The 243,793-nt window shown below is 44.4% G+C and overlaps 4 protein-coding genes, 1 long non-coding RNA gene, 2 other non-coding genes and 2 pseudogenes across 16 annotated transcripts; 4 read left to right on the top strand and 5 right to left on the bottom strand.

Annotated features, from left to right (window-relative positions):
• Positions 1–11,647: 11,647 nt before the first annotated feature.
• Positions 11,648–21,851, bottom strand: LOC118708168 (60S ribosomal protein L6-like). The gene is made up of 2 exons (XM_036419262.1): positions 21,846–21,851; positions 11,648–12,544 (listed from the first exon to the last, which is right to left on the bottom strand). Exon 2 carries the CDS (start codon positions 12,542–12,544, stop codon positions 11,681–11,683), a length of 864 nt encoding a protein of 287 aa, XP_036275155.1. The 5' UTR covers positions 21,846–21,851; the 3' UTR covers positions 11,648–11,680.
• Positions 21,852–25,045: 3,194 nt separating this feature from the next.
• OVOL2 (ovo like zinc finger 2) lies at positions 25,046–52,594 on the top strand. 6 transcript variants are annotated; one of them, XM_045574306.1, is made up of 6 exons: positions 25,046–25,708; positions 26,384–26,625; positions 31,216–31,317; positions 39,347–39,536; positions 40,213–40,369; positions 51,923–52,086. In XM_045574306.1, exons 1-6 carry the CDS (start codon positions 25,609–25,611, stop codon positions 51,942–51,944), a joined length of 813 nt encoding a protein of 270 aa, XP_045430262.1. In that variant the 5' UTR covers positions 25,046–25,608; the 3' UTR covers positions 51,945–52,086. The 6 variants fall into 6 exon arrangements, with proteins under 6 accessions (XP_045430262.1, XP_036275153.1, XP_045430261.1 ...); XM_036419260.2 differs by having other exon boundaries at positions 25,047–25,708; positions 40,231–40,369; XM_045574305.1 differs by lacking the exon at positions 40,213–40,369 and having other exon boundaries at positions 25,126–25,708; positions 51,863–52,594.
• On the bottom strand, positions 31,799–31,905 carry LOC118708608. The gene has a single exon (XR_004984661.1). It is a non-coding gene; the product is annotated as a U6 spliceosomal RNA (small nuclear RNA).
• A 6,500-nt stretch (positions 52,595–59,094) lies between the features above and the next one.
• Positions 59,095–59,615, top strand: LOC118708171. Its single transcript, XR_004984480.2, has 2 exons — positions 59,095–59,167; positions 59,513–59,615. It is a non-coding gene; the product is annotated as an uncharacterized LOC118708171 (long non-coding RNA).
• Positions 59,616–72,783: 13,168 nt separating this feature from the next.
• On the bottom strand, positions 72,784–79,312 carry MGME1 (mitochondrial genome maintenance exonuclease 1). Of its 3 annotated transcripts, none has more exons than XM_045574148.1 (5): positions 79,203–79,312; positions 76,744–77,322; positions 75,507–75,723; positions 74,020–74,152; positions 72,784–73,658 (listed from the first exon to the last, which is right to left on the bottom strand). In XM_045574148.1, exons 2-5 carry the CDS (start codon positions 77,255–77,257, stop codon positions 73,497–73,499), a joined length of 1,026 nt encoding a protein of 341 aa, XP_045430104.1. In that variant the 5' UTR covers positions 77,258–77,322; positions 79,203–79,312; the 3' UTR covers positions 72,784–73,496. The 3 variants fall into 3 exon arrangements, with proteins under 3 accessions (XP_045430104.1, XP_036275145.1, XP_036275146.1); XM_036419252.2 differs by lacking the exon at positions 79,203–79,312 and adding an exon at positions 78,903–79,056; XM_036419253.2 differs by lacking the exon at positions 79,203–79,312 and adding an exon at positions 78,682–78,856.
• SNX5 (sorting nexin 5) lies at positions 79,254–104,296 on the top strand. 3 transcript variants are annotated; one of them, XM_036419248.2, is made up of 14 exons: positions 79,309–79,359; positions 79,593–79,675; positions 87,058–87,162; positions 89,177–89,287; positions 89,991–90,112; positions 92,276–92,399; positions 94,081–94,176; positions 95,136–95,241; positions 95,327–95,402; positions 96,517–96,556; positions 96,646–96,732; positions 98,456–98,615; positions 102,531–102,616; positions 104,099–104,296. In XM_036419248.2, the coding sequence occupies exons 2-14, from the start codon at positions 79,625–79,627 to the stop codon at positions 104,147–104,149; spliced, it is 1,215 nt and encodes a 404-aa protein (XP_036275141.1). In that variant the 5' UTR covers positions 79,309–79,359; positions 79,593–79,624; the 3' UTR covers positions 104,150–104,296. The 3 variants fall into 3 exon arrangements, with proteins under 3 accessions (XP_036275144.1, XP_036275141.1, XP_036275143.1); XM_036419251.2 differs by lacking the exon at positions 79,593–79,675 and having other exon boundaries at positions 79,254–79,359; XM_036419250.2 differs by having other exon boundaries at positions 79,345–79,675.
• LOC118708570 lies at positions 83,469–83,702 on the top strand. The gene has a single exon (XR_004984638.1). It is a non-coding gene; the product is annotated as a small nucleolar RNA SNORD17 (small nucleolar RNA).
• A 26,797-nt stretch (positions 104,297–131,093) lies between the features above and the next one.
• Positions 131,094–134,937, bottom strand: LOC118708447 (annotated as a pseudogene).
• A 4,557-nt stretch (positions 134,938–139,494) lies between these two features.
• LOC118708169 lies at positions 139,495–140,713 on the bottom strand (annotated as a pseudogene).
• Between the last annotated feature and the right edge of the window lie 103,080 nt (positions 140,714–243,793).

Genomic DNA, 243,793 nt, shown 5'->3' with positions numbered 1-243,793 from the left:
GGCCCCATCTTCCTCAGGCTTAGGTTCTAAAGTCAGCCATCAGCATATAAGTAAAAAATCACAGTCAAAACTTCTCTTAGAAAGATGACATATTGGAGACAATAGACTTTCTCTTGGTAAGTCCAACACAGTTTTTCTCTGGCACTGGAATTGATCACTGAATTCAATGGAGGAGCTACCTTATTGATTTGGAATTCTGCATAAGAGATTCGTCTCTTCTCTTCCCCATTTATTAGTTTAATTAATCATTTATTGGTATCAGTTTCATGATTAATGACACTTATTTTATATTTTGGGTTATAATGCAATATTACTTTATTCCGTTGCTCAGGTTGCTCAGCTTTGGCCACTGGGAGCTCTTTTCATTGGCTTCTGTAACCTTTGATTTATCCTAATCAATGTGGGTTTTAATTTTTTCACTTATTCTTTTTAAATATATTTTATTGATTTTTTACAGAGAGGAAGAGAGAGGGATAGAGAGTTAGAAACATTGATGAGAGAGAAACATCGATCAGCTGCCTCTTGCACACCCCCTACATGCCCCTGACTGGAATCAAACCTGGGATCTTTCAGTCCACAGGCCGATGCTCTATCCACTGAGCCAAACCGGTTTCGGCTTTTTTCACACTTCTTATTTTCTGGCACTACCATACGCTCCAGGCTCATCTTGGATATTTTCAGTCCCAGTCCTAGAATTGGCCATTTCTCCAAGGATCCATGGTTCCTTTTATTGAGTAATTAAAGGCCCAGTGGGGGGCAGGGGTCCCTCAGCCTGGCTTGTGCGCCCTCTGCAATCTGGGACCCCCAGGGGGTGAGGGGGTCGGGGGAGTGTCCGACTGCTTAGGCCCACTCCTTGCGGACATCCCTGTGGGAGCTCACTGACCACCAAGGGGCAGCTCTGGCCCCACCCCCCATTGTCCCGCACCCCTCCCCCCCATCGTCATCCCCTCCCTCTGCCCCTCTGCCCACTGGCACTCCCCTGGGCTGTCCTGGTACCACTCGCTTGCAGGCCCCACTCCCCACCAACCTGTCGTTCTGCCATTCAGTTGATTTGCATACTAGGCTTTTATTATATAGGATGGTACTAAAAACCAAGATTTGGGTCTATGTGTGCTTGTTGCCGCTGGAGTATTGTTTTGTTTAGGTCCTGTCAGATGACAGACCAAATAAATATGTGTTCATATACTAACCTGTATATATGCACGTAGCTATAAATATTTCTCTATATATAACTATCTGAATCTATATTAAGTTAAACATAATGTCTCCAATTCTAATTCATCCTTACATGGATCATTTTAGTCTCCTCCCTTTGTTTATCTGTAAATTCCCTCTCCAATAGTGATATGCCTGGCTCCCATCAGTCTCCATACATTTATTTAATTGTTCCATTTTGGTATACTTTAGTAGCATAGTCTCAGTGTTGTTAACCTGTACCCTCAAGGGGAATCACGTTATCAATGAGAACAGCATGCTTTTTTTTTTTTTGCAATTTCTTTGCTTTTAATCTTACAGATTCCATGAATTTCCAAAGTTATTAAGTCAACACTTTCCCCCCTACTCCTGACAGTGAGATTGTTTCATATATTTATAAGACAGTTATTGCCGGAACCGGTTTGGTTCAATGGATAGAGCGTCGGACTGCGAACTGAAAGGTCCCAGGTTTGATTCTGGTCAAGGGCATGTACCTTGGTTACGGGCACATCCCCAGTAGGGGGTGTGCAAGAGGCAGCTGATTGATGATTCTTTCTCATCGATGTTTCTCTCTATCCCTCTCTGTGAAAAGTCAATAAAATATATATTTAAAAAATACAGTTATTAGATCTTCTTGTTACAATCTGCATTCTTTCCTGGGATCTTTTCAGAGTATTTTTTATTCACTTCTATAAACATGATGGATATGGCATAAATCCACTATTCCAACAACCTTTTAGTAGTAGTTAATATTGTTTTTAACCTTTACTTTTTTTAAAAAAATATATATTTTATTGATGTTTTTACAGAGAGGAAGAGAGAGGGATAGAGAGCTAGAAACATCGATGAGAGAGAATCATTAATCAGATGCCTCTTGCACACCCCCTACTGGGGATGTGGCGGCAACCAAGGTACATGCCCAAGGTACATGCCCTTCAACATTTCATGTAATCCTGGTTTGGTGTTGATGAACTCCTTTAACTTTTTCTTGTCTGTGAAGCTCTTTATCTGACCTTCAATTCTGAATGATAGCTTTGCTGGGTAGAGTAATCTTGGTTGTAGGTTCTTGTTGTTCATCATTTTGAATATTTCTTGCCACTCCCTTCTGGCCTGCATAGTTTCTGTTGAGGAATCAGCTGACAGTCGTATAGGTACTCCCTTGTAGGTAACTAGTTGTTTTTCTCTTGCTGCTTGTAAGATTTTCTCTTTGTCTTTTGCTCTTGGCATCTTAATTATGATGTGTCTTGGTGTGTTCCTCTTTGGATTCCTCTTGTTTTGGGTCCTGTGCACTTCCTGAACTTGTAGGTCTATTTCTTTCACCAGGTAGGGAAAGTTTTCTGTCATTATTTCTTCCATTAAGCCTTCAATAATCTGCTTGCTCTCTTCTTCTGGCACCCCCAAAATCCGGATATTGGTACATTTTAAGCTGTCCCAGAGGCTCCTTACACTATCCTCACACTTTTGGATTCTTCTTTCTTTTTGCCTTTCTGGTTGGGTGATTTTTGCTTTCTTATATTTCAGATCTTTGGTTTAATTCTTGGGGCATGTCAATCTATAGTTGAGTTTCTGTATATTCTTTATTTCAGACTTTGTATGCTTAATTTCTGGCTGGTCCGTTTCCTTTATTTTTATTTTTATTTTTATTTTTTTGGTATTCTCATTAAGGTCCTTGAAGGTCTCAGAAAGCTTCTTGGAGGTCTCATCAAATTTCTCAAAGGCTTTTAGAAGATTCTTGAGTAATCTTATAAATGTGATTCTGAACTGTGTGTCGTCCAGTAGTTTACTCTCCTCCATTTCTCCCATTTGTGTCATGCTTCTGTGTCTCCTTATTTTGGCTGCCTCCCTGTGTTGATGGAGTGGCTTTGTGTGGTCAGTGACCTATAGGGGTCAGTAGCTCAGCTTCCTCACTCACCTGAGATGGTCATTTTCGCCAAGTCATCCCAAGCTAAACCCCTGAACCTGTCTCCAGGGCCCCTCTTCTCTGACTTCCATGTGAGCCAAAGCAGCTCTGTAAAGACTTCTTTGTAAAGCAAGTCCAGCAATGGTTAAAACATGTACATATATAATATCTTAATAAAATAAAATGGAAGAACATAAAATTTTTTAAAAAAATAAAGCAAGTCTAGGCTGTCCTGTTATTTCTATGTCCTTCCTTGTCTCACTGTCATCCTAAGTAAGTTTTTTTCTGCAGTCAATAAATTCCTGCTTGCTTTTCTACACTTTGTCTCTTGATTGAAATCTTTCCCACAAGAAGACAAGAACCGAGGTCTCCTGGTCTCACCAGTAACAGGTCTAGTTGTAAGATAGTAAAATTAAAGTTAATGGTGCCATGTGGGGCCAGGCTATGTTGGAAAAGAAGCTTGAGGAACTGGGTCAAATTTCTCCAGCTGGTAAATATGCATCCCAAACGGTTAGCTGGAGGTACTGTTGACTGGTTCCCCATAAACAGAGAGACAGATATGTTCCAAGCCAAGATTAGATTTTTCTGCTAGTCTGGGCTGTTTTAGGCTATCCTGTGGGCACCCAGTGCCTCAACCTTCTGACACCTGGTGATTGAGGACAGAGACCAAGTCTTTGCTCTCTTGCGTCCCCAGAGCCTAGCACGGTGCCCTGTCCACTTGTCAAGTGAAGATAGGGAACCTGCTCTCAAGGAACCAATAGTCCACAGTGAAGTTCAGTATTTTTGCACATCACCCTAGGCCAGTGGTCAGCAGACTCATTAGTCAACAGAGCCAAATATCAGCAGTACAATGATTGGAATTTCTTTTGAGCTAAAAACCGACTTCTATGCATGGGCTACGAAGTTTCAATCACACGCCTGCATGTGGTATTTTGTGGAAGAGCCACACTCAAGGTGCCAAAGAGGTGCATGTGGCTCAAGAGCCTCAGTTTGCCGACCCCAGATCTAGGCAGATTAAAATAATTCCTTAAATTTCATAAGCATGTTAAAACACTAGGGTATTACTTATACAAGTCAAAGTAGACATCTGAAGTATAGAACTTAATGAACTTTTACAAATGAATATGTCCATGAAGTCACCACCCTGATCAAGATAGAGCAGTTTCTATGTACCCACCAATGTACCCTTATGTCCCATTCCAGTCATGATCCTGCCTGTATCGTCTGAGGTTCATCTTGCCTGTTTTTGAGCATTATATAAATGGCATCATACAATGTGGTCCCTTTTTCACTTAATATTCTGTAAGATACCCAGCCAGTGTGGCCCAGTGGTTGAGCATCAACCTACGAACCAGGAAGTCATGGATCGATTCTTGGTCAGGGCTCATGCCCAGGTTATAGGCTCAATCCCCAGTGTGGGGCATGCAGAAGATAGCCATTGATGATTCTCTCTCATCATTGATGTTTCTATCTCTTCCTCTCCCTGCCTCTCTGAAACCAATAAAAAATACATATATTCTGTGAGACTTATGCATGCTATTGCATAGTATCAGTAGTTTGTTCTTTTTTAAAAAATATATTTTTATTGATTTCAGAGAGGGAAGGAGAGGGAAGGAGAGATAGAAACATCAATGATGAGAGAGAATCATTGATTGGCTGCCTCCTGCACGCCTCCTGCACACCTCCCACTGGGGATCAAGTCTGCAACTTGGGCATGTGCCCTTGACCGGAATTGAACCTGGGACTCTTCAGTCAGCAGACTGACGCTCTATCCACTGAGCTAAACCTGCTGGGGCTAGCTTGTTCTTTTTCAGTGCTGGGCAAGGTTTCTTAGCATAGACATAACCCAATTTACATATTCTCCTGAATGGACACTTGGGAGGTTCCCAGTTTAGGCTGTCATAAATAAGGTGCTATGAACATTCGTACACATATATTTTAAAATATATTTTATTGATTTTTTACAGAGAGGAAGCAAGAAGGAGAGGAATAGAGTGTTGAAACATCAATGAGAGAGAAACATCAATTCAGTTGCCTCCTGCACATTCCTATTGGGGATGTGCCTACAAGCAAGGTACATGCCCTTGACCAGAATCAAATCTGGGACCTTTCAGTCCACAGGCCAATGCTCTATCCACTGAGCCAAACTGGTCAGGGCTGTACACATATTTTTTAAAAATTATTTTATTCATTTACAGTCTTTTTGGTACACCATTTATGAATTTTAAGATATGTTTAAATATATACAACCACTGAACAATCAAGATACAGTCCGTCACTCCAAAGAACTCCCAGCTAATCCTCACCCCTAATCCCTGACAATCACCAATTTAGTCTCCATTACCACAGCTTTGTCTTTTTGAGAATGTCATAAAGATGGAATTGTATAATATGTAACCATTGGAGGCTAGCTTCTTCCACTCAAATAATTCCTTTGATATTCATCAATAATCCATTCCTTTTTATTGCTGACATTATTACATGCTTTTTGGTAGACATCGTACTCACTTCTACTGGCTATACTATTTTTTTTTAGCTTTTAAAAATATTATTATGTATTGGTTTTGGGTGCACAGCTTAGTGGTTAGACAATCATATACTTTACATAGTGTTCCCCTCAATATTTTCAGTACCCCAACTGGCACCACACATAGATGTCACAACTATTGGGGATACTTTGAGGAGGGCAACTGCTTGGTCACAGTCTCACCAGATGTTTAACTTTAGTAGGTCCAGCCAAATACTTTTCCTACAAGGTTGAGCCAGCAATGCGAGATGGTTCTGATCGCTCCCTGTCTTCACCAGCACTTGGGAAACATCCTGGCCAGTGGGTTGAAAATTTCAGTTGTTCTGATAGGTGTGTATGCAAATTCAACGTTAAGGTTTGTCACAAATCATGGAAAGAATTAGCCATCTTTTGTAGCAGATGCTATTGGTGACCTGCCCAGATTCCCTGGGATCCCTTTTACTGTCCCAGAGCTGCTGCAGGTGCTGTTGCTAAAGTCTCACACCTGGGACTTTATCCAGCTCGGGCCCTTGGACCAATAGAGCTGCCACACAGTTCTCCTCCCCCTCCCGGAGGCCTCAAACACACAGGGGTGGTCACAGGCAGTCCTGGCTGTGAGGGGGTACAAAAGCCCAGTTCCCCTGCTTCCAGGCAGACTTTCACAATGATGCAATTTATACGTTTGAGCTCCCCAGGGATCAGGCTGCGGGTGACCTCACCTGAAACCACATCTTCGTTTGGCTGTGGGGTCCTACTCCCCTCACTCCCTTACAAGGTTTTCCCGTGAGCACCACCCCTATAAAGCAGTTAGGCAAGAACTCCCATTTTCGGCTCTGCTGCTAAGGAACCTGACCCCACACAGCTTTGCAACATCCATTTCTCCATCCTCCGGCCCAAGGGCCCCCTTTCTGTGAATACTGTTAGAAAAACTAGATGTTTGACTGCAACTCCCAGATAACCTGAGAACCGGTGGCTTAAACAAACAAGGATCTGTGAGTTTTCTCCAGCAACTTTTGCCTCAATGTGACAAGTGCCAGTGAAGTGGCAGTTTTCCAGGCAGAACTAGGAGCTAAATGAAATTACCCTTGACCACACCACTCACGGTCAGGACCCTCCTGCCTCTGTTGGGCCCCCTCCTGCTTTCCCCCATGATTCCCAGTGATGTCCGAATGCTCCGTCCAGTCATTTTCAGTAAAAATATTGAGAATTTTTAGTTACTTGGGTGCTTCAAAGACTCTGCACACACAAATTAATATTTTATGCCAAACAATAGAAATTTTAATTCCTGAGATTTTTATCATTAGGTAAATTAATAACTGTGCAGTTAATTTTACTAACATAGAAAGGGAGTGGACTGACAATTCTCAGGGGGAGGGGGTATGAGGGGTGCAGGAAGAGATTGGATAAAAATCTTACACCTATGGATGAAGACAGTGGCAGGGGGTAAGGGCATGGAGTGGGGTGGAGAATCAGGTGGAGGGGAGCTATTGGGAAGAGGAACACCTGTAATAATCTGAACAATAAAGATTTATTATATATAACATAAATAAATTTTTAAAAAAACTTATTTTCTTCAGTGATCATATAAACTCATCCATGTTCAGGGTTTTTTTTTTTGTTTTGTTTTGTTTTTTTAGTATATTTTATTGATTTTTTTACAGAGAGGAAGGGAGAGGGATAGAGAGCTAGAAGCATCGATGAGAGAGAAACATTGACCAGCTGCCTCCTGCACACCTCCTACCAGGGATATACCCGCAACCAAGGTACATGCCCTTGACTGGAATCGAACCTGGGACCTTTCAGTCCGAAGGCCAACACTCTATCCACTGAGCCAAACAGGTTTCAGGTTTGTTCAGGTTTTTTATTGTTTATTTGTTTTCAATATTTTTTTTTTAATTGATTTCATAAAGAAAGGGAGAGAGAAAAATTGAAACATCAACGATGAGGATCATTGATTGGCTGCCTCTTGCATGCCCCCTACTGGGGATTGAGCCTGCAACCCAGGCATGTGCCCTTGACCGGAATTGAACGTGGGTGCCTTCAGTCCACAGACGATGGCTCTATTCACCGAGCCAAACCAGTGACAGTCATGAGTTCTTTGGTTCAATTTGTGTTTGTAGAGGGAATGACCCAGGCTCTAAATAAGGTGTGGGGATTACAAATATGAATAACATATTGACTTCTCTTTTAAAGATTCTGGGTGTACACATACCATTACACTTTTCACTCTATTGTGATTGTTGGTTTGTTAATTTCTATCATTTAGATTGTAAGCTTCTTGAGGTCAAGGACTATGCTTTATCTCTCCTCCTATAATTAGCATAGTGACTTTAAGACCCCACATAGGTTTGTGGAAAGCAGAGTGGCAGAGAAGGCTTAGGGAGAATGAAGAAAGAGAGGTAGGGAGGGAGGAAGGTGGAGTAAATTAAAGATTCACTAATTCTTTGTGTTTTGCCCCACCGAGAGACAGAGTCTAGTTCTACTTCCCATGAATCTAAGCTGATCTTGTGACTTGCCTTAACCAGTAGAATGCAGCAGCATGATGCAAGTCCAGGCCTACGCTTTAGAACACATGTGTCAAACACAAGGTCTGGTAGCTTCTGCTTTTGCTTCCTGGGGGAAGCCAACCTTATGGAAGAAGTTCAGCCATCCTGAGACTACCATGCTGTGAAGAAGTCCAAGAAACCTCATGGAGAGACCATGCAGCGGAGAACTGAAGAACCCAGCTGACTGCAAGGGCTGAGGCCTGGACATATGACCCCAGTTGTTCCAACCAGACCGCAGCTCTTGGAGCCATTCCAGCTGAGGCTCCAGACATCATAGAACAGAGCTGAGCTCTGATCAAGGTACTGACCCACAAAATCAGGTTCAAATGAAATGTTTTTTTAAACCACTGAGTTTGGGGGGTGTTTTGTTACACAGCAAGAGACATCTGAAGATATTCACCACCAAAAGGACAATTGACAGTTTTATCATCACCAATAGTTTTTATTGTATTTAAGATATGCCTGCGGGAAGAGAACAATTCTTTATACACATCACTCCGGTCTCCAACTCCGTGGTCACATGGCCTCTTCTTCTGTCCATGTGATCTCTTTCTGTCCCCTCTTATAGGGACACTTGTGGTGGCATTTAAGCCCCCCACCCCCAAAATAATCCAGGATAATATTTTCAATTTAATCAAACTGACCCTTTTCCCAAATAATATAATATTCCCAGGTCTCAGAGGTTAAGGCATGAATATGTTCTGGGGAGGGGGCATTTTTCAGCCTGCTTCAGTGAGAGAGAGGAAGGAAAAGAGGTGAGGACAGCTTCTCCCACTTCTCCACCTTCCTTTAGAACAGTACTGCCCTCCCAAATCATTCTTTCTGACATGACCTAAAAGATTTCAGCTTTATGTATGCATTATCAATTCCGTCATATGGTGGCCATGACCATGTGACTCTAACTCTCTGACTGTAGGGAGTGTAACTGACTCTGAGCTTCAGCCACTACACTCTGAAGTCCATCACTGAGTTGAGGAGGAGGCCATGCTCCCCCATGGGTTGCTCCAGCCAGTGATTGAGCACAGCAGGGAAACTGAGGCAGACCCATCCAGGAGACATGGGACTCTTCTGACACTTGACTTTGGCTGAGGACTCCCTGAAAGCCTTGCAGAACCTTCCTTAAAGCTGCCCAGCCATTGAAGACACTTCCACCAAACCTCCTCCTTCCCTTCCCCACTTTCCTTCACTGGGATCAGACATCTATCTTGGTCTGACAGCTCTCCAAATTCCTCCCAGTTCCCTCTCTATTCTCCCTCAGGCATATTCCCTGATGTCTTGCATGCTTAGTCTGCTTCTTAGACAATCTAGACTAACACATATTGCCTACGTAAAAGTCATCATTAAATAAATGTATTTTATTTATTTTTTATTTTTTTAAAGAATCTATTTTCTTTTTATTTTCTTTTTTTTTAAAACATATTTTATTGATTTTTTACAGAGAGGAAGAGAGAGGGATAGACAGTTAGAAACATCGATGAGAGAGAATCATCGATCAGCTGCCTCTTGCACACCCCCTACTGGGGATGTGCCCGCAACCAGGTACATGCCCTTGCCCAGAATCGAACCCAGGACCTTTCAGTCCGCAGGCTGACGCTCTATCCACTGAGCCAAACCGGTCCCGGCTAAATAAATGTATTTTAAAAGGAAATTTTATATCACTACTAGAAACAGAAAGCCAATATCACTTGTCACAAACAGAGGGCAACTGAAAATAGAGACATGGACCAACAAAATGATGTTAAATTTCAGTCATGTATCCCTTGCTTGCCAGAGGATGAAAGTCTGAGGTTGGATTGCTCATTTAAAGGACTTTAGGCCAAAACCAGTTTGGCTCAATGGATAGAGCGTCGGCTTGTGAACTCAAGGATCCCAGATTCAATTCTGGTCAAGGGCATGTACATTGGTTGTGGGCACATTCCCAGTAGGGGGTATGCAGGAGGCAGCTGATCAATGTTTCTCTCTCATCAAGGTTTCTGACTTTCTATCCCTTTCCCTTCCTTTCTGTAAAAAATCAATAAAATATTTCTTTTCTTTTCTTTCCTTCTTTTCTTTCTTTCTTTCTTTCTTTCTGTCTTTCTTTCTTTCTTTCTTTCTTTCTTTTTTTCTTTTTTCTTTTTTAAAGGACTTTAGTGAGTATTAGAAAAGTGTTTAAGAGCTATTAACACCAAAGTAGGACTTTCTCTTTGACCTAATCAGAAGGATAAAAACAGAATTAAAAAGAGAATCATTTTCTCACTTGGGACCTCCATGTGAACATTTACTATAGAACAGTAAATATGCCTCAGACAGTCTCAGAGCCTGTGCAGGTGATTGACAGGTGATTGACAAGCAACAATGATGACACGTTGCTGGGAAGCCTTGTGGTAGGAAAAGTATTAAGATGTTAATTTGTGTTTTGCTTTAGCAATACCACTCAGGTAGATGTTCCTTGTCTTTGGGGAGGTCTGGAAGCAACGTTTTTGTTTGTTTGTTTTTTGTTTTTTAAAGGAGACCATCCTGGATATAATCCACTCTTATTTTAAAAAAATACATATATATTATTGATTTTTTTACAGAGAGGATGGAAGAGGGATAGAAAGTTAGAAACATCGATGAGAGAGAAACATCGATCAGCTGCCTCCTGCACACCACCCCCCACTGGGGATGTGCCCACAACCAAGGTACATGCCCTTGACCGGAATCGAACCTGGGACCTTTCAGTCCGCAGGCCGATGCTGTATCCACTGAGCCAAACCGGTTTCAGCTGGAAGCAATGTTTTTTAAGGCAGGTTTTAAAGAAAGCACAAACTCATGAATGGGGGATACAGAGATGTGGATGCAGGAGCAAGCATGGAGAGGGAACAGGGGTTGCAGCGGGGGTGACAAAGCTGGGGAGACTCAAGATTCAGAGAGCAGTGAAGCTTCTTGCCCTTTGCTGAGAGCAGGACCTAAAGGGGAAGAAGAAGGTGGATCCATGGCAAACCCACCATATTGAAATGGAACCTTGAAGCCAGGTAAAGGAAATGAAATTATGTGATGTCCTCACATCTGAGGTTGTGGATCGGATTCATATACACCTACAGTACAAGCATCTCAAGAGGATTATTAGATCAGTAACTCAGAATGATAATCAACTACCTCCTAATTTACATTGAATTTTTACATTGAAATTTACCTATTTATGTATATACTAGTAGCCCTAGGCACGAATTCATGTGCCAATAGCCTCTCTGCTGCCCAGAGGCCCATCTGTGCCCTGGCCTGGCCAGAGGCCCATCTTGCAGCCGGGGGTGGAACACTTGCCTCATCACCGTGGTGACGAAGAAAGCATTCCACCAGGCTACTCATGCTGCCCGCTCTCCGCAGCTGCCCTCCAGGACTGGGGGACTCTGGTGGGGCTGAGAGGACTGGGTGCCGCCATCTTGTGGCTAAGGGCGCTGTCATCTTTGTGACGGAGTGATGTTTAATTTGCATATTACTCTTTTGTTAGATAGGATATATATTTACATTGACTTTTTTTTATATCAGTTATTTAATCGGGTTCTTATAAGAAATTCAGAACACCAGTTTGTGAGGATAAAGCCCATTGGTGAGAGCGAACGTAGAGCAGAGGTAGCCCTGGAGCTGAGGGACAGCTTCGATTTTTGGCAGAATTTGAGAGTCCACAGCTTTCTGGCCAACTTTGCGCTGTTCTATAACTTCATATTTCTCTTTCTCTGGGTCGAAGATCTCACCCGCCTGGTGTTTGGGCTTGCGCAGCTGCTTCTTCTTGAAGTAAGAATCGGTGAGATGTTTGGGGATTTTTACGCCACTGATATCAACTTTGGTGGAGGTGGCGATGACAAATTTCTGGTGTGTTCTACGAAGAGGAACTGGATTGAGGGCCAGAGGTCCAGTCACAAGTAGCAAGCCACTGCTCAGCTGCTTCAGGAAAACCACCCTCTTGCCTCTGTGGCGCCCAGCGAGGATGATCAGAACGGTCCCAGGAGGGATGCTGGCCCGAAGTCTCTTCACATGCTGGCTGAAGGGCTTCTTGCCATGGCTCCGCAGCTTTCGAGGCACATCTTCAGTAGGATAATATCTAGGCATTTTGCGGAGTTTAACCACTCGGGTACCACCATTCTTGTCGCCACCAACTGGTTTTGTGACAGTAGCAAGGACTTTCTCCTTTTTCTTTTCATTCCTGGATTTAGGGGCAGAATACTTCCTCTTGTACATGGCCTTTCGAGAATACATAGCTGACTGGGAATATCTGCTGATTCCTCTGACGGGGTTTTGGCTGCAATGGGGCTTCCCCTTCTTAGGCATCTTAACCTTGCCGGGGGCATCAGCCTTCTTCTTGGCTTCAGGTTTCTTCTCCTTAGTATCAGGCTTCTTCTCTTTAGTATCCGGCTTCTCGGTTTTCTTTTCACCCGCCATCTTGCAAGATGGGAAAGAGTACATTGATGTTTTTATGATATCCAAATGTTTGGGGTTCATTGTTCTGTGTGTATGTGCTTAATTTACAGAACCATACCTTCTGTCTCACAAATGTGTAAGCTAAAAAGTAATTGTGATCTTGTGGCTTTTTTTTATTTTATTTAATATATTTTATTGATTTTTTACAAAGAGTAAAAAAATCAAGAGTAAGAGAGAGGGATAGAGAGTTAGAAACATCGATGATCAGCTGCCTTCTGAACACCCCCTACTTGGGATGTGCCCGCAACCAACGTACATGCCCTTGACCGGAGTCGAACCCGGGACCTTCCAGTCTGCAGGCCGACGCTCTATACACTGAGCCAAACCAGTTTCGGCCATCTTGTGACTTTTGAAGAACCAGCCTGTAGTTCATTGGGAAAGGACATGTCTTTTCCTTGTCTCAGGAGAGCAAAATAGTGAGCAAGTACCATCCTAATAGCTACTTAGTTGAAACAGATGGTAGCAAGTGAGAAAGCACAACTCCAACTGGCTTAAGCAAGAAAGAGGATGAGAATTTATTTGACCACTCCAGCAGTAGGTTTGCTTCAGGCAGGGCTAGTACTGTCATGAGCACTCACTCTTATTCTCTCCATCTCCTGGCATTGCTTTCCTCTGTGGCGGCATCATTCTCAGGCAGCTGCTGGTGGCAAAGTTGGCTACCTGCCCGGGGCTTGTATCTCATCCTCTCTCAGCCTTGGGGGGGAACAGGGAGTCTAAACAACAGCTCATCTCCAGTTTTGGTTCAGTTTGGATCTCAGGTCCGCCCTGGAAGCAATTGCCGTGGCCAAATTGAAGGCTCTAAATGCCCACCTCCTGCAGGAGGGCCGGAGTCAGCCTGCCCAGACTGCACGCTCAGCTACTGGAAGGTGGGGGAATGGTGCTGGAGGACAGGTGAAAAGACCACGTGTCCTCCTCAGGTAGACTCTTCCCTTCCCCAGACACAGGTGCGACCAGAAGCAGGAAGAGCTTGTTAGTGTGGAGGAGACACTGAATCTTGTTCTAGGAAAATGCTAAGTGTGTCTACAGACTAAGTAACCCTCCGACATGAGGGCTCCACACATGGCACATCCAAAGTCAACCATGGGCCCTGATGGAGACACTGCTGGTCTCTGCTGAGCTCATAATGTGCATTCTTGGCGTCCTGCTGCAGTGTGAGGGATTCTTTTTCTTTTTTTCTTTTCTTTTTTTAATATATTTTATTTATTTTTCACAGAGAGGAAGAGAGAGGGATAGAGAGTTAGAAACATCGATAGAGAGAATCATCAATCAGCTGCCTCTTGCACAGCCCCTACCGGGGATGTGCCCGCAACCAAGGTACATGCCCTTGACCAGAATCGAACCCGGGACCTTACAGTCTGCAGGCTGATGCTCTATCCACTGAGCCAAACCGGTTTCGGGTGAGACAGGGATTCTTGACCTTTCTGTTTGTTGACTCACTTGTGATATGGAGTAGTTCCCTCCCACAAAGGGCTGCTTTGTGAAACAATCTTATGTACATCATGGAAAGCATTTGATTAACATTGGTCATTGTTATTTGAACAATAGAAAATGCTTTCTACAAGCACCTTCACAAACATGGTCCCATTTGATTCTCTGAGAGGAGAGTGAAAAACACATAAATGAGATATTATTTTAGGAAGGAAGACACTGAGGCTCAGAGAATTTTAATGATGTTGCCGTGTTGGCAGAGCCAGGTTTCAACGCCAAAGCATTGGCCTCTCAGTGCTACCTGCCTGTTGCCCCCAAATCACAATGCTGACCAAGAAAATGTGGGGATGCCAAACCTTCCAAAATGACATAGGTTCTTTTTTTTAAATTTATTTTTAATTTTTCAATTACAGTTTACTTTCAGTATTATTTTGTATTGGCTTCAGGAGTACAGCATAGTGATTAGATAATCATATACTTTACAAAGTTGTTGCCCTGATATTTTCATTACTCACCCAGCAACCATACACAGTTATCACAATATTTAACTCTATTTCCTATGCTATACTTTACACCCACATAACATCCACAATTTGTACTTCTTAATTCCTTCATCTCTTTCACCCTATTCCCCAAGCCCCCTCCCCTCTGCCAAACACCAGTCTAGTCTCTATGTCTGAGTCTGTTTCAATGACACAGGTTCTTCATGCCAGCCATTACTCGTCTAGACCAACGCTGTCCAATAGAATGACAATGCAAACCACAGATATAATGCTAAAATTTCTAGTAGCCACCTTAAAAAAATAAAATAAATCCTGAAATTGATTTAAAATAATGTTTTTATTGATTTTTTTAGGGAGGGAGGAAGAGAGAGATAGAAACATCAATCAGCTGCCTCCTGCATGCCACCCACTAAGGATCAAACCGACAACCTGGGTATGTGCCCTGACTGGGAATTGAACTGGTGACCTATGGGTGCACAGAGCTACACTCAACCAACTGAGCCACATTGGAGGGCTTGAAATTGATTTTCATGACATATTTTGTTTAACCCAGTGTACCCAAAGTATTGCTTCACTTATAACTCAACATCCAACACTATTCATGGAATATTTTGCAATCTTTTTTTTTTTTTTTTTTTTTTTTTTGTAGTAAGTCTTCAAAATCCGGTGTGTATGTTATACTTATAGCACATCTCAGTTGAGACCAGCTCCCTTTTAGGTGTTCAGTAGCCACATATGACTAACTGGGGATTCTTGTTTTGAGCAGTGCAGGACTAGAGGCAGTTTAGGCATACATTTAGGACACCTGCAAAACAGGGGCATGAAAGAGAAGGGATGAAGGGAGAAAGAGATTTTGCTTAGATGCCTAACCAGAATCTTGCAAATTAGTCTAGAAAGAAAAGATTTAAAATAAGCATATGTTTTGTGGTTTAGTACTGCTTTTATTTTGAATTATAGCAGGGTGGGAATGGTGGGACACCAACCTTATCCTTGATGTGATGAGGAGACAATGCCGATTGCAGAATAGATGACCTAAGATGTAGCAACAGAACCCACTCTAGCTAGTTTAATCTGAAAAAGAATTTATTAAAGAACTATAGGCCTGGTGCATAAATTTGTGCACAGGTAGGGTCTGGCAGGTCTACCCTGATTGGGGCCAGTTGGGGTGGGGGGTGGTCATTGGGGTCAGGGCCATCCCAGGGGGGGAGGGACCATGGTAGAACTCCCAGTTGAGGGGACAATTTAAATATTAGCCTTTATTATATAGGATGGTAGGTATCTCATGGAAACCAAAAATTCAGTCTCTGAAGGGAGTCGCCTGAAATGATGCTCAAATCGCAGTTCTAGGCTTCTCCAGTAGGGGTACTGTGGCTGCCCTCTCCCTCAGCACTGCAGCCTTCTTAACTGGAGTTTGCCTGTATAGCAGAACCTGGGTCACATGCTTGCATTCAGAGCATGGAAGTCTGGGAGAGCAATTTTCTGTGTCCTTGTGAGGAAGAGAGACTCACTCATACGGGGAAATTATTCAAAAATAGAGGTGTGGAAAAGATTTTGGGTTTCCTCAAGCATGGCCCCATATTCACTACACCAACTGATTTGGTTTTCTTATTTAAAAATTATTGTGAGCTGAAACCTGTTTGGCTCAGTGGATAGAGCGTTGGTCTGAGGACTGAAGGGTCCTGGGTTCAATTCTGGTCAAGAGCATGTGCATTAGTTGTGGGCACATCCCTGGTGGGGGTTGTGTGAGAGGTGGCTGGTCAATGTTTCTGGCTCTCTGTCCCTTTCCCTTTCTCTCTGTAAAAAAATCAATAAAATATACTTTTTTAAAAAGAATAAAAATTATTGTGACATATATAACACAGACAAGAGAACTATATAATATGTACACATGGTAAAATAATTATTTTTTACCCTCCAGGTTAAGAAATTTGGCATTACCAGTACAATAGTCCTGCAGAAGATATAATACTTTCTAAGACCCCCAGAGGATGCCAGACACCAGGGACATTACTGAACCAATCTGGGACTCCTCAAGGGGATGTCAGACTGCCAGTTTTGGCCCAAGCAGAGGGACCCCACTGTGTACGAATCCATGCACCGGACCTCTAGTATGTATATAAGTTCTTTGGTTAATCTTTTCCTGCCCTTCCCCTACCCCCTTCTCTCTGAGATTCATCAGTCTGTTCCATGTTTCCATACCTGTGCATTGAGTGTCTTTACCCTGATGGTCAGTGTGCCAAATGGTTGAATGGTCACTCAGGTTTTTATATATAGATATAAAATTTTTTTTTCCTATACCCATACACCCTTCCTACACACATATACACATAAAAAAAAGCACTTTACCATTTCTCTTTGGCATATCCGAATTGCCAGCATCATTCCTCTTGTGCTTTGGGACCATTATTAAGTAAAATAACAGCTACCTGAACATAAGCGTTATGATACCAAGGCAGTGGATCTGATACCCTAGCTGGCTACTAAGTGATTACTGGGTAGAGAGCTCATACAACATGGAGACACTAAACAAAGGGGTGATTCACATCCCCAGCAGGAGTAAGATTTCATCACGCTACTCGGAACAGTAATTTAAAACTTAAGAATTGTTTATTTCTGCAATTTTCCACTTAATATTTTCGAACTGTGGTTGATCACAGGTAGCAGAAATTATGAAAAGTAAAACTGTGGATAAGGAGGGTGGGGGGGAGACACAGCTTACCTTGAAACCGCCATTTGTCCTTCCCTAATTATATACCTATTCCTCTTCCCAAGTGATCACCACTATCCTGACTTCTATATCAATATCAATCATTTTCTTGATTTGCCTATGTTTTTTTAAAATATATTTTTTTTATTGATTTTAGAGAGGAAGGGAGCAGGATAGAAAGGAGAGAGATAGAAGCATCAATAATGAGAGAGAATCTTTGATCGGCTGCCTCCTGCATGCCCCTTACTGTGGATTGATCCCAAAACCCAGTGTCCTTGATGGGAATCAAACCCAGGACCCTTCAGTCCTTAAGTTATTACTCTATCCACTGAGCCAAACTGGCTAGGCTGCCTATGTTTTTTTTTTAATTTTTATTGAAATATAATTGACCTATAACATTGCATTAATTTTTGGTATCTAACATAATGAGTTTGTATATGTTACAAAATGATTATAAGTGTGTATTTTTTAAAAATTGATTTTTAGGGAGTGAGGAAGGGAGAGGGAGAGAGAGAGAGAGAGAGAGAGAGAGAGAGAGAGAGAGAGAAACATCAACCTGAGAACAAAACATCAATGGGCTGTCTCCTGCAAACCCCCTACTGGGGATTGAGCCCAAAACCCAGGCATGTGCCAGGACTGGGAATCAAGCTGGCAACCTTCCTATGCATAGGAGGATGCCCGCCAACTGAGCCACACCAGCCTAGGCTACCACACATGTTTTTTAAAAATATATTTTATTTATTTTTTACAGAGAGGAAGGGAGAGAGATAAGAGTTAGAAACATCTGTCAGCTTCCGTCTGCATACTCCCTACTGGGTATGTGCCAGCAACCAAGGTACATGCCCTTGACCAGAATTGAACCTGGGACCCTTGAGTCCGTAGACCTATGCGATGCTCTATCCCTGAGCCAAACTGGTTAGGGCTACCACACGTTTTTTTAAACATCCATCTTAACTAAACATAATTACAATTCTTTTCTTGTGATGAGAACTTTAAAGATCTTAGCAACTTCCAATTTTTTAAATTAAACTTTTTATTTTTAGATCATGCACATTGACATGCAGTTGTGTTCTCTTCATCAAGTTTTCCCAGTGGTAAGTTTTACTGAACTACAGTACAGTATCACCAGCAGGGTGTTGGCATTGAGACAATCCACACGTCTTATTCAGATTTACTCAGTTTTACTTGTACTCGTGTGTGTGTGTGTGTGTGTGTGTGTGTGTGTGTTTTATTCTTATTTTTTAATCCTCACCTGCAGATATTTTTTTCCATTGATTTTTAGAAAGAGAGGAAGGGAGGGAGGAGAGGAAGAGAGAGAAGCGTCGATGAAAGAGAGACACATTAATAGGTTGCCTCCTGCACTCCCCCTTTCCAGGGCTTGGGAACCTGCAACTGAGGTACTTGTGTCCAGTCCAAGGGCCAACGCTGTAACAACAGAGCAAAACCAGCCAGTGCTGTGTGTGTATTTAGTTCTATACAATTATATCACATTTGTAGGTTTGTGTATCACTTACCATAGATATTGAATGGTTCCATAGCCCAAGGATCCTGCATATTTCCCTTTTGTAATTCTTAATTTAAAAATTTTTGATTGATTTGATTTTTTTATTAAATCTTCATTTAAAAAATATTTTTATTGATTTCAGAGAGAAAGGGAGAGATAAGAGAGATAGAATCATCAATGATGAGAGAAAATCATTGATCGGCTGTCTCCTGTATGCCCTGCACTGGGGATTGGGTCCAAAACCTCAGCCTCCTGGTTCATAGATCAACACTGAAATGCTGAGTCATACCGGCCAGGCTTAAGGTTTGTTTTTTTGGGGGTCTTAAGAAATTCTCCTCTACCCTATTGTCCTAAAAATATTCTCTTATATTTCCTTCCTCCCTCTCTTCCTTTCTTCCTTCCTTCTTCCTTCTTCCCTTCCTTCCTTCCTTCCCACATTTAAATGTTTAATCCACCAGAAATTGATGTGTGCACATTATTCAATTGCCTTCCCCCTCCCCAAATGGATAACCAAGTGTATCAATTCCATACCCACATTACTGAGTAGCACATCGTTTCCCACTGCTCTGCAATGCCCTCTTTTATAAGCCAAATGTCTGCACAGGTGTGAGTCTGTTTTGGGCTCTCTGTTCTGTACTGGTGGTTTAGCTGTGCACCAATGGCACACTAGTTTAATTATTATTTTTAAAAAAATATATATTTTTATTGATTTTTTACAGCTTAATTACTATTGATATCTAACAGAGCGAGTTTCCACATCTGTTGTTCTTTCATATAAACTTTAGAATGAGTTTGTCAGGTCCCACAAAAATATTTTTTTTCAAGTATTTTTGGTTTGCATTAAATTTACAGATGAATATGCAGGGTTTTAACTTATTTTTCATTCAGTCTCTTAATCTGTTAATCTGGTAAATTTTCCATTGATTAGAGTCTTCTTTGTCTTCCAATAGAAAAGGTTTTCTAATCTAATCCACAAAGAGCTTGCACAATATTTTAAATTTTTTATTTCAAAGCACTTTGAATTTTAGGTCATTTTTTCATTAGACTTCAAATTTTTCTTACTGTTACTGACATATAGAAAGGCAATTGACACATATACACACACTGACACACACGATTTTCTACACAACCTTTCTAAACTACCTTATTAATTCTAATAATTTATCTATATATACGTTTCAGTTTTTCACATAGACAATCAGGTTAACTACAAATAATGAGATTTTTGTATTTTCTGTTGAAAGGAGTGATAAGAGTAGGCAACCTTGTCTTTTTTGGAGGTGCTATCTCCACAGGTGACTTCAATTTGTGAAAATTTATCTAGCTGTGTACTTATGATTTATGTATTTTTTCTAACACGATGTTAGACCTCAATAAAAAGTTTTTAAAAATTTAGGAATCCTGGAGAAAATTATGCTAATATGAAATAAGCCAGAGAAAAACATATGATTTCACTCAGATGTGGAATCTAATGAACAAACTGAACTACCAAGCAAAATAGAGACAGACTCCTAGACAGCAGGCAGACAGCTCTGGTGTCTGTGCGTCTGTGTGTGCGGGGGTGTTGGTGGGTGGTGCAGGGATTGAGCAAAAAAGAAAAAAAAGAGAACTCATGGACAACAGTGTGGTGATTATGGGGGGGCAGTTTGAGGTGGAAGAGGGTATAGAAGGGATAAATGGTGATGGAAAAAATTAAATAAAAATTTATTTATTTATTTTAAACCTTTATTGTTGAAACTATTACATATGTCCTCCTTTTCCCCCCATCGACCCCCTCCAGCCCACCCCTGCCCTAAATTATATTGTAAAAAATTAGGAATATTTCCCCAACATCCTAACCTTTTCTTATAACTGTATGCTCTAAGGATGCCACTGAGCAGGTTTGTACCTGTCTATTTTCTTTTAAAAAATATATTTTTAATTGATTTTAGAGAGGAAGGGGGGGGGGGGGAGAAATCATCAGTGATGAGAGAGAACCATTGATTGGTTGCCTCCTGAAAGCCCCCCACTGGGATTGAGCAGCCAACCCTGCCATGTGCCCTTGACCAGAATCAAACCCTGGACACTTCAGTCCACAGACCGATGCTCTATTCACTGAGCCAAACCAATTAGGGCTGTACCTGACTATACATTATTGGAGAAAAGAAGTCTTAAGTGAGAACACCAATGGATCCTTTCACACATTTGAAGCACTACCAGGGAGAAGGGGCCCAGGGCAAAATGGGGCGAGGAGGTGAAAATATGGGGAAACAGATTTCCATGAAGTAGAAGGAAAAGCTTTCTAACATCATTGCCTAAGCAGAGAACAGTCTGCTTTTTGAAAAAGTGAGCTCGCCAGCACTGGAATATCCTAACAGGACTGGATACACACATTCCAAGGATAACACACTATATGCAAGGCCATCTTTTCTCCCTAATAGTAGGCAGGGTGTGGACCATGTCATATCTTTTTTTTCTCTTCCAGTTACAAGCTTTGATTTTTTAAATAATTGGATTTATTTCTTATTCCACTTTTTTTTAAATATGTTTTATTGATTATTTACAAAGAGGAAGAGGGATAGAGAGTTAGAAACATTGATCGATCAGCTGCTTTCTGCACACTCCCTCCTGGGGATGTGCCCGCAACCAAGGTATGTGCCCTTGACTGGAATCGAACCTTGGACCCTTCAGTCTGCAGGCCAACACTCTATCCACTGAGCCAAATCAGTCAGGGCTCTTATTCCACTTTTTTTAAAAATATATTTTATTGATTTTTTTTACAGAGAGGAAGAGAGAGAGAGATAGACAGTTAGAAACATCAACCAGAGAGAGACATCGATCAGCTGCTTCTTGCACATACCCTACTGGAGATGTGCCCGCAACCAAGGCACATGCCCCTGACCGGAATCGAACCTGGGACCCTTCAGTCCGCAGACTGACGCTTCATCCACTGAGCCAAACCGGCTTCGGCCTCTTATTCCACTTTCAGGGGGTGCACTATGAACTCCTCATAATATGTAGAAAACTAACTTTACAAACAGATAAAAGTCAACAGAGGCAAAACTGGTTCTTTTGAAAATGTTAATAATATTTTATAATAAACCATTTTATTATAAAATATAATAATATTCTATTATAAACCCTTTTCAAGTCTGATCAAGAACCAGAAAAATAACACATTTTAATTCCTTTCACTCAGAAACACCCAACCAATATCATATAGTTGCACATCCAACAATCGTTGAATAAAAGTGTAGTTATCCATGTTATTTCCATCCCCAATTCTCCAAATTTTGCATTTTTCGACGTGTCTAGCCTTATATTTCATTATTCTACAATCTTTTCTAGCTAGAGTGGGTTCTGTTGCCACATCTTAGGTCATCTATTCTGCAATCGGCATTGTCTCCTCATCAAGGATAAGGTTTGGTGTCCCATCATTCCCACCCTGCTATAATTCAAAATAAAGGCAGTACTAAACCACAAAACACATATGCTTATTTTAAATCTTTTCTTTCTAGACTAATTTGCAAGATTCTGGTTAGGCACCGAAGCAAAATCTCTTTCTCCCTTCATCCCTTCTCTTTCATGCCCCTGCTTTGCAGGTGTCCTAAATGTATGCCTAATCTGCCTCTAGTCCTGCACTGCTCAAAACGAGAATCCCCAGTTGGTCATACTGAACACCTGAAAGGGGGCTGGTCTCAACTGAGATGTGCTATAAATATAACATACACACCCAGATTTTGAAGACTTACTACAAAAAAAAAAAAAAAAAAAAGACTGCAAAATATTCCATGAATAGTGTTGGGTGTTGAGTTATAAGTGAAGCAATACTTTGGGTACACTGGATTAAACAAAATATGTCATTAAAATCAATTTCAAGCCCTCCAATGTGGCTCAGTTGGTTGAGTGTAGCTCTGTACACCCATAGGTCACCAGTTCAATTCCCAGTCAGGGCACATACCCAGGTTGTTGGTTTGATCCTTAGTGGGTGGCATGCAGGAGGCAGCTGACTGATGTTTCTCTTTCACTGATGTTTCTATCTCCCTCTCCCTCCCTCTCTCCCTAATAAAATCAATTTCAGGATTTATTTAAATTTTTAAGGTGGCTACTAGAAATTTTAGCATTATATCTGTGGTTTGCATTGTCATTCTATTGGACAGCGTTGGTCTAGACGAGTAATGACTGGCATGAAGAGCTTGTGTCATTGAAACAGACTCAGACATAGAGACTAGACTGGTGTTTGCCAGAGGTGAGGGGGTTAGGGAATAGGGTGAAAGAGGTGAAGGAATTAAGTACAAATTGATAGTTACAGAACAGTCATGTGGATGTAAAGTACAGGATAGGAAATAGAGTTAAAATATTGTGATAACTGTGTATGGTTGCTGGGCGAGTAATGAAAATATCAGGGCAACACTTTGTAAAGTATATTATTATCTAATCGCTATGCTGTACTCCTGAAGCCAATACAAAATAATACTGAAAGTAAACTGTAATTGAAAAATTAAAAATAATTTCAAAAAAGAAGTACATAAAGAAAGATCCTATGTCATTCTGGAGGGAGAGAGAGGTAGAAACATCAGTGATGAGAGAGAATCACTGATCAGCTGCCTCTTGCACACCCACTACTGGGAATCGAACCCGCAACCCAGGCATGTGCCCTTGATCGGACTGGAACTTGGGACTTTTAAGTCCTCAGGCCGACGCTCTTTCCACTGAGCCAAACCAGCCAGGGCTACAATCTTTTCAAATAATGTACAAAGTGATCCAGTCACTCATCGCTTTGAGTGAAGAAAATAAATAAATAAATAAAGCTCTGTTAATGGGGTTGGAGTTTTTTTGTGAGGTAAGGAATTTTGAGCAAAATTTTAAATATTTTTAAGACGTTTTAAATATTTTTAAGAGGAGGAATAATCTGATTTTGCCGCTTTCCTGTATCTTTACTTTCATTCAACCAACGCTCCTTCTTTCCAGCAAATCTCCAGTTTGTTGGCAGATATAAAAATACATTCGCAGAGTCTCCCAGATGCTGTGCCATCAGCCTCCGAGACTGGAAGGGAGGGAGCCTCGTTTCCTTAGGCTGCTGTACACACGTCCTCCTTCTCCCGCCCCTCGCTCCTGCTACACAGATCAAAGTCTTCCCCTCCCCCCCAACCCCCATTCTTGGTAGTTCTCAACGAAAATCTGGAGTACAGACAGGGCTGAGCCCAGAGAGGGCGACCCCTTGAGGGCAGACCTTGAGGCATCCCCCGTCGCCTCCCTCCCTCCCTCCGCGGTGGCAGGAGCAGCGCCCCCCGCCCCGAGCGCACCACCAGCCGAGAGAAATCCGTTACCGGCGGCCGTGTCCCTGAGGGCCATTCCGGGCGGAGCTCGGGGAAAACCGCTGTGCACACCCTCCGGGCCTGCGGGCTGGGCTCCTAGCGGCTCAGGTTACACACAGGTGAGTGTGGCCCCTGGGCGAGCTGGAGGAACCCCTGGCCAGGCGCGCCCGCGCACCCATCTGACCACCCATCTGACCACCTCCCTGGAGGGCGCGCCGACCACAGGGGTGGAGGCAGAGCTGTGCTCCCCTGGGCGCACCAGACAGAGCAGGGGCCGTGGGAGGGGAGCGTATCCCCCCCATCGCGGGCAGGACTGCTCTTGGAAACTTGGTATCTTTCTCTCTCTTTTCCCTCCCCTCCAGGTATAAAGATAGACAGGGAAACACAAAGCCGAAAACCAATACATTTCCAGCCACCACCCCAGCTGAGGCAGTGAAGGGGATGTAGCCTTCTCGCTGGCTTCCTGAGAAGGTACTTCCCAGCCTCCGAATTGGGGGGGAGCAGGCGGTGAGGGGAGGCCATCGTGGAAGCGGGCGAGGATAAGAAATTCGTTTTCAAGCTGTGTGTTTGCATCAAGGGCAATGGGCGTTTTATTTCCGCTGTGTTCCCATTTCTGGTGATGATGGGGCTCTTGGGGTGCAAGGTCTTGAGGTGGAACCCACTTTGGGGGAACAAGCCGACTTGTTTTTCTTTCAATGAATGGTACGAAACAATGGGTTCTAAAGATGCTGAGCTCTTCCATTTATTATCGCCGTGTTCATGTGGTGGGACTGTGGGAGTGGATGGGAGCTGAAAGCCCTCAGGTTCCCCCTTTACCAGATCACAGCCCTGGGGGGTCTCCCCACAACTTCCCCCCTCCGCCCGCAAGGATTTCAGCAACCGCAGGGAACGGTTCACAAAGTCCATTTTCTGGTCGGAGACAAAAGCTCTTGGGAGATTGGTGGGGGGGATTGGTGTTTGTATGTGTTTGTGTGTGTGTGTGTGTGGGGGGGGCATTCTCAGGAGACTCTAAGTCTCGGGAGGGATGCCCTGGGAAGCGGACCTTAGGTTTAACCTCAAAGTTTGCGCCGAGGTGCCTGGGATGGGGAATGGTTGGGGGTTGATTAAAAAAAAAAAAAAAAAAAAAAAAAAAGTTCTCCCCGTTTTAAAAAAGGGGAGGGTGGGGGGGAGAATCAGACGTTAAATTCTTTTGCAAACATTCATGCCTAAGGAAGGGCTGGAACAGGCAGCCCCGGCCGCCGCCGGAACCGGTCGGACAGGTAAGCGAGCTTGTTGACACCGTTATGTTGCAGGGCGCATGCTCACTCCCAAGTTTCCTGGTGCCTTTTCTATTCCACCTTATGAAACTTTACCGCGGCGTGGTCTCATCCCGCGATTGAAGGCATAGGTGTCGCCTGGCCGGGGGCCTGGGAGCCGCCAGGAGCGCCGGGTGGAGGCCGGGGCCGGCCAAGGCGGGGGGCGGGGGAGAGGGTCGGCTAAGGCGGGAAGGTGGGCTCTGGCCCCCGGCAGCCGCGACCCAGACAGACATCGCTGCGGGTCCCTAGCGGGGAGCCGCCGGGACCAGGGGGCCGGGAGGGGGCCTCGCCATGCCCAAAGTCTTCCTGGTAAAGCGGAGGAGCCCGGGGGTCTCAGTCCGCAGCTGGGATGAGCTCCCGGACGAGGAGAGGGCGGACACCTACATCCCAGGTGAGCACGGCTCCGGGGGGCCAAGGCCTGGCGCGGGGCTCTTCTTGGGGTGAGGCTTGGGGTGAGCGGGTTCCCTCTGCTCATCGGCTGGGGGTGGGGGATTCCCCACCCCCTGCTTCTTCCAGGGGAAGAGGAGGGAGTCTCAGAGGTGCGGGAAGACAAGAAGGAGAGGCTGGGAAACCCTGGGCATCGTGCTCCCCTTCCCCCTAGTGGGCGCCTCTAATTGCCCGGCGGCGGCGGGACCGTTGGCTGCGGCGGGGGCCGAGGTGGTCCAAGCAGGGGGTGAGGTTGAAAGCCGGTAGGGGCTACTACCCCCAACTCCACGCCTTCGTGGGTTGCTCGAGGATCGGTGATCCCCTCTGGGGCTGGGAATGCAGGTATCAGAGCCCTCCACCCCCATCCCAGGTAGAGGGAACTTGGCGCGCGGGGTCCCGCACTTCCTCGTGGCCCGGGGACCCCGACTGAGCAGCGGCCCCCAGGACGCCGACCTCTCTCGGGAGGCCGAGCCAGGGGGGGGGGGGTAGGGGGGAGAAGGGGGCTCGCGAGCGCACCCCCTCGGCGTTGCCCACTTGGCGAGGTGCCCAGGTCCGGGGCGGGGCGGCACTGGCGGCACCGCCCGCAGGTCAAACTACCGAGGGCGCCCGGGCCTGACGCCGTGTGTCTGTGTGTCTATAGGCGCGGCCGCTCCCTTCCCGGCGGGTCTGGGCCGCCTGCTCTGCGACCCCCACGAGGACTGCCGCAGCGACGGCGGCAGCAGCAGCGGCGGAGGCAGCAGCTGCGCGGGGGATCCCGGGGGCACCGAGAGCAACTCGTCCGCGCGCACCCCCGAGCGCGAAACCCCGGAGCCCGGCGATGCCGAGGACCCCGGCGGACACCTGGCGGCGGAGCAGCGCCCAGTCGCCAGATCGAAAATCAAGGTACGGAGCCGAGTCTGCTGGGGCCGCCACCTCCACCACGCCCTGGCGTCGGGCTCCCGGGGCCAGCGCCCCTCCCTGCCGCGCCCGCCCGCCCGCGCGCCCGGCTCCGGTGCCTTCGGTGTGGCCGCCGCGCGGGCCCTGCACCTGCCCCTGGGCCGCGGCCAGGGCGCGTCCTCCGATCGGCTGGGGGGAGCCACCCGCCCGCGCCGCTGCGCCCCCAAGGCCAGCTCCCTGCGCGAGCACAGCCCGCCGGCGGCCTAGGGAACTACCTGGAAGGCTCAGGTTCAGCTTCTTTCCTCCCATTCGGTGCTCTGGGGCCAGAGAACAGTCAGGTCCTCAGGGTTCCAGAGGTGCAGAGGAGGGACCTAGGCACCCCCCAGCAAGCCTCTGGGGCGCAGTTCCTAGGGCTCTGTGAATTCTACATGTCACACTCTTTCTTTAGTTTTGGACACAGCCGTGGCAGCTTGGTACACAGTGGGCCTCTTATCATCTCAGCGATTTCCATTGCCAATTATGGAGTGGCCGTTAGACATCAGGTCTGCTGAGCCCTTTACATGTGTCTCGTTTCACATTTTCTTGAATTAAAATGATGGACAAAGGAGGTCAACTGTAAATTGCCTCAGGCCGCGTCCTCAGTGGGTTGGAGTGTTTGTTCCCCTTTATCTTCGCTCTTCAAACCCCCCTCCCACCCCGTCTTCTAGAATGGTAGGCTACATCTTATCCGGATGCTCTTCTGCGCTTACACGATTGCCTGCTCAAAGGTATCCGCTACCCCCTAGGTTAAGGAATCCCAATCCACTGACTCACAGCCACCTGGAGTCAGGGAGTGGTGTTTTAGGAATCACATGAACCTAGTCGCTAGCCAGACGGGCCAGAAGGTGACCCTTAGCAGACTCCAGGTCCTCGCTGTAGGTGATAATTCTTGGGCGTTCCCGCAGTACCGCTGCCCAGGAGGGGATAGGGAGGATCGGAAGGAGGAGGCCTAGAGTTTGCTATGGATTAGGAAAGTTTAAGTTGCTTTTCCTGGGAGAGGCGGGCTCTCCCCTATGCATATTCCTGCCTGACTCCTGGGCCTTGGCTGGGGGGTGGGGAGCTGGGGAAAAGAAGATCCCCCTAGCGTTTGCTGTGGATTAACAAAGTCTCCGTTACTTCTCCGGGAAGAGATCACCCCTCCCCTATGCATATTTCTGATGCATAGCCCAGAGGGCTTGGCTGGAGGTGGTCTGGGGGTGCATTTGGTTGTGAATTGAGGCTAGAGGCTTGTGCTGAAATCTTTAAGAAAGACATCTTTTTAAAGAGGCTGCCAACTAGGGCCTGCTGCTTAGTGTTAAAGGTTTTGCTGAGGTTCAAAGTCAGCTAGTCTGAGGCTTTTGCGGGCTAGATGGGGTTAAGTGGGAGGGCTCAGTTTGCCTGAGGCTGGTAGCTCTGCCCTCCAGGAAATTCTACAGTGTCCCACTTGCATATTTATCGCCTGGGTGGGAGGACAATTGCAACGTTGTTTTGGAATGGATCACCGACAGTTTGCCCCTGGATGCCCAGATTACCCTTGAGAAAAAGTGGCAGAGGAAAATTATCCAGTCCCATTACCAACATTTTAGGAGATCTTTCTTAGCTGCCTCAAGCAACCAGCACTATCTGGCGTAAGGGAATGAGTAAACCAAATTTGTTTTCCATGATCACTGCCTATGTGCAGCCCCAGGGATGGGGGTGGGGCAGAGAGTTTGCCCCTCAACTGTTAACATAATCTCCAGAGGAGCATTAGTTTACCGAGGAGGACAGTCTGGTTCCTTCTCCCTCTCGGCTTCCACCTACAAATAGGAGACGTCTTGGCTTTAAGATGCTTTGAACCTCCAGAATTATTAGTGGTGATATTGGCCATTTTCAGTTGACTGGTTAAATTCAGCGCATTGTATAACTCTAGGGTTCTATGCAAAGCAAGCTAAACTCTCTAAGAATTGGTTTTCTAACTAAAAGTGAAAAGTCTCTCAAGGATGAGACTCTTGTGGTAAGGGCCATAGTTTCAATGACTTGAAGACATTTGGCTGTTGGCTATTAGGACCAGAGGAAGGGCAAGTGAGATCTGCAGAGAAAAGTAACATCCCATCCAGTAGTATGGAGTGCCTGCTGTGCATGCCCCAGGCAGTCAGGATAAAAAATGCTCCCACCCTAGAGTTCCTGAATCGATTGACAGAAATGATTGTTACTTCCTAGCTGTGTGACCTTAGGCAAATTGCCAGTCCCTCTGGGCCTTAGTTTTCTTGCTTTTACACTGGGGATAATAAGGGTTCTTAGAGAGTTGTGGATAAGTGAGTTAAGAGTGGAAGATGTAGGTGCCCAGTAACTCTAGCTAGAATTAGTTGCGTTGGTGGGGAGACTCAAATATTAATTATTAACTACCACAGGAATGTGAATGCTAACCCAGAAGCACAAGCAAAGATATGATAAATCCTGAGCAGGAGAAGGTTTCTTGTGTGGATTTGAGGCCTATGGAGAAGGAGAGGTATGGGCTCAGCCCAAAAGTTCTTGCCCTCTTGAATAAGGCAAGCACTCAGCTATGTTGGCTACAGGATGGGAAACTATTGGGGTCAGAAAAAGTTGAAGGTGAGGCTAAATCAAGAAATGTGGAAATTCCCTTGGGGTTATGGGTGGGGCTCTGGAAGTTTTTTTCTGGGAGGTTTTTGAGAAGGAAAACCTCAGTTGGATCTACAATATATCATCAGCTGTGGTTGGGGACATGTGACCTGTTTGAGTCTCAGTTCCCTGATGTGCAAAATGGAGAAATAATATAGAATCATCCTCTCAGAAGTGTTGCATAGATTAAATGAGATAATGGGTGCAAAATGTGTAGCACGTTTTGTGCCTGTATGAACTGCCCAATAGGAAGTTAGCTGACAGTGGATGGTAGCTATTTTGTTACCTGCAGTAGGAACAAGGGATTTGCTAACCTGATTGTGCTGATCAGTGGATCTGGACAGGACTTGTAAGTGCCATTTAAGTGGTTTTATTTCCCAGCCTGTCTTTCAACTGTGTGCCTTAGGGTAAGTTATGAAATTATTTCTTTACTGTTGTGGATTCTGTAACTTATAGAACAGATTTGGGGTGGGGAGATTGGGTACCTCTGGGAAAGTATTCATGCCAGAGGTTTAAGTCCCTTTAAGTCCCTTTTGTAAAGCTGGATCCATTTTCAGGTCTTTAGCTGTGGGAGATACCCCCTATCCCAAACCCCAGGCACACTGTCCTCCCAAGGCTTATCAGAAACAAATAACCCAGAAGTTAAATCAGTTAGTTGACTGATGTTATTCATTCCTGACTCAGAGTGGCTGGTGGGACCCATGTGAAGTATATAGACTAGAAGTGAATGTCTTCTTACCCCATCCCATTCTTTTCTCTCTTCCTTTGGTTTCTCCCAAGGATTCTTCAAAGGGATTGAGTTTAGAATTCCTTCAAAAGTACTCTTGGCCTTTTACCTGGCTCTGTAGCCTGCGTCCTCCAGTAGTCATGGATGTGTGAATGTGTGTCTTTTTCTTGTCCCATCATTTTTTATTAGGGAAGTATTCAAAGGTGAAATACTTGTCACCTGGTCCTAACAACAATGAACACAAGGCTACTACTGTCATCCTTCCTCCATCCACCCCCCAACACTATTTTGAGACAAATCTACAGCCATCATAAATAATTTAAAATATGTCTCTAATGGTGTTCATATTGCTAATTGTCTCATAACTTCATTTTTTTTTTCCAGTTTACTGAATCAGGTCCACATAATGTCCACACATTGTAATTCATTGGTGTGTCTTTTACTTTATGTATTTTTTCTCCTCTTTTTTTAGTTAATTGTTGAAGAGATGGGAGATGGCTAATTTATTTTGTAGAGTCCAGCAATCTGGGTTTTTGCTCCTTACTCCAATATGTTTTCATTTGGATTTGCAGCTATGCTGTCCAAAATGGTAGCAGTGACCACATATAACTACTTACATTTAAATTAAATAAAGTGAAGTAAAACTAAAAATTAAATTCCTTACTTGCACGACTTATATTTCAAGCGTTCAGTAGCGATGTGTGACTAGTGCCTACTGTATTGGACAGTGCAGATTAGGACATTCCTAACATCACAGAAAGTTGTATTGCATCAACACTGCTGTAGATGCTTGATCAAGTTTATTGTAGCTGAAATCTGTCACAGTAGGGGTGTCTATTCCTATCAAGAGCTACATAATGTTTGGTTGCCTCTTTGTGATGTTAGCAGCCATTGATGCTCAAGGTCTAAATATTTTAGGTTATTAGGGTTTGTAGATCAGTAATATTCTAATCCTGTCCCTTCTTTATTAGCTGAAATTCTTCTATGGAGAGATACTTCCCCTGCTTCCTAGTGAGACAGTTCATTTAGGAAAGGCAGAATAAAAATCCCTTTTATTTACTAGTTTTCAAGATAATCAGTCGGTTCACCAGAATTCTTTAGTGATGGCCAATTAGTTTACTTTTAAGTATTGTTGTGAATTGTGCTTTTAAGTACAGTAGTTTATAAAAACATCCATTTGATCTTTGGAAGGGACCATAAATGCTGTCCCTAATTGTCTTCTTTCTCCCAAGATAATTGGATGCCCCTCTCCCTGCCTCCATTGTAACTCACTGATCATCTCCTTGACTGCACATTTGGCTGACCAGACACCTCTTGAACAGGACACACCAAAGGCAGGCTTGTATCTTCAGCATCCAGCATAGCAATGCCTGACTCATAGGAGGACAAAAGTCAACACAGAACAGAAATCCAGACAGGGAAAAAGGGGTCAACAGTCCCTAGATGTGATAGCATTTGGAGGAAAACAGGAAGCAAGAAGAAAAGGGAGATCTGGGAAAATGCTTAGAATAGATGCTCGAAAAAGTTTAATTTAAAGAGTAAAAAAAAAAAAGAGTCATAAGAGAACAATATATATTAACTGCATCAGCTTTTAATTTGAATATAAGTTTTTACTTATTTTTATTTTAGAAAGGGAGAGGGAAAGAGATATAGAAACATCAGTGATGAGAGAGAATCATTGATTTGCTGCCTCCTGCACTGGGAATTGAACCCGTAACTGGGCATGTGCCCTGACCAGGTATCAAACTTCCTGGTTCATGGTTAAAAACAGAATCACTGAGCCACACTCGCTGGGTTGAAGTGTTTTTTGTTTTTTTTAATATGGAATGCTTCATGAATTTGCGCGTCATCCTTGCTCAGGGGCCATGCTAATCTTCTCTGTATCGTTCCAATTTTAGTATATGTGCTGCCGAAGCAAGCACTGACGTGGGTATTTATTATTGGAAGGGACTGCATGGATTTAGTTACAGAAAACAATCTACTGTAGCTTACTTAAGCAGAGAATGGTTGACTATAGCGCATTAAATGAACTAAAGAAAGACCAGGCTGAGTTCCCAGGCTCTTCTCCGAGAGCCACACTGCAGAACTGGGCAACCTAGGGAGCTGCAGCTGCCGCCTCTATGGCTGCCTAATCATGCATCACAATGCTTCTGTTAATGCAGAGTGTAAAACAATTGCCATGCGCCTTCCTCTCTTCAGTTAACCTAGTAATTGGTGGAACCTAAGTTCCTGCTGGGGTACATCTAAAGATCATAGCTGCAAGGGAGTCTGGAAAATGCAGTTTCTAGCTTACTGGCCTCTTCAGTACAGGAAGGCTCACCAGAGGAGTAGAAATGGAGGCTGACTGTGTATACATAGGATCCACTACAGGGACCTTTAAAGCTTCCATGGTCCAGTCTCCTCATTTTGTCTTATTTTGTTTTTATTTTTTAAACTGATTTCAGAGAGGAAGGAAGAGAGAGAGAAAGATAGAAACATCAATGATGAGAGAGAATCATTGATCAGCTGCCTCCTGCATGCCTCCTACTGGGGACGGAGACCACAACCCAGGCATGTGCCCTTGACTGGAATTGAACCCAGGACCCCCACCAAGTCCACAAGCTGATGCTCTATCCACTGAGCCAAAGCAGCTAAGGCAGTCTCCTCATTTTGAAGGGGAGAAAGATAAAGACCCGGCGGTTTTAATGAATTCCTCACAGCGGTTAATGACAAAGAATCCTTATTCTTTCAATGTTATTGTATTGCATTCTGGGAGGTCTTAAACATTTTAAAAATTTGAAGCTGTTTCTCACCATATGAGACAAACAACAGTCCTTCCCTCCTTCTCCCTTACAGTTCAACGGTAGACACTAGATTGGCAGACACACTACATTCAAAATCTCATTGTGGGTACCTAAAAGCCATATGGCTGTGGGCATTGAATAGCTCCTTGAGCCTCAGTTTTTATGGATTATAAGGATATAATCCTTCATCGTCTGTGCATTTGAGAAGCTTCTCCACTGCCAAATAGCGGAGTGGTGAAGCCTAAGGAAATGGTACTTAGGACCAGGAGGGAAATTTTTATCCCAAAGGAATTGGGGAAATACGGTTAGCATGGTTTGAGCACTCCAGCATAGCAAATGTGCCCATGGAAATCTTGTTCATGTGGCCACCATATGATAGTACCTGAACTCACAGTACCCTCCCAAAGAAAATAGAACCATTAATTTAATGAACTTGTTTAATGGAAGCATCAGCAGAAAATAAAGAGTTTAAAATTTTTTACTTTAGAATGTTGACAGGTAAGTGACCATAGCCAGCTTTGAAGTTGGTCAGAAGACCTATCTCCCTGATGCTGCTGAGGTTTTCAGCAGCACTGATACAATGATCGGTTTGTTTCTGCTGTAGAGGCCTGTTTTTTAGAAAAGCTAGAGGGGAACTTTGGGTGTTTTTTAAAATGAAAGCCGAGACCTTGCAGAAAACAGGACAGCGGGCAAGATAGTGCCAAGCTGAGTGATTGACGAATTGCTTGCTCTCTGTCTTCATTTTTCTCATCCTGAATTAATCTGCAGACTGATGTCATTTCCCACCCTCCATGGTAGCTTCCTCACTTTGTTAATAAGCCTTTTGCAAAGTGTTAATTTTGGATTAAAGGTGAGACTATTAAGCTTTCAGAAAGTAGCATGGTATAAATACCACCCCTGGCAGGTCTGGAGCAGTACCCTGTAATTAAACACACTAATAATTTCTCTCTCAAAACACATGAATATTGCTATCAAAGGGATAAAGTCTGTGTATAGATCCATGCTTGCTTGTTTCAGGTTCTATTAAGGAAGATGGGAGAAAATGTCAGTTTTCAGAGCTTTTTGGATTTCAGTTTTGGATGAAGGACTGGGGAATTGTGGCTCACACTAAAGTTAATCCCCTTTTTCTTTAATCAGAGAAAGAAAAATTCAAAAGCCAAATAAGTAAACGAGGGGTTTTTACCAACTGATTTTTAAAAATATATATTTTATTGATTTCAGAGAGGGAGAGAGAGAGAAAGATATCAATGATGAGAGAGAATCATTGATTGGCTGCCTCTTGCAGGCCCCACACTGGGGATTGAGCCCACAGCCCGGGTATGTGCCCTTGGCCAGAATCAAACCTGGAACTCTTCCATCCGTAGGCCAACACTCTATCCACTGAGCCAAACCAGCTAGGGCTTGACCAATTGATTTTTAGTTAGGATCACAGAATTTTGGAGCTGGTCTAACTATAAGAGTTAGGACTTATTAAGTAGTTTTTCTTATTTAATTCCTTAATACTCCTAAGAGGCAAATATCATTATCTTCATTTTACAGGTGATAAAATTTAAGCTTAGAGAGGTTGAGTAACTTGCCTACATCCCACAGTCTGTAAGTGGCGGAACAGGATCTGAATTTAGGAAGTTGGAAAAAAGATGCTTTTAGCTTCTTATTCTGCCATAGAGCTCATCCTATACCATTTTGTTATGTTTTCATGCTGGAAGTTGTGGCTCTGGGATATTACATGACATCACATAACTAGCCAGGTCTAGGTTTTTATTTGACCCTTTTCATTTCTGTCCCAACATTCCTCTCTTATTTTGTAACTAAGATGACTAAAAGGGTAACTAGTTTGGGTCTACTACTTGCAGAGTAGAGTAACAATGTAAAATCGGTAAACCCTATTTTGAAACTTTAGGAGGTGGAATGTAAGGTCTAAACCTGTTGTAAACATAGCAAGAGTGGTGTAGTGAGCATACATGTGCCCAGGGAGGGCCTGGTCCCTCTGGCTCACAGGATGTCATTCCAGAGATGGATGTGTCTCTTCTTCTTATGCAGCCCACCTTAGGAGTCAGAAATGTGGCAGATCTGGTGTTCCGGAGAGGATGTGATATATTTGTTACTATTCCACTTAGTTTATTGCTGCTTCCCAAATAACCACAAATTTAGCACCTTAACATAATTCATCATTATGTCTTCTAGTTCTGTGGAATGACTCATCTCTGCTGGGCTGGTCTTCCCTGGGGCTTCTTTTGCTAGTGCAGTCAGATGACAGGTGGGGCAGGACTCGGACTGGACATCCAAGAGGGGTCACCCACGTGGCTGACAATTGATGCTTTCCTTTTTCAGGCTGCTTTGATGAAATGCTTTTTTTTTTTTTTTTTTAAACAAGTTTCTATTGACAGGTAATTTTCAGTCCATTGCTATTACACACCACATTTCAAGGCAGAAACTATGATATTCACTCTGGGGTAAATTTCACATGTAAAAAATTTATCCTTCAACCATCTCTTTCCGTCTGAGAAGTGAACTAGTCTGGAAGAAGCTGGCTTCATCATCAGCTATGATCTTTTACTATTTAATTAACATCTTATTTCAACAAAACTGTCTCTTAAAGCTTCAGGTATAACTTAATGTGTGGTGGCCGGATTGGTCATAGATGTCTATAGATAGCAAGTACCCCTTCACGAATTGGTGGTTGCACCTTATGGGAATTCCCTAAGTGAGTCTCTTGTGCTGACTCAGTTATTCATACTGTGAAATGGGGATGTATATGAAGGTGGAGAAATTAAGAAATTGCCTTTGCTGAAGCATACTTGGAGAACTTTTATTTTTGCTCCAAGAAAACTAAAGGAAAGTTTTCCCTGGGAATGGGATGTCCTCGGTCTTCATCCCCTCTCCCCATTCTCATTTTCTCCCCTGTGTTAAGTTTTCTGTGTCTTGGTCAGATGATCCATTGTCTTGGCCCTCCACTCCCTTAAATTGTCACTAATCTCCCTTCCCTCTGCCCTTTAAGATTTTATTCTTTTCCAACAAATAATGCCAGTGATTTGAGATTTTTTTCATCCTGGACTACATTAGAAGGTATCTATATTACATGCTTAGCATTTTAAAATGTATTTTATTGATTTTTTTACAGAGAGGAAGGGAGAGAGAGAGCTAGGAACGTCGATGAGAGCGAAACATCGACCAGCTGCCTCTTGTACACCCCCCACTGGGGATGTGTCCGCAACCAATGTACATGCCCTTGACCGGAATCGAACCTGGGACCCCTCAGTCCGCAGACTGACGCTCTACCACTGAGCCAAACCGGCTTCAGCTACATGCTGAGCATTTTAAAAGTAGGAATTTACCAACGTGATGAAAGTAAGCAAGAGGTAAGGTTGAAAATGTAGTTGTCCAGTCCTTAGGCACATTCTTTTTAAAATATACATTTTATTGATGTTTTACAGAGAGGAAGGGAGAGAGATAGAGAGCTAGAACTGTCGATGAGAAAGAAACATCGACCAGCTGCCTCTTGCACAACCCCTACCGGGGATGTGCCCGCAACCAGTGTACATGCCCTTGACCAGGATCGAACCTGAGACCTTTCAGTCCGCAAGCCGACGCTCTACCACTGAGCCAAACTGGTTTCGGCCTTAGGCACATTCTATAGGACTTTCAAAAGACAGTTCTAGCTTTCTACATGTTTTTAATTAGAATTACCAGGTTCAATTATCTTTGTTCTATTCTATTATCCCTTCACTACTTCGCAAATGACTTTTATCCTGAGTAGCCTTGGCCTTGAGAAGCTCAAAGTACTCAGTTTGCCAAGACATGGGCCACATGTAGTCTTTTCACATCTCTTCAAGGGAGGCAAGACCAGAATGGGGACTGCCGGACAAGGAGGAGACCATGACCTGTCCTGGTGATTGGCATATGAAAGCCTTGGGCACAGCTGGGTCTCCTTCAGGCTGGGTGCCAGGTCCTACCCCTTTGGGGAACACATGCAGAGGTGGGGCATGAGGAAGTTAGAGGCCTATGATGGCTATCCATCTGAGTCATAAACTCAACCCAGTAGCTGTCCTCCTTTATCTTCCCATGTCCAACCCCTTCACCCTCTTAGAACAGAGTTTTAAGCTCACGACCCTGCAAGGTAGAGCCCCAAGGGGGACCCTGCTATTCTCTGCTACCACAGCTGTCTTCATTATCTGTTTTCCTGGGGCTCCGGCTAGGAGTATGGAACCCACACACAGTCCATTTCCCATTGTCCTCTCCTGGAATATTCTTTGCCATGCCTCCTTTCTTTCTGCTCATCTTTAGCTGGCTGAGGAGCTCACTGCCTCTAAAGGCACCTTCCCTCTTGCCCCATGGCAGCGGTCGGTGCTCCTCCAAGATGCACATTGCACCGGGGCTTTCCAGATGTCAGTGGCCTATTGACCAACTCGCTCCCCGACTAGACTGGCAGCTTCTTGGGGACAGGTGGTCCAGGTGACTATACTCCCTCAGCTCTGAGCACAAGACCAGTTACAGGTCAGGCAGTAGTTGGTCAGCTGAGACAAATTAAGCTCTGAGCAGATGAAAAAGAACTGGTGCAGAGGAGGCTAACTGGAAAATCCCGTTCTGGAGTCTTGGGTCTCCTTCAGGTCTCTTTGTATCTCTTTGTATCTTGCCACCTGTGAACCCACTGCCCATCGGCACTTTCTGAATGTGCACTGACCTGGGCCTGGGCTTGAGGTGTGGGGGTGGGAGGCAGGAATGTGCACAAACACTTGCTGACTCAAGGCACTTTGTTGAGAACACTGGATGAGCTCTGAGGAAACATTTGTGGGTAATGGAACCCTCTGGCATGAGATGGAATAAAGTACTGGATGGCGTAAGGGCCAATGTTCCAGCCTCACTTCTCATGCAGATCTGGTTAGAAATGCAGTGTGTAGACCCCATCAGACCTCCTGAATCAGATCCTGCATTATATTAAGACACGCAGGGATTTGTGTGCACTCTGGGTTTGAGAGGCACTGGTCTTGAGGGTCAGAGGACAGTGTAGACAAGGGCTGTAGTCATTAGAGAAGCTACATCAAAGAAGGAACAGTTGAGCTGAGTTTCAGGGGAGGGTAACACCCAAGGTGGATAAAAGGAGGAGGGATTTGGGGCTAGGAAGATTTCGAGCCAGGAAAGATCTATCTTTTCTTGTTAATGATATTGGTCTGAAAATACATTTTTGAAGCCTCATTTATGAGTAGAATTTTGGCAGAACAGTTGGATCATTCCTCTAAAGAATTTGATTTGGTAACTAGGAAACCTTTGATGAATATCTTAGATCTGGTGGTTTTCACCACCGAAGAATGATCCAGGTGGACTCCCATAATAGACTCAGTTTTCTTTCTTAGAGATGGCAAACATACTTGAGAGAATGCTGAAGTGGAAGCCCAGAGTCTAAAATTTAGTTGTGAGTTTGCTGGTAATGAAGCTGTGGGCTCCCAACCAAGTCACTTCCCAAAATTATCATTCTTTTTGTTCATGATTTTGTGCATCAGGAGCTGGGCCATGGCTTAGCCAGGTAGTTCTATTCCAGGCAGCATTGGTTGAGGTCACTCACTCATCTGGTGGCAGCCATGGGTGGGCTAGAAGGTCCAGTGAGGCTTTTTGTTCATACCTGGTACTTCTGTGCTCCTCCACATGGCCTTCCACCCTCTACATGGCTGTGTGGGCTTCCTCGCAGCGTGGTGGTCTTAGACTTCTAATGTGGCAGCTGACTTTCCTAGAGGGAGGATATAGACGCTGCATGGTTTCTTAATACCTGGAACTGACACATTATTTCTGCATCCAGTTGGTCCAAGGAGAGTCTCCATCTCTTGATGGATACAGCAGCATATAGGAACAGGGAGGAAGGAAATGACTGTGACTGTCTTTAGGGACTTCCTACCACAGGTTCTATGTTTTCAGGACTTAGATTCCTCCTTTTTTTCTGCTCTTCATCCTCATCACTGGCTTTCCCCTTGTGGTCCAAGGAAGGAGAAAATGAGAGAGAGAGAGTAACATCCTCCTCACTTAGGGAGAGTATATTTCATCGGCCAGGTAGTCATAGAGCCATGACTTGGTGCGGGATGCAGATGTTTAGCTGAGGACAATGTCCTGCTAGAAATCGGAGGTCTGGCCGAAACCAGTTTGGCTCAGTGGATAGAGCGTCGGCCTGCGAACTGAAAGGTCCTGGGTTCGATTCCTGTCAAGGGCATGTACCTTGGTTGCGGGCACATCCCCAGTAGGGGTTGTGCAAGAGGCAGCTGATCAATAATTCTCTCTCATCGATGTTTCTAACTCTCTATCCCTCTCCCTTCCTCTCTGTAAAAAATCAATAAAATATATTTTAAAAAAAGAAAAGAAAAAAAAAAGAAAAAAGATATTGGAGGCCTGTTCTCAGGAAGAAGGGGAGAATGAATGTTGGGAGGAACTGCCAGTTGTTCCATCTTCCCCAAAGCCAAAACCTGCTTGGGGTTTTTAGGAGGCAAAAGCCCCAGCCAGGCCAAGCCTAGAGACTTAGGGAGGTGGGCTCCCATAGCAAGCTTGTGAGATGTGCCCGCCTGCATTGCGGTCCTCACGGCCTCTCTCTCTGTCCCAGTTCACCACAGGCACATGCAGCGACCCGGCAGTTCACAGCTGTGACCTGTGTGGCAAGAGCTTCCGCCTACAGCGTATGCTCAACCGGCACCTCAAGTGCCACAACCAGGTGAAGAGGCACCTGTGCACCTTCTGCGGCAAGGGCTTCAATGACACCTTTGACCTAAAGAGGCACGTCCGCACGCATACAGGTGAGGAAGGGTCGTGCGCTTAATTTTAGTTTTGTTTTTCTGCCCAGGAGTTCCTCCTGCTTTCTTCCCTCCAGAGAACCAGGTTGGCAGATGGGACAATGTTGTATTTCTGGAAAGACCACAGGATGGGGCATTCAGGGCCAGCCCATCTGGGTTTACCTCCAGGCTGTGCCAACTTCCAGCTGTGCCATCTTGGGCCAGGCAAGCCTCCTCTCTTAGCCTGTTTTCGCCCCTTGTAAGATGGGGATGATGATACAAGTTTTAGCATAACTCAAGACAAATCAGTGGCTGGAGATGTTCTGAGAATTGTGATCCCTGACACAATGCTGTGAGATATAGTTTGGTCCCTCAGTCCAGCCTGAATGCAGGGATGTGGTTCCTGTGGTCCCACTGGTGCTATTTTATGCCCCTTTCCTGGGAAGTAAGCCTGTCTCCAAATAGCATCTTGTTCCTCCCAAGAACTCAAAAAGAGAAGAAAATGCTCACTCACTTAGAGCTGACTGAACCCCCTACCTGAGGTCGGCGCCTTCCTCCTCTTGGGCCTTCCTCAGTTTCCCTTCTTATGAAGTGGGAGTCTAGGTCCTCCCCAGTTCATTACACAGAGAATCCTGGGGGTGCTCACAGGCCTCTCTCTAAGCTCTTCTGATTGGTGACAGCCTCCTTTACTTTATGTTAGAAACATCTGGCCTCCAAGCTTCTCCTTTGGGTCCATGGTCCACACCTTTGCCAGAGTGTTCCCTTGAGGAGAATTCTGAGGATGTTCCTTCCCTGCCAAAAATATCTCCAACTCTGGGCAGGAGGAAATCCAAAGTCCAGATCTTGAGGGGCTTCATAAAGCCCCTCAGAATCTGGGACCCATCTTCACATCCCCATCCTATCTCAGCCCATCCCAATTCCATCCCATTCCAGCCTATTCAACCTCATCCTGGTTACTACCCACGCTCCCTACAGCATCACAGAATCTACTGTGTATAATGTCCCTGATCCCTGAAGCCCTTTCAGAGTTTAGGGTTTCCCCTGGCATTTTAGTGGGAAGGGGAAAACGTCCACTCCTCCCTCCAGGTGGAGTTTCCAGTCCCTCAGCACCCCAGAAGACCTTCTCAGATCCTCTAATTCAGATTTCTTGTACGGCCCTTATGCTTCTGAGTTCTTAGAGTGCTGGCCATAAGCCTCCTCCCTGGCCTAGGAAGAGTGTCCTCCACCTTAGCGGGGGAGCTGATGGACTAAAAGGTTTTTGTTTTGTTTTTTTCCTTTTTAAGAACTTTTTCTGAAGGGATTTTTTTTTTTTTTTTTTTTTTTAGTGTAACATACATCCAAAAGAGTGCACAAATTATAAGTGCATAATTTAGCAAATTTAAGAATCTGTACAAAGTGAACAGACCCATTTACTAGTACCCAGACCAAGAGACAGTATTTCCAGAACCTGGAAGTTCCTGCCCCCTCTTTCTTGCCCCCTTCAAATCATTACCTCCTAAGCCCGGGAGGTGCAGGAGGAGGTCCAGGCTGCAGCTCCAGAGCACATGCTTGCGCATAATGGGAGCCCAATGCTCTTCTCCAGCTGCCCTTTCAATCTCGATCAACAAACAACAACAACAATAAATCAATCACTATCCTTTCTCTCAAGAGGCACCGACATTGTGACTTCCAATAGATTGCTGTTGCCTGGTTTTAAACATGGTAGAAATGGAATCCTATTGTGTCTGAGAACAAGGCTTCTTTTTGCGTCCCTAGCACCAGTGAGCCCCACACTCTGTGTGGCCAGGCTGGTACCTTAGGTTGAGGTGGAGAGAATGCTTAGGGAGTATCAGAGTGGAGGAGGGTCCCACGGCTATCAGTGAATCCATCAAGTACTGTATTTTTCGGACCATAAGACGCTCCGGACCATAAGACGCACCAGTTTTTAGAGAAGAGAAATGAAGAAAAAAAGATTCTGAAACAAATAGTGTCCTAAAATATTTTATGTGCATTAAAACCCAACATCACAGTCATAAACACATGTAATCAACCCTGTAAAGTAAACAGCAGCATTTAGAACCATTTTAGAGCCGGGCAAGCACACAGAGACCACACAGAGCCGGGCAAGTAAAAAACCTTTTTTTTAAAGTATATGTGTAGGCTATATTTGGACCATAAGACGCAGGGACTCCCCCCCCCCCCCCACTTCTGGGGGGAAAAAAGTGCGTCTTATGGTCCGAAAAATACGGTAACTGCAAATCTAGGCTCATAGACAACTGACCCAAGGGCTGGAGAAACGGGACAGCTCAGGCAGTCATTTGTCATTGGTTGTCCCGAAGAGTTTCTTAGCTTTTCATCTGTCTGAGATGTCCTTGAGAACATGGCCTATTTCTCCTCCTGGTAGGCTCTGTGGTCACTTCCTCGATCCTGTCCTTTAAGACAAAGGGAGCATTGCTGGCTGACCGGTACTTTCACTTGGAGTAAATAGCTGATGGAGCCGTTTACTCATCAGTGCCATCAAGGGAGAATTAACCAGGAAATATTAGGGACGGACTGCTTCTCAGGCAAGAGATTACAAATTGAGTCACTGGTGTAGTATTAGTTAAGAACTCATATCTGAGTTAGCTGACTATGCAAGCAGTTTATTTGGGAGGTGGTCCCAGGAGACACAGTGAAGAGAAAACAGCCAATAAAAGTGACTGCATGAGCAGGTTACCATGTGGGCCACTGGCGCTCAACCCCATTGGGGTCCCCTGAAGAAATATATAGAATACACCCCAGAATTGCTCTAGGGGTGAGGAAGCTAGGTATTGGCCTATCAACTCCCATCCCTCCTTGCTTGGGGGACCAGCCTCCTGGATTCTACAGGAAAGACTCGCACAGGTAGGCAAAGGATACACAAGAATATTTTTAATGTTAATTTCATTTTGAAATGGTAGTATCTGAATATATTAGGTTAGACAAAAATATGTCAATCATTAAAATTAATTTGACTTTTTTAAAACTTATTTTAATGGGCTAGTAGACATTTTAAAATTACAAAGTGGCTTGCATTCTAATTTAGAAAATTGAAATCTACAGATTTTTTTATTTATTTTAATCATAATTTTGACTCTTAAAGTGGTAAACAGATAAAATTGTGAGAATGTCTTCAACTTGTTTTCCCTGCCCTGGTTTATTTTTGGATGGAGATGTACCTTCAAGTGATAATGGACCAGAAAGAAGAACCAGGAGCTTACTGACCAGTTAGCTGGGGCTGCTGCTGTGCCTGGAGCTGGAGGAACAGGCTTGCCTCCTGGTGTGAGAGACTTGTCTCACTGTCTCTTGAGCTCTGTGCAAAAACAGATAATCAGTAAAAAGGGCAAAAATGTGGGGTTTTCAAAAGATTTTTTTTTTTTTTTTAGTTCATTGAACAACTTTCCTATTTCCAAAAGATATCACCAGAATTCTATGAATTCCACCTTGCCTTTGATTGAGACGTGAATGTTGGATTTTTGCTGTTGGCTATTAAGTGAATGTTGGATTTAGACCAGAAGCAAAGATATGAACACTGTTCACACAAATACAGCAGACAGTTGAGTGAAGGGTATGCTTGCTCATAGTGTGATTAGCCAGGCCACGACTGATGAAAAGACTTCTCGAGGATCCCAGGACCCTCTGAGATTGTGGTGACAATATTGATGAGGTGGGTGAAGACAGTGGGATAGGGACTCAGGATTAATCTCACCCCACCCCCACCTCCTCCTGTGCCCTGCACCTACTGAGGGGACAGGGCATTTAAGGAAAGACTCAAAACCCAAGGAAACATCTTGGAAAAGATCCAGGGAAACCAGAGCCTGAAAATGTCTTACCTTAATATTTAAGCAGATGAAAGAAAAGATTAAGATTGTCTTTTTTGGATTTAACTTCTCAAAAGGAGAGTAAATCAGAAGAGTGTGAGATGGAGAGCTGGGATTTAGCCAAATGACATCTGATTCAAGATTGGGAGAGAGAGAAACTACAGCAGAAAAAACTCCATAACAGTTTGTGAAAGTATTTCAGGAAACAAATAGCTATTTTCAATCCATATTGTCTTAGGTTGGGTTCCCTAGAGCAGATCCTAGGATGGCAATTCGTATAAAATCATTTGTTGAGGGAGAGCGCCCAGAAGAAACCTGTAAGGGAGGAGGGAGAGGGACAGGGTAGAGGATAGAGCTGAGCAGGACTGTGCCCTCAGCTAGCGTCCAGCCCACCCCTGATCCCATTGGGGTTCCGGAGTGTGGATGGCACCATGCCTTGTCCTGTCTACAGGCAAGCGGAGGACATTTCACTCCACGTCGGCCAGGCATTGGCTGAGGGCTGCCTCTTCCTGGGCAGTGAGGTCAATTACTCAGTGTCCATTCCTTGGAGAAGGAGGCAGCCAGGCACTGTTAGCTCATCACACATGACAGCTGGGGGGGACGATGCGCTGGCTCTGAATGTGGGTCTGGACTGGGGACCAACCGCATCCAGTACACATGAGAGAGGGACTTGCTCTATTGAGCTGACAGGATTGCTGAGGCTATCGTGGGAAATTATGGCTGTTGATCCACCTTAGGTCAAAATGGTGCGGGGGCAGGGGAGGCATGAGCTTTACAAAAACCAACATAAATCCAGTTAATAGCCAATGGAAAACATAGCGGGCCTGTTTACAGAGAATACATGTTTGGATTTGTTTAAGTTGAACCAGCTGGGATGCATTCTAAGAATGCATTGAGGAGATGGTTTGCTTTTTTTTTTTTTTTTTGGTAGGGGGGAGAATTTGAGTAGAAAATAACACTACCAACACTTGCTTATGCCAGACTCAGCACTCTGTCTGCAGCCTCACTACTCACAGTGTCCGTAGTCCGTGTCCCAGCAGTTTCGGCAGTCTGGGAGCATGTTAGAACCATAGAATCACATTTATTGAGGGCCACGTGTCAGGCATGGTCTGGGCATTGTTTACGGCTATGACCAGATGTGCCAGGCTCGTCAGACAAGTACAGTTTTATAGAAAGTGCTTTATTTTCCTCCTTTGTAAAACGAATACTTATTCTGTAAAAAAAACACACACAAAACCCCCCCCCAAAACTTTAGCCAATACAAAAGCTGTAGAGAAGAAAGTGTAAGTCACTATACACAGTTGAAAAGGGCACACACACCTGTGGGATCCCAGCTTAGTCTCTGGGGAACAGGGTGCTGGGGAAATCACACATGTTGGTTATAATTTAAACTCTGTCATAGAGGAGTCCAAGGTGCCTGCCGTTCCTGGGGAAGCTTCTGAGTTCCACCGAGAGGAGTGGAGGAATTCAGATTTGAGGTCAGGGAAGCAGGGAGGGGGCACTGGCCAAAGGGAAGTGTTTGTCCTGCCTCCTGGGATACCTTCCACCTTATCTTCCATCGGCCACATTGAGAGGGACAGAAGGCAAACAAATCCCATTTTGATTGAAGAAGAGGAAACAATGGTGTCTTTCTTTGGAGCCTAAAGGGAAGGATTGACTGGATTGGGAAAAATGCAGATTGGGAGAAATTTGGAGTGGGGCAGATGGAGGAAAGAGAATAAAATATCCTCTTGATATTTTGAATGGGATTGTCTCCTGCGCTCGTTAAACTGTCCTCTATTGTATTTGGACTTTTTGGCTTAAAAAGTAATATGAACGGGAAATTAATGACAAGGGAAAAAAAGTAAGCCTCCCTCCTCATGCTCATGTTCCACTCCACTTAATTAAAAAAAAATTTTCCCCAGCCTTGGCCAGTATGGCCCAGTTGGTTGGAACATAATTTTGTGCACCAGAAAATCATGGGTTCTATTCCCAGTTAGGGAACATGCCTAGGCTGCAGTTTCAATCCCTTGTTGGGGTGATCCAATTATTTTATCTCTCACATGGGTCTCTCTCTCTCTCTCTCTCTCTCTCTCTCTCTCTCACACTCTCTCTCTCCCTCCCTCCCTCTCCCTCTCTCTTTCTCTCTCTCTCTTTCTGTTTCTCTCTGTCTCTCTGTCTCTCTTTTCCTTGCTCCCTCTCTAAGATTTTTTTTTTTTTTAATTTTAAAAATTTCCCCCAGAATTTTTGTTTTTTTTAAGTTTAAATTGATTTCAGAGAGGAAGGGAGAGGGAGAGGGGGATAGAAACATCAGTGAAGAGAGAGAATCATTGATCTACTGCCTCATGCAAGTCCCACACTGGGGATCAAGCCCACAACCTGGGTATGTGCCCTGACCGGGATCGAACCTGTGTCCTTCTGGTTTATAGGTTGATGCATAACCACTGAGCCACGCTGGCGGGGCAGAAGTTTTAAGTACATTGTTTTTTTTGTTTTTGTTTTTTAAATATATTTTATTGATTTTGTACAGAGAGGAAAGGAGAGAGATAGAGAGTTAGAAACATCGATGAGAGAGTCATCGATCAGCTGCCTCTTGCACATATCCCTACTGGGGATATGCCCGCAACCGAGGTACATGCCCTTGACGGGAATCGAACCCGGGACCCTTCAGCCCCCAAGCCGACGCTCTATCCATTGAGCCAAACCGGTCTCAGTTAAATTGTTTTTTTTTTTAATGTACAGTATATCTTGGAGATTGTTTCACATCTGCACAGGTAGACACACCTTACTCCTTCATAATTGTCAGAGCATTTCTTAAATATGAAATTATAACACGTTTTCAAATATGGAGGCACCATCATTTTCCCTTGCCCCAATTAATAACAGTTATTTCCAATTTCAGCACTTTTCTTTTTTAAAAAATTGCAGGCAGTACTGCCATGAATATTCTTGTGTATTCTTTGCCTACCTCTGTGAGTCTTTCTGTAGATTAAGTTCCTGTTATAGGCCAAAGGGTAGTTATTACGATTTTTTTATGGACATTGCCACGTTACCTTCTGAGGAGGCTGCCCTGCATATCCACTCCCACAAGGAGGCCTGTAAAAAGTTATTCACTGAAGTTCATGTTTGCATAAAGTTCAATAAAGCAGTACTTAGCTACAATAAGGAAAGCAAGCAGATAGCGCCAATAACAAAGAATTTTCTTGGGCTACTTGAAGCTTGATTTAGGAAGTAGGAATAGCAAACCTGAAAAGGAGAAACCGTTTTTGATAACTCAGCACAGAATATTAGATTAGGTAATATAGGCCCAGGGCACAACATTCAAAAGAACAGACAGTGAAGGCAGTCTCTTCCCTTCTCTCTACCTAATGACCATCATTTAAAAAATTTTTTTTTGTTGTTTTTACTGTGAAATAAGTAATACATCCAAAAGTGCATACAAATACAAAAAGCATAGATATAATTACCATTTAAAGGCAAATACTAAATACATCCCCACTTATGAAATGCACATATCTGTGTTATGTTGAGCTGGATTGTAAGCTTTTGCGGCATGTGCCGGGCCTTTGCATGAGGTGTCTCAGTGAATCCTCAGAGCTGCCTTACAAGGGGTATGAATATTACCCCTGTTTTACAGGTCAGAAAACTAAGGTAGAGGGAGGGTGTTCAGCATTGTGACCATGGTCTCCATGAAAGAAGAGCAGACATGTGATGCCTGGGTTTTCAGTGGCCTTGCACTCTGTTACTGTCTAGGTGTCGGTAGGTTAATGGTGTCTGGAGCAGGGATGGTGTTTTAGTATCCCACCACAGACATGTACAGGATTGGCCTTTGCTTGTGAGCTGTAAGGTGGGTGAGGCCTTGGCATCAGCCCCCCTTGTCCAGGGCTTCTGTCTGGCCACCTTTATCTCCCACTGTTGAGCTCATGGGGGGAATGAGGGACTTCAGGAGGGAGGGGCTTGTTCCCAACTCCAGAAAGGGTCACCAGGAGGCTGCTGTGTGGCGGTGTCTGCCTGCACCAACGAGTGAGGTTGGGGTGCGTTATTTACAGAGAAGGGAGCGAAGGAGGGGCAGGTTTATACAGTCAGATTGTTGTAACTGGAGTTTTCAGGGCCTACTGTTTCCTTTCCATGTCTGTGTCTGTGAGTCGCCTGTCGTCCAAGCCAGGCTCATTCCCACCCGTTCCTGGAAAAACACACACAATGTGTGCTGCAGTCACCCAGTTTGAGACAGGGCTACAAAATCTTCTAGCCTTTGCTGTGCAGGCCTCCCAGGCTGCCCTGACCGGCAATCAAACGGGTAACCTTTCAGTGCACGGGACAATGCTCGGGGCAGGCGTCTTCAAACTACGGCCCGCGGGCCACATGCGGCCTGCAGAGGAGTCTGATCCGGCCTGCCAGGTTTTTTGGGCAGTGAGCGCAGCCCAGGTGTTACAGTAGGAATTAGTAGTTCATATAGTCCGGCCCTCCAGCTCTCTGAGGGACCGTGATCTGGCCCCCACTTTAAAAAGTTTGAGGACCCCTGGGCTAGGGCCACTTTTTATCCATTCATACATCAATGGGCACAGGTTGCTTCTGTATTTTGGATTGTAAATAATGCTGCAATGAATATAGGGGTGCATATTGCCTCCTTTGTCAGAGATTTATTGACCATATAGGGTTGAGTTTATTTCTGGGATCTCTAATCTATTTCATTGATCTATATATCTGTTTGTTGTTGTTTTTAAGTAGCAATGTCTTTTAAAAATATATGTTTCTATTGATTTTAGAGAGAGAAGAAGAGAGAGGGATAGAGAGATAGAAACATCCATTGGCTGCCTCCTGCATGCCCCCTACTGGAGATGGAGCCTGAAGCCCAGGCATATGCCCTGACTGGGAATCGAACCAGTGAACTCTTGGTCCATGGTTCGACACTACCACTGAGCCACATTGGCCGGATGATGTTTTGATTACTGTAGCTTTGTAGTATCAGGTAGTTGATACCTCCAACTTTGTCCTCAAGATTGGTGTGGCTATTCAGGGTCTTTTGTGCTTCCATATAAATTTTAGGATTATTAATTCTAATTTTGTGAAAAATGTTTTCAGTATTTTGATAAGGATTGAATTGAATCAAAGATTGTTTTGAGTATTCTGGGTATGGAAACTTTTTCCTTTCTTGAATTTTTTGGAATAGTTTGAGAAAGATAGGTATTAATTCTTTGAATGTTTGGTAAAATTCAGCTGTGAAGCCACCTTTGTCCAGGATTTTTGTTTGTTGGGAGTTTTTATTACTGATTTGATTATGTTGGTAGTAACTAGTCAATTCAGATTTTCTGTTTTTTTATTCAATCTTAGAAGATTGTATGTTTTTAGGAATCTATTCATTCCAGATTGTCCAATTTGTTGGCATATAACTATTCGGAATATTTTCTTATAATCCCTTATATTTCTGTAGTGTCAGTTGTCATTTCTTCAATTCTGACTTTAGACTCTATTTCACTTATTTTTGCTTTGATCTTTATTATTTCCTTCCGTCTTCTCACTTTGAGCTTTGTTGTCCTTTTTTTAGTTCCTGTAGGTAAGGTTAGATTGTTTATTTGAGGTTTTTCTTATTTCTTGATGTAGGCTGGATTTGAATTTCCTTGTTAGGTCTGCTTTCCTGTGTTCCTTAGATTTTGGGTTGTTGTATTTTAATTTAATACATCTATTTTTAATATTGTTTCAACAACTCAAACATTATGGGGGGAAATAACTTAAAAAATATAAAACAAACAAAAAAAGATCAAACTAACAAAACAGCCCTAGCTGGTTTGGCTCAGTGGATAGAATGTCAGCTTGTGGATTGAAGGATCCCAGGTTTGATTCCGGTCAAGGGCACATGCCTGGGCTGCGGACTTGATCCCCAGTGGGGAGCATGCAGGAAACAGCCAATCAATGATTCTCTCTCATCATTGATGTTTCTATCTCTCTCTACCTCCCTCTTCCTCTCTGAAATCAATAAAAATATAACTTTTTTTTTTTAAACTAACAAAACAAACTCATAGATACAAGAGAATGGTAGTTACCAGAGAAAAAGGATGAGGGATAGAGTGAAGTGGGTAAATGGATCAAACACATGGTACAGAAAAAACAAAAAGAGGAAAGGAAACTAGACTTTTGATGGTGGGCACAAAATAGAATACCTACATAGATATTCAATTTATAATCTTGTACACCTGGAAGTTATAGAATGTTATTAACCAATGTTCCTTAACACATTTAATTAAAAAAAAGTAGTATATATAGTGTGAATATGTGTGTGTGTGTGTGTGTTAATAGATATATACACACATACAGCATAAGGTGTATGGTTTCCCTATAATCTCAAGCTCCAGTGTGGCTGCACATGGCACTATTGGATCCTGTCCTTATTTAAAATTTTGATAACTTCTCATCCTATATTTTCTATGTGTTTTGATTTTTAAATATTTACTTGATAGATGAGTTTTGGGGGTACCATTCAATTTTATGCCTGAGACTAGTAGGATTCCTCCAGGCAGTGACCCTCCTGGCCTCTGGGCTCTGGGATGGTCTGACTGTGATGGCAGCCCCCCTCTCTGCTTCATGTACCCCAAACATGATATTCACCCTCTCCGGGCTTCATGCTTTCGTGACACTGCGCTTCCTTTACAGCCAGGATCCCCAACTTTAGAGCCTCAGTTAGAACTTTGCTTAAGTCTTTTGATCTGATATTCGACCTCCCATGGTCCAGTTGAGTACTGATGGCGGAAATAGGAGAGACTGTGCTTTGGTAAGACTGAGCTACACGGTATATTTGGCACATGTGAGCTCTCCATTTGGAAGGCAAGCTCTACCAATATTAATCCAGTTCTAAAGCCCCCCAAAGGAGATGTGGTTTGGAAATGCTTTTATAACTATAGCAACTGCCTAAAGAGCCTTGGCCTTGCCTCTAGCCCATGCCATTTATGGGCATACCCATCCTTGCAGCAACTGCTCACACCTGCACCCCGTTCTTGTGTTGCTGGAGCCCACTCTACCCATGTGATGCAGGCCAGAAGTCCCAGGGAGGGAAGGTCAGAGCCACCCAAGGGCAGCCCTCCACAGTGCTATTGGAGCTGGTGGGTAAAGACCTAGCTCCCAGCCAAAACAGGTTTGGCTCAGTGGATAGAGCGTCAGCCCTCAGACTGAAAGCTCCCGAGTTCGATTCCGGTCAAGGGCATGTGCATTGGTTGTGGGCACATCCCCGGTAGGGGGTGTGCAGGAGGCAGCTGGTAGATGTTTCTCTCTCATTGATGTTTCTGACTCTCTCCCTTCCTCTCTATAAATAATCAATAAAGTATATTAAAAAAAAAAAAAAAAAGACCTAGCTCCCAGGGCACAGATGACTCAGAGGTGAGTGTTCTACAGTGTTGCCCCACTTGCCTAGCCAATGGGACACCGCAAGGGCTGGCTCGATGGCCACACCTTGTAGGGGCTTCTTCCTGTACCCCTCTCTCAATTCTTCGCTTCCATACAGGTGCTTTCTGGGGTCCCATCCCAAGTAACTCGTACAGGAATCTTTGTCTCAGGGTATGTTTGCTGGAAAACTCTAAGATAAAAACAATGTTTATTTTGCCCACTCTAAAATCAAAACATTAAAATGGCGTACAAGTAGGAAGAATAAAACTCCTCCTCCCCAAGGTGGTATGTGTTTGCTATATTTGCATCCATTTTGGTTACATTTGCTCATATGGATATTGTAAACTTTTGTGGACAGTTTGTCTCTTGCCCTAATCATTTTCCTCCTTTTGAATCATTGGTCATGATGACTCTGTTTCTCTCTACCCTCGCTCCCCGTCCCCTACCAACCATTTTTCTACTCTGTTTCTTTAGGTTTAACGTTTCTACATATAAGTGATACCAATGCTGTGTTTGTCTTTCTCTGGCTTATTTCACTTAGCATAATGCCCTCAAGATCCATCCATGTTATCCAAAAATTTGACAAAGGACTCCCTTTTTCCTTGTGGCAGAATAATATTCTATTGTATAAATAGTTGATGGTTTTTTTTGTTTTTTGTTTTATCTGTTTATTCATTAATGGACACTTAGGTTGTCTCCATATCTTGGCTATTGTGGTTAATGCTGCCATGAATGTGGAAGGGCAGATATCTCTCTCAGATCCTGTTTTCATTTCCTGTGGATGTATGTCCTAGAAGTGGGGATGCTGGATCTTTTGATAGATCTATTTGTAATATTTCGAGAAACTTCCATACTGTTTTCCATAGTAGCTGCACCAATTTACAAGCCCACCAACAGTGCACAAGGGTTCCCTTTTCTCCACATTCTTGACCACACTTCCTATCTCTTGTCTTTTTTATAAGAGCCACTGTAACAGGTCTGAAGTAATATCTCATTGTGCTTCCATTGTGGTTATGATGTGCATTTTCCTGATGATTAAGGATGTTGCGCACTTTTTCATGTGCTGTTGGCCATTTGTATATCTTCTTTGGAAAAATGTCTGTTCAATTCCTATGCCAGATTTTGAATCGGGTCATTTGCTGTTGGGATGTGCGCGATGATTTTTTTATGGCTTTTTAGTTGGAAGGCTCTGGCTTGGCCATGACCAACCGGTGATATGTCTGCCCCTTGCCCTTGCAGGCATTCGCCCCTACAAATGTGATGTCTGCAACAAAGCCTTCACCCAGCGCTGCTCCTTGGAGTCCCACCTGAAGAAAATCCACGGGGTGCAGCAGCAGTATGCCTACAAGCAACGCCGGGACAAGCTCTACGTCTGTGAGGATTGTGGCTACACAGGCCCCACCCAGGAGGACCTGTACCTGCACGTGAACAGTGCCCACCCGGGCAGCGCGTTTCTCAAAAAGACATCCAAAAAACTGGCAGCCCTTTTGCAAAGCAAGCTGACATCCACCCTCCAGGGGAGTGCCAACCTGAGCGAGGAGGAGGAGAAGTGAGGAGGAAGAGGAAGGGGGAGACGCCAACGCTAACACGTTTACACGAACTTTTGGTTTTGAGGATCCCACTGGCTCTTTCTAATGACAAGTGTTCCGTTTATCTCTCTGTCCTTTTGGGGCCTCGGCAGGGGGATCTGCCCCAGGGCTGTCGGTTGTAATGATTGTGTCAGGTACCCCGTAACCCAGGCCCCGCTGAACACACTCACGTTCACGGAAGTTGATCGGTGGGTGGCTGTGGTCACCGTGCAGGACTTTTTGTGTGTGTTTTAGGAATTTCATACACGGAAGCAGATGTGTTCTTAGAGAGACCATCATATTATGGTGCCTTGAAATAAAAGTACTTCCACTTGAAATGCTACTTAAGTGAGAAAAATGAATTTTATTATCCTGAAAGAGTTTACAGGAATCACTTGAATAAGTGAAATGTCCTCTGGAAACTTTCCTTATAATAACCAAACAGGAGAGCGTTGAGCTATGTAGCTCCTTGTTTCAGGCTTATTGTGTGACATTCAACTTCGGGTTATTTGGGGGTTGATTATTTTGTCAGGGGGTGGGTTTGAAGAGGCAAATCTTAAGAGTACTGAACTGCTGACTCCTCCACTGATGGCCAGAGGTGCCTGGGGTCAAATCAGTAGGTAACTGACTTGCGTCACTTTTTGTGGCTGTGGGGTTACTGCAGAGATGCCTCTGACTTTCTGGGGCTGGGATTGTCTCCCTTCCTTGGGGACAATGTGCGGCAGAGGCCAGCGTATGAGGAAGGCTCACTGGCAGGCACAGTGCACTTGTGGGAGGGGCAGCAGCAGCAGCATGTGACTGCTGCGGGCAGCGACCTTTAGCTCCCTGCATCCGCTCATGTAGGAGGCCTGAAAGGTTAACAGTAAACCAACCTGAGACCTTAATAGGGTAAAGGGAGGCACTCAGGTTCATTTCACCCTGGAAGATCAAGAAAACCTTGCTTGGGACCAGGTCACTCCTTGGCCTAAGGGAACATTTGTATGAAGAAACCATTTTCTTATTTCCTCCCTCTTCCATTGTCCCTCTTACTCCCCTCTTTCCTTCCCTTTTCTCTCCTTCCTTTCCTTCCACCTTCCCTCCCCTTTTCCTCTTCCATACTGTGGGCCAGCCATTATGCCAATACCTGGGTGGTATTAGTAGCATATCCCATGACACTCCTCTTCTGAATCAGCACTTTTCTTTCAGAAGGAAGGAAGTTTACCCTTTTGCAGGGCACTTGCGACCTACATGGCGCTGCACATGTTCTCTGGAGTCATCCTCGGAGCACACCTGGGGGCCACCTCTCCGTACCCGTGAGCAGATGAGGTGACAGCAGAGGCCAGCAACTGGTGGCCACTGGAAGGAACCCACAGCAGCACCACAGGATGAAGTGCAGCCTCCAGGGTCAGCCTGCACTGAGGCTCAACACTGGCTCCAGTGGGCAAATTGTTAACATTGTGTTGCGTCTAGATACAGAGGAGAGAGCGGCCAGAAGGTGATTGGTTTGCTTTCCTCAGTTATCCAGGTCATTAGACAACATAACAAACATTCCTGCCCTGCTGTGGTGGCTCAGTGTATGAGGGTCAACCTATGAACTAGGAGGTCACGGTTCGATTCCAGGTCAGGGCACATGCCCAAGTTGCAGACTCAATCCCATGTGGGGTATGGAGGAGGCATCAGATCAGTGATTCTCTCTCATCATTGGTGTTTCTATCTCCCTCTTCCTTCTCTGAAATCAATAAAAAAATATATTTTAAAAACCTAAATGAACATTTCTGTAAGGAAACATCTAAATTGCTCTGGCTGGGCGAGTAGCCTGTGGCCTGTTTTGCACAGGGAATTGTAAACTAGCTGGTGTGATGTTCTCTTTGGGGCCAGATTTTTACTAGCAGAACTCTTGGTTGCAGGTGATAGAAATTCAGTTTAAAAGATCTTTGGCAGGAATGCTAATCTATTAGCTAAGTCTAGGGTTGTTCCCGCCTCAGGGATGGTAAGCACAGATGCTTAAATCAAGCTATCGTCCTTCATCTTTTATCCAGTTTCCCCCACGTGGCTTCTTTCTCAGACAGGCTCAAGTGGAAGCTAGATGACCACCCACCCTTGGACTTCTATCCCACAGTGCACCAGCCCAGCGCAAGGAGGGTTTGTCTATTAACTGGCCATCTTGGGCTGATGCTTCTTGTCTCTGATTGGCCAGCTTTGACTCTTGGGCCTGCCCCTGAGCCAGTGACCCTGCTGGGGTGAGAGGGGCTTTTTTCACCCAGGCCAGAGTCTTATGCCCCTGCCTCCCCTGAAGCAGGGGTAGAGAGAGCAGGTCAGTCATACCTCTGGCCTGGGAGTGGTTCCCCAGCAGAAAAGCAGTGTGCTGTGATCAGAGAGGAAATGGATGTCGAGTAGGTGTACTAGCTAAGACACCTATGGCTGAAGTAACAAAGATTCCTAGGAAGTGCTGTGGCTTAAAGAAGAGAGGTCACTTTTTCTTTCTTTCTTTTTTTTTAAAGAAGGTTGTTTCTTTCTCACCCAGCAGTTCTGGATTGGTGGGTGGCTCTCCTCCATGCACTCACTTGGAGACCCAAACTTCTTTCCTTCATTGCTCTACCATGTCCTAGGACATTGTCAACATATGCATGGGTCTCTGTGAGTTTCAGCTAGTAGGAGAGTTGGTTTGAGTTCCTCCAAGGCGAGGCTTCAATTTCTACTCAATTGCTTTGGAGAGTGATCCCAGGAAGCTTCTGCAGGGCAGTGGGGAAGAGAGACAGGGAAGGGAAAATAGCCAACAAAGGGAATATAATCAAGGAAGATACTGCTGTAGACAACTGGAACATAACCACTGCAGGGATTTCTGGGAGACAGTATAGACGTGCCTTAGAGTTACCCCACTTGAGGGGCATAGGAAACCATTTGTCTACTACTTCCCCATCCTTGAGGATTTAGTTGAGGTGCTGGCATTGGGGATATTCATTTCTGGTCCCTTCCAACTTTCCCTGTGTACTTGCCAAGCATGCTTCTTATGCCAGGAAAAGCTCTCGGGCAGCGTGATGGGTGGGCCTAAAGCAGCCTTCAGCACCTAGAACCAAATGCTCTGGAGACCTAGGTAGGGTGGCACCTGGTCTGGTACAGGTGTGGAAAAGTCACTCACTCTGAAACTGCTGGCCTGGATGTGGCACTGGGGATGGGGTAGGAAAAGGCAGCCTTCTCATCAAAGGAACAATGGCCTCTGCCTGCACTTTGGTCTGGGAGAAAACTGTCCTCCAGCTCTCATCCTGATGCCAGATGGTTTAGTTCCTCCTGTAGGTATCTGGTGCCTTTTCTTGTTGTTAGTCTTCACCCGAGGGCATTTTTTTCCATTGAGTGGAAGGGAGTGAGGGAAAGGTAGAGAGAAACATCAATGTGAGAGAAACACATAGATTGGTTGCCTCCTGCATAGCCTGGACTGGGACGGGGGATCAAACCTGCAACCCAGGTACTTGCCCTTGACCTGGAATCAAACTCGTAACCCTTTGGTGCACAGGCTGACACTCTAACCACAGAGCACGCTAGCCATGGTTCTGGAGCTCAGAGGGATTATCTGCAGGCCCTTTAAGAGGAACTGTTTTGGACTCCAGGAGTCCTCTCTCTCACAGCCTCAGTCCCCACTGGTTTTTACAGGCAGAGATTATGGGAACTTTTCTTCTTGGCACTGGAATCCTGGCCTGGGGGACCTGGTGCAGGGTTGGGACCCTTGGCTCCTCAGGTGGGAACTCTGCAGGTATGATATTCCTCCCAATTTTTATCTGCTACATGTGGGTGTGGGACCAGCCCATTTAGCATCTCTGCCCTTCCTACCAGTCTCCATGTGTCTTCTTTAAATCCCTAGTTGTAGGACTTCCATTCAGCCAGATTTCAGGTGGTTCTGAATGATGTAATTTTTATGTGGTTGTGGCAGGAGGCACGTACCGCATTTAACCTTCACCACCATCTTGACTGGAAGTCTTGGTTGATGTCTTAGGTTGAGTTCCTACAAGCAGAGCCTGAGACAGATTCTGAGGTAAGTGATTTATTGGGTGTGGCTGTAGGGATAAACTAATAAGGAGTAAGAGGAACCAGGTACAACAGAGGAGGAAACTAGGCAAAGCTGTGGGTTCAATTGAAGTCTAACCTTGGCTGATCTTTTTTTTTTTTTTTTTTTTAATATATTTTTATATTCAGAGAGGAAGGGAGAAGAAAGAGAGAGATAGAAACATCAATGATGAGAGAGTCCTGCACACCCCACACTGGGGACCGAGCCCACAACCTAGGCATTTGCCCTTGACCGGAATTGAACCTGGGACTCTTCTGTCTGCCGGCTGACACTTTTTCCACTGAGCCAAACTGGCCAGGGCTCGGCTTGGTCTTAGGGAAAGCTCTGCAGTGTGAATGACATTACAGACACTGTCTCACCTTGAGGCCAAGGGCAAGTCATTGGCAACTGTGGTTACCGCTGGGAGGGAGGGGAAAAGGCAGAGTGTTGTACTGTCATGGTTTGGGATTTGGGCCAATATGATAGGGGAGGAATCATTCTTCAGGGTAGGTTTTTGTTGTTGTTGTTTTTGGTTAATTCTCATACAAAGATAGTTTCCCCCCCTGTATTTATATTTAGAGAGACTGGAAGGCAGAGAAAGAGAGAGAGACAGAGAGAAAGAGAGAGAGAGAATTATCGATGTATGAAAGACACATCAGCCGAAACCGGTTTGACTCAGTGGATAGAGCGTCGGCCTGCTGACTGAAGGGTCCCGGGTTCGATTCCAGTCTAGGGCATGTACATTGGTTGTGGGCACATCCCCGGTGAGGGTTGTGCAGGAGGCAGCTGGTCGATGTCTCTCTCTCATCGATGTTTCTAGCTCTCTATTTCTCTCCCTTCCTCTCTGTAAAAAAAATCAATAAAATATATTAAAAAGAAAGAAAGACACATCAATTGGTTGACTCCTGCATATGCCCCAACCTGGGCCTGAATTGGGTCTGCAACCAGGTACATACCCTTGATCGGGAATCAAACCTAGACCCATTGGTCTGCAGGCTGACACTAACCATTGAGTAAACTGGCCAGGGCTCAAGATAGTTTTATTATACTATGTGTGAGAGAAAGAGGCTGTATGTCTTCTGTTATGATCAAGGACTGCTTGTTGTTCCCTGTTTTGAGAACTGCCTGAATGCCCATGTGTTTATGGGCTGTTGGCCTTTTTGTTTCCTGCCCAACTTCTGGGAGTTTATTTATTTAATTAAATGTACTAGGAAGTTCAGCTCCCAGATTATCACTATCTTTCAATTTTGCTCATGCTGGTTTGTTTCGGCTAAGGAGAAGTTTTGTGATTTCTTAAATGAAGTTTGAATTGATTCATCATTTTCTTTGAAGGCTGCTGGAGATTGAGTTGCAGTTAGAAAGGCCTTCCCACTCCAACATTATATCCGAATTCAGTGATGCCTTCTTCTAGGGCTTCAATGGTTTCATTCGATCATGTGTAAATCTTTGATCCATTTGAATTACTTCCCAGTATATAGTGGGAGGTATGGATCCAGCTTTGTCATTTTCCAGATGGTTGCCAAGAGATATTTTTTAACGGGAAGCTGGTCCAAAAAAAACCAGAGAATGCTTTCTTTAGGAAAAGTTCACGTGCTGCAGCAGGTGTTGGGAATTGCAGTGAGAAGCAGTTTTTTTTTTAATTAGCAAAGATTTATTTATTCAAGGAATATCTGCTGAGCATCCAGTGTGGCATGTACTTTCCCAGATACCGAGGCTGGGAAAAAGCAGACCCAAGTCCCTGTTCTCCGAGACTCCCCTTCTCTTGGGGGAGAGACAGACAAGAAATAAACAGGTAAACATAGATTGTGTTAGCTACTACAGAGAGAAATCACATCCGTGTTCCACTTACTGTGACTGGAACAAATTGTGCCAACGCTCAGGGTTCTGTGAGTCAGGAATTCGGACAGGTCACTGCACAGAGGCATAGGAGATGGCTTTCCTCTTCTCCATGATGTTTGGGGCCTCGGCTAGAAGAATTGGCAGGGTGGGGGGTGGAGGGCGTGCTTGTGCTGAGAACAGGCAGTGAGCAGTCTGTTCACTCATGCATTTGGTGGTCAATGCTGGCTGTTGGCTGGAGTCTAGATTCTTCTCCACATGGGGCTCCCCTTATGGTTGGTCTCTCTGTGCGAGCTAGTTTGGGCTTCCTCGGATGTGATGGGTTCCAAGGGAGAATGTCCTAGGAGAGTCAGGTGGAGGCTGTATCATCAAGGGGACCGTGCAAGTTGCTACGGCCAGTTTTAGAAAACAGAATCTTTCGCATAAGCTAAGGAGGTCTGGGATGAGGATGGATATGTGAAGTCAGTGGAAACTGTTAGCATTTATAGAGGGAGTCAGGGATGTATGGCCTGAAGGAAGTGAGGGATACGGTATGTCCTGTGGTTATCTGGGGAAGTGTCCCAGGCAGAGGGAACAGCAAAGGCCAAGGCCAGGAAGTAAGGGTATATTTGACCTGTTTGAAAAGCAGGAGGACCAGCGCAGCTTTAGCAGAGTGAGAAGAGAAGGGGAGGCTGTAGATGAGGCCAGAGGTCCTGGGGAGCAGGTTGCCTAGCGCAGGCTATTCTTCTGAATGAACTGGAAAACCATTGGGAGTTTTGAGCAGAGGAGTAACATGATATCATTTATATTTTAATAGACTTGTTGCTACTGCTGTGAGAACAGATTTGGAGGTGAGAGGCATAGGTGGAATTGGAGAAACCAGCTAGGAAGCCTTTGCAAAAATAGTCAGGACACCATAAATGCTTGGGCCAGAGTGATAACGAAAGAGGTGATGAGGATGGCCAGATGCTAGATATGTATTTTTTAAAAAACAGCTCGGTTTTTTGTTGATGAACTGGATGTGGGTTAGTGGACAGACCATACATCCTTATTTGTTTGGGACAGTTGCAGTTTATATAATTCGTGCATGGTGACTGGGTCCCTCAGCCCGACCTGCACCCTCTCCAATCTGGGAGCCATGACAGCTTAGGCCCACTCCCCATGGTTCTCTGCTCTCTGCGGGGCCTAGCAGCTCCATGCCCACTGCTCAGAGGCTCTCCGTGGCCAGGGCGGGACACTTGTCTCCTAGCCATGGCGACGAAGCAAGCATTCCACCAGGCTACTCACTGCCTATTCTCAGCACAAGCACGCCCCCCCACCCCTCACCGTGCCAGGACTAAGGGACTCCGGTGTGGCTGAGGGGACTGGATGCCGCCATCTTGTGGCAGAGTGACAGTTAATTTGCATATTGCCCTTTTATTAGATAAGGTGACATGGTCACCCTGGTTATGAGAAAAAGAGAGGAGTCAAGAATGGCTCCATATAGGGGAAATAAATGGTAATAGAAAAGTAAATAAATAAAATTAAGAGGCAAAAAATGGCTCCAAAGCTTTTGGACTGAATAACAGGAAGAATTGCTCTGCCTGAGGAGCTGGGTTGGGGGAAGGGTGGGATCAAGAGTTGCAGTTTGAGCCGGGACTGGTTTGGCTCAGTGGATAGAGCGTCGGCTTGCGGACTGAAAGGTCCCGGGTTCGATTCCGGTCAAGGGCATGTACCTTGGTTGTGGGCGCATCCCCAGTAGGAGGTGTGCAAGAGGCAGCTGATCGATGATTCTCTCTCATCGATGTTTCTAACTCTCTATCCCTCTCTCTTCCTCTCTGTGAAAAATCAATAAAATATATTTAAAAAAAAAAAAAAAAAAAAAAAAAGAGTTGCAGTTTGAATCTTTCAAGTCCATTAAGAGACTTCCAAGTGTCTGGTAAGCACACGGACCACTGACTGGGAGGGGGTAGTTCCCGGACAGGGTGTGAGGTGGAAATGGGAAGTCTAGCGGTTGCTGAACCACAGAAAGCAGGAAGCCATGAGGCTGGGACCTACCGGAGGAATGGAAGGAGCTGCCATAGGAAAGGAGGTATGGGGTAGGGGATGGAGGTGAGGGCTAGCACCCTTTAAGAGGTGTTTTCTCTCCCTCAGTTTGGCGCCTGCTCTTTGCTGTGAATGAAAATCTTTCTTATGTATGTGTACTTCCTCATCTTAAACAGAGGGCAATAAACCTCATCTGCTGTTAAAAGTGACTTAGTCATCATCATCAATATTGCCTGTGGTCACACCCATTTGTAGACATAGCTTCTGCAAGGCCCGGTGGCCCACAGGCCTGCTTGTCCCTGTGCCCTGCACTTTCCATTTGCATTTCAATTTCCACTCACTTTTCTTCTTTTTTGAAAAAATATATATTTTATTAATTTTTTACAGAGAGGAAGAGAGAGGGATAGAGAGTTAGAAACATTGATGAGAGAGAGACATCGATCAGCTGCCCCCTGCATACCCCCCTACTGGAGATGTTCCCGCAACCAAGGTACATGCCCTTGACGAGAATCGAACCTGGGACCTTTCAGTCCAAAGGCTGATGCTCTATCCACTAAGCCAAACCGGTTTTGGCTTTTTTTCTTATTGTATCACAGCCTCTCCTCCTTTAATGCAGGGCTTCCCAGGCTTCCAGTGCACTAGGACTACAAGTGAAGAAAGGGCCTGTCCTGTGACCATTAGTCACTACTTACACTGTTTTGAAGGCTTGTTTCTCTCTCTCTTCATTTTCCCTGGACAACTGCTTACTGGAAGGCAACTTTTGGGTAAGAGAAATGGAACTATAAAAGTTATTTCGACCGAAACTGGTTTGGCTCAAAGGATAGAGCGTCAGCCTGCAGACTGAAAGGTCCCAGGTTCGATTCTGGTCAAGGGCATGTACCTTGGTCGCGGGCACATCCCCAGTGGGGGGACGTGCAGGAGGCAGCTGATCGATGACTCTCTCTCATCAATGTTTCTAACTCTCTATCCTTTTCTCCCTTCCTCTCTGTAAGAAATCAATATAATATATTTTAAAAAAATAAATAAAATAAAATATATTTTATTAATTTTTAAAAGATATACTTAAAAATAAAATAAAATAAAGAACATATATATTTTTTAAAATAAATAAAATAAAAAATATTTTTTTATTTAAAAAAATATATACTTTATTGATATTTTACAGAGAGGAAGGAAGAGAGGGATAGAGAGTTAGAAACATCGATGAGAGAGAGTCATCGATCAGCTGCCTCATGCACGTCCCCCCACTGGGGATGTGCCCGCAACCAAGGTACATGCCCTTGACCAGTATAGAACCCGGGACCCTTGAGTCCGCAGGCTGACGCTCTATTCACTGAGCCACACCGGTTTCGGCTAATAAAATATATATTTTTTAAAAAGTTAATTCATTGCCAATTTTATCTGTCGGGCAGTATTTACTAGGCACACCTTCCCATATGTCCCAAGCATTGTGTTAGACCCAGCAGGGGCTACCATGACTGATTGGCTCATTCCTACAACAAATATTGGTTGTGGCCCGACAGACAAAGCAGACAAAAATCCCTGCCAGTTTTGAGTGTCTCTTCTAAAGGGAGAAGGTAGAGAATATAAGAAAAACTAGTAAAATATGAGAATGCGGGTGGTGCGAAGAGCTGTGGGAAATTGTCAAGCAGAGAAGGTGCAGGACAGTTCGAAGGAGAGGAAGCTGCAAACAGGGTGATCCTGGGAGGCCTTAATGAGACCATGAGGGGGTGTCTCGGGATCCAGCAGCACCCAGGTCAGGTGGCTATTGTGAATCCTGGCAAATGCAGGGCTGCCCATCACACTAAGACAACTCCTGAATCCTCCCCTTTCGGAGGCCCGCAGCACTGAGGGGATGTATATGTGGGCCTGGCTGCCTCCTGGCCTCATCACTCCCTACTCAGCTCCAGCCGCAGTGGGGTCTGCTTTCCTCACACATCCCAAGCACATTCCTGTCTCAGGGCTTTGGCATGTCCTCTTTTAAAACATTTTTTTTTAATTGATTTCAGAGAGGAAAGGATAGGGAGAGAAAAATAGAAACATTAATGGTGAGAGAGAATCATTGATTGCTGGATCCCAATGGGGATCCAGCCCACAACCTAGGCATGTGCCCTGACTGGGAATTGAACTGTGATCTCCTGGCTGATGCTCAACCACTGAGCCATGCTGGTTTGGCTTGGAGGGCATTTATTAAAGCTGGGGAAAGTGAGACAAGAAAGGGGATGGGAAATGACCCTCGCCTGGTCTGCGTTAGCTCACTAAGAGGGGGACAGGTTCAAGGGGTTTGCCTGGAATGAACTATCATTGCCCATTGCTGTCCTGGTTGCAAACCTTGTGGGGTCCCTTAGAGTTTTGGAGATGCACACCTGTGTGTATGTGTGAGGGAGGAGCGGGGGGTGCACTCCTGGGAGGGAGAGAATGCCTTTGACCTTCATTTTGAGGGATTTTAAAGGCTGGGCATTGCCCTAGCCAGTTTGGCTCAGGGGATAGAGCTTCTGCCCAAGAATTGAAGGGACCCAGGGTGCGTGTAGGAGGCAACCAGCCAATATGTCTCTTTCACATTGATGTGTCCTTCACTCTGTTTTTTCCCCTCCCTTCCTCCGTTTCTAAAAATCAATGGAGAAATATCCTTGGGTGAGGATTAATAAAAATTAAAAAAGTAAATAAAATAAAGACCGGTCATTTAGGAAGATCTTAGGGGAGGGTATCACTAGAATATTCATCAGCATTATGCTGATGTGTCAAAATAGCATTTGCTTACTATCCATCTCTCCCGTTGGACTGTAATCTCTGTGAGATGAGAAAATATATTGGTTCTGCTCACTGCTTCATTCCTGGATCTTAGGACAGTGCCTAACAGACACTCAATATATATAAATATATAAATATATAAATATCCACTCTTCTAAGATCAAAATAGCCTTGGTGATAGAATGACCCTATCCTTCTGAGAAAAAAAATAACCTAATCCCCAGCTCTTGGGAACACACACTGTTCTTTTTGTAAGGAACATCCTGCAACTGACCTTAGGCATCAACATCCACACACTTTTATTGAACTCCTTTTTCATGGAAGACTGATTGGAGAACAAACAGATAAACATTTGAAAAATAACTGGCGACTTTAAACAAATCCAGTTCTGTGTTTGGAGAATCGCCTGTGTTTCCAAAGAGGGGGCAAGAAGAAGGAGCTGATGCAAAGCCAGCTGGAAGGAGGGGTGAAGAGCACCGAGTACCAGGGAGGACATGATGGAGGGCACTAGCCCAGCTTCTAATGACTCCCAGGCCTGCCCTGCACCCCCGGCTAGCTCGTAATTCCTTTAGAGAGGCCTCCTGGGCTCCTGGAGTCCTCTCTATGTAAAGGGCCAGATTGGTACGGCCACCACCATGGTCCACACCGTTGCTATTTGGGTTCTCTCCTGTTCTCTAGGCCTGACGTTTTCTCAGCCAATTCCAAGCCGGGCGTACCATTTTAGCTCACGTGGGCGAGTGTTTTGTGGGGACAGCAGATGGATGGGATGACAAATAGCAGGATGGTGAGGACAGCTCAAAAGTGCTTTTTCCTGTGTCAGAGCTGTTGGCTAGGCACGTGCTCCAATTTAGTCTCGACTCACTGGGAAAGCAACAGCATGTACTAGCGGATAGCAGACAAACTGGCTTCCATTTCTTTCTTTGCTGCTAAGCAACCCCATCTATACAGCCAATGAACCATCTCACCAACTGTCCCGGAAGTAGACCCTGAGTCAGTGGCTCATTACTGATATTGTCCTGGGGAAGTGAAACAGGGAAGAGAAGAAAGTCGATACAGCAGGTTGCCACTGGGTCTCAGTCAGCTGGGGAGTTCTGGGCAGCTATATAGAAAATGCCTGAGAGCTGTACCACTGGAGGGGTGAGTAAGCTGGGCTATTCGGCCACTAATTCCTGCAGACTGAAGGGTTCCAGGTTCTATTCCAGTCAAGGGCATGTACCTTGGTTGTGGCCACATCCCCAGTAGGGGGTGTGCAGGAGGCAGCTGATAGATGTTTCTCTCTCATCAATGTTTCTAACTCTCTATCCCCCTCCCTTCCTTTCTGTAAAAAAAATCAATAATATATATTTTTTTCATTGGCCAAGGGTTGCCTCCAAGGGAATTAACTCCATGGAACTTTGGCATACCCTGCAGCCAGACAGAAGCTTCATGCAGTTCTAAGGATTTTATAAGAAACCATCTGCCGGGACCGGTTTGGCTCAGTGGATAGAGCGTCGGCCTGCGGACTGAAAGGTCCCAGGTTCGATTCCAGTCAAGGGCATGTACCTTGGTTACGGGCACATCCCCAGTGGGGGGTGTGCAAGAGGCAGCTGGTCGATGTTTCTCTCTCATCGACGTTTCTAACTCTCTGTCCCTCTCAGTTCCTTTCTGTGTAAAATCAATAAAATATATTTAAAAAAAAAAAAGAAAAGAAACCATCTGTCTTGGCTTGGGCCGCTATAACCAAGAACCATTGACTTGGAAGCTTGTAAACAATAAAAACTTCTTTCTCACAGGCTGGAAGTCTGAGATCAGAGAGCCAGCACGGTTGGGTTCTATTCTAGCAAGGGCCCTCTTCCGGGTTGCAGACTACAACTGACTTCTCTTTGTTTCCCCATATGGTAAAGAGAGCACAAGGTCTCTGGCTTCTTCCTATAAGGGCTCTAATCCCATTCCCAAGGGCTATACCTGATGACCTAATCACTTCCCGAAGGCCCCCACCTCCAAATACCATCACATTGGGATTGGGGCTTCAACCTATAAATTTTGGGGGACACAAACCTCATTGCACCATCATGTGGAACAGCGAGTGTAGAGGGGAGATGGACAGGGCAAGATGGTGTTGCTACATGGACCAGCATGGCCTATCTGCCACAAGTCAGGCCCTGTGCTTGCACTGGGTGCAGAGGAAATAAAAAACTGGATCCTTGTTCGTTGTCTAGCGGGGGAGATGGATGTATACGTAGAAGTGACCACTAACACAGAGGTCCATGTCAAATGCTGTGGGAGGTAGATCACCACTGAAGGGACCAGGAAGTTCATACAACAGGGAACAAAAGCCGAGTCTTGAGAGCCATTTACCAGTTAAGGGTTACATATGTGTCATTAACAGTTCAGAGTGCCCTGACCAGGTAGCTCGGTTGGTTAGACTGTCCAGATATGCCAAGGTTTTGGGTTCAATCCCCAGTCAGAGCACATACAAGAATCAACCAATTGCCGAAACCGTTTTGGCTCAGTGGATAGAGCATCGGTCTGCAGACTGAAAGATGCCAAGTTTGATTCCGGTCAAGGGTATGTACATTGGTTGCGGGCACATCCCTGGCAGGGGGTGTGCAGGAGGCAGCTGGTCGATGTTTCTCTCTCATCGACATTTCTAGCTCTCTATCCCTCTTCCTTACTCTCTGTGGAAAATCAATAAAATATATTTTTTTAAAAAGAATCAACCAATGAATGCATAAATAAGTGGAACAAGTCGATGTCCCTCAAATCAATCAATTAAAAAACATATTTTTAAAAAACAGTTCAGAGTCTCTGCACTCATGTGGCAGCTGCCGTCTGATGTTGGACAGCTAGAATTCCTAACCATGATAATGATCCCTGCATTCACAAAGCAAGCTACACCAGAAGGGGGTGGAGGCCTCTCAGTCAATTCCATGTGACACGAGAAAACAATTCTTAGGACACGGACTGTGCTAACGTAGGCAGCAGACTGGATTTGGTCTGTGGGCCATGGTTCACTGACTCATGAGCAAGGCTACTGCAATAGCGGTCCAGCTAGTCTCTGACTCAACTCCTGCCCCCGTTTTCCGCTCTCCAAATAAGATTGATCTTGAAACGGGATGGGATGACTTTATTCCCCTGCTTAGCCTGCCTTTTCCTTAGAATAACTCCAAAGTCCTTTCATGGCCTATTGAATTTGGCATGTCCCTGGTCGGCAGTTCCTTCCCTTTCTTCCCTGCTTCCTGACCACCCCTAACCCTCCTCCTACTGGGAGCTCTCTTTCTTACTTCTAGGCTTTGAGAATACTCTTCCTGTGGCTCTTTATGTTGGCTATGTTTCATCTTTCAGGTTTCCTCTTAGGTCAACTCTCATAGGAGCCCTCTCTGACCACCCAAGCCAAACTTTTATTTTATTATTTATTTATTTATTTTAAAAAAATATATATATTTTATTGGTTTTTTACAGAGAGGAAGAGAGAGGGATAGAGAGTTAGAAACATCAATGAAAGAGAATCATCGATCAGCTGCCTCTTGCGCACCCCCTACTGGGAATGTACCTGCAACCAAGATACATGCCTCTGACCAGAATTGAACCCGGAACCTTTCAGTCCGCAGGTCGACGCTCTATCCACTGAGCCAAACCGGTTTTAGCCAAGTCAAACTTTTAATCCCCTTGCTGGCTCAGTGATTCTGGTTCTTCATGCCCTTCAATCTGTAATTTTCATACTATTTTTTTTCACTTGTTAATTGCCTGCCCTTCCTCTAGATTATAAACTCCATGTCTGTCTTGATCCTCTGTTTTGTGTCTTGCACAAGCTGGCACAGAACAAACACTCAATTTGTGGGGTGAAGGGATGAATTAACCTCTAACTTGCAACCCTATGCATTTTGTCCAACCCTGTCCATCTCTGTACTGCTGCACACATCCCATTTTACAGCTCTTATTTCACTGTCTGGCTCCTCTAGTTCCGCATCTGCTTTCAAATCACTGAGCTCACAGAACCCACAGCCTCTTAAGCAACAGGCTGTTCAGAACTAACCACCATGTCTCTGGTGGGCCAGTCTGGTCCCCAGCTCTTTTTCTTTCTGTTGTTGTGGCACTTTCCTTTCTTGTTTGCCCCCTCACTTAATCTCTCTTAAAACTGTTCCATGTGTCTTTTGTCTACTTTTTACAACTTTCCTGGTTTTGAATTCAAGATGTACCCAGCTCTCCTAATGTGACCATCTGAAGCCTGAATCATGTTCTGTAGTTATTACCCAAGTCTTGTTTAAAAAAAAAAACAAACCCCACACCCACTCCGTATGTGTAACTGCTGATTAGGGTAATGGGAAAGTAGGACCGTTTGTGCAACAAGCAGTATATATGTAGTATATCTGTCCAGCACATTCGTCCAGCATTGTCGATGTGTCCCAATGACTGGGGAGATGATATACACATCTGAAATGGTTAAGGGACAGAAAAAGGTAGAATACAAACAAGAATAAATGCAAGTGGTAAAGATAATAGGAGTTCAGTGAAGGGTGAAGTCATCACGTGCTGTTTGGAGTTAGTTCCAAGGAGGAAGGAACAAGTCATTGCCCAGGGCAGGGGTCCTCAAACTTTTTAAAGTGGGGGCCAGATCACGGTCCCTCAGAGAGCTGGAGGGCCGGACTATATGAACTACTAATTCCTACTGTAACACCTCGGCTGCGCTCACTGCCCAAAAAACCTGGCGGGCCGGATCAGACTCCTCTGCGGGCCGCATGTGGCCCGCGGGCCGTAGTTTGAAGACACCCGGCCCAGGGCCTGCTCCGACAACACTGGGGTCAGTGCTATCCCCAAATTACTGATGAGGAAGTAGGTAAAGTGATTCACCTGAGGCCGCAAGGCTGGGATTTGAACCCTTGTCTGCCTGATTCTGAGGCTCCTACTTTCTGCACGTACACCAACTCCTTTCCCGCAGAGTTAGGAAGACTTGCGCTGGACCTCAGGAAGGACTGGAGTTCAGGTCCAAACACTAAGAAAATTAAGATTTGGCTGAACAAAGGGATGAAAGGAAATTATTTTTGGCAAAAGTATCCTCACAAACAAGTGCTTAGAAATAGGCATGAGGCTGGTGCTGTGGGACAGTTGAGATCTGTCTGAATGGATATTTCTAATCACAGCGGACCTTTGCTTGTTGTTTGGACTCTGTTTCCTTTTCTTAACTTGTATTATCCCATTAATTTAGAGATTATACTTATTTAAACACATGTTATATAACAGTTCGGCAACTTAAAAATTTTAAATATATTTTTATTGATTTCAGAGAGGAAGAGGGAGAGAGGTTGAAATATCAATAATGAGAGAGAATTGCAGAAACTGGTTTGGCTCAATGGATAAAGCATCGGCTTGGGGACTGAAGGGTCCCGGGTTCGATTCCGGTCAAGGGCATGTACCTTGGTTGCGGGCATGTCCCCAGTGGGGGATGTGCAAGAGGCAGCTGATCGATGACTCTCTCTCATCGATGTTTCTGACTATCTCTCTTCCTTACTCTCTGTACAAAATCAATAAAAAAAAAAAAAAATAACGAGAGAGAATTATTGATTGGCTGCCTCCTGCACGCTCCCCACTGGGGATCGAGCCCAAAACCTGGGCAACCTGGGCATGTGCCCTTGCCCAGAATCGAACCTGGGACCCTTCAGTCTGCAGGCTGATGCTCTATCCACCGAGCCAAATCAATAATAACAAATATACTTAAAAATATTTGTTATTGATTTCAGAGAGGAAGGGAGAGGGAGAGAGAGAGAAACATCAATGATGAGAGAGAATCATTGATTGGCTGCCTCCTGCACATCCCACACTGGGTATTGAGTCCACAACACGGGCATGTACCCTGACTGGGAATCGAACCATGACCTCCTGGTTCATAGGTCGATGCTCAACCACTGAGCCATGCCGGCCTGGCTCAGCAACTTTTTTTTTTTACACCCTTGCTTTCATGGAACATTTTTGTATAGATCTTTTAAAATGTATTTATCTCTTTGATGATTAATATCTAACATTTTCATGCACCGTAAAATCTTTTTAGATTATGACTTTAGGAGTCTTTGCAGCAGACAGGACCAGCCCCTGATTAGGAAAGAAGTTAACTGAGACTCTCAGCTCAGCCTTCAGTGGCTGTTTGAGGGAGCAGCCCCAATGCGTGCATTAGGCCATCTCTCCATGAAAATCCTGCCCTGCTTAGAGCCACAGTCTCCTGTCAGTTTGTAAATAGCCTTGTTCCTAATTTATCTCACTTCTCTTTTCGGAGCCAGTGACCCAGATTCATTTAGCTGTAGGAAGCCTTACAGGGCTGTGCAGACGGGTCTCCATATCGCCATACTAGAAAAAGTGAGAAGGAAATCATCAAGCTTCCTAAAAATGGAGAGAAAATCTCTCACGCAGTTACTTTCAATCAAACCAGGCCTGTGTTAGGAACTAAGATGCCCCAGTTCCTCTCTAGGCCCATCCCTGTTTGGCTTCTGCCTGCTAAGTGCAGTCTATTTCTTCCACCACTAGGTGGCAATCCCGTTTTCATTCAAGCGATAATGCTGTTCATAACAAAAAGTAAAAATGAACTGTTTTCACTCCATCAGGTTGATAAACAAAAGTCTTCAAATTCTTGTTAATGAATGTGTGGGAAAGCAGGAAAATTTCATACATCACTGGTGGGAACATAAAGATGATTTGGGAGGGGAACTGGGCAGTAACGTTTAAGCTGTGCACAAACTGGGGCCAGCAAAGATGCGTGCAGGTGTGCTCATTTGATGATGGTGGTTAACATTTATTTTGTTCCCATGATGTGCCAGGTGCAGCCCTAAGTGCTTACATCACTGTACTGCTCTATTATAATAGTAAGTACTATATTTCTCCCCAATTTACAAATGAGGAAATCAGGCACAGAACGGTCCGATAACTTGCCATAAGGTCACAGAGCTATTAACTGGCAAGAGCCACAATCGACATCTTGCTTCCACCACATTGCACCTGCCTCCTGAGTGCCAGGAAACACGCACAGGAGGGTGTTGTTCACTGCACCACTGACTATAGTAGCAAAACGTTGTTAGTCAGCTGTCAGCCCATTGGCGAGAGAGACAATGAAGCCTGAGGAAATATAGGTTTGGAAGTGGTCACCTCACGAGATCTCAAAAACAAGTGGAGATAAAGCAAGTGAAATAAAAAACACCGAAAGTACAACCATGTATTTTTCATGGAGACCAGCACGGGTTGTAAAACTGTAAAAGGATATACTGGAAAGATACCCTCCAAATGTATGATGATGTTTATCTCAGGGGAGAGAAATGGGATTAGGGAAACAAAGGCAAGGACTTATCTGCGATGATCTATTAAAAACTCCTCTCCTTCACTCTTTTTTAGCTTTTTAAAATTGATTTCAGACGGAAGGGAGGAGATAGAAACATCAATGATGAGAATCATTAATCGGCTGCCTCCTGCAAGCCTCCCTCTGGGGATCGAGCCAGCAACACTGGCATGTGCCCTTGACTAGAATTGAACCCAGGACCCTTCAGTCCACAGGCTGATGCTCTATCCACTGGGCCAAACTGGCTAGGGCCAACCCCTCTCCTCCTAATCTTTTTTTTTTTTTTTTAAATATATTTTATTATTATTTTTTTTTATAGAGGGAGAGGGATAGTTAGAAACATCGATCAGCTGCCTCCTGCACACTGCCCTCCCCGCGACCCCCCAGGGATGTGCCTGTAACCAAGATACATGCTTCTGACTAGAATCGAACCTGGGACCCCTCATCCACAGGCCAACGCTCTATCCACTGAGCCAAACCGTTTTGGCTCCCCCAATCTTGATCATAAAGGAACCCCTAACCCAGAACATCATTTTATGATTGGATTCACACATGTATTCCTCAAACCTGACCACTGTTATTGTCAAGGCAATACTCAATCAGGAAGCTCTCCCCAGAGATTCTCTCAAGCTCCCTTCTATAGGATAACTTTAAAGGTTCGCAGGTTCCACTCCCAGCATCAGCCCATCTCTGCTTAATCTGAAGGCCTCAGAGGCTGCAAGGAAGGGAGGGAGGCAAGGAGAATCAGTTCTGCCATGTACTTAGTAATTATTGGTTTAAGACAGTGTTTCTCTTTAGGGTACAAATTCCAAACACTTTAGTATTTATTTAAAAAAAATAGTTCCAATTATTTCCTTGCTTCACTTTTTTGTGTGTCTGGGAGACAGAAGATAGGGCAGGTTATAATAAAATGTTTAATTGCTTAGCCCTCTCCAACTCCTTTTACTAGTAAAGCTGGTAGGCAAATTGGTTACCTGGTAACACATTGACTTATGATTAAATCCTCTTCCTGTGTTTACCAGGGTCAACAAATATAAAACCATAGGTCATATGTTCACTCATTTTCCTAGAACTATAATGGGTTTATAGAAAGAAGTTAATGTTCTCAGATTAACAGGTATTAATGGCTCTGAACAAGAGGCCAGGTCTGAGGGGGGAAAAAGTATTTTTATTGATTTCAGAGAAATATCAGTAAGAGAGAATCCTGGGCTGATTGCCTCCTCCACGCCCCATACAGGAGATTGAGCCTATAACCTGGGCATGTGCCCTGACTAGGAATTGAAAAGTGATCTCTTGGTTCATAGGTCAATGCTTAACCACTGAACAACACTGGCTGGGCTGCAAAATATTGACTTAGTACTAGCTTGGAGCTTTGCCAGCTTCATTAAATGCAGTCTTATTAAATGCATTAAGCAAATGTAGAATTGCAGAATGAAATGCAGCTTTAAATCTAATGGACTATCTCAAAGCTGTCTAGAAGATTACCTTTTATACTTCTATGAGGTAAGCCCCTTCAGAAAAGAATACTTTAAAAAATACTTTAATTACCTCAAATTGGAGACTCTCTCATTTCAAATCCTGTTTCATTTCACAATTTCTTAGAATAGGTAGCAACCAAAAACTAGTAATATACATGTTAATTCTTTAAAAAGTTGATTTAGAAACTCAGATTTGGCTTTCTCCTTTTATGCCTTGGTGGCGAAAATAACTTTTTTCCCTTATCAACATTTCCTTCTCAAAGGATTGAGAGTTCTTTAATTGGTGAGATCCGAAAATTACCAGGATTGTAGTGAGAAATTGGGGTGCCCTTATGTGGTTCAGGGAAACCTACCCAGGGATTTATCTTCACATTCTATCAACCATGTCTTCTTGGTCAGACTCCAAGGATCTTTATGGAACTTTTCACATCACCACTAGCCTGAGCCAAAGTGAATTTATGTTAACCCAACAAAACTGTATAAAATGAAGGCTCCTTGGATCTGGTTCCCTAAATCCCAGGGTGAAACTTATTAGAGCAGCATGTGAAAAAATCTGCTGGTACAATTTTTAATTTTCTCACTTGATGCCTGACCTTGGATATTACAGGTTACAGGAATATATTCTATTTTAAAAAATGCAGATGTGTATAGTCAATAAGTGGTCACCCACAAGCCTCCTCTCTCCCAAATAAACCTTACTTTCCTTGACAGGTGACTGACTCGGGACACCTCCTTATATTCATTTACATAAAACATAGACCAAAGCTATTGGGCCAGTGGTATAATTCTGAATATAAAAACGAAGTCTAAACATTTTCCAGGTTTGTGAAATTAACCTATAAACAGAGAAACTAAAACAAAACAAAACCAAAAACTTCATTATTTTACTCACATCTTGTATTTTATTTATAATTATGGCTAATGAAAGAAACAAATTAATTGTAGCATCCTACGATTTTTTAAAATAGTAACTGTAACCTAAATGCTAACCCACTTCATAAAACAGGGACCCATCCCCCAAGGCAATAGTGGGGATTTACTTTTTTCCCAAACCCAGTGACAACTAATAGTTTTTATTACTTATCAAACACCCCCCAAAAAATATACTGTTTCCCACAGCTGAAAAACTCCACAAGTGACACATTTTCTCTATGGACATGATTCAATTACTCAAAGCAGAATATAACTATAATACCTACAATTACCTCTCAGGGTTATTTGGTGGTATGCCAATGATGTGGTGAATATGCTCCGTCTTTCCCCAGCGCAGTATTTATTCGAGGCTAAGGAGTCACATATTTCTTTTTCAAATATGTTAAATGGAAATTTTCTTTCCCAAAGAAATAGAGAACCACAATATATAAAGCAAGTTCTAGGAAACTGTGCTGGCAGTAGTAGTTGGCTGACGTGAGCTCCTTCTCCACATACCCTGGGACTACCACGGGCCCTTCCCTTCTGGCGTAACCCTGGGGCAATGCTTGGCACACCAAGCCCCATTGCCCTCCAATTTCTTAAAGATTGGGCAGCCTGCCCAGCACACAGAGAGGTCCCATGGGGTCCAAGAGCCACCACCACTGTGCCAATCCTGGTTGACCTTTTTTTTTCAAGTAAATCATAGTCAGAGGTAGCATGGCTGATCTTTTGTATGCTGAAGTCCAGTTTTTTTCCCCCCCTAAACTTTTCTGGCTTTTCAGTCTTTTTCTTTTTTATTGCAATAAATTTTAACAAATTAATACTTCTGCTTTGTGTTAATGCAGCTCTCAGAGCCTGTGGGACCTCCATCTTAGGTCACAGTAAACAGCACTATATTTTCCCAAAAGTGTGAGAAAGTGCTGAATATTTCCAAAGAGCATCCTTGCCCCTAATCTGGTTTCTGAATATTCTGGTTCTTTTCCTTTTTTGTATATTCTTCTAGTCGAAGAAGCCACTTTGCCCAGTACTGGGAACACAGCTCTGTGTCCATGAAATGTGGGTGGGCAGGGGATCCATCCTTGTAGGCCACGACAATTAAACCACACCGAACCTAGAAGAAACACAGTAGGGTGAGAGAGCTTAGGCTAATTTCCTTCTTACTCCAGGGCAAATTTAGAACAAAACAATCCACAGTAAGATCTGCTAACTCAGTTTCTAAGATGGGCTGATGAAAGACCACACCAGGATACACAAGAACACAAAGATGACAGATAACACATTGAAGAATGGACTGCCATCATTAAAGAACTATTAACAGCAGCAGCAAAAAGCGCAGAAGGGGAAAGGTGCTTTTTAAAGTGGCAGATAGACAAGGAACAAAGCAAACAGCAGGCTACAAAGAGTATAAGAACCACAGTGAGTTAAATAGCTTTAAACAAGTGTTGCTTTAAGCAGAGGTTCAGTGTCCTGACCTGAAAGCTATAGTTGGCATCATGGTTTATGGCGCCCATGTACGCCACAACTTGCAGCGGATTGTCAAATGTATTTCGGATAAGAGGTTTTGGTTTTTCCGATGTTTTCCAATCAATCACACACAGGTTGCCTCTAAAGAGAAACCAAAGAAAAGTCTTTGTAGGTAATAGTTAAAACTAAAAAACTCTACTAAGTTAACCCTCTTATGTATAATTTACTACTTGTCAGCCAATGATTGTTGCTTCTATTCTTCACTTGCCAAAAAGCTGAGCTTTACCTCTTAGGATTAGAAAGATCTGACATCTTTTTGCTTTGAGCCCTTTATTCAGTAAATGAGCCTGTCAGGAGTTTGATGAAAATGTTTCCTAAATTGCACTGGTGACATCTACAGGTGTAGGCCCACGTGGGAGAGCTGGGAAACAACTTTTCCAAAGTTACTATAGACTCTCCAAATACCTTGGGACCTCCAAGGCCTTCTTTCCTTTAACAAGTGACAGGGGAATTGAAGCTACATCTATTATTACCTTAGTTGATTTTACTTCAAATGTCTATCACAATGAACCACCACAGGTCAATAGCAAAGTCCTCATCATAAAAGACTAAACAACCTGGAGCTTTAGAAATTCTCTTGCTCAAAAACCAAGGCTGGGGTTCAAATCCATTAACACTTAAAAAAACAAAAACAAAAAAAATCCTGGCCCTAGCCGGTTTGGCTCAGTGGATAGAGCATCGGCCTGCAAACTAAAGGGTACCAGGTTCAATTCTGACCAAGGGCACATGACTGGATTCCTGGCTCGATACACACCCACCACCCCTGGCCCCAGGTAGGGGGCCTGTAGGAGGCAGCCAATCAATGATTCTCATCATCATAGATGTTTCTCTCTCTCTCCCTTCCTCTCTGAAATCAATTAAAAAAAAAAAAAAGTCCTGTCCTAGTCGATTTGGCTCAGTGGATAGAGCGACTCTCTTTCCCACTCCCTTCCTCTCTGAAATCAATAAAAATATATTTTTTTAAAAAAATCCTGTTACTGTGTTTTTTTTTAGTTTTTTTTTTTTTTTTTTTTTTTTTTGCCCAGTTGGCATGGCTAGCAGATCAAGATGCTATTTTTAGGGGAACATGAAAGAAAATCCAGGAATCAAATTTGATCTCATGGCTGATACCTGGCTTGGGAGGAGGGGAGAAGAAGATGCTAGAAAACAGGCCATCCTAGGGATATTAAGAAGTTATCTTAAAAAAAATAAAATAAAAAGGAAAAAGTTATCTTTTCTCCATCAAACATTTTGATTTTGGAAAACAAATTTACCAGGATTATGTAGCTCTTCCCTCTGTATCCATCCTTACCCAATTCTTTTTACCTAGCACACAGGTTTTGACTTAACAGAGGCTGTTCCTTGAAGTAGGAGCTAAGAGGAAAAAGTAGGCACCATCTGTCCCACCCTGCATTAATTCACCTACATACTTTCATAAAAACAATCTAATACTTACTGATACTCAGCCACACAGTCCAGCAGACCTACATACTTTAAAGTCTCATGTTGAACAGCACTTTCAAGAGCTTGAACTCCACTGACATCTTTCAGAATATGCTGGATGCTTTCGATGTAGCCAGACTCACGGTTCTCATCTCCCTCTTTTAAGTTCCCCTGGGGTGAAAGTATGCTTTCCAAGGCTTCATGGAACTGTTTCCCTTGTAAAAATAAGTCTTAAAAAAAAAAAAAAATCAAGAGAAAAGGAAAAACAAAGAGACCAAACTAGTACTAAAAAACAAGTACTCTAAAAAATTCTGTTACAAGATTTAATTTTCTTTAAAACACATGTAATTACTTGTTTAACATGTGTGCACACATGCATGTTTTTTTTCTAAGATGCTTCAAAATAATTGCATTACTCTTAAAAAAGTGCTTGGGTACCATCACTTGGGGTAGATATACTGCTTTCTCAGAAGTATAGTCTAAGGCAGCTGTCAGCAACTGGTGGTCCGCGGACCACTGGTGGTCAGTGAGGTCCAAAAGGTTGGTGACTGCTGGTCTAAGGAATGATCAATGTAAAACTTAGCTTTAAGAAAAGACAACTACCTAGTCCTGATGAGATCAGTTAATTCACCTGTGCAATGGTCTTTCCTTTTTATCTTGCTTTTGAATTGAATCTTGTTTAAAGAAAGTTATTCTTTTCACTTGTCTAGTAAATTAGGAGTTGAAGGCTAAAGTTTATTTATTCTCAGTTCCTAATCAAAGCATCTGATTATCTCAATTTACCAAGATTTAAATACAGATGATGTGTTCTGGCTTACTGTTTTATAATTTCATTAGTGTGGCTTGTCAGTCTACCTTGATAAGTAGAACAAGGATTATTTACTAGATTCTGAACAGAATGCCTAGCAAACAACTAGAATTCCATTATCAGGTGGTTTTCTTCCATAATCAAAAGAAAACAGGCAATTCTAACACTTAAGTTTGTAGCTTATAAAATAAATTATACATCATTTTGTTAAAATTCTTGATCTCTACGCTTGTTTCATTTGTGAAATGGGGACAATAGTATCTATGCTTTATAGAGTTGTCATGAGGATTAAGTGAGTTAGACACACAGTGCTATTTAAAGCTAATTATTATCTGAAAGTAATTCCTCACTAGTTAAGATTAACAAATTTAAAAGAATGACACAAGTGCTGTATGTTCTAGAAAACATAGTAACAATATAGAACCAGGATTAAGAAAATTACCTGAAGTATACTCCGCAAAGCCATCCTCTCCCAGTTCCAGAATCATCCGCTGTTTCCACCTCTCCAAATAGAAAATCTGTTCTGATGTCATGGTCTGCTGGAGGACCCGGGTCACACTTGGTATCTTATTCCTTTGCAAAGGGATTTTCAAAGGAATTGTCGCACCACCTGTAGTATTTGGCTTTAAGCTTCTCTGTGGATTGAAGAGAGGAAACCAGTTTCCTGGAACTCTTGCTTCCTCATCTTGCTTTGGGGGCTTACACTTACTCACAGGTCCATAGAGTAAAGAATCTTCCTCGAATAATGATTCTGGAGTCTGAGCAGGGCCTCTGAATGACAAGACAGACTGTACTAACTCAGAGTACTTTTCTTGGTTCACCTCTTCATAAGGGTTCACTTTTTTCTTCCGGCCACATAAATAAGAGGAAGTGGAGAAACCCAAATGTGGGGATAGTTCTATAGAAAATCCCTTTGAACTTTTAAGCTGCCTGCAGATGGTCTGAAATGCCTTCATCTTTAGACTTTTCACTTCCCTCTAGTCTCCTTGCAATGCGGAGGGTCTTTTTAATTTTTGCATTCCTATTAAAAAGAAAAGTGGTGTTAGGTGCCAAATTATTTTAACTATCAATGTGAAAGCGGCATCAGTATAATACTGCACATTTAAAAGCCTATTCAAAAAGCTTTTGCAACATGCTCAGACACAGCTATTTCCAAAGAAAGGCCCCTATCAATACCTGAAGGACCAGCACCTACTAAATTCGAAACAGCAGCTTGGGCAAGACTTCCCCAATATTCTATCTGAAGAAATGTGATGCGTAGGAACAGAGGGAGGAGTGTGAGACCAGAGGAAAAAACAACAACTCTAGAATCCATCCTGTAATAGCCAGGAGTCACAGTTAACATTTTACCACGGATCCTTAATATCAGATTCTTTGCTAAGTATTCTGTGTGGAGATTTCTCATTCAACCCTCACACCCTGTAAGGTGGGTACTACTTCCACCGTTTTTTACAGAAGTGGAAATCAAGCTTCTGAAGGTCAGGTCAGGTCCCAGCTGGAAAGAACGGCAGTCAGCAGGGAGCACCTCTGTGATCCCCTAAATCAGCCCCCGGTAGTAGGCAGTTAAGACAGACATGAACAGAGCAAGGACCATAGGCAGCTACAGAAAGCCACCAGGGTGGAAAACCCCAGATATCTATAGTAAGGGCTAATCACTCGCCCTCAGGGTGACTTTCCTTCCCCTAGCAAAAGGCTGGTCGAGCGGTTTTGATCTCTCTGACATTTCCTCCCTAGGAGAACATCTATGCCTCAATTGTATTTCAGCTCCAGGTCCAGAAAAGCAGCAAAACCAGACCAGCGACCTCCTCCCTCCCAGACCCCACTACTCAGGGCCAGCAGCACTGCATAATGACCCCTACCCTGGGACTGGCCAATCAATCAGTGAAGACCACAACTCTGAAAGGACACACCTAGAAAACTAATTAATATCCTATTGAGGTCTTCCCCTAAAATCTCCACCTTAAAACCGTTAGCTGGAGGACCCAATGTGCTTCCCCTCCCCCCAGGCACCTAGCCATTAGTTCCGGAACTTCCAAGCTCCAAGGGCCCTTCCTTTTTTTTTTTCTTTTGTTTCGTTAATCCTTCCCCGAAGATATTTCCCCATTGATTTTTAGGGAGAGTGGAAGAGAGAAGACACGTGAGGCTGGCCGACTCCGGCCTAAGCCCCGATCAGGGCTGGGTTGGGGAGGAGCCTGCAATGGAGTTCGGCCCTTAACCGGAATCCAACCGGGACGACCGCAGGCCAATGCTCAATCCGCTGAGCAAAACCGGCTAGGGACAAAGGCCCTTCCTTTTCCTCCGTTACAGATTCCCTCAGACCACCTCTTCTACCAGCTACTTTTCCGACCTCTGTGATTTACCAAATAAATATTCTCTTTACAGTTTGGGTCTTGGCTCCGAATTCTTTCTAGCCAAAATCCAAGTACCCAGGTTGCTGCTGGAGGGTCGGTCTGACCCCAGGGGTCGGACTCCTGGAGCCATTAACAGCCGCCTACAACAGAACCATGTTGGCGGTCAGAGTGCAGTGGCCCTTACGGTGGGAGTCAGGACTAGGGAGGAGGCGGCTTCAGCAGAAGCCTAGCCCAGGGCAGGCGTAGGTACCTCAACGGCCACCACCCTTCGCTTAACTCCCACGTAGCTAACAACCTCTTCTTCGGACGCGTGTCCTTATCGTTCCCGCGCTTGGGTCTCGAATTAGGCTTCCGCCCGGCCAAGGCGATCCCAGCATGCACTGCGGCGCGCACGCCCCGCCCCTAGCCCTTGGTTCACCTCCATAAACACGCGATTCTCCGAGAGTCCCGCCCCGACTCCACCCCCTACTCGTCAGCAGATGCGCAGGCGCGGGCAGATGCGCGGGCGCCTCCAAATCGCGCCCTTTCGCGCTCGCAAGATCTCGCTTACGTCACAGTTCGTGGCCATCTTGGACCCTGGCTAAGTAATAAATTTCGCCGCACGACAGCTCGCTCTTCCTTGAGACGCGCCTATCGGGGAGTGTGTCTGGCTACGCGTCCCTCTCGCTGCCCTTTGGTCTGCGGCTCCCGCGTGGCCCGGAGCGAGGGTAGGGCCCCTCGTAGCTTCTTTGCCCGGCTCCAAGATGGACGGGGGAGGCCGCTGTGGGGGAGCACGTGGCGTGCCGCTCGCCTTTCCTGGGGCTTCTGGGATGGTGGCGGAGTCTCGAAGCCTCCTGCCGCCGTGGGGCAGGGAGGCTAGCGGAGGCGGGGCCGCGGCCGCCCCTCTAGGCGCCTCGGCGGCAGCGGCGGCGGCGGCCCAGCCTCTTCTTTCCTCGCGCAGCCCGGCAGCCCGCGCTCGAGACCCGCGTCGCCATGGCCGCGGTTCCCGAGGTGCTGCAGCAGCAGGACGAGGACCGAACAAAGGTGAGGCCTTTTTCAGGCTCCGGGCGGGAGGCCCGCTGACCTTTCGGGGCCCCTCATTTCTCTCCTCGTCTCGAGGGGTCTTAGGGGGCTGCTTCTGTGCCCACGAGGGACGCACCTGCCGGGCCCCGGGCGCCCTTTGTTCTTCCCGAGGCCGAGACCAGACGCGGTGCCGTTCCGAGCGGCCCGGTGTCCGGTGCCGAGCCGGCGCGCCGAGCTTCTGGAGACCCGAGAATGTTTTTACGTAAAAAGTTTTTTTTGTTTTTTGTTTTTAAACTGATTTTGGCTTCACGAAGACTGGACGGGGGACGTGAAATCTACTTCACATGCAACAAACGACAGTTTGGCTTATTTGCCTCCAAACTGTGGCCCCCCTCCCGTCTTTGGTAAAATTTTTTTTTTTTTTTTTTCCTAAATACTGAGAACATTTCATCAAGTCAGGAATCTGAAGCCTGTATCTTACAGCTTTATAAACGCTGAAGGCGTCGCTGCGGGAGTTCTGTGGTTTTTAGTAGGTGCTCAAGTAGTAGTTGAACTCCTTTTTCATTTTTAAACTTGGGTGTTTATGTAAATTACCTCCTTGCCGTTTAAATCTTGAGGCCTGGCAGGTAACTGGTGCAGTAAAATTAATCTGCCATAGCCAACTAAATATTTAGAGACAAGTCTCTACTCTTGTCCCCTTACATTTGGATTAGTATAAGTTGGCGTGAACCACAACTTCATGTGCAGAATCGTTAACAAAAGTTATTCTCACGGGGGGGGGGGGGGGAGGGGTTTAAAAAATATAAAGCACTCTTAGGTTTAACCTGGAAGGCATCTTAAAGTGCTACGTCTATATTAGCCCTTTTTGGAGAGACTTACCCAGTAAGAACCAAATTGTTGCAACGAGGGTATCACTGCTGTATTACTGAAGTGCAATTTTGTGATGAGGGTAGTAAAGTCTTCATTGGAGTATTTTTACTTGAAAGTTGAAAGAAGTAACTTTTGTTCTTTTTACCAAAACTGAAAGTGGGAACTTCTACGATTCTTACTAGAACATTCCAAAGGTAGATTTCTTTCTAGAAGTTTAGATGCTGAATGGGAATTTTGATAGCAATTTGATATTTTCCTTGACCCAGAGTATTTTAGAGTCTAAAACAGCACATAAAAGTGCTGGACTTTAAAACGAAGAAAAAACGTGCTGTACTGCTTCAACAGGCCTTCTTAATTGTTACTGTGGGATATGGTAGCTGGAATTTAAAATGCCCATCATTCCAATCCTCCAGCAAAATTGGGAGGGTTATAAAGGCTAGTCCTCCCCAATCGCTACCCCCCCGTGACTAGGGATTATGTAGAATTATTTTCCTTCTATTTTTTATTAAGAAATAAGGAAATAATTCCCAGCCTGGTGAATGTGTCTCCTCAGAGCCACATTAAAGTTTATGCTGCTCTGGTAACTGGTGTGGAGATGGTCTCTAGGGACAGTTGGCTCCCAGCTTGAGTGGAAAAATGCTCTAAAGTTTGTTAGTGTAGGAACAGTACTAAACTTTGACAACTCCTATGGCAATTTCAAAATTATTAATTTTTGTGGACTTTCTTACCTTTAATGGCTTTACTTCGTTTTTCTTTTCTAAACTCTGTAAGTGTAGGACTTAACCAAACTGCCCAAATGTTCTGGATCAGTAACTTGTACACAGTGTCTTAAGATGCCTATGATCTCACATTTTTGGGCTGTAGGAAGAAATGGCCAAGGGAGACTATTATAGTTTTCTAGGTCCTGGGGTCTAAATTCTCATTTGGTGTGAGACATGGTAAATAACCAACATTTGATGTAGAGCTTGCGTTTAAACCAGGGTTTTACAGCCTGAGCATTATTGACATTTTGGGCTTGATAATCTGTCGTGGGGAATTGTCTGTGCATTATAGGGTGTTTAGCAGTATTCCAGGCTTCTGGGTGACAGTAGCATCCTTTCCTTCAGTAGTGATAGTAAAAAATATATGCAGCCATTGTTAAATGTTCCTTAGGTGGGAATCACTGGTTTAAAATTTCCTTTCAAAAATGATGTATATGAGTGGGTGAAGGTTGTATTACAGGGGCCAATCTTCAGTGTGCCAATTTTTACATTTTTTTTGCAGATCTATGATTGATAAATTATAAGAAAATACATGCTGTATTGTTGACTTTGGGGGAATTAGCTTCCCCCACCCCAATATTGAGGAACCTTATCAAAAAATGGTAGAAGGTTTTCAGTGGATTCTGGGGGCAATTTAGGATTGCAAAGAGGCAACTGTATTTATGTTGAAATTTAGTGCCTACTTTGTATAGTGGAAACCTGAAGCTCTGATGCTATAGCACTCAATACATGTGGACTAGAATTGAAGTTCATTAACAAAGAAGCTACAGAGTAGAAAATCTTAACATTTTGCTCTATTGTCAGGGCCTGGTTGAGGAGATGAGGTGGAAATATTTCTGTAGGTTAGTACCCTGGAGATAGCCATAGCCATTGATGAAAGAGCACATGGAAGTGAAGTTAAGTGGTAGGGAAACAACCTTTTACTGAACCCAATTTGAGGACAGCTCAGCATTGTAAATTCTGCCTTTTAAAAGCAGCAAAGGAAGATGGCTGCTGGAGGACATCTTATGCGTGTGGCAAACTTTTTACAAGTATAAATGGGAAGTTTCTCTGCATGATCAAGCTTTCTAAAAAGCCTCACCTCCCACATCTGTTTATTTTCTGATTGGCCACTGATGACTCTTACGAGATAGCCCTTCTAAAAGAGGGACATCAAATTTATCAACTGTTCATAATCCAAAGGCAAAAGCTAAGAGGGAGGAGAGTAAGCGCAGTTGGAGACACAGAGGAAGGACTGCACTTCCTCAGTTCGGATATGGGATCATTGGCTTGACTCCCCCTCCTTCCTTCCCTTTTACAAATTTGTTGTAACTTTTTCAGGCACTTCTATGTGGTCTGGAGAGAAAAAGTGTAATTTTCTTAGAATAGCTGCTTGTGGTATGCATTTTCTGCTCCAAGAGTATAGTTTACTTGTTTTTGAGGGGCAGGCCTCTAACTTCATTCTAGTCACTGTTAATGGTGAGTACAAATGCAGAAGCCAACTTCTTGGGCTTTCTCTTTGTATTTCTTGAAGAGCAGTACAAAGCCTCTGGTGAGTGATAAGATGAGGTATTGGAATATTTACATCTACTGTAAATGACTTGGGAAATGTGTGGTACCTTTGACTCAAAGCAGAGGGAATCTTGTCAGGAAGCAGTCAGTCTTCCTGTGCTGCCATATGTGCCTCAAACTTATATAAGCTTAAGTTCAGATAGCTCTCTTGTGTTGCTGAGTAATCTTTGGTGGTGGTGAAGGTAAATTTGTGTATTAAACCTATTTCCATTCATCTTGGTTTGATCATAAAGGTCAGGCAATGGATGTTCTTAAATACTGGCATTGGCATGTGTAGTGTGTAACATGTCAGGTTGTAGCAGATGGCTGTGGACTTGATATACTAAGGAATTTTGGGGAGGGTCCCTTGATAGAATTGGATAGTAGGGTTGAATGGAAGAAAATAATTTTTTTTATTTATTCAGCTGCTTCCTTCATAGCACCGCTGTGTTGATTCCCAGTAGAATTTCTGTGCTAGGAGATCCGTAGATCATATAGTGTAACCCTTTTATTTTGTGAGTTCATTTAAAAATAATCCAGGTATCTAGTAATTAGATAGATTTCTCATAATGAATGTTACTTAAGCCAATAATGTAACTTAATCTTTCTGGTTCCATGTTGGGATTTGACTAGTTCATGGGCTTCACAGCCTTGTGAAATGATGATTGAGTTTATCCATTCGCTGAGTACGCTGCACTGACCTTCTTCAAGCCTTGGTTCCTGTTCTAGGAACTCAGGGTTCAGTAGCCTCCAAATGCCCTGCAGTCTGTGGTGTTCTACCATGGACAGCTTGTGTGTTGGTGGACTACCTGTAAGAATGGTTGGTGTCAGCAGGGATGGGTCCCTCGGGCCCATCTCACCAAGATGAGTGGTGGAAATCTGATCACTTGCTGTGGCCCTTTACCTAGTTGTTTTTTTTTTTTTTAAAGCTTATGGCTAACTTCCATAACTTTTATCTATAAGTATACTGAGATCTAGGAGACTTTGGTTCTGATGTTATGATTGATAGATAGACCCAAGTTATTTGAGGGGAAGAACCAATTGTAGGTTGGGGAGAGGGGCAGGAAATGAGAAACAAATGGGTTTAAAAGCAGAGTTCATTGCTTATAGTCAGTTCAGTTTTTTCATGCACCAGTGCCATAAGGAAAACCTGGGATAGATCAGAAACAGGTTTTGGAAGAAAATGGTAACAAAAAGTTAGAGTGCCAGTACTTGGAACCATAAAGAGGGATTTGGAGAAGGATATGGCATTAGGATTTCTTATAGAGCACTTCTTTCCTGTGAGTTGAAACAGGAATATATGTATCTGCTGTATGTATCTTCTCTCTTCTCCCTTGTAGGTTCTGAATTTCAGAATCTAGCTTTCCATGTTGTCCAATCACATAGCTGCCCTTTGTCATCTGTGAGCCATAAAATCTTTTGAAGAGGGAACTTTGTAGATGGTGGTAAGTCTTGCACCAAAGTGAGTCATGAAAGTGAGATTTGGACCAAAAGTGGTCTTTAGCTCAAAAGTCTGCAGAGTTGTCCTGCCTCCAGTATCATTCTCCCCAGCTGGGTTGGCTGATGAATGGATAAGGAAGTGCATAGGGATTCTGTATCAGTTGTTTTCCTTTTCAGGCTCTTACCAAGCATTTAGAGCTTTTAAAACAGTTAAAATTTTGCTTTCTAAATAAAGCAGTTCTATTTATCTCCCCATCCCCTTCCCCCCTCTTTTTCTTGTCACAAGATCATTGTAATCCTTACACTATAAGGATTAGTCTGGTAGGAAAGTACATTGGGGCTGAAATTCCATCTAAAACTTTTGGTTATATCATGCAATGGTTTCTATAGAAATATACAAAAGAAAGTCACTTTTATAATTTATATTCCATTGTTTGAGAATGGGTGTTTTAAATTTAACTCTCAAGTGACCTAAGGGAACTGGGAAATTGAAAAAGTAACCTGACTTGGTTCTAAAGCCTGCCTTTCTCCACTGATTTAAACAGCCATTCTTGGCATTTTGACATCAGTAGCCCAACTTGGTATGCTTACTTAGGGTAGGAGATAGAGCTGGGTGAATGGGGTACAACCCAGTACTTATACTCTACATCCTGCTAATTTAAATATTTAGCAAGTTCTGTGGCAGAAGGCTATGGGTTTGGTTTTTGTTGATTAAGCAGGAGAAAGAATGCTGAACTTTTAATCATACTTGATGCTTCCGGAGTAAGGATTCTGTGCTGACTTAGAATTCCGTTTTAAGCATTTCACAACTTATTTTTTGTTGATTTATTTGCTTAATTTCCTGGAGGCTTATATGCTATACTATAGGTTATGTGTGTCTTCATTGCACTCATACCAAAAACTAATAAAAAACCATATTCCTTATGGTAACAAGAAAGAAGATAGTAATATAGTAAATAATTTAGGCTATTAACTATATGGTTAGAGTTATGGGAAGAGGTGAAACCAGAAGATAATTGTTCAGTGGGATAAAAGCAGCTGGTAAAGTTCATTTTAACTTTGACTTAAATATGATGCTTAAATAAACTATTTTTCTATTACATTATGTACTTGGGTCTTTCAATACCTAATTTCAAAGCTAGTCCATGTGGAGATCACAGGCTCAAGTTTGTTTGTCTTATAGTGAGCTAAAATGGAATTGTCAGCATATTTAGAAATTGAGAGATGCCTAGAAACCATTATTTGGGACTTCTTTAGAAAATGGGATCTCAGGAACCATCATAGTTGTTGCTGAGCTTATGGAAATATACCTTAAACCTGCCCCATCTTTCTACCAATGTCTGTTGGCTCTTTTACACCTGCTGACTTTGTTCCTGTTCTGATTGACAGATAGAAACATAAGATAGGTGGGTCTTTAGTATTCTCTGCAGTCAAATTTTAGTGTATATTTAAGGTCTTTTGAATTCTGCATTTGCCCAGTGGTAAGTTATCGAAAGGAAGGAAGCTTTTATCAGAAATATGTCACGAGAGTCACAGGACAAAATGAAGTACCCCTGACCTTGAATCTTATCTTTGTTTGTAGAGATCTCAAATGGACATAGGAAAATTAAGTCAAAATAAGCAAATATTTCATAGGAGTCATCAGGAATTAATTTGGGAGAAGTACTTAGGTTGAAATGTCAGGGACTTAAATATATTGTGATCTCACTAATACAGAACTTGAAGCTTATTTCTTATTAGAAAGCCATTGTTACAGAACTAACTCTGGTTTTTGCAATTTAAATTTTTTCTTAGTGCTTAAGGGAAAAAGGGAGGTAACTGACAGTTTCTAAGATACAGAAATAAGTCATGCATTTTTTTAGTGGCTATGTTTAAGTCATGCCTGATTGTACCCTTTTTTTCTACATTCAAAAGTTTATCAGTCTTAGGTCTTAAACTTTATTTTGAAGAATTCAAAATGAAATTTAAGAGGAAATATCTCAGTATTTCCTTCCTTGTTCCCTCATTCTCTTAACTCCAGTCTTCATTTGGCATTCTCCTTGTGTGCAACAACTGAGCGTTATGACAGTTTTACTTTATTTCTGGGGGGAGGGGTTGGGAAACATGAGATGCTTATTTCTAACAGACCATTTCTTCCAAAAATTCTTTTTAAACTGACAAACATAGAGTTGGGTGTTATTTTCCTATGACTTCCTAACTCGCACAAAATCTGTTGCCTTGGCTTCCAGGGCAGTGTTCACACTTGTCCCTTACGTGTATAGCTACAAGGAGATTCTGCTAAGTAGGGTCTTTGTTAGTTTTTCAGTTCATTTCTTGATGCCTAGATGAAACTGTTAAATAGCTTTACTCTTGAGCCAGATTTTTCTTATCTTTTGACCTAGGATCCCATAGCATCTAACTGTTCTGTTTTCCTAGTCTCTTTCATGTGAATGCCACTTGACAATTTCTTATAGTTTAGGAATTTATGTGAGAAGTTCATGATTTCATCATGTCTAGTTCAAGCCTTTTTAATAACAGTTCCTTAGGTGTTTGATTAAAGGAATTTTTCATACTGTTATAAAATAAGTAGTGCACATATTAAAATTATAGTTGCTTTTTCAGATCACAGGAATATTTTATACCCATCCATATATTTAAGAGATTTCCCTACAGTGTCAAATAAACTTAGATTTATCTCAGCTAACTTTGTTCTAAATGATCTTGTACAAGCTGCTTTTTAATTATTACTAGCTCCCATTTTTGAAAGGATACTTTTTAGGACTAAAATGAATTTGAAACTAATAACCAAAAAATGTATTTCAGTTGAGATCTGTATCTGTGGACTTGAATGTTGATCCCTCACTTCAGATTGACATACCTGATGCACTCAGTGAAAGAGATAAGGTCAAGTTTACAGTACACACCAAGGTAAGTGGTGGAATGACTTCAATAATACAATCAGTGCTGGTTGCAGCCTTGTTATTTACAGTGAGAAGAGACTTCCTGAATTGAAATGGTTGCCATTTGTTTGTAATGTAGCACCACTGCTAAGTGAGCACCTCCCTCATCTTGTAGTGAGCCTCTAAATAAGTGTTCTTGCTGCAGTGTTTTCCACTAGGGTGGAACCCTAGGGCATGGCTGATGTTAAATGTGGCTTGTACACTGCTCTATGAGGAAAGAAAGTCAGGCAAAGTGAAGTAGGCCAAACCATCTACCCACATAGCTATAATCTTCCACCTTGGTTTTTTAATTTGATTTTTTGTTGATTTCAGAGAGGAAGGGACGGGGAGAGATAGAAACATCAGTGATGAGTGAGAATCATTGATCAGTTGCTTCCTGCACACCTACTGGGGATCGAGTCTGCAATCCGGGCATGTGCCCTTGATCAGAATTGAATTTGGGACACTTCAAGCCCACAGGCCGACGCTCTATCTACTGAGCCAAACCAACTAAGGCCACCTTTGTTTTTAATTTGCATGTATGAAAAGTGCTTTCCCATGTTTACCAAGTTCTTAGCCTTTGCCCCACTCATCTCTTGTGATTCAAAAGTTTTTTGCCGCCAAATTTTTATAAATTTTATTTTTTTATATATTTTATTGATTTTGTAAAGAGAGGGAGAGAGATAGTTAGAAACATCGACGAGAGATAGTCATCGATCAGCTGCCTCTTGCACACCCCCTACTGGGGATATGCCCGCAACCAAGGCACATGCCCTTGACCGGAATCGAACCCGGGACCCTTCAGTCCCCAAGCCGACGCTCTATCCATTGAGCCAAACCAGTCTCGGCTATAAATTTTAATTTTTTAAATTGATCTTATAGAAAGGGAAGAGAGAGAGAAAGAGAAACATCAATTTGTTCCACTTATTTATGCATTCATTGGTTGCTTCTACCAGCTGACTACCAGGACAGGCCTGACTAAAAATTTTTTTTAAATCCTCACCCGAGGATATGTGTTATTTCTTTTAGAGAGAGAGAGGAGCAGAGAAGGAGAAATATCAATTGGTGGCCTGTACACCAATTGATATTTGGTGATACATGCACCAACTGGGGATTGAACCCAAAACCTAACGTATGTACCCTGACCAGTGATCAAAACCACTGCCTTTTTGGTGTAAGGGAAAAGATTCCAACTGAGTCATCTGGCCAGGCTTATTTCCAAATTTTTAATATATATATTTTTTTTATTGATTTTTTTACAGAGAGGAAGAGAGAGGGATAGAGAGTTAGAAACATCGATGAGAAAGAATCATCGATCAGCTGCCTCTTGCACACCCCCTACTGGGGATGTGCCCGCAACCAAGGTACATGCCCTTGACTGGAATCGAACCTGGGACCTTTTAGTCCACAGGCCGACGCTCTGTCCACTGAGCCAAACCGGTCCCGGCCTTATTTCCAGATTTTTAATTTAACAAAAGTGGTTTCAATTTTTTCAGGAACACTTCAGCCACTTTTTTTCCTTTCATAGAAGTTAAAATGTATTGAGTGCTTGTCCTATCCCAGGCACTGTTGTAAAGGGTTTACATGGATTTGTCTTTTTATAACAACCTTATGGTGGTGTTTTATTATCCCCACTTTACAGGGGAGAAAACAGGAACTAATTTAAAGCAAATATCTATAAGGTCCTTTTCCACTTTTTTCCCTCTTAATCCCTTGGTGGCTTGATCGACATACCTCTGTTATTCAAAAGGCAGTGCGAAGACTACATAATTATATCTAAGTTTACCTACAAGGTGGAAATTTGTGAAAAGAATTCCTTAAAGAACGTGTTTAATCTTGCTATGGCTTTTTATAGTGGTGGAGAGATTGTTGCTGTATTTTGTTCTTTAGTGTATCTCATTGTGATGTTTTATTCAGGATTTTCTTAGTGCAGCTCAAGAAACTCAAGCCACTTTATCTAAAATAAATGGTAGATACAGTTAACTTCTCTTTTTCATTTACAGACCACATTGCCCACGTTTCAGAGCCCAGAGTTTTCTGTTATAAGGCAACATGAAGACTTTGTATGGCTCCATGACACTCTTTCTGAAACTGCAGACTATGCTGGGCTTATCGTAAGTGCCTTTTGTAAAATGAAATAATTATTGAAGCATATTTCTTTTTTTAAAACATATTTTATTGATTTTACACAGAGAGGAATTGAGAGTGACAGAGAGTTAGAAACGTCGCTGAGAGAGAAACATCAACCAGCTGCCTCTTGCACACCCCCCACTGGGGATATGCCCGCAATCAAGGTACATGCCTTTCACCAGAATCGAACCGGGACCCTTCAGTCCGCAGGCTGACGCTCTATCCACTGAGCCAAACCAGTCCCGGCTATTAAAGCGTATTTCTTCTACTTTGCTGTCCATCTGTTTAAAGAGACTAACCCATTTTTCATCATGGATTGTGAAAAATCTGATTTCACCTGCCAACTAGAATATATGCTAATCATTACTGCCAAATTTGATTGTCCTCTGGAATTCTTTTTGAAGTCTAAACTATTATCTTGATGTTTCCTCATAAGCTCTATTTTAGTACTGATTGTAATATATAAAATTTAAACAAACACTATTGTACCCTATCAATTATTTATAATGGATAAACTGAATAAGTGAGTGCCCAGTTTTGAGGAGGACACTTCTAAATGGCCTAAACGAGTAAGGTTAAATAAGAGAAAAACGGGTTGGCCACAGGGCTGGTGGCCTGTGCACAGGTCCTAACTAGAATGTCACTGCTTGGATAAGAATGCTCATGAGTTACCTGCCTCTGCTGCAGATTCCACCTGCTCCAACAAAGCCTGACTTTGATGGCCCTCGAGAGAAGATGCAGAAACTGGGGGAGGGTGAAGGGTCTATGACCAAAGAAGAATTTGCCAAGATGAAGCAAGAATTGGAAGCGTAAGTGGATCTTGATGGGATGAGTATAGTAGTTAGTTACTAGTGCTGTCCTCTAAAACTGCATTTTGCAGAGTATGGGCAGAGTCTTGAGCTTTAGAATTTGACTTCCTTGGGCTACTAGCATTGGATAGAGTAGTTTTTCCCTATGTAGACTATACTTGTTAAGGAATGTTGATCTGACATGGTGAAGTAAACTTTTGTATCCTATCTAATAAAAGTAATATGCAAATTGAACATCACTCCAGCACACAAGATGGCTGCCCCATGTGGATATAAGATGGCCAGCAGGGGAGGGTGAGGGCAGTTGGGGGTGATCAAGCCTTCAGGGGATGGCAGTTAGGGGTGACCAGGTCCACAGAGAAGGGAAGTTGGGAGCAACAGGGCCTGCAAGGAAGGGCAATTGGGGTTGGGGGGGAGAACCAGGCCTGCAGGTGAGTGGTTAGGCTGGCAGGCAGAAGTGGTTAGGGGCAATCAGAAGGCAGACAGGCGAGCAGTTGGGAGCCAGTAGGCCTGGGTTGTGATTGGTCCTAAACGGGCAGTTGGACATCCCTTGGGTTCCCAGATTGGAAAGGGTGCAGGCTGGGCTGAGGGACACACACACACACACGCACGCACACAAATTTTGTGCACTATGTCTCTAGTTTTCATATATAATTTTTTTAAACTGCTGATAGTATGCAGTGCTTCTCTGAAGTTTGATGACTGGAAACAGTTAAACTAGATTCAGTGAGTGCTGTTACAGAGATGCATTTTGAATGATGACCACATTGCAGGTTTGGAAGAAGTCCTCAGGAAGTTTATTTTAATTATAATTGAAACAAAAAAACTTTTTTTTTAAATTCTGTATCATAGTTGGAGGTTTGCATTAAAGTTTCTTGTGAAACCATCCTTGCACTTTATCTTGACTTCCTTCCTTCTTCTACCATCAGGGTATTGGGATTCAGGTGCTCAATGCAGCATTCCCATTAATGCTCTGCCCCAAGTCCATATTGTCTAGAGGCAGTGCTCCTAACTTCCAGGTCCTGAGTTATTCATGCAATTCAGTGACTGTCATGACCATTGATGAGGTTAAAGCACTGACCAAAGACTCAAGTTCCCACCATTGGAAAATTTAGAGTGATCTTTAATCTATCTAGATTGAGATAGATCCGCTTGGTAATTTTTTGTGTATGTGATTTTGAGAGTACATTTATTAAAGCTGGGGGACAGTGCTCTAGCAAGTGTGGTTCAGTTGGTAGGAGCATTTTGTTCTGTACATTAAAAGGTTATGGGTTCAATTTTCAGTCGGGACATATACCTGTCCTTCTCAAAAAACAAACAAACAAATGCCCTTGTGAAGATTTTTTTTTTTTTTTTTTTTTTTTTTTTTTTTTTTTTTTATAAAGCTGTGGTTAGTGAAACAAAGGCTTAGAAGAAACAACAGGAGAGCCAGAGCCCAGGTGGGGCTGCTATGGCTCTAGAAATGTTATGGGAAAGAAAGAAGCCTAGACGGCTTCTTTGACTCACTGAGAAGTAAAAGTCAGTGACAGAAGTGAGCCAAAGTGGGGCTGCTATTGGCTCACTGAAAAGTCAGAGTAAGGGGGCTTAGGAGCCAGGTTCAAGGGGTCAGCCTTGGACAAGCTGCAACTGCTAGTTGCTCCTTTGGGTGCAAGTCTCATGGAATCCTTTATTATAGTTTAAAGGCTGGGAGTTAGGGGAGGATTTTAATAGTATATTTATCAACTGTATTATATTAATGCACCAAAATGAGATTTGTTCCCTTAACTCCATCTGTCCTTAGGTGGCGTAAAATTTCTTGTGATTCTGAGCCTTTTTAATCTCTGTGCTATCTATATAGCTACTAAATTAAAGGTTTTTTGTGATTTAAAAGAAATCAATGCTCTGTTGGCTGCTAAATACCAGCAGTGTTTGCATGTAGGTTTCAGTCTTTGTAGACTTGTTCCATCAACCCCAGTTATAATTTCACTTTCCCTCTTTTGTTTGTTCATTCTATAGATTTCAAAATGGCAGCTATCTTATTACTGAATTAGATATAAAGTTATACCAGAATGTTTAAGTCTTATTCAGATATTTTACTTAGTGGCATGAGCAGTAATAATTGGATTGGGTAATAGTTGTCAGTTGAGTGATGACAACTAAATGTCTTGTATGCTTCTCTTTTAGTGAATATCTTGCTGTCTTTAAGAAGACTGTATCCTCCCATGAAGTCTTTCTCCAGCGGCTTTCTTCTCACCCTGTTCTCAATAAAGATCGCAACTTTCATGTTTTCCTGGAATACGATCAGGATGTAAGACTGCCCCCTCCCACCCCCCCAAGATTCCATTTTCATGATCCAGATAAAATTACAAGACGATTCTTTAAAGATCTACCTGATGCCCAGCTGGTGTGGCTCTATGGTTGAGGGTCTATCCATGAACCAAGAGGTCACCAGTTGGATTCCCAGTTAGGGCACATGGCAGGATTGCAAGCTCTATCTCCAGTAGGGGGTGTGCAGGAGCACCTGATTGATTTTCTCTCTTATTGATGTTTCTATTCTCTCCCCTCTCTAAAATCAATAAAGACACATTTAAAACAAACTAGACTTGTTAAAAATAAAAATGCTTGGTACATATTCTCCAAAATTGACTTTTAAAGTTCTGAATTTCTTACCAACACAGTGGAAACCTTTAGTATATGCCACTTCTTCTCCCTGGCAGATCAATTATGTAAGACATTTTTATAAGAGGCTACTTAAAGATTTTGACCTTTTCCCCTTCTGAAGAATAGGTTTTTTTTTCTCTTTTAAAAAAAATATATTTTATTGATTTTTTTACAGAAAGGAAGAGAGAGGGTAGAGAGTTAGAAACATCGATGAGAGAGAAACATTGATCAGCTGCCTTTTGCACACCCATTACTGGGGATGTGCCCACAACCAAGGTACATGCCCTTGACCGGAATTGAACTTGGGACCATTTAGTCCACAGGCTGATGTTCTGTCCACTGAGCCAAATCGGTTTCAACCTGAAGAATAGTTTTCTCAGTTATGTTTGGGATTGTTAGAAGAAAACTAAATGGATCCAAATTTATTTTCTTGGCTACCATTTTCTTGACAAAAGACCTGTATACATGGCTTTTTTTTTTTTTTTTTATGTTTTTGTTAATATGTATGAAGTAAATCCCAACTTAAAAATTTCCTCTGTCTTCTAACCAGTGAAGTTTAATAAACAGAACAGAACAAGTTTTATCAAAAATTTAAAAGCCACTGGGATTTGGTTCCTGGCCAGTGGGTGCCTAGCTAATGTGGCTCGGTTGGAGTGTCATCCTGTAAGCTAACACAGCAGTCACCAACCGGTGGTCCTCGAGGTCTGAAAGGTTGGCGACCGCTGCACTAAAGGATTACAGTTCAACTCCCAGTCGGGACACATACCCAGTTGAAGGTTCTATCCCAGGTCATTGTGTATGTGGGAGGCCACCAGTGGATGTTTCTGTCTCCCTCTCTTCAAAATCAATAAAAAAGGTAAGGGAACTGGGACCGGTTTGGCTCAATGGATAGAGCGTCGGCTTGGGGACTGAAGGGCCCGGGTTCGATTCTGGTCAAGGGCATGTACCTTGGTTGCGGGCATATCCCCAGTAGGGGGTGTGCAAGAGGCAGCTGATCGATGACACTCATTGATGTTTCTAACTCTATCTCCCTTCCTCTCTGTACAAAAATCAATAAAATATATTTAAAAAAAAAAGGTAAGGGGAAAAAAAAATCCATCTTCTTGCCCAGATATTTCAAAATATCTATTACATTATACTTTAAGAATTGTGACCTGGATTTATATTTAGCTATATGATATCTTAGATCTGGTGCTTAAGATAGAATTTGTCTTATATCTTTATCTTATGTGTGTGCCAATACTGGTAAACAGTGTTATTTGGAAAGTTTTAGGACTTAACCCAGAAAAATGTATTTACCATAAACTTTTGGTATTCTCTTTCTTCAGTTAAGTGTTAGGCGGAAAAATACCAAAGAGATGTTTGGTGGCTTTTTCAAAAGTGTGGTGAAAAGTGCTGATGAAGTCCTTTTTTCTGGAGTTAAGGTAAGTGGCTTTTAGCTGTTCCTGACTGCATGGAAGGTGAACTTTTATTTCTTTAGAAAAGATATTTGTGAAATGAGTTTTTCCAAAATATCCTGTTCTCACACTTAAGTCTTTGAAGTGAAATTATTTTAAAAAAGAAAATTACCACAAGAGCAGTCGTTCATGACTGTCTCTAGAACAACACAGCCCATTTTGGTAGCCCCAGATACTTGACATTTTTAATTTTATTTACATGCTGGATTCTAAGGACTTGATATGAAGAAAATAATGTAATATACTGATATTTTTTTGGTAAATAATACTGAGTTAAGTAAAATATTTAAAGTTAATTTCACCTGTGGCTAGAAAAATTTTAATGGCACATATGGCTCACACATTTACTCCTTTATTCCTCCCCCCCGCCCCCTTCCCCTTGGTATCTAACTTTGTCACTTGAGGGCTTGAGTAAGTAGCCTAGAATATAGGTGCTGAGTTCCAGGGGCCTTATTAGAAATTTGGAAGCTCTTTGGTGATCTCATTGGCACAGTTTAAGGTGTGTGGGACTTAAACTGTATTGCAGGGAGTTTAGTGTCCCTGGCTGGTGCCCACCGGATTCCATTATTTTCCTCTCAGTCTGAAAGCGACCAAATTCAGCCCTCTACACACACAAAGAGTATCTGAAGGCTAGGTAGTAATCCACTAAGCAGAACTATAGCTTTCCCAGAATTGCTAGATCTTAGGATACCAGAGTGTTCCTGGGCTTTGTTAATGGTTCTTCAAAAATGGTTCTCTGTTGACATTTCCTGCCAACACTTGACTTTTGCTGCTCTTAAGTGTGAAATGGTATTTTGTCAATTTGTATTTCCCTGGTCTGTAGAGGTTAAGTTTATGCATGAGCCTATTTCCTCAATGTTCTAATTCAAAACACATATTTCTATTTAAAGTTTTACTTCTTAAATTTTCTACCCCTCTCCTTTTAGGAGGTAGATGACTTCTTTGAGCAAGAGAAGAATTTCCTCATTAACTATTATAATAGGATCAAGGATTCATGTGCAAAAGCTGACAAAATGACCAGATCTCATAAAAGTAAATATCATTCACCCACTAGCCACCTACCTTTGCTAATGTGCCAGCTCTGTTCACATAAACAAGGCTGTCCTTGTTTCTGCAGATGTTGCAGATGACTATATCCACACTGCAGCCTGCCTGCATAGCCTGGCTTTAGAGGAACCCACAGTAATCAAAAAGTAAGTTTTTATTGGAAATGCTTTTCTCTAAATTCTCTAATCCAAGACTCGTAGGTGGTATGATTGGAAGTATAATGAGTAATGACTATATAATATCAATTCTGCTCTTGAGTACAAGTTTATCAAAGGTAGATAAGATTGTTTCTAGCAACTAAAATCTCACCCTCTGAACACACAGACACTTTGTAGTGGACTGAGAGGGCACTTCTGTACCAAATGTGATTATTGAGTCTATATTATGTATCTCTACTGCTTTTTTTAAAGTTTGCCTTGTATATTCTATTCCACATAGTTCTTACCACTTTACTTGGCAATATCTTGGACTAATTTGAAGAGATTTGATGGAAGTGGTCATAAGGATAATCGAATGACTCCAGTCTGATCTTGAGCTTTTTTTTTTTTTTTTTAAATTTATATTTTTAAGTGGTCATAAGGATAATGTAATGACCCCAGTCGATCTTGAGCTTTTTTTTTTTTTTTAATTTATATTTTTCAGTTTCTCAATCCTAGTCATTTTTGATGTGATAAGAGTATTCTGTTTAATACCTGGGCTTGGTATAACAGGCGGGAGTATTTTTTATTTGAAAGTGGAAGTCAGCTAATGGCAGAACCAAGATGAAATAGTTTATACTTAATGGCTTTGGGGGCACACTTGGTGGTTCATTAGAACCTGACCTTGGTTAACACAGATTTGGCATTGGATAAGAATTGGGAATATACCCTGGCCAGTGTGACTCAGATGGTTGGAGTGCACACCAAAGGTGGCGGCTTGATTCCTGATTACACAGCTAGATTGTGGGTTTGATTTCTGGTTGGGGCTCCTGGGAAACAGCTGATTTGATGTTTCTCAATATCTCTCGCATGTACACGCACAATATCAATAAAAATAATTAAAATTGGAGCACAGGTTCTTCATGGCATATGGCTGAAGGGGGGGTAGTGTACCAACAGGTTGAAATTCATGACTTATAAATTATAAATGTGTTAAATTTTATTGTCATCTTCTCTATTAAATTGGGCCAAATCTAGTGATTAAAGCAATATTTTGATATGTTAATTCTAAGACACCAAAGGCTAAAACTCCTGAATTTACCCATTCCTGTATATATTTTAGGTACCTGTTGAAGGTTGCTGAGCTGTTTGAAAAACTTAGGGTAAAGATTTTTATTTTGGTTTTCATTATATATTTTAAAATCTGTTGATACCTACTTTGATGATGATCTTTTTTTTTTTATTCTAAAAGAAAGTAGAGAGTCGAGTCTCCTCAGATGAAGATTTAAAGCTGACAGAGCTTCTTCGATACTATATGCTCAACATAGAGGCTGCTAAGGTAAGTTCTTTACGTCTGCCTTGCCATAACCTCCAAGATGTGTGATAGTAGAGATGTATTCTTTTTTGTTAAAAGTGAAAGAAGATAGGAATTTGTGAGGATTGATTGTTTATGTAAGTGATGAGAACCTAAATAGAGATGTAAATTGAGGCAAGTTTGAGTTATCAGAAATTGTTTATTGAGGAATGGCAGTTTGGAAAAAGCATGCAATAGTAACAAGCTACATGTGAGTCTGGTCAGGGTTTGGAACGGATTTATGGGCGAAGAAGGTAACAAAGAGAAGTCCATCCAGAGTTCAAACAGTAAGCTCATGGGTAGATGTTCATTGGTCAGGATATTCTTCTGTAAATCAGGCATTTACAGGAAATTAGCCTGTTCTTAAGTCTGTTCTTTGCAGGCACATGCATGAGGTTATTCGTTTCATGTCTTTCAGTCTCATTTTAGATTGAAATTTTTTCAAGTGGTGTACCTTTTTGTGGCTTTGTATCATTTACCTTGTATTTACTTGAGAACAATTGGGATAGTTTGGGGGTTACGAGTTATTTGATGCAGGACATAACGGAAGACTTTCCAAAGGGGCTATTTCTGACACAACAGATGTTTTGGGATTTGTAAATTTTATTGACTTAAAGTTGTCATAAAGCATTACTTATTAAAAGTAAGACTAATTGGTAGCAGAATGGCCTTTTAGAATGAAACATGCATTCTCCACTGTCTACACAGCCCTGAACAAAAATGTTTAAGCCATTTTATGTGAAATATTGAATCGGCAACATAAGATAGGAAAAATATATAACTGGAAAATGCTGTCAGGATGTAGACATTCATTATTTTCCCCTTAGTTTAGTTTCATTTTAGTTAATTTGTATTTTGGCATGCTTAGTCTTAACAGTATTTGAATTTTTTCTTTTTATACATTTTTGACTATTTGTATATTGGTTTAAGTGCTGATGATAAACAAGTTTTTTCTTTTGCTTATACACAAAGGTGGACACAATTGAAACTCAGAATACTGTTATACATGCATATCTTTCCATTTTATAATTATTTTAATATATTTTTATTGATTTTTAGAGAGAGAGAGATAGAAAGATCAGTGAGAGAGAATCATTGATTGGCTGCCTTTTGCATGCCCTCCACTGGGAATTGAGCCCACAATCCAGGCATGTACCCTTAACTAGAATTGAACCTGGGACCCTTCAATCTATAGGCTGATGCTCTGTCCACTGAGCCAAATCAGATAGGGCATAACTTTCTATTTTAGATATTAAGATAACTTTTACTTTGCAACATTGCAGAGAATATTTCAGATTAGAGCCTCGGGGTAGATTTCCAGAGGCAGGGTTCTCTGGATAGGGTTATAAGAATGTTCTAACTACCTCATTGCCCACTTGCATTCTCTTCGTATCATTTGACTCACCTTGTAGTAACTGCACCTTTCAATACACAGTGGTTAATTTTCTGAAGTTACTTTCTTAGAAAAAATGAATCCTTCAGTTTTGACCCCCCCCCCCTTTCTTTTGACCCATGTGAATAGTTCTGAAAAAAGTTCTCAGTAATGCCATAAGAGTTCTTCCCAGACTAATTTTGGGATTAAAAAAATAATGGGGAGGGAGGGTGGTCATATAGGTAGATTTTTGCCATCTAACATTTCAGGTAGTGTGTTGGCACTAGATTACTTGGGATATTTTACCATGTTTTTATCTGTTAATTTTCTTCTCAGGATCTATTATACAGGCGCACCAAAGCCCTCATTGACTATGAGAACTCAAACAAAGCGTTGGATAAGGCCCGGTTAAAAAGCAAAGATATCAAGTTGGCTGAGACACACCAGCAGGAATGCTGCCAGAAATTTGAACAGCTTTCCGAATCTGCAAAAGAAGGTAGAGCAGGGCCACTCTTTAGCTTTTACGTTTTATTTGTAACTTGTTTCACCTCACTGAGAGAAGTTGCACAAATACTGCAAAGAGCCATACATACATCCTTTAGTTGCAGACACCTACGTTTCCACAGTTTGTTCTTTCTGCTTTGTTAACTTGGTATACTTGGTCCCTTGTGGGTGTTTTTATAACCGCATTGGTGCCTTTGCCTTTTTTTTTTTTTTTTTTTTTAACTATTTGAGTTTGAGGTTTTATGTATTATGGTCTTTTTTTCCTTAAAAAAAAAAAGTTTGTGCATTTTTAAAAAAAGATCCTTGCCTTTTTGAAGACCATAGTCTCTTATTAAAAATAGAATGCTTATTTTTGGTTGGTCTATTTCCTCATTAGATTCCAGTTATCCATTTCCAACAGAAAACTATTATATAAATAAAGTTTTTATTAGAGTACTTTTTGGTATTTGAGGGTATGTTGTGTCCATTTCGAAATTTTGTGGTATTAATTTTGATTACCCAGAAATGTGTTGTTATATATCTCCACTGTGTTGTTGTATTTTTTTCCCCATGCCACTAATTACTAATTCACGGGGAGATAATTTAAGACAGTGTATATATCCTATTCATCAAACTTCCCCTAAATGTAGCTTATGTTGATTTTTGCCTGAACCAACCTTTACTCTCATGGTTGCAAAAAGGTGATTTTCCCCTCACTCCGATTCAAGCATGCCCTTTCCTCTTATTTCTTCATTAGAGTTATGGACATTAATTATTACTAGACCTAATAGTTATTTTGGTACTCATTGTTCAGTCAGCTAGTGAAGAAATGCTTTTAAGCTGACATGTTCTTATTAGCATATCCCCCATTCTTTTTTCTTTCTTTTTTTTTTTTTTTTAATGTTAATGTTTTCGCGGAGGAAGGAAGAGGGTGAGAGAGAAACACCAATGATGAGAGAGAGTCATGGCTGCCTTCTGCCTGTCCTCTATTGGGGATCGAACCTGCAACTCAAGCTTGTGCCCTGACTAGGAATCTGTCACTTCCTGGTTCATAAGTTGACTATCACTGAGCCATGCTGACTGGGCCCCCCATTTTTTTGAGCAGTTAAATGCTCTATGTTAATCTTACATCCAGGCCTAGAAACTGCCATTTCTTTCAGAAGCCCAAACTCTTGTTACTTAAGGAATTAGTAACAAGATTTGGTGCTAATATGCTCATTGATTCTGGATATCTCTGCTTCTGGGCCCTTGTGCTGACAGCGAAGAAACAATAGGGATGTGTACACACACGTGCACCTGCATTTGGCTTCTCTCCCCCCTCAAAATTCATGAATCCATGATGATGATTTAGTTCCAGTCCATGTCCACAGGGTTTTCTTGCCTTCTCCCATTTTTGCTTTGGAGGGAGACGGTGCAACATAGTCTTTTCCTTAAGGGATCTCACTGCCCTATAGTTCTTAAGGGCCATGGAACATGCCAAACCAAAAAGTAAAGAATCTGTCTTTTAGAACAATCTTAATTATAGCGAGTCTACTTGACACAACCTCAAAACACCTTCCTACCCCCCTCAAAAAACTCAAGACTTCATTTTCCGAAAATTTTTTTCCTTCCCTTTGGATTCAGAAATCTAGGCATATTTGGAAATGTCCTGATAATAGCTATCTATAAACAGTACAGTTCTGTGTCTTTGCTCATACGAATTCAGGACTGTAATGTTTTAACTTTAAGGAGCAGAACTTCTGTACAAAAACTCTGCAGATGGCATGCAGACACATGCAGGTGGCTGTCTTTTAGATTCTTTCAAAGGAACCTCCTTTAAAAAAAGTTTTATTGATTTGAGAATCAATAATCCTCAAACCTCCTTGCTCCCCCCCCCTTAAAAATATATTTTTATTGTTTTTAGAGCGGAAGGAAGAGAGAAGGAGAGAGAGAAACATCCATGATGAGAGAGAATCATGAATTGGCTGTCTCCTGCAAGTGCCCCTCTGGGGATCGAGTCCACAACATGGGCATGTGCCCTTGACCAGAATTGAACCTGGGGCCCTTCAGTTCGCAGACTGACACTATCTGCTGAGCCAAACCAGCTAGGGCTCTTCTTGCCCTTTTTAGCAGCTAATTTAAATTTATAAGGAACATGCATTAAAATGACTGAGTTGAAATCTTAGGTTATATAGGCCAAAGTTCAGTGGCTCTGAAGAGTTTTTAGGGAAGGGGATTAAAGAAAAAACAAAGTTTTTAAGTGGTGCCAATTTAGGCCTGGCTTATTGCTTAAGGTTCCTGTATTATAGATTTTTATCCTCTTTATTTAAATTACTAGAGGCCCAGTGCATGAAATTTGTGCACTGGGGGTGGATGGTGGGTGTCCCCCTCAGGCCAGCCTGTATCCTCTCCAATCCGGGATCCCTTGGAGTAACCGGGCCTAAACTGGCAGTCGGATGTTCCTCTCACATTCTGGGACCACTGACTTAACTGCTCACCTAGTCACCCCCAACTGCGCCTTTATTGTCCCGACCCCCCCACCTCACCCCCTTGCTGGTCTGATTGCTGCGCGCGCCCCCCCCCCCCCCCCCCCCCCCCCGCCGAGTCGCCCCTAACCACGCCCCCCTGCTGACCTGGTCACCCCACACAACCCGTTCAGTTGTATGTTTGGTTGCGATGGTCTTTTAGGCTTTTATATAGTATACAAATAGATACAGATATATAGGTAAAGATATATATATATATATATATATATATATATATATATATATATATATATATATGTAGGTAGGTAGGTAGGTAGGTATGCCTGGGTGTGTGATATTTAAAAGTACAAAAAAAAGTATTCCAGACCATTCAGAGATTAACGAGTCTTTGGTCCCAGTTCTTTGTAAGATTTGTGGTTGAATGGATTTTTGAGTCAGTTGAATGAGCATAGTGAAACAATGGTGTGGAGGAGACAGAAGGGTTAGTATGTAGAGTCTTGGTCCCGTGTGGAGGCCTTATATGAAGGAGGGAGCCTATCTTGACATTGGGGAAGACCCATTTAGCTTAGTAAATTCCAAGTTGTGGCTATTGACATATCAATTAAAAATTTTATGAGCTGCCGAAACCGGTTCAGCTCAGTGAATAGAGCCATCATCCTGTGGACCGGAAGGTCCGAGGTTCGATTCCGGTCAAGGGCATGTACCTGAGTTGCAGGCACATCCCCAATAGGGGGTGTGCAGGAGGCAGCTGATGAATGATTCTCTCTCATGGATGTTTCTAGTTCTCTATCCCTCTCTCTTCCTCTCTGTTAAAAAAAAAATCTTTAAAAATTTTATGAGTTTTTAGTTTTTAATGTTTTATAAGTTTTTAGTTTTTAATGTGGCTGCTTGCATTATATTTCTTTTTCTTTTCTTAAAGAAAGTCCTTAAAAAAGTTATTGGTTCAAATATGTGTGGCTTATCAGCTCCCAACCCTAAAAATTTGGTTAAGGACAAAGCTGCTCATCTCAGAGATTCTCCAATTCAGTAGCCCTTCTCCAGATTTTGATTGTCAGTGATTAGATCACATGTGTCAAACACAAGGCTCTCGGGCCAAATCCGTCCCGCCAGGCCTTGCAATGTGGCCCGCACCACGCTGTCAACACTGCACTCCGCTGCGTTTCCATCACAGTGACAGTTTATGACTGTTCAGTAAACCATTCGGCCCGTGATTTAGGCTGGATTTTAGATTTTGGCCCCTTCTCTGATTGAGTTCGACACTCCTAGATTAGATGGTGTTGCTTATTTAAAGGTAATGACAACAATATTAGTATCCATATAATGGGATGCGTATTAATTGCAGAGATAATGGAAATGTGAGAAAATATGGCAGTGCTTCAAAGCTTTGGAGGTCGTTTATTTGTAAGAATATTTGGAAGTTAAAGATGAAAATTGTTAACTTTTTGAAACTTTCTCTTTTGTAGAACTAAGCAATTTCAAGCGAAAGAGAGTGGCAGCATTTAGGAAGAATTTAATTGAAATGTCTGAACTGGAAATAAAGCATGCTAGGGTAAGTATTCAGATTAAGCCAACTTTTTAGGTTTTTTTTAAAGTTATTTTTCAGTTATCCCAATATCATTAAGCAGGTGGGATTTGTGTCCTTAATTCCTTGTAGTGTAGGTGGAAGCCAATTGTTAAAGTATGTTTATTCTACTGTAAAACAAATTCATAACGTTTTGGTGAAATAATATTTAAAAGAGCATTCTTGATGGTGGCTGCCCTGCCTCCTTCTCGAAGTCCTATGGACCACACTTTGAAGAATCTGTTCTAATAATTGGTGAACACATCTATCATACCATTTTACAGCTCTTAATTATCTTGAGTTTTCATGGAAAATAATTTTTAAAATAGTCATCTAGTTTTGCTAAATGTCTTCTGATACTCCTTTTTGGTTTAGAAAGGAAGAAAAATATATATTGATGTCTAGCTTAATTTGCACAGAGAAGTTGGAGAACAAAGGTTTTCAATGGTGGATGCACATTAGACTTTCTTAGGGAATTTTTAAGACGGTTTTTGCTGCACAGGACCATTCACTCAGAACTTCTGGGTATGGTTTTCTTGGGTTGTTCTGAGGTACAGCTGGGATTGGGCCCCCAAAATGCTGTCTGGACCAGGGCATCTGGGTCACCCCTTGGGTCAGTAGGGAATTGGAGTAGAGAACTGTCACTGGCCATCAGCATTGGTTAAAGCAAGAAGACTTAGAGCATTTGTGTGTTTTAAGTGCCTTTATTGACACTACAACATAGATGTTTTTATTCACTTATCTATAAAGTCCAGTCCTTTTAAATTGGAGTTTTAAAGTATCATACATAACATAAATTATGCCATAATGTTCTGGATATTTTAAATTTTCTGAATTCTTTAAAGTGAGAACTAAGAGACAATTTGTGCAAAGTCCTATATAAATATTTATCATTTGTTACCTCATTTAAAATTCCACCCATAACTAATTTTTAGCAATTTAAAAAAATATTTTTTATTTAAAAATACTTTTATTGATTTCAGAGCGCAAGGGAGAGATAGAAGCATCAGTGATGAATCATTGATCAGCTGCCTCCTGCATGTGACACCCCCCCCCCCCCCCCATTGAGCCTGCAACCCAGGCATGTGCTCTTGGCCAGAGAATCAAACCTGGGACCCTTTAGACCACAGGCCTATGCTCTGTCCTCTACTGAGCCAAACCAGCTATGACTGCAACTTTTTATTTAGTCTTCTCAAGGCCTTTATCTTCAGAGAACAACTTATTTATGTAGTAGTTAGGTTAATTCACTTAAGCAGAATTATTGTAGCATGACTGTGTTTGGTACATACTTGGGGCTGGGATGGTGGAGGTGGCTGGAACTACAATCACTAGCTGTTTAGCTGTACGTTTGACTGGCTTCAAATCTTGTGAAAAGCTAGGTTGGTAAGTTTGAGTTTAATTCTTACAGACACCTAGGAAGTCTTGGATTCGATTGGCTCATTGGTATACCTTGACTTGTTTTTCTTCCAGAACAATGTCTCCCTCTTACAGAGCTGCATTGACCTGTTCAAGAACAACTGATCTGCCTTTTCTCTGAATAAAGGATATGAATGTGAAAGCCAGCATCACTTGCACTTAAATCATTACCACAGAAGATTTATTACCTTTGACTTTACTTTAAAATTATGTTAATAAAACATTTTGATTTCTAAAAATCTTAACATTTAACCATGTTGGTTTAAAAATATTTCTATTACATGATTCTTCAACATAACTGATCTTTTCTTTATGCAGTTAATAACTCAGAATGGGCAGAATCTAAGAGTGGGTTCTCTGTAATTTGTCTTTAGTTATTAAAGGGTGCGGGAAATACGTGCCTTCTGGAAACAAGTATAAGCAATTGTCTGGCACATGTAATCTCACTATTTCATGTCCCTGCAAACCAGTTATTTTAGGGTAGGTGCCAGTTAAAACAAATAATTCAGCTACTTGTTACAGGTAACAAACATTCCATTCCTTAATTAGGTAACTTTCCCCCTTAACTCGGTTCTTTATTAGTCATCTTAAGTGTTTGTGCTATAACGAGAAAGAATACTTCATTTATCTTTCTATAACCTTTGCAGCACCATTTTTGTAGTTGGGATATAACTATTTGAGAGAGAAGTATCTTAAGGGTATAAAAGTTAATTTGGTTTACTTTAGAAAATGGCCAGATCATCTTGTTATGAAATGTGAATGCCCTCCTAATTGGGCAGGTGGATGTTTATGTTTGGACATTTTATAAAGTATATAATAAAATAATAAACTATGACATATGGAGTGTTTTTGTGGAAAATAAAGCCCAAGATTGCAGTTGCAGTTCAGTCTTGGCAGTGGTGAGCTGCTTCATTGTCTAGTCCTCATGTCCTTCTTTCTAATCTTTTTTTTAAATATATATTTTATTGATTTTTCAGAGAGGAAGTGAGAGGGATAGAGTTAGAAACATTGATGAGAGAGAAACATTGATCAGCTGCCTCTTGCACTCACCTTATTGGGGATGTGCCCGCAACCAAGGTACATGTCCTTGACAGGAATCAAACCTGGGACCTTTTAGTTTGCATGCCAATGCTCTATCCACTGAGCCAAACTAGTCTTGGCCCGTTCTAATCTTAATGTCAACAGTTCTGAAGACATGTCACAGAAGGTCCCAAAATATGGGTTTGCCTGCTTTGGTTTGCAGTTTTGACAGGCTTTATATAACACTGTGTCCTCAGAAAAGGATATGCCTGTCTTGTTGGTGGTGACTGAGCCCTAAAGATGGTGCTTTCCAGATTTAATCTGAAGTTTTATTTTGTTAATCCTCACCCTAATAAGGATAGTGGTTGGCTAACCGCGGCTTGCGACCACTGTCAAATCCTACCCTTTACCTCTTTGCACACAATAAGCCACAATTGCCTAATCCTCACACTTCCAACAACACGGTAATGTTTAATCTTCCAGTGGTCAGCAGAGTTCTAAAACACTGCTATTTGAATACAACAGGAAGCATTTTTTTCCCCTTAACAAATTGCTTAACCTCCCCAGGCAGGTACAGGTAGCTGAAATTTATTGAATGAGCTGGACTGTTGCTTCTACTTTGTATATTTTTGGAAACGTGGTGCTGGAAATGAGTGGATTTAAATGGTGGGTCTGGGTTCCTAACATTTCTGCCCTGCTTACCTGTCACGAACTATTCTGTCTATAGTAGCACAAATGTGTGGTTGGACTGGGTAACTAGGTGGGTTGCAACTGGTCTTACTATTGGACCACCTTGCCTTAAAGCCTGACAGGATTTGTTGCACTTTGTTCTGGATGTGTTGCTGGGTATCAAATAGGAATGCTGTGTTCTGAGTCCTGGCTCTGCTTACTACGTGGTCTAAACTGGCACCCCCTCTGAGTCAAATGCATCTCCTGCAAGCTGACACAGTACTTCAGGTGTCATTCAGATTATTTTAAGTACGTCTGAAGGTCATCAAATTTCATGTGGCTCTTAGGGAGGGATGTTTGTAGTCCTTTTCTACTCATGCCAGTTAACATCAATTTGTTTAGCCCCTTCCTGAGAAATCGGGGAAGGCGGTGTGGGACTACAAGCTGTGTTGTCCTACATGCCACTGGGCCTGTGGGGATGGGGGAAGATAAAAGGAAGGCAGCTTCCCTATGGGCTTCAGCCGGAGGAAAGCCAAGCTGCTGGGCAACTTTGTAAGAGAGCAGGTGGGCTTGGGTAGAGCTTTTTGAAATGTTTTCTCAAAGCCAGTTGGTGAATATGGGCCATTTCAGATACATTGGGAGACTTGTAGGGGAGTCTGTCTTAAACCTTAGAGTGCTGGTAAGTGGATTGCTTTGAGAGATTTGACAGCGCTCTCAGGTGCATCGTAGCACAGAATCATAGTTCTTAGGCATTTCACCTAAAGGAAGATAAGAGGATGTAGATCAGCAAAGGACCATCTTGATCAGTAAAGCTTTGGTTGAAAGTGAAAGTTAGTGGTGGTAGTGACCAGTGAGCCAGCATTTGCCTTGCCTTTGAGATTGTGAGGTTTGAGATAATGCCTGGACGCAGCTCTCCGAGTTGTGATTTCTGTTTGGGAGCTGTTTCCAGCAGACAAGTGCGTTGCACCATCAGCCTTCCACCTATAGGTGGCAGAAGTACCAAGGGCAGCTACAGGCACTCGCTTGTGGGGCCTCTTCAGGAACAACGGAGAGGGTAAGCCTGGCATTCTTGCAGAGTTGCTCAAACTAATATCTCGTAACAGAAGTGTCCTGGGATCTAAGATTACAAGTTTTTTTATTTTTTTTTTATTTATTTATTTTTTTTTCCTGGATGGTGTCTTTCCATTCTAGCAGCTCTCTCCAGGATTCATGAGGGCCTCCAATGCTTGGTGACCCAAGATAACCTGTGTTGCTGTGGCTGTGCCTTCTGTTCTGGGAACTTAACCTTTTAGGGGTTCAGACCAGGGCCATGCAGCATGCCTGGAAGGAATGGGGGAGGATCTCCCCCCCCCCCCCCCCCGACCCCCTGCCTGGGTGGGCAAAGATTCCTCATTGTCATTTGGTTGTCATTCAAGGCCATTTAAAAGTATCTTTATTTCTGACTATAAAAGCAGTACATTTAAAGAATTGAAACTGCCAATTTATAAACTAGAAAGTAAAAGTCTTACACCATTTCATAAATATCAATTATTAGGAAAAAAAATTTTAAGGGAAGGAAAAAAATCAGTTATTAAATGTTTATTTTTCCTAATGTGTAGTGTATTATACAGAAAACCAGGATGCCAGCATTGGGGATGGTATCAATTTCTGGAGGTTCTTAGCTCTTCTTGAGTGTCTCCTGGAATGGTCTGGAACACTTCTGCATCTTATTCTGCTGCCCATCCCACTGGAAAGGGCAGAAGACTGGAGGAGGCAGGAAGCCCTGCCAGCCTCATCTTCCCTTCAGCAAATCTGGCCACCTGCAAAGTCTTCATTAGTGTTAATGTCTTACATAGTTCTTTTAGGAGGCTTTTAAATCAATTTACCGTATTTTTTGGACCATAAGACGCTCCGGACCATAAGACGCACCAGTCTTTAGAGAAGGGAAATGAGAAAAAGATTCTGAAACAAATAGTGTCCTAAAATATTTTATGTGCATTAAAACCCAACATCACAGTCATAAACACATGTAATCAACCCTGTAAAGTAAACAGCAGCATTTAGAACCATTTTAGAGCCAGGCAAGCACACACAGACCACACAGAGCCAGGCAAGTAAAAAAACTTTATATGTGTAGGCTATATTTGGACCATAAGACGCAGGGACTTTCCCCCCCCACTTCTGGGGGAAAAAAGTGCGTCTTATGGTCCGAAAAATACGGTATTTGCAATATGCAAATTGAATCTATTACCAGATTGTAGATACGAAATAATTAGCCATTTATATGCAATAATATTTCAAGGAAGAAAATATATATTACCAAAACACTACTAACATAGTATCACAAAAGTTGTAGGAAATATTAAAAATCTGCAAATAACAGGATTATTTCTAAAACATTTTTTCCCTCTGGCTCTGTTTGCTCATCAGTTTATATTCCTTACATCTCACAAATGAATGAGGTCATGTGTGATACCTTTCTCTGACTGGCTTATTTAACATAATGCTCTCCAGGTCTATCCATTGCTGTTGCGAATGGTAAGCGTTCCTTTTTTACAGCAGTGTAGTATTCCATTGTGTTGCTGTACCACAGCTTTTTAACCCATCACAGCCATTTTTATTTCCAATGGTTGCCTTCCAGCTCTAGCCCACAAGCATTAATTCATCCGGTACAACTCAGCCAACGGAGAGTTTGGGGTACAGGGTGTGGACTTCCACTGAACCTTGCTGCAAAGATTACACAGTGGAAGTCTTGCCAGCTGCTTATGTTTTAAGAACTGTGTATCAGTGGCCTTATTTTTTAGCTGCCACGTTATAGATCCTTTCCTGTCATTTTGGTTAGGTTGGAGATGGAATGGAGATCATGTGTCTGTTTTTTGCCATGTTGCCTCCAAACTGCAAAGCACAGGAGGGCACTATTCATGCCTCAAAGATCGACCTAAGACAAGGCAATATTCGGGAACAGCAAGTAAAAACAGTGCTGCTGGGGTATGAGGTTAGTACTAATTACTCTTGATTGGGGTCTGATATTCATGGTAATTTTTGACCTATTGATGGAAGTCCCAACTCCCTGTTGCCCTGTCCTGCCAGAGAAAGGTATCCGCAAAGCCGCAGAGCTGTTGAAACTTCAAGCTAGAATCAGCCTTTGAGCTCCAGCTGTGACTCCCAGGCCTCTCTGCTGTTGTGTTTTTTTTGTTTTGTTTTTGTTTTAAAATATATTTTGTTTTTTTACAGAGAGGAAGGGAGAGGGATAGAGAGCTAGAAATGTTGATGAGAGAAACATCGACCAGCTGCCTCTTGCACACCCCCTACTGGGGATGTGCCCGCAACCAATGTACATGTCCTTGCCCGGAATTGAACCTTTCAGTCCACAGACCGACGCTCTACCACTGACCCAAGCCGGCTTCGGCTCTGCTGTTGTGTTTTTATTTTTTAATGTTTTAATTTAGAAAAATGTTCATTGATTTTTAGAAAGAGAGGAGTGAGATGGGGAGTTAAAAACATTGATGAAAGAGAAAACATCGATTGGCTGCTCCTGCATGCCATACTCTGGGGATCGAGCCCATAACCCAGGTATGTGCTCTGACTTGGAATCAAACCCTTGACCTCTTGGTGCATGAGATGATGCTCAACCAACAGCCACACCAGCCAGTTCCTTGGAGTTGACTGCATCATGAGCCTACAGTTGTGTTAGGAGGTCCTGTGGGAGGCAGGCTGCCTGGCTGGGCATGTGTTTGGGGGCAGAAGAAGGAGGAGCCAGTGAGCAAATAGGTGATGCAAGAAGCCCCACTCCCTTCTGTAAAGCTGACCTGGGCCTGCTCAGCAAACGCCCTGTCCCAGAAGAAATCCCAACTGGATGTTCAAAAGGGAAACTGTCTGATGGGAAGGCAGAGGCCTGGGGTTTTGGGAGGGGCCCTCTGCCTCCCAGGAGTCGTCATCCCCAGGGCCTCTTACCAACATAGCTCATCAGGCTAATGAGAGCTCTCTGGCCTTGACTGCTCCATCTCTTTAATTTGCTCACTGCCTTCCCCCCTCTAATTTTATTGCCACCTCAGTAGTTTCCCAAGACCTTGGGGCTCATTTTCAGTGCAAGGCCCCTCCCTGGTTTAATGAAAGAGGCTGCTTTCCTGCAGCTCGCCAGCTCTCCTGGGGGTGGGGAGGGAGAACAGCTTCTTTGCAGAGTCCTATAAGGGTAGGGAAAATCTGTTGGCACATTTTTATTATTTTTTAAAATTTATTTTTTAAAATATATTTTATTGATTTTTCACAGCGAGGAAGAGAGTGGGATAGAGAGCTAGAAACATCGATGAGAACCGATCAGCTGCCTCCTGCGCCCCCCCCCCCCGCCCCCACTGGGGATGCACTCGCAACCAAGGCACATGCCCCTGACCGAAATCGAACCTGCGACCCCGTAGGTCCGCAGGCTTGACACTCCATCCACTGAGCCAAACCGGTTTCTGCTGTTGGCAAATGTTTTAGAGAAGACGGCAAACCCTTTTCACCAAGTGCCACTCTAGGTACTTTTTCAGACACTTAGAAACTTCACAGTGAAGAGGCAGAGGGCAGACCACAAGAGGAAGAGCAGGCGGGACACTTGGGTGCCCAGTGTCGAGCTTGAGGTGGTAGTCCCTTCGGTGTCACTGCCTTGTGTGGGGTTAATGTCTCTGTTCAGTCCCCCTGGCCTTGTTTTCCCATGGACTGTGGCTCCTGTAGGAAAGGCCATGCTTTGGAACCACCCAGGCCCTGCAGGTGCTGGTTCCTATCACAGTCCATGGACAGATTCCTGAAGCTCACGCATTTCCGCATGTGTAGAGCTGTGGTACCCTGAATACAAAAGGAGGGTGCAGTTGGTGACACTTTTGCCACCTGCATCTAAGGCATTTGGGATAGCAGTCCCACCTAAGATGAGAACAGTTCAGACTGCTCGTGAGGACCAAGGGAAGCAGTTCATGCAAGGCCTTCATGCTCACCACAGAGTAAGTCCTCAAAGTGTCACGTCATTGGTCCCTGCCTCTCTCTGGGCTGTGCACACTGTAGACTTAAATGTTTGCTCCACCAGTTTGGAGCCATTTACCTAAGGGCTAAATCTAGGAGTTCCATCTCTGCCAAAGAGTTCATATCTCAGGTGTCTACAGCGTGACTGGAGGTGATAGGCTGTGGCTTTCTATGGCAGGCAGACAAATCCTGCAGCAGCCTGGCTCTTGCTCCCCTTGAACTTGGAGCTGTCCTCCAGAAGCCCGAATTGTCACAGGTGCCTTTGCCGCAGCCCTTAGCCAGGTGGGCTCTGGAAATTCAGCGCTCAGCCTAAAAGTGAGGCAACAACGTAAGTCCTCTCACTCAAGCAACTCTTTGATATCTGTCCCCTGTAGATTCCTTGGTTTACACAATGCTTTATCAGTTGTCCCTAGAGTCCTGGTCACTAAGGCCACCTGCAGCTCCTTCCCAAAAACACAACACTGACCCTATCCCAGGACCTGTCTCTGGCCCAGAGCATGCCTGCCTGTAGGGGCACTGCCAACCCAGGAATACTCTCCGGTATTGCCCAGCAAGGGACAGGAGCTGGTGGGATCTATGGAGGTGGGTTCCACGCAGTCCCTGTTTAATGACCCCGCCTCACTTTCCACACACTCTGCTCTAGCTTCCTGGGGCCACCTCCCAAATGAAACCCTTAAGCCCAAATCCTCAATTTAGCTCACCCTTGGAGGAACCTAAATGAAGGCAAACATTGAGCACCTAACAGTGCACTCTGCTTTTCCTCCCAAATTATCAAAAATTTCCCCGAGGTCCCTCCAAGGGAGGGCAGCAGAGAGGTTGAGGTGCAGATGGGAGCTCCTTTTGCCCACACCCTGCATCTCCCGATTCCATGTGCAAGTCACTCAGCCTCTGACTTCTCATCTGAAAAATAGCGGTGCGAGTATCCCCACTGGTGGATCCAGGGAAAGGAGGATTAAATAGATAAGTGTGAAAGTCCCTTTTACACTTCAAAGGGATTATTCAAATGTAAGGACCACCAGGGTTCAGGGGAGTGAGGGCCCAGAGCAAGGCAGGCAGATGGTTGGATGCTTGGAATGAATCTACCAAGTGGTGGTCCATGAGCAGCTGGCTAGGGATCACTAGGGTTTATTCACTCCACAAACAGCTGAACCCCTCTAGGTGCCAGGAACCGGGGAAAGCAGTAGACAGAATAGGCAATCCTTGTCCTCGTGCAGTTCATTCTGTGGGACAAGAGAGACAAAAAACAAATTAGTAGATACCTAAAGAGGTAGGGTGAGGAATTCTTTGGTGAGATGTATATCACAAGAGAAAATGGGAGTGGAGCTGTTATTTTTACAAAGACCATCCAGGGATGTCCTGGCTGAGCAAAGACCTGGGAGCAGTGAGGGGGAAAGGCATATGGGTCTTTGGGGGAAGAGGGTTCCAGGCAGAGGAAAGAGCGAGGACAAAGGTCGTGAGGTAGGGACAGTGTAGTGTGTATATTAGTTCCATAACACACTACCCCAACATTTAATAGGTTAAAATATCAGTTGTTTACTTAAAAACATATATTTTAATTGATTTCGGAGAGGAAGGAGAGTGAGAGTGAGATGGAAACATCAATGATGATCGGCTGCCTCCTGCATGTCCCACACTGGGGACTGAGCCCGGGACCTGGGCATGTGCCCTGTGACCAGGAATTGAACTATGACCTCCTGTTAAGTTCAACCACTGAGCCATGCCAACGAGGCATCAGCTATTTATTTATTTATTTATTTATTTATTTATTAAAATTATATTTTTTATTGATTTCAGGATGGGAGGGAAAGAGAAACACAAATAATGATAGAGAATCATTGATTGGATGCCTTCTGCATGCCCCACACTGGGGATGGAGCCCAAAATGCCAACATGTGCCCTGACGGGGAATTGAACTGTGACCTCTAGGTTCATAGGTCAATGCTCAACCACTAAGCCATGCCAGCCAAGCCAGCTGTTTATTGTCAATGGCTGAGCCAGCTGAGCAGTTCTGGTAGCGGGGCTCACTCAATTGTCTGAGGTCAGCTCACACGTTGTCTCGGGCTGGTGGCTTAGAATGACCTCAACTGGGATTGTAATCACTCATCCCCCAGCAGGCTAGACCAGGATGATGCTTATGGTGGCTGGGCAAGCATCCAAGGGAATCTGCAGGTCCACCCTGGGCACTGGCACACCACATCTGCCACATTCTGTTAGCCAAAACACCTTACAAGGGGGCCTAGGTTCCATTTTTTTTAAAAGCTAATAAACCCTATTTTATTTCATATTATTATATATTTTAATTTTTAATCCTCACCTGAGGATATTTTCCCATTGAGTTTTAGAGAGAGTGGAAGAGAGAGGGAAAGACAGCAAGAAATGTCAATGTGAGAGAAACATATCGGTTGATTGCCTCTTGCACGAGCCTTGACCAGGGCCTGAGCCCGAGTCAGGATTCTGAGGCAGGCAATGGGGAACTATTGAGGGTTTGAACAGACGAGCGGTCCACGTGTGATAGATAACAGATATCCATGGCTGGGCAAGTGGCTGGCAAAGGAGAAATTGGGGAAATTACCTGAGGTGTATCGAAACCAATGTCCAAAGGGAAAGAAGAGGCTGACAACTCTAGGATTAGAATTTATTCTGTTAAAAGGAGAGCTTTGGGACAGAAGCCGAGTCTTGGGCGGCTGCAAGACAGTGAATCCCTGAACAAAAAATGGAGGAGGCTTGATATGTTGTATACAGCCTCCAGGAACACGGGCGGCTTGTAGTCATACTGTACGTGCTTGTTAAGAACTATATGTCCCAAGTGGAAAACAATGGGCCTACTTCTCTATGCAAGAACATCCTTTCAGGTGATACGGACCCACCCCTCCCAGGTGAACTGGTAGACACTGAGAGCAGCCTGCTTCTTCTTTTTTATTTTTCAAATATATTTTTATTGATTTCAGAGAGGAAGGGAGAGGGATGGAGAGATAGAAACATCAATGATGAGAGAGAATCATTGATCGGCTGCCTCCTGCTTGCCCCCTATTGGGGATCGAGCCCACAACTCGGACATGTACCCTTGACTGTAATTGAACCGGAGACCTTTCTGTCCATAGGCTGGCACTCTATCCATTGAGCCAAACCAGCTAGGGTGAGAAGTCTGCTTCTTAAGATGGCGTTGGTCCCGCCAAGCACTAGAAAGCGTTTTGGCTAACAGGGGTCTGAAATTCCAGTCCTGGGCCAGGGATGTGCCAACGTGAGGGGAGTGGAGCTTGAGTAGTTGGTGGGGGATATGAATGCCGTCTTCAAACCCTTTAAGGGTCCTCCAGCGAACAAAGGTGGGGTTGTGATGAATTGGAGAGACCGGATTAGCAGCCCTCGGGATGGGTGAGCCCCTTGTGAGGTGCAGTGGGCTGGTTGGACATGTGCTAGGTTTTGCTGACTCAGCTACTCTCCCTCTTTTGGATAGAATGCCTGATGTTTCTGTGGGCGCCTCTCTTCCATTCCCAGCCCTGCCCTTCTGGGGCTGCTGACCCCAGCCTCTGCTTTCAGGAGTGGGTGGGTGGCCAGAACGCTGAGGTCTGGCCCAGGAAGGCCTTCTCCCACCCAGGCCTTAGGCCTGCAGCAGGAACATGGCTCCGTCAGGGACTTCTGCTGGGGCCATTGGTTTGGGGACACGCTCCAGGCTGTTAGAGCTGCCGGGGGTAAGTGTGGTGCTGCCGAGAACCCAGATGGCATTGCTCCAGCACCTGTGTCCACGTGCCAGGCACCATACTGCTGTGGGGCACCCAAAGGTCGGTGGGTAGTGACAATCAGTGTGGCCAGTGCCAGGAGAGAGAGAGAGAGAGGCGGGGGGGGAAGGGGGCAGAGGAGAGAGGCCCAGGGGCCGGACTGGAGGTGGGTGCCAGGGAAGCCTTCCTGGAGGAAGGAATTGAGACCACGTGTGGCCCAGAGAGGTGATCTGGAAGAGCGAGCGTTACCGGCCAAGGCACAGAGGCAGGTCTGCCGGCAGCATTCTGCGAGACGAGAGCGGAGTGGAAGCCAGGACGCTGGAGCTCTCCTCACCCCGTGCAGCCACAGAAAAGCGCCCCCCTCCCTGGGCCTCAGCTTATTCTCGTTTGTCTAATGGGCCTCACGCCTAGACAGGCGTCAGAATCACTGGAAGGTGCTAAAAATGCACATTTTGGGTCTCCTTCCTGATTGTCTCAAGTGGGATATATGATACGTGTGGCCCAGAAATGTACATATTTACCCAGCACGTTAGGGGCCTCTGATGAGAGCCCTGCACCCACGCTTTGAGAAGCTTTCCCCGAGAAAGCCAGCAGGCCATCTAACCAGGAGATCCACCAGGTACCTGCTGAAGCAGGAGTTAGCCCAGGACCTCCCAGCCTGGCACTGGCCAGATGCAGGGTGCTGCCTTTGGGCCACACCTTTGCCAAACACTGCCGTTGCTCACCATCCTGGTGGCTTGACTCCAAGTTCCCCAGGGTCCGTGAGAGAGGCCTCTCCCAGGCCCGGGAAGAGGGGATTCCCTGGGCCGTGCTCCCTCTGTGGCCTCCGCCACCTGGCCGTGTGCTACTCCTCACCTTTGTCAATATTTGTTTCTCGCCTGGCCTCCGTCTGGTATTTGCTCGAGAGGGCAGGAGCAGACGTGGCAGACCTTGCCCTCTCGTTTTGCACTCTGCTTCCTGGCATTTCTGTGCAGACGGCCTTGTTTTCTGCAAGTGGGCTCACCCTGCAGCCCTGCCTCTGCCTGGCTCCAGCACCGAGCCCAAGGACTGAGAGCTTTCTGGCGTCTCCATTTTCCCTCGGAGGCACTTTGAACCTGTCCTCTGGCTCCGCACACAGCGTGTCTGGCCTACAGGCCTTGAATTGAGGTACTCGGAACATTCTAAATGTTCCAAAGGTACTCCTGGCTGCAGCACTGGCTCTTGACCCAATTTTGAATAAGCCACCAAGAGGTTGTGGTGAAAGGTCATGTTGTTTGAAACAGATGTGCACATCATTTTCCTTCTTCTTCCTCTTCTTCCTCCTCCCCTCCTCCTCCTTCTTCTTCTTCTTCTTCTTCTTCTTCTTCTTCTTCTTCTTCTTCTTCTTCTTCTTCTTCTTCTAAAATGTATTTTACTTTTTCTACCACCATTTATCCCTTCTATGGCCTCTGAACATTCTCTATGATAGTGGTTGGCAAACTCATTAGTCAACAGAGCCAAATATCAACAGAACAACGATTGAATTTTCTTTTGAGAGCCAAATTTTTAAAACTTAAACTTCTTCTGCCGAAACCGGTTTGGCTCAGTGGATAGAGCGTCGGCTTGGGGACTGAAGGGACCCAGGTTCGATTCCGGTCAAGGGCATGTACCTTGGTTGCGGGCATATCCCCGGTGGGGGGTGTGCAAGAGGCAGCTGATCGATGACTCCCTCTCATCGATGTTTCTAGCTCTCTATCTCCCTTCCTCTCTGTACAAAATCAATAAAATATATTTAAAAAAAAATAAAAATAAATAAAACTTAAACTTCTTCTAACGCCACTTCTTCAAAATAGACTTGCCCAGGCCATGGTATTTTGTGGAAGAGCCACACTCAAGGGGCCAAAGAGCCGCATGTGGCTTGCGAGCCGCAGTTTACTGACCACGGCTTTATGAAGTCAGACCCTGGCGTTGGCTGATGCACTAGGTTGGGCTTGGGAAATGCGAATTCAGACAGGGAGCTGTTGATGCTGTTGGTAAATGTGATCAGCCTCAGACAAGTTACTGGACATTTTTCCTGCCAAATCTATACAGATGGGATCTTGCAATTCTTGCCTCCTTTGAACCTCAGTGGCACTTTTCAGAGAGAGGGAATGCCTCAGCCCCGACTCTCCCACTCCCACATTTCAAAGTATTTTGAGATCAGTTGTCTGTGTTTTGAGCATTGTTCATGTCAGTGCAAGTGTGGTGAGTGTTCCTTTCTAGTAAAGACACGGCTAACAAAGTTGGATGTTCGCTGCTGTTTCTTTAACTCTTTATTTTGAACTACAGTTAGCAAAGTAGTGGCACAAAGAATTAGTAAGCGTAGTAGGAAAGTTGCAAGAATAGTACAGAGTTTCCCTATATCCCTCCCCTACCTTCCTAACCTCACAAAATCATAGCACCATGATCAAAGCCTGGGCATTCACCTCAATACAACACCCGTAAGCCAACTGAAGGCCCCGTGAAAACCTCACATGCTTCCCCAGGGATGTCCTGCTCCTGTAAGGCATTCAGGATCCCACATTCGCCTTTACTTGTTTTTCTCTCTCTGGTGTCCAGCTGTCTGCAATAGTTCCTGGGTATTTCTAGCCTTTTAGGACCTGGATAAACACGAAGAGTGTTGATCAGTGACTTTGCTGAACATTCCCCAGTTCAGGCCTGTCCGGATCTCCTCATGACCAGCTGGAGGTCTTGCATTCCAGGCAAGGACATCACAGATGTGGATCTCTGCCCTCCACACAAACATCTTAGGAGAGGTAACTTAAGGCTAAGCAAATCCCTTTTGTCCTCTAACCGTCCATGGATTCTAGCATCTGTCAGCAGATCTTGTCTGCAACAGTCACCTCTGTGCTGTTTGCCTAAAGCTGATTTCCCCTTCCCTCCTTCCTTCCATATTTATTGATTCCCATCGCAAAAAAGAGCTGTCATTTCTGCTCCATTAATTTATTTAATCAAGTAGCTCTGTCAATATGAACTCATGTATATTTTATTCTATGGGTTGTAATCTAATACTATTATTAACTAGAGGCCAGGTACATGAAATTCATGCACTCGGGGAGTGTGTGTGGGGGAGTTCCTCGGCCCAGCTTGTGCCCTCTCCCAGTCCAGGAGCCCTTGGAGGGTGCCTGAGAGGCTCCTGCCACTTCCACTGTGCTTGCCAGCCATGAGTCCGGCTCAGGGCTTCTGGCTGAGTGCCGCACCCCCTATGGTAACACACTGACCATCAGGGGGCAGCTCTTGCATTGAGCATCTGCCCCCTAGTGGTCAGTGCACATCATAGCAACCAGTTGTTCCACTGTTCAGTCGATTTGCATGTTAGCCTTTTATTATATATGATTTATTTTACTGTTCAAATTATTTCAACCCTGGCATTTGGAGGTCCTTAGGAGGTCCTGTGTTCATTGTTTCTTTTTTGTTTGTTTGTTAATCAACACCTGGGGATATTTTTTTCATAATTAAAAAATATATTTTATTGATTTTTTTTACAGAAAGAAAGGGAGATAGAGAGTTAGAAATATCAATCAGCTGCCTCCTGCATATCCCCTAGTGTGGATGTGCCCACAACCAAGGTACATGCCCTTGACCAGAATCAAACCTGGGACTCTTCAGTCTACAGGTTGATGCTCTATCCACCGAGCCAAACCAGCTAAGGCTTTTTTTTTGTTTTGTTTGTTCTCCTGCTGGAGAACTCTGGGTGAGAGCGTGGAACATGTGCCTAAGAGTTCTGCCCCTCAGGAGCTGGGGTGTTTATGTACCAACTCCCATTAGTTTGTGGGTGAGGGCTGCTCCCAGGCATGCTATTAATAGAAGAGCTAGAGAATTATTACACAGTACACAGGCAGGGAGGGCTCCTGCCGCTAGAGCAAGGGGCTTGGAAAGGGTCTATGGGATATAGGTAAAGGCATATCCACATTTTACAGATGAAGAATCTGAGGCGCAGCCCTAGCCTGCTTGGCTCAGTGAGTAGAGCATCAGCTTGTGGACTGAAGGGTCCTGGGTTCGATTCAGGTCAAGGGCACATTCCTGGGTTGCGGGCTCAATCCCCAGTGTGGGGCATGCAGGAGGCAGCCAATCAATGATTCTCTCTCATCATTGATGTTTCTATTTCTCTCTCTCCCTTCCTCTCTGAAAAATAATAAAAATATATTAAGAGAAAAAGAAAATAAAAAAAGAAACTAAGGTGCAGAGAAGCTAAGTGACTCTCCTGAGGTCTAGCAATGATACTGACGCAATGAATTTGAGTAAGGACAGTGTTAGATGGTTCTCTGAAATCTCCCTTTGTCTTGGCATCATGTGGCAGGTTCTTCCTCCGTTGCCTGCTCGCTGGCCTGAAGATGACCTCCAGGCTTGGCAGCGAGCATGTTTGCACAAGACACGCCCCAGCAAAATGAGTGATGGTTTGGTCTAATGTCTTGTAGTTGCAAGTTCATTGTTTGAGTTGGATGGGGCCAAGCCCCTGTGTTATTTCAGGAGGCTTGAGTTATGTCAACCCCACCAATAAGCAGTGTTGAAAGATCAGGCAAAATAGGTGGAAGAAACTCCTGGCTTCTTGTTTGCTCAGACTGTTGTGCTGACAGAGAATTTGTTTATCTCTGACACCAGGTTCCTCTGGGCTGTACTTGGTGTGTCCCAGTGTCTCACTGAGTCCTGTCCTCTCCTGAACTTCCAGAACCTTTTTTTCTTGGTTCTTTTTCTGCCTACCCCCTCCCCACAGCCCCCTCACACTTTCCAGCCTGTTTCCTGGTTAGCCTTTGGACATGGGATATCCTTAGGAGTCTGGAGAGGTAGTTTTGTGCCCGGAGACCTGGGCTCTGCCAACAAATAATTGGGTGTGTGGGACAGATGTACTGGCCCAGCCTCAGTTTCCAACAGAAGGAATGAAACTTTTAAAAAAATATATTGTATTGATTTTTTACAGAGAGGAAGGAAGAGAGATAGAGAGCTAGAAACATCGATGAGAGATAAACATTGACCAGCTGCCTCCTGCACCCCCCCCACCGGGGATGTGCCCGCAACCAATATACATGCCCCTGACCGGAATCAAACCTGGGACCTTTCAGTCCGCAGACTGATGCTCTACCACTGAGCCAAACCGGTTTCAGCAGGAATGGGACATTTAAAGAGGAAATTACCTTTGCCTGGTCATCTCTCCGGACAGCCCGGAATGCCAAAGCAGATGAATTACCTAAGGATGGTCACATTCCAGGGTCTGGCTGACTTCCTGGGCTCCAAGAAACATTAAAACAGTTCGCTAGCAGATAAAAAGGAAATTCCACTTCACCGGTGTTCAGGAACATGTGAATTCAAACAAGATACTAGTGGGGATGGGGATGGCAGTGGGAGTGTCTAGTTCCTGTGGGGGGGCAAGTTGACACTATCTGTCACAACTAAAAAGCCCATATCCTATACCCCAGGGAATCACTTCTTTTTTCTTATTTTTAAAATATATATTTTCATTGATTTCAGAGAGGAAGGGAGAGGAAAAGAGATAGAAACATCAATGATGAGAGAGGCTGCTTCCTGCATTCCCCTTCCTGGGTATTGAGCCCTGACCAGGAATCAAGCCGTGACCTCCTGGTTCATAGGGCAGCGCTCATCCTCTGAGCTACACCGGCCAGTGAGAATCACTTCTCTAAATCCGTAGCAGAGAGCGCCTGGCACAGATGCCCAGGGGCGGAGGTCTGCGTGAGGCTGTTCACCAGAGCAGTGCTTGTCCACACCACGGCAGGCTCCGTCTTGATTTCCAATCTGTTGCAAACCTGTACGTTTTTTTTTACAAAATTAATTACTAGAGAAGTGAAAATTTTAAAACTGGAGACTTTCAAAGCACAAGCCCCTGATCTTTATTGTGAAAACTGACAAAAGGTTACTCTGGGCAGTTGCTGTGAAGGGTCCTCAGTGCTCACCCCACTGTCTGTTCTCTTCTCATCGTGGGCTGCTAACAGCTCGCGACCGCACCAGGCGTGCAACCACCACTGAGCTGTGCTGCTTGCAAAACAAAACAAAACACTGGAAAGAACCTAAATATTTATCATTCGGAGAATGTGCACATAAACATATTACTTCCATACTGTAAAATCTGTGTACTAGTGAAGAATCAAATGGGAGGTTTGTGAATCCTGACCTGGAAGGGTGGCTGAAAGACACTGAGTGGGACAAAAATCCCCCAAAACATACAAGTTGCTAAAGCATACAGTTTTATCGTGTGTTAAAGGTGAAAAAAAAAAATTCACAACAAAACATTTTATATTTCCTATCCTATCTAATAAAGGGGGAATAGGCTAATTGACCATCATGCCTTCACAAAGATAATGGCGCACACAGCCAATAAGGAGGGAATATGCTAATTGACTTCAACACCCTCAAAGATGGTGGCACTCATAGCCACAAGAGATGGGGTGGCAGGCACATGGCACGGCTGGGCTCACTCCCAGGTGAGTCCTGCTGATGGAGTCCCCCAGTCCCAAGCCAGCCTGAGGGGCAAGCAAGCCTTGAATGGTGGCTGCCCAGCTGCCCAAGGCCAGCCCAAGGCACAGGTAACCAGGGCTGGGCCAAGGCTTGCGCTGCTGGCAGTGGCAGCAGCAGAGGTGTGACCCTGGTCGCCAGGTTGCCTCCAGCCCCTTTGGGCTCTCGCACTGTGAGAGGGGGCAGGCTGGAATGAGGGACCCACTCCTTCAGTGCATGCACCAGACCTCTAGTGTGTGTATAAATATGTATAAACATATAGAAAAGGTACTGGAAAAGCTATTGAGAAGGGCAATAGTTTCATTTTTATGAAAAGACAGCATTCAAATAATACCTGTATAATGAAAAAAACAAACAAAACACCCATATTAACATCTAAAAAAGGTTGATCTGAGGCAGGTAAAGCCTCTCTCTAGTTCTCAAATTTCATTGGAAACCAAATTTTCCAGACTTTTTGTTGCCTCCCAGCCAAAGGACACACCACACACTGCCACGCAGGTGAAATATGGACTAGGCAAACAATCCGTATCAAGGACAAACTCACAGGAAAAAAGAAGACACTCTGGCTCCAGTTGTGGCCTGAGAGGCTGGGAGGGGGATGGTTGTTGATAGCATATGAGCCCCCTGTGAGGTGGTCAGAGGCAGAATAAAGAATTTAGATTTTAGATTCAACCGCAGAGTAAAATTCTAGGACCTGAGTTCTGAGTTGAAGGTAGATTGAATACAGGTATTTAGTCTTGGCTTCCTTCCTGAATCCGAGCTCAAATGATAGTTAAGGGAGACAGAACCCTACAAAGATGGAGAGAACAAGGCTGGAAGATAGGTGAAGGAATGTTAGGGAACTTAGCAGAAGAAACACTGGCTTCCTCAGTGGGCAGTGGGGAGGGGAAGCTTCAGGACTTTCCCCACAGAGCCCCAAAGCCCCTTTGTTCTCTCCTCTCTGGGGTCTTTGACCCCACAGTCTGACATTCATGCTGATTTACCTTGATATGAATTTTACAAGATGGAAAGTTACCTACTTTGATTCTGGTAGGTTTATTGTATCATTGCCTTGATCATTTCCTCTGTTCATTTTCTGGAACTCTTTTTGGCTGGATGTTAGACCATCTGGATCCATGCTGTATTCCCTCCCCGCTGCCCCCCTAGTTTTCATGTTAACATTTTTTTGTTGCTGATCTACTTTTGAACAATGTCATTGTCTTTATCTTCTAAATGCTTCTATTGGATTTTTAAAAATGAAACTTTTAATTTTGTAGATGCACACGTAAGAAACAATATAGGGATATCCTATTTACCCTTTCCCCTTTTTTCTAGATGTAACATCTTGCAAAACCATAGGATAATAGTACAGTCAGGATATTGACATGGATGCAGTTAAGATACAGACACGTTGGTCACCACAGGGATCTTTCACGGTGCCTTATCATAGCCTCACTAGCTTGTCTCTTGAGCTGTTCCCTCTCACTTATTTCTATAATTTTGTCATTTTAACAATGGACTCAGAAATAGAATCACACAGTATGTGACCTTTTGTGATTAGCTTTTTTTCACTCAGCATAATTCTTTGAGATTCATCCAGGTTTTTGTATTAATATAATAGTTTGTTCCTGTTTATTGCTGAGTAGTTTATTCCATTTCTTTAACTATTTGCCACTTAGAGGAATTTAGTTTGTTTCCAGGTTTTTGGCTGTTACAGATAAAGCTGCTATAAACATTCATGTACAAGTTTGAATGTAAGTTCTCATATCCTCCTATATAATAGAAGGTAATATGCAAATTAACCCTCATGCCCTTGCATCACAAGATGGTTGTCACAAGATGGCCACTGCCACGTAATCACAAGATGGCCACCCCCACATAGTCACAAGATGGCCAGCAGGGTAGGGCAGTTGGGGGTGACCAGGCCTGCAGGGAAGGGCAGTTTGGGCTGAATAGGCTGGCAAGGGAGGGCAGTTGGGGGTGATTGGGCTGGTAGGGGAGCAGTTAGGTGTCAATCAGGCTTGCAGGAGAGTGGTTAAGGGGTGATCAAGCTGGCAGGTAGAAGCAGTTAGGGACAATCAGGCAGGCAGGCAAGTGGTTAGGAGCCAGCAGTCCCAGATTGTGAGAGGGATATCCAACTGCTGGTTTATGCAGGATCGGGACTAAACCAGCAGTCGGACATCCCCTGAGGGGTTCCAGATTGAAGTGGTACAGGACCAGCTGAGGGACATCCCTCCCTCCCCTGTGCAAAATTTTGTGCACCACCCCTCTAGTTCTGAGATAATTGCCTAGGAGTGCAATTGCTGGGTCATACAGGAGTTGCATGTTTAGTTTTTTTTTTAAGACCCTGCCAAACCAATGTATGAGGGACTCATTGTCTCCAGGCCCTTGCCAGCATTTGGTATTATCACTGTAATATATTTAAATTCTGATAAACATCTCATAGTGGTTTCAATTTGTATTCCCCTGATGACCAATAATGTTGAGCATCTTTCATATGATTATGTACTATTGGTAAATCCTCTTCAGGAGTGTCTCTTCAAATCTTTTGTGATTTTCTAATTGGATTGTTTGTTTTCCTACTGTTGAGTTATTTTTTTTTATTTTAAATCCTATATAATAAAAGCCATGAGTGAATGGTGGAATGACCCGTTGCTATGCCACACACTGACCACAGGGGGCAGACATTCAACACAGGAGCTACCCCTTGGTGGTCAGTGTGCTACCACGGTGGGAGCGCTACTCTGCTGACGGGAATGAACGGCTGCTCCTGCTGCAAACCCCAGACCATCAGACAGGAGTCCGGGCTGTAATCCTTGCCGCCTCTTTGCCCAGGTTCCTCCTCCTCACTCCCTGCAGGCTGTTCAGTGCCACCACTGGGCTTATAGAGCTGACCCTGTAGGCTGGGAGGTGGTTCATGGCCTGTGAGGGACTGAGGCCTACTTTGCTGCCTCTCAATGCTATTGTTCCTAGGCCCAGGCCCTGCCTGGGTCCCCTGGAGAGGCAAATGCTCTGGCTCCACGGAAGGTGCTGGACCAGGGAGCAGCCACTCAGAAGGCGGGTCCAGAGTTGATCAGCTGACCGGGATGAACAGCACTCCTACAGCTGGCTGATCCCTACAGGCCACACCCCCCACCAGTGCACGATTCCGGTACACTAAGCCTCTAGTATATATTTATTTTTATTGAGTTTGGAGAGGAAGGAAAAGGGAGATGGAAACATCAATGATGAGAGATAATCATCGATCATCTATCTCCTGGATGTCACCCCCACTGGAGGTCAAGTCCGCAACCCGGGCACGTGCCCTTGACCAGAATCAAACCCAAGACCCTTCACTCCATAGGCTGATGCTCTATCCACTGAACTAAACTAACTAGGGCCCTACTGTTGAGTTTTGAGGGTTCATTACATAGTCTCAATGCTAGTTCTTCATTGGATAAATGGTTTGCAAATATGTTCTCCCAGACTAATGCTCATCTTTCATTCGCTTAACAGGGCCTTCCACAGAGCAAAAGTTTTTAATTTTGCTGAATACAGTTTACTGATACTCCTTTTATGGATAGTGCTTTTGGTATCAAAAGTATAAACTCTAGACACCAGAGATTTTCTTCTCTGCTTATGTGGGGGCTAAAAAATTAATACTTTTCCTTCTACTCAATTTTTCTAGCTGGTTTAATAATTAAATGTACAGAGACAGATTAACAGGAGAAAATAAAAGTTTTATTGCATGCGCATGGGGAGTTCAGAGAAGCATGAAATTCCAAAGGCTGTGAAGCAGCATTGGGCATATTTGTTATTTGTGGTGAATGGGGCATTAGATTTCAGAAGTGAGAATGGGCGATTTACAGGTAGTTGAGGAAAAATGGAACATACACGGCAGGAAAATTCTTGCTAGGCAACTCAGAAACAATGAGACATAGGGGGTATCCTATGACTGAAGCCCTCTTATTTACATACTTAATTCAAATTAGGTGAAGAATATCCTAAAATTTCCTTCCTGAAGCAGGTTTTTCTGTCTGAGTCCCTTGGGCAGGAAAGGGGGGAAGGTCAAAGGTTCTTCTGAGTCTTGTTTCTTAATAAACAGCTTGAAATCAATATCCCAAAGAGACAGCTTCAGGGTAGCAAAACTTCAGCTCCCCTCACTTATTTTTTAATGCTTTGTAGTTTTACATTTAAGTTCATGATCTATTTAGAGTTAAATTTTATATTAAGTGTGTGGTCTAGGCTGTTCATTTTTTTTTTTTTTTTTTTTTTTTGCCTACGAATGTCCAATTTCTTCAGTATCACTTGTGTGAAAGGCTCTCTTTTCTTTCTTAAATCACCTTGGCACCATTGTAAAAAATCAGTCTGGCCCAGCTGGTGCAGCTCAATTGGTTGAGCATTGTCCCATGTACCAAAAGGTTGCTGGTTTGATTCCCAGTCAGGGTACATGCCTGGGTTGTAGGCTAGATCACCAGGAGGGGGCATGCAGGAGGTAGCCAATTGATGTTTCTATCTCTCCCTTCCTCTTTCTCTAAAATCAATAAGAAACATATTTTTAAAAATTAAGATTTTTAAAAATTAAAATCAGTCTTTGTGCACCTATTTTCGAGTTCTCTATTCTGTTCCATTGACCAATCACCCATCCCTCCAGCCAGCCTTGGTTCTTCTAGTGTTACAGTGCGTTTTGAAATCTGATAAGCTGATTTCCCCCTCTTTTTCTTTCTCAAAATTATTTTAGATATTCTATATCAACTTGTGGAGAATTGACATCTTTACTCTGTGGAATCTTCTAATCCATGAACATACTATATCTCTAGATTTGTTTAAATCCGCTTTGATTTCTTTCATCAGCATTTTTTAGTTTCAGCATACAGATCTTGTACAGTTTTGTTAGATATACATATGCCTGCTTTATTTTGTGTGTGTGTTCAATTGTAACTACTGATTTAAAAAAATATATATTTTGTTGATTTTCCACAGAGAGAAAGGAGTGGGATAGAAAGCTAGAAACGTCAATGCGAGAGAAACATCGACCAGCTGCCTCCTGAACACCCCCCACCGGGAATGTGTCTGCAACCAATGTACATGCCCTTGACTGGAATCAAACCTGGGATCTTTCAGTCTGCAGGCTGAAGCTCTATCCACTGAGCCAAACCGGTTTCGGCAATAATTACTGATTTTTAATTTTGGTGTCCACTGTTCATTACTAATTATAGAAATATAATTGATTTTTATATGTTTAACTTGTATCTTGAGACCTTGTTGAACTCACTTATTAGTACTTGGATTTTTCAGACCCCTTGGGATTTTCTACATAGACAATTATGTCATCTGCAAATAGAGACAGTTGTATTTCGTCCTTTCCAGTCCTATGCTTTTATTCCTTTTTTGATTATTTGTTTTTGCCTTATTGCACTGGTTAGAACTTATTGAATTTAGAGCTATGAGAGCCTTGACTTGTCTTTTTCCTGATTGTGTTATTGTTGTAATTAGCTACTTATTAATAATAGAAAAGGAGCAAAGAAAAGGCCAGACATGATAAACATGGCCATTTGAGCAGCGTCACCAGGAAGCTACAATTTTACACTCCTCAGGGAGCCACTGGACCAACAAAGGGAAGATGGACACATGTGCAGTGAAGTTGGGATAAAGTAAAAAAGGTGCCCGTCAATCTAGCCTGAAAGAAAAATAATTGGCTAAGGAAAGTAGAACCATTGCAAACTCACAACAATTTAGAAATACATAATCCCCCAGACATAGGCGTTTGTTCTTGGTGCTTTTGGCTCTCTGTTCCACTGGTTTTGTTTCTGATTTCTTATATTTGCCTGTGTTCCCACCAGAGCTATGTGTTCGTAAAAGCTGCAAGGCTCATGGCCATGCGGACCCCATATGCAATGGACTGATGAACTATCGCTGGGGACACACATTAAGCTGGCCTGATGCTGGGCTGAAGTGTGCAAATGTGGAGCAGAAACTCTGGGAAATGGCTTTCATCCTAGCTCTGCTGAAAGCAATGGGCCTTTTTCCTTGGCAGAATGTATAATAGAAAAATGAGACTTTGGAAACTAAGGGATTTGATTTCATAGAAATAAAGTTTTCTATAACATCCTCCTCCTGTGCAAATCTAAAAGAATTTTCTTTTCTTGTGACATTGCAAAAATGCCCGTTCCACTAGCAAAGGTGGGACACTAAGAACTCTCCGTCGATAACAATTTTATGGGAAAAGCATTCAGTGTTTGCCATTAAGTGTAACATAACTGATAGATTTTTTTTTTGTAGATACAACTTATCTAGTTAAGTAAAATTTCCTCCACTTCTATTTTTCTGAGTGTTTAGTTTTAAAATCATGAATGGATATTAAATTTTGTCAGATGGGGGAGTACAGATTGGGAACTGGGCTGACTGGTTGGCCAGCTGCAGTGCATGTCATAGTAACCAGTGTTCTAGTTTTTCTGGTGGTTCTGGTATATATATATATATATATATATATATATATATATATATATATATATATATATATATTTATAGATTATTTGGAAGTGTGTTATTTATTTTCCAAGTATTTGGAGATTTTCCTGTTATTTTCTTGTTCTTGAAATCCATTTTCATTTCATTGTAGTTAGAGAACACAGTTGGTGATTTAAACTCCTTTAATTTGTTTGGTTTGTTTTATGGCTCAGTATATGGTCTATCTAGGCATATATTCTGTGTCTGCTTGAAAAGAATGTATATTCTGCTGTTGTCAAGTAGAATGTTTTATACATGTCAATTAGATTCTGTTGTTTGATGGTGGTGTTATTTTATATCCTGTGATTTTCTGTTTAGTTGATTTTTCAACTGTTGTGAGAAGGATGTTGAATGTGCCAACTCTAATTGTGGATTTATTCTTTAAGTTCTGTCAGTTTTGCTTTACATTGCTGTTTAGCTCTGCTGTTTCGTACATGCACATTTAAGATTGCTGTCTTCCTGCTGAATTGACTCTTTTTATCATTATATAATGTCCTTTTCTATCATTGGTAATATTCTTTGCCTTGAAATCTACTTTATCTAATATTAATATAGCCACTCCTTCTTTGCTTTGATTGGGGTATGCATGATATATCTGTTTTCACTCTTTTACAATCTGCCTGTATCATAGTTGAAGTGAGTTTCTTATATATAGCATATACAATAGTAGGGTCATATTTCTTAATTCACTCTATCAATCTAGGCTTTTTAATTGGTATATTTAAACCATTTACATTTAATACTATTATTGACTAGAGGCCCAGTGCACAATTCGTTCACGGGTGAGGTCTGGCCAGCCCACTCTGATTAGAGTCAGTCGGGCCAGGCTGGCTCTGTCCCCTGGTAGAACTCTTGGTTGAACTCCTGAACTCCCTGTTGAGGAGACAATTTGAATATTAGCCTTTTATTATATAAGATATTATATTTAGATCTACTTAAAGTATTTTTGAGTGTATCTCTTTGACTAGATTGTTTTGGTAGTTGCCTATTCTTCCTTAGGTACTTTCATTGAAGGGACATCTGCTCCTTCTGCTAGGGACACAATGACAACAACAATAATTATGGTTTTCTTTCCACTTGCTGCAATGAGCCTGGCTCTCTATGATTGATTTCCAATCCTATAAATCAAGCATTATTATTTTAATTTTATGATGTGAAGATTAAGGAGACTCAGAGTACTACAGTAGTTTGTTCAAGACTACACTGTAAGAATATATTTGCCACCAGGCTTCAAGTTCTTCTAAGATATTTAAAAGCAGCTGTAGCCTGTGAGATTTGTTTTGAGATAGTCTTTTTAGTTAATACTCAAGATATTCTCCATTTATAATGAAGGCTTTTGTCTATCTTGGGGGAGATGTACTCTTCCTTCTCTCACTTTCCTTTTTCTCAGTTATGCTTCTGGAGACTGCCTGCATCATGGGTTCTGGAAAATAAGGGATTTTTAGCAGCAAAGAATCTGAAGCTATTAGGTAGCAGTATAGCATCCAATGATTCTAAAAACACCATGATATGATCTGTCCTAACTTTGGACATATTATTGCACTCACAGGAAAGTTAGTGCTGCTATTTTCTCCTTCCAATTAAAACAGACTCATTCCTGATGGGTAGATCTTGTGGTCAATCATTTATTTCAATTTAAATCCACCCTAAAGAGATAAATCTTTTCAAAGAATTTCCTTTGTCCATCTCAGCCATACACGATTATCATCACTAGAAATCACATCAGTGCTGAAATCTTGTTTTCAAACATTTTACCTCTCTGACAACTATTTACCCTCCTGGCTCACTTGTTGGAAATTCTCCCATTTCCAGAATCCTATTACTTCATCAAGACTTCTCATAGCTTTTTGCTATCATTACTTTTCTTCCTTCCCTCAGTAGGTTTATCATTATAATCTCTGTATTAGCCTTTGCTGCAGTAATAAATCTCAGTAGCTTACACAACGAAGTTTACTTCTTTTTTTTTTTAATTTTTTCTTTATTGATTAAGGTATTACATATGTGTCCTATCCTTCCCTTGTCCCCTCATCTCCCCACTCATGCCCTCCCCCTTCCCCTCGCTCATGCCCACTTCCCCCCGGGTATCTGTGTCCATTGGTTAGGCTTATATGCATGCATACAAGTCCTTTGGTTGATCTCTCAAAGCTTACTTCTTACCAATAGTTTTGCTGGCTTAAAAAAAAAAAAAAAAAAGCAACACATGGACTTTAATATTACAAATTTTTGGCCTTTAATAACTAGCATACATATAAACAAAGCTACTCCTTGCTCACCTGTCCTAACCAACGAAGTATGGCACCCACAGACCCCCTTCCATAGCTTCTTACATCACTATGTAATCAGATGACTCCTCCCCTTAAAACATGGTGAAAAAAAAAAAGTTTTCACCCAGAGCAATGCTAACCAGAAATATTAAATTCTAAAGTTTCAGCAGATGCAACACCAGAAATAGGTTATGGACCACTCTTACTTAAGTCTTTACCTAAATAATATAATAGAAAGTTACAATGTTGGCGAAAAGAACACACAGGCTTCCTACTGAACTTTATTTTAATGGGTTTCAGTGTTCTGTGACAGCTTTTGGTCAAGTTGTTTTTATTAAAAAGTACTCATTTAAAAAACTAACTTAAAAAGTGCCACACAGAATACCCCAGATGGTCTACCAAACATTCTCCTTTCGTTCTGAAGGTTTTTACAGCACATTGTAATCATTAACCAGTCATTTACTATTAAACTTCAATGGCCACTTGAGACAGTTCTGAGATTGTTCTTCCACTACTGACTAAGACAGGGGTGGCAAGTATTGGGGATAATATTCATTTGGCCTTCTGAGCTTTCTGGGCAGACTGGTGACTGCCAGCTCCAGCTGCCTCCTTGTCCACTGTTAAAAAAAAAAAAAAAAAAAAAAAAAAAAATATATATATATATATATATATATATATATATATATATATATATAATTTTTTTTAATGATTTTTTTACAGAGAGGAAGGGAGAGGGATAGAGAGTTAGAAACATCGATGAGAGAGTAACATCGATCAGCTGCCTCCTGCATAGCCCCCACTGGAGATGTACCTGCAACCAAGGTACATACCCTTGACCAGAATCGAACCTGGGGGACTTAAGTCCACAGGCCGACGCTCTATCCATTGAACCATACTGGTTAGGGCTCCACTGTTTTGATGGCACCTGTGTGTCTGTCTCATGTCACAAACAGCCAAACAGCCCAGAGGAGGATAGTCAGAGAAGTTCCCAACACACACGGGTTTGCCAGGAACCGTATCAATGATGGCAGCAAGTTTGCGGGCAATATGAGCTGTGTGACAGTTCAGCACAGGTGCATGTCCGGCACTGATCTGGCTTACATGGTTCAGGGTAATCACCTGAGCTGTGAAACCAGCTGCCTCCATTTCTGGATCATTTTTGCTGTCACTAGCCACATTGCCATGACAAACATCATTGACAGACATATTCCTTTTTTTTTTTTTAAAAAAAATATATATTTTTTTGAGAGGGAATCATTGATTGGCTGCCTCCTGCACACCCCCTACTGGGGATTGAGCCCACAACTCAAGCATGTGCCCTTGACCGAAATCGAACCTGGGACCCTTTAATCCCCAGGCTATGCTCTATCCAGCTAGCCAAACCAGCTAGGGCGACAGACACACTCCTGACACTGAAGCCCACATTGTCCCCAGGAAGAGCCTCACTCAAGGCTTCATGGTACATTTTAACAGACTTCACTTAGTTGTAATGTTGACTGAAGCCAAGATGACCACCATGCCAGGTTTGAGAACACCAGACTCCACTCAGCCTACAGGGACAGAACCAATGCCTCCAATTTTGTAGACATCCTGGAGGGGTGACACAGGGCCTTGTCATTTGGATGAGCTGGTGGCAGGATGCAATCCAGAGCTCCAAGCAGCCTGGTTCCACAGCTATTGCCATCATTATGGGGAACTTTCCACTTCTTGAAACAAAGCATGTTAGCACTTGGGTCCAGCCTGTTGTCACCATTCCAACCAGAAATTGGCAGAAATGCTTCTGTGTTAGAGTTGTAGCTAATTTTCTTTATGTAAGTGCTGACTTCTTTAACAATCTCCTTATATCTCTTCTGGCTTTAGGGTAGCTCAGTGTTAACACCAACAATCAGCTGTTTCACACACAGTTTGTAAACCAGAAGGGCATGCATGCTCACTGGTCTGCCCATTCTTGGAGATGCCTGCTTCAAGTTCATCAGCATCAGCAGCCACAATCAGGACAGCAGTCAGCCTGAGATGTGCTTGTAAATAACCATGTTTCTGATAAAGTCTCTGTGTCCTGGGGCATCAATGATGGTCAATAATACTTTCTAGTCTCAAATTTCCACAGGGAGATATCGATGGAGCTACCACCCTCACGTTCAGCTTTCGGTTTATCCAAGACGCAGGCATACAGTCCTTGAAAAAGCCTTTCCCATCTCTGCAGCCTCCTTGCCAAACATTTCAATGGTTCTTTTGTTGATCCCATCACATTTGTAGATCAGATGGCCAGTAGTGGTAGATTTGCTGGAATCTACATGTCCAAATATGATGATGTTGATTTGAGTCTTTTTCTTTCCTACTCTGGCTTAGATTTAGGGGTACTTTTCATGACACCTGTGCTCTGGTGGCAAACCTTTGTGAAAAAGCTCCACTGATTTGTTTTGTCACACCTGGGTTTTAGGCTCCAGGGTCTCTTGTTCTAAGACCAGGTGAAGGAGCAATGGCTGTCCAGGAACATTCTTTCCATGGCACATAGTGGGAGCATCAGAAGGGAGTGAAAACATGCAATATCTTTTAAGGCCTCAGCTTGGAACTGGCACACTGTCACTTCTGCTTGCCCATTGGTCAAAGCAAGTCACATGGTCAAGCCCAATGAGTCAGGGAACTGTTTTCCATTCCCTGGGATGCAAATATTTGCTTGACAATAATAAATCAACCACACCTCCTTCAGTCAATTCCCTAGCCCCTCTCCCTTTGTAGAATCAATCCTGCATGAACACAAGTATTTGTCTTTTTTGTGTAAACCTGAGCAGCAGAACATTGGTTTGAGGAAAATTGTGCAACTGAGCTGACTGATTTCTCCACAAATGAATTACCTTAAGCCTTACTGGACACTAACCATGCCATGTCTAAACTTTTCCCTATTTACTTATTTAATATCTTATTGTGGTAAAATATGCATAATGTAAAACGTAATCATCTTAACCATTTATAAGTGTATAGTTCAGTAGCGTGAAGTACATTCCCATTGTTGTGCAACCAATCTCCACAACTTGTTCATCTAGCAAAGTTGAAACTCTGGGTCCATTAAACAATAACTCCCCATTCCTCACTTCCCCCAGCCCTTGACAACTGCCATTCTACCTTCTGTTTCTATGAATCTGACTACTCATATAAGTGAAATTATATTGTATTTGTCTTTTTATGATTGGCTTATTTCACTTAGCATCATGTCCTCAAGGTTCATCCATAGTGGAACATGTGTCAGAATTTCCTTCTTTTTTAAGACTGAATAATATTCTATTGTATGTATATACCACCTTCTCTTTATCCTTTCATCCATCAATGGACACTTGGTTGGAGATTGCTTATACCTTTTGACTATTGTGAGTAATATTGCTATGAATATAGATGTATAAATAACTTTGAGATCATGCTTTCATTTCTTTTTGGTATATACCCCAAAGTGGAATTTCTATATCACATTGTAATTCTCTGTTTAATTCTTTGAGCAAACTTTATGCTGTTTCCATAGTACTTTAAGTATTTCCCCAGTTTTATACTCTCAACAACAGGGCAGCCAAACTTTTTATATTTCTCTGGAAAGCCTACTTTGGCCTTTCCACCAATGATGATGTCATACTGTATCTTTCTTCTTCAAAACTTCCTTCACTTTTACTTTTAGGTTCAGCTGCTGACTTTACCTCATTTCACTGAGAAAATAGAAGCCATTAGGTCCAAACATACTTATCCTCCTTGCCTCAGACAACATTCCTTCATTTTCACCATCTTCCCATTCTGCTTCCTGTTTGTTACAACCAAAGAGGGATACCCGCTGTTAGTCACAGCTAATCCCTTCATCTGATTCCACCCTCATCCTCAATTCAGGGATTCATCACCTCATTCATTTTCCCAGTTCCTTTCCCATCATCCTTACTGGACTGAGTGTTTTCTATCTTTAAAAAAATCCTCTCTTGAGGCCTGGCCAGATAGCTCAGTTGGTTAGAGCATCACCAGTCAGAGCACATACAAGAATTCACCAGTGAATGTATAAATAAGTGGAACAACGAGTCTCTCTCTCTCTCTCTCTCTTTCTCTCTCTCTCTCTCTCTCTCTCGCTCTCTCTCTCTCTCTCTCTCTCTCTCTCTCTCTCTCTCTCTCTCTCTCTCTCTCTCTCTCTCTCTCCCTCCCTCCCTCTCTCTCTCTCTCATCAATTATATATGTAAAAAACCAACCCATAAAAAACAAAAAAAAACAAACAAAAAACCCCACCACACCAAAAACACACACAAATGCTCTCCCTTTAAGAAGTTCACATCATCTATGCAGTATTCTTGCCAAAAATGTTTAACCTGAATCCAATCATGAGGAAACAATCAGACACATCCAGGATGTGGGACATGCTACGTGACAACTGGCCCGAACTCTTCTAGCTGTCAGTGCCATGAAAGACAAAAATCAGTAAAAATAAAAATACAGAGGCTGTTTTAGATTAAGGAGAATACAGAGACATGACAACCAAATGGAATGTATGAATATCAATTGGATCCAACACCAGGAAAACAGAAAGCAGCTAGAGAGGATGTTTCTGGACTGTTGGGGAAATGTGAATATGGTCTGTTTATGAGGTAATGTTATTGCTTCGATATTGTATTTCTTCAGGTGGGATATGGCATTGAGGTTATGTAGGGGAATGGCCCTGTTCTTAGGGAAAGCATGATGAGTATTTAGGAATATCTACAACTTATTTTTCATTTTCCACAATGAATATATATAGGTGTGAATGGGGGAAGTAAGTGTGGCAGTGTTAACAAATGATGACTAAAGAAAGGTAAAGGGTGAAGAGGATTGCATTGTATTCCTCTTTCAACTTTCTGCAGGTTTGAAACTTTTCAAAAGAAAAAGTTGATCAGAAAAGAAAAAGAATATTCCCTTGATTCATCTTTTTTTTATTTTATAAATATATTTTATTGATTTTTCACAGAGAGGAAGAGAGAGGGATAGAGAGTTAGAAACATCAATGAGAGAGAATCATCGATCAGCTGCCTCTTGCAACCCCCCCACTGGGGATGTGCCCGCAACCAAGGTACATGCCCTTGCCCGTAATCGAACCCAGGACCTTTCAGTCCGCAGGCCGACGCTCTATCCACTGAGTCAAACCGTTCCCGGCTTGATTCATATCTGCCTGTAGCTAGCTATTCCCAGTTTATGAGCCATTCTCAGCTCAATGATTGAGCCATTCACACATAATGCTTCCACCCTCATTTCCCTTCATCACTCGATCCATTCCTGCAGGCTTCTGGCCCTGAAACTGCTCTTGCTGGGTCCTGATGGCATCCATGCTGGCAACTCCCAGACCAGCATTCCACACAGCTGGTCACTCTCTGTTCTCCAGATACTCCTGTCTCTCAGCCTCAGAGACACCTTCTGGTTGCCCTTACAATGGCCTCTTCTTTTTTATCTTCTTTGCTTGCTTCTTTGCTCTCTCCAAAGTCTAAATTTTGGGTTCCTCAGATCTCAGCCTTTCTTCTTTAAAGCTCTCCTCAGGTGACTTTATCTATTCCTATAGAGTTAAAAGCTGAATTTGTTCTAATGATGTCCAAATGTGCACCTCCAGCCTGGATGTTGTCCACATTTGATGACTTCACATCTGTCCTTAAATATTTCACGTATATTTCAAGTTTAACTTTTAATTATTTGTTCATTAATTGAGCAAATACGGAGTGTCCACTATGTATTAGGCAACTGTCCTAAACAGTGGGGACATAGAGAACAAGCCTGTTATGGCTGTGCCATTCCAGTTGTGAAAGACAGCAAATATAAAAGAATGTGGTGATCATACAGGCCATAAAGAGAATACATTTTTTAAAAAAGGGGATATGTTAGAGACTGTTTGGGTGCATCTATACCTATTTTTGGGTGACCAGAGAAGACCTCTTTTCTAAAATGAAACGGAGCTCAGGATGAGAAGTGGGGGCCAACAAGAGAAGATTTAGAGATGGGGAGTTGAGGTGGAGGGGGCAGCTAGCTGCCCTCAGGTGGGAATGTGCTTGGCACGCTCCAGACCTAAGGTGTACCCCCAGAGCTCAGAACCTTGATCCCCTCTCTCTCTGGTTCATAGTTTTGAATTCCAGGCAGTTAAGACATGCTGATTAACTCTATCTGAAAAACCTTCACTTGATCTTGAATTCCTATTTTAGAATCTTCTTCAGATTAGGAACTGCTCTCTGTCTGGGATGGAAAACACTTTGATTCTTGTATTGGCAAAGGGTCAGCCTGTTAGGTCAGAATCTCACCGGTCCTTTCTCCCTCCACCATGTGCAAAGCCCAAGTAGTCATCCTGAAATCTTCTTGAAGAGGGAAGGTTTCCGTCCTCTACGGCTCCCTCCCAGCCCACTCTTGCCCTCTGTAGCCGCCATTATATTCCTGGAGACTGGAGAGTAAGTGTCTCTCCCAGCAAAGTGGAAAAGGTGACCTGACTCTGTTTTATAATCTTTCCTGGGTAGGATTTGCAACCAATGATAATAAAAGCCCACCTCCCTCAGGGATAGATCCCATTAGGCCTTTGCTAATGAGGCAAAAATCCATCTTTTCCTAAATGAAGGGTGTGTGTGTGTGTGTGTGTGTGTGTGTGTGTGTGTGTGAAACCACTCCTTAAATAAATTTGAAACATACTTAAAACTTAATCTTTTTGAGTGAGCAATGCATTCATATTTTCCTAAAATTTAGAACATTAAAAAAGTATACGAGACCGGTTTGGCTCAATGGATAGAGCTTCGGCTTGGGGACTGAAGGGTCCCGTGTTCGATTCCGGTCAAGGGCATGTACCTGGTTGTGGACATATCCCCAGTAGGGGGTGTGCAAGAGGCAGCTGATCGATGACACTCTCATCGATGTTTCTAACTCTCTATCTCTCTCCCTTCCTCTCTGTACAAAATCAATAAAATATATTAAAAAAAAATGTATAGCAAAAAATGTTCCCCCTCAGCCCTGACCCTAACCTCCCATTTCCTGTCCTCCTCCATCCCCTGCCCTGCAAATGGATAACTACTATCATTAGTTTCTTATGTATCTTGTGTGAGGACCCACTTGGAATCCCTGAATTGGAACAAGAAGATTATTTTAAGATAAAGATGTTTGAGATTCAATAGATACAGAAAAAAAGTCTTCTTGGAGTTTCTCTTATCCAACTCAAATCAGAAACCTTGGAGAAATGAGGACTGCTATGAATTCCCTCTTCAGGACAGCTTCTACTACCAGGACAGAGAGAGAGCACCTGCATGAACAAACATTATTACAAACTTTCTTATCTCTGGTTTATTCTCCTGAAAATCCATTTGTCTTTCCTAAAGAAATCTTTTTGTTCTTCCTGTGGAAGCCCTTTTTCCCCCTTTCCATTTCTCTTTCTCCTACTAAGTATCTATAATAATAAAAGCATAATATGCTAATTAGGCCAGACAGCCGAACGACCCTCCGGATGTCCTTGCAGACAACCTTCTGGACAAAGCCAGGCCTGCGAGGGCTGAGGCAAGCCATGCGGCTGGGAGGGCTGAGCCCCTTGCACCAATGTTGTGCATCGGGCCTCTAGAATAAATATAAAAGGCCCAAATTCTAAAGACCACTTTAATGTAGTCATCACTGGGCAATCCCACACGAATGCTTAAATAGGTTCCGACTTCCCTCTTGCTGATCTTTTGTTTAGTCTGCAAGCCTCCACCTTCCGAACCTAAGAGGACAGAGGAAAGCTGTTTCTCCCTGACACTTGCAAAGACTTTTATATATACTGTGCAAGCAAATATATTCTTCTCACCCTACTTGTACATACAGCACTTATTTATTTATTTATTTATTTATTTATTTATTTATTTAAACACATGTGATTTCACTCTATAAAATTGCTTTTTTTTTTCCACTTGAAAATATATCTTGGAAACCTTCCAATATCTGTACATAAAGAGCATCCTCATTATTTTTTTTTTTAAATGTGTCTTTATAGATTTCAGAAGAGAGGAAGGGAGAGGGGGAGAGAGATAGAAACATCAATGATGAGAGAGAATCATTGATCAGCTGCCTATAGGGGATCAAGCCCAAATCCCAGGTATGTACCCTGACCGGGAATTGAACTGTTCCTTATTTTCATGGGTTGATACTCAACCACTGAGCCACACCAGCTGGACTTCTTTGTATTTTAAAAAATTCTTATTCTTTTTTGTTGTTTGTTATTATTATTATTTTTAATACTTAAACTTTTTTTTTTGCTATTTTAAAAATTAACTTTATTGAGGTATAATTTACATACAATAAACTTCATTTATACATTTTAAGCATGATTTTGATGACTTCTGATGAATGTACACACCTAAACAAGAGCTAGCACCCATCCATTACCAGAGGATCCTTAGTCCTTCTTTGCAGTCCCCTGAATTTCAGGCAACCACTGTACTGCCTTCTGTCACTGTAAATTTGCTTCTCTTGTTTAAAAATGTTATATAAATGGAATCATGTGATAGATACTCTTTTGTATCTAGCTTGTTTTATTCCCTACAGCGATTAAAAAAAAATGATTTTAGACAGAGAGGAAGAGAGACAGAGATAGAAATGTTCATTTGTTGTTACACCTTTTTATGTATTCATTGGTTGATTCTTTTAAAAAAATATTTTATTGGTTTTTATACAGAGAGAAGGAGAGAGGGACAGAGAACTAGAAACGTCGATGAGAGAGAAACATTGACCAGCTGCCCCCTGCACACCCCCCACCGGGGATGTGCCCGCAACCAATGTACATGCCCCTGACCGGAATTGAACCTGGGACCCTTCAGTCCGCAGACCAAGGCTCTCCCACTGAGCCAATTGGTTGATTCTTGTATGTGCCTTGACTGGGGATCAAATCCCAAATCCTTAAGGTATCAGGATGATGCTCTAATCTTTTATTTTTTGATACATGCATATAATTAATAATGAAGCAATTTACCACCACCACCAACAAAAAAAAAATTAGAAAAATTCATGAGACTTCAGTGCTGTGGAATAGTATGGGAAAACAAGGCAAAAAGATACAGCAACTGACCCAGAAAGCTGAATGAAGAGGGAAGCAAAGGCAAATTTGGCTAGGATAGTATTATATGCTCTTGAAAAGGAGAATGGTTGCAGAAATAACCACTTATTTAACTGCTTAGAAGCAGGCAGCCTTACTGTACGCTGCATGGAAGGGAAGCAAAGAACTAAGAAGGGAAAGAGAGGAGAGGGAGAAGAGCAATATGGAATCCAGGGTAAGCATATGGAAGAGATTGAGATAGAGTTACAAAGAGATGACTCCAAGGCCTTTTGTTTCCTCTGAACTCTAAAAAGACCTGTTCTGAATCTTCAAGTATGTCAGTTAAATTCAACGATCACAGAAATAGGTACTGAGAAGGAGCGGTGGAGAGAGTGCTTCACAAAGTACAGTGAGGACGTGGTCCCTGCTCTCAAGGAGCTTAGCATCTTATGTGGGGAGAGATTCCATGCACAAAACAACGGTGAAACATATTTACAAAGCAACAGAAATACAAATAAGTATACATAGGAATAAGTAGCATATGAAAGCTAAGGGGTACTGTGTCAGTAGTTGCTTAGAAGTCCCTAGTTCAGTCAAAGAAGACTTTCTGAAAGAAAAAGTCTTGGACTTTGAGTATAATGTTAGTGGAGAGTAGGAGATATGCCAAGGCATAGAAGTGGAAGCAAATATGCCTTGTCCAGTAGGTAAGCAGAATAGGTTGATTAGAGTAAGAAGTCTCAAAGGGTCTTGTTAAGGAATATGATGAAATAGTAGGTGTCTATTTGGTGAGAGAGACTGCAATGTTGGGTCTGGTCCCTAAAACAAACAAATAAATAAAGGAAGATGTTTTCTTTAGGTAGTAAGTGGCCATAGGTCCAGGAGCAAATCCACTGCTCTCAAATTTTTGTAGTTCCTCTAAGACTAGTAATAATATGGTAGAGAAGTATTCAGCATTCTTCAGCAGTTCAAGAACTCTTGCAGCCTTCTGCAAGAACTCTTATGAAGGGACAGGTGGAAAAATTCAATGAAATTCAAAGACTGAGGGTCTATCACCCAAAGGCTAGCCAGATCGCAGGGATCTCAAGTGCTCAAGCAGAATGTCCCAGACCCCTGTTACTGATTCCTGGTGAGGAGCAGATTATGTATACTTCTAAAGTAATTTATTTTTTTAATTGCCACGACAATCAACTTTGATATTAACATTTTGTAAGTTAAAATAGGAGTATAAGAAGAGACCTAATCTATAAGGAATGCTCACGTTCCTGAAGAAGGCACAGGTCTGTAAGAGCCCAAATTTCCCCCCATCTTTAAATGGAAAGGCAAAACATCACACCTTGAAAGGAGGCTTTTCTCAGCCAAAGTCAATAAGACCTCTTTAAGCCTATTGAGCTGAAGCTGTTCCAGGAAGGAAAAGAGTCCAGGCCAGATATTCAGCAGCAGCCAGAGTTGGATTCTGTGTCACCTGAGTTCCGCTGGGTGGCGATGGGTGTCACTGATGTGGAAATACACTGTTGAGGACTGATCTTGATGCCATTTGCCTCATTGTGGACATGAAATAAACCCTGCTGGGTCTGCCTGTATGTTTCTTTGGCTGTGTTAATGAAGGCCTCTTCAACATGGCAGGCTGTTTTGGCTGACGTTTCCATGAATAAAAGTCCACGCTCCTGAACAAAGGCCGCTCTGTCATCTTTCTTCACATCCTTGTGGGACTCAGAGTCACTCTTATTCCCATTCAGTATGATAACCATGTTGGGACTAGGGTGCTGCTGGGCATCCTCTAACCATGCGGTCAGGTGGTCGAAGGTTTCATGCCTTGTAATGTCTTACACCGGCAGTGTCCCAGCTGCTCCCCTGTAGTAGGAATGGGTGATAGAATGGAAGGATTCTTGCCCAACCGTATCCCGGATTTGCAGTTCGATTTATTTCCCATCAATGTTGACCATATGGGCCCCAAACTCCACACCTCTGGGGAGGCTGTGGACAGACTGGAACTGCTTGTCTAAAACCTGCGGGAGAAGACATGACTTCCCCACACCTGAAAGAGGACGCACATTCTAGCCTTCACATGGCCGGGGAGCAGTCCTGAGTCACTCGTCTTTAAAAACATTTTTAAAAAAATTGATTTCAGAGAGGAAGGGAGAGGGAGAGAGAGATAGAAATATCAATAATGGGAATCATTGATCGGCTGTCTCCTCCAGGCCCCACACTGGGTGTAGAGCCCAAAACCTGGGCATATGTCCTGACCAGGAATCAAACCATGATCTTCCAGTTTACAGGTCAACGCTCAACTGTTGAGCCATGCCAACTGGGCAATGCTCTAACTTTTGAGAGTCATCCATGCTGTCATCCATTTCAGTAATTTCATCATTTTTATTATAACCCCTTTCTATGGCTATACTAAATTTTGTTTATCCATGCCCTAGCTGATGGATATTTGAATTGTTTTCAGTTTTTAAAAATTATGAATGAAGGTGCTATGCATCTTTGTGTACAAATATTTTTTTTCTTAAGGTAACTTATGCATTTTTGATAACTTGGCATCTTAATGTAGACATTCACAAACACTTGAGCAACCAGATTACATACAGTTGGTGATCATTAGCTGTTTTCACCTGTGGCTATTGATATTTCTGTATAAGTCCTTTTGTGGGCATTTAAAAAATCGCTTTTTGATTAACACCTAAGAGTAGAATTAATGGGTCCTATGGTAGGTATATTCTTTAGGTCCCCAAGTGGTTGTACTATTTTCAATTCCTGCCAATAAGATATAAGAATTCCAGTTTCTCTCCATCCTAGCCGACACTTGGTATTGGAAATCTTCCCAATTTTAGCCGTTCGAGAAGGTATCTTGCTGTGGTTTTATTTTGCATTTCTCTGATGACTAATAATGTAGAGCATCTTTTCATGTGCTTGTCGGCCATTTCTACAGTGTTGTGAGGCGTCTACTCATATCTTTTGCTCATCCCCTCTCCCCACATTGAGTTGTGTGCTTTTCTATTAATGAGTTATCCAAACTCTTTATCTATTTGGAATGCAAGTCCTCTTTCAGATACATGTGCTGTCAATAGTTACTCTCAGGCTGTGGTTTGACTTTTCAGAGCAGGAAGTTTTAATCCTGACGAAGTCTGACTTTTTCCCATGGCGTGCTGACCTCCCAGGCCCCACACTCCTCTGGGGTCCCCCTCGACTCACTTCAATCTCTTTCTTTCCTGCTTTGCAGATCAGCTTGTCCAGCTCCTTTCTCCAATCGTTTACAAAATCCTTCTCAGTGCTCAATTGAGAGAGTGAGAGAGAGAAAAAGAGAGGGAGGGAGAGAAAGAGAGAGAGAGAGAGAGAGGAGAGAGGGAGGGAGAGAGGAGGGAGAGAGAGAGAGAGAGAGAGAGAGAGAGAGAGAGAGAGAGAGAGAGAGAAAATGAATGACAACTATCCTTGGAAAAAATATCTTTCTACCCTTCTCTCTCCTTGTGCTCTCTCTTCCTCTTCCATGCCTTGCACATAATCTCTTTCTTTTCCATCCCCGTACTCCTCTGTAATTTGCTCTGCTTCTCATTTATTTTAGACCAACGAGAATAAAATCAGGCCTTTTCCCAAACTGAAGCTTTCATACAAAGTGTTCTGCCTGAAACTTCTCCAGATCCAATAGTGTCAGAAAAAACCCTCAGGGATGGGCACCTAGGAAGTAAAGCCGGTGACACCAGGAACCTCCAATTGCAGCTTGATTGGATGAAAAGAGGCTTATACAGGTTATGTTAAGAGCAAACTGCATTTCTTCTCCTGGAACATTCTCACCTGTGGCCTCCTCCTGCCAGATTAGATCATGAAAATCTATGGAAGCCTTATTAACCCTCCTCATCTGCATCAGAGTCACTCACCTGCGTAGCTTTTTAAATTTTTAAAATTTAATTTATCTGTTTCACCACTATTTTTTTTCTTAAAATTTTTATTGAGTTTATTTATTTTAGACAGGAAGAGAGAGATAGAAACACCAATGATGAGAGAGAATCATTGATCGGCTGCCTTCTGTATGCCCCGCACTGGGAATCGAGCCCACAACCCAGGCATATACCCTGACTGGGAATTGAACTGGTGACCTCCAGGTTCATAGGTTGATGTTCAACCACTCAGCCATGCTGGCTGGGCCTGGGTAGCTTTTATTATCACCTCTTTCCCTCCTGCACCAGAGTTGACTCTATCCATTAGACAGTAGTGGTTCTCAAAGTGTCGTCTGCATCACCCAGGCAGCTGTTAGAAATGCAGATTTCTGATTGTAGCAGTGGGTCTCACACTTGAGTGTGCATCCAAATCATTGGGAGCATTTGTGAGAACAATTAGAGCAGAGATTTCTGGAGCAGCTCCAAAATCCAGTAGTCTGGGACGAGCCTGAGAATTTGCATTTCCACTCCACTAGTGGTTCTGATTCTGTTGGTCTGGGGTCAGGGAGGACTGGACAGCCTATTATTTTAGAAACCTCTCATGGTTCTGATGTGCAGCCAGACTTGAGAGCTCCTGGGGCATGGGCTGGGGTACAACACGGCTAGAGCTACACAATTTTAGTGGAGTAAACAGTGTTTTAAATACAGAACCTTCCTAAAGGGTTGTTTCCCTTGTCTAGTTGTCCTTACATGTCAACCCTGCACCGCCAGTGTGCTCAGGGCCCCACAGGTTTTCACTAAGGACTTGCAAAGCTTTGAATGTGCCTCTAAGCAGGGCTGTGCTGGCCTGGCTATTGGCACTTGGCCCCAGGTGCTGTTGCAGGGTAAGAGGAGCTAGTCCTTTGAGAGCTCTGGGCAGGGCCACAGCTCACTTGGGTGGAAAGAACCATGTTTTTTATTATTTTTTTATAGTTATTGCTGGTAGGTAGTAAATATCAAAACTATTGCCAAGGGCCTCAAGACTCGGACTACATTGGAGGCTGTTCTATGATGATTGTGTTCATTGCATTACATGCAAGCCTTTGCTATTCAGCCATGCTTCTCTCAAATGTGGTCACCCAGACTTTTGTACTCTTTTACTGAGGCATAATCTACATACAGTAAAATGCACACATCCTAAACAGACAGTTCAGTGAATTTTTACCTATGTATGCACCATGTCTCCACCACGCAGATGAGCACAGAGGACATTTCCATGATCCAGTAAGTTCCTTGGAGTCCTATTTTGGTCAATTCTCACCTCCCACTGTTGATCTGTATTGACACAGATGAGCTTTGCCTCTTCTGAACTTCATATGAATATCGTCACATAGGATGCATTTTTGTGTGTGTGTGTGTGTGTGTTTGGTTTCTTTTTCTTAACATTGTTTTTGAGATTTACCCATATTATTGTGTATAAGAGCAGTTCATTCATTTTCCTTTTGTGCTATACACAATATAGTTACCCATTCTTCTATTGATGGACATTTGAGCTGGATTCAGATTTTAGCTATTATCAATTCAGCTGCAGTGTCCATTTTTGTATATGTCCTTTGCTGTGTAAAAATTCATTTCTTTTTTTAAAAAAAAGTTTTTATTGGTTTTATTTATTTATTTATTTATTTATTTATTTATTTATATATAGAGAGAGTAAGGGAGAAGTAGAAAGAGAGAGAAACATCGGTAAGAGAGAAGCATCCATCAGCTGCCTTCTGCAGGTCCCCTTCTGGAACCTGGGCATGTGCCCTCACTAGGAATTGAACTAGTGACCTCTTGGGACAATGCTCAATGAACTGTGCCAGGGCAACACTCATTTCTTTTTTCTTTTAAAAAAAATATATTTTATTGATTTTTTACAGAGAGGAAGTGAGAGGGAGAGAGAATTAGAAATATCTGTGAGAGAGAAACATCAATGAGCTGCCTTCTGCACACCTACCACTGGGGATGTACCCGTAACCAAGGTACATGCCCTTGACAAGAATTGAACCTGGGACCCTTCAGTCTGCAGGCTGACGCTCTACCCACTGAGCCAAACCGCTTAGGCCCTAATCATTGGGGCAACACTCATTTCTTTTGAGCATGTACTGGGAGTGGAAATGCTCAGTCATATGCTTACGTTTAACTTTATTTTTTTATTTAAAAAATATTTTATTGATTTTTTACAGAGAGAAAGAGGGATAGAGAATTAGAAACATTGATGAGAGAATCATCGATCAGCTGCCTCTTGCACACTCCTACTGCGGATGTGCCCGCAACCAAGGTACATGCCCTTGACTGGAATCGAACCTGGGATCTTTCAGTCTGCAGGCGGATGCTTTATCCACTGAGCCAAACCAGTTTTGGCTGTTTACATTTAACTTTAGAAGAAATTGCCAAACAGTTCTCTGAAGTACTTATACTGTGCACACCATTAATAGTATACGAGGGTTCTGGTTGCTCCACAGCCTAACTCAACCTTGCTATTTTTAGATGTTTGATTTTAGCTCTACTAGAGAGTATGTAGCCACAGTACATTGTAGTTTTAATTTTAATTTTTCTGTAATCATTAATACTTAGCATCTTCTTATGATTCCTGGCCATGATTCCTGGACATTCCTTTATGTGAAGTGCCTGTCCAAGTTATTTGTCTATATTTTCTAGTGGGTATCTGAGACCTTTTAATTAAAAGTGTTATGAAATAGTGGCTTACTTATTGAGAGGGATTGAGAGGGTCTCAAGTGGGTTTGTGAAAAGGAGAATGAATGAGATAAGGGCCCTTCTTACTGAGTCTGTTCCTCTGAAACTTACTGATCTCTTTCTCCCCAGGACCTAGAAGAGGGACATGCACAAGACTGGAACCCAGTAAAAGTTCATCAGATATGCGGACCATCCTTCGTTTTTTGTGTGGGAGGGGTGATGGGCTGTGGTGGACCTTGCAATCAATGACATCTGTCACTCTCTACTCTTCTGCTGGGGGCTAATTCCAGCAGGTCATAAATGCAAGAAGTTCACCAAAAGGTTGTTGAACCTTGAGGCTTTAGCAGGGCTGAAGATACATATTATTGCCTGCTGACTGACTGCTGAGGGCATTTCCCCAAACATGAAAATCTATATACTGTATGTTATTACCTGTTGCTGGCCAAACAGCTGAGCAGTCAAAGGCAGTTCCCTCAACCTGATACTTTACTGCTTACCAACCTTTACCTTTAATATGTGTATTTGCTTTGCTTTAGGAAAAAATGTGCGAATAAAAAAAACCTCAGGCCCGGAGATTCAGGAGAACTTAGTTACTAAAGCTAAGCTCCATCTGGCTCCTCCATGTATTCCAAATTTATATTTCATGTCTAGTCTCTTTATTAATTTACTCACAGTCCTTCTCCAGATTCCTAAACCCTTCTAGATGCAGGATAACACCTTGGCACTCTTCCATCCCTCTGAAGCTACACCAGACCTTGGGTACCCAGTGCTGGACATGGGCTCATAAGCAGCCTTAGACTACCAGATAGCTAATACAGCCCTGATTCAAACTTATTGATTAGCCTGCTTGGGTCCCATAAATACCCTCTCCAGAAATTGGGGTTCTCCACAATCCCCTGGGATTGCATCACTCTTTATGCTTTAATTAAAAATGTTTTTTTTTAAATCCTCACTTGAGGCTATTTTTTTCCATTGACTTTTAGAGAGAGTGGAATTTTTCCCATTGATTTTTTAGAGAGAGTGGAAAAGAGAGGGAAAGACAGTGAAATATCGATGTGAGAGAAAAACATGGATTGCTTGCCTCCTGTGGCTGCAGAGAAGCCTGCAACTGAGGTACGTGCCCTTGACCAGAATCAACCCAGGGACGCGCTGTCCACTGAACCACACTGGTCAGGGCTATGCTTCAATTTCTTTAAAGTAAAGATGCATCAATGGCACAGGTTTTCTAGCCTCTAGAGCCAGGATTCCCAGAAGAGTTCCTCTGAGACCACAGCCAGGTATTTGTTGTTGACCATTTGCTCTGCCCACGATGATTTCCAGATTGGGGATTAGTGTGGGATGCATTGTGTTCTTTTGTATGCAGGACTCTGATAAGCACCCTCCATCTCATCTCCTTTGCCACCTGGCTCGCAAGCAGAGCAATTAGTGTTTGTGAACTGAATGGAGAAGTGAATGATTTAGGGTCTGACTCAGTTCCCAATCAGACAAGCCATTCCTGCTACCTTGGGCCAAAGGAAAAAACAAACTGCCTTTTCATGTTTTTCCAGAGACTCAGAAATGTAGATGTCTTCCTGTCTTGATGACTTCATCGAGTCCTAACATCCCTTGATTATTGAACATTGTTGTGGCCACTAAATTGTTTGAAACATTAAATTCCATTTCTGCATTGACATCACAATAAAAGACGTGTTCAATTAGTAAAAACATGTTAAGAGAATAAAATGCTCAGTTATGCAGTTCTGGAATCCCCAGAATCAATCAATCATTTAGGTAGCTAACATTTATTATGTATCTCTTTGGTGCCAGGCATTGCGTGGGGTGTATAATATTGGAGATTTCAGTCTGGGGTGAAAGACTTTTCTGGCTTAGTTTCTTCTCCTGACACTTCATTTCTTATCCTCTCCTGGTGTGTGATTTCTCCCGTACTTGTGGATCCTCCGACACCCACTGATGGCTGTTGGATCCCAGTCTCTGGCTAGTTTCCAGTGTCTGATTGTGCTAGGTTGTAATTCCATGTGCTGACAGTAGGCGTCTCCCTTTTAACACCCGATATACTCCCATAGCTGAAAATGTTGTTTTATGGGTGACAAATAAATTGTGAACTTAACGTTTTATTATTTATTTATTTACTTATTTTAAAATCTTTAAAAAAATATATTTTATTGATTTTCTACAGAGAGGAAGGGAGAGGGATAGAGAGCTAGACACGTCGATGAGAGAGAAACATCAACCAAATGCCTCCTGCACATCCCCTACCGGGGATGTGCCCGCAACCAAGGTTGCAACCGGAATCGAACCTGGGACCTTCCAGTCCACAGACCGACGCTCTATCCACTGAGCCAAACCAGTTTTGGCTATTTACTTATTTTTAAATCTTTATTGTTGAAAGTATTACATAGGTTCTCCTTTTCCCATCAGTTTTTTTAAAGGGAGAGTGGAATAGAGAGGGAAAGACAGAGGGAAACATTAATGTGAAAAAAAACCCGCATGGACTTGTTGCCTCCTGCCCGAGCCCTGACTAGGCCCCGGGCTGGGGAGGAGCCCACAATCAAGGTAAGTGTCCTTGATTGGACTCAAACCTGGGACCCTTAGGTCCACAGGCCGATGTTCTATCATCTACTGAGCCAAACCGGCTAGGGCATTATTATTATTATTATTTTAATTAAGTTTGAATGAAGAGTGACCTTGGGTAGTCAGGATTTGTACATTTTTTGGACTAGTGCAATCTAACAGACCTTTTGACAATCTGAGTTGTCCAATGCCGGTAATCAAGAACCACGTTTCACCAATGAGCTCTTGATATGTGGCTAGTGCAAGTGAGAAACTAAATTCTAAATTTTATTTAATTTTAATGAACTTAAATTTAAATAGCCATATGTGCCCAGTGGTCATTGTATCAGGTAGCACAGCTTTAGAACCATTTTTGTTTCTATTATTTCAGCAAAGGAAACACAAGAAAAGCAATGTAAGGACACAGCAGCAGCCAGGAAGTCCCTCCTCACCAATGGACGGTTGATGATTCCACTTCAGTTGGTTTATGTCAGACTGTGGAGCCAAAAGATTTCGAAGTCAATTGTGGCCTTGCCACTTTATAGTCGCTGTGGTCTTGGGCATGTGAGCTCACTTCTCTAGCCTCATTTTTTTCATCTGTAAATTGGGGACAATAACATCCATCTCAAGACTATGGTGAGGAGTGAGTGAGATACAGCCCTTGGGACAGCGCCAGCCCACAGTCAGCGCTCAACCAACAGCGCTGCTGCCCCTGTTGGTGATGACACTGCAGGACAGACCACCCAGAGCCAAGCTGGTCTCCTGCTTCGTATCTCTCCTGGGGCTAAGACAGGATGGGGACACAGTCCGAGGTCAAGAACATTAAGCAAATGGATTAGCCAGGAGTCACCTGGGAGTCAGGCTGCTGTTTCAACTTCATTCCCCCAGAGGTCAAAACCAAAAGGGCTTACCAGGGACTGAACTGTGCCCTGGGAAGGCGGGGTCTTCACCTCCCACTGGTGTTCTTTGGGTGGTTAATCCCTGCATGGCTTCTGCCTCCCTCTCCAGATCCTGACCACGATGAGTGTTGCTAAAACACGGACCTGCTGGAACTCCCATTCTGGGTCCAGCAGACTGGCTGCCTCCACCTGTCTGGGTTATGTTAACCATCTTCTATCAGAGGTTTTTTTGTTTGTTTGTTTGTTTTGTTTTTGTTTTTGTTTTTGTTATATTAATGGGGGTTCTCACCTGCACCCATCCCACCATCCACAGTCCTAAACACGTGAGGCCATAGCATGTGACAGTGTATGGTAGGGGTGTCGAACTCAATCAGAGAAGGGGCCAAAATCTAAAATCCAGCCTAAATCGCGGGCCGAATGGTTTACTGAACAGTCATAAACTGTCATTGTGATGGAAACGCAGCGGAGTGCAGTGATGACAGCACGGTGCGGGCCACATTGCAAGGCCTGGTGGGACGGATTTGGCCCGCGGGCCTTGTGTTTGACACATGTGGTGTATGGGATTGTTCGGATTTCCCTTGAAGCAGTGTCTCCCAAACACTCCTGTAGGCACAGACCACCTGGAAATCTTGTTATCTGCAGATTCTGACACAGGAGGCCTGGAGATGTGGTGCTGAGAGTCTGCATTTTCTCAAGTGACGCTGGTGTTACTGTCCCAGCACTACATTATGTGGCAAGATTGTCTCAATTGGCGGTTCTCAAAGTATGGTCCCGAGACCAGCAGCATCAGCACCTCCTAACTGCTACTTGTTCGAAGTGCACGCTCTCGGGCCCCATCCCAGACCTCCTGAGTCAGAGACGCAGTGGGACCCAGCAGCCTGTGTGTTATCAACCTCACCCGTCACCCGATGCCAGCGAAAGCCTGAGAACTGTTCTATGTGCCTGCTTCTTGAACTTGGGCTGGTCCTTGGAATCACTTGTTTCCACGTGATCATTTTTCTTTATTTTAAAAATATGTTTCTGATTGGTCCTTTTATTTTTATATTTAAAAAAAGCAAAATCATGGAGGTGTAATTTCCAGCTGCTTGAGTCCTAACTCAAACTTTAGGTTTGATGGGGTGGAAAGGTAGTTGGGGCATCAATGTTTTTAAGTGTCCCTGGATGGGAGACTGCACACACACACACACACACACACACACACACACACGCACATGCACACACACACACGCACACACACACACGTTATTGATTTCAGAGAGGAAGGGAGAGGAAGGGAAAGAGAGGGAGATAGAAGCATCAATAATGAGAGCGAATCATTGATTGGCTGCCTCCTGCACACCCCACACTGGGGTTCAAGCCTACAATCCCAGCATGTGCGCTGATCGGGAATTAAACTGTGACTTCCTGGTTCATAGGTTGACGCTCAATCACTGAGACATCTATCAACTTTTTAAAGTCATGGCAACTGAGTAGAATTATCTGGAAAGCTTTAAAAAGCCCTGATGCCTGGGTCCCACCCCCAGGGATTCTGATCTAGGGAGTTTTCCAAGTTTTGGAGCTTTCAAGTTCCCCTGAGGCTGAGAACCACTGCCTAAATGATAGGGATCAGGGGGCGGGGGGCGGGGGGGGGGGTGAAATGAGAGGGAATTCCTGCTTTCAAGCTGGATTTAGGAGGTGTTCTTGTCTTTATTAGAGAAAGGGGTTCTTAGATCACCCCAGATGGGAATTGGAAGGGTCAGCAGCAATTGGAGTTGTAGGAGGGAGATGTCTTGTCACAGAGTGAAACCTGCCTGAGGAAAGGGCACCTCTGAGGGCTGAGATGCCTGTGGAGCCTGAGGTTTATGGGATATTTGTTCCTTTTAACTTTTTAATTTAACACAATTTCAGGCTTATGTTTGCAAGAATAGAACACAGTTGTTTTTTTTTTTTACTCTTCGTCAGATTCCTCTCTCTCTCTGTGTGTGTTTTTTTCTGAATAAAGTGAGAATAAGTTGCAGATATGATGCCCTTTACCCCCCAAAGATTCAGTTGTACAATTCCTAAAAATATAAAAGACATTCTCTTATATAACCACAGTGCGATCACGTAACTCAGAAACCTGTATCAGTTCAATACAATTAGCTAATCCACAGACCTTATTCAGATTCAGTTTTCACCAACTGTCCGCATCGTGTTTTTTATAGCAAAACAGCATCTCGGATCATATGTTACATTTAGTGATCCTGTCTCTACTCTCCTCCAGGCTGAAACGGAATTCTATAGAATGTCTCAGATCAGGTCTGTCTGATGTTTCTTCACGATTAGACCCAGGCTGTGCATTTTTGGCAAGAAGACTACGAAAGGAGTGTTGCGTTCAACTCAGAGCATCATATAATGAGATCATGAGGTCGATTTCTTGGTGTGGGAGACTTTAAAATAAATTTGCATGATCAATACTTCCAGTGTGAAGGAGCATCAAGAAGCCTTTAAGAGACTGGCGAGGTCTGCACCAACACTGGCAATTAGCTCAGAGCCCTGAAGGACAGCAGCAAAGACTCCAAGGCAGAGGGGAGAACAGAGGAGCATAGCTGAGAGCTGACGGTCAGGGTGAGCTGAGGCTGTGAAAAGTGCTGAAGGCAAACACGCGTGCTTTTGAATTGCTTACTTAAAAAGCACTAATTTGTTATTCTGTCAATTAAAAATAGAATGTGCCTATGGTAGAAAATACAAAAAGGATAAAGGAGAAAATAGCTACGCCCTAAGTCCCACAACCAGCAATGATGGCTAATATTTTGGCACAATCCCTCCCAGCTTCCAGAAAGGGCATTGAAAGTGGTGCTGGAGCATCATGAAACATACTCAGGAAGAACTAAGTCTTCTCTGCTGGGGAAGGTGATGTCACGCCGGTGGAGGCCTGCGAGAGAGGGTGGCCTGTGTGCCCATTTAGTGAGGATGGCATCTGTAACCCGGGCAGGGGACCGCTAAGCCCGGAGGAGGCAGAGCATGTATTCCAGAGCCCAGAGCACTGCCCTGGTCTTCCAACCCTCAGGCTGGTTCCGAAAGACTGGAGCTGGCAAATAGTTCACTGATTTGTAGACATAAAAGGGGGGTGGGGTGGGAGGGAGATTGTGTGGGGACTCCTAACTTGAGACTAGGCTGTGTGCACTCCTGATTCAGACTGGGGAGGCCCACAGGGCAGGGGCAGGCAGGGAGCCTATGGTACCCAAAATAGCCTTCACAACGGTCTGTCCAGGTGGGTGTTTCTCATTCCTGTTTTACAGATAAGAAAACTGAGACTCAAAGGGAAATGATGCTGCAGATGCCACCAGTGCCTCCCCCAGTGCCCTCAGCCGCCCCAGAGAGTCCCAGTCTGTGCTGATGGCTTCCTGCATCTCCTCACAGGGTGGCCTCTGGCTTTGGAATGTGGGGAATTGACACCGCAAAGAGAGTTGCTTCAACCAGGGAACTGATGGTGAATACCCTCAGTTTGCTCTTTAAAGAGACAAATTATTTTAAAAGTATGTTTTTACTGATTTTTACAGCGATACCAAGGGAGAGAGATAGAAACATGGATGAGAGGAAAACATTGGTTGGCTGCCTCCTGCACAGCCCTCATGGGGGATCAAGCCCGCAACCCAGCATGTGCTCTGATTGGGAATCCGACAGAAGACCTCTTGGTGCATGGGTTAATGCTCAACCACTGAGCCACACCAGCCGGGCAAATATTTTTATTGTGTTAAAAAATACATTACATATGATTTTACCATCTTAATCATTTTCTAATTTGTAGTTGACATAGTGTTAACTACATGCATATCTAGAACCTTTTCATCTTAGAAAAATTGAACTCCTATACCCATTGAACCACTCTCCTCTCCCCCACCCCCTCTCCCCACCGCCAGCCCTGGAAACCACCATTCTGCTTTCTGTTTCTATGAGTCTGACAGCTTTAAGTGGAGTCATGCAGTATTTGTACTTTTATGTCTGGTTTACTTCACTTAATATAATGTCCTCAAGGTGCATCTATGTTGCAGCATATGACAAAATTTCCTTATTTCTTAGGCTAAAAATATTTTCCACTGTACATATATGCTACATCTTTTTAAAAAAATATATTTTATTGATTTTTTACAGAAAGGAAGAGAGAGGGATAGAGCGTTAGAAACATCGATGAGAGAGAATCATCAATCAGCTGCCTCCTGCACACCGCCCACTGAGGATGTGCCTGCAACCAAGGTACATGCCCTTGACCGGATTTGAACCTGGAACCTTTCAGTTCGCAGGCTGACACTCTATCCACTGAGCCAAACCGGTTTTGGTCATATATGCTACATCTTTATCCAGCAAAGGTTGCCTCCACCTTTTGGCTCTTGTGAAAAATGCTATGAACATGGGTGTGCAGATACCTCTTTGAGATCCCATTTTTAATTATTTTGAATCTATACCTAGAAATGGGATTGCTGGATCATATGGTAATTCTATTTAAAAAATTTTGAGGAGTATTCATACTGTTTTCCACAGTGGCCACACCATTTTACTGACGAGACAATTTTGAATTTTACTCATTCTTTCAGAGGGTCCCCAGAGGGACTGGTCATTGTGATAACATATTCACAAATGCTTTCTTACTATTGGCTACCTTCTCTTCTCTGTCTCATCTCTCCGCTCTCCTACCTGTGTTTCCTGAAATAACCCCCCAAATAATCGACATGTTATCATGTCTTTGTCACAAGGTCTGCTTCTGGCCAGAACCTCAGCTAAGGCCCGTCATGTGCTTCAGGTTACACAGTTAATAAGTGGTTTGTCTGAACATCTATTGCTGTACTAGAGGCCCGATGCCCAAAATTTGTGCAAGAGTAGGCCTTCCTTCCCCTGGCTGCCAGCTCTGGCTTCCCTCTGCCCACCCCCCTTTCTCCCCCCGAGACCCAGGCTTCTCTCATAGCCCCAGCTTCATCTGGAAGGATGTCCAGTCTAATTAGCGTATTACACTTTAATTATTATAGATAACAAGCCACCTAAAACTTGGTGGTTAAGACAACAAATCATTCAGGGTTCTGTGTTGTGACTGAGCTCGACTGAGTGCTTTTCACGTGGGGTGTAACCTGGTTGCAGTCAGATGTGGGTGGGGCTGGAGGCACCCAAAGGCTTAACTGTGCTGGCAGTGGGTGGCTGGCCGCTGAGCTGGGGCTGGCAGCCCTCTCCCTGTGCCTGGGCTTCTTCACAGCATGTGGCTGGCTCCAGAGAGGAGCATCCCAAGAACAAACATTCCAACAGGCAGGAATGGGGAGCTGCTAGCCCAGGTAAAGGCGTGGCCTGGAAGTGGCACAGGGACACTTCCACCATACACTGTGAGAGGAAGCACTTACAGGCTCCTGCTCTTGATAGGGGTGGGGTCAGATCCACATTACAGAAGAGCCTATGGGATCGGGGATATTTTTGTGAGTATCTTTGGAAAACACAGCTGACCACAGTGAAGGGCTGACGATTCAAACCCAGGCAGTCAGAGCTGAGAAACCATGGTCTCAACTGCCGCCTGCCTCCACTTAATATATGTGCTGTTTTTGTTTATTATGACCCAATTTTTATGTCCAGACTGATGTGGCCTGGGGAAGTATAGGTCTCAAGTGAATTTCAAAAAGTTGAAAGAGTAACTTTGATGTTGACTTTTGGAAAATGATAGAGCCTGGCAGGGCTTATTTGTAACCTTTAGAAGAGAATGCAACGACCATGAGCAGAAAAGCTTTGGGGTGTGTGTGTGAGCTGTGCCAAGCTATAGTGGGCTGAATACTCCCCCCCCCCCCCCCCCCCCCCCCCCCGGATATCAGGTCCTAATCCCTGTCAGCTGAAAATGTTACAAGAAAAAAGAGTCTTTGCAAATTGATTAAGGATTTCGAGACAGATCACCCTCAATTATCTGGGTGGACCCTAAGCACTATTACAAGTGTCCTTATCAGAGAGGCAGAGGGAGGCCTGACACCCGTGCCTCCCTCTGTGAAGTGATGAGAAAGTGATGTGAAGTCAGAGCAGAGAAAGATTTAAAGATGCTGGACTTGCCCAGCTGGTGTGGCTCAATGGTTGAACATCAACCTAGGAACCAAGAGGTCACAGGTTCGATTCCCTTTAGGGCATATGCCTGAGTTGTGGGCTCGATCCCCAGTAGTGAGCATGCAAGAGGCAGCTGATCAATGATCTTTCTTTCTTATTGATGTATCTATCTATCTATCCCTCTCCCTTCCTCTCTCTCTAAAAAAATAAAATAAAAAATACATACATTAAAAAAAAAATAGCCGAAACCAGTTTGGCTCAGTGGATAGAGTGTCGGCCTGTGGACTCAAGGGTCCCAGGTTCGATTCCGGTCAAAAGCATGTACCTTGGTTGCAGGTACATTCCTAGTAGGGTGTGTGCAGGAGGCAGCTGATTGATGTTTCTAACTCTCTATCCCTCTACCTTCTCTGTAAAAACTCAATAATATATATATATATATATATATATATATATATATATATATATATATATATATATATATTTATATAGATACTGGACTTGAGGCCTGACAATTGACAAGATGGGCCATAGACCTAGGAATGCCAGTAGCCCCAGAAGATGGAGCGACAGGAGTGGATTCTGCCCTGGAGCTTCTGAGCACGGTGCTGCAGGCACTTTGATTATGGTCAGTGATACTGACTTCAGACTTCTGACCTCCAGAACTGTGAGAGAATAACCTTTCATTGTTTTAAACCACTAAGTTTGTGGTATTTGTTATAGCAGCTGCAGGAAATGAATACTCAAGCTAAGATAACTTTCTCTGTACACAGTGCTGGTGAACGAATTGAATAAACTTGGGTCCAGCTAGCACGTTAATAAAAGCTTGGCAGCTGAAACTGGTTTGGCTCAGTGGATAGAGTATCAACCTGCAGACTGAAAGGTCCCAGGTTCGATTCCGGTCAAGGGCATGTACCTTGGTTGTGGGCACATCCCCAGTAGGGGGTGTGTGTGTGCAAGAGGCAGCTGATCGATGTTTCTCTGTCATCGATGTTTCTAGCTCTCTGTTCCTCTGCTTGGCAAATGCACTGATGATGAGAACGCTCCAGCGTATTATGGCAGGTTGCCCAGCTCTCTGCAAAGTGTTTGTGGTTAAGGGGATTCCATTACCCAGCTGGTGGTGAAGTCCCTAGAAGAGTGCTGAGGGTTCTAGGGTTAGCTTTGCAGGTCATGATTTCAATCAACTTTTTGGATGTGGATGGCAAGAACCTATAGCATCAGATGCTCAGGTGACACAATGTTCGAGGGAGGCAGGAAAGAGATATGAGATGAAAGTTATTTTGATGGAGAGTTTTAGTTGTCAATAGTGTGGTGTAGTTTTATAGAGAAACATAATTTGGGGCACTTTGTGAGAGGGTAGTACCAGCTTATGGAGGGGGATAGTCCTAGGTTCTATTGGTTGGAGTGCATTGGACAACTTTGTTACAGTTTTATTTATTGATTTTACTTATTTGATTTTTGAGAGAGAGAGAGAGAGAGATTTGTTGTTCCACTTATTTATGCATTCATTGGTTGGTTCTTGTTATATGCTCTGACTGGAAATTGAACCCAAAACCTTGGTGTATTGGGATGATACTCTAACAAAAACTGGGCTACCCAGCCAGGACTTTATTTATTTATTTTTAATATATTTTATTGATTTTTTACAGAGAGGAAGGGAGAGAGATAGAGAGCCAGAAACGTTGATGAGAGAGAAACATCGACCAGCTGCCTCTCGCACACCCCCTACCAGGGATGTGCTTGCAACCAATGTACATGCCCTTGACCGGAATCGAACCCGGGACCCTTCAGTCCGCAGACTGACGCTCTACCACTGAGCCAAACCGGCTTCAGCAGGACTTTGTTTATTTTTAACCTTCCTTCCTTCCTTCCTTCCTTCCTTCCTTCCTTCCTTCCTTCCTTCCTTCCTTCCTTCCTTCCTCCCTCCCTCCCTCCCTCCCTCCCTCCCTCCCTCCCTCCCTCCCTCCCTCTTTCTTTCTTTCCTTCTTTCTTTCTTTCTTTCCTTCTTTCTTTCTTTCTTTCCTTCTTTCTTTCTTTCTTTCTTGCTTTCTTTCTTGCTATAAAGGCAGGATGGTAAAGAACGAGGAATCCAAGGGTGCTGAACAAATGACTATTTGCCCATCCATGTTCATTTTCTGCCTTTCCCTCCTCTGTTCTGACCCCCTAGAGGCTAACCTTCTTGGACTTGAGTGTCCAGAATATGGAACTAAATCACCTTATGTAACAAAGCATAGTGGTCTAAAGCAGTGTTTTTCAACCGCTGTTCCGTGGCACACTAGTGTGCCGCGAGATGTTGCCTGGTGTGCCGTAGGTGCAGACAAGACAAGAATTTTATAATTTTTCACTATTTTGTTTACTTAATATTTCATAATAAAGTAATTATAAAATACTTTCTTTGTGTTTATTTGATTCCTATTCAAGAGAATTACTTTATATATAGTCAATATAGGCACAGAGTTAAATTTTTTTTAACATTTTCTAATGGTGGTGTGCCTCGTGATTTTTTTCATGAAACAAGTGTGCCTTTGCCCAAAAAAGGTTGAAAAACACTGGTCTAAAGCCACGATAACCATGCAATGTCCAGAATCCAGGAGCAGCTGAGGCCAGTAGCCCTGGCTCAGAGTCTCTGGTGAGGCTGCCATCAAGGTGCATCATTTGAAGGCGGAACTGGGGCTGGAGGACTGGTTTCCAAGAGGGCTCACTGCCATGGATGATCCGTTCATGCTGGCCAGTGGCAGGAGGCCTCCGTTCTCCGTGCTCTGGATTTCTCCTCAGGGCTGCTTGAGTTTCCTCACAACACAGCAGCTGGCTCTCCCCAGAAGAAGGGATCCCAGAGAGAGAGGAAGGTGGAAGCCACAATGTCTGCTTTGACCTAGTTACATTATGCCATTTCCACGACCCATTACACAGTGAGCTCTATACATTATGGGAGGGGATGACACCAGGGCCGGAGTGCCAGGAGGTGGGGTCTGTCTTGAAGCCCGGCTACCACGGGAACTGTGTGTGGGTGTGGTGGTGGGGGTTGGGGCGAGTGATGTGGCTAAAGAGACTGGAGCTGTCAGGAGTGACAAAATCTGCTCCAGCTCAGGTTGGCCAAGTTCCTTCCCTGGTTTGGGATGGAGATCTCCACTCCTCGGTCCTGTCAGTGGGACTTTGCATGTGTGGGGAGGGGGTGAAGGCCTTCTTTGAGCCTTGCCAGGATCACATTACTGAACCCACAAGGCAGGGCTTGGGTGGGAGAGGGCGATACATTGTGAAGACGAGAGCTGTGGAGCTGCTGGCAGGAGACAATGGCCTCCATTGAGGAAATATGACATAACACACCCGCCAGTCCACGGCCACCGCGGCAGGAAACAATAGGCGTTTCAAGAGGGCACAGGAGGTGCTGCTGAGCGCGGCACCATGCCCTTCACACCCGCCCCACTCTGCGGTAACAGGGGCGGTGCCAAGGGAGGAATTTTGCTGGGATTAGTCTGAAAAGGTCAGTTGTTCGAAACAGCTTTTAAAACACACAGTGTCTTCTAACCTCAGGGCAGTTTTTCCTCGGTTGGTTCAAAGTGGCACTTTTTTCTTTTTCTTTTTACTTATTTATTTTTTAAAATATATTTTATTGATTTTTTTTTTTTTTTTCACAGAGAGGAAGGGAGAGGGACAGAGAGAAACACCGATGAGAGAGAAACATTGATCGGCTGCTTCCTGCACACCTCCCACTGGAGATGTGCCCTCAACCAAGGCACATGCTCTTGACTGGAATCGAACCTGGGACCCTTCAGTCCGCAGACCGACTCTCCAGCGACTGAGCCAAACCAGTCAGGGCCAAAGTTGTGCTTTTCTGATCCATTTCCCCAGTTTATAAAGTCATCATTACCCGTTAGCATAAGGTGAAAAGAGATCAGGAACTAGAAGGAAAAGGTTTGAGTATTCTTTCTTAAAACAGTTCTGCAGGCACGCTGAGATTCTCTTTCCATGGCGTCTGTCTTTGAGATCACGTGTCCAGCAGGGCGCTGGCTGACTGTCCCAGGACGAAGCCACATGTCTGCTGGCAGGGGTCTGTGGGCAGCTTGGAGTTGAGCAGAGCCCCTCGCTAGTTGCAGGGTCTGCCCTTCTTGGTGTCACGTTACTTATCGGCGAAGCATAACTTTGCAATGATGTCTCCTACCTGGGACAGAGAGCACAGAAAGGTTCCCTTATGAGGACTTTCCTTGGAAAATGCTTGCCAGCTGCCAGGTCACCCAAGGCAGGGGGCCCCATGGTAGACCTCCGTATGCCTATGGGAGCACCAAGAGAGAACATCTTTGGGAAAGACCCTGCTGATCAGGTGCTTGAAGATCATAGTTTAATGTGTAAGGCTGCCTGGAACATTTTCCTGAGCTGCTGGGGAGAACAGGCTGGTATTTCTATCGGAGTTTAGCCACTTTCCAACGGGGTGACCTTTTGCAAGTTAATTTGCGCCTTCGTGGAATGAATGGCTGACATGCCGTGGCCTTCCAGCAGCTGCTTCCCCTTTCGGCAGCCCTCTAATTTCCTTCTGGGAACTATCTGCCTTCCTCCCCTTTGGATATAATCAAGGAGGTCCCCAGAGGGGACCTTTGCAGGAAATGTGCTCAACTCAAAGCCAACTCAAGTTTGCTCCATACCTGTAATGACCTGAATGTCTGGGGTCCTGAACAGCTCTGAATACTAAGCTGAAGTTTCCATAAATTTTCCACATTTTAATTACAAGGGTAAGTTTGTTATTTAAAGGTAACTAGTTGAAAATGTTTGTCAAAGCAAAAGATCATTTGTGCAAATAAGTCAGTCAGTTTTACAATAATTACTACCTAGTTTCTGCTCACTAAATTCATCATTTCGAATTGGGTTGTGTATATTCAGAACATTGGTGAAAGTATACCTTTTGCTCCTCCTCCCTGCTCCTCTCTGAGCCCTCCCTGGTCCCATCCTCCTCTGACTTTAGTCTTAGGATGTTGGGCCCTTCAGCCTGCTTCAGTGGGCAGCCATGACATCAAGTTTTCCAGTTGGGGTCGTTAGATGAGATGATAGTTGGAGGGCAGGAGGAAAGTGAGGCCTGGGTACTTGTCCCCCAGCTTCTTCCTTTCTGGATCCCCATGGGTTGGATGTATCTATTCCCCTAAAGGCCCCAGCTCTTGTCCAGAGCCCTCTCTACACTCTCATTGTCTCGAGATTCCAGTAATTGCTCCTTCACCTTTGGGAGTGGTCCCCTGATGTTGCTGGCCCTAGGATCTTGAATCACCCTGCACTGGTTTCCTAAAGTCTCCCTTCACTTTTGTAAATAGTCTTTTTTTTTTTTTTTTTTTTTTTTTTTTTTTTTTTTTTTTTTTTTAATCAAACTTACTTCAAATTGCCCAGTTGAGTGTGCCAGTGTATCCCAGCTACTGTGACTGACATGGTAGTCACAATATTATTCTGTACAATATTTTTAAAAGCTCTGTAGTGTCCTCCTCTTCTTTTGAAGGCCTCTAGAGAGAGGTGATGTGTGTGTTCAACCAAATCACTAATGTTTGAACTTAAAAAGCAGTAAGGCCTTTGGAGAAAGAGAGCAGCTGCTCTGTGCTCTTCAGCATAAGAGTGAACTATTTTTTAAAAGTCACGGCTGCTGGGGAACACGGACCAAACGGAAGATGGTTTCATCCCCAAGGGGGTATCTCCGGAAAGCTGAGAGCAAATCAAAGCAGGAATGGAGGGAGAGGATGCTGGGTTTACCACCGCACCGATGTGGTGAGCCTCAGTGAGAGCCAGACCAAGGGCTGGGGGTGGAGAAAAAGAAAGCAAGACTGAGTGAGTAGGTTGCCTGCTTCAAAAGGGGTCCTGGGAGCTGGCTCTGCAGAAGGGGCATGTGTCCCAACACCAGTGAGAGTTTCTACGAAAACATCCAAGGCTAAGGGACAAGCCAATGAAATAAAATGTTGGTAGAACATCCAGTGGAAGGTTAGGTGACTGCGGAACGTGGTGCTGTCCGTTTATGGTGTAGAGAGGAATAGACAGTGATGCAGAGGAAGTTCCTGGTGATAAGTGGGCAAAAGCGGGTTGCAGCCCAGAATGCAACCGTGAGCCTATTTCTGTGGAATAAATTCTGTATTTACTCAGAGTATACAAAGAGCTGGAGGAGAACCATTTTGGCTACATGTGAGGTGTAGCATAGAGAGGGGGAGAAGGAGAGAAACAGACATGAAGAGATACAGGGAATGAAAGCCTGGGTCTAGTTCCTCATTTTCATCAAGACTTCCAGTGTCCTTCCATAATTCCCCTTTCTTCTCCTGGGCTGGTCATAAGAGGGGGAGTATTTGCTGCCTTGGGAATATCGAGATGGTTAGCATTGCTGTTATCATATCCATTTTCTAGTTGTGGAAATGAATGCTGAGAAAAGCCAAGCAACTTGAAGGTAAATGGTGGCATTGAGATTTGAACCTCGGTCATCTGAGTCCAATGCTGAAGATTTGCTGCTTTGCTGGAGCTGGGTGCTGTCTAGATCTGTAGATCAGAGCAATAGGAGCCACGCAGCAACTCAGCAGGGGTTACTAAGGGCATTTTCTTTTTTTAAAATTTTTAAAATTGATTTTAGAGAGGAAGGGAGAGGAAGAGAGAGATAGAAACATTAATGATGAGAAAGAATTATCAATTGGCTGCTTTCTGCATGTCCCACCCTGAGGATCGAGCATGAAATCTGGGCATGTGCCCCGACAGGGAATTGAACCATGACCTCCTGGTTCATAGGTTGATGTCCAACCACTGAGCCATGCCAGTTAGGCCTAAGGACATTTTCTTAATAGTGGGCAGAGTGGAGGGAACCATCATTAAGTGGTTGAGGCACCATTGGCAGCAGTGGGGAAGGGCAGGGAGAAAGAGTGTTTCCAGTCACTGGTGAGAGGAGGGCCACATGACAGAAGGCCCTGCCACCAACCACATTGAGAGGAGAGGAGTGGAGGGGAGGACACTCTGCCCTCTCTCTACCAGGCCCCCCTTCTCCTACCAGTGTCTCCTGTTGGCTGACTCCTGTGGAAGTGGAAGACTAGGGGCCCAGGCAACACAGTCCCTAGACTCAGCTCTTCAGGATGCAGGCAAGGCAGGAATGACCTGCGATGCAGAGTCCAGCTGAGTTCTGAATCACCTGCACCTGAAGGACCACAGTGGGCCAAGTGTGGACAGAGGGATTCTCTGGAAAAGCCACGAGGGTGGCCAGAGCGGGGGTTGACCCAAGGGAGGAATTCCCCCAGTTTTCCTCTAAAGAGTCATGCCCCACCTCAAGGCCCACAGGAAGCAGGGAGCAGGGGGCAGGGAGCACACAGGAAGTTTCTCTTTGCCCCATATCCCCACAGGCTCGTATACGACAGGCATGTGACAAATGCTTGTTGTGGATGTGAGGCAGGGGTGAGCACCAGGGAGGGAGTAGGGAGAGGGAGACAGGAAGGGGAGGCTGGTAGTGTGTGGGTGGTTACCAGTTATGGGCATCTGGGACCCATTTAACTGGGATCACTCTAAGGAACCAGGTAGGATGCACCTCTGAATTGTGCCCTCAGGAAAAGGAAGCTGCAGCATTTATCCCCCAACTGACCCTCGTGGGTGGAGGGTGGCTCCTGGTGGCATTACGTCCCCACCACTTCCGTGCTATTCTGAGCACAGGTTGAGCAGTGATAAAGCCTTCAATTCAGCTGGAGAAGCAAAGCTAGGTGGGTGTTTGAGGGGGGAGCTGTGTTTGTTCTCAAAAACTGTCCACCTAAGGAGCTCAGAGGAGGACCCATGAAGGAGAAACAGTCTCTTCACTTGTGGCCCAGAGCACCTGCTGTGTGCACCACGGCCAACAGGACAAGGGGCATGGCCCCAACACCAGTGATAGTCCCTGAGCTAGTCAGGGCCTGGATGTGCTGACGTAGAGATGCACAGACCATGCCTGGCTCACAGTAAAGGTCTGTGGAGGGGTTGTTCCTTGCAGTGAGGAGAATGGAGGAGACTGAAGGAGATGGGTTTGAATGGAGGAGAGGACCCAGGGAGGGCGCTCTGATTCCGCTGGAGGATAGGTATCCAAGGGTGTGAAGGCAAAGTGACTGGTGCCTCAGGGACAGATGATGAGGCAAGAAGAGTCTGGGCAGGAAAGTGGGCCTGGTGGACAGCAGTGGACAGTGGTCCATCACAGGTCTTTGTGCCCATCATTGGTGTCTTTGTTTTTTTTATTAATATATATTTTTATTTACTTCAGAGAGGAAGGAAGAAGGAGAAAGAGATAGACACATCAATGATGAGAAAGAATCATTGATCGGCTGCCTCCTACATGGCCCACACTGTGATCAAGCCTGCATCCCAGACATGTGCCCTGACTGGGAATCAAACCATGACCTCCTGGTTCATAGGTCGATGCTCAACCACTGACCCACACCAGCTTGGTTCTTGTGCCTTTTTCAAGGTGAGTTGAAGGGTGTGGTAGGGCCAAAAGCAGGGACTTGATTAGGGGAGAGCTGGATGGAGCTCTTCAGCCATCCGCCTGACCAACCCTTGAGGGGACAAGGGGCCTCAGAGAGACTGATGCTGCCCACATTGAGCCAGCGAGCTTGGAACCGGCCACTGCTTGCTGGATGAGCTGGAGTCATCTCAGGTGCTTCAGTGGAGGGTGCCCCTGCCGCCTGGGCTGCAGACTCCAAGTGCAGCCTCAGGGGAGATTCCAATGACTTAGGTTGTAGTGCCTGGCAGAGGAAGGGAGGTGGTGGCCCTCTGGCAGGGCACACAGACCAGCCTTTGTGCTGAGGGGCACAGGGGCTGTGTGGGTTGTCTGCTTGCTTGGTGCTGGGCCCAACACAGACTCTCTTTGTGGGGCCCAGGCCCTGGCTGTGGGCGGGATAGCGGCTGGAGGCAAGGGAACAGGTTTTCCATGGAGCAGCTCCACTGTGGTGTGTGGAGTGAGGGCACCACAGAGACAGAGTGGGACCATGGCAGGCTGGGTAAAGGAAGTCCTGGAGAAGGTTCCCATGGTCCAAAGTTCATGCACTGGTGGGGGTCCCTTGGCCTGGCCTGAGGGAATTGGGCCCAAACGGGCAGTCTAACATCTCCTGAGGGGTCTCGGAGTGTGAGAGGGCACTCTGAAAAGTTGCTGTTGCTCGCAGCACCTGTGTTGAGCGTCTGCCACCTGGTGGTCAGTGTGTGTCATAGCTACCGACTGGTTGGCTGGTTGGCCGGTCAGCTGGTCACTTAGCCTATTATATATATAGAGAGATATTAATATATATTACATATTACTTTACATTAAGTTTTGGGCTGTTCAAAGTTCAGGACATGTAGATTTACCTCAGCTGCATAGAATCTCATTGCATTTTTAAGCCATCATGAATGACTTAACCAGCAACCCTCTCACCATACACTTCAGTTGTTGCTAAGCTTTCACTCTTAAAACAGCACTGAGATGAAAATCCCTAAAGCTACACCGGGGTGAAGGGAGAGGGAAGGTCTGTTGTATAGAGAGAGGAGCTAGAACACTATTTAAGACCCAGCGAGCAAGTTAGATGGGGGCATATTTGAACCCTTAGGGTATTTAACTCTTCAGGAATGTGTTGACTATCCCAATCCCAATCCTTGGGTCCTGACCTTCCCCATCAGCTTGAAACTTGTTTCTTTAAATCAGTTCCTGATAGAGATCCAGGTGTGCTTTTCTTTTTCCGCTCGACCTCTGGCCCTGGGTGTTCTCCGTGAGAAGGAACAGTGATGGTTCCCTGTCTAAGGGCCAGCTGGTTGGTCCTCTCTCAAGGTGCTTCATGCCACAGCATTGAGCATCTCCATCAGGACCACTTTCTGTCTTGCAACATCTGACATACAACATTGTATGTTTGACATGTATTTTAGGGTTGGAATGAAAGTATTATCATCCTTTTTATTTCTCCTCAACATTTATCATAAATGATTTCAAACATATAGAAAACTTGAGTAAATTATTGAATGAATACCCATACACCCACCACATAGATGATAACATTTTCCTCTATTTGCTTCATCATATATCTCTCCGTCTTATTTTTTACTAGAGGCCCAGTGCACAAATTTGTGCACAGGTGGAATCCCTCAGGGTGGCCTGTGGAGATCAGGCCCCAGCTCGTGCCCTCAGCCTTGCAGCCCCACCTGGCACCCCGCCTTGGCCTGGTGCCACCCCCTCACTTGCTTCACCATCCCATCTGTGGGATGATCGATTGAGGCTGGGCCCCCCTGCCCGGCTCCCTCAGTGCCTGGAGCAGGGCAGCAGCCTCACCACCCACTGCCGTTGCTGGTCGCCATCTGTGGGGTGATCGGTGGGGCGATCAGGCCCCTGCTCATACCCACCTTGGCCTGGCACTGCCTGCTCACCTGCTCCACCGTCCTGCCATGGTCCTGCTCTTGCCAGGGCCCATCAGGGCTGGCAGTGCCTCCACTGCACCAGCTACTAGCCTGCCATGTTCCACGCTGCCCCCAGTGGTCAGCACACATCATAGTGAGTGATCGAACTCCCTGTTGAAGGACCACCCCAGGGGACAATTTCCATATTAGGCTTTTTTTTATGTAGGATACCTTTCAAGGAGGTTGTAAATTTCAACATACTTCACTCCCTGAGTACTTCACTATGTATATCATTAAGTAGAGTTGAGTAACTATAATTCATTTTTAAGGTAAAATTTACATGCAATAAAATGTTCATATCTCAAGTGTACCATTTGCTGAGTTTTGAAAAATGCATACACTTGTGTGAATTAAACCCATCACCATCACCTCATGCCCCTGCTCAGTCAATCCACCACCACCCTGACTCCTAAGACAGCCACTGTTCTGATTTTTATTTCATCATTGGTTAGGTTTGCCTGTGCTAGAATTTCTTGCAACACCTGACATACTGCACATGTTTGACATATATTTTAGGACTGGATGAAAAAAGATTCTCACATCCTTTTTATTTCTCCTCAACATTTATTATAAACAATTTCAAACATATAGGAAACTTGAATAAATGGACTCATACTGGAGGCGCTCTTTTGAGTCTGGCTTCTTTCACTCCCTATAATGGTTTTGAAATCCATCCACATGTATCATCATTTCCATTATGTGTGTACCACGGTGTGTTCAACCCTCACATTCTTCTATAGCTCTTAATGCACTTTGAAAGGCCGTTTACAATTTCTACTTGACTGGATTTCTCCAAGGCCCCACTGCCAGTTGGAGGAGGGTCATGGCTGTCTCCTGGCAGGCAAGTGCCCCAACCGTTACCATGTATTCCTGCCCTTACTCCACGGCCCTTAAACTGCCTCTGCTCCCCCTGCCCTTAGTCCCTCCCAAACTACAAGATTTCTTGATGGATGTGGTACTTTTGCTATCTCCTCTCCTCTCTAATTCTCTCTTCAGTCCACTGTGGGGTGGCTTTGGTTTCTTATGAGGCCTCCTTGAAGCCTCCAACATGGTCAGCCCTCTGCCTTCTGGACATTCGCTCCTCTTGCCCACCCCTGTGAATTTTCCTGCTGCCTCCCCAGCTGCTCCGACTCAATTTCCTTGACTGTCCTCCTCCTCTGAGTGACTTGCAAGTGTTGATGGTTTTCAAGGCCTGGTTCTGGAGTGTTATCTTTGCTCTCTATGCTCTCACTCCCAGGTGACTGTGCCCAGAACCCCAGTTTAACATTAGCAGAAAAAGAACCCATGATTCCCCTCTCTAACCTGATCCTGCTTCATCTCCCTTTCTAATCACACAGTTCCCCAAGCCTGGAGCCTGGCGCATATTTGATTTCTCCCACATCTTCATCTCGTACATCTAACTCATCACCAATCCTCATAGAGTATACCTCCAAATCAAATCTTAAAAATAGGTCCCCTTCGCCCTGCCCTGGCCAGTGTGGCTCAGTTGGTTGAGCATATTCCCATGCACCAAAAGGTCACTGGCTTGATTCCTGGTCAGAGCATATGCCTAGTTTTTCAGATTCAATCCCCCGTAGAGGGCATGCAGGAGGCAGCCAATCAATGTCATGCTCTGACAAAATTCTCTCTCCCTCTTCCTTCCTCTCTCTCTAAAAATCAATAAAAAAAAAAAAATCTTAAAATGGGTGGGTGGGGGGTGGAAAGGGCCAATGGGGAAAAAACAGAGGGACACCTATAATACTTTCAACAATAAATATAAAGTAAAAAAATTAAAAAATAGATCAACCGAAGGACTTGTATACATGCATATAAGTACAACCAATGGACATAAAGCTCTGGGGAGGGAGGGGATGTGTGGAAGAGAGGGAGGGGGAAAATCAATAAAATATGTAAAAATAAATAAATAAATTAATTAAATTAAAAAAAAAATAAAAAAATAAATAATAAAAAAAAATAGATCAACCAAAGGACTTGTATACATGCATATAAGTACAACCAATGGACACAAAACTCGGGGGAGGGAGGGGATGTGTGGGAGGGAAGGAGGGGGGCAAAAAAAAATTAATAAAATATGTAAAAATAAATTAAAAAAAATGTTATCCATGGCTCTAGTCTCTGGAATATATACTAAATATTTTTTTCTGGTTTATCTAAAATTAAATGTAAATCACTGAAACCGGTTTGGCCTCAGTGGTAGAGCGTCAGTCTGTGGACTGAAAGGTCCCGTGTTCGATTCTGGTCAAGGGCATGTACCTCGGTTGCGGGCACATCCCCGGTAGGGGGTGTGCAAGAGGCAGCTGGTCAATGTTTCTCTCTCATTGACTTTTCTATCTCTCTATCTCTCTCCCTTCCTCTCTGTAAAAAATCAATAAAAAATATTTAAAATTAAATGTAAATGGACATCTTGCATTTTTATTTGATAAGTCTGTCCCCACTCAGTCTGACCTCCTTCCTGCCAGGGGGGTGTCTGTCCTGGCTGCCTGACCCGTGTAGACTCAGAGTAAACCAGGAGAGCCCCAGCCTCCCCAGGCTGCTTTCCTTTCCTGCAACGTTGAAGGCAGTTGGATCCTCCACAAGCTCGAGATGTAGGCGCAGCTCAGCCACAACTGGGCTTCTGTCCTACTCTCATTCCAGGCCGCTGAGACACACATGTTTCCATTGCATGTGGTGCCGGTGAAGCTGCCTCGAGTTCTGATTTTAGGGCGGAGGAGACTGATATTTATGAGGGCCTGGCTCACTCAGTGTCCAACAAACGGTAGTGCTCCCTCGGCCCTCCTCATGCCTTCTCCCTGCGCAGACACAGCAAGGGGCCCTAAAGGGGAGGAGATGATTCCAAAGGGGATTGAATGCCCCTCTCCTTGAGCAGGCTTATTGCAAAATCGTTGGGCTTAAACCATGCAATGAGGAGTCCTGTTTAAGGGCAGTTCTGGGAATTGGAAGGACAAAGTCTGGCCTTGCAACCGGTGGAGCCACATAGGGGTGTGGACACTCCTGTAGGCTCCGCGGCCCCACAAGGGACAAAGTCCAGGCCCCACACCAGGCCCGTGGCCAGCCAGCCCTGACTTATCTTTCCCGCCTTGCTCCTCCCCCTCATCTTTTCTTCCTGGAAAACTCCTGCTAAGCGTGGAAGCAGAAAGAACTGGCCTTTTGGGATCCGGGAGGACATCCTTTTACTAAAGGTCTGCTGATGAGGGAGATGCTACTCACGCTCAGTGCCTCCACGTTATCATCAGTCAGATGGGGCTAAGGAATTCTGCCTGCTTCCTTTGCAGAGCAAATGGGACCCCTACACAGTTGAGAGCTAGAAGGGTCAAGATCTGTCTCCATGCCTCCAGGCAGGGAAGCGCCTTCTGCTCATGTGTGTGGTCTCCCTTTGAGACCAGATCCCAATCCCCCAAGAAGGTTTCCTAATGGCCCTTATGGACTTGAAGCTGGTTCCTCTCCTGTTTCTGAACCACTATTTTTGTCTTCACCGATATGTGCTTGGTGACTATTTTTATGTTTCTTTTTGCCGCTGCCTCTGAGCTCCTCGGTGTGCAGGAGGCTGTGGTTCCTTGCACAATGCCTGGTACACGGATGGTGCTTAGGAAGTGCTCAGTGGACGAATATAGACTGTGACATGTGACTGCCTCTGCGGTATCTAGAACACAGAGAGAGGCCCCTTCAGCTTCCTACTCCCCAGTGCCCAGTCCAAAATAACAGTTTCTGTCCCTGAAAACAGGGCCTTCCTTGGGCCATTTGTAAGTCTTCTTGGGAAGATGAACGCTCTGAGTTCTGAGTAGCCCTTTTTATGCCTATGGGAGACCTGCACTGATTTTAAGCCAGGCCCTTTATTTGTGTTATTTTATTTAATTCTCGTGGTAACCTTATCATCTCCACTCTACTTTTGGAGAAGCTAAGGCCCAAGGAAATTAAATAACTTGCGAAAGTCACATAGCTAGCAAGCAGTACATAAGGAATTTGAACCCAAGCTGCTCTAATGCTAGAGTATATGCCCTTGAACCTCTGGATTACACTGTCTGAGGGTTATGAAGGCTTTAAAGAGATAAGGAATAAAGTTTGGAAGGGCTGGGTGATGAGTGGAGTGAGAGGTGCGTGTGCGTTGTGTGTGTGTGTGCGCGTGTGCATTGTGTGTGTGTGTAAGTGCAGGGAAGAGGCTGCTGCACAGCAGAGAGAGGACTGAGGACGTGGAGAGAGGAGCTGATGGACGTGGCTGAGCCTACAGAACCCAGGCTAGGGAGGTGGGGCTTGGTGAATGTGCCCTGCCAAGCCCTCCCTCCCAGTCTGGCACCCACCCAGGCTAATGAGAAGCAGATTGAGGCCTGGGACAGGCTGGAGACCGAGGCCGGAAGGCTGACTCTCTGCCACGTGGCGTTCTGCAGCTCGCCCGGAGCTTGCTGTCAACCCTCTGAGAGCAGGGCAGGGTTTCACAGCTGGACCGCAGTTTCTTTCTGGTTTTATTTCAGCTTGGACCGTATTTTATTAAAAGATGGATATGAATAATGCAGAGGGTGCTGATGGAGACACCGGCCACCCGCAAGAGAATTTCCCTTTCGTGATGGGTCTCCCTTTCTTTCCTGGACTTGTCCCCCAGGCATCCCCCCAGGGAGCAAGGATGCAGAGGGCTTCAGCAAGGGCTGTGCTTAGGGCCAACTGGGCTAGCCTTCAGAGAGGGCCTAGGGACAGGGGTGGCAGGCTCCATTAGCTTGGAGTCTGGGCGTGTCTTGGTGACAGCTGGACCCCAGCACCCTGCCCTGTGTACCTAGTAGATGCATAACGAACATTTAAGCTACCTAAGATAATACCTCTGCAAACAGGCTCTGAAATCAGCCATGGTTTGGACCTCAGCCCCATGACTACTTACTAGTCCGGGAGAATGCTTCACTTCTCTAAGCACTAGTTTTTCTATCTCTGAACTGGAGATAGTAAGAGTATTTACCTTACGAAGGGTGTTTTGAAGATTAGATTTAGTATTTATTGAGCACTTTGTGTCAGGCATCATTTTAAGTGTTTGCCTGTTTTCACTTATTGAATCCCCACAACAACCTGAGGCAGATAAGTTATTGTGCCCATTTTATGAGTGAGGAAACTCCCACGCAAGGAGGTTAAGTAATTTTCTCAAGGTTACACAGCTGATAAGAGTCAGAACCAGGCATTAAACTCAGGCAGTTGGCTCAGGGCTCAGCTCTGAACTAATCACCACTCTAAAAAGTGCAGAGCTTAGTACAGTGCCTGGCACATGGTAAGTATGCACAGAAAGTAACCGTTGATGGTTAATTAGCAAACAATTGGGAGGTAAAGTGGAATGCCCTGGGTTTCCCCAGAAAGAATTTAAATGGTGGACTTTTGTACCATTCATTGTTCATTCAGTCAGTCATTCAATCTTCAACAATTTCCCTGCAAACTTTGTCCAAAATGGCAGGGAGAGTGGGTGTCAGGGAAGAAATGGCTCTGGGTTTGTCATACTCCTTAAGGCCCATTTGGGAGCAAGGAACAAAGCCATTTAAATGAACTCAAGGAAGGAGGGATTCCCTGTAGGAACCTGGCTTGTAGGAGGAGCCTCGAAGCTTCAAGGACCAGTGGTTGCCAGGCAACCTGGAGCTGTGGTCACTTCTCTGCCAGCCTGATCCCCTCTCCCTGCAGACTGACTATGTCCCTGAGGCTTTGTGTTTCTCCTCCCCTAAACTCAGTGTGTGACAGCGTCTGGGCTACCATGTAACAACCCCAACTTTATTTTTATTTTATTCCAGGGTCAGCATCACCGGACGGTGGTTGGGTCTGAGTTCAGATTCTAACCCCCACCAGGATGGGGTAATCTATTGTATCTAAACCTGGTTGTCTGCTGCTTTAATCTGAGCAAGGAGGGGAGACACGTCCAGAAAATATAGAGGCAGCAAGAAGGCACCCTTTCAGATGTCTTTTTCTACACTATTTTTATTTTATCATCTTACCTTTCTTTCCTAAGACTGTTAATAAGCTCTGAGAGCCACAGTAATAAGCTACAAGAATGTCCCGATTTATATTTCCAGCCTTGTCACCTGCCAATTTCCTTCACAAGCCTCCTCTTCTAGCAGACAGATCCACTGCCAATGGAACATGCCAGGCTCCTTACTGCCCCTTAACTCTGCTCACACTTTCTGCGTCATCCAGAACGCCCTTCTCTCCAACTCAGTCCTTAAAATCCAACTCAATTTCGCCTGGCCTTTGTGGCTCAGTTGGTTGAGCATTGTCCCATGCACCAAGAGAGATCATAGTTCCATTCCTGGTCAGGGCACATGCCGGGTTTGTGGGTTCAGTCCCCAGGAAGGGCCATGCAGGAGATAGCCGATCAATCTCTCCCCTCCTCTCTTTAAAATCAATAAGATTTTTGTTTTTTTTTATAAAAAAAATCCAGCTCAATTTCTCTCTCCTCCATGAATCTTTTACTTGACTCCAGCCCACAGTGGTCAAGATCCTCTGAGTGTAGCCTTTATTGTTTCTTCCATCCATTTGGTCATTGCCTATATTATTATCAGGGGAAAAATTAGTGGAAGACCCACAAATGGACAAGAAAAATAAAAAGATCACTGAGTGTCCTGTTGAGGGTACCGTTCCCCATTACCTCTGCCTCTCAATGTCTGTGAGCTATTTCACATCTCTGTAAGTCATAAAAAACCGATAACAATGCCAATGATTTATGTTCATAGAAATACAAATTGATTGTGTCCAATTGAATTCAATTGAGTATTGACCATTGGATAGACTTCTTCCCACCCAGGTGTATTCTGATCACTTGTGTGTATTTGGTTCTTGGAATTCTCTTTTGAACCACTTAGCATACCTCAACTGGTTCCTTCATTAATGAATGAGTTAAATAAAATCTATATATTTTGATGAGAGTCACAAATTTACTGGTTTCCCCCCAATGACATTATTTAACTTTTGAATGAAAAAAAAAAAAAAAAGAATGGTTTGGCACAATGTTTAGGGGAGCAAGCAGTAGAAATTATCTGTAGCTAATTTTAAGCAAAAAAGGGAAGATCATGGCTTGTACAATTATAGAGAGCCCGAACTTGTGGGCTCAGAAAAGGGACTAGAGCCGTGGGTGGTCTGGTGGCAAGACTACAGGCACAGGCACAGGATGGACTGACTCGGAAACCACTGTGGACACTGCGACCACTGGACATCACTACTGGTGACCTCTAGCCACTGCCCCAGCCACTGACCACTGAATGCTAATGGGTCCCCGAGTGTTTTCATTTCTCACTCAACATTTGAGGTCCTTTGCAGGGGGATCCAACTGTCTGGGCCAAGGCCCACGCCCTTATCCTTGCCTTCTGGTAGCACACTCCCCCAAATAGGAAAAGGCCTGCCCCAAAGTGACAACTGTCTACCAGTCTTTTTTGAGATTCAATTTGTGCGTCTGTAAGTACCATCACCACAAAGTACACATGTTCCTTGTTTAGACAGTGAGGGCCCAGTCCACAGGCCTTGTGGAGACAGTATGAGTTAAATACGTTAAATAGGGGATTAGAGAATGTCTACGCTGGGCGGGTCCCAGAGGCCAGCTCCAGCAAGTCCTCTCATTTTCCTCTTGAGGTCACTGGGCTGCATGCTCTGTGGTTCTGTATGGCCTGTAAGATGGGCCCTGTCTCACGGAATGCTTTGGGGATTGTCCGTCAGATGTTCATGACATGGGGCACGCCGGCTCACCCCCAAATCTGGTGATTGTCACCAGTGGGAGGAAACAGCCACCAGCTGACTTAAAACAGCATCCTGAGTAGCATTTGGCTCCTGGGCCGCTGCCCAGCTTCGTTGGCAGCAGACCTCTCTTCGCGGTATGTTTTGCTGACGTGGCTGGAGGCACATTTTTCTGAGGATCCGCTTGCAAAATAAAACCCTGTTCTTGAAACCCTCTGCACATCGCAGCTGTGAAGAGATGTGAGCTAAAGGCCAAGGGCAGCCTTCCAGCAAGGACCCCGGGTCCCTCGATTCTGGGAACTCCGCAGCCACGGCTTTCCGTGCTCCTCTCCCAGGCCCTTTGGGGGAAAGTGGCCTTCTTTAATGCCTTGCTTCTCTTTGCTGAGGCTCTGTCCTCCCTCTCCTGCTTCTTCCTCTTCTCTCCTCTCATTCACACCCGATTTCCAGAAGGCAGGACACTCCACCTTCGGCCCAGGGGTGCAAGTGTGTTATGTGCCCAGCTCTCTGCCTCTGTGGGGTGGCTTTCTCTTCTTCACCCAGGCATCTTGCCCAGTTCCAAAGAGACCCAGTCTGTTCATTGTGGCCCCTTGGCAGCCCTTCTCTCCTCTGTTTCCAGTCTGATCTGGTTCAAATCACCCCACTGCCTCTTACTGTGAGACCTTGGGCAGTTTCCTTCGCATCTGAGACTGGGTTTCCTTAAATGTAAAACTAGAGGCCCGGTGCATAAATTTGTGCATGGGTGGGGTCCCTCAGGGTGGCCTGCGTAGATTGGGCCCTAGCTCGTGCCTCCAGCCTTGAAGGCCTGCAGCTTTGCAGCCTCACTTGGCACCCCATCTTGGCCTGGTGCTGCCCCTCACCTGCTCTATCATCCTGCCTGTGGGGTGAGGGGTCAGGGCTGAGTTCCTGGCCTCCACTGCTGGATGCCATCTGTGGAGCAATCAATGGGGTGATTGTCCCCCTTCTCCCCCGGCTCGCACCTGCCTTGACCTGCCCACTCACCTGCTCAACCATACCACCACTTCCCTGCCTCCACTGCTGCTAGCACTGTGTCGCCTATGCCCTCCATGTTCTGTGCTGCCCCCTGGTGGTCAGTGCACATCTTAGAGAGCAGTTGAACGACCACCCAAAGGGACAATTTGCTTATTAGGCTTTTATTATATAGGATGGTGATGTCAATAAGACCTGTCCCAAATACAGGATGTACAAATAAAGTGCATGTAGACCTATTATTATTGTTGTTTTAGTCTTTCTTTTCAGTTGGATTAGGTGATGAATATCTTTCTTTTTCTCCCCTCTTTTAATTTTCTACTATGTATGGCACCCAATAGGTGTCCAAAGAGTTGTTGGTTGAGACACTGGGGAAGGGAGTTAACACTGCAGAGCTCTGACTGGTATCTGCTGCTGCACCTACTTAATGTTTACCTGGTACTGAGAGGTAGGAAGCAGTACCCATCTTAGAGATGGTGAAAGGAGGTGGTGAACTCAGCCTCGCTGGGCTCCAAAGCCCACAGTCTTCCTATGACACAAGGTTAATTACACTCTTCCTACTGTCCTCTCCAGTTCTTCTGTTCTATCCATTAGCAAACAGCCTGAGTGTGATTGACAAAGCAGCAGGAGAGAAAAGAATGGTGAATCAAGGTTTTCCTGTTTTGTCTTCTTTTTAAACCCCTTGTAGACTATTTCCTACCCATCAGAAATAGTCTTGGGTCTCCTGTTTGGAAAGAGCCTCAGATCCTTGCATGCAAAAAACTCCTTCTTTGTATTTCCTCATAAAAGTTTTCAGCTGAAAAAGTGGAGGTTGAGCTTTGCTTCCCTCCCTCAGAAAAGCCGGGAAGGAGAGGAGGACCCCATCATGCTTCTGGACCACCTGGAGCTTTTCTGTCCCCAGAGTCTCCTAGCTGGTGAGGGAGCTTACCAGTTATGCCCACGTCACAGCCCTGGCCAGTCAGGGGTGGCAGTGTGGTGAGGGGGAGGGTGTGAATATCCGGGAGTCACATCCACCCCTGTCCCTTTACTGCTTCTTGAGCTGCTGAGTTTCAGTTCTCCATCTGTGAAATGAGAACTGTGGACAAAAGGGGCCACATGCTAACCTGACAAGCTCAGGGAAGGCCTGAATGGCGGTCTTAAAAACTCAGAGACCTAAAGTAACCACAAAGGATGATCTGAAATTAAACTTTAACTAAAATCAGTTATGGTGGGCAGTTACATCCTAGGCTGGTATCTTCACTGAGAAGGTCAATCTGTACCTTCATTGAGCTTATTGTCTTTTTGTGTCTATAATAACATACCCTTGAAATGTCTGGGTAATTTGTAATGTCCCTTTTTCTGGACCCCTTGAGGTACATCCTTATGTGCTGGGTACCAGGACAAATACCACAAATTCCTTTCATTATTATGTTAATTATTTCTGCACATCTAAGTATGTATCTATCAGTTTACTTTCTATCCAATCCCAGGGGTTCTCCCCTCCCCCCATTCCCCTCTGCTTTGCTTTCTTCCGCCTCACTAGTCTTATCATCAGTGGATTTCATGTAACCCACCTACGTCCCTTTCCTTTGATTGCAATGTATAAATACAGATGTAACCTGACATTCTCCGGAGCATTATCTCAATTCATTGAGGTTCTGCTTCCCGGCATATGTCGACAGTTTGTCTCACATAAACTCACAAAAACATTCTTTACAGGTTTCAATGGTTTCTTACATTAACAGAATGATAAGAGAACTCATTTCGTGGGGGTGGTTGTGAGGATCAGATGAGATGCATGCAACCACCAAAACCACTACGTTTCAATACACGGTGATGTTTCCCACTCCCCAGATGATGCCTGGGATAGAGGCTCTTTATTTCAAGAAAGACCTCACACAGTCATTCATGTCCTGGGGTGCTCTCAGTTACTTATCTTGAAGGTCCAGGTGCTTGTGTGAATGAGATGTGTTACCTGAAATGACCTCCGTTGGTAGTCCTTTGGCCATTCACTAAGGTCATCCACAGGAATTGCTAAAAGGAGGCTAGGAAGTGTAGCCAGATTTGGAGCTGATTCCCGAGGGTGTGGTGTCATAACTTTGCAAAGTGAGTGTGAGCAAGTCTTTTAAGGACACTTAAGAAAGCCCTAGTTAGTGGTTACATTATGGATACCACGCTTCTTCACATCGACACCTCCAGGATGAATGAACAGCCAGCTGCCCTAATGTTATGCAAATAGGTGCTCCAGGCTTGGGATAAAAATTCCATCGAAAGCATCCTCCAGATTCCAAAAGTGCTGTATCACCAAGAACCCAGATTGGGTGCGGGGAGGAAAGAAGCTGAGCTCAGAAACCTCTGATGACTCGAAAGATGGCTTCAATGATGGCAAAGACCCTGAGTGCAAAGATGAGCTGGAAGCAGCTGCATGGAATTGAGTTCTGGAATGTGGGTGAAGAAAGGAACTTTTCTACATTGATACATCCATCCATGTAATAGGTGATTGTAAGTATGCAGGGTAGATAATAAGTTGATCGTTAGAAATAGGTGTTTAAATATGCCATCAACTTTAGCAAAAACTGTATATTCAATTATACACACCCAATATATTTTATTGATTTCTTACATAGAGGAAGGGAGAGGGACTGAGAGTTAGAAACATCGATCAGCTGCCTCCTGCACACTCCCCACTGGGGACATGCCCGCAACCAAGGTACATGCCCTTAACCAGAATCGAACCTGAAACTCTTCAGTCCACAGGCCAATGCTCTGAGCCAAACCAGTTTCGGCCATACTTGTATCTTTTGCATGGGATAATGGAGACTCATATTTTTGGATTTTTTTTATTTGGGTCTGTTGGCGCCCCCCTTTCTCATTTCCAGAAGGCCCCACTCCTGACAGCTACCTCTTGTGACTCCGGCCCAGGGCTTCCTCTGGCTGCCTGCATGAGGGGTGGCTACAAATGCCAGGGCATTAATAGCTCAGCAGCAACACTCACCCAGTGACTGATGGGTTTGGAGTATAAATTCTCTGGCTCCCTCATCCCTCATCCCTCATCCCTAAAAGGAGATGATGTTGAAGTGTGTTTTGCACTGGATTCCACAGTTCCCACGGGGCGTTAAGCTCCAGGTGCCCCAGGGTTAACCTGCTCAATAGCACACCCTTCAGTGGCCGACTTCCTTTCATTCTCTGTATCAACTTCCCACTGGGCTTTGGTGCCTCCAGAGTCCCCTGCACATAAAGTAGATTGACTAGAATGTCTGTCTCAGGGTCTGCATTTTGGGAAATCTGACCTATATAGTAAGCACATCTGATAAAGGATAGCAGTTGTGATGATCACTCCTATTATTTTGATAAAAATCAGGAAAAAGCAGTTCCAGCTTTGTGCTCTCCTTCCCTTGTGGGAATCCAGCCAGAGATCTTTTAGGCCTGCTCAGGAAGCGGGAGGTCTGACTATATATTTATCTCAAAGCAATCTCAAAGTGATTCATTCTCTCTCTCTCTCTCACTCAATTATATGCTTGAGCAGCTAAGCCAAAAATCGGTCCATCCAAAGCAATGAAAAGCTTCCTTTCCCAGGCCTTGGGGATTTCTCTCCGATCAATGAGAAAAACACCACAGCTGGAAAACAGCCGAAACCAGGAACAGGGCAATCGTGTCTTAGCTGTTCAGATGAGCTAAAACACCATTCGAACGTGTAGAAGCTCCTTTCATTTTCCAATACAGAATCAGAGGGGGTTGTTATACACATGACCAGAAATTTCTCATTCGTTTTCCAGCCCTTTTGTCCCCAAACTGGAATTCATTTGTGAAATTTGTTGTAAGGTATATGCTCTTATAGTTACATATGATTAATAATAAAATAATCACAGCACATATCATGAAACTTGCAGTTATCATGTGCTAAGGACAGCACATGTTTTATCTAACGATACTATGAAGAGGTCACTGTTATTATCTCTATTTTATGGGTGCAGCAATTAAGTCTCAGAGAGGTTAAATAACTTGTCTGAGATCCTACAATCAGAAAGTAGCAGAATGGGGTTACAAACCCAGGGAATGTGGCTTCAGAGCATGGGGTTTTAACCATGGGAAGAGCAACCTGCTTTTCACATCAGAAGGAAAGAAGGGACAGACTGGCTTGGTTGATTTTATTGGTTAAGGCTGGGCTCATCCTGACTGGGAATCAAACTGGTGACCTCCTTGTGCATGTGATCATGCTCACTCAACCAACTGAGCAACACAGGCCAGGTTAACACAATTATTCTTTTCTTTATTATATTATTATTATTATTTTATTGATTTCAGAGAGGAAGGGAGAAAGAGAGAAATAGAAACAATAATGGTGAGGTAAAATCATTGATTGGCTGTCTCCTGCATGCTCCCCACTGAGAATCAAGTCCACAACCCAGGTATGTGCCCTGACCAGGAATCAAATTGGAAATGAACTGTGACCTCCTGATCCATAGGTTGATGCTCAACCACTGAACCAGGCTGGCTGGGCAACACAGTTATTCTTAAAAAAAAAAAAAAAGTAATGCATGCGTTCATTAAGAAGTTTAATACAAAATGGTTCAAAAGGACACACATTGCATATTGATCATCTTGCACATATGTGTATCCTGGTCTTCCTCCCCCTGTCCCTATAGGTAACCATCATTCACCTATTTCTTGTATATCCTTCTAGACCAGGATTTCTCAATTTCAGCACTAATGACACTTTAGATCAAATAATTCTATGTCATGGAGCTGTCCTGTATATTTTAGGGTATTTAGCAGGATCCCTGGCCTCCACCCACTAGATTTCAAAAATTTCTCCAGACATTGATAAATGTCCCTGGGGGCTCTGGTTGAGAACCACTGTTATAAAGATATCCTTTGTATATGCTAACATATCTGTATTTGTGAAAATATGTCTTTTTCTTATGGTGCTTGGCACATGGTAGATGCTCAATGAACATATATTGAAAGAATTAAGTAATTTAAACAATCAATATAATTTTATCTTAAAGGCCCCAGGGGTACAAGTTACATCTATCTTAATGCAAAAACAGGATATGAAAGAATTTTTTTTTCTAATTTTTACTTTATCAGTTTTGCTTTAAGAAATACCATCTCTTTATGCTTCCCCAGCTCTGTTCATCTCACTGCTAAAGACTCAGATAAGGGGACATGTTCCAGATGTCTCGGGTCCATCCTCATGCAATAAGGAGGATGACAGTCCCCCCTGTATGAAAGGGTCTCCTTCCCCTCTCTTGTTAGGCTGAGAGAGGCATCAGGGATGGGCCTCCTCTTCCCCCCAGGGGTACCTCCCATCCCAGCTGTTCTGCTCTGCTAACATCTGGCTTTCGTGATAAGTTGTGGCCTTGATTCTGGAAAGAGCAACCTTCCTAAGAAGGTGGGGGTATTAGTCTAGCTTGGGTAATCAACTCAAAGTCCATTTTGTGTAATTCTGGGAAGCCTGCCCAGTTTCTTCCTGGACTGCAGCTGGGCCTGGGATGGTTTGTGGATTTTCCCTGTTTCCGGGAGTGGAGTGGGTGGCGATCTGGGAGCTGGGCAGGTGACCTGTGCCCACAGCCATCAGGACTTGCTCAGAATAGATACTTCACCAGGGCCAGGTTGCTTATCACTTATTCTGGAGTCTTGGTGGGGTGTACATAGGAATGTACAGGGAGTGCACAGTGAGGGTGAGGGGGGAGGGCCTCATGAAGCTTCCCAGGGAATAAGGTAGATTATAGTCAGCGACTGTGGTGAGCAGTGTGGCCAGATGTGTTGGCTAGGACTCAGCTGAGGCTGGGTTCTGGGCCTCTCTTTGTGGTGACTTTAGGAAAACTTACTACACAGTGGCTCAGGGCGTCAAAGACACATGTCCCAAGAGAGAGGAACTGGAGAAGTTTCATAGTCCTGTCCAACCATGAGGTTCAGCTATGAAGATGAGGTCAGCCCAAATGGTTTATGCCACACTACTACCCGTGTTTCCCTGAAAATAAGACATCCTCCGAAAATAAGACCTAGTGCATGGAAAGATAAGACATCCCCTGAAAATAAGACCAAGCGCAATTTTGGGAGAAAAAAAATTAATATAAGACACTGTCTTATTTTTGGGGAAACAGGGTAGTTGAGGTAGTCACAAAGACCCAGTAGGTTGAAGGTGAAGGGACCTCTTGATGGGAATGTCAAGGTCATATTGTAGAAGAGCACATGAGATAGGAGATACCGTTGTGGTCATTTTTGGAAAATGCCATCGGCCACAGGCTTGTAATGGAATCCAATTCTGGAGAAAAAGGTGAGATCCAGGCTTCTCCATGTAAAATCCAGGAGCCTCAGAGCTCCACTAGCTTCCACTGACTGTTCCCTGTGAAGCTTCTCTCAACAGCTGGGGCAAGCCAAGATCAGGGACAGATCCCAGGGACCCAGATGTGTTCTCTGCCCAAGTCTCTTCTTGTGCCTGTATTATGTTTCCCTGATGGGATGGTTGGGGCAAAGCAGGGAGGGAATATTCAGGTGAGTTTGCTAAGTCTGTGCTTTTAGGCCAGCAACTTTTGTCCATTCCCAAATCCCTTTCACCTATGCTTGGATTCATCCCTTTCCCCCTCCTCCTTTCCTCACTATCAAATCTCTTCTCATCATTATCCCATGTTCCTCCTTCAAGGAGTGACTTTTAATTTTTCATTGACCTGGAAACTTCCACTCCTCTGAGATTGCTCTCACATGGTGAGTAGGAACCCTTGATCACCAAACCCTCTCAGTTCTCATCTTGTTTGCTTGGCCTCTCTGTGGCCTTGATCATGATCTGCCTACCTTCTGGAACTCTTTCCTTAGCACCTCACATCTTCTTCTATCTCTCAGACTAGCTCCTTCTTCTTCCGGGATGCATCCTGGGTTCTCTCCTCTCATTGGGCCCCATGAATTCATCTGTCCCCTGACGACAGAAACTAATCCCTGTTTCCTATATCTCATGAGCTCTGAATCTCACATTTCCAAATTTCCACTAGATTTCTCAAAATGGCTGATTTCCGACCATATTGGTTCTACTAGACTAAAGTTAAACTTAGTCTCTACCTTCTATTTTGCTCTGTTCCTTCCTATGGCACTGAGCACCACTGTGCAATCTACCAAGATAGAAACCTTAGGCAGTGTTTCCCAAACTTTTGACATATGTGTACCCCTTCTATAATTTTCATAACACTGAGTACCCCTCGTACTCATGAGAAGGTAGAATTAGGCGCAGCTAAGCACGGTGCAGTGCATATCCCCACCAAACTCCGGTGCAACACGTACCCCACCAAACTCTTCCTGTACCGCTGGGGGTATGCATACCACACTTTGGGAAACACTGCCATAGAGGATCACTAATGAATCCTTCTTCCACTGACATATTTTAATTGTATGAAGTTCTAGCAAGTCTATTGCCAGAATATCTTGTTAACCCTTCACTCCTTCATTCATTCACTTTCATTCTTTTAGTTAACAAATATTATTGGGCATATACCACAGGCACTGGAAATACAGCAGTAAACCAGAGTTTTTACATCCTATGAGGGGAAGAAAAACAACGAGCAAATAACTAGGCAAACACAGAGTACAACAAATGATGGTAAGTGCTGTGAGACAGTAAGGCTGGGTGAGGGTTTGGGAGAGGAGACAGGTGATTGTTTTTTGTCAGGTAAACTGGGAGAGCCTTGCTGATTTGGTGACAGTAGATACAAGAAGGGGTCAGCTATGTGGATATCGGGTCTTTCTTCTCCATCTCCATGGAAAACCTCTCACCCCCCTCCCCTAACCCCTTCCCTCCCCCAAACCATGGCAATCACCTTCAAAATGGCAATGGCCTCTTTGCTTCCACTCTCATCCTTCCCTCTCCATCCTCTTTCAGTGGCTTCCTGTCTCCCAGAGGAAAAAAGTCCTAACTATGGCCTACAAGGGCCTTCACAATTGCTCCTTCAAGCTAAGTCTTACTATGGTGGGCAGAATGCTCAGATGACCCATGGTCTTCACCCTTTATTGCCACCCCCTGTGTAATCCCTCCCCTTCAGTAGGGTTACTGGCTACTAGCCAATGGGATATGGCAAATGTAAGAATCTGACTTAGCTGACTTTATTGAGAGAGATTCTCCTGCTGGCCTCAAAAAAAGCCAACAGCCATGCTGGGAATTGCCTGCTGAGGGGCCACAGGCAGACAGCCTGGGGGACTGTGGAGATCTTTAGAAGTCCAAAGTAGCCTCCAACTTCCACCTGTAGGAATTTGGGGCTTAGTCCTGGAGTCACAAGGAACAACCACCTGAATGAACTGGGAAACAGCTTCCCTTCGTTAAGCCTCAGATAGGATGTCAGCCCCAGTCAATACTGTTTGCACCTAGTGGGCTGAGAACCAAGTAGAGCTGTGCGCAGGCCTGACCCACAGAAACTGTGAGATAATGAGTGTGTGCTGCTGCTTCAAGCCCTCAGGTTGGTGGTCGTTTGTCACACAGCAATAAAAAACCAACACATCTGCCCTTTATTTGCTGTACGAGTCCTCAGGCTGTCCCTGCTCCAAACCAGTTTTGTTTTTTTTTCATGCCCCGCTATGAACACAAATTCTGTACACAAATTCTCTAACCCTACATTTTCTCTCTGGTAAAATCGTGTTTGTCTGCAAACCTCCGTTCAAATCCTCTTCTCCTGCAAAATGGTTAAATGTTGGCTCCTCTCACACTCCTCAGCTCCACTCTCATACTGGCTGATATTTGCATGCCGGTCCTCTGTCTGATTCAGCTGTCTGTCTCAGGATCTAGCTGACTGACTCCCAGCGCATCGAGGGTTCCTCAATTGAGGAGGTGCATGGAAGTCATGGATGCAGTTCATACTATTCATAAATTGCCTAAAATTATTCAGGGAATACTGCTTATGAGCAATTTTTTTCTGGGTCCATACCCTTCACTAGATTCTCAAAGAGGTTTGAGATCCTAAAAAAGATTAAGATTGATTGAGGCAGGGTATCAATACTTGTTTCTTGAGTTTAAGCTACTGGGTTATTGCCCACTCAGGGGATTTTTGCTTTAAGCTTTGTTGCTAATTGTGGCTTTGCTAGAAGGATTTGAGGCTTCCTGGGCATTTTACAGGAGAGCTGCTATTTGGACATGTGTAAAAGCACAGTTATGTAGGCAGCCCCAGGCTCCACCCAGAGATGAAGGTGGTCCCGGCTGGGGAGAGAGAAAGGAGACAAGGGCAGAGCATGGGTTCAGGGAAGCCCACACGTTCAATAAAAAGAAACAGAGGGAGCGTCCTGGAGACAAAGGGGTGGGGGTGGGGCCCGTTGGCTAATTCTGCGTTTCTCCTTTTAATTGTGCCAGGTGCTAGGATCACTGTTCCCCGCCACTGGCTCCCCTGGGCTCTCGAAGACTGCCTTTGGCAGGGCCGTTGTATTTTTAGGCCGTCAGTAAGTGGAACAAAGCCCTCGGAGAGGCAGGGCTGTGCTCTTGGCTCTTGGCTCAGGCCGATGCTCAGCAGCTTTCTGAGAAAGTGCAGGACTCCCTCTTCAGCAGCCGCCAAGATGTTTGTCCAGCCTCTCCTCTCCCCGAGGCTCCCTCCCACCAGGGCTGGGGAGAGGAGCCTCCTCGTCAGCTGGAGGGGGCTGGGATGTGAGCCTGGGAGGTTTTGGGAGAGCAAGCAAGCTGGCCTTTCGGCAGGAGGGACACTGCACAGTGCTGATGCTTGCCTCCTCCAGCCACTCACTCTGGGGGAGAAAATGATTTGTCCTGGTACCACCGGGATTAAGGGGGCAGGGCAAGGAGCTCTAGGACAGGGGCTTGGGGGGCTGAGTGGGTTCCTGACTGCAGCGAGAAATGCCCATCCCTGAAGGATGCAGTGAGGGGAGGTACAGGGCAGAGCCACCGGAAACCACTTCATGATGACCCAGGTGATGAACTGTCAAGGTCAGCCTTGAACACTGATCTGCCAAATATTTGCTTGGGTCACTGACCCAGTGGACTTCCTGCCTTCACCACATCCACGCTTGTACCCAGGCCTGCGACAGCTGGGCAGCCGGACCCTTGATCCTGAAGGGGTCAGTACTCTTTCCCAAAGAGGCCTCTCCAGGCAGGTGTGGCTGGGGATTTGGGCCACAGGTGAAGGTGGATAGGCTGGGAGATAGGCCTGGCATTCCCATAGACTCTTTGTTTGAAGTGGCTACCTCAGTGGGGCCAGTCTGATGTGGTCAAGGTTCAGCACAGCTGCCCACGCAAAACCAAACTCCACAAGGCCAGGCCTCCAAGGCCTTCTCCTCTCACAGCTGTCCACCCACTGAGCTCAGGAAGGAGAGGGAGGCCAAAAGGGGGGTTGGGCCAGGCCTAGGAAGAAGGAAAGAACTAACTCTCTCTCTCTCTCTCTCTCTCTCTCTCTCTCTCTCTCTCTCTCTCTCTCTCTCTCTCTCTCTCTCTCTCTCTCTCTCTCTTACACACACTCTATTTCTCCATCATGCTAAATTCTGTACAGGCCTTACATCACTCTCCCCCCTCCCCGCCCAATGCTTGTGACCCTGTGCTTTATTCCTGCTCCATTTTACTGAATTGAAAACCAGGATTCAGAAAGATTAAGCAACTTGTCCAAGGGCACACAGCCAGTGAGTGGGTGTCAAATCAATGACCATTGGATGACCTGCGGCTCCCAGGAAGGGGAGGGAGAGGGTGAAGGTCCTATAGCTGTTCTCTGAGATTTTAGAATGTGGAGTGAGGTGAAGGGCTGGGGAGCGGGCAGAGCTGAGTACCTGCGTCTTCCCAAGATCGCGAAGAGGAGAGAATGAAACTTCTGTTTTTTTTGTTTTTTGTTTTTTGTCTCTGGAATCTGATACAAAGCAACAAACTTGTGGCTACCCTGCGTTTGTCTGTCCTCTGTGCTCAGGCTGCAGCCTTACCTCTGGCCATTGCAGTCTTTATTTATCTTTCAAGGCCCAGCTAGAAGGCCACCTTCTCCATGATGTCTTACCCAATCTCCACCTCCATAGGAGCTATCAGTTCCTTTCTTTCTATTATAAGTCTCCAGTCTCAGTTTACATCTTTTACTGTGCTCGTCATGTTCTCATTGGTGGGTGATAGCTTTCCCTCTGTATCTGTTTACCTTACTTTTTTTGTTGTTGTTTATGTTTTGTTATTCCTCATCCAAGGTTATTTTCTTCCATTGATTTTTAGAGACAGTGGAAGGGAGGGAGGGCGAGGGAGAGAGAGAGAGAAAAACATTAATGTGAGAGAGACACACTGATTGTTGCTTCCCAAACACATGGCCCAACCGGGGTTAGGGATCGAATCTGCAACCCAGATACATGCCTTTGACCAGAATTGAATCTGAGACCCTTTGGTATGTGGGCCAGTGCTCTGACCACTGAGAAACACTGGCCAGGGCTGTTCGCCTCTTCAGATGGAAAGAAAATGTGTTTGTTTTGTCCTAAGGGCAGTGGCATGCTGTAAGCCAGCTCTCTGGAAGACAAAGTGCTCTGGTATGTATCGCTTGCCAATTCCCATGGTATAAATACTCACTGTGACCAATTTCAAGCTATAGTGGCTTAACAACAGGCTCAAAAACTTCCTGGATATTTAACAGTTGCCTCTTGTGAACCAGGATTCACCACAGCTTACAGGTCTGACCACTCTAAGCTTAAGGTTTGCTTAAGGTTGTGCTTAAAGTTTGCACTTGGCTGGTGACTCTGACTCCTTGTTTAGATGGATTGTTCGATTCAACTTTTTTCTTCAGGAGCCCCTACTCTGTTTCTAGAAGAATTTGGAATAGTCATCTGGGGAAGAGCATTTGTGAACATGGTGGCAGTCCTTCTTTCCTCCCTTTTCTCCCTTTCCTTTTTCAAAGTGACTTTGCAGCTTTTCCCATCAAGTTCTAGGCCCAATTTCCCAGTCCTTGAATCAGGCCTGGCCTTGTGACTAGACTTAGCTATTGAGTTATGGTGGAGGTGACTTTATGACCATTCAAAGCCTCGAGTATTTCTGCTCTTGTCTTGGGGGCCTACCCGGTGGGTAAAGCCCAGGCTACCCTGCTTAAAATGAGAAGTCACATGGAGCAGAGGCACATTACCTCAGCTGAGCCATCCCTGATCAGCCAGGTCCAGCATACTCAGAAGCTTGTCAAAGATGTGGGAGTGGGCCCAGCTTGGACCAAAAGACTCGCTCAGCCCAAACTGCTCACCTGAGCTCAATAAATGGTGGTTGTTTTAAATCATTAAGGTTTGGGGTGATTTGTTATGCAGCAAAAGCTGACTGATAGAATAACATCCTTGCAGTCAGAGGAAACCTAACTTTTGACTGGATTGTTAATCTCTGAGAGAGGTAGAAATAGCCTCCTGCTCCCTGTAACCACTTAGCTACGAGCAGGAGCTCCAGGGATCAGTACTGCTAACCCCTGCAGCACATCAGTCGTGGCAGAGTATCAGTTCTCCCCTAAACCCATCCTATAGGAACTAGAAGATGTGGACACACTGGCTCCCTGATAGAAGAGTTGGAAGAGGCCTGGATTGTGTGAACACAGACCTGAGCTAAAATGATCTCTGCCTTCCTTTGCCTTTGCCTGTCCCATGAACCACAGGCCTGGGACTGAGCAATAAAGACTTAATAGCCTTTAGGAATGAAACTCTGTAGTAGCAAAGGGACATTCTAGAGAACGGGAGAGGCAGTGGGCCATGAAACAGATGTGCAGCTGCAGGTGGGGCTGTGTGTAGTTCTCCTCTCACAGCTGTATGACCTCAGGCAAGTCATCCAACCCCTCTGGGCCTGCAAATGAAAAAGAAACTAGAAAGCTCCAGGGTCCCTTTATGATGCGGTCTTTTCATTGGTCAAAGGGAAAAGCCAGAGGGAGCCAGAGAGACCACTGAAAATATTGACTGTCCACTCTACGGGGGTACACACTGTTCTCATTGTGCTGACATGATGCAGAGGCTGCCCTATGCTGTGGTGTCTCCCCAATTTTATTTGGCCCTGGGATGCTGTCAGAACATACACATTCAACATCACCCCCGTTCCCTGCCCACCTTGGCTCAGGGACCAGAAGCCTTGAACCTGACTGGAGGTGGGGAAGTGTCAACAGTGTGTGAGGGTAATTAGCAGTCACTCCATCATGGGTGGCACAGTGTCTTCTCACTGACCAGCTGTGTGACCCTTCACAGATTATCCCTCCTCTCCAACCTTCCACGTCTTCCTGTGAAAAATAACGTCATGTGAAACTTTTACAACATGGAGTCAATAAATATTGAATGAAAACATCTGTGGTGATGATGCATGTTTTATTACTTGGGACATACACAGAAGTTAATTTTTTCCTGTTCACTTAGTAGAAAATTATGCTGACTCAAAGGTCTAATTTCACCTCAAGCAGCCACACTACCTACTCAGACCTTCTGAGCTGTTCTCATTTTCAGTTTCAGGACTTTGACTTTGCTTGGTTATTTGTGGACACCTGGGACACACTTTATTTTTCACTGTAATTATTTTTTTCTGAGGACACCTTTAGTGCTTATCTTAGAGGTTTGCTAAAAAGATGAAATAAAATAGTCCATCACAAGCATGAAGTTTAGTGCCTAGACTAGTAGGCACTTTATCAACCATTGGTGTTCTTATTTTTATTTCTTCAGAATGCTGGCCACTTGCTCCTGCTAACCAGGGGTTGGATTCCAGCTCCAGCTGGCAGAGCCCCTCAAGAACCACTATGCAGGGCAAGTGAAGTGCTGAGAATCAATTCATGTTGCCTCTCCAGACTGCAGGTTAAGTGACCTGAGGTGCGACCTAAGGCCATTCTACTCTCCCTCCTGATGGGGACAGAGAAACTATCCCCCCAGAGTAATTGCTCACCTCCTCTGTTGCTATATGGGTCAGAAGAGACTCAAAGATGTCAGCTGAGGCCGTTCTGCCCTCAGGAAACCTTTTCACCCCACCCTACAGCTAAGGCAGTGGAGACTGTCCTTTCCCTATTTTTCATCAATCCACCCCCCTCCCCCAACTCTGCTCTGTGCTCCAGGGCCTGGCCCCGTGGACTACATTTCCCAGGCTTTCTTGCACTCTGGTTTTTCTGTAGGTTCAACCAATGGAAGGCCCTGGTGGAAGATTGGCACCTGGGAAGAAGTGAGAAGTGGGTGATGCTCCATCCATTCCTCTCTGGTTCAAGTGGTGTTTCCAGCAATGAATGACTCTGTCTCCTCCATAGTCCCACCTCCTGGTAATACCCTCTATTGCTTTGTCCCTCCAGTCCTAGGGAAGTAGCAGTTTTTTGTTTTTTTAAAAATATATTTTATTGATTTTTTACAGAGTGAAAGGGACAGGGATAGAGAGCTAGAAACATCGATGAGAGAGAAACATCGACCAGCTGCCCCACTTGGGATGTGCCCGCAACCAATGTACATGCCCTTGACTGGAATCGAACCCTGGACCTTTCAGTCCGCAGACCGACGCTCTATCCTCTGAGCCAAACCAGTTTAGGCGGAAGTAGCAGTTTTTTGCTGCTTTTGATCTCTGGTTTGCTTCACCCTCCCTTGATTAAGTTTTCAGCTCTTCTCTTACCTTTGTAACTCCTTTTATTAATTCACTGTTGAGACACTTGGCCTGGGCTTTGTTTTTCTAGTGGGATCCTGACTGCTGCAGTAGACATCTTGCAGAAGGCAGGGCCTCGGCCCCTGGGCCACCCTTCTGGACCTTCATTCAGCTAGATGTGTACCCTTGGTTCAACCAACTCCTGGTCCAGTAGGAAAGAACAGGGCCCAGAAGAGCCAGAATGGGGCTGTGTAGGGCCTGATACCCAGGGTCAAAGGGCAGCATTACTGCTGGGCACCCTGGGCCTTACCCCCTTCTCAGTGGGACACTTCTTACTCCTTGGACCTTTGGAAACTCATTCCCCTCTTTCATTCCCCTCTGCCAAGTTCAAGTCATTTCAAGCTGATTTCCTGTCCTCACCCATCCTGTGATGTTATGCACAAGATCTTTCTCGAAAGAAGCAAAAATCCTCAATTCATTCTCTGCTGGGGCATCCCCTTTGGAAGGTTACCTCCCACAGAGAAGAATCTTAGCCCATGCCTTAGTGGCCTGTGAATTGCCCATGTGGCCCTCTCCTCACACCTGCAGGTACAGTGCCTGCCGCACCCTTCCTGTTCTAGACTCCCTAGAGGCCCTCAGCTCCCACCTGTTCCCTCCCAACCAACATGCTTTGCTGCTCACTGGGTCAGCCAGGAAATGTGGGAAGACGTTTTTGGTAAACCACAGGGCCGTGGTTAACCTGTGGGGGGAGGAAGGCATTGAATGCACTGCTTGGTGTTTCTCCTGCCTTGCCTCACCCCTGGGCCACAGGGCTCACTGCTGGAGTGAGTGACATATATATTTAGAGTGGCAGTGCTGTGACATATATACTTAGAGTGGCAGGGATAAATAATGGTGGTTGAGGATTTTGGGTGCACTTCTTCCTCTAAATGCAATTCCTTTCCAGCTGCCTGTCAGGTTAGGAGGCTCAGACTGCAGCACAAGTTACAAGCCCTTCATTCAGCAACCAAGGGACATGCCGTGCTGGGTCTTCAGAGCTGAGAGGCCCCTCCCACGAAGGAGGGGGCGGTTTGCCCAAGTGTTCTGGCTCCAAGGCCCTTTCTGTGGGCCTAGGTGGTCTGGCCTCACAGACTTCCTTCAGGCCAATGTGGATTCAGCAAACTGCAGGCTCTCCTTAGACTCGTGTGGGGTGGCTTAGGAGGGTGTGGACCCTGCGAGAGCTCCTGAACAGCCCTTCTGAATGTGAGCTCTTGGGTGCTGATGGGCTGCTGGGCACTCAAGGGGACTGGCTGAAGCTCCAGCTGTGGGCACAGAGGGAAGTGCTCTCTGGAGCTCACACCTAATGGCACTTGTGGCACATATTCTGGGGCCGAAACATGAAGGCATCCTCCTGTTCTTTGGAGGCACTGCTGGGGGCTGCCTGGAGGAGGCCAGAGACACATTTGTAAAGATGGTTATGCCAAGAAACTCTTGCCAATTTTCATTTTAAAAGAGGAACAGAATGAACCTGTGTGGTGTGTATACATGTGTACATGGGTGTGATGTGTGTATACATGTATGTGATATGAGAGACTTCTGTTTGGCACATGTACATGTATATTTTGTATGTGTGCACACGTGCATGTAAATGTACTAGCATTTCATGTGTGAGTAAATATGTATACACATATACACATGTGTTCTGGGTGGGTATATGAATAATAACATGTGTTTGTGCATTTATGTGTGGTGTGTGTAAGTGTATGTGTACTGCATATATGAAGTGTGTGTGTGTATATGTGTGTGTGTATGTATGTATTTGTGAAGAAGTGTCCAGACCATGACATATTATTGGCTTCTGGTTTTGTCCCCTCCAAGGGAGGAGGCTGCTGGATGGTGACAAGCCATCTGTACTGGCCAATCCTTCTTTCTGTCATCATCTTTTGCCTCAACATTTTTTCCTGCTAAAGGCTTCGCCTGGAGCCTACTACTGGTTTAGTGTTGCTGAAAGATTATCTGTCTTTCCCATGAATAAAGATGTGCATCTTTCTTGAGGAAAATTTGAAAAAGACAGAAAAGCACAAAATAGTTCCAACACCCAGAGTCTTAGCTATAGCCTATAATTTTCAATTCTGAGCTACAACTGGGACTTGGGGGGACAAAAGAAGAAGAAAACACAAGCACCATCGTTACCCCACACTGGACAAATCTTTGGAACTGCAAGGCTTCCTGATTGTCTTCTTTTGTCGTTACTGAATTCTTCATGGTACATAGTCCCTGAAGACAGACCCACTAGCCTGGGTTTAAATCAAAGCTTCTCTGGCCGAAAAGTTGTTTCCTTATGGTTGGGTCAGTCACTCAACGTCTCCAGGTCTGTTTCCTCATCTCTAAAGTGGGATAAAAATAACTACCTGGAACGGTACTTGGCAGGGTTAGAAATCTCTCCTCTGCCCCTCCCTCCTGCTTCTGGGGGTGTCCCTGGCAGTGGCTGCATCTCTACTGTGCCTCCAGCTCTGGTTGGGTAGCCCCAAACCATGGCTGGTTACTCCACCTTCTCCCTTGTCCCTTTTTGTCCTGGCCTTAGTCATGGCACAATGACTTCCTGTTGTTACTGAACTCTGGGTCACCTCACTATCTCCTTTGGTTCCTCAGAAAGCTGCAAAACAAATCCCTTGTGTTAAATTTCCTCAGTTGAAAGACCTGGTGTGGTTTTGGTTTCGTGCTGGGAATACACCTGATATAGACAGGACATGCAGGGCAGTGTCTGCTGTATAGAAAACACTCAATGTGTGGTTTACCCGTTCCTCAAGTGAAGAGGTTCAGGAACCATACTTCTACCCTACTCTTGATCAAAGCCCTAACTAGGCCACTTAGTTTTGAATAAGATGGCTCAGTGGTAAGAGAATGGGCTCTGGAGTAAGACAGCCCTGGGTTTGAATCTCAGATTCACCATCCACTTGTTGGGTGACCTTGAGCACATCACTTAAACTCAGATGTGTTTTCTAAAACCAGGGATATGAATAGTGATTCATAGCAATAGTATATGTAAAACGCTTGATTGAAACAAAATGCTTGATGGAGAAGAATTACCATGTTTAACTATTATGACTAATATTAGAAGCCCAGTGCATGAAATTTGTGCACGGCTGGGGGTGGGGGGGGAGGCCTCAGCCAGCCTGCACCCTCTTCAATCTGGGACCCCTTGAGGGATGTCTAAAAGGACAATCAGACATCCCTCTCACAATCCAGGACTGCTGGCTCCCAACCACTTGCCTACCTACCTGCCTGATCGTCCCTAATTGCTTCAGCCTGCCAGCCTGATCACCCCTAACCACTCCCCTGCCAGTCTGATTTATGCCTAACTTCTCCCCTGCCAGCCTGATTGCCCCTAACTGTCCTCCCCTGCAGGCCTGGTTCCCCCCAACTTTCCTCCCCTGCTGGCCTGGTCCCCCTCGACTGCTCTCCCCTGCCAACCCAGTCACCCCTAACTGCCTTCCCTTGGGCCTGGTACCCCCAACTACCCTCCCCTGCAGGTCTGGTCACCTCCAACTGCCCTCCCCTGCAGGCCTGGTCCCCCTTAACTGCCCTCCCTCGTGGGCCTGGTCCCCCCAACTGCCCTCCCCTGCCAGCCATCTTGTGGTGGCCATCTTGTGTTCATATGTGGGCAGCTATTTTAACCACATGGGGGCAGCCATCTTTGTGTTAGAGTGAAGGTAATTTGCATATTACTCTTTTATTAGATACGATTTTCACCACAGTTCCTTCTTTCAAGAACTTGAGATCTTTTCAATTGATTTGGGTCAATGAACCTAAACATGACTGATCCCTGTTCCCCCACTATCTCTTGATATGGAAAAATAAAGATTGCTGGCAAAGGGATAGGAAAATATGCACAGGGGCCAAAAATCATTTTGGGAAGATAGGATAAAGATCAACCACCTTCTCTTTTGATGTTTGTCTCAAAGCATCTTGAATGGGTTGAGATGGTTATCACAAGAAGATCCTTGCCACGATGGAGGGCTGTGCTGGTGGGGTCTGAGTGTGCAAAGCCACGGTCTAGACCAGTGGTTCCCACAGGGAGGCAATTTGATTTTTAAGGGGGACAATTTGAGAATGAGTTATTAACAGTGAATTTTTTTTTGCACTTTTTATGGTTCTAGAGTCCTCATATCTACATATATAAAAGGCTAAGTGACTGTCCGTCCAACTGACTGACCCTCTTACTGCCCGGCCAGCCAGCCTGTACATATGATGTGTACTGGTAATTTAAAAATAAATGTTGATTCACACATGCATGGTACATATAAAGCTCTTACCGGAGCCAATTTGAATGTTGCATTTGGTGGGAAAGTTCTTCTCAGAGGGGATTTTCAACAATGTCACAGTGTTGTGCCACATGGTTTGCGATTGGCCACAGTACAAACAAGTTTAAAGTACTATAGTGTCTGGGGATGTTTCAGACAGTTGTCTCTTAAAACAAATATGACACCAGAGGATTCTGCTTATAGCAAATGGCTAGTAAAACTTGGGGTTGGCAAACTTGATAGCAGTTTTTATTTAGGAATGAATATTATTGAAATCCCCTGTGAAATGATTTGTAACGGATCTATTATTGAAGCTACCTTTGGAAATAGTATATCCATACATAATATTAAAAATAGATCTAACGTGTGATTCTTTGTCCAAAAAATGAGCATGTTCATAAATTAAATGGATATACTCGATGGAGATTTTTCACACCTATTTGAGTGATGATTCCATCGATTCAACGGATGATAACGGAAAGGGAAATTTTCCCATCAACTTTCTTAATAATATTACTCTTTTGGGAACACCATGTCATAAATTAAAACTGAAAGTGGGTACAATCATGCTACTGAGAAATCTTAATAGTAAATGGGGTCTTTGTAATGGTACTAGATTTATTATCAAGATTGCGACCTAACATAACCGAAGCTGAAGTACTAATAGGGTCTGTGGAAGCAGAGGTTGTTTTGATTCCAAGAATTGATTTGTCCCCATCTGACACTGGCCTCCCATTTAAATTAATTCAAAGACAGTTTCCTGTGATACCAGCATTTGCAATGACTATTAATAAATCACAAGGACAAACTCTAGAAAGAGTAGAAATATTCCTACCTGAACCTGTTTTCAGACATAGTAAGTTATATGTTGCTTTCTCTCAAGTTTGAAGAGCACGTGACATTAAAGTTATAAATACTTCATCACAAGGGAAATTAGTTAAGCACTCAAAGTGTTTTTACTATTAATGTTGTGTACAGGGAGATATTAGAATAAGTTTAATAAATTTATCAATCATTGTTTTTATCATTTGTTTTTATATAATGTTTTTATTGTTTTTATAAGTCTTTGTTGTTATGTCATGTTATTAGTTTATTAATAAATTTATATATTATTTTTATATACATTTTACTAATTTTCTTTCATCTCTGATACTTCTATTATATTTTTTTCCTTTTTTATTAAATTATTATATGTGTACATATCTTACCATTGTCCCCCCCTCACTCCCATACATGCCCTCCATCCCCAGAGTTTTATGTCCATTGGTTATACTTATATGCATGCATACTAGTCCTTCGGTTGATCTCTTATATCCCCATATCTCCCTACCCTACCCACTGTAATTTGACAGTCTGCTTGTTGCTTTACTGTCTCTATATCTATCTTTTGGTTCATCAGTTTATGAAGTTCTTTATTATCCATAAATGAGTGAGGTCATGTGGTATTTCTCTTTCATTGACTGGCTTATTTCACTCAGCATGATGTTCTCCAATTCCATCCAGGTTGCTGCAAATGATAAGAATTCCTTCTTTTTTATGGCAACATAGTATTCCATTGTGTAGATGTACCATAGTTTTTTGATCCAATCATCTGCTGACGGGCACCTAGGCTATTTCCAAATCTTAGCTATTGTAAATTGTGCTGCTATGAACATAGGGGTGCATATATCCTTTCTGATTGGTGTTGACACTTCTATTATAAAGGGCGAATAGCAATATTAAAATATTTCTTCTACTTAATTTCCTTTCAATGTGCACAAATCCATGCCCCGAGCCACTAGTCTCTATATATAAAAGGCTAAGGGACCAACCGTCCGTCATCTGTCCAACTGACCAGCCAGCACATATGACGCACACTGGCAATTTAAAAATAAACATTGACTCACACATGCATGATACATATAAAGCTCTTGCTGGTGTTAATTGCACGCATGTGTTCTGTCCATCATTGTTGATTGTGAATTTGGTTGACACTTCTATTATAGAGAAAGGGTGAATAGTGATATTAAAATATTTCTTCTAATTAATTTCCTTCCAATGTGTGTGAATCCATGCACAAGGTCACAAGTACAGTATATAAATATATATTGTGACATATTTATACATTTCAGTTCTCTATTATATGTTTTGAAACTTTATTTGCTTTTTTCATTATTTCATAATATTATTATTATTATTATTAACAATTTCTTAGTGATTTCTTCCTCAGTACTTCAATTGTCCTTTTGCTCTCTTATTTTTCTCTTCCATGGATGCCATGTTCTTTGGAAGCTTGTTTAGACCAAGTTAATGGCCTTTTAGGCTTCCTCCACATGTCTAGGCATTCACTGTTTGAATAATAATAATTTTATGTCACAGGGGGACATCAGAATTTTAGAGATGCTTAGGTGGGGCATGGCCAAAAAAGGGTTGGGAACCACTGGCCAAGATGGTCACAGCAGGAGGGCCAGCGTGGTACACGCGTGACCAAGGACAGGTGCACAGAAGTGACAACGCCAGAGGCTAATGTGCTGCTTCTCCCCTAGATACTCAGAAGTTGTTCTTGGAATTCACCCCGCCCCTCCCTTCTCCTTTCTTGGCAACCTACTTGCTTCAACCTGAGATGCCTTTTCATTTCACTTCCTATCCAGGAAACTTCTACACACCCTTCAAGACCCAGCTAAGCTATGGCCTTTGGGCCTTTGGTGACATCCCCAGGCGGAAGTGAACACATCATTCTCCGCGTTCTCAGAGCGGGCACATGCCCCTGTCGTGGCACTTTGCACATCCTCCTCTGTGCTTGCGTTATTTCTGTACATCCTTCTATGATGGCTCCTCCCACATCCCTACAGTAATAGTAATGGCAATAAAGACAGCTGGGAACTGTGGGGAGCCTCACCTACGTGTCAGACACTGCCAGGTGCCTCAGGTGCATTGCTGGGCCATGCGAGTCCTCACCCCTTCCCTCCAAGGTGTCTCCATCCCACAGATGACACAGGCTACCTGGCTCTGCAGTCTGTGCTTTCACTGCCATCATTTTTGCTTGTGATTTTCCTCGCCCCACCCCCGTCAAGGAAACTGGCTTATACGCACCTCTGAGTACCTAGTAGCTGGCAGGGTGCCTGCCAGCCAGTGGGCACTTACTGAACGCCAGAAGAAACAATAAAAAAAACACACACAAGCAAACAAACAAACAAACAAACAAACCCCCCAAAACAAACCCCCCCCCCCAACAATCCAAAAAGCCATTCTATTGTGCTGATGTACCAAGAGTGATTAAACCATTTCCCTTGTGCTGCTGTGAATGCCACTGTAAAAATATCCGGACACTTCTCTGTTTCTTGGTCTGGAATATTTTCTTTGGGTCGGTTCCTGGGAGCCGACAGTCTGGACCCCGGGAAGTGGCGCTTCTAGGGCTGCCACGTCACCTTCCCCTCCCGGCGCTGCCTGCGAAAGGAGGATGGAGCCAGCTCTGCGCGCTCCGCAGCCTCCTCTCACCTGGACTTGGCGCTCCGCCGCCCCCGCCGCGGCCTCCGCTCCGGCCAGGGCCCCGCGGTGCAGGCGGAGCCCGGGGAGCGGAGCAGCCACTCGCGGGGCGCTGCCAGCACCGCCGCGCCCCGCCGGCTGCTTCCAGCTGCGCTCCTCTCCGCCCCGGGCCTCGCTGGCAGCTGGATCCAGCCTGGGAGAGGGGGCAGCCCCACAGGCTTCCTGGTCTGAGCACTCCCCTGCCGCCGGCTTCCTTATTTGGAGGGACAGGAGGTGGGGAGGAGGAGGAGGGGTGGCGGCGGGACTGGGAGGAAGATGTAGGGCCCAGGGAAGCGGGGAGATGGGGAAGAAGGGGCCCTGGGTGGGGCGGGGCGTTGGGAGGGGTTCAGCTTCCAGCCCCCTTTCCCATCGCTGAACAGTTGAGCTCAGCGGCTTCCCTGATTTCTGAAGACCTTCCTGCCTGCAGTGGGGATGGAAGGCTTCTGGGGGTGAAGGTTGGGGGAAGGGGGGAAAAAGGTAGGGTATGCGGGGCCCCTCACCCTTCAGGCGGGACCCCCTTCCTTCGCTCTCTCCTCCTTTTTTTGCCTACTTCCACTGGTATTTTCACCCTACCAACAAATAGGAGGCTAAGGACTACGCTCCGGTAAGATCAGAAACTCTCAGATAAAGGTGTCCTAACCAGTTAAGATCAATCTATTTGTCTGATGTTTTAGGGCTGCTACATAAAATCCAGGATGCCCAGTTCAATTTGAATTTCAGATAGGCAATGAATACTATTTTTTTAAAATAAATATGCCCCATGCAATATTTAATATAAGTATGCCCTAAATATTGCATGGGACACGTTTATACACTAAAAAAAAAAAAAAAAAAAATTCATAGTTCATCTGCAATTCAAATTGAACGAGGGATCTGGGTTTTAATTTGTTAAGCCTGGCAACCCTAGCGTATTTTCCTGAATTTTAAACTTTCAGAATCCTGCACCCCCACCCCCAACCAGCTTCCCTCTTTCCCCTCCTTGGTGGAGGTTTGGCTTCTAGATTCGTGCTCCATTTAATATCCCTTCTCCCCTGGGTTTTATTTACTCAGCAAAGTCACACTGGGTCTCAATTTCAAAGTCTTTGAAGTTATTTAGCAGAGACTGGGGTTGATGCAGCATGGGTTTTTAGGAAGGTTTCTTCAGGACACTGGGAGGAAATTAAACCTCGGAAAACATGCTTGACATTCCTTTTTTCTTTCTAAAAGGAAAGTCTGCGGGTAAGGCTCCTTTATGGTCACAGGAGCACAAACAGGGTAGCGGAGGCCAAAACACTCATTTCTCAGGAGCCCCCAACTGCAGCCCCAGTCAGGGAGTGATTTATCTCCAGCTGCACTGGCAACTTTCTCAGGGTTTCCATCCTCAGCTGAACTTGTTCAGGGAGGCCCTAAACTCAAAGGGATCTGAGAAATCAGCTCGAACAGGGCTTCCCAAATGGTGCTGTGTGCATGCATCCCCTAACAGTGTTTCCCAAAGTGTGGTACACATACCCCCAGGGATACGGGAAGAGTTTGGTGGGGGTACGTGTTGCACCGGAGTTTGGTGGAGATAATACACTGCACTGTGCTTAGCTGCGCCTAATTCTACGTTCTCATGAGTAAGAGGGGTATTCAGTGTTATGAAAATTATAGAAGGGGTACACATATGTCAAAAGTTTGGGAAACGCCGAAACCGGTTTGGCTCAGTGGTAGAGCGTCGGTCTGTGGACTGAAAGGGCCCAGGTTCGATTCTGGTCAGGGGCATGTACGTTGGTTGTGGGCACATCCCTGGTAGGGGGTGTGCAAGAGGCAGCTGGTTGATGTTCCTCTCTCATCGACGTTTCTAGCTCTCTATCTCTCTCCCTTCCTCTCTGTAAAAAATCAATAAAATCTATGGGGAAAAAAAAGTTTGGGAAACACTGCTCTAGGGGACTCTACCAGGCTCACTGACTCAGAATTTCTGAAGATGTGTTCCAGGCATTATGATTTAAAAAAAACAGCTCCTCAGATGACTCTAGTTTGAGACCCAAGAAACCAGAGCAGAGAATGGCTGATGTGAGCTGATGGGTAATACTCCAGCTTCTTCCCCTTGGTTGGGATAACTCGGAGACATGCTGGCCATCTCTATCCTTGGTTGTCCAGTTGCCCACAGCAGTAACTGGCTCCATAACCCCCCTGTATTGGCTTCCTTCACTTTCCAGGAAGTGCCAGGATGCTTTGGTTGCAAGCAATAGAAACCAGGTTTGGGTTAGCTTCCTTTCCCTTCAGTTCTCTCAGCTGCCCTCCTTTGTAGGTCACCTTTATTCTCTGAGCTGGCTTTCCTCTTATTCCAAGCCTGCACACTCTCTAGACTGTATCTCTGTTCCAGAATTTGCAACTTCAAGGTAACTGGATGACCTCTGCACCACTCCCTGTGGCATTCCACGGGGATTCCTTTTGCTAAATGACTTCAGTCTGGGTTTTTGTATCAATCACTATGCAAGTGGGTAAGACCTACTAAAATTCTCATATGTCTTAAGTCCCGCCCTGGGCTTGGGACAGAGTCAGGCACACTGCCTGCATGGTTGCCATGTGGTGGCAGGGTGGGGGAAGGGGAAGGAAGGATATTTTAGAGCAATCCCAAGTCTAAAGGAAGGGAGAGCAGAGAGGCTATAGGAGAGGCCTAAGCACCCTCAGTTGATTCCTAGACAAGTAATGTCCTTTATAGCTGAGTTTCCTGAGGGGCTCTAAGCATTGTACTAAACCCTGGCAAAGTAATTCTTTCTCTACGGCAGGAGGCCTTGCCTGTGTCTAAGGGGAGGTCCTATAAGACAGATCCTGGGACAAGGGTTCATGTGCCTGCAGTTTATTAAGGAAGTTCTCCCAGGAGAAACTTCAAAGAGAATGAAGGAAGCAGGCCAAGGTAGGGAGGAGGCCAAGCCGGGGGCAATATCAGGCCAAGTCCCACAGACGTGGCTTCAGCCTGACGCTCTGGGGAGCTCTGAGTGTGAGGGATACTCAGAGTTATTTTGACCCGACTCAAGAGAGCTGGACTCCCATGGTCCTGCTTCCATTAGTCCTTTACCAAGCATGGCAGGCATGACAGAAGAATATAGAACTTTCGGCACCTCTGCCTCCAGGCAAGGAGGCTCCAGAGCTGGAGGGAAGCTTTCCAAAGAAGAGCTCCAGGTGCATCTTGGGGAAGCAAAAGCACTTCGGAGCCAGAAGAGGTCAGGGACACAGGATGGTAAAAAGTGATCTGAGGACGGGGTGAGCGCTGACATTGTCCACCCCACGTTGTCTTGGCCCATTCAGCTGGGGCCCATTCAGTGTGGGTCCCCCCCTGCATGGTCTCTCACCCATAAACCAGATGCCTCAAGTTCTGACTTGCAGGTCCAGCTCCAGCCACAGATGCATTTTGCTTAGCCCTCATTGTACTGATTTACCAGCACCTTAAAGCATCTGAATTAATTGCCAACACCTGAATCTCAGAAGATTTTACACAGAATGCCAGATCTCTAGGTCAGGTTAGTTTTCTCCACAGGGCCACAGTTGGTGGATGCCATGGAATCTGTCCAATCTAAGCAATTTCTTCTGGTGGTCCTAATGCCACAGTCCCCATCATTCTCTACTGGACCCCAATACATGTGCTATTATTGTTCTGTAGGAGAGCTAAGAGGAAAGAGAAATAGTTTTTGTACCCATGTCTCTAAAGTGGAGGGAAATACACAGTCCAAGGAGGGCTAGTGTGGGCACAAGAAGAATACAGTCCAAGACACCAGGAGGGAGCCTCCTTCGTGGTACCCGCTGAGCCTGTGGGCATGAGTTTGCCCCTCCTGCTATGAAGTGCGTGCCCCATCAGCCTTGCTTTTCCACCGAGATCCAGCTGCCCCCCCCCCCCCCCCCCCCGCAACCTCATTTTGTTAAAAGCAGCTGTTTTTCCCCTTCCAGCTCTCCAAGTGCTGATTTCATTTCTTTCCCGACAAAAGTTTGGAGCCAGGAGGGAAATGGTTTGGCAGGAAACCAACAGGCAGCGGGTGGAAAAGATGGCGTGGAGAAAGCAGATTCTGTGCAGAGGTCTGTGCTGAGGGCTTCGAACGAAGACTGAACCCAGGCAGGCTTTGAAGACCCCAAGAGGCAAGCAACACCCAGAGTCCGGACAGGGCATCCCCTCTGTGGAATCTTCTGGGTCTTCTCAGAGTCTCCCTCAACAACGTGAGCTGGGGTGGATCTCAAAGTTTATTTTCTGTGAAAGAAGTGGAGAGGAGATGAGGGAAATGGAGGGGAGACAGCAGGGCCCACAGCCGATGAACCTAACGACTGTCCACTCAGTTCTACAGGAGCATTTGAGCACTTAATGTGTGTGTGACTGGCGGAAAAGGAGACTTGAGAGCTAGTGAGATGGTTAGGAGAGAAGACTAGAGATCTGGTCAGCAGGCAAACCAGACTCAGGGCCCGTGAAGGATGGCTCAGGTCAGGAGGAGTCCAGCTCCACTTCCTGGGGTCTGACTCACCCCCAACACCCCAGACACAGCCGCCTCTTAGTGCTTCTCCTCGAAATCACATTCTTCTCTCAACCCAGATGACCAACATCTTTGACTAAGTCCTGGAAAAATTCCTTTCTGTGCCAAAAAGAACTGAAAATTTCCAAAAGGACCACAACTGAGACAAAGAGAAAACCAGGGTGCAGAGAAACGGGTGAGTTTGCCGAGCGCCGATTTCTGAGCCCAACTTGACCACACGTGTCTGGTGGAAGGTCCGTTGGGTGGGTGTGGTGGAGGAGGTGTCTGTTTCCTGGAATTCCTTAACTCAGTCCAGCCTGACAGGGACCTCCGTCATCTCAGGGAATTGGGATCTTTTGAATAATTCATTTTTTCTTCCTTGGATATAAATTACAAAACTCTATTGGCATCTATTTGGCAGGGAGGCTAAGGGGAGGTGGGCTGCTAATGCTGCCTTAATCTCATTCCACTCAGGGAGGCAACAGCCCTGCTTGTCATGTGGCTTTGTGATGCCCATCACTGCTCCACAGTGTTACCCAGTGCTCCTTCCCACCCTCCCCCATGCTCCCCTCCCTCCACAGCCGTTGGAAGGGCCCTGGGAATGTGCTTCTCTCTGTCTCTTCAAACCTCAAGGTGGCCCCATTCTGACATGAACTCTGTGGGCGCCCACTTTGTGTTCATCTATCCTGGGGGCCTAAGAGGTTACATCTCATGTCATTGTCAGAACACACTTTGCCGTGGATTCCCACCTACCTTGCTTTAGGGTTGAAGAAAACGAGGCCTGGAGAGATTTAGCCACTGTTGGTAGCAAGGGCAGCATTTGAATCCAGCTGACCCCAGACTGCAGCGCTTCTCAGCCTTCCTAATGCCACAACCCTTTAATGCAGTTCCTCATGTTGTGGTGACCCCCAACCATAAAATTATTTTCCTTGCTACTTCATAACTGTAATTTTGCTACTGTTAATGAACCATAAAGTAAATATCTGTGTTTTCCGATGGTCTTAGGCTCTACAGCAGCTGTTTTCAACCTGTGGGTCGAGACCCAGAGATGCTCCGGCTGCACCAAGGGAGAGAAGAGCCAGTGAGAGCCGGGTCAAGCTCAAGAGCATTGTCTTTAGCATCCCCAGTTCTCCACACCATGTTGCATCTCGGATTCCCCACTGCAGGCCTGGCCCAGCCAGCAAGAACTGTCTTCTCTAGAGACCCATGCCCTCAGGGCCCATTCACTGCTGGGCAGCTATGATGGTAATGGGTTTTTATAGGTCAGGCAACATAGTGGCCAATCCCAGCTCTGGATTCACTGGTGAAAATGACCAGTGAGGGGAGGAGCATCTCTTGGGTCGATTTGACCCAGGTCACCAGCTGTCTCCCTGCCCCCTCCTGCTGGCATAGTGCTGGGAATTCCCATCATAACGGTCACTCTGTAAAGGCCACCTGGATAATTTTTTTTTGTGTTTGTTTATTTGTTTATTTTTATTTTTTTCTAAATCTGAGTTTATTCAAAGAAAACTGACTTTGGCTTGGTACGTAAAAAGGTCAGGACATTACATGGTTGGCAATGTTTACATGCTTGAAAAGACCTGTGAATTTTCTGAATATGTAGCTTCCCTAGGCAATTCACAGTAAAGTGCTTCGCCCATTGTGCAGCATCAAACATAAGGGTTTTTAAGGGCATCGGGAAGCAGGAGCATTCTGTTTGTGTCATTCAGGGGAGTGGTGGTAGGTCAGGGGCCCCACACTAACTGGGAGGGATTCATTTTTGCTTAAAATCTGAATATTACACACTCATTCTGGAATTTACCAGTACTCATTCTCTTTTTCTTTCATAAGCATTTTAAAAATGTATATTTTATTGATTTTTTTTTACAGAGAGGAAGAGAGAGGGATAGAGAGTTAGAAACATCAATGAGAGAGAGTCATTGATCAGCTGCCTCCTGCACACCCCTCACTGGGGATGTGCCCACAACCAAGGCACATGCCCTTGACCGGAATCGAACCGGTTTTGGCTCATAAGCAATTTTTAAAAGGTATTTCTTATTGTAGGTAAAGCTTAATTTCACCTGACTATTCATTTGAAAAATTTTAAAGCATAGAAAAACGGGAAGAATAGTTATTAAGTTCACCAACAGTTAACATTTTGCAAGCATTTACTTTAACTCTTTCTCAATATAGAAACATATACATTGATCCAAAATATCAATAGTATTTCATCCCCCCTCTTTCCTTTTTTTCTTCCCCTTTTATCCCCTTTTTTCTGAAATATTTGAGAATAAGTTACAGACATCCTGACATTTTACCCAGATATTTCTGCATATATTTTCTAAGATCTTGAATCTTCTCCTTCATAAGAACAAAACCATTATCACACCCAATGAATTTAATGCAGATACAAATCTTGTCTCTTTATGTGACTGACCCATATTCAAATTTTGCTAATTATCCCAGTTATGTCCTTGCACCTTCCATCCAAGACCCAACCATGGCCCACCACCTTCTGCTGCTGGGTCTCCTCAAGCTCCTCTCATCTGGAACCTTCACCCAGCCTATTTTTTCTTCCTTTCTTTTCCTTTTTGAAAAATTTCTATTTTTTTAAAATATACATATATATTTTATTGATTTTTTACAGGGAGGAAGAGAGAGGGATAAAGAGTTAGAAACATTGATGAGAGAGAAACATTGATCAGCTGCCTCTTGCACACCCCCTACCGGGGATGTGCCCGCAACCAAGGTACATGCTCTTGGCCGGAATCGAACCTGGGACCTTTCAGTCCGCAGGCCTACGCTCTATCCACTGAGCCAAACCGGTTTTGGCAGCCTGTCTATTTTTTCAACACTGATAGAGTTCAGGCCATTTGTTGGGTAAAATGTCTCTCAATTTAGATTTGACTGGTTGCTCTCAAGAAGAGATTCAGATTTAAGTATATATATATATATATATATTTTTGGTGGTGGGGGGGGAGAAGCAGGATTTATTCTAATTTTTGAATAGCTGTCGTACTCAAATGAAATAAAATCTATCTATATCTATCTATCTATCTATCTATCTATCTATCTATCTATCTATCATCTATCTATCCACCCATCCTGCAGTCTCCTTCTTGTCCACAGCAACGTGGTTTCCTTACTGGGAGGCAAACTATTATCTCTCTTTCAGATATAACACAAGGGAAATGTCTAATAATGGCCCCCCTGCCTCTAACTGGATAGTTCAGTGGGTGGGTACATGTCTGTCTGATTGTGTTCCTCATTTGCTTAGAAACCTTATAAGGCCACAGAATCTGGTGATCAGGCCTGACCCCCTCTCAGCTTACCAAATCACTCCACTCATCCCCTAGAGGACACCATCACAATGGCCTCCCTTCTAGCTTCCTTTCTGCCACAGACCCTCCCACGTGCTGTTCCCCTTTCACCTAGCTAGCTTCTTGTCTTCCTGTATGTAGCACCTACAAGCCCCTCCCTCCATTCCCAAATCTCAGGCAGGGTTTTGAGAGGAGGCAGAGTTTGTCACCACAAAATATGCCTTTTGGGATATTGATTATTTTCAGCTGTTTATTTTTAAGAAACAAAAGACTCAGCCAAAACCTTTGCCCTTCCCCCTAACTGCCTAAAAGAATTTAGGTAGAACCTTCTCCAGGAAGGAAGCTATCATTACAGATAACTGTAGTTTAATATGAACTAGTTGATTGACAGGGAGGAACCTAGCAAGGCACCTTAGTTTAAAGTCCTCTCTGTGTCCCATTGTTAAAGATGTCACAGCAAACATTTGCTTACCAAACATTTGCCTTTCTCTCTCCAAGTGAATTGCCTTACTGCTTTTTGAAGTCTGAAAACCACACTCCCTTCTCCTTAACTCATGATGGCATATAAGTCCTAACTTCCTCATTTGTCCTGGGCCCCATATTCTTATGGAATGCCTGCATGTACATACATAACAAATTCTCTCCTGTTAATCTGTCTCCTGATAATTTGATTATTAGTCCAGCAAGAACTTAGAATGGTAGAAAGAAAATTACAAAGTTATTTCTTGTCAGGCCCTCTTAGAACAACCTGCTCCTTCTTCTTGCTCCAGGAGGAAGGAACTGGTTTTAAGGAACTGCCTGGTAAGTGACAGGCTTTCAGTAAATATTTGTGGAGACTGTACGTACCTGAGGTTGGATTAAAAATGGCAGTAGAGTAAGTGAATGCTGCATAGTCACACCCCCAGGAACATACTAGAATTACAACTAAAAATAAGAAAAAATTTCAGAATAATCAACTGAAGACTTGCAGGAGAGAACCCTGATACCTGAGGACCAAAAGTGAAGACCACATAGAGACTTGTAGGAGGGTTAGAGGCATGAAAGGGCTGGCCAAGTGCCCATAGACAGCAACTGAAGTTCTAGAGAGATATCTCAGGTATGAGAGGTTGCTACTGAGAACTCTGGGATCTAATGCCCAAGCTGCCTCCTCACCCCTCCCCACCTCTCCTCCAGCAGAGAGCACCAGGACTTAGAAGGGTACCCACATAACGTCTGGCTATGAAAAGTAGTATGATTGCTGTCTGCCAGGGAGCAACAGCTGGAAATTCAGGCACTCTCTTAAAAGGGCCAAAGCACAAAATTCCCTGTGGAGCCATCCATGCTGTGCTCCAGCAGAGGGAGGGCAGAGTGGACTGGAGCTGTGTAAGCAGAAGCCAGGATTGGGAACTTAGGGGTTAGAGCTCAGAAAACAGACACCCCTAGGTTCCTGTGCTGAGTCATTCCCTCACACAGCAGAGAACATCTTTCCCACAAAGGCATTTGCCTTGCCTGGGGGATTGGAAAACACCTTGCTTTGAAGCCACTTAAAAGGCTAAAAATAACAATTAGTCTCAAGGCAGAAGCAACTGCCCCACCCTGTTGAAAAAAACACACAAAAAACTCTCTTCATACCTGAGGATGATTGCCTGGGGCCGTTCAAGTCAGAATCCTATCCGTAGGCAGAGGCGATTTCTGGAAGCTTTGAGTCTTTGCCTGATTTAATTAATCAGAAACAGGGTTTGACACTGTCCTGCACTGGAGATTGAGAGGTGTAGAGGAGCTACCCAATACACCATCACAAACCTAAACAGACAGCTAAAATGAGGAGACAAAAAAACAACTCCAAATTAAAGAATAAGAGAATTCTCTAGAAGAAGAGATAAATGAAGCAGAGATAAGAAATTTATCTGGTCCTGACTGGTTTGGCTCAGTGGATAGTGTGTTGGCCTGCAGACTGAAGGGTCCTGGGTTTGATTCTGATCAAAGGCATGTACCTTGGTTGGGGGCACATCCCCAGTTGCGTGTGTGCAGGAGACAGCTGATTGATGTTTTTCTCTCATCCATGTTTCTAACTTTCTAACCCTCTCCCTTCCTCTCTATAAAAAAAATAAATAAAATATATTAAGAAAAGAAATTTATCTGAAACAGAGTTTAGAATAATGATGGTACAGATGCTCAACAGCATGAGAAATGATAAAGTAACTATGAAAAAAAAATAGTCAAAAATAAATAATGACAAAACACAAATAAAGAACACATTGGAAGTAATACACAGAAGATTAGGTGAAGCTGAAGATTGAATCAGTGAATTGGAAGACAGGGTTGAGACTGTATGTACTTGAGAATCCTTCATTACTAACTCAGGAGGCTCCAGAGCTAGGGTTGAGGGTGGAAGTGGAGGGAACCCCCTTACTCCTCACCCCCCCCCCCCCAAGCCTGGAGAAGATTCTCCATTTTGATCTAGGAGCAACCCAGGGTTAAGATAAAAAAGGTGTATATCTCAATAATGGATAGTAAACAGCAATAGAGCTAACCATATGTGTGCAAGCAGGTAGCTGTCTCCATTCCACCAGGCCTGAGGCTCAGAGTTCCCAAGAGGAACAAGCAAGTTCCTAGGAGAACCAACCAGGGATCCCAAAAATAGGGAGGCAGACCTGAGGGCCTGAGGCTGCCAGAGAGCCTGGGGCTTGAGAATGGCTGAGTGTTCTGGAGGGAATATTAAGTAGATTATAAAGGTTTGGGAAACATGAAGGGTAATAAGTCTTCCTCTATTGTCTGAAGTAGAAAGGCATTGGGTGTGACCTTTGACCTTCGAGTTCTACAATGTTCCCTAAGCTAGGTAAAGTTAAAGGAGGAGCTGATCTGGAGGAGGGTCAAGATGGCGGCACTTCAAGCCCAACACAAGTAGCAGCCATCTGCAGATCACGCTGTAGCTTGTACCAGGTGATCCCAGGCAGGGCACAAGCAGTAGCTAACTTTGTACCTCCTGGGAAGCCCCAGATCTAGTGAATCCAGTGGTCAGCTTCAGACCACATCAGATTACAACTTTATCACATGCACAAGCAACACACTCAAGGGGTGGAGTTGGTGAGCACCAAAGCCCTACTAAAGCAAGTCCTGCTCCATAGAGAAATTTCCTGCACAGCAGCTCTTCCACTGTAGCTGCAACTGGTCCTCACAGCCAATTGGGCTAAGAGTCATCCCTCCCAGTGAGGCCAATATCAATCAAGGCTCAACTACAGCAGGACAGTGCACACAGCCCACACAGGGGTCCAATTATAGTTCCCAACTCAGAAGATTGGGGAGGCTTAGCTACTGGGCCCTACAGAACACCTACCACACAAGGCCACTCTACCAATTCCAGGAGACATAGCAGCTCTGAAACAAATATAGGGAAGCAGCCAAAATGTGGAGACAAAAAAACATGTTACAAATGTAAGAACAGAATAAATCTTCAGAAAAATAACTAATTAAAATAGAAGCAAGAAAACTCCCAAATACAGAGTTCAAATAAGGATGCTCAGGGGACTTAATGATAACTTCAAGGAACTTAGTGAGAACATCAATGACATAAAAGAAGATCAGTCAGAAATGGAGGATACGCTAAATGAAATGAAAAATAATTTACAGAGAATAAACAGTAGAGTAGAGAACACCAAGAGTCAAATAATCAGTTTGGAAGAAGAAAAAAAAATACCCAATCAGAAGAGCAAAAAGAATACAAAAATATGAAGATAGTGTAAGGAGCCTCTGGGACAACTCCAAGAGTACCATCATTCACATCATGGGAGTGCCAGAAGGAAAAGAAACTGAAAACTTATTTGAAAAAATAATGACAAAAAAACTCCCCTTACCTGCTAAAAGAAATAGACTTACAAGTCTAGGAGAGCAAAGAGTTTTAAACAAGAGAAATCCAAAAACATCATTATTAAAATGCCAAGGGTTAAAGACAAAGAGAATCTTAAAAACAGCAAGAGGAGTGCCCATATGACTTTCAGCTGATTTCTCAACAGAAACTTTGCAGGCCAGAAGGGAGTGGCAAGAAATATTCAGTTATGAATAGCAAGGACCTACAACCAAGATTACTCTACCCAGCAAAGCTATCATTTAGATTTGAAGGTCAGATAAAGAGCTTCACAGATAAGAAAAGTTAAAAGAGTTCATCAACACCAAACCAGTATTACATGTAAGGTTGAAGGGCGTTCTTTAAGAAAAGGAGGAGGAGGAGGAGGAGGAGGAGGAGGAGGAGGAAAATATGAACAATAATATGGCCATAAATACATATCTACTAACAATTGAATTTAAAAATCAAAATAAATGAACAAGAAATTTAATGAACAAAATAAACTGATGGATAAAATAGGACCAGAGGCATGAAACATGGAATAGTCTGACAAATCTCAGAGGGAAGGGAGGGGGGGGGGCAGAAGAAATGAACCAAAGAACTTATATGCATTTATCCATTACCTATGGACACAGACAATAGAGTGCTGAAGTCCTGGGGTGAGGAAGGGGGATAATGGGGAGGGGAAAGGGGGACATCTGTATTACTCTAAATAATAAAGTGGCTTTTTGTTTTGTTTTGTTTTTAAGGAGGAGCTGAACAATCTCTGCAGACAAAGAGCTTTCCTACTTTCAGCCGGAGACCAAAGGGAAAAATAAAGTTCACAGACAGCACCCCCTTCTCTCTCCCACTCCTCTTTTGAAGAGAAAGGCAGGATGGAGGCTAACACAGTTTAATGCCCTGAATGACTCCATGGGGAAATACATTCACTGAAAAACTCCAAAAGAGTAATAGTGCATGAAGGCGGGTTTGTTTTGTTTTTTAGTTTTGTTTTTTTTTCCTGCTACTTTCAAAATTTTTTATAATAAATGCCAATTATTTTATACTTTAATCACAAAAAATAAAATCTTTTCAAAGGTTCTGTACACATTCCCTGAGAATACTGGTTCTAAATCTTGACTGCATGTTGGAATCATATAAGGAGTTTTAAAAATACTGATGCCTGGATGTAACCCCAAAACAATTCTAATTTAATTGATTGGAGTTATGGACTGCCTAGGTGATGATAATGTTTAGCTAGGTTGAGAGCCAAGTGCCCTAAAAGGGGTATGTACTAAGAGACGTTGAATGAAAGATATACTGTAATTGATCCAAGTCCAGGAAGGCCATATTTAGTTGTATGAGCTGTGTACTGCATAACTCCAGGGGACACCATTTACATAGTGTGTAGTGTGAAGGATGCCTCCCTGGAACTGTGCAAAGTGGAAATATGGGTACGATCCAACTGCAAATATGGATAGGTAATTTACATATTCATGAATACATGATTTAAACATTGATTGCATTTATTAATTGAAACCCTCCAGTGAATGTGGGAGGGTAGCAAAGTGACTTTTCACTAAAATGTGTGGAGCATTTTGGAAGACTTAGTTTGTGTCATCTGGGAGTTTAAAATCTGAACACCAAGATACCAATAAAAATCGAGAGCCCAGGTGACTATGTCAGTCTGGAACCATGGGTTGCACTGCACACAGAGAATTAAAAGGACAGGCCTGAAAGGGCTGGAATCTATGCAGAAGCAAAAATGCAGGTTGGAAGTCACCCACAGACAGTTAATTAAGATGTATCAGGCATGAGCACTGTTTGGGCAATGCGGGGTCTTTAGCCTTTGCCATGAAGCTTTTTTGCCTCTGCTTGTTAGGATGACCACAGTTCTTTACTACTTCCTTTCCTGTAGACATGGGATTTAATTCCCTGCCCTTGAATCTGGGTTGGTCTTTGACTTCTTTTAATGAATAGAACACAGCACAAGTGATGCTATATAAGTATTGAGGCTTCAGAGATTTGTAGTGTATGCCTTTGCTTCTTGATTTGCTGCCTTTTGGGACCTTACTGCCATTTTGTGAGGAAGCTCAAGGTAGGTAAGTAGAGAAGCCACATAAAGCTTGCAACCAGTCCAGCTGATCCACACAAGTGACACCATTCTGTACTTTTTAGCCATTCCAGGGTTCCAGATATACACTACATGAGACAGAAGAACCATCTGGGCAACCCACAGATTTGTGAGAAATAATACATTGTTGTTATTTTGAGTCATCAATATTTAAGTTTTTTTTGTGACAGAAATAGGTGGCTATAGCAGGGTCATTTCTGCTCTGTAGGTTGGAGTGGGCCAATCTACTGGAAGGATACATGGGTTGAACTGTTTCTGGGACCTTGGAAGATTGAGATAAGGGCAGATTTCAATAAAGCAAGAGTTTAAAAATATTTATACTTATCAAAGTTATATATATATACATACATATGGCAACAACTCAGCTATATCAGAAAAGCTTACAATGATAAATATATCTTGCCTCTTATATGGCTTACCTCCACAGTCTCCTATCTTTGTCCTATTAAATAGCATCAATTTGACTGAATAAATTTAAAGGTCAAATTGGTTTTATCCAATGATTCATGAATTGGGCAGCATCCCATCTAGCAAATGGAGAGGAGATCTGAGGAGCTGTTCAAAACAGAAGATTTTTACAATCAGGAAGAAGGTGAGACAAGAAAGTTAGTAGCAAAAAAAAAAAAAAAGAAAAAGCAAAAAAAAGTTTTGGTTCAGACAAGGTTGCCCTTCTTTGAGGGAAGAATGGGAGATCTATCAGGCATATTATCTCACTAGTGGCCCAGTGCACGAAATTCATGCATGGTGGTGGTGGTGGGGGGTTGTCTCTCAGCCCGGCCTGCACCCTCTCCAATCTGTGACATCCCTTTTGCAAGCCGGGACTTCTGGCTCCTAACTCCTCACCTGTGTTCCTGCCTGATTGTCCTTAACCACTATACCTGCTGGCCTGCTCGCTCCCAACTGCACCTCCCCCCCCCCCCCCCACCAGCCTGATCACCCACAACTGCTGTCCCATCCTGTCCTGATCACCCACAACTGCCCGCTCCTCTTGGCCCCTAACTGCCTCTACCCCAGTCCTGCCCCCATGACTTTGTCCAGAAGAACCTCTGGAAGGTCTCCCAGTCTAATTAGCATATTACCCTTTTATTAGTACAGAGGCCTGGTGCACGGGTGGGGGCTGGCTGGTTTGCTCTGAAGGGTGTCCCGGATCAGGGTGCCTTCTTTGGGGGGACGGACAACCTTGGCAAGGGGCCTGTGGTAGTTTGAAGGCTGGCCATGCCCCCATTAGGGTGTGGGTTCCCACTGTAGATGGTGCTGGCCTGGGCAAGGGGCTGGGGCAGTTTGCAGGCCAGCCATACCCCCATGGGGTGGAGGTCCTCACTGGGGTGCCTGGCCAGCTTGAGTGAGGGGCTGATGGCTGTTTGCAGGCTAGCCATGTCCCCCAGTGGGACCCTCACCCCATGGGGGTGTGGCTAGCCTGGGTAAGGGGCTGAGGGCCTGTTTTCAGGCTCCTCCCTTGGCAGCTGGCCCAGGCAATGGCATCCCAAGCCTCCCAGGCACCCAGGCCGGCTCCATGTCCTCTGTTCATAGGCCCCTCCTTTGGAAGCTTGGCTTCCTCCATTTCCAGGGGCGACCCAAGCCTCCCGTTCACTCTGGCTGGCTCTGTGGCTGCCGCCATCTTAGCCTGCTAATTTGCACACTCTCTCCTGATTGGCTTGTAGGTGTCATGAAGGTACGGTCAGTTTGCATCTTTCTCTTTTATTAGTATAGATTAGTGTTGATAAGGAAAATTCAGATTGAACTGATCACATCTCAGGAGTGGTTGAAACTGCAATTAAGTCTTGGTTTATGACATGGGGCTTAGAACAATTGACTCCATTTTGGACCTGCTATTTCTTTTCTTAAGAGTCCTTTATGATGTTGTCATTTTTGAGAACTATAGACCAATTGCTTTGGAAAATGCTGTTAAGTTTGGGTCTGTCCATTTCCTCATGATGATATTCAAGTCGTGCCTTCATTCAAGAATATGGCCTTGCCAATCACTCTCCATCTTCAGACCTAGAAGGTACAAAGTTCACAGCATCTGTCATTGCACAGGGAGGAGCCATTAAACCCAGTTTTTATTCTTATATCAAAGTCCAAGAGTTAAATAACCTACTCAAGGTCTCACACTTAATGACAGAGCTAAGATGGTATCTGGGTACCCCTAGTATAGCTCAGAATCTTTCCCCCTGCACCTGGTAGACTAAGTGACAGTCACAAAATGTTTTTATTCACAGCCTTTTCCCTGGAATTTTGCATGTTTTCCTAACCCAGCCCTTTGCTGTGTTAATTGAAGTAAGGGGTAGAAAGGCAACCAGGAGGTGCTAGATGCTAGAGAGGCCAAATTGATTTTTGAAAGGGAACACTTAGGGTTACCCTCAGAAGGAAACTCTCTTGGAGAGGGCATGTAAGAGAGTGGGATGAAGGAAGAGGGAAGAGAGTGAAACAGAAAGTTAGCAGGGGCTGCAGAGTTTGAGGGTGAGAGAAGTATGTTTGGGTGGGCGCTTGCTGAAGTGTGAAACTTGGGAAAGATGTGTAAAAGGAATTTTAGAGAGTTTGTAGTAGGCGGTGGGTTTGGACTAGGTCCCCCAAGTTTCATTCCTTCCTCTCTCCTTACATTTGCATCTTTAAGAGACTCTAGAGGCAAAAAACAACAGCAACTAAGGCTTGAATTTAACTATGTTTAGGGTGGTCCCGAGATGGCCCAGTCATATTCTGGTCACATATAAATGGGGATGAGTTCATTTGTGTCAGTTATAAGGGCTGCTTTTGTGAAACAAACAGGTGAAACCAGTTGTCCTGACAGAGTTCCCTAAGGACTTCTTCAGACCCAGGGTCATCAGGGTTGTTGAGCTGGAGAAGACACAGAAAGAGCTTCATTTTATTTCCTCTGAATATTTCATGAATGCAATTTTGTATCTCCCAGTAGACTGGACATTCCAAGGCAAATGGATTGGGCAGGAACCAGCAGATGCTGTACCACATAATGCCTGTTGAAGTCCCTCATCTCTTTGTGCCCCAGCTTCTCCAGCTATAAAATAGGGCTATAAACACCGACCCTCAGACAAGATGTGTCTGCCAATCGGGGCATTGGTTCTGAACGGAAGTAGAACATGGCATCTGTGTAATGAGCATCTTTGGTGACTCTTCATATCCCACGCTCACTTAAAGTGATGCATGATTGACTGGGCACTACAGGGCTGAGGGATGAACCACTAACCTCATAGCCCAGGTATCTCAAGTTCAAAACACATTCTCAACTTGCCCAGTTCTTGCTTCCCCTTGTCACTGTGGAAATCATCTGAGACTTCAGAGGCTCCACAAATGATGCTGGGGCCTGTGTAGGAAGACTACTTACTGGAGAAAAAGGACCTTGGAGTAGTCCCCTGCCCCAAATTCTCCCCTGCAAGCTGCTACTAGATAGCTCCTCGGTCTTTGTATGAAAGATGGCAGCATTTTTAAGAATTGACCATTGACGTTTCAAATTTCTCTGAGAAAATACCTCCTCAGAGCAAACTAATAAATCACCCCAGTCCCCAGCTTGTAGCCTTGGTGCAGTTTCCCATGGCCCTTTGCTGTCCCTCATCTCAGAGCCTATCTGTGCAGCTCAGGCTGCACACCTCTCTTCTTCCTGCAGTCCCATCTCCTGTGTCTCCCTGCTTCTATTGTAGTTCACCCTCCATCCTGCTGCCTATTCAAAAGCTTTCCATGGCTCCCCATTGCCTGATGAATTAACTCCTCAGCTCTGCTTTGCAGTCCTTCTGTCTTTGGGTTAGCCTTGTCTTTTTCAATCAGATTTTAACTATTCTTCCTGCCCCCTGCCTCTCACTGTTCTTCAGTATACCTTGAGCTTTCCCACTCCTGGGCCTTTTTCCAAGCTATTCCTCCTACCCGGAATCTCTTCCTTCACTCATCTCTACCCGTCCTTCAAAACTCATCCTAAATGTCATCTTCTTCAGGAGATACCACCCCCTCAACCCACCCCCAAGCAGACATGGTCTCTCCTGCAGCTTGTTCTTGGCATTGACCATATCCCATTTTGTTTTCATTTTTTTGGAAACCATCAGTAGATGCCAGAGGCAGTACGCACCAGCTCATAAGAGCCAATTTTGTACATCTCTTCCCAACTCCAGATTAAGTGAAATCATGTTGGTAGTTTGAACTCAACCATAGTGGGAGTATTTATGCCAGGAAAATTGGCAAGCACAACAAATCAGGGCTCCCACCCCCTCAGTGAGCTGGCTTACCTACACATTCCTTTCAGTAGATTGTAAACTGCACGAGGGAAGGGAGAGAATCTCTGCAAGCCCATCTAAATTCATGCAAGAATAGGCCTTCCTTTTCCCAGCTGCAGCATCTGCTTCTGTCTGGCACCTACGACCTGGTTTTCCCTTGCAGAGGGAGGCCCTGCCCACCCATTGCAGCCCACCGACACATATTGCACTCACTAGGAGCTTCAGTTTGGTTGAGTGGATTGACTAATGGGAGGCCAGGATCTACTGAATGAGATGTGGGATGGGTGAAGTACTGTGGTCATTAGAGGGAGAGAGCATTAGAGTAGTACTAAATATTTTTAAAATATATTTTTATTAATTGCAGAAAGAAAGGGAGAGGGAGAGAGAGATAGAAACATAAATGATGAGAGAGAATCATTGGTTGGTTCCCTTCTACATGCCTCCTACTGGGGACGGAGTCTATAACATGGGCATGTGCCTTGACCGGGAATCAAAGCGTGACTTCTTGGTTCATAGATTGAGGCTCAACCACTGAGTCATGCTGAATATTAAGGTTTACTGAATATTAAGTTTTCCAAAATAACTTTGCTTCAAGATGTCATAGACCAGAAATGGCCCCACCATCTTGTGGCCTCCCATTCTTACCTCCTTTGTTTGAAAAATTATGTTACAATTTTTTCCATATGTGATAGAATAAAGATGGCCACTTTTTTTTTTTTTTTTTTTTTTTTTTTTTTTTTACTACTTTTCCCATTGAGCCATGGAGTCTATGTACTTTCTCTTTGAATCAGGTCACACTCTATGGCCACTTAATCAGTAGGAAATGGTGAAAGTGCTGCTGTACTAGTTTCCAGACTCAAGCTTAAGTGTTTGGCAGCTTCCACTTCCTGTGTTGGGATACCTGCTCTAGAGTCCAAAAAGAAGTTTGACATCTCTGAGCTCATGGTGCTAAAGAGGCCATATGTGAGCTCTCTAATCACAGTTCCAGCTGAGACCAGCCTTCAAGCTGTCTCCACCAAAGCACCAGACATGTGAATGAGACTCCTTCAAACCACCAAGCCAGCTGGAACTGAGTAACTGCCATAGATGCCACAAGGAGCAGAAGAATCACCCAGCCTATCCCTGCACAAAATCATGAGAGGTAATAGGATGGTGCTATTTGGGGGTCATTAAACTTTGGAGTCACTTGTTATGCAGCAGTGCTTATTTAATTACTATGTTCCAAATACAGAGCTGGAAATTTTACTTGCTTTTTCCCAGTTAATGTTCACATCGTCTCCATGATGAATTAAGCCTTATTATTATCTCACTAGAGACCCAATGCACAAAATTTGTGCAAGAACAGGCCTTCCTTTTCCCGGCTGCAGCATCTGCTTCCCTCTGGCACCCACGACCTGGGCTTCCCTTGCAGAGGGAGGCCGTGCCCACCCATTGCAGCCCACCAGCCAGTGGCCTGGGCCTCTCTCTGCAGTGTGATTATTGGCCAGGCCCCTGACCAATTGCATCACACCTGCTTTGGCTGGCCTGGCGCCAGTGGATGTCAGAGTGTGGTCGTCAAGAAGATGTTCTTGCTGAAACTGGTTTGGCTCAGTGGATAGTGCGTCTGTCTGCAGACAAGGGTCCCGGGTTCGATTTCGGTCAGGGGCATGTACATTGGTTGCGGGCATATCCCCAGTGGGGGGTGTGCAGGAGGCAGCTGGTCAATGATTCTCTCTCATCGATGTTTCTGGTTCTCTATCCCTCTCCTTTCCTCTCTGTGAAAAAAAAAAAAAAAAAAAAAAAAGAAGAAGAAGAAGAAGAAGATGATGTTCTGGTCTAATTATCATAATACACTTTCGTTATTATAGATTTTTACAATGAGGCAACTGTGGCATAGAGGGGTTGAGAAAGTGTCCCAAGGTCATGCCAGTACTGCCCTAGGTCCCAGCAAGAGGGAGACCCTGCCTTGGACCCTGTACTTTAGAGGGCTTGGCTCTGGCACTTCTCTGGCTATGCTCCTCCCTACAGGGTGGGGAGTCTGGAACAATGGGGCATGCCTACTCAGAGCCTGTGAGACCCTTTCTAACCAAGTCCCATATTCTTGGGATCCTAGGTTTCCTACCCAAATGGCAGAGAGCCGTCTCTCAGGACCTGCGTGGGTCTTTATCCTAGGTGCATCCCCCAGAGGTGACTTATGACTAGAACATGCAGATGCAGGGGTGGCCAAGGGCAGCTCTTTCTGGAAGTGTAAGTGGAACTTAGATTTTGGACTGGGTAAGTGTTGTGTGCATACAAAAGGCCTTTGCAGTGTCTGATGGAGTTGATGGGGTCAGGCAAGAGGCCAGGCCTTGGTTTGGGTCAGGTCTCCACATTCTGGAGTGGAACTCTGGAGCCCTAGAATTCTGAATTCAAACGTGGCTTCCCACATCTTATGGAAGTCTATAGGCAAGTTAGGAGCATGAAACATATTTTACTGAACAGCTCATTTGCTTGATTTATAACATTTAGATATTTAGACAAATGGTATGTGGGCCTCCATTTGGCCCCATGACTCAAGTCTGCAAGTGCGAGATAGGGCAAGCCCAGGCCTGCTGAAACCAGGACTACCATGTGGTATCTTTCAGAGTGTATTGCCCACAGGAGAGTTGAGCGGGGGATAGACTAAGAAAAGAAGCAAACCTTTAATGCTTTTAGGAGCTCTGCAAACAATGTTGGATCATCTCAATCTCATTCTCGGCATGGATTAATGCAAGTGGCTGGAGAGCCAGGCAAACCTCTAAGAGGCTGGATCTAGGGAATCCAGTTGCTTGTGAGGCAGGTGATTAGACCATTTAGGGGGAAAAGGAAGTGCCTTCAGGGCCCAACATGACTCCTTAACAAGAAGTTAATGATAGGGCTGAGCTTAGTGGTCTGCTGGGTGCTACAGAGAGGGAGAGGAGCCTGCCCTGTCTGAGAGCTCATTCCTGGCCTTCTTCAACACAAGAACCATATCTCATGCCACTGGCTGCAGCTTCAACACCATACTTAGGGAGTCTTTTTGCCTCTTTGCCAACTGACCAGGGACCTGAATGTCATGCGCTGGAGCACAGGCTAGCATGGTGGGTGCTAGTCGAGCCAAAGGAAAGATTAAAAAGATATTTGGTTATGATTTAAAGAAAGAATCAAAGAGAGAAATTCTGGTGGTGGGAAATTCTTTTTGACATCACTTTTGGGGGGAAGGCAGTATGAATTTGGAGCCTCTAAATTCTTCCAGCCTCTGGGAAGTGAGTCTCGTCCTCCAGACTGTTGCTTCTTTCTGGCAGAGACAATGTTTCCTGAGACTGACTCAAGATCATTTTTTCCTCTTTTAATAGGAAATTCTGAGCGCATGAGGTAAACCGTGTCTGGGAGGGAAGGAATGTGTGGAGTGGAGTTGCCAGGGTTTGTCTCCTCCAGGGAGGTTTGGGGAGGAGCCTTGGCTTGCACATTTGTTCATGGACAGGACTTCTTCACAGAGTGGAGAATGGGGCATTTACAAGTTACTTCTTGATTTTTTGGTCACTGTGAATGCTCAATCTGACAAGGGGACTGGGGGCCCTCCTAATTCAGAGGGGGTTGCCTACACCTGAATGAGCACATGGAAGACTGTCGAGACCATAATTTGTTCTCTGGGAGGCAGAGACTGGATGGGATGGTGGGGAGATCTGGCTGTTGGTAGAATCAAAGAGCAGCTCGAGAGAATCCCCTGCTTTCTGTTTCTCGGCCTTGAAGAGAAACCTTTGTGGGACTCAAACCAGTAAAAGCAGGCCAGGCATCTGGGGAAAAGCCACCAGTGGGGAACCCCTGTTGCTTACAGGGGAGCTGGGATATCTCTTGCAGACAGCACTTGGCTTCCATTAAACTTGGGTGGAACAACAGAACCAGATCTTCATTCCACTGCAATTGTATAGGAATGCTGTGGGGTTTGGCATTCTTTTTCCTATAGGTGGTTTGGAGCTCACTTAGGGAATGCGGCCTGGGAATTCCAACCTTGGCCTATCAGGGGGTTGGGGTGTGTGGTGTGCACAACAGCTACTCAGAAGTAGGATATATGTTACAGTTGACTTCACTCTGAGTTCCCCAATGACAGCATGCAAAAGCACCTCCTGGGGTAAAGAAATCTGAGACCCTTGATTGTGATTCAGATAGTATTTGTATTCCAGGTTGTATGTTGTACAACTGTACTCAATAACACCAGCACAAATACTGCTACAGGCAAAGGAGAGGGAGACAGCTGATGTTTCCCACCTCTCATAGAGGCAGAGAAAGGTGGTGGTTATGTTTACACAATGGAATACTCCATGACAATGAAAAGGAACAAATAATACTACAATAATACCCATGAATCTCAAAAACTTAATATCAAGGGGGTGAGGGGAAGCCAGGCCCAGAGAGTATATGTTATATAATTCTGTTTATAATGGAGAAACCTGGTAGGCACTAAGTTAGCCAGGTGGTCAAGGTAAGCATCACTGATAAGAAGACATATTGACGACATGAACCCTTTGATATGATGAGGACACAGCATCGTTCTAATGGAATTCTTGCCAAAAATGCATTCCCTCATTCCAGTTAGGAGAAAACATTGAACAAACTCAAACTGAGGGACATTCTACAAAATAACTGACCAGTTTATTTAAAAAGTATTAGGGTCATTAGAAACCAGAAAAGGCTGAGGAAATATCACAAGCCAGAGGAAACTAACATGGAATAGTCACTGAATACAATATGGGATCATGGATAAAATTCTGCAACAGCAACATTGGTGAAATTTGACTGAGGTCTGCAGTTTAGTTCCCAAATATTAACTTAGATTCACCAGTGGTACTTTCCTGTTCTTAATGATTGTGCTGCGGTTGTGTAAAACGTTACCAGGAGGGACAGTGGAATGAGAAATATAAGAAGACTCTCTGTATTGTTATTTTTGCAACTTTTCTCTAAGTCTAAAATTAGTTCAAAATTAAAAGTTAAAAACCAAAACAGCCCAATAAGCGGTTGGTGCCATTGACCCAGCTGCCTCCCACAGGCCACTCTGGAAGGAGTGACATAGGCTGCCTGGAAAATGCTACCAGGGATCAGACACACGAATTTGGTTCTGCAACAAGAGGAAACACTTGGTCCACTGATTTGAGAATGCGTTGGTTGTGAATGCTTTTCCAGAAGCACCAAAACGCAGCCAAGGGGACATTGTTAAGTTCTCACTTTTCTGTCAGTTGATGTCTGTTCCTGGAGCTCGGATGTGCGAGGCACTGTGGCTTTTCTGTGAGTCACGAGCATGATTGGCCCCAGGGGTTCTGGAATGGGGGGTGGAGGCTCTGACTGAGCCCAGGGAGGGTGTCAGCCCACTGGGCAGGGGGAGAAGGCAGCAAGAGGGGCATCTCTTTGTGGAGAGGAGACAGGGCAACACAGGCTGTTGATCCCTCCTGCTCAGGGATGAAAGGCAGGATGTGGTCCTCCTTCCTTCCTATGACTCCATTCCCCTCCAACCCGGGACCACACCTGACCCATCTGGTTTTCCCATGAGCTCTGGGTGCTCATGGAGGCTCTTGAGGTAACTCTCCTGATGAGGCCTGGGCTCTGGTGGGTGGGACTGCTACAAGGGACCTGGGCTCCCGTGGGGGAAGATGTTTAAACTAATCTTCAGGGAGAGGCAAGTGTCCCTTTCTCACTCCTTTCTGTGCCCCCACCCCTGACTGTTATTCGGATGAAACATGGTCAGGTCCTATGGCATGACTATTAGTCTTAGTGTCTAGATCTATATATTTGAATCTCAGGGATCCCTTTGAGCCATGGGGACCCCTGGATGATGAGCTCCAGATCCCACAGACAATCACTGAGAAATCACTCAGAACTATGTGAATTTTGAAAGATAATCTCCTTCCACGTCTTAATAACTCGATTTCTCACTTGATTCTAGAACGTTCTTGCGCTGCTCTTGAATCATTCGGGGATTTAGTCTCTGTCTTAGGTTGGGTTTTTCCAGGAGCAGACCCTGAAAGAAGCATTTTGAGTAAATATTTTGGAGTTAATCCCAGGAAATGCTGGTAGGGATGCAGGGAAGGACGTAGGGACAGGAAGGAGGCCATAGAGGAGATGGGGTTGGTCAGGTGACCAGTGTGGGCAGCTGAGATTCAGGCCTGAGGGGGTCTCTTGGACAGAGCCTTCAAGTTATTCCCCCTGTTGAACACTATTTGTACACTTTGGATGGTCAAGCCTGTGTGTGGGTGAGGTGGGCTCTGAAAGCCATAGATGTTGCTCAGACAAAAAGATGCTAGCATCTGGGGTCAGCTGGAGCTCACAGAAGGGGCAAAGCATGAGGATGCCAACAGCGGCTCATGTCCTGGAGGAGGAACAAACTATATCCGACATTACAATTAGAAATGAAGATTCCAAAAGGCCCACAGGAGAAGGTTGGAGAAACAGCTGGATTCATCCTGCACGTCATCCTGCCAGCCAGGTGAGCCAGGCGCACCAGGGTTGTGACTACTGACGTAGGAAACTCTCTGTACACTCAAGTCTCCTCGTGGTGGCCTCATGACCGCTGGCAGCATCTCCTGCCTGACCCCCCCCCCCACCCCCCCACACACACACCAATGAGCCTCATGTTGAAAATAACAAAGAATGACAAGTACCAGGTCTCCGTAGCCAAAGGGACATCATGGGTTTTTCATTTTCTTCTTTCTCTTCCCTGATTCTCTAAAAGTGGATCAAATATAAAAAACAAAACAAAACAATGATAAAAGTCCTGATTGAAGGGTTGAGAGAACTGGGGAGAGTTATCTGATGGAGAAATTATTCTCTAAACCACTTCTTAGAAAATTTCCTTACAGAAAACTTAGAAAACAGATAGATAAAACAAGCAAACAATATGAATTGTCACTCTACTCAAAGAATCCTCACTAACCATTTGTTGTATTCTTTTTCAACTTTTTCCCCATGCACTGTTTTGTTTTGTTTGTGGTAGTTATGACTACAGATTTTAGGGAGATTATAGAGGATGAGGGTTGGATTCAGATCCTTCCTGGAGTTAAAGGAATAGTTTAAATTGTTCTTTTCAAAACTTTTGGGTCAAAGGATTCATCTATGAATCAAGAATGCAGCACGTCCTCACCTGCTACTCAACACGCAGTTTGCAATCTAGGCAAGTGCACTGCACACGTGCCTGGGTGCCATAGCAATGTCTAAGTGCTCTGAAAGTTCCTAAATTCCTACTCTCAACATCTACTCTTATTTCTTTGTAGTAGCACTGATCTAGAGCAGGGGATCTGCAAATTAGGACCCTTGAGCCAAGTCTCTCCCACCACTTTATCTGAGATAATAATGATTTTTACTTTTTAAATGGTTGGGGGGGGGGGAGGGTGAGGGAAATAAAAAGAATAGTATTTTATGACGTAAAATTCTATGAAATTCAAATTTCAGGGTCCATAAATACAGTAGCCCATCTAATGTAAGATCTTGCTGTCTGCGGATTCAGTTACTCACAGTCAGCCACAGTCCAAAACAACCGTAAAGTTTTATTGAAACACAGCCACACTCTTCCATGAACACGTCGTCTAAGGCTGCTTTTGCTATACAACGCCGCAGGATGGAGTAGTGAGAGGCGGGTTGGCTGTGGAGCCTAAGATATTTACAGTCTGGCGTTTTACAGAAAAGTTTTGTGATCCCCATCCCCACCTCCGCCCACCCCCATTTAGATAACATAGGGATCTTGAGTTTGCTGCCTCTCAGAATGACCTGGGAATTTAAAAAATATATACAGCTTGCCAGGCCTCCCCCAGCCTTGTGGAATCAGAGTCTCCAGGGTGGTGCTTGGGACTCTATATTTTGAAGCCCTTCCACCCTCACCCCTGCCCTCAGGTTCTGATGGCCAGTGGCTCTGGGAGAGGTACTTCTTGAAGCCCACTGTCTGAGTTCCTAGGATGGGCCTGCTGCTCTGCTCAGACCTCCTTGGGGACAAAACCTCTTTTATTCTGAGCTGCTCTAGATGTGGGCTCCGCAGGCAAATTCCTGGCAGGTTGAGCCCTCCCTGGGCACATTGCTGAGATTCACAAGCTGTGGCCGGGTCCTGGCCCAGAGCCACTGCTGCCACAGCTCAGGCCTCTGCACCATAGCTTCCCTCCTTCTCCCGCCACAGGCTTCCCTGGTGTCACCCCAGCTGGGGCCTCCTCTGCCTCTCCCTGGCCTTGGGTGTCTAAAATTCTTGGCCTGCCTCTGGGGCAGCTGGAAAGGAATGTGATGGCTCTTTGTCCAATGTACTGGGCAGCCCAGCTCACTTCACCTGGGCCCCACGCTTCTCCTAACCTCAGGTTTATGCTTCTGGCACTAACTCCTGAGCCAACTGCACACACAGCCTGAGCCAGTTCTATGGGGGAGCCAAGAGAAGGGAGGTGGAAGGGAATGTGACCATGAAGCAGGCCTTTCTCCTCCCCCATCTCTTCTCTCTTTGTGCATTTTCTCACGACCCCATCTTTATATTTCCAGCTCCTTTCCCATTGCTCCTCACTCCCTGGCCATTAGCCTTAGCTCTGCCCTCTGACTCTTCCTTCTTGCCCCACCATCCCTCTCCTTTCCCCCATATTACCCTGCTTTTTCTTATTCCCAGATTCTCCTCCCTCCCCTGCCCCCTTTCAGTTCTCTAGTCAGACTCTCTGTTTCCATGCAGAATCACCTGCCTCAGAGAGCTGGCCCCTCCTCCAGAATGAGATGACTCTGGATCAGCTCCTTTGCTAACAGTTGCTTAGGCCTTTGGGTTGGACATGATCCCAGAGTTTATTCCAGGAAAATGGATTCAGGCCCTGCCCTCAGAGAGCTCACCATTTATGGGAGAGTTGGACAAATCACAGACAATTTTAATACTGTCCTAAAGGGTAACCTGGGGTCAGGATAGGGTGCTGGGTAGGACAGTACCCAGTAAGACACTGAGTCTGGTTGTGGGGAATTGGGGACATCACCAGCTTCATACAATGGGAACCAGAGCTGAGTTAGGTTCAGGGTGGATTATATTCTCAGAGGAAAAGAGAAAGACATGAGCATATGGAAGCCCCTGGACATGCCCTGTACTAACACCCACAAAAGCATCAAAAGTGAGGGATGGTTGTGATCTGATTTATAATTCAGAAAACTCACCCTCATCTAGAAAAATTGGACCCGAGGGGGCCAGTTTAAAGGCCAGAAGGCCACTGGAAAGCCAACTCTAATCCAGAAAGATGATGCAGAGGGGTTGGAGAGGCTGGAGAGCACTGAGGAAGATTTAGGGCATGGGGATTGGATGTGAGGCACTAAGGAGAGGCAGGGGCAAAGAGGGACATTCAGGTTTTTAGCCTGGCTATATACTGTCTATATAAATGGATGGTCTATTAGATCTGCAATGTTGCTGCATAACAAACAACCCTACAATCTCAGTGGTTTACATGAACAAACTTTATTTTCTACTCATGAGACCGTAGGTTGGCTGCACTTGGTTATCTTGAGTGAGTTTGGCTGGGCTTTTAGTTGGGGTCAGGATGCTCCATGCAACTTCATTCTGGAGCCCAAATCAAAGAGCAGTAACTCTCATACAGGCTCCTGTCATGGAAAGTCACAGGAGTGCAATCACACAGCATCTTTAAAATCTCCTCTAGTATCACTTCAAGTGCAGAGGTAAACTCAAGGCCACTAGGGATGACAAGTGATAAGACCTCTGGGGACTGGTGGCTGGGGCTGCTCTTGTCTGGAAAACCTAGCTAGAAAGGTGTGGTAACCAGTAATGGGTACACTTGATGTCTAGAAGTTTTTGTCCATCCAGCAAATATCCACTGTACATTTGCTCTATGGCAGTCCTGCCATTCCCTTCTATGAATACAAATGCCTGCTGAAACCGAGGCCTTACTTTAAGCTGCTGTCCCCAAGCATAGGAAATAGGTTTTTGGTGTCCTAAGGACTAGCTGTATCATCAAATTGTAACTTCAGAATAATCAGTTATGTAAATTTTGTGAATTTAAAATTGCAGTTGGCTGTAATAGAGTCCTAAAAAATAGTGAGTTAAATTCTCAAGTGTTTCTTTTTTTACTTCAGAAGAGGTTTAGAGGTAGGCAGAATCCATTCTTGTTACATCTTTCTCCTCCACTGTCTGCAGTAAGTAGCTTTTACCCTCAAAGTATCCTCCTGGTCCCACATGGCTACTGGAGCTCCAGCCATTGTATGAACTGCATGCTGGGAGAAGGAAGAAGAGTAAAAGGGGCATTTTTCTCAATTGAGACAGGTGTCTTTGAAGCAGGTTTCTGGAAGCCTCACCAACACTAAGGTTTACATCTCAGTCACATGTTCACATTTCACTATAAGAGAGACTAGGAAATATGGGTTTTGCTGGATACATTCCTTCCCTGAGTAAAATCCGGGTTCTGCTATCAAGCCAGAAAGGGAGAATAGATATTGAGTGGCAAACAACATTTTCTACTACACCTTCCAATTTTATTTTTTTTCCAAAACAGAGAGGCAGTGTTGCGTAGCAGAAAAAAAAAGCCCTGGTGTGGACTCAAAGCACCTAGACTAGTAGTCGACAAACTCATTAGTCAACAGAGCCAAATGTCAACAGTACAATGACTGAAATTTCTTTTGAGAGCCAATTTTTTTAAACTTAAACTTCTTCTAACACCACTTCTTCAAAATAGACTCGCCCAGGCCGTGGTATTTTGTGGTAGATCCACACTCAAGGAGCCAAAGAGCCGCATGTGGCTTGTGAGTCGCAGTTTGCTGACCACTGACCTAGACTCAATTCTTCATTCCTCTACTTAGTGGCTATGCTCTCTGGGCAAAGTCACATGAACTCTGAGTCTCTCTTCTGCAAATTAGACTATTGGTAATATTCGCCTTCCAGCACTATTTTATTTTTAATTTTAAAAATATATATTTTATTGATTTTTTTTTTTTTTACAGAGAGGAAGAGATAGGGATAGAGAGTTAGAAACATCAATGAGAGAGAATCATTGATCAGCTGCCTCTTGCACAACCTCGCAACCAACGTACATGCCCTTGACCAGAATCAAACGTAGGACCCTTCAGTCCTCAAGCCAACGCTCTATCCACTGAGCCAAACCAGTTTCAGCGCCTTTCAGCATTATTAAAAGGGATCCAGTGGGACCAGGAACTCTATGAATTATAACATGCTATACAAAAAATGATAGTATTTGTAGTAAATTGAAAATAGAGCAAATACCTCTTTAATTAGAAGGAATCACCTGATGGCTAGCTTCTCCCTAGATAGAAGTGATTCCGCTTTGGTCCCATTGCTGTTCCTCTGGCCCTACTAAACTGTCATGCTTCTCACAAGGATTTGGCTGGGGTGGGAGTGGGACAGGAGTCAGGGTGTGGGTGGAGCTTGAGGCCTGTTGATATAGATCCCTATCCTCATGCCCTGGGGACAGTAGGTACCTTAGGAGAGTGTCTACCGGTGGATAGTTTCCCTTGATCCTATGATTTTCAGCTATTCCAGCCAGGTTGTTGCCCTGACCCCCTTCATGTGCTCTCTCCATGTGGCTTGGGATTCTTACCCCATAGCAGCTGGGTTCTGACTGGGAACGCCCAAGAGCAAATGTTTCAAGAGGAAGAGAGCAGAAACTGCCACTTCCCTATAAGCTAGACTGGAAGTGGCGTGCTCATTTCTGCCCAGGGTCAGGGGGTGGGAGAACAGATGCCCCCGCTCTATGGGGAGGAGGAATTGCATGTATTTAGGAAGGGTGGGGATTGATGGTAGCATCTTGGTTACCATAGCTACCTTGGCTGGATATTGACGTCATTCAAGTGATTTCACAATAATGGCTGAGTGCATCCTCAGAGACTGCTGTGATGATAGTCTGCAGTGTGAGTATCATGATACTTAAAAAGGCCCAAGGTGATTCTAATGGATAGCCAAGCTTGAAAACCGTTGGCTTCATACAACTCTGAAATCCCACCCCCTTCACACTCCCCTCCCCCCCAAAAAAATGCAGGAAGGGAAAGAACCCAAGGCTTGACCCATGAGGCCAGGAGGTTCCTACTCAGATGTCTGTGAGGCTCTTTTCCTCCCACTGGTCAGGTTGGTTTGGTTCCCAAGGGATTTTCTGCATGTAGTTAGCACATGGATGTGGGGGAGGGGGGAGAAGAGAAAGGTGAGGGGAGGGACGAGAAGAACAGCATGGAAGCTAAGGTGCAAAGCCAAAGTGCAAAGAGTTATTATTAAGTGTGGGTGGGGCTAGTAGAATTTATAAAACTATATGAGTGTTTCCTTGATCCCAGACTTTAAAAAATATATATATATTTATTGATTTCAGAGAGGAAGGGAAGGGAGATAGAGCTAGTAACATCAATGATGAAAGAAAATCATTGATCAGCTGCCTCCATCTGGGGATTGAGCCCACAACTGGGACATGTGCCCTTAACTGGAATCAAACCCGGGACCTTTCAGTCCACAGGCTGAGGCTCTATCCACTGAGCCAAACCTGCTAGGGCTGATCCCAGACTTTTTATCTGAAATTGGTAATTTGGCCAACTTCTCCCATTGTCTTCTCTAGAAATTAAGTTGTGTCTGAACATGATACAAATTCCAACGAAAATATTAGAAATCCCATTTTTAGAGCATTTTGGGTCAACAAGCCTACCGATAGTTAATATACCTTTCCCCCAAATGGGCAATAGATGGTTTCAAAGAACGTTATTTGTGGGTGGAGGGGCAGGAAGTGTGCTCATGAATATTCATGATTCTGTCTACTGGCCTCATACATTAGAAAATACTATTTATTCCTAAGGCTAATGAGCTCTTAAATTTCTTTTGTGACAAAGAGGTTTTATTTTTCTGGATAATTTATTTTGGTGTCTGTCTATTTTCTGGAAAGGATTTTTTTTTAAGACCCTGGGCACGTTTCAAGAGCAGAGTGGAGTTTTAAATTAACCTCCCCATATAGAAAAGCCTGCCAACCTAGTGATAACATTAATGAATGCTGCACCCATAGGATGAGAGGTTTGCTGTGAACCCAGTTCCCAGGGAGATGGATGTCTAATGGGAATCACATAATCAACATGCCTGTGAAATGCATAAAACCATGCAATTGAAGACCAACATGCAAATGCGATTGTGGACAATACATAACTGGAATCTGAGACCTTCAGGCATTGAAGGGACCTTGTGAGACATCTTGTTCAATGACCTGTGAGGCATTAGCACCCCCGCTATACTACCCCTGAAGCAGTGCAGAAGAGGGGGCTTGTTCCCCCCTCCCCCTGCCTCCTTTGTTCAGTTCTGGCTTAGGAAGGCCTTCCTTATATCCATCCACACATTCTTCCTACGACTTCCATCCTGCTTCATAAATCACTCTTGCTTCATTCCTGTTCTTTGTTCCATGTCAAAGGGGTTGGGACTCTGCATGTGGCATTTCCCAGGTTCTCTTGCCAGTAGGCTTCTGCTTAGGGTCAGCCAATTGGAGGTGCTGGAGAGATCCTGGAAAGCAGCAGGAGAGAAAGCTAATCTTGTTCCTTCTGTTTCAGACTGTCCCTCTGGCAGAGGCAGAATGAATGCCGGTCTCCACTCAGGCAGCTCCAGGGGTTCAGCAACTGGTGGCTCTGGGTTATCCTGTTTGCCCTGTTGTGGGAGACATGATTTTCAGCCCCACTAGGACCATGTCAGGAAAACATGCTGCTTCTCTGGGCCACTCCAGCTCTCTGCTCCTCATTGATGGCAACAGCTACTACAGTGTGCTATCAGATATCCCCTGTGGCTGTTGCTAAGGGGCACACATATTCATGCCAATCTAAGTATAAATGTGTCTCAGTTGGGCTGCCCCTGAAACAAGGGCTTGGGTATGGGTAGTTTATTTGAGTTTATTTGAGGATTCAGTGGGAAAAAGTGAATAAGAGAAGAAAACTAATAAAAGATCAGAAGGAGATAGAGGTCAAGCACCCTTGACCTTGGGATCTTCTGAGAGACTGTATAAAGGTTTATCTCACCAAATAATTCCTCAGAATTATACACAGAGGGGTGAGGACCTTTGGGTCCTTTCCACCATTTCCCACCTTTCCTTATCGCTTAGGGGCTGCTCCTGGAGCGGTCTCTTCCCCTCTCTTCTGGCCTGTACACACTGGGGTGGAGTAGGGGGAGGGGGCAAAGAGAATACCCTCAGGCAGAGAGCCACAGTTTCTCAAGGGAGGAAGCCCTTGGCATGGTCCAGAACTGTCCACCAAGGCTGAGTGACCTCCAGAGTGGGCCCCAGGAATATGGGCTTCTGCTGCAATCTGTTACTTCTTCTTAAACACACACACACACACACACACACACACACACACACACACACACACCAAAAAACAAAATCCAAAGCCCTCATCCGAGGATGTGTTTATTGATTTTAGAGAGACAGGAAGGGAGAGAGACAGACAGAGAGAGAGAGAGAGAGAGAGAGAGAGAGAGAGAGAGAGAGAGAGAGATAGGAGAAACACATCAGTGTAAGAGAGAAATATTGATTGGTTGCCTCTTGTACTTGTCCCAACCAGGGATCCAAGTCACAACTTAGTATGTATCTTGACTGGGAATCGAACCCAGAACCTTTTTTGTGTACAGGAGGATGCTCCAACCAATTGAGCCACCTGTTGCTTTTATCACACCACAGCCCAGAGCAGTCTGTTACTTCTTGACCATTGCAACACACAGTGGGATTAGCATTACTTCACTTAACAGCCAAGCACACTGAGGCCCAAACAATTTCAAAGCTCTAATACAAGGCATGCTCTAACAGCGGGCAATCTGATTTTTGAAAAATAAAATGACAGTTTATAGAGTCCAGGATTTTAAAAGGTTCTTCCTCCATCATTTTTTTGAGACTTTGCTATTACAGTTGCTTATTAATTGGAATTAATAAGGACCCTGGCAGTTATTTGATAGTCACACTGTTTAGAATCTTAGGAAATATACCCATGAGTGAGAAATACCAGAGTAAGATGCTTCAGAATGTTGATGTGGGCTCGAGATGGGCTTTAGCTCCATGAGATGGTGGCCCATGGCTCTTGCAAAGGATTTCAGGCCATAACGGGAAACCAGGGCTTATTGCTGGGGCCACGTCATGCCCCACCATGAACAAGGATCAGACAGGCAGTACCCCCTGGGAGCCAGCCTCCTTATTCTTTAGACATCGCAAATATGATATGTTTTCCTGGATGTAAAAGCCCCTAAAACATCAATTCTCACAAATCAAGGACTAGCTGGGGTCCTGGGCTCTGTCAGTTTCCTCTCTAGGGGCCAGGCCAGGAAACTTGGCATAAAGGGTCCTCAGGGAATTCTTTGGTTTAGATGTGGTGATGAGACAAAAAAGAGATAACTGTCACTTTTCATTTTGCTGCAGAATAAGCCAGTTGACAAGCAACTCCCTGGGCAAAGCTGTGTGGCTCTGGGAAAGTTAACCCCTCTGAGATCTATTGTAGTTATCTATACTAATAAGAGGGTAATATGCTAACTATACCAGACATCTTCCAGGCGACCTTCTGATGTCTTTCTGGACAAAGCTACCGTGGTGGGGGGCCGAGGCAGAGGCAGTTAGGGGCAATAAAGCTGGCAGGGGAGAGCAGTTAGAGGGATCAGGTTGGCAGGGGAGAGCAGTTAGAGGGATCAGGTTGGCAGGGGAGAGCAGTTAAGAAGAGACTACTCTGAGCTGGGTATTGGCCTCAAATCCTTCTCAACACAGTGAACCAGGGAGCCATACTGAGCAACCAGAGCTGGCAGGTGGGTTGAAACTTATTTGCCATTCCTGGACTGGATGATCCCTAAGATTCCTTCTAATTTGACTTTGGACTCCATGAACATGTAAACCAGGCATCAGAAAACTATGCTGCAGTCCAAATCCTTCCAGCTGCCTATGGTGTGATAAAAATTTTATTATAGCACAGCCAGGCTTACTTGTTTGTGTGTAGTCTATGGCTGGTTTTGTGTAATAATGGCAAAGAAGGGTGGTTGTGATAGAACCTGTATGGCCTGCAAAACCTCAAATATTTCCTATCAGGTCTCGTACAGCAAACATGTCAAACTCGCGCCTGCATGCAGCCCACAACAAATATTTTTGTGGCCTAATATAACATTTTAATAAATATTTCGTAACTTAATTTTTACAAAATCCTGTTATACGTAATTATTAATGATGGACTACAACCTTTGCTAATGACTGATTACTATAATTGTGTTGCATTCATTTCCCTTATACACCTTGTGTGCAGGCACACCATTTCTCTCCACTAATACCAACAGCGAATATTTTAGCAGCAGATTGCACGTCATTAGTCTTGGACTGAATTGTTTGGTGTGTGCAACAGGAAATATTTTGCTTTTGGAGAACAAGAAAAATAGGTTTATTTCCTCAGGGAATGGGCCTCATATCCACTGACCACTTTCTTCAGAGGACTCCCCACCCCACTGGCCACTTCAGATTCAGCTCGTTGTAACCTTGAGGTGTCTCACACCTAATTTCTGAGTATCTCCTTTGCAAATCTGGCCTGGAATGTTTGGCCCTTTGGTGTACTGGGATCTTTCCACCTATTTGTTCAGTTTTGGCCTTTGGGCCTCAGTCAAAAGGAAAGAGTACCTTTAATAATTCTGTCACATTATGTCATAGGATGTATCAGATTCCCAGAGCTGCTGTGACAAATTACCTCAAATTTATGATCTCACAGATCTTCATAAGTCCAGTCACCCTGAGATCACCATGCTGGAGAAGCTTCCTGTAAGGTTTGAGGCGAGAAAACTGACTACCAAGATATTTTAAAGTAAAGTTTATTCCCCAGTAATGAGCAGGACTCATTACGAAGGTAGAGAAATCAGAATTGAAGGAATGGGGAGAAGAGAGACCGAGCCGGGCTGCCTCCATGGATGGCAATGGAGAGAAGCAACACGTGGCTGGTCTGGGGATCTTTTTAAAGGGAGAAACAGGAAAGGGTTGGACCCAGGGCGGAACAGGAAGGGGTAGGCTCCAGGGCACTTTGTCATGCCCTGATTGGTGGTTCAATGTCTTGGGGATGTCTCTGTGACAGATGACAGTAATGTCATAACTCCGTCCACCAGTTGGAAGGAGGCAGAATCTCATATTTCAGACTCTTTGATATAATATACTTAAAAAATTGAGAGTCTGGGCAGGGGTTCAGGGGCTTTGTCACCATCCACCTTGCAGATGCTTGCATCTGCTCTGGGCTTCCCCCCTGCCTCGACCTAACACAGAGGTGCCCTCTGCTTCCTCCCTCTCCTCTTCCTCCTCCCTGCAGCCTACTGTCCTGCAGGGTCTTGTGCATGAAGTGGCTGATCATCTACTGGTTAGTTGAAGGCTCAGTATTATTTCTTTATCACAAGCCTTATCTTGCCTGGAAGGCACAAATAATTTTATGTCCATTAGGTTTTGTGAAATAGGGAAGAGAATGTGCGGATGGAGAAGTTCTGGATTGGTTGCTTTCAGAGGGCAGCATCCCACATGTCAGGCTGGCATCTCTGAGAGAGAAGTTGACAACTCCCACCACTCAACAATCCTGCTTTCTCCAGAAAATGGGAAAATAAAATCTAGAAACAACCTTCACATTGGGACTTAAGGACCCAGAAAACTGATTTAATGACATTACTGTTAATAGGCTTTCTATGGGAAAGGGGAGAGTAGCTATACATTCTTAAGCTCCTGCTATGTGCCCAACACCAAAAAATGTCTTGTTCTTGTGTTTAAGAAGTCTCTTGGGAGAGAAAAAAACATAATAGAAAGCATTAACACAAGGCACTTAGTAAAGTGATGGAGACAAGCTAAGGGCATTGGAAGGAAAAAGGATAGGCAATTGGGTGGGTATCAGTAAGGAGCATGGTGGATTAAGGAGCCTGCAAGGGAGTGGGGCAGAGAGAAAAGAAACCTAGAAACAGATGGAGAGATGTGGTTACAGGTGGGAGGAGGACCACAGGAGTGAGCTGTCATGGAAGCCAAGTCTTAGAGACATACTGGTGTCTCCTGTGTCATCATCCCTCTGTCCACCACTGGCCACAGCTACAGCATGGACACGTCCTGTGCATGTGAAAGTGTCAAACACATCATGACTCCTATTTTTTTTTTTTTTTTGCTTTAGGGAGTTCACACCCCTGAGAAGTGACCCTCCACCAGTGGGGCCAAGAGTTCAGCTAAATATTCCTGCCTTTTGTTCTTCACAGAGGCAATTCCAAGGTGTATTCTACAAGTTCCTCTGAGGGCCCAGGATTGAATGACTGCCAAGTGCCCACAGTAGTAGCCCAATACTGACCTTGTGTCTCTCCTCTGCATTTCACTCCTGCGCCCTGGGACCACGTCATTCTTGACTTGGGTTCTGCTCTGGGTGAATCCAGACTAAGTCAGGAGAATAGTGAGTTTTAAATAAAAGAGATCTAAGAATAGTTCCCGAAGGGACTAACTGGGTGGTGAGGTAAGTTCTGAATCTAGCAGTGAGGAGGCCACTCACATTCTTGCTGGGAGGTAGTCCCGAGGCCTGAAGAATGAATGCAGAATGGGGAGAAGAGAGACCCAGATCAGGAGGTAGAGACAGCTAGCGCTGCTTGAGAAGTTTAGAGGAGAGAGGAAGAGAGCTTCCTTCAAAATTCAGTTGTACCTTTCTCTATTTCCCACTTGAATTCCCATTGCACTGTGCCTCCTTCCCACTAGAGTTTCTCTGGTCTCCTTTGGGGGGTGGCATTGCTTTGGAAATTTTTTTGTTGTTGAATTTTCCATGATGAATGTTCTAGCAGCCCAGAATCTGACATTCATGGAGGCAGGGTTTCTGCAACTTTTCTCAGCCCATGTACCCATCTCTGTGTTCGGAACTTTTGTTGTCTGCTTTTTGAGGCTGCCTCACACACCCACCCTCCACTCAGCTGACCCCAGCAGTGAGATAAGTGGCAGCTGATGGCAGAAAAAGAGGTACAGACAAAACATAACCATCTGCCCAAGGTCAGACAGGAAGCCTGTGGCAGCCTCCAGTTTGGGACACAGCAAACAGACCCCCTAGATCCAGCCCCATTATAATGAGCTGAGCTTACACACTTCCAGCAAAGGAAGGAAAGGAGGTTCTTGTTTCTTTCTGTCTGCAGGAAAATCACCAGGGGTGCTGACAGCATCTGTGGGGACACCTGCAAGAAGCCAGGCAGCTGCTCAGTTAGGAGGAGGTGGGGACATGTCTTGCTGACCAAGCCTGGGCATCGCTGCCAAGAGCAAACCCTGTTCTGAGCCCAAGGCAGGCAGGCAGGCAGGCATGCACTCATAGGTTAAGGGGGCTGGTTTACTCCTCCCCAATGTCCAAGTCCAAATCCAAGTCAGGGAAGGCCTTGGGTTTGGAAGGAAAAGAGGAAAGCAAGGAAGAGAGCCATGAAGAGAGGGAGGGGCTGAATAATGTTTCAGTTGGCTATTTCCTGTTTCAGGAATACACTTTCATACCACAACCAGTCCCTCTCTATCACACAGCGCCATTCATTTTCTTCATCACATTTAGGGTCTAAGATTCTCTTATTGCTATTTCCACCCTATGTGACCCAAACTACACTTTTTTTCATTGCTATGTCCACTCCTAGAATGAGCATAGAATCTCTTCCTTTATTGGCCATATATTTGTTGAGCTCCTACTATGTGCCAGATAGCTCTTTGGCCCCTGACTGTCAGAGAGGAGCTGGGTCTGCTGCTCTAGAAAGTGGTGCATTTAGAGTTTCTTTTGGTGGCTGTCTGGAGGCTTGGATCCCCCCTGCCTTACTTAGGAACAAGGCAGAACAGAAAAGTGGCAGATTTGGGATACAGAGAGCACAGGTTGGCTTAGCTGGATACCTGGGATTTCAATGGTCTGTTACTGTGCAGCAAATCACCCCAAACCAAAAGGCTTGAAACACAGCCATTTATTTATTTATTTATTTATTTATTTATTTATTTATTTATTTAAATATGTCTTCATTGATTTTAGAGAGGAAGGGAGAGGGAGAGAGAGATAGAAACATCAATGAAGAGAGAGAATCATTGATCAGCTGCCTCCTGCACACCCCTTACTGGGGATTGAGCCCACAACCATGGCAGCATGTGCCCTGACCAGGAATCGAACCATGATCTCCTGGTTCATAGGTAGATGCTCTACCACGGAGGCATACAGACCAGGCTATTGTTTATTTTTTACATTATCACTTGCTGTTCTGAAAAATACCACCTGACACAAGTAGCCTCTTGAGTTTCAGCTTCTTCACAGCATTATTTGAGGACTCCACAGATGAAAATGTAAATTTTTAAAAATGAGCTAAAACCACTAGCTGAGTGCCTAAATGCAGAGGGCCTCAGTGGATGGTCATCCCCCTTTTTTGCCCTTCCGCTCAGAGGCTGTTACCATTGTGCTTCATTTTTAAGTTGCTCATGAAGAACTTGGAATGAAAGATTTCTTGGGCAGTGATTGCCAGGCTTTTTATTTATTTTATTTTATTTTTTATTTTTTTTATTGAGGTGTAATTTATTATAATAGAAGTCACCTTTGTTAGTGTACAGGCCTGTGAGTTCTGACATTGCATGCAGTGATCTACCCACCACCATGAGCACATACGGAATGTTCTCACAAACCCAAAACCCCTGTGACCCTTCACCGTCAACGCTTCCTTCTCCGGCTCCTGACAAGCACTGATCTGTTTTTTGTTCCCATCAGTTTATCGTTTCTGGAATCACATGTGCCTTTTTGAGCCTGGCTCCTTTCTTTCAGCATAATGCCTTTGGGACCCAACCGTGTTGCTACATGTCTCGCCGCTTCATTCCTTGTGATGCTGAGTAGTGGTCCAGCAAGCAGCTGAACTGCCATTTGTTTATCTACCCTGAGCTTTTTCAGATAAGAAACTCCAGTGTCGTCACTTAAAATACAGGACCGAGGAGAACTGAGATCTTCTGATGTGGCCATGGTGGTGGGGGAAGGAATCCAGGGGCTTCCTTGGAACACAGGTTGAGGGTCCTGCTCTAGCCACTGGTGACTGACCCTGTCTGTCCGACACCCTCTCTCAAGTTTTGAAATCTCTTCTGGCTTTGTTTTCCTGAAAGTTGTTTTTCAACATTCCAAGAAGATGGACCTCGGTGAGTAAGGGAGTGCATTACAGTAGGGGAACAGAAGTCTGTCATGATCTAGGCGTGACCTTAAGTAGATTCTGCCTCCTATCTGGGTCTCTGTTTTTCCATCTGCCAAATGGGGATTAAATAAAAATAGACACATGTGGGGACCACTCATGCTTCTATTCCCTTTCCTCTGTCCCAGCCAAGAAGAGGCCCCCCATCCCCTCCTGCCACCCCCAGCAGAACCACCATCCTGTTGAGCAAGGCTGGGCAGACGGGAAGACAGACGTGAGTAACAAAAAGCATGAAGGGTGTGGGGTGGGATGAGAGTCTGTTTTGCCTTCTCTACCTAGGAAAGGAACTGCTCCTTGGCTCTGCCCTCTTCTGGCCAGGACAATTGGAGCCCCAGGAATAAAAATTCTTTCATGTGACTGACATCGCAGCACTCTGATGATGCTGTGAACGCTGTGGGTAACACCGCCCAATGTCCAGCACTCACTGCTGGCTTTCTGTTTTTCTACTTGGCCAGGGAAGTATAGTTAAACACCACAACAGCCTCTCATAAAAGTGGTGGTATGCTCCCTGGAGTAAATAATTAATAACGACACTGTACAATTTAACATCCTGGAGGATCATTCTCTCAAAAGCCCAAGGACTATCAAATTCACACCCTATTCTGAGAGAAGCGGCATTTAACTTGATTTCAGACTTTTCTTCTTGGAATATCTTCCAAAAATACTCCTAACACCATCCTGGATATATTTGGAGCTAGGACCACATTAAATTTTTTTTTTTTTTTTTTTTTTTTTACCCATTTTAACCCCACTGCTGACAGTAACACAATTGTCATTGTATTTTCAGGTCATTCAGGTAAGTAAAATGGCCCTCCCTCTCTCCCTGGCTCCTACCCCTATGCTGGCTCCAGACTTAAGCATGGAAGGCTGTTTAATTCCACTCAGCAGTGGTTGGGTCTTCCACTTGTCTATCCTGGCTGTCCAGAGTCAGTGGGACCATGCTGCCCTAGACGGTCCTCGGTGGATGGGCACCTGACCTTCTCATGTACCAGGATCTGTTCTCACCCAGGAAGCCCAACTTGGTGTGGCCACAGGGCCTCTGCATAGGAGAGAGTTTGCCACTGTGGCTGACTGTGTGCCTGAGCAAAACCATCCCAGGCAAACCAGTGGGACTCTTCTCCAGGAAGGGTCTTGTGGTCCAGGCTCATGAAGAGGCTTGAATGACACATCGAAAATGAGCAACAGCAGCAGCAATTCTATCCACATGAGAAACACATCTGGAAGGCTGCTTCGTTTCTCCTTGATTATATCTTAGGTTTTCATGCTACCATTTGCATGGGTTATTCCCTAAGTCTAAGTCTCCCAGAAATCAAAAGGGTTCATGCCCTCAGTTCCTTCATATCTTTGCTGAAACCTCACCTTCTCACGAAGCTGTCCCTAATCCTCTATTTAATACCACAGTATGACTTCCCTCCACTTCTGCACTCCTAACACCTTACCCTGTTCTACTTTTCTCATAGCATTGAACTCTTTCTAACACACTACCTAATTTACTTATTCATGTTTATTACCTAATGTCTGCATTCCATTAAATAATGTAAGCTCCACAAGGCAGGGATTATTTTGTTACTTAATCTATCTCATGTGCCTAGAACAGTATCTGACAAATTGTAGATTCTCAATAAATAGCATTGGATGAATAATGATCAGTAATGAAGAGAGCACTGAGGGCTGAAGACAGGTGTCTGGAGTCTGTGTCTGTTGCTTAGCAGCTTTGTCAATGTTACACATACCATTTGGCCTCTCTGAGCCTCAGTTTTCTCATCTGGAAAAGGAAAATAAAAGTATGCCAACTTCACAAGACTCTAAAAGACATATTAAAATAAATAAAAAGACACAGAGATGTGTTAGTTTCCTAGGGCTGCCGTAATAAAGTACCACATCTGGATGGCTTGAAAAATAACAGAAATTTATTGTCTCACAGTTCTGGAGTGTGGGGGTCCAAACTCAAGGTGTGAGCAGCCATGCTTTCTTAGGGGAGGATTCGTCCTAACCCCTTCCAGCTTCTGATGCTTGTCAGCAATTTTTGGCATTCCTTGGCTTGTAGACACAGAGATCCAATCTCTACCTCCAGTGTCACATGGCCGTGTTTTCATTGTGTCTATCTGTCTCCTCTGCTTAGAAGGACATAAATCATATTGGATTAAGGGCCCACCCTGCTCCAGTATGACCTCATCTTAATTGCATATGGGACAACCCTGTTCCAAATAAGTTTACATTCTGAGGTACTAGGGGTTAGAATTCCAACATATATTTTTGGAAGCACAATCTGACCCATAATAAGGTGAGATTAATTTTAATAATATATTTTATTTAATCCAATATATAAATATATTGGGTGTTAATGAAACATTTTATCCTTTTTCCTTCTAAGTCTTAAATTAATGTGTGCTCTATGCTTGACAGAACCTGCCTATTGGACTAGTTGCATATCCAATGCATGATCTTCACTGGTGTCTAGCAGGTATGGATGGAGTTAATACAGCCATGCACTAAATACAAACTAATGTCTATTTAACCAGCAGCCCAAGGAGAAAACTCACAATAGAGGTCCCATATCATAGACTCTAGGCACCCCTATATTGCTCTCCACAGCAGTTTTTCTGAACCCTCTCTCCCCCAGGCATTCATTTTTGTGTCCAGAGCAGTGTAAATATCCTGCGAATTAGTAGTAGCTGTAACCTGAAGTTAGTGTTGTTGTTTTTTTAAAATATATTTTATTGATTTTTTTCAGAGAGGAAGGGAGAGGGAGAGAGAGTTAGAAATGTCGATGAAAGAGAAACATTGACCAGCTACCTCTTGCACACCCCCCCACCGGTGATGTGCCCGCAACAAATGTACATGCCCTTGACCGGAATCCCGAACTTGGGACCCTTCAGTCCGCAGACCGACGCTCTACCACTGAACCAAACCGGTTTCAGCTGAAGTTAGTGTTTAAAAAGACATATCTGAAGCCCAGCTGAAGGATGGACGGTCTTATGACTCACTGAGCAGGGATGAGCACAAACCCTTGGGCTTTCTTGGGCCTAGTTTACCCCGAATCCAGTTGGCCCATTGGTGTTGGGACAGCATGCTGAGCTCACAACAGAAATTTATTAACTCACATTACGGTGGATGCTCTCCAGACCCCCAGCCTCCCTTCCTGGTTCCCATGGACCCACACATAGTCTCAACATCTCATCTTTATTAACTTTACACACACACAGAGCCATCTTTAATTTGAAATCCCAGATGACCAAGTTCAAGGATCACCAAGAGACTTTAGCTCTGTGCTCAAATCAAGGTTGTAGCCCCCAGCCAGTCAGAGGCATGGACCCTCCTGTGGGGCATCTAGAAACATGCGTTCAGGGTCCACTTTATCCCTTAGACAACTCCACCAAGTAAGACAGAGTTCCAGCGCAGTGCAGGCTCCAGTGCGTTGCTCTATGCTTGATAGAGAACTCCTGGCCTTCCTGGGTGGGGACAGGGTATGACAAATGGGCTTCTGCTGCCTTTAATAAGTTTGAGCGTCAAGCCTTCCTAGAAATCCAGAACACAAGGGAGAACCCAGCCCCTCCAGGTACCCAGCCCAGTTCTGAAGAAGGCAGCTCATGTCCAGCCTTAACTTCTGCTTTTACCATTCGCCTGCATCCCTGTGGCCTCATATTTTCCTTTATCCCTGGAATGTGGCTGCTGCTTTCAGTGTAGCAGTCACAGCCCTCCTGTTTCTGAATCCTCATTGGTCTCTGCCTCCTCTGACACCCACCCCATATATGTGCTCTGTGGATGTCCAGGCAAGGGCCCAAGGACCGGAGGTCGAAATTTAGCTTTGTGCAGTAATGGGTGCCGTGGAAGAGAAGTGCTGCTATTGGGTCTGGAAACAGGGACTGAAGAGTAAGTCGTTTATTGGGAGGTGACGGGGGGACTGGGACAGGGAAGGGAAGGAGCCAATGCAGATGTGTTATGGAGCAGGTTACTGCTGTGGGAGGCAGTGTAGTGCCTACTCCTCAGGAAGACCAAGACCATGCTGGAGGGAGGAATTGGGGGTTTGTGTCCCAATTCTCATCAGCTAATATGGGGTTAACTTCCCTGGCCCTTCCACCTAGTCTACCCACTGGCAGAGCAGCCTTCTGAGGCTTCAGACAAAGACTCTGAGGAAACACTGGCAAGTGAAATTGGTAATGCCCAAAGAATACACAGCCTCCACCCCTGCTTCAGACAGGTCTGAACATCCATCCACTCATCATTATTGTTGGACAGCTACTGTGCCAGACTAAGTGCTGGTGGCTGGGCATAAATGTGGAACAAGTAAAGGGAGGGGGAATGAGTCATGGGGGACCAGGGAAGGTGGGAGGGGTGATGGGGACCAGGGGGAGGGCAAATGTGACCTTCCAGCTGCACATTTGCCAGCTGGTTGGCAGGGCTGAGCCCATGAGTGTGGAGATGGACCGGACAGTCTTCCAGGGCAGCTGCACTAGGGATCAGCTCTCACAGCCCAGCTTCACCTCAGCCCCATCTGTTGTCATGACCAACATGCAGGAGACTCCTGTTTGGGGGACTTTACCTTTTTGGGGGGCTCAAGCAACTTGAAATCTCAATCACTTCCTTTAACACATTTTTCCTTGGAGTTGGGGTTCAAAGAAGATCAACTTAGCTCTGTGTTTTAGAAGAAAATCTAAGAACCAAGGCAGGGAGAAGAGACGCTGAAGAGGGAGGAGTGAAGACAACAGATACAAAAGGGAAGGCACAGAGGGGTGGAGCAGTGAGTTTCACAGAGTTCTTCCCCTAAAGTCCCTCTCCAGCTGTCTTTTTCCTTACTTCTTCCCTCCTGTCTTGTTTGGCCAAGGAAGGAGAGGAGGGGAGGGAGGCCAGGTGAGTGGAGAGGTTCTGTGACCCAGTGACTTAGAGGTCACTGACCAGCACCTCTCACCCCAGCATGTCAAGAAGTGACGGTTTCTGAATCTCACCCAGCAAATAACATTTTGCTAAATCCATTGAGATAAGTGTATAACTACAGCAATTCCCCTCCCTTTTATAAGCCCCAAGTAGGAAGCAGAACCAGCATTTGATATGTTGGTGGAGGAGAGGGGGACAGGCTGAAGGCCAGTGGCTGCCACTTAAAAGGTCTTGTGGGAACTTCAAGCATAGCAGTGAAGGAAAATAATGGGAATTCCTCCAAAAACTCAGCTCAGATTCATCCTAGGGCTCTCATCCCCCCTGGGACAGGGAGAAGAGTCCAAGTGGAGGAGAACCCAGAGGTGAGAGTTTCAGCCCACTGTGAGATCCCACCCAACCCTGATTTCACCTCCAAGGTCCTTTTGGAATCCCCCTGCATCCTCAGCCCTTCTTCACTCACAGCCAGAGAAGGGAAACTAACATTTACCGAGTGCCTGGTACTCACTAGGCATTCCCCACGTCATATACGGTAATCCTCACAACAACCTTCAAGGTAAGTCCTTGCCCTCCTGGTGCTTCATCTACAAATAAAGATACTTAAGTAGGCAACTTCAGGACATGCAACAAATATATGTAGACTGAAGGCCGTGATCCCACAAGAGGCCAAGGAAGGCTCCTCCATGATGGTTGAGGGTGGAGGGTGAGCTGGGGCGGGGGAGACATGGGGCCCTTGCTGAGGGTGCTTGGTGCACTGGGAAGAACACTGTTCTTGGTAGGTCAGAACTAACACCCATGACCTACTTAGGGAACTGAAGTGGGTTCTGTAGGGCAGAGAGAGATGAGGAAGGAGGAAGGGGCTGTGGTGAGAGTGAGGCTGTGGTCAAATCTAGAAAAGCTCTATAAACCATACTTAGGAGGACAGAGGCAAGGCATTGAAGAGAGTCAACCATGAGAGTGACTGGACCAGCTTTGTGGTTTTGAAAAACACCCCATTACCCTTCCACCTCATCTCCCTCTCCCTCACAGAACCATTTCAGGTCCCTAAGTAGGTCACGGGTGCTCTCTTTGATGGCTGTGTAAATGGGGTTTGTGTATGGGCTTTGTGTAAGAGGGACATTGGGAGGATCCAGCAGGAGATGGAGGTGACAGTGGCTTGAACTGGGATGTTGCTTGGGTGGAGAGAAAAGGACCCTTGTTGCCATAGCCAGTTTGGCTCAGTGGATAGAGCATTGGCCCAAGGACTAAAGGTCCAGAGTTTGATTCTGATCAAGGGCACATACCTCAGTTGCAGGCTCAATCCCCAGCCCAGGTTGGGGCTCAATCAGGAACAACCAATAGATGTGTCCCTCTCATAATAATGTTTATCTGTCTCTCTTCATTCCTTCTACTCTCTCTAAAAATCAATGGAAAAATATCCTCTGGTGAGGCTTAACCAACGTGGCGGGGGGGGGGGGGGGGATAAAAAGAAACAGAGAGAGAGAGAAAAGAGAAAATAAAAAGGACTTCTATCTTTGTTTGTTTGTTTAAATATATTTTTATTGATTTCAGAGAAGAAGGGAGAGGGAGAGAAAGATAGAAACATCAGTGATGAGAGATAATCTTTGATCAGCTGCCTCCTACAATACCCCACACTGAGGACCCCTGAACACACAACCCAGGCACATGCCCTGACCAGGAATTAAACTATGACCTCCAGGTTCATAGGTCAACATTCAACCATTCTTGATGGCTCTTAGGGAATCCCTAAAGGAGCAAGAAACTCAGGCAGCTCTGGTCCACCTCTTCCTCTTCTCAAGCCTTATTTATTTATTTATTTATTTATTTATTTATTTATTTATTTATTTATTTTAATGGTTTTACTTTTCACTTTGTTGTTAAATTCTTTATTGGCATAGAACTTTAGACTGTAAAGTACAGGAATTGTAAGTGGCAGCTCACTAGGTATTTACTAGTCCACGTGTGCATGGCTGTATGGTCCAGGAGACTTGAGGCATTTCTTGCTTCCAGCAGTGTCCTTCATGGTCCCTTTAAGTCAGTCTCTCCATGCCCCCCGCCCCACCTCTGGGTTAGCCACCATTCTGACCTCTATCAGAGATCAGTTTTGTCCGTCCTTGGCCTGCAAGGAATGGAATCATGCAGTATGTGCTTTCTCTGCTCGACATTACATCTCTGAAGTTCACACACATGTATGTGGATGGTGCTCTGGGAAGAGCACTGTTCTTGGTAGGTGAGAACTAACACCCATGACCTACCAGGGTAGTTTATTATTTTCTTGCTTTGTTGTGTTGCGTTATGTGAATATGTACATTATTTAAATGCCCTCTTGCTGATGGTATCTGGGTTGCTCCAGTTTGGAGCTAGTGGGAATAGTACTGCTGGGAATATTCTTGCACATGCCTTTGGTGCTCCTATGCAACCTAAGCACTCATTTCTATTGGGCACACTTCCAAGAAGAGATTCCAGGCTGCATTTTTAGGAAGTTTTCCTCCACCTTTCCCTATCCTTCTACTAAAGGGAAGATTTGAGGGGCAATGGGAGTTGGAACTAAGTAGCTAATATTAATAATAGGAAGAAAGCAAAGGGAAGGCCAGACATTATAAGCGTGGTCATCAGGGTAGCTTCATCAGGAAGCTGCAGTTTCACACTCCCCACAGAGAACCAGCGGTCCATTCCCTGCAGATCACTGGGGGAAGAGGTCCATGCAAAGGGAAATGGGCTCATGCAGTGAAGTCAGGGTGATGTAGGGAAAAGGTGCTTCTCTGTCAGCCTATCTTTGGAAAAAGATAATTGGTCAGAGGGGGTGGAGCTACTGCAAGCATGCAAAATCCTTAAGGATTCATTGGATAAGCTACTAGTTAAAACCCCAAAACAAAGAATTCTCACAGTCTTGTTCTTCTTGCTTTGCTCCTGCTTCCTTACACTCACTTGTTCCGTGACCCACACTAGCCTGCCATGTGGCTTCTAGGGCCACATGACCATGCCCATGCAGATCCTACATGCAATAAACTGGAGTTGGGAGCCAACCTAAGCTAGCCAGATGCTGGACTGCACTGTGCTTCAACATGGGATAGAAACTGGGCACTGGCTTTAATCCTAGCTCTACTGAAGACAAAATAGAACGTTTTCCATGATTCCTCATCCTCAGGAAATTCTTATTCCCGTGGCAACCGAAGAAGCCCACTTCCCCCAACCACAGGTGACTCCCTCAGAGGACACTCCCTCGATAACAGGGCTTCCTTACAATGAATGCATTCCCACAGATGGGCAGGGCCTTGGCACTTGTCTGTCCAATGAGCCCAGGTGCTCCCCAGGTGAACAAAATGAGGCAGGATTTCTTATTTTAGTGAATATCCAAGAATCACCTACACCCTTTTCTCTCAGTGGGTCATTTTGTAGGATGAAAGATCTGAAGACCCCACACTGGGAAAGTCTGTGTAGAGCGATATTTAGGGTGAAGTATTCTTAGAACATTTATTTTTGTTTTGGTCCCTGGGGCCTGTTTTTCTTCAAATCTGAGCCTGAGGCAGAGGTTGGGCCCAGCAAGGCATCTCTCTTGGGACTGTCAGGGTGAGCAACGCAGTGTCCATCCACTCTTGCTTTTGGCTCCATCTAGCTTTGAGCCCTGGGTTGATGTGTCCAATTGTGCCTAAATCAGGGGAGGATGGAACCAGGCCTCTGGGGAGTTCTGAGAAGCTCCAGGGCACACAGACCCCTACACAAATGAGGAGTTTCTCTCCTCTGGAGCCTCATGGACCAGCTTTTCTGGCGTTCCCCCCACATATCTGAGAGCCCAGTCCCTACCCTCACAAGCCTTGACCTTCTCAGTGAGATTCCTGAACACCCTAAAATTGCTACCCCCCATTTCCTGCTGTTCCCCTCCTATGTCTCGCCACTACTTACCACAATGCTATGTTATCT

The sequence above is a fragment of the Pipistrellus kuhlii genome, unplaced genomic scaffold (assembly GCF_014108245.1).
Source record: "Pipistrellus kuhlii isolate mPipKuh1 unplaced genomic scaffold, mPipKuh1.p scaffold_m20_p_6, whole genome shotgun sequence".
Lineage (NCBI taxonomy): Eukaryota > Metazoa > Chordata > Mammalia > Chiroptera > Vespertilionidae > Pipistrellus > Pipistrellus kuhlii.
The sequence above is the reverse complement of the archived record's forward strand: the minus strand, read 5'-3'. Positions and strand labels throughout refer to the sequence as shown.

Excerpts from the sequence above, each read along its gene's own strand:
- LOC118708168 (XM_036419262.1), bottom strand. The coding sequence starts at position 12,544 with ATGGCGGGTGAAAAGAAAACCGAGAAGCCGGATACTAAAGAGAAGAAG.
- OVOL2 (XM_045574305.1), top strand. The coding sequence starts at position 25,609 with ATGCCCAAAGTCTTCCTGGTAAAGCGGAGGAGCCCGGGGGTCTCAGTC. Across the intron at positions 26,626-31,215 it reads TCGCCAGATCGAAAATCAAG|ATAATTGGATGCCCCTCTCC; the intron begins GTACGGAGCCGA and ends CTTTCTCCCAAG. Across the intron at positions 39,537-51,862 it reads GCACGTCCGCACGCATACAG|TTGGAAGGCTCTGGCTTGGC; the intron begins GTGAGGAAGGGT and ends ATGGCTTTTTAG.
- MGME1 (XM_045574148.1), bottom strand. The coding sequence starts at position 77,257 with ATGAAGGCATTTCAGACCATCTGCAGGCAGCTTAAAAGTTCAAAGGGA. Across the intron at positions 75,724-76,743 it reads CTTTGCGGAGTATACTTCAG|ACTTATTTTTACAAGGGAAA; the intron begins GTAATTTTCTTA and ends TTTTTTTTTAAG. Across the intron at positions 73,659-74,019 it reads ATGCCAACTATAGCTTTCAG|GTTCGGTGTGGTTTAATTGT; the intron begins GTCAGGACACTG and ends TGTTTCTTCTAG.
- SNX5 (XM_036419248.2), top strand. The coding sequence starts at position 79,625 with ATGGCCGCGGTTCCCGAGGTGCTGCAGCAGCAGGACGAGGACCGAACA. Across the intron at positions 89,288-89,990 it reads CAGACTATGCTGGGCTTATC|ATTCCACCTGCTCCAACAAA; the intron begins GTAAGTGCCTTT and ends CCTCTGCTGCAG. Across the intron at positions 96,733-98,455 it reads TCAACATAGAGGCTGCTAAG|GATCTATTATACAGGCGCAC; the intron begins GTAAGTTCTTTA and ends TTTTCTTCTCAG.